The following is a 285,000-nucleotide window of genomic DNA, read 5'->3' on the forward strand; positions in this document are numbered from 1 at the left end:
CACTACTGGTACTCAACTAAATGACAGCTAGAACACTACCGGTACTCAACTAAATGACAGCTAGAACACTACCGGTACTCAACTAAATGACAGCTAGAACACTACCGGTACTCAACTAAATGACAACTAGAACACTACCGGTACTCAACTAAATGACAGCTAGAACACTACCGGTACTCAAATAAATGACAACTAGAACACTACCGGTACTCAAATAAATGACAGCTGGAATAGTAAGAATGATCTGTTAGAGCAACTCAATAACACATATATAAACACACACAGGAACTGGAAATGAAACGTTCCATCGAGGGTGTGTGAACTGGAAATGAAACGTTCCATCGAGGGTGTGTGAACTGGAAATGAAACGTTCCATCGAGGGTGTGTGAACTGGAAATGAAACGTTCCATCGAGGGTGTGTGAACTGGAAATGAAACGTTCCATCGAGGGTGTGTGAACTGGAAATGAAACGTTCCATCGAGGGTGTGTGAACTGGAAATTAAACGTTCCATAGAGGGTGTGTGAACTTGTGATGGTGGGTGTGAAACAGAGGGTTCACACTCATGTTGGCACACAAATATGTTTATGCATACTGTGTGTGTACATGAATGTGAGCGTGTTCATTATGTCAATATGTCAGAGTCTGCTTTACAATATGGAAATGTATTGGAATTTAATAAAGAGTGGGATCAGTGCCCCCCCCCCCCCCCCCCCCACACACACACACACACACCTACCTGCAGATGGCCCCCTGTCCAGGTATGATGTCACACTTCCCGTCATTCATACAGAAGTCTGTCTGTAGGTCACAGATGCTCTGACAGGGCAGTCCGTCCACACTGAAGTATCCAGCGTTACACACACACTCTGCCTCGCCAGACCAGCGGTTCACAGAACACTGTGCAAACTCATTACACGCCTGGAACTTACACTGGTTCGCCTGGTCACCTGGCAACAACACACAGGAAGTGTTAGGGTAGATACAGTCAACTCCTGATAAGTGCACATTGGATAAATCCAGTTCACCAGTTCCAATTCAAATACATTATTTTGAATTGTTCTGGATATTTATTTGAAGTTTAGTCCTGAGTCATAGCATACAGTATATACTGCATAGTTTCTGCTTGCATTAGAACGGGGGGATATAACAATTAGTAGAGGTAAAAGGTTATTATAAGAACATAATATAATCCTAGAAACGTCATGTTGGGATATAATCATAATTATGCTTAGCTATTTTAGTTGTGATTGGCTCAGACAGATTATGATGGCTCATCTGTTATGATGAGACAAAAACAGTCATCAGTCTGATATTATCTAAGGCCTCATATGATCCCATACTGTCACAACCACAAACAAACAAACACACCATCACTGTCACATACAGTCAAACAGTCCCGCTAGTCTCTGAGCCTCTAGGAGAGAGGAAAAGATTACACACATACAAACGTATTACAGAACTGTATATTGATGCATGCGTCATATATTCAATACCTTAATAAACTTAACGTAATATACTGTATAACTTAACATAACTTCACGAAGCCAATAACAAGTATCACCAAAGAAAATACAAATGTCCAACAGGAGGGAGGAGGAAGTGAATGTCTTCTCACAGTTTGCTATTCCACAGCGGGATATGGATTATCTTGCTGTAGTTACACAATCAGTGTGACCAAGACATTGAGTAATGGAAGGAATGCCTGAGAATGTCCGAGACATTTAACACCTAGCCTACACACACACACACACACACACACACACACACACACACACACACACACACACACACACACACACACACACACACACACACACACACACACACACACACACACACACACACACACACACACACACACACAGATACCCGCAGTCTCTGATTTTGAAAAGTGACTCATTCTCTTTGTCTTCAGTCTAGATTAGAACCTCCCTGGAGAGAGCTTTCATGCCAAAATTGATCCATGTACCATGCTTTTAACTGACAATCCATGTGCCATGCTTTTAACTGACAATCCATGTACCATGCTTTTAACTGACAATCCATGTGCCATGCTTTTAACTGACAATCCATGTGGATATGCACATTTTAATGCATTTGAACTCCCCAAAACCTAAAGGAGGAGTGCCTAGGAATAATTAGGAACCCTCAGTTGTGTCTCTGGTGAAATATGTGGTAGTTGTCAACCTTACCTGACTCTACGTCCAGTGAGTACTTGTCGATGGCCAGGTTCATGGTCTTATAGGCTGTGTTAGCGAAGTCTTCCAGGATCAGGTAGACTGCGTTGTTGACGCCGCGAGGCACCGGCTTCCCGAACTTCATCCGGCTGTTGACCACAATACTCCCGTTCCGGAAGTTCAGGATCTCCAGGTTCTGGAAGTTACTAAGGTTGGACTGGAGGTAGGGGAGCAGCTAGAGGGGGGCAGGGAGGGACGGAGGGATGGAGAGAGAGAGAGATACAGAGAGAGAGCACCCTCAACATATAGTATCACACATCAAGTAAAACATGTATTTCTAATTGTCTACAGGGGGAAAGGGGGAATAAAGGCTTAAAATGAATAGCTCACCAGCTCTATGAACCTTTGTTCCAGGGCCTTGTATTCCGGGGAGCTCTTATTGAAGAGGTCATCTGAGAACTTCATGTTGGTGACCCTCAGACTGAAGAACACCATCAGCGCCCGCCCAGGATTGATTGGCATGGCAACGCTGTGGTCCACACCATGTACCCCTGCAGAGGGGTACCCGCTACTTCCCTCCTCTGTTTGGTTGATCCCACCGAAGGGGACCAGGTCATAGTCTGTCACAGGGTCTATCGTCTGCAGCTGGTATAACAGACATGAAACAATTCATGGTGCAATTGGTCAATGTGGAACAACATTTGGTAGCTTTTATGATACAACAAGGAAATGTCTGCGCTAACAGATGAATAGACTAAGTAGAGTACGATAACAAGGGGAGTTTTTCCTAGTCAGGTTACATGGTCACTCAGACAGGAAAAACTCAGGGCCCTGACTAATGTCCCTTACAACCATCATCTCTCCATCATCTTTTATTACCTCCAGAGTGATGGAAATGTCTGGGCCAGGGTAATACTTGGCGGGTGTGAGAGCTGGGGTGACCCCCTGGTCCTCTGCATCTGCCTCCGGTTCTGGGGCTGTGTCTAGGCCTGTGGCCTCTGTAGCCTCTTCTTCTACTATGGCATCAGAGACTTGGGTGAAGGGCGACTCCTTCTCTGCAGAAAGAGTGGTAGGGTAAGCGGCCTCTGGAACAACCTCGTCGACCAACAACATCTCATCTTCTACCAGGTCCTCCACCGAGGTCTCAGTCATGTCCAGAAGTTCCATCACCTCTTCCTCCACCTCCAAGGCATCCTCTCCAGTTACTGGCTCCTCGATGATTGGTCCCTCCTCTAAGCTCTTAACTTCCTCTCCATATTCTGATTTTTCTGGATGACCCAACACCTCGTTAGCCCCTTCTTCAGGCTCATCTGGGGGTACAGTCTCCATGGCATTCTTGGGGACATTAAGGCTCTCCGCTGGTTCGGGAGCTTCCATCGCTTCCACAGGGAGAAAGGCAGGGTTCTTTTCCTCCAACTCTTCTATGGTCTCTGTCTCTAGGATGGAGTACTCAAGGATTTCTGAGGGTTCAGCTTCTTCTTCTAGAACCTCTACAGTATCAGAGACCTCCACTGCTTCCTCCTCTTCCTCAGGGACCTCCACTACTTCCTCCTCTACCCACTCTTCCTCAGGGACCTCCACTGCTTCCTCCTCTACCTCCTCTTCCTCAGGGACCTCCACTGCTTCCTCCTCTACGTCCTCTTCCTCAGGGACCTCCACTGCTTCCTCTTCTTCCTCAGGGACCTCCACTGCTTCCTCTTCTTCCTCAGGGACCTCCACTGCTTCCTCCTCATCCTCAGGGACCTCCACTGCTTCCTCCTCTACCTCCTCCTCCTCAGGGACCTCCACTGCTTCCTCCTCTACCTCCTCTTCCTCGGGGACCTCCACTGCTTCCTCCTCTACCACCTCTTCCTCAGGGATCTCCACTGCTTCCTCCTCTTCCTCAGGGACCTCCACTGCTTCCTCCTCTACCTCCTCTTTCTCAGGGACCTCCACTGCTTCCTCCTCTACCTCCTCTTCTTCAGGGACCTCCACTGTTTCCTCCTCTACCACCTCTTCCTCAGGGACCTCCACTGCTTCCTCCTCTTCCTCAGGGACCTCCACTGCTTCCTCCTCTACCTCCTCTTCCTCAGGTACCTCCACTGCTTCCTCCTCTACCTCCTCTTCCTTAGGGACCTCCACTGCTTCCTCCTCTACCACCTTTTCCTCAGGGACCTCCACTGCTTCCTCCTCTACCTCCTCTTCCTCAGGGACCTCCACTGCTTCCTCCTCTACCTCCTCTTCCTCAGGGACCTCCACTGCTTCCTCCTCTATCTCCTCTTCCTCAGGGACCTCCACTGCTTCCTCCTCTACCTCCTCTTCCTCAGGGACCTCCACTGCTTCCTCCTCTACCTCCTCTTCCTCAGAGACCTCCACTGCTTCCTCCTCTTCCTCAGGGACCTCCACTGCTTCCTCCTCTACCTCCTCTTCCTCAGGGACCTCCACTGCTTCCTCCTCTACCTCCTCTTCCTCAGGGACCTCCACTGCTTCCTCCTCTTCCTCAGGGACCTCCACTGCTTCCTCCTCTATCTCCTCTTCCTCAGGGACCTCCACTGCTTCCTCCTCTTCCTCAGGGACCTCCACTGCTTCCTCCTCTTCCTCAGGGACCTCCACTGCTTCCTCCTCTACCTCCTCTTCCTCAGGGACCTCCACTGCTTCCTCCTCTACGTCCTCTTCCTCAGGGACCTCCACTGCTTCCTCCTCTAGCTCCTCCTCCTCAGGGACCTCCACTGCTTCCTCCTCTACCTGCTCTTCCTCAGGGACTCCCGCTTCTGCTTCCTCTGTTAAGATCTCTTCCTCTATGATCACCTCTTCCAAAACTACCTCTTCTTCTGTGGTATGTTCCTCTTCTGCAGCTGAGGCTGGCTCTTCTTCTTCCTCGGGCTGGAAGGGCAGGTCCTCAAGTCTGTCAACACCTGACCCAGAGGCCTCTATCTCCAGAGGAGGCTTGGGGAGCGTAGTGCCCTCTGGCTGCTCGGGGGAGATAGGGTCTGCAGGGAAGAGCTCCAGGGGAGGGCTCTCTACAGCCACAGTGTTCCCCAACAGCAGACCCTCCTCCTCCATCCCCGTGTCATTGATGGTCACCTCAGGCTCAGGGGGGAGGGTCACGCTCTCCTCCAGAACAATGACATCATTCTCCCCCATCGCCACATCCTCAGTTTTAACCTCGGAGGCATTTGGGGTCATCTCAGCAGCCAAGATTTCCTCCTGGACATTAGAGGAGAAACACATTAGAACCTAAACTGTCATACAATTAGGTTGGAGTTCCATTCCATTTCAGTCAATTCAGGACATGGAATTGACCCCAACCCTGAACTCCATACTATTATAATCCAAATTGGGAATTATAGGTTTCCATTCCTTAATGACTGACAAAAAGGATTTACTTACATACACATGCTTTGCATATTGTTATTAAGTTTAATCTACCTACATGGTGTGACAGCTACTCCAAGGTATAACACTACCTGATAAAACTTGAATTGGAAAATACAGCTTCTGTCTGATAGAGAGAACTCTAAAGTCTAAGATACTGTAGTCTGTTTCTGGGTAGCTCGATGCCTCGTGCTTCTGTTATATGTAGTTGGCTGTAAATGCCAGTTACTGACTGGTAGTTTGCCAACCTCTTCCAGTCCATGTAATTAGTCCAATTAATCATGTAGGGCCTTAGCAGGCAAGTAAACGAGCAGACCCAGTTACCGTCCAAGACCAAGACTGGAGCTCCCTGCTCTGTTTATCACAATACAGCTGCTAGTCTACTGGCAGAATCCACAAAGATCATAGGGTCCTGCATTCACAAACTGAGTGATAACCTCCCTCCCTCTCTATCTCTAGCTCTCTATCTCTCTCTCGCTGTAACTCTAGCCCCAGAATAGTAGTGGATTATTATATCAAGAGCCAAGCTAATCCTCAAAGCCTTCACCTCATCCCTTACTTCCAGGAGAGTCCTGGTTAACACCACCTAGCAGCAGTCTCACCACTAGACAGGAGAGTCCTGGTTAACACCACTAGACAGGAGAGTCCTGGTTAACATCACCTAGCAGCAGTCTCACCACTAGACAGGGGAGTCCTGGTTAACACCACTAGACAGGAGAGTCCTGGTTAACATCACCTAGCAGCAGTCTCACCACTAGACAGGGGAGTCCTGGTTAACACCACTAGACAGGAGAGTCCTGGTTAACACCACCCAGCAGCAGTCTCAGTAAGACACTACCTCCACCACAACATTCTAATATACTCCATGCTGACAAGCACTCCTATGTGGATTTGTTTTGATATTTATATAGCTGAACGCTCAGCATACATCAGCACAGCCCTATAGGATTGTGCCTCTCACTGTTTCCCAGAAATAACCTCTGGACCAACTGGAGGTCAATGGTCGTTGTCATGGGGATGACCTCTGACTTACCACGCAGTCATCCTCGGTAATTCCAGCCCTGGACTCGATGGACTCAGGAACACTGGACACTGTAGAGTCAAAGAGGACACAGAGTCAATACTGTGAGTCATAGGGAGGCCTATTCAATCAAACCTGATCATTAAAACAACAACAACAGGTTCTTCCCTATAGCAGCGGCAGGTAGCCTAGTGGTTCAGAGCGTTGGGCCAGTAACCGAAAGGTCGTTGGTTCAACAACTGCTCCCTAGGCGCAACATGATGTCCACTGATTCAGAGGGGTTGGGTTAAATGCGGAAGACACATTTCAGTTGAATGCATTCAGTTGTGTAACTGACTACGTATCCCCTTTCCCTTCCCACACTTGAGTCCATGCACCCAACAAAGATGGCAGTTGGAAACCAAACCTAACTGCATAATAAGTCAAACTTTCTCTAATAATGTACTGGAGGAATGACGTTTAAACACCCTCCATCTTTTCTGTACAATCCATTTGTCCTCTCCCCAGTCCTGACAGCGGTGGTGCCGACTATGTGTTTACCTAAGGTGAGCCCTACTAATCACCCTAGAGATCTAGCCCCTATACCTGCCACTATGGGCCAAGACCATTACTGCATTACCATCAGACCTGGAGCCTGGGACTGGAGCCTGGGACTGGAGCCTGGGACTGGGACTGGAGCCTGGGGGCGACAGCTTGGAGCCAAGCAGTGCCTGTAAGTCACCACACACTGTGCCAGGCAGGCATTTGACATTATTTACCCCTCATATCAGATGTCTCGGCACATAATGAATCAGGCCGTCAGATGGCATCCATCTTCAGGGAAACACAGTAAACTAATGACAGCAACTCTTTTACAACACGGTCAGGGAGAATTCCAATAGACCAGGGAGATGGTATTATCATCATTACCATAGAACGTGTTCCATTCGCTGGAAGAAACCCTGCCAGGAGTTAGAGCTAACCTACTTACTGGCTAGCTAAATCTAGTCTCTCTCTCTGTGTGGGTGTAACTAAAGCACTAGAACCCAGCAAAAATAGATGAAGTATAGAGAGAGAGAGAGAGAGAGCGAGAGAGCGAGAGAACGATATAAGGGCTCTGATTTTTCAAACTCAGTTGTCTCACTTCTATCAAAGACTGTTTAATGAGCAAGATTTAACTGTTGCAGAGTAAATTCATAGTCTCTATAAACGATGATTCTGTTATTTGTTCCACTGTGTAAGACAAAGCGCTGTTGAATAGAATGAAGGAAATGAGGCCCCAGAGAGCCAGTGACAGGATAGGTGGAGGTGGGACAACTAAGGTAAGTTGGGGCTGGCTATGGTGGAACTAGGTGTCTTACAATCAGATACAGTGACCCAATTGGTGTTGTTGGCTTTATTGTATTGTGTTTGGTCCCATGTAATTGTATTGTATATTTAAGCAATAAGGCCCGAGGTTTGTGGTATATGGCCAATAAACTACAGCTATGGGCTGTTCTTAAGCAAGACGCAACACAGAGTGCCTGTACACAGCCCTTAGCTGTGGTATATTGGCCATATACCACAAACCCCAGAGGTGCCTTATTGCTATTATAAACTGGTTACCAACGTAATTAGACCAGTAAATTGTCATTTTTTGTCATACCCATGGTATACGGTCTGTTATACAACGGGTGGATGCTGGATGCTGATTGATTAAAACCGCATTCCAGGCGGTGTCCAGTCCACAAGTTAGCTCAGACTAAATCTATGACATTGAAATGCCTATTTACTTTGTTCCATCTGACTGCGCAATCCACTGTCTCGTCAGCCCAGCCAGGCAATTTATAAACTAGATCTACACTGTAAAAAGCATCTATACATTATCTTGTATTTCTTTTAGACTAGCATTTGGTTTTCAACAGCGGAGATTTGTAATAACCTTGCTGTCTGTCTCTCAGACATTTGCAACATTGTTTCAACATCGAAATTCAATCTTCAGCTGTCCTATGGTAATGAACGTGTCGGGAGTCAGGATGAGACAGACAGGCTGGCAGCTTTTCTCAGCCAGTCAAAATCATTAATCAGCATTATTTTTATGGTAATATAAAAAATAAATAAATGAAATACAGATAGTTTTCTGTCATTACAGCTTCAGTTTGAAGTGATTGTGTAGTTCTGTCCTTGAGCTGTTCTTGTCTATGTTCTGTATTATGTCATGTTTCATGTTTTGTGTAGACCCCAGGAAGAGTAGCTGCTGCTCTCACAACAGTTAATTATAGTGGTTTTGCTGTGTATGGTAGTGTATATATACAGTGTATTGTACAGTAGTGTTCGGTAGTGCTCTATGTCTTACCACTCCTGATAAAATACCAAAATACAAAAAATGTGTTCGCTGAACAGTGGCCTGGCGAGAGAGCAGATTTTCTATGCCAGGTGAAATCGCATGTCATTAGCTAATTGTTATGAATGTATCCCAAAACATCACTAGAAAACTGCTTAATCAAACGCAAAGCTACTTTGCTGTTACTCTGGCTGCTCTGTTTTTCATTTTTCTATTTTACCCTTATTTTACCAGGTAAGTTGACTGACAACACATTCTCATTTACAGCAACGACCTGGGGAATAGTTACAGGGGAGAGGAAGGGGGATGAATGAGCCAATTGGAAGCGGGTGATTAGGTGACCATGATGGTATGAGGGCCAGATTGGGAATTTAACCAGGACACTGGGGTTAACACCACTACTCTTACGATAAGTGCCATGGGATCTTTTACTGACCACAGAGAGTCAGGACACCCGTTTAACGTCCCACCCGAAAGACGGCACCCTACAGAGGGCAATGGGATATTTTTTAGACCAGAGGAAAGGGTGCCTCCTACTGGCCTTCAACACCACCTCGTTTGACATGACTGTGCTAGCTAGCCAAAGTTGGCTAGCTAGCAAGCAAGGGATAAGACTGTTGCCAGCCATCATGGCAATGGAACATTTAGAACGAATGACTGTGTCGCATCCATAGATTTAGAACAAAAAGGCTTAACGACTGGGTCATGTCTCTGGCAACCGAACCAATAGAATGAAAGACCAGCCAGTTTGGATAGTAACCCTAGATTTGTGTCTATATCTCGTTGAAGGATGAAATAGTTTGAACAAATTCATCAAAATAACGTTTTTTTATGAAAATATTTAAATCATGTTTTGAATAGGTTGGTAACCCGTTAAAAGTGATAATGCCGGGCCTCCCGGGTGGCGCAGTGGTCTAGGGCACTGCATCGCAGTGCTAACTGCGCCACCAGAGTCTCTGGGTTCGCGCCCAGGCTCTGTCGCAGCCGGCCGCGACCGGGAGGTCCGTGGGGCGACGCACAATTGGGCTAGCGTCGTCCGGGTTAGGGAGGGTTTGGCCGGTAGGGATATCCTTGTCTCATCGCGCTCCAGCGACTCCTGTGGCGGGCCGGGCGCAGTGCGCGCTAACCAAGGGGGCCAGGTACACGGTGTTTCCTCCGACACATTGGTGCGGCTGGCTTCCGGGTTGGAGGCGCGCTGTGTTAAGAAGCAGTGCGGCTTGGTTGGGTTGTGCTTCGGAGGACGCATGGCTTTCGACCTTCGTCTCTCCCGAGCCCGTACGGGAGTTGTAGCGATGAGACAAGATAGTAATTACTAGCGATTGGATACCACAAAAAGGGGGGAGAAAATGGGATAAAATTTAAAAATAATAATATATATATTTATTTTTTTTAAAGAAGAAAAAAAAGTGATAATGCCCTTGAAGCCGATGTTTGAAGGATATATATTGGCATGGTTTGCCGGCCCTCGACTTTGTCTCGGGTCTAACAACATCCATGCCAATATATCCTCCAAACACCAGCATCTTGGGCATTATCACTTAAATATATCACGGCGTTCAGCGAATCAGGATTCAGGGCTCAAACCACCTGGTTCATAATGTATATTTTACCACTCATAGTTAGTCTGGCTACAGTGCCAGAGTACTGTGTATAGTCGTTTTACTGTGTATGGTAGTGTATAGACAGTGTATTGCACGGCAGTGTTGGGTAGTGCTGTGTGTCTTACCACTCTCTAGTTGCAGTAAGTCAGGGTCCAGGGCCAGGGTTGTGTCTCTGATGATGTTGTCATTTTGCAGGGCCTCAGTGATGTTGTTCCTGAAGTCAGTGATGTTGTAGACCACTGTGGGCCTCTCCTTCAGATCTCTGTAGGAGTTCTCCACCAGGTTGGACTGCAGGGTCAGGTAGTCCAACTGCTCACTGCTCACCCCCTCCCCTTCCACCTCCACCGTCACCGCATAGACCACCACCACGCCATCCAACCTGCACCGGCAATACATGTACAGATACATCAGTCAGTTAATCTGTCAGTTGATCTGTCAATCAATCTATTAATATATCAATCTAGCAATCTATTAAATATACACTACCGTTCAAAAGCTTGGGGTCACTTAGACATTTCCTTGTTTTTGAAAGAAAAGCACATTTAGTGTCCATTAAAATAACATCAAATTGATCAGAAATACAGTGTAGACATTCCTAATGTTGTAAATGACTATTGTAGCTGGAAACGGCTGATTTTTTGTGGAATATCTACATAGGCCCATTATCAGCAACCACCACTCCTGTGTTCCAATGGCACGTTGTGTTAGCTAATCCAAGTTTATCATTTTAAAAGGCTAATTGATCTGATCAATTTGATGTTATTTTAATGGACAAAAAATGTGCTTTTCTTTCAAAAACAAGGAAATGTTTAAGTGACCCCAAGCTTTTGAACGGTAGTATATATCCATCCATTCCTCCACCATCAACATCTATCCACCCATACACCCATGGAAAACCCATCAAATTTCACTACCAATTGATAGATCATTGTATTGATCAGTTTATGAATCTACTGTATATAATATGATTAGCTAGAATCAGAGTCTCTAATAGGGAAACAGTTTCCCTGGGAAGAGTAGAGTTCCAAACACAGTACTTTTTTGGACTATTCTGAAATGATAAATGGTAGTGTGATAGATTTACGCCTGATTTACACCCGCCTGGAGCATCGTCTATAACTTCCATGACTTCCATCCAACCAGCCCAGCCACCCAAGTGATCAATATGGTCATAAACACGACAAACACCCCACAACAGACTCTTGATGTGGAACCTGACTGTGTGGAAAAAGCCATCTATCAGACTTTATATGGCTTCAGAGAGCCCTTCTCTTCTCCCTGTGACCTAGATCTCTCAGCAGGCTTGGCTTGGCCCAGTATGGAGGCACGTGCCTGTGATCGGCCCACTGCACCACCACATCCCAGATCCCAGTTTTCCTGCTGACAGCTCACACTGGGAAAACGGTACGACAACTTTCAGAATCCAAGTGTTTAATGACACTTGAAACTAGTTGATGTTCTTTTATACTCTTCTGCTGTTGGCCCTACTGCGGAGCTCTGGTCAGATCCATACTGTAGCGCTGCTGACCTGGGAATCGGGAATGACCACTCAGAAGAGAGCAAGGCTTTTCTTAGTAAAGTCCCACGTAATTGCATGAGCAGAGGACTGCTGCATGACTCGTGCGTGTGTGCATCTCTCCATATCTGTCTGTCCCAAGGGTTGACAGTGACAGGCCAGGAAGCTGATTGCAGTGGGCATAAAGCCTCAGAGATGAGCTCCTCTCATGGGTTGGGGTTAGGTACCTGCCATAAAGCCTTAGAGATAAGCTCCTCTCATGGGTTGGGGTTAGGTACCTGCCATAAAGCCTTAGAGATAAGCTCCTCTCCTGGGTTGGGGTTAGGTACCTGCCATAAAGCCTTAGAGATAAGCTACTCTCCTGGGTTGGGGTTAGGTAGCAGGCATAAAGCCTTAGAGATGAGCTCCTCTCCTGGGTTGGGGTTAGGTAGCAGGCATAAAGCACCATAGATGAGCTCCTCTTCTGGGTTGGGGTTAGGTAGCAGGCATAAAGCCTTAGAGATAAGCTCCTCTCCTGGGTTGGGGTTAGGTAGCAGGCATAAAGCCTTAGAGATAAGCTCCTCTCCTGGGTTGGGGTTAGGTAGCAGGCATAAAGCCTTAGAGATAAGCTCCTCTCCTGGGTTGGGGTTAGGTAGCAGGCATAAAGCCTTAGAGATAAGCTCCTCTCCTGGGTTGGGGTTAGGTAGCAGGCATAAAGCCTTAGAGATAAGCGCCTCTCCTGGGTTGGGGTTAGGTAGCAGGCATAAAGCCTTAGAGATGAGCTCCTCTCCTGGGTTGGTGTTAGGTAGCAGGCATAAAGCCTTAGAGATAAGCGCCTCTCCTGGGTTGGGGTTAGGTAGCAGGCATAAAGCCTTAGAGATAAGCTCCTCTGCTGGATTTGGGGTTACGAAGCAGCTGGTTCATTGTCAAGCCCCGCCCTTATCCTTCTTACCAGGTGAGCGACCGCCCTAACACCATTAAAGGGATACTTTGGGATTTTGGCAATGAGGCCCCTTATCTACTTCCCCAGAGTCAGATGAACTCGTGGATACCATTTTTATGTATCTGCATCCAGTATGAAGGAAGTTAGAGGTAGTTTCGCGAGCCAATGACTGGAAGTCTACGGGTATCATCACAACTTCACACGAACCTACGCACACTTACAGATAAAGCCAGCATGGATCTCACATGACCCTCAGACACACACACATACACACATTTAAATAGGTTCTCCGGCACAAAATGAGTATCAGCCAATTAAAATCTCTCTCTTTCTTCAGCCTTGCACACAACACACTGCTATTGCGTTTCTCGTGGCCAGTGATTTTAAAGCAGGGAAATGAAGTCATCTGTGCAACTAGAGGTGACAACTCTAGACCACACTTATTCCACACACAAGACTCTGCCTCACCCTCCTTTTGGCAAATCAATCCATAACTCTATCTTTCTGCTTCCTGCTTACAAAAATAGAAAAACTTAGAGAGGATATCATGTTAATTACTATTGAAATAATATGACTACAGGTTCATCTGCCTCAGCTAAAGCCCATTCTGGTGAGAAGCTGCTATAGACCACCAAGTGCTAACAGTCCGTATCTGGATAACATGTGTGAAATGCTTGATAATGTATGTGATATCAACAGATAGATATATTTTCTGGGTGATTTAAATATTGACTGGCTTTCATCAGGCTGCCCAAATCATCAACATGTATTGATCACATCTTTATTAATGCTGCAGAAATTAGCTTTGAAAGCAGTATCCAGAGCCATTAGATGTAGTGATCACAATATAGTAACCATATCTAGGAAAACCAAAGTTCCAAAGGCTGGGTCTAATATAGTGTATAAGAGGTCATAGAATAAATTTTGTAGGGATTCCTATGTTGTTGATGTAAAGAATGTGTGTTGGTCTGTGGCGTGTAATGAGAAGCAACCAGACGCTGCACTTGACACATTTACAAAATTGCTTATCACAGTTACTAATAAGCATGCACCCATTAAGAAAATGACTGTAAAAAATGGTTACATCCCTGTGGATTGATGAGGAATTGAAAATTTGTATGTTTGAGAGGGATGGGGCAAAATAAATGGCAAATAATTCTGGCTGCACAACTGATTGGCAAATGTTCTGCAAATTGAGAAATCATGTGATTAAACTGAATAAAAAGAAGAAGAAACTACACTATGAAACAAAGGAAAATGACAAAGAACGATAGTAAAAAGCTTAGGAGCACCTTAAATAGCATTTTGGGTAAAAAGGCCATTTTTATTATTTATTTAATCAGAATGCTCATTCATCACAAAACCCACTGATATTGCCAACTACTTTAATGATTTTGTTCATTGGTAAGATTAGCAAATATAGGCATGACATGCCAACAACAAATGCTGACACTACACATCCAAGTATATCTGACCAAATTATGAAAGACAAGCATTGTAATTTAGAATTCTGTAAATTGAGTGTGGAAGAGGTGAAAAAAGTATTGTTGTCTATCAACAATGACAAGCCACCAGGGTCTGACAACTTGGATGGAAGATTACTGAGGATAATAGCGGATGATATTGCCACTCCTATTTGCCATATCTTCAATCTAAGCCTACTAGAGAGTGTGTGCCCTCAGGCCTGGAGGGAAGCAAAAAGTAATTCCACTACCCAAGAATAGTAAAGCCCCCTTTACTGGCTCAAATAGCCGACCAATCAGCCTGTTACCAACCCTTAGTAAACTTTTGGAAAAATGTTTGACCAGATACAGTGCTATTTTACAGTAAACAAATTGACAACAAACTTTCAGCACACTTATAGGAAAGGACATTCAACAAGTACAGCACTTACACAAATGGCTGATGATTGGCTGAGAGAAATTGATGCTAAAAAAATTGTGGGGGCTGTTTTGTTAAACTTCAGTGCGGCTTTCAACATTATCGATCATAGTCTGCTGATGGAAAAACGTATGTGTCATGGCTTTACACTCCCTACTATATACTGGATAAAGAGTTACTGTACTTGTCTAACATAACACAGAGGGTGTTCTTTAATGGAAGCCTATCCAACATAATCCAGGTAGAATCAGGAATTCCCCAGGGCAGGTGTCTAGGCCCCTTACTTTATTCAATCTTGACTAACGACCTGCCACTGTCTTTGAGTAAAGCAGTTAGTTTCAGAATGGGTGGCAAGGAATAAGTTAGTCCTAAATATTATAAAAAAATTTAAGCATTGCATTTGAGACAAATCATTCATTAAACCCTAAACCTCAACCAAATCTTGTAATGAATAATGTGGAAATTGAGCAAGTGACTAAACTGCTTGGAGTAAGTCTGGATTGTAAACTGTCATGGTCCAAATACAACAGTAGCTAAGATGGGGAGAAGTTTGTCCATAATAAAGCGCTGCTCTGCCTTCTTAACAGCATTATCAACAAAGCAGGTCCTACAGGGCCTAGTTTTGTCGCTCCTGGACTACTGTTCAGTCGTGTGGTCACATGCCACCAAGAGGGACTTCAATTGGCTCAGAACAGGGCAGCACGGCTGTTCCTTAGATGTACACAGAGAGCTAACATTAATAATATGCATGTCACTCTCTCCTGGCTCAAAGAGGAAGAGAGACTGACTTCATTCCTACTTGTATTTGTGAGAGGTATTGACATGTTGAATGCACCAAGCTGTCTGTTTGAACTATTGGCACACAGCTCAGACATCCATACATATCCCACAAGACATGTTACCAGAGGTCTCTTCACAGTGCCCAAGTCCAGAACAGACTATGGGAGGCGCACAGTGCTACATTGAGCCATGACTACATGGAACTCTATTCCATATCAAGTAACTAATGCAAGCAGTAAAATAAAATTTGATTAAAAAAAAAAAAAAGATAAAAATACACCTTATGGAACAGCGGGGACTGTGAAGCAACACAAACATAAGCACAGACACATGCATACAAACACACGATAACATACACACACATGTACACATGGATTTTGTGTTGTAGATATGTGGTAGTAGAGTAGGGGCCTGAGGGCACACAGTGTTGTGAATGTATTGTAATGTTTCTAAAATTGTATAATTGCCTTAATTTTGCTGGACCCCAGGAAGAGTAGCTGCTGCCTTGGCATCAAATTGTCAAAGACTCCAGCCACCCAAGCAATAGACTGTTCTCTCTGCTACCGCAGAGCAAACAGTTCCAGGGCACCAAGTCTGGAAACAACAGGACCTTTGAACAGCTACCCCCAAGCCAAGACTGCTCAACAACACTGCTAAATAACTCATCAAATGGCTACCCGAATTGCCTGCATTTATCTTTAAAAAATGTACTAACTCTCTTGCGCTGACTCTATGCACAAACACTGGACACTACCCACACTCACACATACTTACACTTTGACCACAACACCCATATACACACACACACTACATACGACCACACACACACTACATACGACCACACATACATAACATGCGCACACAAGCATACTGATGTCACACACCCACACATTTTCTCGCACTCACCACATACGCTGCTGCTACTGCTCAGTCTTATCTATCCTGTTTCTTATCTATCCTGTTGCCTAGTCACTTTACCCGTAGCGATACGTACATAGCTACTTCAATTACCTCGTACCCCTGCACATCGACTCGGTCCTGGTACTTCCTGTGTGTAGTCTTGTTATTTTTACTCGTTATTGTTATTCAATATTCACTATGTATTTATTCCTCGTGTCACTATTTCTATTTGATCTTCTTGATCTTTATCTCTGCATTGTTGGAAAATGACCCATAAGTAAGCATTTCACTGTCATTTACGAAGCATGTGACAAACACAATTTTATTCGATAAGCTAATAATATTATTAATAAGCAATATTACATGGACGTGTACACCTTTTATACCTTTTATAAAGGAACTCAGTCTGGCTTTAAACTTACTCTTGAGGGCCTCCTGAGTGGCGCAGTGGTCTAAGGCACTGCTAGCTGTGCCACTAGAGATTCTGGGTTTGAGTCCAGGCTCTGTCGCAGCCGGCCGCGACCGGGAGACTCATGGGGCGGCGCACAATTGGCCCAGCGTCATCCGGGTTAGGGGAGGGTTCGGCTGGCAGGGATGCCCTTGTCCCATTGCTCACTAGCGACTCCTGTGGCGGGCCGGGCGCAGTGCACGCTAACCAGGTCGCCAGGTGCACGGTGTTTCCTCCGACACATTGGTGCGGCTGGCTTCCGGGTTGGATGCAGACTGTGTTAAGAAGCAGTGCGGCTTGGTTGGGTTGTGTTTCGTAGGACGCATGGCTTTCGACCTTCGTCTCTCCCGAGCCGGTACGGGAGTTGTAGCGATGAGACAAGATAGTAACCACTAACAATTGGATACTACGAAATTGGGGAGAAAAGGGGGTAAAATTAAATAAATAAAAAATACAATAAAAGCACATGGATGTGTGTGAAAAAATTTGAAAACGTTGTCTAATGTTAGTAGTAGCTAGTAGCCTAGTCAAGGATGCATCAATGCAATATTGGCACAACATTTTGTCACAGACCAACGGAACAAAAGTAAACCTTGAATTTTTAGGTTTAAAATATCCCTGTAGTGGCTAGGGTTGACTTATTTCAAGAAATGCCATTGGTTGGTGTATACAACGTCTAAGATCTTTGATAGGCTGATGAAGAATTTGTGCCAGGATATGATCAGTGCCACCTGTTGAGGTTAGCATATGGCTGACGTGTGCCATGTTATCTGATGGAAACAGCTTCAATTTAGCTTTCTGTTGCCTGCAAGAAAATCAACGAATTGATATGCATTTTGTGCCAGTGAATCTGTTGAAATGGAAATAGTTGTTTATGTTCACAAGTATGGACACACACACACACACACACACAAACACTCAAGACTAGGTTATCCTTAACCAGAGACCTAGGGTCAGATTACTAGCCTACTGACTATACACATCCAGGACTACAGGTAAGGTTCTATACTCACCCTTGGGCATCCTTCTGAAACCTGAAAACAAATAAAAACTAAATCACAGGCCTCCTGAGTGGAGCAGCGGTCTAAGACACTGCATCGCAGTGCTAGAGGTGTCACTACAGACCCGGGTTCGATCCCGGGCTGTATCACAATAGGCCGTGATCGGGAGTCCCATAGGGCGGTGCACAATTGGCCCAGTGTCATATGGGTTAGGGGATGCCTTGGCCGGGGGGGCTTTACTTGGCTCATCGCGCTCTAGTGACTCCTTGTGCCGGGCTGTGCACCTGCAGGCTTACGCCGGTCGTCAGGTGAACGGTGTTTCATGTGCGGCTGGCTTCCGGGTTAAGCGGGCGGGTGTTAAGAAGTGCGGTTTTGCAGGTCATGTTTCGGAGGACGCATGACTCGACCTTCGCCTTCCGAGCCCGTTGGGTAGTTCCAGCGATTAGACAAGATAGAAATTGTGGAGAAAAAGGGGGTAAAATACAGAAAATTAAATAAATAAAAATAGATCACAGACCTCTAGGTTTTATGGGTATTATAACTCATACTGTGGTACTCTATCAAGGGAGGACGGGCTCATAATAAAGACTGGAATGGAGCAAATAGAATGGGAGCAAACACAGGAAACCATGTGTTTGATGTATTTAATACCATTCCAATCTTTAAACTCCAGCCAATACTATGACCCCGTACTCCACAATTAAGATGCCACCAACCTCCTGTGTACTCTATAGCCCTACAGTTTATGCATTCAAATGGCTGATGCGCTTCCCTCCATTCATTATTTTGATTGTAATGCCAGACACTCAAGATTGTAAAACGCTGGCAATTGCACAACAATTTGAGTTGAGGAATACATCATACACCACTGAAAAGCAGGGATCCTGCTCTTTTCAATAATTGCAGTCAAAAACTGTTGTATTTTCTCAAGATTGCATTTGGGAATATTGTGCAGCGACTGGGCTTATTAGAACCCATTTCTTCCCTTGCACCAATCAGCTGTGTGCGGAGTTGCACACACATGCCACCAGACAGGTTATATTAAGGTGATAAATAAACAACATAGCTCATGAACAGCTTCGGGAATTCATCTGGTTTCTAAATAATTATATAGGCCTAGACTACATAATAGTATTACTAGGCCCTTTGTATTAAACCAACAAGAGATTTGTGTAAATAAGGTTTATGTCTTGACAAGCAAGCAGCTCCATAGTGTAGGCCTGTGTAAATCTTTCTGTGTCTGATATGAAAAAAGACTAAAGCACGTGGAGGACTTTGAATGCGCGTGACGAATTTCAACTCTGAATTGATACGCTTCCCGCTTCCAGGCGGGCTTACTCGAGACTGAGACTGAGGGGGAAGGTTTCGACATTACCTCCGCTTGGAAACCGAATGCTGGTTGATAATAAAATCGGCTACTTATGTAATAGGCTACTGACCCAAGCGGACCATATGAAAACTTGATTAACTGGCCTGGTGAGCTCAGCAGATGTTGCCAGGCCAGCCAGTCTCCTGAGTTAATCCATTCCCTGTAGGCTACTCCACATCATGTGCCAAAGAAATAACGCCACCTGCTGTAGAAGACAGATTTTGGGCCCAGTTATTCCTCTTGCTTTGTAAATACTGGATCTCTATGACAAGACACATCATTCACCCAAATGTCGTCAAAATTGGGCCATTCATGTATGACATATCGCGTGTGAATAACGGACGAACAGATGGACGGAGATCGATCCACAGTCCCCTCCCCGATTTCATGGTGGGGGACAACTAAACACACTTTATCTAAAGAAATTATGTTTGACAAAGATCAGGTGAGAAGGTCAGGTCAGTGTATCAAATCAAAGATGTGTTTTATCCAACTCTTCAGATTATTGCTGTCATGCGATACATATGTCCAGTATAGCATTCCAATGATAGCTAAGGAAGTTAGCTAAACTAAATCACATCCTAATGTGACCAGGACCAGGCAAATACACCACTACAGTAGAGACTGACCTGAACTCCAGCACAGTCACACTCTTCAAGCCTGGCAGTCCCCCCAGAGCATCTTCGATCTGCAAACACAACGAGGTCAACGTGAGTTCAACAGTTCATTCTGAGAATATTGCTAGTTTATGTCCTCTTTTTATTTATTTTATTTAACCCTTATTTTACAGCTCTTTAATTCCATTATTTTACTTTAATTCCATTCTTTTACTTTTAGATGTGTGTGTATTGTTGTGAATTGTTAGATACCACTGCACTGTTGGAGCTAGTAACTCAAGCATTTCACTACACCCACAATAACATTGCTAAATATGTGTATGTGACCAATACAATTTGGTATGATTTGATTTCTAGCATGGCCATCTAGTGACTACTCACTCAGACCTCTGATTGAACCTTGTTGCTAGATCCTAGTGAGTGTTTTGTGAAGAGAATCATGGTTTTGCTGACTCATGGACCCAGCATTGTGGAATACCTCCTCAGTGATAAAGTTGAATTACGTTTAATAGTGTGCCAGCAACCCTGCCATTACACCCTCTTCTACCTTCCCCAATCAATGTGGTAAATACCCTGCTTTTGCAATCACTATTATTCTGACACACTTGGCAACACAGCCGACTTCTTTAATCGTCAGATTGTGTTTTTCCGAACATGTCCGTCCCTCTCCTCCTCCTTCTTCTGTCTCTCTCCTTCTTTCATTGTCCATCTCCCTCCCCCTTTTATCACAGAGTGATAAAAGTTTAATACAGACTCGTAGCCGTGGCAATTAGCGGTGTTGAAGGTGCTGCACCGTGCACTGGGCTATTAATAGTCCTGCATTAGCCCCGCGCCATGGCAACAAAAAATTGTCAGCACCCCAACCTTCGAACTACTTCCCGTGGCTATGGACAGAGTAATAATGAGTACATTAACGGCTTCCAGGGGAGAGTCAAAAACATCTTATTTTCCCAGCAGCAGTAAAATGTCTGACCCATTTGTTCTCAGTCAAAAAGCCTTGATGGTGGAGGAAAGTTATCTGTGTGTGAGTGAGTGTGTGTGTGTCCTGCTTTCTCTATTCCAGTCTCTCTTGCGGCCTCAAGCCACATCATAAACTCTAACTTTCAGCATCTTTTCACACAGAGTATGCCTAGTGTAAAATACCAACAGTCAAATTAAGAGAATTTGAAACTGTGTGGGTTCTTTATAGTGCCCTGACAGTGTGTGTTAAAATTAACAATGAATAACTATAGCCTCAGAGTCTACAAACAAAGTGATGGATTAGGAGATGCCAGAAGAGGACAAAGGGGATGGAAAGAGTAGAAAAGGGTTGAGGGAAGATGAGAGAGAAGATTTAGAGAAGATACAGATGACAGGAGGAGCAGGATGAAAGGATAGTGAGAAAGGAGAAGGAAAGAGTGGAAGAAATAAGATGAGTACTGTAAAGGAGTGAAGTGGAGAAATGCGAGAAGGAATGCTGAAAGAGAAAGGAACAGCCCATTAGCAGCCTTAAAACCTCATTCTGGCACATTTTTTGCAAAAAAGGTCAAATGCAGCTAACGTTTTTCTCAATACATTGCTGTCAATGGGAAAAGACGAGTGTCACAGTGTTTATGTTTTTCTCAATACATTACAGTCAGTGGAAAAATATGATTGCCACAGGGTTGATGTTTATCAATAAATTGCAGTCAATTGGAAAAGATGAGTGTCAGATGGTTGATGTCCAAGTGAATACCTTGCATTCAATGAGGAAAGATTAGCATCACAATACGGACGCATAGAGAAAGACTTCAGAGACATGACGCTCCTCTCTCGCTCTCTACCTCCCTCTTTCTCCTCTCCCTCCTCCCCCTCTCCATTTTATCTCCCTCTTTCTTTCCCCCCTCCTCTCGCTCCCTCCCACCTCTCCCTCCCTCCTCTCGCTCCCTCCCTCCTCTCGCTCCCTCCCTCCTCTCGCTCCCTCCCTCCTCTCGCTCCCTCCCACCTCTCGCTCGCTCCCACCTCTCGCTCGCTCCCACCTCTCGCTCGCTCCCACCTCTCGCTCCCACCTCTCGCTCCCACCTCTCGCTCCCACCTCCAACTTTTTTATCTACTTTCCCACCTTCACAGACAGGATATTGACGCATAGATATGCATCAAGGGTATTGGAGCATAAGTCAATACATTGCATTCAAGGCAAAAAAAGACAGACAGACAGACAAACAGAAAGAAAGAAAGACAGACAGGCATATAAACTCACAGACAGACAAACAGAAAGAAAGACAGACAAGCATATAAACTCACAGACAGACAGAAAGAAAGACAGACAGGCATATAAACTCACAGACAGACAGACAGAGAGACAGACAGGCAGGCAGGAAGACAGACAAACTCTAAACTCAACCCTAAACCTTACCCTAGCTGTCCACATCCCGGCTCAACCCCAACCATAACCATAACACATTGGCCTTCACATCTTGACTCAGCTCTTGGAGTTAGGGTTGAGCTGGGATGTGGACAATAAGTTAGTGTTGTGTTATGGCTAGCATTAGGGTTGAGCCAAGATGTGGAGATGAAGCGAAGGTTAGGGTCAGGGTTAGAATTAGTGTTGAGCTGGGAGTGGACATGAAGCTAGTGTTAGGTTGAGGCTAGTGTTAGGGTTGAGCTGGGAGTGGACATGACGTTAGGGTTAGGGTTGAGGCTAGGGTTAGGGTTGAGCTGGGAGTGGACATGAAGCTAGTGTTAGGTTTGAGCTGGGAGTGGACATGAAGCTAGTGTTAGGGTTGAGCTGGGAGTGGACATGAAGCTAGGGCTAGGGTTGTGCTGGGAGTGGACATGAAGCTAGGGTTAGGGTTGAGGCTAGAGTTAGGGTTGAGCTGGGAGTGGACATGAAGCTAGTGTTAGGGTTGAGCTGGGAGTGGACATGAAGCTAGTGTTAGGGTTGAGCTGGGAGTGGACATGAAGCTAGGGTTAGGGTTGAGCTGGGAGTGGACATGAAGCTAGTGTTAGGGTTGAGCTGGGAGTGGACATGAAGCTAGTGTTAGGGTTGAGCTGGGAGTGGACATGAAGCTAGTGTTAGGGTTGAGCTGGGAGTGGACATGAAGCTAGGGTTAGGGTTGTGCTGGGAGTGGACATGAAGCTAGGGTTAGGGTTGAGGCTAGGGTTAGGGTTGAGCTGGGAGTGGACATGAAGCTAGTGTTAGGGTTGAGCTGGGAGTGGACATGAAGCTAGTGTTAGGGTTGAGCTGGGAGTGGACATGAAGCTAGGGTTAGGGTTGAGCTGGGAGTGGACATGAAGCTAGTGTTAGGGTTGAGCTGGGAGTGGACATGAAGCTAGTGTTAGGGTTGAGCTGGGAGTGGACATGAAGCTAGTGTTAGGGTTGAGCTGGGAGTGGACATGAAGCTAGTGTTAGGGTTGAGCTGGGAGTGGACATGAAGCTAGTGTTAGGGTTGAGCTGGGAGTGGACATGAAGCTAGTGTTAGGGTTGAGCTGGGAGTGGACATGAAGCTAGTGTTAGGGTTGAGCTGGGAGTGGACATGAAGCTAGGGTTAGGGTTGAGCTGGGAGTGGACATGAAGCTAGTGTTAGGGTTGAGCTGGGAGTGGACATGAAGCTAGTGTTAGGGTTGAGCTGGGAGTGGACATGAAGCTAGTGTTAGGGTTGAGCTGGGAGTGGACATGAAGCTAGTGTTAGGGTTGAGCTGGGAGTGGACATGAAGCTAGTGTTAGGGTTGAGCTGGGAGTGGACATGAAGCTAGTGTTAGGGTTGAGCTGGGAGTGGACATGAAGCTAGTGTTAGGGTTGAGCTGGGAGTGGACATGAAGCTAGGGTTAGGTTGAGGCTAGGGTTAGGGTTGAGCTGGGAGTGGACATGAAGCTAGGGTTAGGGTTGAGCTGGGAGTGGACATGAAGCTAGTGTTAGGGTTGAGCTGGGAGTGGACATGAAGCTAGTGTTAGGGTTGAGCTGGGAGTGGACATGAAGCTAGGGTTAGGGTTGAGCTGGGAGTGGACATGAAGCTAGTGTTAGGGTTGAGCTGGGAGTGGACATGAAGCTAGTGTTAGGTTGAGGCTAGGGTTAGGGTTGAGCTGGGAGTGGACATGAAGCTAGGGTTAGGTTGAGGCTAGGGTTAGGTTTGAGCTGGGAGTGGACATGAAGCTAGTGTTAGAGTTGAGCTGGGAGTGGACATGAAGCTAGGGTTAGGGTTGAGCTGGGAGTGGACATGAAGCTAGTGTTAGGGTTGAGCTGGGAGTGGACATGAATTTAGTGTTAGTGTTGAGCTGGGAGTGGACATGAAGCTAGTGTTAGGGTTGAGCTGGGAGTGGACATGAAGCTAGTGTTAGGGTTGAGCTGGGAGTGGACATGAAGCTAGTGTTAGGGTTGAGCTGGGAGTGGACATGAAGCTAGTGTTAGGGTTGAGCTGGGAGTGGACATGAAGCTAGTGTTAGGGTTGAGCTGGGAGTGGACATGAAGCTAGTGTTAGGGTTGAGCTGGGAGTGGACATGAAGCTAGGGTTAGGGCCTCAATCCTAGGCATAACCCTAACCTTAATCAAATTAACAATTAATTTGCCCCTCTCCCCACTACATGGCAGAAAGGTAGGTCTCACCTGAAGACTGGCCTAGAGTTAATGTGTTTTTGAGTGACATTGGCAGAACAGTTGAGGCTAGAAGCAAAATTCATGTATGGTCTTGTTCAACAGACGCTTCCGATGAACGCCAGCCTACCATGCGAAATGTACTCTTCACAGTGAAAACTTTGTCCCACCGAGATGAAGGCCTTTCTTCCGTAGAAAAGCATTACCTACAGCCCTCACATAACCATAATGCCCCCTGACTGCGATTGAGCTAGCTAACCGTCCTTGTACACATCCAATCGTGACCTTACAGGGATGCCCTATGTTGAGGTTCAGCTTCCTGTGGCAACAGGAATCGTCAACATGGTCCTTCACACTCCCTGCAGTTACACAAAACCACGGTCTTCCATCCTCTGTAGAATGGTAAATTCTTAATGTAAAGACTTGAAACACAGGGCATCGTTAAAAAGTGTCCCACGGAGGCCGTACATTGAATTTCAGCTTCCTGCGACTAGAGGGAAGTACTTCATTGGGGATCATAGGGGCGGTTTCAAAGGGTTAAAAAGGTTTAATCTTCCCAAATTGTACATATTTGTGATCAGGGGACCATCATGACCCGGCATATGTCATTTGAAGTCAATCGACCCAAAATCATTTTTGACCTCCATTGGACACAATGGTTTGCAGATCCAGAAACAAAGACCCTTTTTTATGAATTCTTCAACTGATTCTAAAGAGGATTTTGTTCACAATTTGATCAATTGACTTGAAAACTTGAAACTGTCTGCCTGTCTTTCTGTTTGCATAACTGCCTGTCTGTGTCTGTCTGCCTTTATGTCTGTCTACAGACAGACAGGGTGGGAGAGAGAGAGGAGGGAGAGAGATGAGGGAGAGAGAGAGAAAGATAGAGATGAGAGGAGAGGGAGGAAGGGAGGGAAAGGAGGGAGAGAAAATGGAGGGGGATGAGAGAGAGAAAGAAGGGGGATGAGAGAGAGAAAGAAGGGGGAGAGTGAGGGATGAGGAGAGAGGGGAAAGAGGTAGGGGTAGGAGGGGGGAGAGAAAGCAGAAGGGGGAGAGAGAGAGTCAACATACAGCCAGAGGTGGGAGAGAGGAGGGATAGAGAGAGATGAGAGGAAGGGGAGGCAGGGAAAGGAGAGAGACAGAATGGAGGGGGAGGAGGGAAAGAGAGAAGGGGGAGAGTGAGGGAAGGGGAGAGAAAGAGGGAGAGAGGAGAATAACAAGAAAATTGTCAACCCTGTGATACTCATCTTTCCCATTGATTGCAATGTATTGAGAAAAACATCATCAAAACATTACTTTTTTTTTTTTTTTTTTTTACAGGCCAGGATAACGATTTCCTATGATATCATGTTGGGAGGAAAGAATGTTAAGTAGGAATGAGTGAATGAGGTAGGGAAGAAGGAGAGAGATAAAGAGGGAAACAGACATTTCTGAGTCGTACCTTGTCAATGAACTGCTGGTTGAGTGTCTGGTACTGGAAGCTGGCAGTGTCTCTTAGAGCATCGCTGTACCTCTCTCCCTTCAGCAAGATACTCAGCTCAACCACCTGCTCCAACTGGGCCCGCGTAGGACGAACCAACACTTCCATCTCTATATCATTGGTGGGTTCTGTGGGAAGCTCCACCTCTGCCCCTTCTATGATGACCTCTGGGGGTTAGGGAGAGAAAGGTTGGTGTTTTTAAGAAAGCAACACTTTTCTTAAAACACTGATGTCTGATTCAACTTAATCAAGCTCTTTATATTTAGTTAATTAGCCAACTCAGGTACATTGGTAATGGTCTGGAACAAAAGCCTGCACAAAGTTGTGGGACCCAGATCAGTATGTTCTTTAGACAAATCCTGGAAAAGTGTACCTAGGGCTGTTGGTGGTGACCATATTACCGCCACAAAGAGAGTCATGAGTCATGACCGCAGTGAAATTCCATGTGATTGTTCATGGTAATCTCCTCTTATGCACTCAGGACATGTGTTGGTATTAACCAACTCACTAACGAACATCAGGTCCTAATGGCCTGGTACTCAGGCCTCTATTGTCCTTCCATCAGGTCCTAATGGCCTGGTACTCAGGCCTCTATTGTCCCTCCATCAGGTCCTAATGGCCTGGTACTCTGCGCTCTGTTGTCCCTCCATCAGGTCCTAGTGGACTGGTACTCAGCGCTCTGTTGTCCCTCCATCAGGTCCTAATGGTCCCGTGTGGCTCAGTTGGTAGAGCATGGCGCTTGCAACGCCAGGGTTGTGGGTTCATTCCCCACGGGGGGACCAGGATGAATATGTATGAACTTTCCAATTTGTAAGTCGCTCTGGATAAGAGCGTCTGCTAAATGACTTAAAATGTAGAAAAAAATAAATAAAAATGTAATGGCCTGGTACTCAGGGCTCTATTGTCCCTCCATCAGGTCCTAATGGCCTGGTACTCAGGGCTCTGTTGTCCCTCCACCAGGTCCTAATGGCCTGGTACTCAGCACTCTGTTGTCCCTCCATCAGGTCCTAGTGGACTGGTACTCAGCGCTCTATGGTTCCTCTAACAACTCTGACATCAATCTAAAATCACATCAAACACTTATCATCAAAACAGTATCATGCTTTTAAAACTCACCTCACTGTGATTGATCAATTTGAAGTACTACAGGTTGAAACTGAGTGGAAAACATGGTCATTGTGGATGTTGTTTCAAAGCCAAACAATGAAATGGACAGCACTTTCTAAGGTGATGATTAATTAAAAACCCTCATATGCATATTAGAGTTTATGCATCCGCACTGGCCTATACAGTATACGAGCCCAATCCCCCCCCCCAAAACTGAATTAAAATAATGATAGTGCCATTATACAATACATAGCCTACCGCAGTTTACGCACAGCAGATTTGTATTTATTTTTAAAACTGATTTAAGATTTGGTACAGAATTGGATTAGCCTACAGTTCATTTGAAAATATTCAGATCCCTTGACTTTTTCCTAATTTTGATACGTTACATCCTTATTCTAAAATGGATTTTTTTTTAAATGTCACCTCGTCAATCTACACACAACACCCTGTAATGACAAAACAAAAACCTTCACATAAATATTCAGACTTTTTACTCAGTACTTTGTTGAATCACGTTTGGAAGCGATTACAGCCTTAAGTCTTCTTGGGTATGACACTACAAGCTTGGCACACCTGTATTTGGGGAGTTTCTCCCATTCTTCTCTGCAGATCCTCTCAAGCTCTTTCAGGTTGGATGGGGAGCTGCACAGCTATTTTCAGGTCTCTCCAGAGATGTTCGATCAGGTTCAAGTCCGGGCTCCAGCTGGGCCACTCAAGGACATTCAGAGACTTGTCCCGAAGCCACTCCTGCGTTGTCTTGGCTGTGAGCTTAGGGTCGTTGTTCGGTTGGAATGTGAACCTTCCCCCCAGTCTGAGGTCCTGAGCGCTCTGGAACAGGTTTTCATCAAGGATCTCTCTGTACTTTGCGCCGTTCATCTTTCCCTCGATCCTGACTAGTCTCCCAGTCCCTGCCACTGAAAAACATCCCCACAGCATGACGCTGCCACCACCATTCTTCACCGTAGGATGGTGCCAGGTTTCCTCCAGATGTGACGCTTGGCATTCATGCCAAAGAGTTCAATCTTGTTTTCATCAGACCAGAGAATCTTGTTTCTCATGGTCTGAGTCCTTTGGTGCCTTTTGGCAAACTCCAAGCGGGCTGTCATGTGCCTTTTACTGAGGAGTGGCATCCATCTGGCCACTCCACCATGAAATTCTGATTGGTGGGATGCTGCAGAGATGGTTGTCCTTCTGGAAGGTTCTCCCATCTCCACAGAGGAACTCTGTAGTTCTGTCAGAGTAACCATCAGGTTCTTTGCTCCAACATGCACTTTCAACTGTGGGACCTTATACACACAGGTGTGTGCCTTTCCAAATCATGTCCAATAAATTGAATTTACCACAGGTGGACTCCAGTCAAGTCTTTTTCATTATGGGGTATTGTGTTTAGATTTATGAGGGGGGAAATTATGTAATCAATTTTAGAATAAGGCTGTAACATAACAAAATGTGGAAAAAGTCAAGGGGTCTGAATACTTTCTGAATGCACTGTATACTCCAAAATTGAATAAATTCTAGTAATCGCCTTTGAGGGCATTTTTTATATTTTCATAATTAATAGGCTGACACATTTCCTTTAGCTACAGAATATCTCACCAACATGTTTTCCATCTCCTCCCCTATCTCTTTCATTCCATTCTCAAGCGCGCAGAGAAAGGGTCTGTCCACAGTTGAATTAAATATGTTTCTTGTGAAAACATGTTACTATCGATGAACAGGGTTGGAGAGCCCATGGCATGCAGAGTTTTGGCAGAATATCACCTGTCGCACAGCGAGAGGCTGCATGCTCCTCAAACAGTGGTTGATGCGTGGAGTGAAATAACCAGAGTAGCCTACCCAGCATGATTGAAAACAAACCAGCAGGAAAGTGGCCTCCATTCACTATTCCAGTGCATATGGATGACATGTCTTTTTACCCCTGTTCCTGTTACTGCCCATTTCATAATGGGCCATTCTAAATCTAAACTCATTTGACATATTAGTAAAGACAAGACTCAATTGATAATAGTCTGATGGGTGAAAATATGGCCACTTGATGAGAGAAGAGCTGTGCAGCCTGAGGCAAGGAACAGAGCACAAGCTTTTTTTGCGACTTTCTCAAATCATCAAGAGCCTATAGTCGCATCATGCAGCCCATATACGTTTTGATTTCTAAGGTTCGTATCATTCAAAACTAAAGTTACCGAATAACTCTAAATCTATCTTATAGAACCTGTTTCAAATTATCACTTTTACTTCAACATAACCACTTCATATGTACACTCGCTCTGGAATGGGAAAAATATCCTTTCTATTTTATTCAGCTAAGTTGAATTATATTCTTCTTACTATAAAATCATATAAGATAAAATAATAGCATGGGACTTATAAGCATCTATTGTCAGCTAAATGAACAAGCCTACATCCTATGGCATGGTAGCATAGCCAGAGAACATACAGTAGGCAAACTCATATTCTGTTCTTCTGAAATACATTTTCTTCATATCATAATATGTCTTTAGAACAGACTAAAATAAATAACTGATTTATTGTGATGGTGTATATGAAATTGATATATTAGACTTTTGTATGCGGGTTGTATGCATGGAGAACTGGAGATGCTAAACGTGTTTATGCTAATTAAAATTAAAATTACCATGAGACCGGCAGTCTTTTGCACGACAATAACCAGCTGATGAAATTCATGACTGCCACAGCACTATGTGTACCACAACACATCGATAGTCAGAGGCATTGCTTGGCTTGAGCCCGTGATGTGGGGCAAGAAATCAATAGCCAGAGGGGTTTGGTGTGGGTGAACTCTGTGGATGCGCTGCTTACTAATGTGGATTAGACAGCTATAGTGGGCTATTACCGGTCTGAGCACATCACAGAGCAGAGAGAAGGAGATGGAGAGAGAGAGAGAGAGGTAACAGAGAGAGAAAGGATGGAGGGATAAGGAAGGTGTAAAAGGTTTGTGTGACACTGACCTCCTTGCGCCTCCTGTTCTGTGGCTGGAGTCGGGGTGCTGTGGAAAAACAACACACACTCACAGTTAAGAGGTTTCACTCAGAGATCAAATCAAATTCTAAAAATGTTTTCTTATCATTGTTAAGAAGCACAAAACTATCTGGTGTTCTACTTGTAGTGGAGCCAGAGAGGTAGATACTATGTATCTGCAGCCATAGAGATAGATACTATGTATCTGCAGCCATAGAGGTAGATACTATGTATCTGCAGCCATAGAGATATATACTATGTATCTGCAGCCATAGACATAGATACTATGTATCTGCAGCCATAGACATAGATACTATGTATCTGCAGCCATAGAGATAGATACTATGTATCTGCAGCCATAGAGGTAGATACTATGTATCTGCAGCCATAGACATAGATACTATGTATCTGCAGCCATAGAGATAGATACATAGTATCTGCAGCCATAGAGGTAGATACTATGTATCTGCAGCCATAGACATAGATACTATGTATCTGCAGCCATAGAGATAGATACTATGTATCTGCAGCCATAGAGATAGATACTATGTATCTGCAGCCATAGAGGTAGATACTATGTATCTGCAGCCATAGACATAGATACTATGTATCTGCAGCCATAGAGATAGATACTATGTATCTGCAGCCATAGAGATAGATACTATGTATCTGCAGCCATAGAGATAGATACTATGTATCTGCAGCCATAGAGATAGATACCATGTATCTGCAGCCATAGAGGTAGATACCATGTATCTGCAGCCATAGAGGTAGATACCATGTATCTGCAGCCATAGAGATAGATACCATGTATCTGCAGCCATAGAGGTAGATACCGCGTATCTGCAGCCATAGACATAGATACTATGTATCTGCAGCCATAGAGATAGATACTATGTATCTGCAGCCATAGAGATAGATACTATGTATCTGCAGCCATAGAGATAGATACTATGTATCTGTAGCCATAGAGATAGATACTATGTATCTGCAGCCATAGAGATAGATACTATGTATCTGCAGCCATAGAGGTAGATACTATGTATCTGCAGCCATAGACATAGATACTATGTATCTGCAGCCATAGAGATAGATACTATGTATCTGCAGCCATAGAGATAGATACTATGTATCTGCAGCCATAGAGGTAGATACTATGTATCTGCAGCCATAGACATAGATACTATGTATCTGCAGCCATAGAGATAGATACTATGTATCTGCAGCCATAGAGATAGATACTATGTATCTGCAGCCATAGAGATAGATACCATGTATCTGCAGCCATAGAGATAGATACCATGTATCTGCAGCCATAGAGGTAGATACCATGTATCTGCAGCCATAGAGGTAGATACCATGTATCTGCAGCCATAGAGATAGATACCATGTATCTGCAGCCATAGAGGTAGATACCGCGTATCTGCAGCCATAGACATAGATACTATGTATCTGCAGCCATAGAGATAGATACTATGTATCTGCAGCCATAGAGATAGATACTATGTATCTGCAGCCATAGAGATAGATACTATGTATCTGTAGCCATAGAGATAGATACTATGTATCTGCAGCCATAGAGATAGATACTATGTATCTGCAGCCATAGAGGTAGATACTATGTATCTGCAGCCATAGAGATAGATACTATGTATCTGCAGCCATAGAGATAGATACTATGTATCTGCAGCCATAGAGGTAGATACTATGTATCTGCAGCCATAGAGGTAGATACTATGTATCTGCAGCCATAGAGGTAGATACCATGTATCTGCAGCCATAGAGATAGATACTATGTATCTGCAGCCATAGACATAGATACTATGTATCTGCAGCCATAGAGATAGATACTATGTATCTGCAGCCATAGAGGTAGATACTATGTATCTGCAGCCATAGACATAGATACTATGTATCTGCAGCCATAGAGATAGATACTATGTATCTGCAGCCATAGAGATAGATACTATGTATCTGCAGCCATAGAGGTAGATACTATGTATCTGCAGCCATAGAGATAGATACTATGTATCTGCAGCCATAGAGGTAGATACTATGTATCTGCAGCCATAGACATAGATACTATGTATCTGCAGCCATAGAGATAGATACTATGTATCTGCAGCCATAGAGATAGATACTATGTATCTGCAGCCATAGAGGTAGATACTATGTATCTGCAGCCATAGACATAGATACTATGTATCTGCAGCCATAGAGATAGATACATAGTATCTGCAGCCATAGAGGTAGATACTATGTATCTGCAGCATTAGAGATAGATACTATGTATCTGCAGCCATAGAGATAGATACCATGTATCTGCAGCCATAGAGGTAGATACCATGTATCTGCAGCCATAGAGGTAGATACTATGTATCTGCAGCCATAGAGGTAGATACCATGTATCTGCAGCCATAGAGATAGATACCATGTATCTGCAGCCATAGAGATAGATACTATGTATCTGCAGCCATAGAGGTAGATACTATGTATCTGCAGCCATAGAGGTAGATACCATGTATCTGCAGCCATAGAGATAGATACTATGTATCTGCAGCCATAGAGGTAGATACCATGTATCTGCAGCCATAGAGATAGATACCACGTATCTGCAGCCATAGAGATACAGTAGATACCGTTTATCTGTTTATACAATGTGCCAAGCTGTTAGCGTCATACCCAAGAAACTTGAGGGTGTAATCACTGCCAAAGGTGCTTCAACAAAGTACTGAGTAAAGGGTCTGAATACTTATGTAAATGTGATATTTCAGTTTTTAATTTTGAATGCATTTGCAAACATTTCTAGAAACCTGTTTTGCTTCGTCATTATGGGGTATTGTGTGTAGATTGATGACGATTATTATTTTTGGGATCCATTTTAGAATAAGGTGGTAACATAAGAAAATGTGGAAAAAGTCAAGGGGTCTGAAAATGTTCCCAAATGAACTGTACGGCCACAGCAATGGGGGAGAGGATGAGGAGTAATATGGCCAGGTAAGGTTGAAGAACCTTCAGAACTTTACCTGCACATATGTAGCCATGAGTTGTTGGGCTCACTACAGTTGGTGGAGCAGGAGTAGAGAGAGAGAGAGCAGCAATGGGGAAAAGAATGAGACACATGTAAGACAAGGGTAATTCACAGTGAATACCCTCCAAGAAATGTTACAATGGCAATGAAAGTAACTATGACAGGATTACATACTTTACCTTTTTAACCCTGTCAGCAACGTTCTCTGAAATGGCAAAGATGGAAGACAGAAATGATACAACAGCAAGTAACGATTGAAGCGTGAATATAGTAGTTACACACACACATACAAATTACAGCTGAAAGCCATCACAATTTGGATGAATAATGATGTAGAAGTTGCAGACATACAGTACCAGTCAAAAGTTTGGACACACCTACTCAATGCAGTGATGACACACACCTCATGTTTATATGGCTGAGAACTGTAGCATATCCAGAGCCTTCATAAAGTATTCATACCCCTTGACTTATTCCACATTTTACTATTTTCTACATTGTAGAATAATAATGAACACATCAAAACTATGGAATAACACATATGGAATCATGTAGAAACTAACAAAGTGTTAGGCAAATCAAAATATATTTTAGACTCTTTAAAGTAGCCACCCTTTGCCTTGATGACAGCTTTGCACACTGTCATTCTCTCAACCAGCTTCACCTGAAATGCTTTTCCAACAGTCTTAAAGGAGTTCCCTTATGATGAGTACTTGTTGGCTGCTTATCCTTCACTCTGCCGTCCAACTCATCCCAAACCATCTTAATTGGGTTGAGGTCGGTGATTGTAGAGGCTAGGTCATCTGATACAGCACTCCATCACTCTCCTTCTTGGTCAAATAGCCCTTACACAACCTGGAGGTGTGCTGGGTTATTGTCCTGTTGAAAAACAAATGATAGTCATAATAAGCGCTAACCAGATGGGATGGCGTGTGCAAGAATGCTGTGGTAGCCATGCTGGTAAAGTGTCCCTTGAATTCTAAATAGATCACAGACAGTGTCACCAGCAAAGCATACCCACACCATCACACCTCCTCCTCCTCCATGCTTCATGGTGGGAACGACACACATGCGGAGTTCAACCGTTCACCTACTCTGTGTCTCACAAAGACACGGCGATTGGACCCAAAAATCTCAAATTTGGACTCATCAGACCAAAGAACAGATTTCCACCGGTCTAATGTCCATTGCTCGTGTTTCTTGGCCCAAGCAAGTCTCTTCTTATTATTTGTGTCCTTTAGTAGTGGTATCTTTGCAGCAAATCGACCATGAAGGCCTGATTCACGCAGTCTCCTCTGAACAGTTGATGTTGAGATGTCTCTGCTACTTGAACTCTGTGAAGCATTTATTTGGGCTGCAATTTCTAAGGCTGGTAACTCTAATTAACTTATCCTCTGCAGCAGAGGTAACTCTGGGTCTTCCATTCCTGTGTCGGTCCTCATAAGAGCCAGTTTCATCGCAGCTCTTATGAAGGTCAGTCCTAATTGACTGACCTTCATGTCTTAAAGTAATGATGGACTGTCGTTTCTCTTTGCTCATTTGAGATGTTCTTGCCATAATATGGACTTGGTCTTTTACCAAATAGGGTAAAAAAATATATATCTTCTGTATACAAACCCTGCCTTGTCACAACACAACTGATTGGCTCAAATGCATTAAGAAGGAAATAAATTCCATAAATGACCTTTTTTTTTTAAATTTAAATTTTCTCCCCAATTTTCGTGGTATCCAATCGCTAGTAATTACTATCTTGTCTCATCGCTACAACTCCCGTACGGGCTCGGGAGAGACGAAGGTCGAAAGTCATGCGTCCTCCGAAGCACAACCCAACCAAGCCGCACTGCTTCTTAACACAGCGCGCCTCCAACCCGGAAGCCAGCCGCACCAATGTGTCGGAGGAAACACCGTGCACCCGCCCCCCTCGGTTAGCGCGCACTGCGCCCGGCCCGCCACAGGAGTCGCTGGAGCGCGATGAGACAAGGATATCCCTACCGGCCAAACCCTCCCTAACCCGGACGACGCTAAGCCAATTGTGCGTCGCCCCACGGACCTCCCGGTCGCGGCCGGCTGCGACAGAGCCTGGGCGCGAACCCAGACTCTGGTGGCGCAGCATAGCACTGCGATGCAGTGCTCTAGACCACTGCGCCACCCGGGAGGCCCTACATAAATGAACTTTTAACAAGGCACACCTGTTAATTGAAATGCATTCCAGGTGACCACCTCATGAGGCTGGTTGAGAGAATGCCAAGAGTGTGCAAAGCTGTCATCAAGGCAAAGGGTGGCTACTTTGAAGAATCTAAAATATGTTTTGACATGTTGAACACTTGCTTGGGCTATGTTATTTCATAGTTTTGGTGTGTTCAATATTATTCTACGGTGTAGAAAATAGCAAAAATAAAGAAAAACTCTTGAATGAGTTGGTGTGTCCAAACTTTTGACTGTACTGTACATGATGATGGTAATTTCATGGAGACTAGAGAGACTCACACTCTCAACCAGGGCCAGGTGCTCCTTTGATTGGCTAAAGTTTTTGCCCATCGCCAGAGCGGTGGCTGTGCCGTCCAGGCATTGGCTCATCCAGGTCTGGTACTCTTCCTGGTTCGGGAGGCGGTCCCAGAAGATCTTGAAGGCCTCCCACACCGTCTCCTGACACACTGAACACACACAGGTCACATATTGGCGAAAGAACCCATTCTTTCTGTCTCTGAGGATTACAAGAGGCATTGATGAAAACTACAGCACGCAGGCTGTGGCTGTCTAGTTCTAGAGCTGTGACCCCTGAGGTAAATCTTAGCTGGCATATTAGCTCATGTGTCGATCACAGTGTGACTATAAGTGTTACAGTACATAACCCCCGCCAGGTCAGAGTTAACTGATTCCATGTTTAGCTCTGCCACAGCAGGGTTGTGGTTACGCAGACATGCTGTGTGCCTATCTGCCTGACCTCAGTATCACTCTCCACTGTCATGCCACTGCCAAACCAGTGATGTAACCCTTCTCCATAAATCAGCTTACAAGTCACCTACCCAATGACCTGCAGCTACCTACCCAACCCTCACTGCTTTTCCTCTACATCTACACTCTTAAGAAAAAGGGTTCCAAAAGGGTGTCCTGTGTCCTGTGTCCCTACAGGAGAACCATTTTTGGCTTCAGGTATAACCCTTTTTGGTTGCAGGTAGAACCCTTTTGGGTGCCATGTAGAACCCTCTATGGAAATGGTTTTTACATGGAACCCAAAAAGGTTCTACCTGGAAGCAAAAGGGTTCTACCTGGAAGCAAAATTTGTTATCCTGTAGGGACAGCCAAAAACCCTTTTAGGTTCTAGATAGCACTTTTTTTCTAAGAGTGTACTGTATCATCCCTGGACCCAAATTATTTCCCCAATCCCCATATCATCAAGCTTCTCCCTGGGTTAATACGTTAAAGATGAGTTCATACAGGAAAGTATCTGCCCAAAACCATAACGCTGTCCCAACTATTCTCTTCCCAATTCAACTCATCTACATGAGAAGAGTTGTAACGTTAATGTTTTGCTAAAGTTGGCAACCTCGTGACCGCGAACTAGTCATACAAGAGGGAGATGTAGCCTACACACAACAGCTGGCTGGACCGGATCGTTTTTCTCTAGTGGCATTTTGTTATTTCATTACTACTAATATGTGATTGAGGTATACATGTTTGATATAATAACCTATATAATATTGCACTATATTTCCTCAATCATTGTGCTTATCTCACCTACCTGCATCTATACTCTGACATTCACCAACCACAGCCCTGGTCTAAAGAGCTACAGGGTGGGATGTGTTCCAGTCCAGCTGGAGGAAGGTCTTGATGAGCAGATGTTGAGTTGAATCAGGTCTGTTAGTAAGTGCTGGGCTGAAACTAAAGTTTTGGTTGCCAAATTGGACCAATCTCTTGAAAGTCATTATTTTATTTATTTATTTATTTACTGTACAACGAAAACACCCTGTAATAGCTTGGTAGTACTTTATAATAACTGCATGTAATAAAGCATTCATAATGGATTTGTAAATAATTTATTCATAATTTATTAATCGGTGCTCCATTCAAATAAAATCTAATGAATTCAAGTTTTATTGGTCAACATACACATTTTTAGCTGATGTTATTGCGGGTGTAGCGAAATGCTTGTGTTCCTAGCACCAACAGTGCAGTAATATCTAACAATTCACAACAATACACACAAATCTAAAGTAAAAGAATGGAATTAATAAATATATAAATATTAGGGCGAGCAACGTCAGAACGCCATTGATGTTTATTATACGTCCTTATAAACCATTTACTACTAATCATTAGTTAAGTATTTTGTGGGCTGTATTGAGTGGCCAGTGTAATTTCTCACAAAAAGATGGACATGTCATTGGTAGACATTCCAACAATCCCAATGCTCCTTAAGGTCTCAAAATATTCTAGAACATATCAATGGTAAAACAATAAGCACACAACACAGGACGTTAAAGGAAATATATCTAACATTTTATTCACACAAACGATTGTGAAACAACTGTTGCAAGGACTTGAGGAAGAGTTGTAACTTTAATGTTTTGCTAAAGTTGGCAGCCTCGCGACCGCGAACTAATCATACAACAGGGAGATGTAGCCTGTACGGTTTGCAGGTAGAAATGTTACATACTGTATACAACATTTAAATCTTCCAGTGCTTCAGTCTTTTAACCGCAGACAAATAGCAACAACAAAAAGGACAGCGCAACTTGCGGACCGCGGCGCAAGAGCAGCAACACAGATGAATGAATAACAGCGCACATGGGAAAATAGAGCTTCTGTTGTGATCAAAGCAGAAATAGCCTATATGAAAGTAAGAGAAAGCGTAAACATTGTTTCTAGTTGAGGTTAGTTACAAGTCAAGTGTTCTGGCTTTGCATCAGTTCAAAAGATTGACGAGTGACTGAAGTGACCCCTGAGGAAGAGCTGGCAGATCAGCTCAATTAGACAACACAACTGAAAAATGTACATTTTTCCAAATGAGAGGATTGCATGAACTATTCTGTATGCATGCTAAGCGTTGGACAAAACTGATGAATAGGAGCTTCATGTCAAATATAATGTTCATTAGTATCACATGGAATTCTTGTCTCATCCCATTTTCGTAAACTAAAATGAAAAGTCATTTGTAATAGTTATCCTTTTTTCCATAGCATCTCATCTCTATAGTAGGTCGTTGGCGAGTATTTTTCGTCAGTTATTGTTGAGGAGATTAACACTGCCATGTCAGCTAAAGCTTTTTAAATTGGTAAAGTAGTCTAGTAAACTAACTTGTAGTGATCATGATTGAATTACCAACCGGGCACGCTCCCCAACTAAATGCATCTTGGGGCCCACAAAAGGCTAGGCCCTAAGACAATGCATCCATCCGCTGCTGCCAAGAAACGCTTATGTTAGCATTTTTGGACTAAAAACGGTATTTTACTCAGCATACTCAGTGTGTCTGAAGGTACATATCACACTATTACAACAGTAGACCGTTTTGTAATAAAAGTTTCAATATATTTTGTGTGCTTATTGTTTAACCATTGATATGTTCTCAGGGCCATTTTGAGCATCAGATACTGCTGGAATGTCTACCAATGGCATGTCCATCTTTTTGTGAGAAATTACACTGGTCACTCAAAACATTTATAAAATATTTCTAAAGTGTAAATAGCCAACACAAAAAAATGAAACTAATGATTATTAAATGATGTAAACCATATGCCATGGCCGTCTCCGTCACCAGAGCTTAACCCAATTGAACACTTACAGGAGATTCTGGAGTGAGACAGCGTTTTCCACCACCATTAACAAAACTCCAAATGATGGAATTAAGGACCTACAGATAACTGCCAAAATAAAGGAAAGGGCAACATAAAGTGTCTTAATAAGGTGTTGGGCACCACGAGCCAGAACAGATTCAATGCACCTTGGAATAGATTCTACAAGCGTCTGGAACTCTATTGGAGGGATGTGACACCATTCTTCCACGAGAAATTACATAATTTGGTGTTTTGTTAATGGTGGTGGAAAACGCTGTCTCAGGCGTCACTCCAGAATCTCCTGTAAGTGTTCAATTGGGTTAAGCTCTGGTAACGGAGATGGTCATGGCATGTGGTTTACATCATTTTCATGCTCATCAAACCATTCAGTAACTACACGTGCCCTGTGGATGGGGGCATTGTCCTGCTATGGGGGTATAGCCACGGTAGCCAAATTAATGCCCAGCATTTTTATACATGACCCTAAGCATGATGGGATGTTAATTGCTTAATTAACTCAGAAACCACACCCGTGTGGATGCGCCTGCTTTCAATATACTTTGTATCCCTCATTTACTCTCGTGTTTCCATTATTTTGGCAGTTACTTGTATATTAAACATCTTGGGAATGATCTTATGAATCGTTATTAAATACTTTAAAAGTTGTTTATAAATGTATGAATAACTAGGTTACCAACATTTACAATTATGGGAGTAATTAATGAATAAATTATTTACTAATCCTTTATAAATGCTTTATTATGTGGAGTTGTAAAGTGCTACCAATACTATTCATCCTACTATACTATTCATCCTACTATACTATTCATCCTACTATACTATTCATCCTACTATACCTATACTATTCATCCTACTATACTATTCATCCTACTATACCTATACTATTCATCCTACTATACTATTCATCCTACTATACCTATACTATTCATCCTACTATACTATTCATCCTACTATACCTATACTATTCATCCTACTATACTATTCATCCTACTATACTATTCATCCTACTATACCTATACTATTCATCGCGAGACAATGCCGGGAGACTCCAGAGTTAGCCAAAAAGCCAAGGATGGAATGTTAGCAACCCTCTAACTTAGTCCAGCCAGGTCAGTGTCTCAGTAGCCCACAAGACTGGAATCCCATACAGAGCTATCCTGCACACTGACCACTGATTAGTCCGACTACAGGCCCTACAGACTCACTCACTCCACCATCTCAAAAGCTCCTCCCTCTCAAAACCCTAAGCCTCTCTCTCTCACCTTGAGTGGCTGGACACATGTTCTAAGAGTTTGACTTTTAACCTGCCTGCTCACGCCCAACATCCTTCTCAGAGTCAGGAATGTCTCTCCCTCCCCCTCTGTGTAGGTGCTGCTACCTGGCTCAAGTCTCTAAATGGGCTTATCCTCACATACAGTGCGACATACAGTGCGACCTACAGTGTGACATACAGTGCGACCTACAGTGTGACATACTTATTGCCAGGAAATTCATCTAAAGTAGAGCAGATGTTGCCTGAAAATTGGATGTTGAAGAGGGAAAATACTTTAGGTTGAGACCCAAATCTCAATACGGTGATGACATACACCTCATCTTTTTAGGGCTGTAGTGCCTTCATAACATTTTCATACCCCTTGACTTATTCCACATTTTGTTGTGTTACAGCCTGAATCTCAAATATAATGTCACGCCCTGGCCTTAGTATTCTTTGTTTTCTTTATGTTTTTTAGTTAGGTCAGGGTGTGACATGGGGAATGTATGTGTTTTTGTAGTGTCTAGTGTAGTTGTCTAGTTATGTCTATGGCTGCCTAGATTGGTTCTCAATTAGAGGCAGCTGTGGTTCATTGTCTCTGATTGAGAGCCATATTTAAGGCAGTCATAGGCATTGGGGTTTTGTGGGTAATTGTCTGTGTCTATGTTGCATGTTTGCACTTAGTCTTTGATAGCTTCATGTTTGTTGTTTTGTTTCGTTGTCCTTCTTCTAATAAAGAGAAGATGTATTTTCCACACGCTGCGCCTTGGTCCTCTCTCTCTCCCATTGACGATCGTGACATATAAAATATATTTTGATTTGTTTAATACTTTTTTGATAATTCCATATGTGTCATTTCATAGTTTTGATGTCTTCACTATTATTCTACAATAGTAAAAAAAATAAACTGCAATGAGTAGGTGTGTCCAAACTTTTGACTGGTACTTTAAGTATTCACACCCTTGAGTCAATACATGTTAGAATCACGTTTGGCAACGATTACATCTGTGTATTTCTGGGTAAGTCTCTAAGAGTTTTGCACACCTGGACTGTACAATAATTTCACATTATTCTGTAAAAAATTATCCAAGCTCTGACAAGTTGGTTATTGATCATTGCTAGACAGCCATTTTCATGTCTTGCCATAGATTTTCAAAACAATTTAAGTCAAACTGTAGCTAGACCACTCAGGAACATTCAATGTAATTTTGGTAAGCAACTCCAGTGTATATTTATTCTTGTTTTTTAGGTTATTGTCCTGCTTAAAGGTGAATTTGTCTCCCAGTGTCTGTTGGTATGCAGACTGAACCAGGTTTTCCTGTTGGATTTTGCCTGTGCTTAGCTCTATTCCATTTTTTATTTTTTTATTTTTTTAACTCCCTAGTCCATGCCGATGACAAGCATACCCATGACATGATGCAGCCACCACCATGCTTGAAATAATGAAGTGGTACTCAGTGATGTGTTTTGTTGGATTTACCTCAGCGCCTAATTGCAAACAGGATTTTTGTCTAAAAAATGTTTGACAAAGCTGTTGAGCAGCAACTCACTGCCTTCCTGAAGACAAACAATGTATACGAAATGCGTCAGTCTGGTTTTAGACCCCATCATAGCACTGAGACTGCACTTGTGAAGGTGGTAAATTACCTTTTAATGGCTTCAGACCGAGGCTCTGCATCTGTCCTCGTCCTCCTAGACCTTAGTGCTGCTTTTGATACCATCGATCACCACATTCTTTTGGAGAGATTGGAAACCCAAATTGGTCTACACGGACAAGTTCTGGCCTGGTTTAGTTCTTATCTGTCGAAAAGATATCAATTTGTCTCTGTGAATGGTTTGTCCTCTGACAAATCAACTGTAAAGTTCGGTGTTCCTCAAGGTTCCGTTTTAGGACCACTATTGTTTTCACTATATATTTTACCTCTTGGGGATGTCATTCGAAAACATAATGTTAACTTTCACTGCTATGCGGATGACACACAGCTGTACATTTCAATGAAACATGGTGAAGCCCCAAAATTGCCCTCCCTAGAAGCCTGTGTTTCAGACATAAGGAAGTGGATGGCTGCAAACGTTCTACTTTTAAACTCGGACAAAACAGAGATGCTTGTTCTAGGTCCCAAGAAACAAAGAGATCTTCTGTTGAATCTGACAATTAATCTTGATGGTTGTACAGTCGTCTCAAATAAAACTGTGAAGGACCTCGGCGTTACTCTGGACCCTGATCTCTCTTTTGACGAACATATCAAGACTGTTTCAAGGACAGCTTTTTTCCATCTACGTAACATTGCAAAAATCAGTAACTTTCTGTCCAAAAATGATGCAGAAAAATTATTCCATGCTTTTGTTACTTCTAGGTTAGACTACTGCAATGCTCTACTTTCTGGCTACCTGCATAAAGCACTAAATAAACTTCAGTTAGTGCTAAATACGGCTGCTAGAATCCTGACTAGAACCCCAAAATGTTATCATATTACTCCATTGCTAGCCTCCCTACACTGGCTTCCTGTTAAGGCCAAGGCTGATTTCAAGGTTTTACTCCTAACCTACAAAGCATTACATGGGCTTGCTCCTACCCATCTTTCCGATTTGGTCCTGCCGTACATACCTACACGTACGCTACGGTCACAAGACACAGGCCTTCTAATTGTCCCTAGAATTTCTAAGCAAACAGCTGGAGGCAGGGCTTTCTCCTATAGAGCTCCATTTTATGGAATGGTCTGCCTACCCATGTGAGAGACGCAGACACGGTCTCAACATTTAAGTCTTTACTGAAGACTCATCTCTTCAGTGGGTCATATGATTGAGTGTAGTCTGGCCCAGGAGTGTGAAGGTGAACGGAAAGGCTCTGGAGCAACGAACCGCCCTTGCTGTCTCTGCCTGGCCGGTTCCCCTCTCTCCACTGGGATTCTCTGCCTCTAACCCTATTACAGGGGTCACTGGCTTACTGGTGCTCTTCCATGCCGTCCCTAGGAGGGGTGCGTCACTTGAGTGGGTTGAGTCACTGACGTGGTGTCCCTGTCTGGGTTGGCGCCCCCCCTTGGGTTGTGCCGTGGCGGAGATCTTTGTGGGCTATACTCGGCCTTGTCTCAGGATGGTAAGTTGGTGGTTGAAGATATCCCTCTAGTGGTGTGGGGGCTGTGCTTGGCAAAGTGGGTGGGGTTATATCCTGCCTGTTTGGCCCTGTCTGGGGGTATCATCGGATGGGGCCACAGTGTCTCCTGACCCCTCCTGTCTCAGCCTCCAGTATTTATGTTGCAGTAGTTTATGTGTCGGGGGGATAGGGTCATTCTGTTATATCTTGAGTATTTCTCCTGTCTTATCCGGTGTCCTGTGTGAATTTAAGTATGCTCTCTCTAATTCTCTCTTTCTTTCTTTCTCTCTCTCGGGAGGACCTGAGCCCTAGGACCATGCCTCAGGACTACCTGGCATGATGACTCCTTGCTGTCCCCAGTCCACCTGTCCGTGCTGCTGCTCCAGTTTCAACTGTTCTGCCTGCGGCTATGGAACCCTGACCTGTTCACCGGACGTGCTACCTGTCCCTGACCTGCTGTTTTTAACTCTCGCAGGACCGGTAGAGATACTCTCAATGATTGGCTATGAAAAGCCAACTGACATTTACTCCTGAGGTGCTGACTTGTTGCAACCTCAAAAACTACTGTGATTATTATTATTTGACTATACTGGTCATTTATGAACGTTTGAACATCTTGGCCATGTTCTGTTATAATCTCCACCCGGCACAGCCAGAAGAGGACTGGCCACCCCTCATAGCCTGGTTCCTCTCTAGGTTTCTTCCTAGGTTTTGGCCTTTCTAGGGAGTTTTTCCTAGCCATCGTGCTTCTACACCTGCATTGCTTGCTGTTTGGGGTTTTAGGCTGGGTTTCTGTACAGCACTTTGATATATCAGCTGATGTAAGAAGGGCTATATAAATACATTTGATTTGATCAAAGGGCTATTTAATGTCTGCTTTTTATTTCTACCCATCTACGAATAGGTGCCTTTCTTTGCGAGGCATTGGAAACTGTCCTTGGTCTTTGTGTTTGAAATGTACTGCTTGAATGAGGGACCTTACAGATAATTGTATGTGTGGGGTACAGAGATGAGGTAGTCATTAAAAAATGATTTTAAACACTATTATTGCACACAGAGTGAGTCCATGCAACTTATTATGTGACTTGTTAAGCACATTTTTACTCCTGAACTTATTTAGGCTTGCCATAACAAAGGGGTTGAATACTTATTGACTCAAGACATTTTAACTTTTCATTTTAAAACAATTTGTTAAAATGTATTAAAACATAATTCCACTTTGACATTATGGGGTATTGTGTGTAGGCCAGTGACACAAAATCTCAATTTAATCCATTTTAAATTCAGGCTGTTTACACAAAAAAAAAAATGAAAATTCAAGGGGTGTGAATAATTTCTGAAGCCACTGTAGGCATTCTCTATGGTCTGGGTAAGGGTTGACGGAACGGACCACACGCGCAGACTTGCCACCTCAGATTTGGGGAGGGCCACTTCTTCCTCCATCATTATACATGCAGGTGAGTGGTGGTGGTCTTACCTCGCAGGTGAAAGTAGCTGAGGTGATTTGCAATGGATTGTTGCACACTCTCTTCAGCACAAAGTTTGACCCCGCTGGGGAAAAGCACGTTGCGCTTCTGCCGGAGGATAGCGCCATGGTCCTTGTGTGAGACCTTGAGGAGAGGTAAATGAACTATGCTTTGAGGAACCGATAGAATAGGTGATATTCTAACTGTTTTGTAATATAGATCCTGTCCGTCAGGAAGAAGAGGTCCTTCCCCAGATGCAGCGTCTGTGATAAAACGATAAAACGCATTAGACAACAACTCCATCTTAATTGCGAAAGTGTAGCTTGACTGTTTGTTAGGCCTGCATACATACCTGTTCTTATTCCCAACGCTAAAATGAACGAAAGTGTACACAAAAGGCATTTCAATGAAGAGTCCGACATCTTAAATCCGTAGTAGTTTTAACTCCGAAGGGTTGAAAAGGTAACCAGGGTTGACACGACAGGTACTTCCTTTGGAATCATACAACAATGTTAGGCCCTCCTTATGAGTTTGCATAGTTCAGAATCCAGAAAATGTATCTGTTTTTTTAACAAGTCATTCTGAAGTGATTCTCTCCTCCTTGCTTATGTCGGCTGAGGAAGTTGTGTTCCGTGTTGCTACAGAACAGCTCCCGGCCAGGGCTCAGGCTCAGCTAGGCAGATGGCCCATTGAGAGAGATTTTGTTCTCTAATCTTGTTTGCTAAGCCCTTTATAGCAGCTCGTCAAGAAGATACTGGTGTAATACTGGAAAGGGTGCTTAGTGCGAGGGAAACGTGGAAGGAGAGAGAGGGGAAAGGGGGGAAGAGTGAAGAGTGAAGAGAGAAGAGGCCACCCGCAGAGAGATATGGCTTTAAGTGCAAAGATAGGCTCCTCCATTAATGAAGACAATCCTGGTCAAAATTAACCTCAACTCAAGGCTGGGGCTGGCTAGAACTAATGGATAGCCTACATCACCAGTGGTTCAATTAAGAATCATCCTGCAGACTAAATCTGGGGGTAATGTTAGTTCAGGTGTATGATCTGAGCCTCTCAGCGCTGTTTTTATCCCTCATATAGCCTATAGGGTCAGGCGTTCTTCTTGCCCATGTGACCTAGACCAGGAAACTGAGCTCAACCATGGGAGAATCTCAATTGCATACTCCTCACGTCTTCTCTCCTTGCCACCTCCTCAAAACCCATTGGAGGAGAAGGTCAGAGGGAAGGGACCTCTGGGTTTTCTCATCCGATGGGTTTTGAGGAGACGAGGAGAGGAGTATGCAATTAAGATCTTGCCCATAATGCCATAGCCAGATCTGTTTGTGCTTTAGCCAACCCCTTGATCATTCATTGTTGTGTCAAAGAGACTGGTCCAGTAAAGTTGAAATTGGAGAAGCATTTATAAAAAAAAATGTAATAGCCTCTATCGTAATTGCTCCTCTTTCACCACAGCTGCCAAAATAACCCTGAATCAGATGACCATCCTACCCATGCTAGATTACGGAAACGTAAATTTATAGATTGGCAGGTAAGGGTGCTCTCGGGCGGCTAGATGTTCTTTACCATTCGGCCCTCAGATTTGCCACCTATGCTCCTTATAGGACACATCACTGCACTCTATAGTCCTCTGTAAACTGTATACGCGTCGCAAGACCCACTGGTTGATGCTTATTTATAAAACCCTCTTAGGCCTCACTCCCCTCTATCTGAGATATCTACTGCAGCCCTCATCCTCCACATACAACACCCGTTCTGCCAGTCACATTCTGTTCAAGGTCCCCAAAGCACACACATCCCCGGGTCGCTCCTCTTTTCAGTTCGCTACAGCTAGCGACTGGAACGAGCTGCAAAAAACACTCAAACTGGACAGTTTTATCTCCATCTCTTCATTCACAGACTCAATCATGGACACTCTTACTGACAATTGTCGCTGCTTCACGTGATGTATTGTTGTCTCTACCTTCTTGGCCTTTGTGCTGTTGTCAGTGCCCAATCATGTTTGTACCATGTTTTGTGCTGCTACCGTGTTGTGCTGCTGCCATGTTGTCATGTTGTGTTGCTACCATGCTCTGTTGTCATGTGTTGCTGCCATGCTATGTTGTTGTCTTAGGTCTCTCTTTATGTAGTGTTGCGGTGTCTCTCTTGTTGTGATGTGTGTTTTGTCCTATATTATTTTATCCCAACCCCCGAAGGAGGCCTTTTGCCTTCTGGTAGGCCATCATTGTAAATAAGAATGTGTTCTTAACTGACTTGCCTAGTTAAATAAAGGTTAAATAAAAATCACCAGGGGCGAAATAGGTGCTGTCTGAATTTAGGGAGCCTCACCTCAGATAAGGTCCCAGTATTACCACATATGTTATAAATACACAACCTGGGTAAACTGAGTTTAAATGTATTTGGCTAAGGTGTATGTAAACTTCCGACTTCAGCTGCATGTGAGAATGCTATTCATTGACTACAGCTCAGCGTTCAACAACATAGTGCCCTCAAAGCTCATCAATAAGTTAAGGACCCTGGGACTAAACACCTCCCTCTGTCACTGGATCCTGGACTTCCTGACGAGCCGCCCCCAGGTGGTAAGGATAGGTAACAACACATCCGCCACGCTGATCCTCAACACAGGGGCCCCTTAGGGGTACGTGCTCAGTCCCCTCCTATACTCCCTGTTCACTCATGACTGCACGGCCAGGCACGACTCCAACACCATCATTAAATTTGCCGATGACACAACAGTGGAAGGCTTGATCATCGACAACAATGAGACAGTCTATAGGGAGGAGGTCAGAGACCTGGCCATGTGGTGCCAAGACAACAACCTCTCCCTTAACGTGATCAAGACAAAGGGGATGATTGTGGACTACAGGAAAAAGAGGACCGAGCACGCCCCCATTCTCATCGACAGGGCTGCAGTGGAGCAGGTTGAGAGCTTCAAGTTCCTTGGTGTCCACATCACCAACAAACTAACATGGTCCAAGCACGCCAAGACATTCATGAAGGGGGCACAACAAAACCTATTCCCCCTCAGGAGACTGAAAATATTTGGCATGGGTCCTCAGGTCCTCAAAAAGGTTCTACAGCTGCACCATCGAGAGCATCCTAACTGGTTGCATCACTGCCTGGTATGGCAACTGCTCGGCCTCTGACTGCAAGGCACTACAAAGGGTAGTGCGAATGGCCCAGTACATCACTGGGGCCAAGCTTCCTGCCATCCAGGACCTCTATACCAGTCAGTGTCAGAGGAAGGCCCTAAAAATTGTCAAAGACTCCAGCCACCCTAGTCATAGACTGTTCTCTCTGCTACCGCACGGCAAGTGGTACCGGAGCGCCAAGTCTAGGTTCAAGAGGCTTCTAAACAGCTTCTACCCCCAGATGACTGAACATCTAGTCAAATGGCTACCCAGACTATTTGCATTGCCCCCCCCTCTCTCTCTCTTTACACCACTGCTACTCTCTGTCGTCATCTATGCATAGTCACCTTAATAACTCTACCTACATGTACTGTACATACTACCTCAACTATCTGGTGCCTCCGCACATTGACTCTGCATCGGTGCCCCCCTGTATATAGTCTCGCTATTGTTATTTTACTGCTGCTCTTTAAATTACTTGTTACTTTTATCTCTTATTTTTATCCTTCCTTTTTTTAAACTGCATTGTCGGTTAGGGTCTACACCTGTTGTATTCGACCCATGTGACTAATACACTTTGATTTGAATAGCCCATAACGACAGTGAAAACAGGTTTGTAGAAGTTTTTGCAAATGTATTTAAAAAAAACTGAAATAGCTTTTACATAAGTATTCAGACCCTTTGCTATGAGATTCACAATTGAGCTCAGGTGCATCCTGTTTCCATTAATCATCCTTGATGTTTCTACAACTTGGTTGGACATGACTTGGAATCAGACTGAGCATTTTGGACAAAAGTTTAAAAGAATACAGGGGGGCTTTAACAGTTACATAATAGAAAATGTAGGTTAATGACCCTTAATTCAGCTTAATAATGGGAAAGGGACACCTAGTCAGTTGCACAACTGAATGCATTCAACCAAAATGTGTCTTTCGCATTTAAACCCAACCCCTCTGAATCAGAGAGTTGCGGGGGGGAGGGGGTTGGGGGCTGCCTTATTCAACATCATCAGCACCCAGGGAGCAGTTGTTGTTGGGGCTTAACTGCCTTGCTCATTTTTCCACCTTGGGGATTCAAACTAGCGACCATTCGGTTACTGGCCCAATACTCTTAATCGCTAGGCTACCTGCTGCCCAGTGGGTGGACAAATTAACTTCAGCTAATCAACTTACTGTAGCACTTACTGTTGCACGCAACCACTCTGTTGTACAACAGTAACCTACTAGGCCATCACCTGTGTGTAACTTATATAGAAAATGTTGGTTTTGGGGAGGATTTGTTCAGCATAGATAAGCTCGTTAGTTGCAATGCAATTGTTTTGGAATCTCCATTGCCAACTTGGCAGGAATTCCATCTAGCCAATCAGAGAGCAAAGTGGAGCTATTTTATATTGCTACCCATCTGATCTTATCAGGTCACCTCAGGGGCCCGCATCTTTGAACTCTTAGTGCCAAGTGGCTAAATAGTCTCCGATTGTGTCCCAGGCTGTGGGCCAAACAATTAGCTGGAGAGCCAGGACCATTGTGCTGCAACATGGTGACTCACTCTGTAATACCCTGCATAGCCCCACTCACTCTGTAATACCCTGCATAGCCCCACTCACTCTGTAATGCCCTGCATAGCCCCACTCACTCTGTAATACCCTGCATAGCCCCACTCACTCTGTAATGCCCTGCATAGCCCCACTCACTCTGTAATACCCTGCATAGCCCCACTCACTCTGTAATACCCTGCATAGCCCCACTCACTCTGTAATACCCTGCATAGCCCCACTCACTCTGTAATACCCTGCATAGCCCCACTCACTCTGTAATGCCCTGCATAGCCCCACTCACTCTGTAATGCCCTGCATAGCCCCACTCACTCTGTAATACCCTGCATAGCCCCACTCACTCTGTAATGCCCTGCATAGCCCCACTCACTCTGTAATGCCCTGCATAGCCCCACTCACTCTGTAATGCCCTGCATAGCCCCACTCACTCTGTAATACCCTGCATAGCCCCACTCACTCTGTAATGCCCTGCATAGCCCCACTCACTCTGTAATGCCCTGCATAGCCCCACTCACTCTGTAATACCCTGCATAGCCCCACTCACTCTGTAATGCCCTGCATAGCCCCACTCACTCTGTAATGCCCTGCATAGCCCCACTCACTCTGTAATACCCTGCATAGCCCCACTCACTCTGTAATACCCTGCATAGCCCCACTCACTCTGTAATGCCCTGCATAGCCCCACTCACTCTGTAATGCCCTGCATAGCCCCACTCACTCTGTAATGCCCTGCATAGCCCCACTCACTCTGTAATGCCCTGCATAGCCCCACTCACTCTGTAATACCCTGCATAGCCCCACTCACTCTGTAATACCCTGCATAGCCCCACTCACTCTGTAATGCCCTGCATAGCCCCACTCACTCTGTAATGCCCTGCATAGCCCCACTCACTCTGTAATGCCCTGCATAGCCCCACTCACTCTGTAATGCCCTACATAGCCCCACTCACTCTGTAATACCCTGCATAGCCCCACTCACTCTGTAATACCCTGCATAGCCCCACTCACTCTGTAATACCCTGCATAGCCCCACTCACTCTGTAATGCCCTGCATAGCCCCACTCACTCTGTAATGCCCTACATAGCCCCACTCACTCTGTAATGCCCTGCATAGCCCCACTCACTCTGTAATACCCTGCATAGCCCCACTCACTCTGTAATACCCTGCATAGCCCCACTCACTCTGTAATACCCTGCATAGCCCCACTCACTCTGTAATACCCTGCATAGCCCCACTCACTCTGTAATGCCCTGCATAGCCCCACTCACTCTGTAATACCCTGCATAGCCCCACTCACTCTGTAATACCCTGCATAGCCCCACTCACTCTGTAATGCCCTGCATAGCCCCACTCACTCTGTAATACCCTGCATAGCCCCACTCACTCTGTAATACCCTGCATAGCCCCACTCACTCTGTAATGCCCTGCGCTCTTTACCCTGTAACCCGAGATCATAGCAGGACAACTATCTGGGTAGCAATTGAGAAGCACAGCATCCTGCATGATAGCTGGCATGTGGACAGTGTTTTGGCACAAAATTACTGCCATGGATCACTGAGTTAAGTGCTACACATCTGTTGTGTATGAGACCGATTACCCCATACAATGACCTAGCCACAGTCACTAAACTGAAAACTAGAAAAGGAATAACAAAAGCGTCATTGAATCAAATTAGTGTAGAATGTTACCTCTTTCTGACGGTTTAATGTTTTTTGTTCTTTATCGTTCTAACAGAGGTTTGGAACGTTGTGGTTCTTATCTGGTTCACCCACTCTAGAGCTGCCTGGGACCATCAACAGGAGCTTTTCCCCACACTGGTCTAAACTCTAACAGAGATTTAACCAAATAGAGCCTTTCACCTTCTCAGAGAGACAATGAGACCTTGACTGGTGTCTGGACAGCCTCATGTCAACAACAATCTGGGATGGTACCAACAAAGTAGACAGTGAGGTCATAATTCCTAAGAATCTTGAGGAAGTCTATCTGCATAAGGACTAGAGGGACCTCCCAGTGAATGGGGGTGATTGGGACAGTTGGAACCCATGTAGAACTTAGAACTCAATGTCTAATCATCCTTCCAATCAGGTTTTCCTCTTACGTTCCCTTACTGACACAAACACTTACAGTAGCACTAAACAAACTAAGATTGCTACCCTTTGACCTGGAATCGCCATTCACCTCCCGGCAAGCAACAATACTATTCCTGGAGATTTATATCCACCAACCCTGGCCTCAGTCCGTCCAGAATTGTTGTTTAAATGTGAGCGAGATCTCACACTAATCAGGAGGTTATGTAACCATCTTACAAGACAGCAGGCGATCCTGCAAAATGTTCTAGTATCATACTCCATACACACCGCATAAATCAGACCAACAACTGCTTATGGCTAGGGGTACTTTCTGGACAAGCCAGAGTCTCTTTCCTAAATCCTACAAAATACCTACCCCCAGCATTCCACAAAAATCTTAGGTCTCTCGGCATCCATGTATGTATGTGCGTGTGTGTATGTGGAAGTTCTACCCTGAGGGTACTTCAGCCAAGCGCAGTAGACCCACTGCTGGGTGTGGGCGAACACTGGCGACGCAACATGTCAGAAAATTGCAGAGAATCGGCGGTAAATGAACAGAAAATGAATTGTTGTAATTCAGACTACAAATGTATTTATTACATTTCATATTCAAAACACATTCATCAAAATTTACATTTTAGAAACAAAATCCACATGTAAAAATCTAACTGACATAAGTTACAATAAAATCACCTCGGGGACAAATAGTAAAACACAGGTAAAATAATGAGACTCTGTTCAGTCTGATCTCATGTTAAACGAGGCTATAGTGGTGGGATGTAGGGCCTATCTATAAGGTGCAGAGGGGACAGACTTTTTAAAGAGACGTTCCACTGAAAAAGTAAAGAAGAACCTGTTAAACTGTTGAATTTCAGTGGAAGGCCCCTTTAATGCCTCTGCTTAAAACAAGCACCGAAGCAGACACTCTACAGCTACTGCAGGAAGTCCTTCATATTCATCCCCGGAGAGATTTAAATCATTAATGCAACAGCCTTTGACGTTAGTGACAATTTACAGGTTGACATGAGACATCTGCATGTCATTTGAATGGCCCAGCTGGCCAGTGATACAACTATAAAAGCTGAAATAATATTTTAAAATATCAGGCTGAAATGTACATTTAATGGTTGCTCAGCATGAGCAGAATCTCAAGGGCTGCGTTTCAAATTCACAAAAGAAACACCTTCCTCCACTTACCCTCGCCTTATGCCCTCGGGGGAATCCCCGTCACCATCTTGGCCTTCGGTCCAAACGATTAGCCAAACAAGGGAAGTTCAAAACGTAAGCCCCTCAGCCCTTGTTTTTAATTGAGTTTGCAAGTGTACAATTATGTTCACTTCGGGCCTGTAACGCCCCATAATTCAATTTGCGATGATTGCACATCCGCTAAGAAAACTCAGCCAAAACTTAAAACCTCAACGTCAATATGGAGAAGTCAACATACAAGTGTAAGTAAAAACGAATGAAAATAAGTTTGAAATTGTGCTACTAATGCACAAACACATCTCATAAAAGTAATGATGTTTTTGTTTGGTTCGTTTTTGGAAATTGTAGAAATAAAACATTTTCCTTCTTCAGAAGTTCCAGCTAGGCAGGCTAACCTTAGTTAGCTAATTAGTTTGCTAGCTATCATACAGTAGGCGTATATTAATAATTATATAGTTAATATAAGTAGACATAAAATCATAATTGAGCACCCACAAGCCACTGGTGGCTGAAAACACAATTGTTGTGGGACAAACGAGTGACAAATTTCCGGGCAAGGGCGCTCCATTTAAAATTAATTCCTTCCTCCCTCGCCCCTTGCCCTGCAAGTGTAAACTCGCCAGACGTCATGACCCGTCATCAGAAGTGTCCACTTAATTTGAGGGCTGAGGGGAGAGGGTGTGTCTGTTAAGTGTTTGGAATGCAGCCAAGGTGCTTACCGTGCCCGACTACATTTCCCATGGTTCCTATACTACCCACTTGTGCCCGACTACATTTCCTGTTTCCTATACTACCTAGGGCCAGGATAATACCAGTATCGCGACACTCATTAGTATCGTGTCAAAGAAACAAAACACCAAGCAGATTTCACTTCTTTAGGAAAACAGTCCTAATGTTAGAAACAAACATCATTATATTGTCACCCAGAGAAACATTTATTTTCCAAGCTATAGAACACAATATTTTACATACAGCAGGTTTTTAAAGGATCAAAGTGTTAGGTCTGCTTCGTGTTTTCATTTTAGCCATGGAAAAAATATTGGGATACTGGTATCGTCACAGCCATAATACTACCCACCATGCCCTAACTGACTACATTTCCCATATTTCCTATATTCCCCACCGTGCCCCTCTGGTGTCTGTACAGGTGTAGCACCAGGTCCCTGATCTCGTCTCGTTTCCTCCTCACCTGTTGCCGTGGGAACCAGCGTTCTAGGCACAGGGGGAGTTCAAAGTGCACCACAGGGTCCTAAAGGGAGAAAGGGTAGGAGAGAGAGAGAGAAAAGTTCTATGTAGGTGTACGTCAGTGTATGTGTTTGGTGAGTATGGTCTCATAAGAGAAACACATGAGCAACCTTGTCTGAGACCTGAAGACACAAGCTTAAGCTCCTTTGGATAACGGGGTCTTGAGTTGATCAGACATGACAAGAGTTCAATACCAGGCTGGTTACAGGTGGGAGCGTGTGAATTCCTATGCATGCATGTTCTTATTCCATCCGTACGGTTACCTGCAGGAAGCTCTCGACGTACTGCAGCAGGTAGAGGCCGCAGTCGCTGCTGTTGTCCTGTAGGGGGACCTTACAGTGGGAGCCTCGCATCTGCTTAGAACTGAACTCGCGCACAGAGCCCCGACGCAGCTCCCACTCCGACTGCAGGTACCTGGCACACAGAGATAGCTGGTACATTAAGGGTACAACACACACACACACACAACATTCCATTCAATAGTAGACTCACTCCCGTAAGAGTTTGAAGACGCGCTCATGGAGGGAGAACTTGAGGGAGTCCATGAGGAGAATACAGGGTCTACGGAGAGAAGAGATGTGCATTTAAACATCTAGTTAAGACCTCTAGAACACACCTTCTTTGTGTGTGTTTGGTCATCCACTCACCGTTTACAGATGGTCTCTCTGTGACAGGTCTTCTCAGTGCAGTCCTAGCGAGAAGAAGGACAGAATGTAAGAAAGACGACAGAGTGAGAGAGAAGGAAAACAACAATGTGAGAAATAGAGAACAGAGATTCCTAAAGAGAGTGATGTCTTACCAGAGGACCAGGAGGTGGCTGGAGTACTGATTCACTCTGTACCACACCATCTGAAACGAGAGAGAAAACAGCAGCAGGATCAGCAATTATCCTCCTGCTAAATCCCAGGACTTCAGCACTAGTATTTCCTAACAGCAACCCTGTTCCTATTGTAGTTGTTGCTATTGTCATTGTGGATGTTATTGCAGCACAGTGATATAAAGAATGGAATGCATCATAAAAACCCTGTAGATGAAAGCCTCTTGAGTTCCAGCCTCATTCTGTGTTTCTGTCTGACTGGAGTTCTGAGCAGCTCTCCCCTCACGGTTCTGACTCCATCCTACCCACAGACTACAGCCCTAGTTTTCCACCCTGCGTATTTATCTAAAACATATATTAGAGTTATACTCCTAAACCTACGCACATACTCACTAATGTTTGACTATTATGTCAGTTTGACATAAAGACATGTAACATCCTGAGAGACAGGATGAGAGGACTTAAGACACACATACCTGTAACTGTCAGTTTGTCCTGGTTGTCAGCGCTAGTTGATTCAGGGGTTACTTCACTGATGCCATTTAGCTTTTTGGACCCAGAGGCCTCCTCTTCAGCCTGAGCCTCGTCTGGCTTCTCTCCCCCTGTTCCCCTCAGCGAGGCTGGGCTGCTCCCCTCCTCACACTGGGGCTCCTCCAGGCCAGGGAAGCAGATCACCACCAGGTACCAGTGGGCTCTGTCATATAAGGAAGAAAGCACTATGAGCCACACAGTTTGTTTATTTATTGTGTGTGTGTGTGTGTGTGTGTGTGTGTGTGTGTGTGTGTGTGTGTCACTCACTCCTGATTGACAGGCACAAACAGGAAGTCTTTCTTGAAGATGTCCACATGTCGTGTCCACGTCTTCACCCGCTGATGCCGCCTCCGCTGCGCTCTGGGGACAGACAACACACACACACGTCAAGAGACACACACATACAAAAACACACAAAACACAAAGATACAAATCCAGAATTGATCAACTAAAATAGACACACACACACACACACTTACGAGACGCTGGTACTGTCCTCACTGGCATTGTCTCGGCGAGTGAGCTGCTTGTAGAAGAAGCTGCTGAAGACATGAGAGCGATCAGCCACATCCTGCGGAACCCTCTCCAGAAGCAGATACCTGTTGGGACAGAGACATGCACAGGTTGAAACTGTCCTCCATGTTGTTGAAACTGCCCTCCATGTTGTTGAAACTGTCCTCCATGTTGTTGAAACTGCCCTCCATGTTGTTGAAACTGCCCTCCATGCACCAAACTGACGATGTCACTCACTTGAGGTAGAAGTCGATGATGACATCATTCAGAAACTGCCCGTTGTCAAGGCACTCCAGATCTTCTGTTGTCACGGCGATCCCTCCTTTGGAAGGCGGTGGAGGAAACTGGATCAACCTGAGAAGTATCAGAAAGAACATAACTAAGAGTGAAACCACATATCTACACTAACTATTGCCTATATCAGGGGTTCCCAAACGTTTTCACTCCGGCTCCTCTCCAGCATTGGGGAACATCCCCCCGCATCTATTTCTATGGGCAGAAGCTCTGTTCATGACACAAACTGTTCACACCCCTCTTGTTGGTGGAGAGTTTTGCAGGTTTAAAGCTCATTTCCTGTAATTCTACACATTTTGTCATGTCTAATGTGTATCCATGTGATAAAAACATTAGCTGATGTGCTAGTTGATCTAGACAAGTTATAAATAGCTCTCTAAGCTATGCAATGACTAACATGACAAGAGGAACTGATGATGCACTACCCAATTTCGAAATTGCACCTTGTGCATTCTACATTACAACTTTCAAGAGTTAGTTTAAAGCCGGACTAAGTTCCTTATTATTATTTTATGCGCCTGCCCTGCCAACCACACAGTTTGGGAACCACTACTCTACAGCAAGGGTCTCCATCTCTGGTCCTGTAGACCAATATGGTGTGCAGGCTTTCATTCAAGCCCTGCACTTACACACCTGTTTCAAAGAATCAACAAATCATGGGAGTTGTGTAGCTTGCCTGCGTGTGGGGCCCTGGTGCTTGTATCGGGTCCAGTTGGAGCCTGGCTTCGGGCCCAGGAACACAGAGTAGGCACCTCTGGTTCTGCTGTGACACACTGTGTACACGGGTCTGGGCTGGACTGGACTCTCCTGGAGGGGGGACAAACAACAGAGGAAGTGTAATAGGTTACATGTTAATTTGATCATTCATGTAGAGCTTAGGGTTTGTTATGGTTGAGCTTGATGACATCAGTCTCCACACCCAAACAAAGTACTACCAACCTCAGCGAGGGGTAAGCTCTCTGCCTCCCTCTGCTCCTCCTCCTCTGTCTGTTGCTCTGCCTGTACCTCTGTCTCTGGTGGTGTCTGTGACTCTCCCTCCACAGTGTCCAGATTTGGCCCAGGTGTGTCTCTGTCCTGGTCGGGTTCTGTGACAGGCTCGGCATTGTTCTGTCCCAGTAGGGAGAGCAGCTGGTGGTCTAGTCCGGTTCTACCGATCAGCGCCAGACTGTCATCCAATGACAGGAGGGGACTGTGGAGGTCCACCGCCCCGTTGATGGGAGCGTTCCCCCAGAGACATGCAGCGTCCATGTGCGGGGCGTTGTTGAGACAGATGATGTCGAGGACGGAGCGAAGTAGAGCCCCCTCCACCCCCTCCAGAGGGGAATGCAGAGTCAGCAGGAGGAAGGGACTGGCCTGGCCTATGAGCGCACACACACACACACACACACACACATTTGAATAGCACATGGGCATATACCTGCTTGAGCAAACACCCACTTACCCACATACTAGTGTTGTCACAAGACCAGAATTTTGATTTTGATACCAGGTTTAGTATCAAGATACCAAAACAATAACACTGCAAAAAAAAAGCTAGCGTATTAGAATGACGATCTGTAGACTTCAATATCACACTTGAAATGTTTGACGTCCATTTTTCAATGACAGCCATGTATGCATTAATGAATCAACTATACAATCAATCTTAGCACATAACATGGTCCTCATTGAATGGACTTATTTTACTCTACTGATCAACAACATTTGCATATACGAAGCAATGTCTTCTTTTATAAAAGAGTGCGTCTTTTTAAGACCTAATGACGTCACACACACACACAGTGAGAGAGACAGGAGAGATGTGAATGAACAACGTTTCTGACATTGAAGAAGGTTTTTGGTAACAATCAGCTTTGAAATCAGCATATTTTGCGTTATGGTTCTAGGGTAGTGAAGTGACGTTAGCTTCAGCTGTTAGTCCAGCAAGGAAAGCTAGCCTACAAAGCTGGAAGCTAGCAGTATCTTCCTGCATTGTAAAGTGTTCTAGCCTGTAATGGACATTGTTTGGTGAACAGTTTCAACATTTCTACATGCTCTGTTGCATTACTCAAGTGTGTTAACTTCTGTGCAGCCTGAGAGGGGAGCTAACATGATACAGTCCAGACTCCCAGTGAGTTCAATGGTTCTTCAGGACAGACTAGAGTCACTATGAGAGGGGAGCTAACATGATACAGTCCAGACTCCCAGTGAGTTCAGTGGTTCCTCAGGACAGACTAGAGTCACTATGAGAGGGGAGATAACATGATACAGTCCAGACTCCCAGTGGTTCCTCAGGACAGACTAGAGTCACTATGAGAGGGGAGATAACATGATACAGTCCAGACTCCCAGTGGTTCCTCAGGACAGACTAGAGTCAGTATGAGAGAGGAGATAACATGATACAGTCCAGACTCCCAGTGGTTCCTCAGGACAGACTAGAGTCAGTATGAGAGAGGAGATAACATGATACAGTCCAGAATCCCAGTGGTTCCTCAGGACAGACTAGAGTCAGTATGAGAGGGGAGATAACATGATACAGTCCAGACTCCCAGTGGTTCCTCAGGACAGACTAGAGTCAGTATGAGAGGGGAGATAACATGATACAGTCCAGAATCCCAGTGGTTCCTCAGGACAGACTAGAGTCAGTATGAGAGGGGAACATGCACTGTGCACTATCAGGGGACATGGGCTACGCTGACACACTTGATCCTTTCTCAATCAGTAGATGACGTGAGACACATTGTGACGATTCTAGTACTGAACCATTTTTTTCATGTTCTACTATCGAAAAAGTTTTGGTATACCGTGCAACACTAACACACAATTTGGTTCCAAAAGACAGGCTCTCACCAGTGGGTGGTTCTAAGGCCTGTTTGATTGACAGCTCCCTCAGGTCTTCTTGGACAGCGACTGCCTGGGCGTCTGACACGTAGAGGAGGAGGAGGGCGGGGGGAGGCTGCCCCATCTCTCCCTTGACCTCACACCCCAGCCCTCTCTCCTGTAGCTCCTCCCTGTCCCAGACGCTGTACTTCCACAGCTGACAGCGCTCCACAGTCACCATCACCTCTACCTGGCCTGAGGGGGCAGGAGACAGAGGGAAGAGAGGGGTCAACAATCCCCCCACACCACCGCCTGCCCTGGGTCACAGACAGGGCACAGATGGGCTAGCGACCGCACACGGTCATGTTCAGGTTGGACCAAGTAATAATTGAAAACGATTAACAATTCAAGTTTAAATAGAGGACCAGGACTGTATGGTCAATGGTGTGGTGAGAACACAAGCAAAGTCCAGGGGTGCTGGTTACCTTTAATTGGTATGATGATTCTGTGGTTTGTGATCTGCAAAGGACGAAAGAAAGGGCCCCATGTCACATAACCACTGTATTGCATGCCTATTCTAGAATATACTGCACCCATTCTCCAGTTGGAGCACAGTGTGCAGAACCTTACCATGAGGTTTCCGCTGGCCTCCCCTCGGACCCCCCCACAGTGCAGGGCAGAGAAGGGTAGGGCCATACCCTCAGAGTCCTCAGTGCTGGGGAAATTGGCAACCCCAAACCCTGTCACCACCACAGGCATCACCTGGAACACACACACACAGATGAGTAACACACACATTGATAAGCAACACACACACATATTGATGAATGACACACACAAACACACGTGTGCATGCATGCAAGCACACAACAAACATGCTTTCTGATAACGAGGACACAAGAGAATCCGGATAAGCAATGAGGCATAGAAGGGGTTCGTGTGAGAGACTTAGTTAATCAACGGATAGGTTTAAATGATGTGTGTTCACTTGTATGTAATGCAGCAGAAGGCATTTGGCTTGTCCTCCTATGTTTTGGCTGACTGCAGTACGTGGAAGCTACAGTATCCCCACTCTGGCCTATAAAGCCTGACAGGCAGCAGATGGTGGTTCTGCCCCCTAGGGCCAGTCTAATCATGAAACACCCTCCCTTTTCCCACCTCCTGCCTCTACCCGGATCCCTCTGTGAGCAGCCCTTTGTGACATCACCCGTATCTATTTGCTTTCTTTTATGACATATTTTAACCTAGTCAGCCCTTTGTGACATCCCATCCCTCTGTGCTTTTCTTTGTGATATCATCCAGGCCAGGTTAAGCCCTTTGTGATGTCACAGAATCTTCCCAGTTCCCAACCCTTTGTGACATCATCCATTGTGAGCTCCCCCTGTTCTGCCCTTTGCGATGTCATCCATACATGCAGTAAAGAGGTCAATGGAAAGCAGACCGTGGAGGAAAGAACGTCATTGGTGCACAAAGTGGATATTCGTCAAATATGTCATGATTTCTGTGTTCTAAAAGGTGATTACTAAAATCTGATTTGGATATATTTGGCTATGTTCGCTGCATAATATTAAGATTTTTTTTTTTTTCAGGGTTAGAAAAAATCTATATCCTAACTCCTGTTCATATAAGCTGGTAGCATAGCTAGCCATATAGAAATTGGTGGTGGTACTTTAAGATGTTTTTAAGTGTAATGCAGTTGATTGGTGATGGTAACAGAACATGTATTGGGGTTAACCTCCATACAAGCATTATACACAGATTTTTACCGCAAAATAGTGTGAAATGCACATATAAGCAATAGCCTAAATGTAGCCTAGGTTCATTTTGATGGTGGCAATGAGGACATTCTTAATCTTTTCCCCCCGGAGGGACACCTGAGTGGCATTGCCATGGAATTTCCATTGTTTTGGTAGAATTCGATTGATCTCTTTGCTGCATCTACTGTGAGACCCCTATTCTGTCCTTTATGATGTCATATGTAAGAAGTTGTTTTTGCAAACCTGAAAGTCTGTCTCTTCCATCACGTTGTCTTCTTGAGCATGGTTTCTCTGGGACTCACACTCACTAGTCTGTGGCCAAAGGACTGAACTGTGGGACGGGGTGACTACCTCCTCATCACTGGAGAGAACGACTAGAACACACACATTAAGCAAGTTGCAGTGAAATACTGTATATATCAGCCTAATTATAATCTCTCTCACACGATGACCGTAGTGTAATGCACTGTGAAGTAAAGACGGGGACAGCAGTAATCCTGCTATGTTGGGGGGGGGGGGGGGGGCAGTAACCATAGCAATGCCAGTGTTGTAAGGCACAGCTTGTACTACTTCAGACACATACAGACATGTACTGTACACAAACAAATTAAAACGTTAAATAGGCAATACTGGCAGATACAGATACACGCACAGAAACTACACTCAATACACACTGGGCATACTGACACAGACAGTCACAAGCATGGACCCAGCGGTCAGTGTTACAGACAGACAGTATGTGTGCTTGTGTGTGAGGGGGCTGACAGGCTGACCACACCGCTCGTGTCGTGTGCTCGAGCTTTGCAAAATAAATGTACACATACATGTTATTCAATCACTGCAACCACACTGCTCGCAAGCGTCTGCGTAGCCTGGCGCTAAAATAGAACGTGGTTCTATTTGTGACGCTATGCCCAGCAAATTATGGACTCCTCTTTAAATCTGCGTATTCCTCCAAAGCTCAGTTGTCCTGAGTCTGCACAACTCTGCCAGGACCTAGGATCAAGAGAGACACTCAAGTGTTTTAGTACTATATCTCTTGACACAATGAGGAAAATAATCATGGCCTTTAAACCTTCAAGACATACTGGACCCTATTCCAACTAAACTACTGAAAGAGCTACTTCCTGTGCTTGGCCCTCCTATGTTGAACATAATAAATGGCTCTCTATCCACCGGATGTGTACCAAACTCATTAAAAGTGGCAGTAATAAAGCCTCTCGTGAAAAAGCCAAACCTTGACCCAGAAAATATAAAAAACTATCAGCCTATATCGAATCTTCCATTCCTCTCAAAAAAAAATGAAAAAGCTGTTGCGCAGCAACTCACTGCCTTCCTGAAGACAAACAATGTATACGAAATGCTTCAGTCTGGTTTTAGACCCTATCATAGCACTGAGACTGCACTTGTGAAGGTGGTAAATGACCTTTTAATGGCGTCAGACCGAGGCTCTGCATCTGTCCTCGTGCTCCTAGACCTTAGTGCTGCTTTTGATACCATCGATCACCACATTCTTTTGGAGAGATTGGAAACCCAAATTGGTCTACACGGACAAGTTCTGGCCTGGTTTAGATCTTATCTGTCGGAAAGATATCAATTTGTCTCTGTGAATGGTTTGTCCTCTGACAAATCAACTGTAAATTTCGGTGATCTTCAAGGTTCCGTTTTAGGACCACTATTGTTTTCACTATATATTTTACCACTTGGGGATGTCATTCGAAAACATAATGTTAACTTTCACTGCTATGCGGATGACACACAGCTGTACATTTCAATGAAACATGGTGAAGCGCCAAAATTGCCCTCCCTAGAAGCCTGTGTTTCAGACATAAGGAAGTGGATGGCTGCAAACGTTCTACTTTTAAACTCGGACAAAACAGAGATGCTTGTTCTAGGTCCCAAGAAACAAAGAGATCTTCTGTTGAATCTGACAATTAATCTTGATGGTTGTACAGTCGTCTCAAATAAAACTGTGAAGGACCTCGGCGTTACTCTGGACCCTGATCTCTCTTTTGACGAACATATCAAGACTGTTTCAAGGACAGCTTTTTTCCATCTACTTAACATTGCAAAAATCAGAAACTTTCTGTCCAAAAATGATGCAGAAAAATTAATCCATGCTTTTGTTACTTCTAGGTTAGACTACTGCAATGCTCTACTTTCCGGCTACCCGGATAAAGCACTAAATAAACTTCAGTTAGTGCTAAATACGGCTGCTAGAATCCTGACTAGAACCAAAAAATGTGATCATATTACTCCAGTGCTAGCCTCCCTACACTGGCTTCCTGTTAAGGCAAGGGCTGATTTCAAGGTTTTACTGCTAACCTACAAAGCATTACATGGGCTTGCTCCTACCTATCTTTCCGATTTGGTCCTGCCGTACATACCTACACGTACGCTACGGTCACAAGACGCAGGCCTCCTAATTGTCCCTAGAATTTCTAAGCAAACAGCTGGAGGCAGGGCTTTCTCCTATAGAGCTCTATTTTTATGGAATGGTCTGCCTACCCATGTGAGAGACGCAGACTCGGTCTCAACCTTTAAGTCTTTACTGAAGACTAATTTCTTCAGTGGGTCATATGATTGAGTGTAGTCTGGCCAAGGAGTGTGAAGGTGAACGGAAAGGCTCTGGAACAACGAACCGCCCTTGCTGTCTCTGCCTGGCCGGTTCCCCTCTCTCCACTGGGATTCTCTGCCTCTAACCCTATTACAGGGGCTGAGTCACTGGCTTACTGGTGCTCTTCCATGCTGTCCCTAGGAGGGGTGCGTCACTTGAGTGGGTTGAGTCACTGACGTGATCTTCCTGTCTGGGTTGGCGCGCCCCTTGGGTTGTGCCGTGGCGGAGATCTTTGTGGGCTATACTCGGCCTTGTCTCAGGATGGTAAGTTGGTGGTTGAAGATTTCTCTCTAGTGGTGTGGGGGCTGTGCTTTGGCAAAGTGGGTGGGGTTATATCCTGCCTGTTTGGGGGTGTCATCGGATGGGGCCACAGTGTCTCCTGACCCCTCCTGTCTCAGCCTCCAGTATTTATGCTGCAGTAGTTTATGTGTCGGGGGGCTAGGGTCAGTCTGTTATAACTGGAGCACTTCTCCTGTCTTATCCGGTGTCCTGTGTGAATTTAAGTATGCTCTCTCTAATTCTCTCTTTCTCTCTCTTGGGAGGACCTGAGCCCTAGGACCATGCCTCAGGACTACCTGGCATGATGACTCCTTGCTGTCCCCTGTCCACCTGGCTGTGCTGCTGCTCCAGTTTCAACTGTTCTGCCTGCGGCTATGGTACCATGACCTGTTCACCGGACGTGCTACCTGTCCCAGACCTGCTGTTTTCAACTCTCTAGAGACAGCAGGAACGGTAGAGATACTCTTAATGATCGGCTATGAAAAGCCAACTGACATTTACTCCTGAGGTGCTGACTTTTTGCACCCTCAACAACTACTGTGATTATTATTATTTGACCATGCTGGTCAGTTATGAACATTTGAACATCTTGGCCATGTTCTGTTATAATCTCCACCCGGCACAGCCAGAAGAGGACTGGCCACCCCTCATAGCCTGGTTCCTCTCTAGGTTTCTTCCTAGGTTTTGGCCTTTCTACAGAGTTTTTCCTAGCTACCGTTCTTCTACACCTGCATTGCTTGCTGTTTGGGGTTTTAGGCTAGGTTTCTGTACAGCATTTTGAGATATCAGCTGATGTAAGAAGGGCTATATAAATAAATTTGATTTGACGCGCTACAAGTCCCGCCTTTCCCATCTCCTCATTGGTTTTTAGGAGCATATACCCACGTGGGTGATTGAAAGATAAACTGAGGTCCACACTCCAGTTCAGTTGGTGGTGGTAACGCACCTTAAAGTTGGTTGCCGACAACCATATAAAGTCCAAACAAGAAGAAGCCTGAAGGAGGAGAGATTACTAGAAACAAACTCGGTTTACCGTTTTATATGTGGATTAATTGTCGGAGTAGAGGACCTTGTGCATTTCAGGTAAAAGAACAACCTAATGTTTATATTCCACGACAAATTAGCTAGCAACAGCAAGCTAGCTGGATAAATTGCCATAAATGTTTAATGCTTTTCGACCAGTCCCCAAATGAATATAGTTGGTTCATGACCAGACAACTCGGATGTTGATGTTGTCCACCCACACCAGACGCCATCAGGAAACGCAGGTTTAAATATCTGAACCAACTAGATTCATATGGGGACAGGTCGAAAAGCATTAAACATTTATGGCAATTTAGCTAACCTTCTTCTTTGGACTATATGGAGGTCGGCAACCAACTTTAAGGTGCTTAATATTTTAGCGACAGGCTACGCAGACGCTCGCGAGCAGTGTGGGTGCAATGATTGAATAACGTGTATGTGTACATTTATTTTCCAACGTGAGCAGCATGGTCAGCATGTTAGGGTCGGTGCCCGTAGGCAGAGAAATAGACTATATTATGATGACGCCATTCCAGGAGGAGGGAAGGGTGGGGGATCTGTGTGTTGGTTTATTTGTGTGTGTTTGTTTCAATGAGAGAGTCAGGAGAAACACACACACACACACACACACACACCAGGAGCGCAGATATGCAGTGTACAATATGATAGCCTATACGTAGCTCTATACTCACTGGGTTCAACAGGCCTGAGTTTGGGCGTCCTATCCTGGCTGGAGGACAGGCACATCCTCAGGGTTCCTCTCCTCTCCTTAACCTCTCCACAGCTGGGGTTAGAGGGGCTGGCAACTTCCCTGTCTTCCCCCACAGTGACTACCATCAGGGTCCTGTCAAAGTTTGAGGGGTCCACCTCTACTTCTATGGATGCTACATTAGTGTCTATGCCCCCCGTCCCCTCCAGACAAAGCTGTTTGGGGGGCAGTCCTCCCTTGCCTCTGGCCTCCCTGGAGAGGCGCAGCACGCTCCCTCTAGAGCTCCTGGAGGCGTCTGTGGTCAAGCCCTCCCCCACTTCATCATTCATCCCTCCATCCTTCACCCGTCCATTACTGTAGAGCCCAGACTCCCTCCTCCGACTCTCCCTCTAGAAACAAGGAGAGATAAGGTGTTACTTTAGCCCCAGGGCAGGTTGTCTCATGGTTTGGTTAGCAGCTTGCAGGTTCTTGGCTTCAGCCTTAAAGTCAGTCAACTTTAATGTCAGTATTTAAGTAACTTCTACCCGAAGACTCTACCTCAACATGTGTGGATTCGCTTGAACCTGAATCTACCTTCCTAGTCCTGGTGGATTGTGGATAAGGCTTTTCCTGGTGCATGTCCCCCTCAGTAAAGGTCACCTCCTCCAGGGGTTCCCGTGAACTGTGCCTCCCTGACACACTACTGTCTGCAGAGGAGAGAGACGGTGAAACAATAAACGTGTTACTACTCTCCAGAAAGTAGTGCAGCAGCTATGGGAAAACAAATGACCGTAACATAGAATTAAATAAAACTTTGCCTGTGTGTGTTAGTAAGAGATGAAAAGCACATTCAGCAGGTCTTTGTTTTACAGCTCTATAAAAGTAAAAGAGTTTGTTAATTTACAGCAGGATTGAGGCCAGGAATACTGCAGATCCTTTCCAATAAGGAAAACCCTCAGAGAGGGGGAGATAGGGAACGCAGTAGCAGGGGAGTGTGTGTGTGTGTGATGGCGGACTCACTGCATCTCTGGTCTTTGATGTTTTCCTCTCCTATTAAAAGTTCCTTCACCTCCTCGTCTTCCTCTGACCCCCCTCTGTGGTGTGACCTAAACAAGAGAGAAAGAAAAAGTCACAGAAAAACAATTATTCCACTGCATCCTTACCTTGTGCTGTGTTTTAACTCTTAAATCGCTCATTGGCATCCTAAAAGGGAAGACATGTTCCCTACACTTAACAGACTCCACAGTAATCATCTACAGAAATGAATCTGCATAGAGCGTCCACTCTCCAACAGCCAAGCTGAATTCAGCAACATTTAACCAAGCATTACCTCCTTTCCTTGCGGGTCGGGGTCGAGGTGGGAGTGGGGTGGTCATGGGGTCTCTTTCTGTGTGCTGTAAAATCTCTACAATCCTCCCTCCCTTCTCTGCTGCTCTGAGACACCCTCCTTTGCCCGCTCCCCATCCGTGACTCTCTCTTCCTCTCTTCAATTCCTGTCATCTTGCTACGCATCTTCCTGTCCAGGTAGGCCTGCCCCGGTTCCGTCTTCAGGACGTCCCTGAGGACCAACTGGAGCTGCGTGCTGAAGGAAGGAACAGAACCAGTCAGAACCTTTAGATCCCTACGACCCATATGTGTCATCGTGACCCCATCTGACAAGCATTTGTTAAATGACTTAAATGTAATATCTTGATGGCCATTCTGGGTCATCTCTTTTAAAGTTAACCAATAGGGAAACGACACGTGAGACTATAGGGGGGAGGGGCAGACAGATGGAATGGGGTTGATAGGACCAGGCAGTGTGTATGTGTGATAAAGATAAGCACTGCTGCAGCAGCTATAGCTCAACAGTATCAGTAGTGGGGGTACACTGGGCATGTCAGCTACACTGCATTCACAAAGTATTCAGACGCCTTGACTTTTTCCACATTTTGTTACGTTACAGCCTTATTCTAAAATGGATTAAATAAAACATGTAGCATCAATCTACACACAATACCCCATAACGACATAGTGAAAACAGGTTTTTAGAAATGATTGCAAATGTTTTTTTAAATTATAATAATTAAGACCTTATTTACTTACAGTCAAAAGTTGACACCTACTCATTCCAGGGTTTCTGTATTTTTTACTATTTTCTACGTTGTAGAATAATAGCGAAAACATCAACACTATGATATAACACATATGGAATCATGTAGTAACCCAAAAAGTGTTCCACAAATCTAAATATGTTATATTTGAGATTCTTCAAAGTAGCCACCCTTTGCCTTGATGACAGCTTTGCACACTCTTGGCATTCTCTCAACCAGCTTCATGAGGTAGTCACCTGTGTTAGGTTCTAATTGTCAGAGTAAATAACTCACGGACACTAGAGAAGCTTAACCAAGTTTAATTCTTCCCAAAGGTTCGATACAGCTGGATTCAGACAAAAGACATTTCACACAAGCACTGATATTTAACTCTTTCTCCTAGGCTGAGTCTCCTCAGGCTGAGTCTCCTCAGGCTGAGTCTCCTCAGGCTGAGTCTCCTCAGGTGAATCATGGTGGTGGCAGCATCATGCTGTAGGGATGTTTTTCAGCGGCAGGGACAGGAAGACTAGTGAGGATCGAGGGAAAGATGAACAGAGCAAAGAACAAAGAGATTCTTGATGAAAACCTGCCCCAGAGCGCTCAGGACCAAAGACTGGGGGCAAAGGTTCACCTTCCAACAGGACAACGACCCTAAGCACACAGCCAAGACAACACATTAGTGGTTTTGGGACAAGTATCTAAATGTCCTTGAGTGGCCCAGGCAGAACCCGGACTTGAACCTGATCAAACATCTCTGGAGTGACCTGAAAAAAGCTGTGCAGCGACACTCCCCATCCAACCTGACAGAGCTTGAGAGGATCTGCAGAGAAGAATGGGAGAAACTCCTCAAATACAGGTGTACCAAGCTTGTAGCGTCATACCCAAGAAGACTCGAGGCTGTAATCGCTGCCAAAGGTGCTTCAACAATGTACTGAGTAAAGGGTCTGAATACTTATGCAAATGTGATATTTGCATTTTTAATAAATTTGCACAAGTTTCTAAAAACCTGTTTTTGCTTTGTCATTATGGGGTATTGTGTATACATGGGTGAGGGGAGGGGGACTATTTACAAAATTTTATAATAAGGCTGTAACATAACAAAATGTGGAAAAAGTCAAGGGGTCTGAACACTTTCCGAAGGCACTGTACCTCTGAGAAAAGTGCTTAGGGAAAGAGCGCCATCGGGTGAATGTTCAGAAAACTGCACTCAATGACACAGTGGATTAATTCGTCCTTACCGTGCAAATGGACTGAATACATTCACAGATAAAGACAAAGGCTGTCTCAAAGGTATACTATGCAGAAATTGCGCCGCCATTTCTTGGTTGCTAAAATTCTAATTTCAGTTTGTGACAAAACAAGCAAGTATGGTGTAGAAAATCATTGTACCATCTAAACCGATGTGAAATATATTTTCCGTAACCAAAAATATTGTATTTTCAGCTGTTCGAAGCTGGTGTACAAAACCGAAAGTAAGACGCAAAAACGAAACTTCAGAACAGGAAGCATAGAAATGGCGCACAAAGAACAAATCTACTGCTTCTTAGAGTTTATTTCAATGAGAATGACAGATCTATAACATATTTCTATGTGAATTTGGTCAGGTCGCCCAAAAAGTGACATATTGCAGCTTTAATAACTGACCGTGTTATGGAGCAAGATCATCTATGAACCGTCAACAAGTCTAACCTAACCAGACTAATTAGGTTTGCTTCCTAACATAACTCCATCTGTGGCTCCATAAATACTGCTCCTCACCAGTCCATTGCCCCTTGGGCTAAAGCCGCTTGGCCGTGATCCAAAGAGATGGATCCATTCTGCTGACAAGACTTTTGGAGTTTGATTCTGTTTCCAGCAATCTGGGTCCAGTGAATCTGTTGGAGAAATGGAGGTAGAGGTACTGACCCACTACCCAGATCACAATAACAAAACCTCAGGGAACAAGGTTAAAGGCGCAATCTGTTATTTAATTACTTTTCTATAATTTTAATATTTGGGTGTATTGTACACTTCGTAGGGAGGCCACAGGGGTAAAAAGAAAAGTTGCTGGTTGCACGTTCAAGAGGAGAAAGAGAAAGGTGACCTGTAGAGAATAACATTTACCTGTGACTCTTCATTCCCACATCTCAACTCTGAAGAAAGAAGAATCTTGGGAATTTTTAGTGGACTTCCCATCTTAAAAGCAGAATGGGGTACTGTTAAAATGCTCACTGTTGTTGATTATAGTAATTGCATAGTGGCTGAGAAAAAGACTAGGAATCCCAATGGACTAATATAGCCAGGCAGGCCAGACATACTTGAGAGTTATCCACCTTGTCAACGGCCAGTGAAATGGTTAGTGCTCTCTTATGGTCCATCATGACCAGGCTCTGGTGCTTTAGGGCTTGACCTCAGGCCACTCCTTCTCCAGGGCCTCCTGTGACCAATCCAGACAGCGATGGTGACGCAGCAAACAAGCTCTGCAGCAGACACACATGGTATGTACATATATTCACTTTCATACCTGTCAGTTTACAAGCGCACAATCACACATACACTACATGACCAAAAGTATGTGGACACCTGCTAGCTGAACATCTCATTCCAAAATCATTAGCATTAATATGGAGTTGATCCCCCCCCTTTGCTGCTATAACAGCCTCCACTGTTCTGGGAAGACTTTCCAGTAGACGTTGGAACAACGCTGTGGGGACTTGCTTCCATTCAGCCACAAGAGCATTGGTGAGGTCGGGCACTGATGTTGGGCGATTAGGTCTAGCTCGCAGACGGCGTTCCAATTCATCCCAAAGGTGTTCGATGGGGTTGAGGTCAGGGCTCTGTGCAGGCCAGTCAAGTTTTTCCACACCATTCTCGCCAAACCAATTCTGTATGGACCTCGCTTTGTGCACGGGGACACTGTCATGCTGAAACAGGAAAGGGCCTTCCCCAAACTGTTGCCACAAAGTTGGAAGCACAGAATCGTCTAGACTGTCATTGTATGCTGTAGCGTTAATATTTCCCTTCAATGGAACCAAGGGGCCTAGCCCAAACCATAAAAAACAGCCACAGACCATTATTCCTCCTCCACAAAACTGGCATTATGCATTGGGGCAGGTAGCGTTCTCCTGGCATCCGCCAAACCCAGATTTGTCTGTCGGACTGCCAAATGGTGAAGCGTGTAGCGTTTCCACTGCTACGGAGTCCAATGGTTGCAAACTTTACACCACTTCAGCAGATGCTTGGCATTGCGCATGGTGATCTTAGGCTTGTGTGAGGCTGCTCGGCCATGGAAACCCATTTCATGAAGCTCCCGTCTAACAGTTATTGTGCTGACTTTGCTTCCAGAGGCAGTTTGGAACTCGGTAGGCAGTGTTGCAACCTAGGACAACTTACAGTTGACCGAGGCAGCTTTAGCAGGGCAGAAATTTGACAAACTGATTTGTTGGAAAGGTGGCATCCTATGACGTGCCACGTTGAAAGGCCATTCTATTGTCAATGTTTGTCTATGGAGATTCCATGGCTGCGTGCTCAATTTTATACACCTGTCAGCAACCGGTATGGCTGAAATAGCCAAATCCACTAATTTGAAGGGGTGTCCACATACTTTTGTAGATATAGTGTACATTGGTGACTAGCATCACTAGGTACATGCAAGAACTATTATTTTATTCTGTACTTTGAACTTAATGCTTTTGCCAGGAAAAATAAAACCATTGTTTATAAGCTTGTAATGGTGACACATGAATAGCAGCATCTTGTCACGCGTGGTGCTGGTGCACATTTATTTTCTGAATTTGCATGCTATGCTACTAGCAATTTCTAGCTAGCCCTCAGGTCGCTAATCATTTGCATTTCACTGAAGATAAATACTGCTCATGCAATGGTTCTCTTCGTGTGTGCCCTTTGACATTCTACAATATCATCCAGCTATGCACAGACACGCTACCTAATGAAACCTGGCAAAAACCACTGAAATTTAGCCAGCAAGCGAGCTAATTTAGCTAGCTCACTAGCAGACATCAACTTTTGTTCCCGACTCTCATACTTACTCAATAATACAGCGAGTTAATGCAACATACACAAACGTGACCAAAGAGCGAGGATAAGGGAAATGTAAACAGCTACCGCACACTCCAAATCATCTCGCTGATTAACTGGAACGCCTATAAATTCATAAATAGCTACACGTTACGTTGTTCGCACAGGTTGTAGATGTTTTCACGCTTTTCCTGGACAGAAGAACATCCTGGTGTTTCCGGAAGTGCACGATCTAGCCGCTTTAGCGCCTATAGAGAGAAATAATAATGGCATATTTTTTGCAGGCACTTAAACCAAAGATTTTTTATAAGTAACCCAAGATAGACCACAGCCTGTCATTTCCAATGGGACAAAATTAATCAGAGTGGGCAGAACAAGCAAGGTGGGCAGAGCCAAGCACGAGCTAGCGAGAGCCTATTGGTGCGTTCTAGCATATATTTGCATATTTCCGTTAGGAAACGCCTACTCTGTAAAGTACGCATGTGCAATAACTCAATTTGCCCTTGCAGTCCTTCCAAACAACACAATCTTTAAAAAAATTGGCAAAGGGTAAAGTCTACAAAACGTAGTCCACTCTGTTCGTAACATATTTTAGTTTTGGAAACAGAAAACTGTACTGAGATCAAATGATTAATCGATTACAAAATTATCAGAATGTCGGCCAAAATCTATCTTGCTCCACTGCCGGCCACTGTGCTTCCTCTCACCACCATATTTGGTAGTAAGTGGAAACGCCAAACAAATATCTGTCTCATTGTTCTATCTGTGTTTAAACTCCGCCATAAGGCTGAAGAGATGTCTAGAGCCTCGTATGTGTTCTTTTGTCTTGACAGTCCCAAATCTATTCACTCCCAATTAGATAAGACACTGTTTAACTTTATATGGAAAAATAAACCTCACAATGTGAAAAAATATGTTCTTAAAAAAAGTGTGGGCAGTCCTAATGTGTTGGACTTCACTACTTTTAATCAAGTCTTAAAGATTTAATGGATAAAGTGTTACTTTAAGGACTCAAACAGCTTTTGGTTTACAGTACCAAATCTTAATTTCAATGAATTTGGTGGCTCAAGTTTCCTTTTGCAATGTCCAGCAGGTGAAATATTTCCTGTTAAACTGGCTGATCAGATGAGATTTGGATCACCCTGTGCTGAAAAGTGGGGAGATTGCAGTGAGAGATGGAGAAGGCAGAGATGTCAGCCCAGGCATTTGTGAAGGTGCACAGCTCAAATAATCTGACAGAAGAGGGACAACGTGGGAGAGAGAGGGTCAGAGGAGAACCATCTCTCTCCTGGATCAGAGAGAGATGGTGGGGAATGCATTGAATGCCCCTTTTACATTGGCTGAGATGAAGAGAGCATTAGCTAAAGCTGGGGTAAAATCTCCTGGGAAAGATGCGATGTGTTACATCATGATGGCTCATCTCAGTGACACTGCAATGGGGAAAGTATTGGGCTTTTACAATTTGGTGTGGCAGGAAGGGAAACTGCCTGGAAGTTGGAAGCAGGCGGTAGTGGTGCCGATACGTAAACCAGGGAAAGACCCTACTAGTCCTTCAAGCTATAGGCCGATAGCGTTGACATCTCACATATGTAAACTTATGGAAAGGATGATTATGGAAAGGCTGACTTACTTTCTGGAGAGTAGAGGACTAATGTCACCAGATCAAAGTGGGTTCAGGAAAGGCAGGGGAACGATGGATCCTGCACTGTGCCTTGAGTCAGTCATACAGAAGGCACAGGCAAATAAGGAGCTGGTGGTAGCCGTTTTCTTTGATGTAGAGAAGGCTTATGATGTGATGTGGAAGGAAGGCCTACTTATCAAGCTGGATAACATGGGGGTTGGAGGAAGGGTTTTTAACTGGATAAAGGATTTTCTTTTTGGGCGATCAATACAAGTGAGGGTGGGGAGCTCTATGTCAGAAAGCTATGAGGTAGATAATGGTACCCCCCAGGGAAGTGTCATTAGTCCTTTTTTGTTCTCCATTATGATTGATGATGTATTCTCCCAGGTGAGACCTGATATTTGGAGATCATTGTTTGCGGATGATGGGGATCTGTGGAAGAGAGCGAGAAATATTACCCATACAGCTAGAAGAGTTCAAGAAGCGATTAGTGAAGTAGAGCAGTGGTCCCTCAGGTGGGGCTTCAAGTTTTCAGTTGAAGAAGGAAGGTTGGGGAGGAAATATACTTGAAGTTGTATGGAAGGAATCTGGAGAGGGTGAGAGGGTTTAGGTTCTTGGGGTTCTGGTTTGACACTCAAATTACATGGGCAGAGCATATTAAAATGTAATGGCAAAATGTAGATTTCCGCCTAAATAGACATAACCAAAAGTAACTACTATTCATGTGTAATTACATGATTCTGACATGAAAAAACGTGGTATATTTGGAAAGAAGACATCTGGGAGATTATGAGGAAATGATCAGAAGATAGATAGGAGTTACAAAGTTCAGAATACACCAAATAACCGTTTTTTAAATTTTGAAGTCATCTTTCATTGACAAGCTATAAGTGAATTATTGATGACTAGAGCTGGAAACACAGATGGCTTCCACAACATGTGAACAATATCAGAAAAGAAAGGGGATTTATAGACCTAACAACTAGAAATGGGCAGATGTTTTAGTAAGTAGTGTCAGGTGTGGTCACGGGACGTTTCCAAGTGTCCCTAACCTCTCCAAAGTGGCATATGTCTGTAAATTAGATAATTCCAGTGCTATTACATATTTGCAATCCCCAAATGGTATTTGTTCAGTATAAAAACACAATTTCTACCATATCAACCTCACTCAAACATTGTGCTGGTGTTATGGGATATCCAGGGTACATTCAAGTGTCCTTTCAACCTCTCCAACATGTCCGGATATGGTAATTCCACTGTTTTTGCACACTGGGGGTGCCTAAAAGTTATTTTTCACTATAAAACTATAAAACCAATTTCTACAATACCAATCTCTCTCAAACATTGAGGTGTCTCCAAAGTGCCTCAACATTTAGCCTAGGCATATCCAATATATTGGTGGCACATACAAATGAACTGTTTATAAAAGCAACAGATATAAATAAAAATATACAGTGGGGAGAACAAGTATTTGATACACTGCCGATTTTGCAGGTTTTCCTACTTACAAAGCATGTAGAGGTCTGTAATTTCTATCATGGGTACACTTCAACTATGAGAGACGGAATCTAAAACAAAAATCCAGAAAATCACATTGTATGATTTTTAAGTAATTAATTTGCATTTTATTGCATGACATAAGTATTTGATACATCAGAAAAGCAGATCTTAATATTTGGTACAGAAACCTTTGTTTGCAATTACAGAGATCATACGTTTCCTGTAGTTCTTGACCAGGTTTGCACACACTGCAGCAGGGATTTTGGCCCACTCCTCCATACAGATCTTCTCCAGATCCTTCAGGTTTCGGGGCTGTCGCGGGGCTATACGGACTTTCAGCTCCCTCCAAAGATTTTCTATTGGGTTCAGGTCTGGAGACTGGCTAGGCCACTCCAGGACCTTGAGATACTTCTTACGGAGCCACTCCTTAGTTGCCCTGGCTGTGTGTTTCGGGTCGTTGTCATGCTGGAAGACCCAGCCACGACCCATCATCAATGCTCTTACTGAGGGAAGGAGGTTGTTGGCTAAGATCTCGCAATACATGGCCCCATCCATCCTCCCCTCAATACGGTGCAGTCGTCCTGTCCCCTTTGCAGAAAAGCATCCCCAAAGAATGATGTTTCCACCTCCATGCTTCACGGTTGGGATGGTGTTCTTGGGGTTGTACTCATCCTTCTTCTTCCTCCAAACACGGCGAGTGGAGTTTAGACCAAAAAGCTCTATTTTTGAATCATCAGACCACATGACCTTCTCCCATTCCTCCTCTGGATCATCCAGATGGTCATTGGCAAACTTCAGACGGGCCTGGACATGCGCCTGCTTGAGCAGGGGGACCTTGTGTGCGCTGCAGGATTTTAATCCATGACGGCGTAGTGTGTTACTAATGGTTTTCTTTGAGACTGTGGTCCCAGCTCTCTTCAGGTCATTGACCAGGTCCTGCCGTGTAGTTCTGGGCTGATCCCTCATCTTCCTCATGATCATTGATGCCCCACGAGGTGAGATCTTGCATGGAGCCCCAGACCGAGGGTGATTGACCATCATCTTGAACTTCTTTTATTTTCTTCTATTTTCTAATAATTGCGCCAACAGTTGTTGCCTTCTCACCAAGCTGCTTGCCTATTGTCCTGTAGCCCATCCCAGCCTTGTGCAGGTCTACAATTTTATCCCTGAGATAATTCCGTCTCTCACAGTTGAAGTGTACCTATGATAAAAATTACAGACCTCTACATGCTTTGTAAGTAGGAAAACCTGCAAAATCGGCAGTGTATCAAATACTTGTTCTCCCCACTGTATATAAAAGTGTCTTGTCAAACACAAACTTGGTTACACATGTATCCTTTAATAAAAAGGTGCAAAAATTGAAAAAAAGCGGAATTATTTACAAATGGCATTCGTATTGGTTTTACATCACAGGTGTAGATGATTAGATTTCACTTTCACCATAGCTTGTGCATGGTGTGATAGTCTTTGAAACAGTCCCTCTCTGCCAGAAAACAAAAAGCAAACTGGCATTTCAGACAGAAAATCTGGCATTTCACCCTTTTCCCCCCTGTGTTTTATGCAATGCTTGCAGTTGTTCCTTTTGTCTTTTGTCATATGTGTTGGATAGTGGCGCTTTGGGCCCCTAATTCAGCAATTTCCAACACCAGCTGCTCTCTGAAGGCCAACTGGGAGAGAGGGGTTTGACCTTTTGCTTTGACCATCCGCTTGTGGAGAATGTAAGCATTTACTGTAGCAATGTCCACAAAGTGGAAAGTCTTATACCACTTCGTGGTCTTGTGGAGGACCTGGTAGTAGCCTATTAGAGCATCAGATAGGTCGACACCCTCCATGCTGGCATTGTAGTCCTTCACAGAAACAGGAATATGGACATTCTTCCTCACCCATGCCCCATTGGCACTTTTCACCCTCCTTGAGACATTGGTAGTTATTGAATGCCTCATGCTGTGTGGTGAGCATGGTTACCCCTCTAGTGTCCTTCCATTTCACAAACAGCAGCTTGTCAGTCCTGATCCAACGTATGGTCCCCTCTCTGCTGTCTTTGTCATGTCATTTACCTTGGTCTTGGGGAAACTGATTCTGTTAGGACGAATGGTGCCACAAGCCCCTATTTGTTTTCAAGAGGTCTATGAAAAGCATGGGACTAGTACAAACATTGCCCACTGCCAAGTAAGGGGAAGTCCATCAGCTGCATGACAGTCATAACCAAGGCCCTTCCCAGTGGGTGTGATCGCCTTGCCTTCATAGATGTAGGCAGAGGCTGAATCGGCACAAAGAGCTTGTAGACACGTTTGGTCGGCTTATTTTTCATATATTGCTTCATCTATAGATAGATTTTGAGCAGGAAGTAGGTTTTGCATGCCTCCAACATGTCATGATAAAGGGGCTTGACTCTTACAAGACGATCATACCCTGCAGTCCCCTTCTTCTGGTCATTCTCCAGATCCTTTTGTGGGTCACTCATGTGAAGAGTATGGTTGATGGCCAAGAATCGGTTTTCACTCATGATGGAGGTGGGGACCTCGAACCGATAGAGTGGGGACTTGCTCCAGTTGTCAACTAGTCTTGATACCTTTACCAGTATCATGTAAATCTCCAAGGAAATGTAGTTGAGCATGTTTCCAGGACATTGTCCTTCCCCCCTGCTGCTTATTGTCCACATACTTGTTGGTTGCACAGGGCGGGGTTGAGACCCAGGGCCTCCAGCTTGATGATGAGCTTGGAGGGTACTATGGTGTTGAATGCTGAGCTGTAGTCAGTGAACAGCATTCTTACGTAGGTATTATTTTTGTCCAGATGGGTTAGGGCAGTGTGCAGTGTGATGGCGATTGCGTCATCTGTGGACCTGTTGGGCCCGTATGCAAACTGAAGTGGGTCTAGGGTGGCCGGTAAGGTGGATGTGATATGATCCTTGACTAGTCTCTCAAAGCACTTCATGATGACAGAAGTGAGTGCTACGGGAAGGTAGTCATTTAGTTCAGTTACCTTAGCTTTCTGGGCACAGGAACAATGGTGGCCCTCTTGAAGCATGTGGGGACAACAGAATGGGATAGGGAGAGATTGAATATATCCGTAAACACGCCAGCCATGCTCTGAGGACGCTGCTAAGTGTGCCGTCTGGGCCAGCAGCCTTGCGAGGGTTAACAATTTAAAATGTTTTACTCACGTCAGCCACGGAGGTAATGTAATGGGTAATGCATAGGATCTAACGTAATATTTGAAATATGCAATACAATATTTTACCAAAATGTGTGTGGTGGAGGGTTAGCTACTTTATATATTTGTGAGCTAAAAGGAAACTATCTGAGAAAGAAATTGATTTGATTATTACGTATATTTGTCAGGGATAATGCACAACAAAAACATAAGCTAAGTCTCAGATCACTGAGAACATGTGGAGCACCAGATTTAGCCAATAGCTCATTTCCATCTGTAGTCCCAAAAACATCTAGACATAGGTGAACATCTAGACATGGAAACATTATATACAAAACAGAAAAACAGAAATGCACCATACAGTAAAGAAGTATGATAATGAGATCAAGACATTATACAGAAATCAACACATTGTGGTGCAGTAAGCTAAAGCACTGTGGAGGACAGAAGACAACTAAGGTTCACATTTTGAAATCAATCAACATTACATGACGAAAATGGTTCGTTTGTAGATTATGGTGTTATGTATTTTAATTCATAAAAATTAGTCTGCAAAATGTATAAACCTAGCTTACATTTCATATGAAATGTGGGCTATTAGTTGTGTTTGCTTATGAAGTAAGCGGCATTGATTTCAGTATCAGAGAACTGGAAAGCTCTCCCAATGGAATCATGTGAAAAACCAGACATATCCTATGGTCTCTCCAGGAGGAGAAAAACATCTACGTGTGCCTGGCAGATATCTTCACTTAGATGTCGACCCACCACCTCAAACTCAACCTCGACAAGACGGAACTGCTCTTCCTCCCAGGGAAGGCCTGCATGCTCAAAGACCTCCATCACGGTTGACCACTACACAGTGTCACCCTCCCAGAGTCCAAAGAACCTTGGCCTGACCCTGGACAACACCTGGTTGTTCTCTGCAAACATCAAATCTGTGACCCGCTCCTGCAGGTTCATGCTCTACAACATCCGTAGAGTACGACCCTACCTCACAGAGGAAGCGGCGCAGGTCCTAATCCAGGGACTTCTCTTCTCCCGTCTGGACTACTGCTCACTGATGGCTGAGCTCCTCGCTTGTACCATCAAACCCCTGCAACTTATCCAGAACACTGCAGCCCACCAAGTTCTCTCATGTCACCCAGCTCACATCCACTACAAGACCATGTTGCTTACCTACGGAACATCAAGAGGAACTGCCCCTCCCTACCTTCAGGCTATTCTCAAACTGTACACGTCAACCCGAGCACTCCGTTCTGCCACCTCAGGTCTCTTGGCACTTCCACCCCTACGGGAGGGCAGCTCCCGCTCAGCCCACTCCAAACTTTTCTCTGTCCTGGCACCCCAATGGTGGAACCAGCTTCCCCCTGAAGCTAGGACAGGAGAGTCCCTGCCCATCTTCTGAAAACATCTGAAACCCTACCTCTTCAAACAGTTTATTAAACAATTCTCCTCCTCAACCTTTACTTATTTATAACTAAATAAACCAGCACTTGACCTCTGACTCTACCGACGGCTACGTCCTACACAGAGGAGAGCAGCCTCCGTGACACAGAGGAGAGCAGCCTCCGTGACACAGAGGAGAGCAGCCTCCGCGACACAGAGGAGAGCAGCCTCCGCGACACAGAGGAGAGCAGCCTCCGCGACACAGAGGAGAGCAGCCTCCGCGACACAGAGGAGAGCAGCCTCCGCGACACAGAGGAGAGCAGCCTCCGCGACACAGAGGAGAGCAGCCTCCGCGACACAGAGGAGAGCAGCCTCCGCGACACAGAGGAGAGCAGCCTCGGTTGAGTGACTTCTCTTCAAGCCTGACTGGTTAGGGTCATTTAAAAAAACATACAATCCACCTGCAGTGAAGCTGCTCAGCTATCCAAGGCCTCCCCAAAAACCTCCTCCTCCATCCCCCCTCTGAGGAACCATCCCTGCCCAACCCAACAACTACCCTCCTGATGTGCCAACAACCAATAAAAAATACAAATACTGAGAAAAAGAACAAAGGAAAAAACAACAAAACAACAATGTAACAACAAAACACACCAAAGACAATCAAATGAAAACACAAAGGCCAATTGTGTGTGTTTGTGTGCATGTGTGGTACTATTTTTGTGTGTGTGTGCGCGCGTGTGTGAATGTGAGTGCATATGTATGATATGATATGAATTCCAATTTCTTGTGGATAATGTTAGCTAGGTGGCTAATGCTAACGTTAGTTAGGTGGCTAATGTTAGCTAAGCTACGGGTTATAGGTTAACGTTAGGGTTAAGGTTTTGCATTAGGTTAAAGGGTTAGCGGTAAGCTTAGTTAACATGTTAAATAGTAGCACAGTCTCTAAAAAGTAGTTGCAAAGTTGCTAATTAGCTAAAATTGTCTGTGATGAGAAAACGCAAGTTTTGGTTGCTAGATGTTCACTTTATACAACACGACCACCCTCCTTTCGTTTTTTACCTTAAGGTAACCTGTCTTATACACTGAGAATACAAAATATTAAAGATACTGTCACGTGTGCTCCCTCTCCGGCCTCTAGGTCACCAGGTTGCTCGTTATGGCGCACACCTGTCACCATCATTACGCGCACCTACGCATCGTCAGACTCACCAGGACTCCATCACCTCCCTGATTAACTTCCCTATATATGTCACTCCCTTTGGTTCTTTCTCCAGGGTTTATTGTTTCTGTTAAAGTGTTAAGTTTGTGTGCTGTTCCTGCTATGTTTTATGTTTGCATTTATTAAAACACTCACTCCCTGAACTTGCTTCCCGACTCTCAGCGCGCATCGTTACTGATACCTTCCTAATATTGAGTTCCACCCCCCTCCTCCCCTCTTTTGCCCTCAGAACAGCCTCAATTTGTCGGGGCATGGACTCTACAAGGTGTTGAAAGCATTCCACAGGGATGCTGGCCCATGTTGACTCCAATGCTTCCCACAGTTGTGTCAAGTTGGCTGGTGGACTGTTCTTGATAAGCCTGGGAAACTGTTGAGCGTGAAAAACCCAGCAGCATTGCAGTTCTTGACACAAACCAGTGTGCCTGGCACCTACTACCATATCCTGTTCAAAGGCACTTCAATCTTTTATCTTGCCCATTCACCCTCTGAATGGCACACATACACAATCCATGCCTCAATTGTCTCAAGGCTTAAAATCCTTCTTTAACTGGTCTCACCTCCATCTACACTGATTGAAGTGGATTTAACAAGTGACGTCAATAAGGGATCATAGCTTCACCTAGTCAGCCTGTCATGGAAAAACATGTCCTTAATGTTTTCTACACTGTGTATAACCATACAAATTGTAACCAGGCTGTAATTTCATGATGCAGTTATGTAAGAAATGTTTATGATTCATAGCACTTCTTGATCATTTTTAACGTTCATTAGTGAGTATAATACCTAATAGCTCATAATGGATATTCTGGGAAGTTATATGCCTACAACACAATAAAAGACAAGTCGACCAGAAAGTTTTTATTGGGGAAGCTGCAGCAGGGGCATCAGAACCGCTCAGTCCCTGGGTGGAGGGGTTGGTGAGCAGGCCGTCACACGCTGCAGCCACAAGGGTCATCTGGTGTCAGAAGTTAAACAGAGCTCACTGGACCCAATATTGACCTGAGATCAGTGTATATGAAAATGTCCTAACTTCACACAATCTTCACACTGATTTAGTGACTGATGTGAGTGAAAGTTGGAATTACAGCAGGTATCTCAGCTTAGTATTTGGTCCGCTGAGTATGGGCACACTGGACAGAGGCTGGGACAGCAAGGGCATGACAACATAAAAGTTTTTCAGTTGGAGGGCTGTTAAAGAATATCTTCTATAGATCAGTAAATAATCAACTTTTTATTACGATATCGTATTAGGATACTTGGGTTCAGAAACCTACACAACGTAAATTAAATGGAATGACTTGTCATGTCATAATTTGATCTCAAAACTAGTCATCATTATGGTCATAGTGACATTTTGTATGGGAACGCTTTGACTAAGGTCAGTAAATTTACTAGAAAGTAACAATACTAGAAATGTTCTGAGTAAATAAGGTAAGAAATAACACAAACAAATCTAAATACTGCAAAGTTGTCTGGGAGCGAGGACCAGGGCGACTGCGTCTGTCGACATACAGTTCTGTAAATGCATCCTTTTTCAAGACATGCTTAATAATAATTTATTGGTCCCAGCCAGTTATCCAGTGTGACCTTTAACCTCAGGATCCGCACTTCTGCACGGCTGTCTCTGACGACGGCGCCGGGCCGCCGTTAGCGATACCATCATCAGGTTCAGGGGTCATTATGGCCGCCGGTGGATCAGAACCTGATGTCAACTGCTCCTTCTTAAAACCTGAGGGGACAGGAAATAAAGAGAAGTAGTACACACACACACGTTCTATGCAAAGGTTATGCAAAGGCCAAACAAGGTTTAGCAGACCAGCGCCAAGATTTATTTAGTTACCAAAAGATGCAATTAGCCTGCCTAATCGTAGTGACTGATAATGCTTTATAAATCCTAGCCGTACATAGCTGGTTATCAAACAAGAGCTCAAGAAGTATCCAATTGTCAAAACAGTTGCCGTCACGATTGACACAGGGTAAACGTTACAGCCGTCTTTTAAAGACATATGGAGTGACCTTAGAGTGTAATTATAGAAGTTGCTACACAGATCTAACAAATGTTGTCCAACCAGGGTTTAGAGATTAACCTTCTCAGCCTGTGCTTAAAATGTGGAGATGCAATAAGCTAATTGAAATTAGAAGACTTAGCCTGCAAGCCATGGGATAACTCAGTCTCTGATAAGGGAACCCATTACCAGTGACAGCCTGCCCACTGGGCAAAAACTGGTTGAGTCAACATTGTTCCACTTCAATAAAATAATAATAATAATGTGATGACGATGAATCAACGTGAAAAACTGATTGGATTTGCAAAAATGGAATTTAGTATTTTTCACCCAACTTTTAACATAAACCCAATGCCATGGTGAAATGGTTCGTTGATTTCACATTGGTTGACAACAGAAACAGAGGTTTAACCGTCTGTGCTACATATCAGTGTAATGTATTGCCCTATTAAATGTATACATGCAGTAAAGAGGTTAATGAAACGCAGGGCTCTATTCAACGCGGATTGATGAACTACAGATTGCGTGCTAGAGATGTAAAGGTCATTTCTGAGTTATTGAGCTGACATAGGCAGCGAATTGAAAAGAGCCTGCAGACTGTGGGGGAAAACACAAGGACGTGGTTATTGGTGGCCATTCAAAAACAAAATTGGTTCTAACAAAGTGGATATTCATCAAATCCGTCATGATTTATGTGTTCTAACAGGCCCACAATGTGGTTATTAAAATCAAATATGGATATATTTGGCTGTTTATGCTGCATAATGTTGGGTTTTAACTTGAAATATACTTATTCCTGTCACTATATAATAACTTATTGATTATGTTACATGTATGATAAGGCAGGCCAGCTGAAGGGCAATAGTCTCTGATAAGGCAGGCCAGCTGAAGGGCAATAGTCTCTGATAAGGCAGGCCAGCTGAAGGGCAATAGTCTCTGATAAGGCAGGCCAGCTGAAGGGCAATAGTCTCTGATAAGGCAGGCCAGCTGAAGGGCAATAGTCTCTGATAAGGCAGGCCAGCTGAAGGGCAATAGTCTCTGATAAGGCAGGCCAGCTGAAGGGCAATAGTCTCTGATAAGGCAGGCCAGCTGAAGGGCAATAGTCTCTGATAAGGCAGGCCAGCTGAAGGGCAATAGTCTCTGATAAGGCAGGCCAGCTGAAGGGCAATAGTCTCTGATAAGGCAGGCCAGCTGAAGGGCAATAGTCTCTGATAAGGCAGGCCAGCTGCAGAACTAGGGGGGAGCAAGGATGTATTGGCTGTCTAGATATGTAAGGAGTTGACCGCGCCTAGTAGGAGGTTATAAACACATGTGCTTGTGTAATCATAACTAGGGCTGTTACGTTAACCGTATTTCCGCCACACCGGTGATCACGAGTCATGACGGCAGTCAAATTCCACGTGACCGTTTAGTCACAGTAATTAGGTTTCTCCAAGCTCTGATGCTGTTGATGGTCATTAGTAGCCTACCAAACTTGCTAACTGCCGGGTACTCAGCACTCTACTCGCCCTAATCACTCTGACATCAATGCAAATGTAATCAAAAATCTAATCAAACACTTAATGGGAGCCCATGAGCTCATGTTGCACAATATTTCTATAGGCTATGCAATTGCACAAGAAAGAGTGATGACCTCTATTAAAAAGAGGAGGATCCCATCAGCTTTCTATAGGCTAGGCCTACTATATTAATTTCTCAACTTTCCTAATATTAAGCACACTGCTTCTCTTTACAACAGGAGTCTAGACTACCTGGCTGGCATGAAATGAAAATGAACAATGGGAAAAGCATCCTCCATTCGCTATTTAAGTGCATAGATGACATGTATTTTTTCCTGCTGCCGTTTCGATACAGGTGCATGATAATGGTCCATTCTAAATCAAAACAAATTTTACACATATATTATTTAGTAAATGTAAAGACAAGATTAAACCAAGAATAGTGTGATGGGTGACAATATTAGCCTATCACTTGTGAATGATATATTATAACTTGTGAATGATGCCCAGCTTAAGGCAAGAAACAGCGCATGCCTTGTTTTTGAGACTTTTTTGAATCATAGTCACACACTTCATGTTGTCCAGCCCATAGGCCTATATGTTTTGATAAGGTTTTTATCACAACTAAAGTGGGCAAATAACTTTAAATGAAGCACATTAATCCGCTTTACAACGGATGTAGAGCCTACCTGGCATAAAATATCCAGCACGTGAGTTTCAAGTTTGGGGAACATAATGTTCAAATGGACCTTTCTAATAAAAGCATTACCTGTATAATCACATTTGCGGTCACATTTGAGAATGGTGTTTTCCTGCTAATGGAACATTCCCGCTTATAGCCTACTGCCATGAGCGCATTGCTGCGCTGCTAATGTGAAGAAATATCCAAATAGTTTATCAACGTTTTAAGCTAAATGTTCTGATCTGTTGCGTCAGGCTCATTGCTTAAAACAGGTTTTTTTATGCTAGTGGTTGTATTAATTTGGGATCTATCGTGTCCCACACCTGTCCCAGACTATGTTTGGAATATTTATTTCTCGCACAGAATAGGTCAACTTTTGTACTACGGGGGATAGTAGATTGACATAGGCTGGTGCTTTTGCTGTGCGTTAGGCCTACTCATCTTGTTGGCTGTCGAAATGTAAATGTGGACAGTTCTTCCAATATCTTCAATATGCACCTCGGAATTGGATAAGGAAGCGCGCAGTTGCGTCCACAATGTGTCGGTCTTGTAGCCTGTGAGAAAGACCAGATCACATGACAAAGAGTCATGTGAGTGAGAGGTGCTTCAGCACGCAGCCGGGAGGAGGGAATGATAACTATTATATTCAGCCCAAGGGTCCAACGGCCCTTGGGAATGGATGTTTTTAGGGGGCATTACGGCCACACAAAGGGGATGTAGCCGGGAAATTGCTTGTCAAATTGTGAATGAGAGACTGATGAAGTGTGTGAAGCCGGCACAAAAATAATAATAACGTATTACATCTTTCATTGTAAATACAATAAATGTGTAAATACAATAATTTAAAATATATATATTTAACTCGCTCCAAAATAACTTCAGAGTCACACTCATAAAAAAGTGTATAATAGTTTCCCCTTCTTTATCACAGAAAAGGCAGATGTCGAAATTCATGGATTTAGAGGACAACAAGTTACTGCAAGGGTATACTTTGTGCAAGATTTTAAAGTGAATTTCTTTTACTTTATTTGATATACAAAATGTGTGAGGGAGCAATCAAGCTTTCTTCCATTCAATTTCAGTAACATATGCATTCCAGAAGAATTTCCCTCAAGGAGAGATCTTGTTCTTGGAGTTAAATATCTTAAGAATGTATTATTACATTTGTTGTCCAGCAGGGGGAAACCTTCTAACAGAAGTTGTGCATCTATCTTGACATGTTCTCCAAAACACAAATGACATTTAATTAATTAAGTCCTGAAGGTATTGCTTTGCACATAGAATCAAATGATTTATAATGTATTGGGAAGTTCTATTTTTCTAAGAACTTTCTATAAGAGAGTATATTTCCTTCTTTAACAAATAAATCAATTAATTCTTATTTCTATGGTTGTAAGGTAGTTAGCCATATGGCATTGTTCGGTAATGCCAGTATACTTAACAATAGTAATGTTAGGTGGCGCCATTGTTCTAACTATGCCATAGAGGTAGTTAGCTCTGTGGCATTGTTTTGTAATTCCAGTGTTCTTAAAGCTGCAATATTCAACTTTTTGGGTGACCAAATTCACATATAAATGTGAGTTATAGATCTGTCATTCACACAGTAGTAATTCAATATTAAACTGATTATGGCAGTAGGCAGATTATGCAATAGTCATGTAAACACCTTACTCTATCTTAAAATCGAAGAAGACATACAGATGAAGTCGGAAGTTTAAATAAATGAGTTTTAATGACTCCAACCTAAGTGTTTCAACCACTCAACAAATTTCTTGTTAACAAACTATAGTTTTGGCAAGTCGGTTACGATATCTACTTTGTGCATGACACAAGTAATTTTTCCAACAATTGTTTACAGACAGTTGACTGTGCCTTTAAACAGCTTGGAAAATTACAGAAAATTATGTCATGGCTTTAGAAGATTCTGATAGGCTAATTGACATAATTTGAGTCAATTGGAGGTGTACCTGTGGACGTATTTCAAGGCCTACCTTCAAACTCAGTGCCTTTTTGCTTGACATCATGGGAAAATCAAAAGAAATCAGCCAAGACCTCAGAAAAAATATTGTAGACCTGAACAAGTCTGGAAAATGTTTCCAAGGATGAACCAAACGCCTGAAGGTACCACGTTCATCTGTACGAACAATAGTATGCAAGTATAAACACCATGGGACCACGCAGCCATCATTCCTGCTCAAGGAGACGCCTTCTGTCTCCTAGAGATGAACATACTTTGGTGCGAAAAGTGCAAATCAATCCCAGAACAACAGCAAAGGACCTTGTGAAGATACTGGAGGAAACATGTACAAAAGTATCTATATCCACAGTAAAACGAGTCCTATATCGACATAACCTGAAAGGCCCTTCAGCAAGGAAGAAGCCACTGCTCCAAAACCGTCATAAAAAAGCCAGACTACGGTTTGCAACTGCACATGGGGACAAAGATTGTACTTTTTGGAGAAATGTCCTCTGGTCTGATGAAACCAAAATAGAATTGTTTGGTCACAATGACCATCGTTGTGTTTGGAGGAAAAAGGGGGAGGCTTGCAAGCCGAAGAACACCATCCCAACCGTGAAGAACGGGGTGGCCGCATCATGTTGTGGGGGTGCTTTGCTGCAGGAGGGACTGGTGCACTTCACAAAATAGATGGCATCATGAGGGATGAAAATTCTATGGATATATTGAAGCAACATCTCAAGACATCAGTCAGGAACTTAAAGCTTGGTCGCAAATGGGTCTTCCAAATGGACAATGACCCCAAGCTTACTTCCAAAGTTGTGGCAAAATGGCTTAAGGACAACAAAGTCAAGGTATTGGAGTGGCCATCACAAAGCCCTGACCTCAATCCTATAGAAAATTTGTGGGCTGAACTGAAAAAGCGTGTGCGAGCAAGGAGGCCTACAAACCTGACTCAGTTACACCAGCTCTGTCAGGAGGAATGGGCCAAAATTCACCCAACTTCTTGTGGGAAGCTTATGGAAGGCTACCTGAAAACACTTGACCCAAGTTAAACAAATTAAAGGCAATGCTACCAAATACTAATTGAGTGTATGTAAACTTCTGACCCACTGAGAATGTGATGAAAGAAATAAAAGCTGAAATAAATCATTTTCTCTACTATTATTCTGACATTTCACATTCTTAAAATATAGTGGTGATCCTAACTGACTTAAGACAGGGAATTTTTACTAGGATTAAATGTCAGGAATTGTGAAAAACTGAGTTTAAATGTATTTTGCTAAGGTGTATGTAAACTTCTGACTTCAACTGTACACCTGGTTTTCTGAACAATCTAAACACCTTAAATCGGCGCTCCGAACTCAGAATCAAATATGCTTCCCAAAAATAGCATGGTCACTGTGGTAGAATAGTAGTTTATTTTGACTGGCGATTTTCTGCATTCATCAGGGTGCCACCAGATTTCAGATGTGTCCATGTAAACAGGTTAATTTGGGGAAATCATTATTTTTTGCAAAGCATGTAAACTTTAATCGAACTATGATATTAATCTGACTAGCCACAATAACCAGATGGTGTGCATGTAACCGTAGTCATTGAAAGCAAGTATAAGGGGTAGATCTGTATTAAATGTGTCACTCAGTCTGACACGGAGTTTATAATAAACACGTTTCCTAATTCAGAGTGATATGACATATATGAAATTATATGACATATATAAAGTGATATGACCCATAAAAGAATCCATGCGTTATTTGTATACTTCCTGTTCTTAAGTTTTGTTTTTGCATCTTCCTTTCGGTTTTGTACACCAGCTGAAAATACATATTATTGGTTATGGAAAATACATTTCACGGTGGTTTAGAATGGTATAATGATTCTCTAAACTATAATTTTTGTTTTATCACAAACTGAATTTAGGCGAACAATTAGAATTTTAGCAACCAGGAAAAGGTGGAGCGATTTTTAGACAGCGCATCTTTGGGTGCGTTCGTAAATTCACTCTAGCCATCTACTCCGATTGTAGAGCACTCATCTGTGTGCCAGAGCGCAAAATAACTAATGAATTTACGAACACGCAACACCCATTGAATATGACCGGTGTCAAACGTAGGCAAAAAAAAGTTTGAAAATTGTTGCAAGCAGCACAGCTAGTCACTAACACTTTGGATAACATAACAGCCTAACCAGCTCTGTCATGGTGAGTGAAATGGTCAGTGAGGTGTTCTGACATTTGTGTCCGGAAGTAGCTGACAAGCTAGCCAACTTTAGCAAGTTAACGTGGGTGCTTGACTGCCGTTGCCAGGTCAGAATGCTCGGATGAACCCTTCTCGACCAGCGCGTTCAGTGAGCGCTCTGAACGCTCGGAGAATGAAACGCTCTGAATTTACCAACTGACAATCTAACAACGCTCTGAATTTACGAACAACCCAAAGTGCACTCTGACACACTGGAGGCAATTTACGAACGCACCCTTTACTACGGCATTGTTAGGTAACGCAGGTGTTCTTACGTGGCATTGTAAATAAGTTGGTAACAATCAGCATTGTTGCATATCTATGGCATTACTGTTCTTACCAATAACACCACATGGTGTGAAGATGGGCTTCTCCTCTTGCTCTCCCTCAGCAATGTGGGCCCGAATCTTCCTCACCGTCCAGATGCTGGCTGAAAGATGGAGAGAATGAGACAGATAATATATCCCTGCAGGTTATTAGCAAAACATTATTGAAATGACAGCTCACAAGATATCATTGGCATAGCTGTGTATAGCCTAAGTAACATTACTTCATATATGTTACTTTGTAACAACTAGAATGAAGAGATCGGCCCGCACCTTTGATCAGCAGTCAGACCATGGCGCGAGAGTCTGTTCTTCTTTCTCCTCAGAAAAGGGATGTTTTTGTCGCCAGATAGAGGAATGTTTTGCTGCTTGATCGATGTCTTTTAGTAGTATAGTCGATCTGCTGTTACCAAACCAGTTACACAAAAGCACACCCAGTTACGTATTGCGGATAACCTTAGAGGTGGAGTTTCAGGAACTCGTCTCTCTATTGGAGCAGATAGCTACACGGCTTCACTGATTGGCTACTTCTATATAGCGCAATAGTTACGACTGACCTAGTCTCGTGATCTGCTTATGTATTGGATAAGTGAATTGAGGAGTATTTTTGGTGGTGGTAAACATGTCATATCACTCTGAATTAGAAAACGTGTTTATTATAAACTCGGTGTCAGACTGAGTGACACATTTACTAAAACTAACTGTGGGACAATTTGTCCAAGGTCATTTGTGCCAATGTATCACTGGTTTCTGTAGACTATAGTGGTTTAATAAACATGTTAATTCAATTTGCTGATTGAAGTACACAAACTTATGATTTTAAATCATTTATTGCCCATATTGTACATAATATTTCCATTTCATATCGTCACACAACTGCAAAATTCATGCAACATGCCAGTGAATATTACAGACCTTCTCACCATACCAATACAGCAGTTTATTCAAGATATTTGCATTTCTAACTTCAATATATACACATTTCACTTTAACTTAAGTTTCATATGTCAAAAAATACAATCATTTACATCACACACACCATATAATTCTCAGTCTTTCAGGGCATTACAATAATATTTTTTTCTTTTTACAAAAATGTAAAACAGGACATTTTCAATCACCAAGGAAGTAGGACAACTACTGTTGACACTCAAAATAAATGTGAAGTGTGGTATAGAAGGTACAGGACTAGGCTTCAGACACAGCTCTACAGTGTTACAATTCTATATAGTCAACCTTTGCAGTACTTTCTCAAAAGGAGCTAACCAGTGACATTATAGTGAACTGCAACTCACATACATGTCATACATATTGGATTAAACTATTACCTCCACCTGAACAACTGCTATTCTGATTTCTACTCCTCAGTCCACAATCAACCCCTATCACCTTGTGTATATCTGAGAGTTTGGATAGGTATACACTATTTGGTTTATACTTAGTTCGACCATGGCTTGTATACCAAGCTGGGTGGAATTATTTTCACCATATTGCTTATACCTATCCAACTCTCTCAGATCTAAACAAGTACCTAGAGAGTAGGGGCTAAGACTCCAAGGCTCCACATCTTTATTTTTCACACAAAACAAGAAAAACAATAAACTTCCACTAGGAGAGGGCTAATTGGAGGGCTGGAGTGTTGCTGGGCAGACTTCAGTCCAACCTGATCTTCTGATTGGTCATCCTGTAGATGATGCTGTCATATCCTGGGTCCATGTTCCACAGATTGTATGAGATGACAATGACAGCCAAGGCAAGGATGATCATCAGCCATAGCACGATGTTGAAGATCACTGCATAATTAAAGTTATATTTATAGGCCAGGTTATAGGGACTGCCAGGGTTACTCTGTGGGATGAGGAGGGAAAGGAGGAAAGAGAGGATTTCAGTAGTTGCAAATCTCATCTATGAAGTATAGAATTCCAGACACATCTAAAAATGCTCATGGTTTGATACATAAATATATACAGCAGAGGAGGCTGTTGGGAGGAGCTATAGGAGGACGAGTTCATTGTAATGGCTGGAATGGAATAATTAGAACGCTATCAAAAACATAGAATACACATTTGACTCATTTCCATTTATTCCATTCCAGCCATTACAATGAGACATCCTCCTATAGCTCCTCCCACCAGCCTCCACTGATACAGAGATAAGTAAATAAAACATAAAAACAGAAGATTGGGGCAGATGAAGCTAATATAAACAAACATACAATCTGTTTGGACTCCAGGATGGAGCGGGACTTCCTGGTCAATGGTGCCTCAAAGCTCTTCACCGTGACAACCTCGACCACCGCACTGTCACCATAGAGACCAAACATGTCCTCACCAAACTACAGCACAGGAGAGAGAGAGCAAAAGAGAGCGAGAGATGACAAACAGGTGGTCACGTATATCGATAAAAACCCAGACACACTACTCGTGCCACTGCCACTAACCATTTTATTTGATATATAGATGCCCCCAGGAAGACCCCCCCCCCGCAAACTCTGCCACCGCTGCTGAAAGAAATCCTATGGGAAATACTGTGCTTACCTTCTGTAGGACGTTGGCCAGGATGGCGGTGGCGTCTCGATACTGAGGGGAGTCCTGTCCGTAGCGACGGCCCAGCTCCTCCAGGCCAGACAGCTCCAGGGAGTACAGGTCAGGGGAGTGGTCCTGGGCCAGGTGCCGGTGTCTCCGCAGCTACATGAGGGTGAGGGGGTTAGCCACAACAGACGACCAGCGTTGAAATTATCCAATTCCCCTATGCCCAACAAACAACATATTCAGTCTTACCAGGGCAGTGATGTCATGCAGAACCTGGACCTCAGACAGGAAGAGCAGATCAGCCTATAAGAAGAGAGGAAGAAGGTCAGAGTTCAGAGATCAACCAACCCTTATTCACTTTAACTGAGGGACGCAGATAGAACCAGCAGTAGTTATGCATGTTACCTCAGCGTTGCGGTTGAGGGAGTTAAGTGGCAGGGAGGCCAGCACGGAGCCATCCTGGGAGAGACGAGAACGGATCTGCTGCAGGGTCACAGGCAGGTCCTCAAACACCGCGTTGGCCTTCCCCAGCATGTACAGCCTCTGTAGACACACGTAGACACACACACAATAATGGATGATGGATGGCTGACGTTTTACGGGCTCCTAACCAACAATGCAGTTGGTTAGGAGCCCGTAAAACGTCAGCCATCCATGGCTTGTAAGTCAGCATTTCACAGTAAGGTCTACTACACCTGTTGTATTCGGCGCACGTGACAAATACATTTTTATTTGATAACATTACTATCCCCCTGCACATACAAACCCTCTGTATAAAGAAACCTTTACACATATGCTGGTCAATACAATACCTCCTCACTAGGGGCCAGCTGGAGGACCACAGGAGTGTCCTCAGCAAAGAGAGAATGAACCGTCTCAGCCACACTGTCTAGGGTGAAGGGTACCGGCTGGAGGAGAGAGGGAACAAGGGAAGAGTTATGAATAACAGCCTTGGTGAAGAATCTCATTCAAATTAGAACATTGCTGCTGCTCAACCATCACCCCTGATGGGGAGCCTGGCCTCACTCACGTTCTCCAAGGGGTAGAAGGCCACATTCTGTGGCAGGGCCAGGCTGTCCACCCCCCTCACCACCACCAGCACGTTGGCCCTGGGACGCTGGAACAACTGACCTGCCCGGAGGCCAGGCCAGGAGAGATCCTACAAACACAGATGTTAGAGTATCATGTAAAATACCAGAGGCTTGCGCACCTGTTCAAACATAGGATATGCGCCTGTGTGGGTCTTCACGGGTCCAAGTGGACCCGATATACCTGAAACCCAACCCCAAAATTCTAACTTGTCCCTCGGGTCCGGGTCAGGTCCTGTTTGATTGTCATCGGGTCAATGTAACTACATCTGATAGACCAGAGTGGACCTGCATAGCCTATAGCATATTTATTTTATGCGAATAAGGTTAATTTATTGACTTATAGAAGGCCTGGTCAATATAATATAAAGACCTATTTGTTAAGCAGAAGAGCAACTTGGCTGATAAACATGATGTTGGGGACCAATCGGGTGTGGTCGATACTGTTAGGGTATGGGTTAGGTCTAGGTCAAGTTGTCCTCCGGTCTGATTGTTCTAGGGTCTGTTTGAGTCTCCATTGTATTTTTTTCAATGATCGGGTCAGGTCTGATTGTCCTCAGGTCCTGGTCCAAATTGTTGGACCCTAAAGTGTGTGTGTACCTCCTGGACAGAGAAACCCATAGTCAGAGCCACCATATCTGGAATCTTCTCCCCAGAGATTGGCCAGTCTCCCTTTTGGAAGGACACGTACCCAGGGGCCTGCAATATGGTGAGGCTGTCCCCCTGAACGCCTGAGGGAAAACAGAAGGAATTGGTTTGGTTCAAATAATATTGTCTATAAACAACTTCTAGTTATCAAAGCTAGCTACTGTTTGGAGTTCAATACGGTGTAGGTGGAGGGAACACCAGGGCCACATACCTAGGTCTACATCATATGACTTTGGAGGTTCATCTAGATGGGTTCTGACATTAATCCATGCTTTTGTTACTTCTAGGTTAGACTACTGCAATGCTCTACTTTCCGGCTACCCGGATAAAGCACTAAATAAACTTCAGTTAGTGCTAAATACGGCTGCTAGAATCCTGACTAGAACCAAAAAAATTGATCATATTATTCCAGTGCTAGCCTCCCTACACTGGCTTCCTGTTAAGGCAAGGGCTGATTTCAAGGTTTTACTGCTAACCTACAAAGCATTACATGGGATTGCTCCTACCTATCTTTCCGATTTGGTCCTGCCGTACATACCTACACGTACGCTACGGGCACAAGACGCAGGCCTCCTAATTGTCCCTAGAATTTCTACGCAAACAGCTGGAGGCAGGGCTTTCTCCTATAGAGCTCCATTTTATGGAATGGTCTGCCTACCCATGTGAGAGACGCAGACTCGGTCTCAACCTTTAAGTCTTTACTGAAGACTCATCTCTTCAGTGGGTCATATGATTGAGTGTAGTCTGGCCCAGGAGTGTGAAGGTGAACGGAAAGGCTCTGGAGCAACGAACCGCCCTTGCTGTCTCTGCCTGGCCGGTTCCCCTCTCTCCACTGGGATTCTCTGCCTCTAACCCTATTACAGGGGCTGAGTCACTGGCTTACTGGTGCACTTTCATGCCGTCCCTAGGAGGGGTGCGTCACTTGAGTGGGTTGAGTCACTGACGTGATCTTCCTGTCTGGGTTGGCGCCCCCCTTGGTTTGTGCCGTGGCGGAGATCTTTGTGGGCTATACTCGGCCTTGTCTCAGGATGGTAAGTTGGTGTTTGAAGATATCCCTCTAGTGGTGTGGGGGCTGTGCTTTGGCAAAATGGGTGGGGTTATATCCTTCCTGTTTGGCCCTGTCCGGGGGTATCGGATTGGGCCACAGTGTCTCCTGACCCCTCCTGTCTCAGCCTCCAGTATTTATGCTGCAGTAATTTATGTGTCGGGGGGCTAGGGTCAGTTTGTTATATCTGGAGTATTTCTCCTGTCTTATCCGGTGTCCTGTGTGAATTTAAGTATGCTCTCTCTAATTCTCTCTTTCTTTCTCTCTCTCGGAGGACCTGAGCCCTAGGACCATGCCTCAGGACTACCTGGCATGATGACTCCTTGCTGTCCCCAGTCCACCTGGCCGTGCTGCTGCTCCAGTTTCAACTGTTCTGCCTGCGGCTATGGAACACTGACCTGTTCACCGGACGTGCTACCTGACCCAGACCTGCTGTTTTCAACTCTCTAGAGACAGCGGGAGCGGTAGAGATACTCTTAATGATCGGCTATGAAAAGCCAACTGACATTTACTCCTGAGGTGCTGACTTGCTGCACCCTCGACAACTACTGTGATTATTATTATTTGACCATGCTGGTCATTTATGAACATTTGAACATCTTGGCCATGTTCTGTTATAATCTCCACCCGGCACAGCCAGAAGAGGACTGGCCACCCCTCATAGCCTGGTTCCTCTCTAGGTTTCTTCCTAGGTTTGGCCTTTCTACAGAGTTTTTCCTAGCCACCGTGCTTCTACACCTGCATTGCTTGCTGTTTGGGGTTTTAGGCTAGATTACAGCATTTTGAGATATCAACTGATGTAAGAAGGGCTATATAAATAAATTTGATTTGGTGTTGCCATTTGCTCCCACTTGACTGTTAATTACAAACTGTGAAAGACACCCATTTCATGATTGGGAATGCCAGGCTACAGTAGCAAGTTCGTTAGCCAGAGTCTCGTGACTGGGAAAGCAGAAGGATTTTTGAGGAAGTTAAGCGAATATGGTGTGTATTCATTAGTTGGATGCCAATGCAAAACGTTTTGTCAGTTGCAAACGTTTTGCAATGGTGACTCTAGGAACCAAACGGAAGCAAACAGGACGAAACATGGAGGGACCTACCTGAATTTATCCAATAGAAACTCTCGTTAACGTTCAAAACGTCTTCCGTTTGGAGTAAACGATTTGCAATACACCAAACGTTTAGCAACGGAATCCGACTAATGAATGCTGTATGTCACATGATACAGCTGGCTAGCTGAGTCGCTCCCCTGTGAGTCTGGTTAGCAAGACAGCTTACAATGAACCATAGCCATATTGCTAGATACTGTTGTGCATAACAACAAAAGGGGTAAAACTGCGGGAAATGGCGCATCATGTTAGCTCATGTGTGTCGTTCCAGTTCGCTGGTGGTTGCTGCCTGGCGGTCAGGCTGTCAAGTTAGCTTACTAGCAAGCTAGGGAAATTAGGCCAACTAAAAAGCAGTATTTAATCGTTATAACATATTTATAAGGGAAAGACACGGCTTGCCACAAATTGCCAATAATATTTATATCAACACGATTGGAAGTGTTCTTTAAAGTCATTTCTTTAGCGTTAACGTTAGCTAGCTAAAACTGTTAGTGCCTCTTAGGTAACGTTATGTTACCGTTTTCATTCATGCAAAGGACTCGTTAACATTACAGTATCTGCATGAGATCCTTTCCAGAAAACGATCTAGATCAGTAGATAAATAATCAGATATAAGATTTCCATTTTTTACCTGCCGTAAAAGCCGAGCAGAAGATAAACGCTACGCTGAATAAAGTCTCCATCCTTCGGCGATTTTCCAGCAACATAATTCCCCTTGCTCTAACGTAGATCAGATGACTCGCTTGTCACGAATATCTTCTTCGTGTGGCTTTCCGGAAGAATAGACGCTGTGTTGTGTTTTGCTGCCGGTCGCAGGTCAGAGTGCGGATTGCACATTTTGGTCACAAACAACAAGAAAAAGGGGAATGGGAAAGTCTTAAGTTGCACCACCATCTAACCCTGCACCTATACACAACCCACTCATTTCGCCCAAAAAGGTCCTACACCATCTTCCTATAGCCCTTCAGCACTTAAATCTCTCACCCACAAATATTTCCCTGCTGCTGCAACTACCACGTATATCTTCTGTGATTTTCGCACCAACGGCACAGTGCATTTGATCACCATGGCTATAAATGCAAGAAATCAGTGGTCTAATGCACTGCATCTCAGTGCTAGAGGCGTCACTACAGACACCCTGGTTCAAATCCAGGCTGAATCACAACCGGCCGTGATTGGGAGTCCCATAGGATGGCGCACAATTGTACCAGTGTCGTCCGGGTTTGGCTGGTGTAGGCCATCATTGTAAATAAGAATTTGTTCTTAACTGACTTACCTAGTTAAATAAAGATGAAATAAATAAATAAAATACTATACCTCATCCTCTTTGGACCTCTCTTTTCAGGCCTACTCACTGGGGGACTCACAGTCGAATCACTCACCCTTGGGCTATCCTCTAGTCTCTTCATTGCCTCAGCATAGGAACATTTATGCCCAACTCTAACAATCTCAACCTGTCGATCTCTCACCCGTGCATGTTGACACACAGTGCTTTCTCTATCCCAACTGTACACTCCCTCTGACTATGCCCTCCTTCAACTTTCTCACATCTTGGGATCTCCCTTCTACACACTGCTGCAACATTTCCGAATCCTTGGCACCTAAAGCACTGTAGCGGGTTCGGAAACATAGACCCTCATAGAATAGCAAATATAATCTAACCTGACCTTATCAGGTAGAAACTCTGTCAAAGCTCAACAATACAGACGGTATTCTCTGTCTTGCCATTACCACCGGGTCTACGTCTCACCAAACTGCAGTTGTCAGAAACACCAGGAATATTATTTTTCATTTGATCCACCTCGACACTGAACGCTACCCCACTGATCACCCCTTTGAGTGGCGCACTGTTCCGGGGAGCAAAGCACGCCACAGGTTGAACCTGGAGCCGTGTGAAGCACCGCTTCTTCTGGGCAGACGATGTACAAAAAAATCTAATCAATTCCACTTCTCTAAACTTTCACAGATGTAACCATTCCTAGTTTTTCCTTTACCCAGCTTGACAAAACGTATGGGTCGGCCAAAAAGCAGGAATCCACTCTTTCAAAAAATCTTCGGTAGCAAAGAAGACCTAAAAATAAGATTACTTGGTTTGTATTCAGGAGACGAAGGTATGTACTCAGGAGTTGAAGGTCTGAATTTAGCACCATTCTTACACTTTTGCATCATTGTACCTATTGTCACGAAGATGGTAGGAATGCATTATGGGCATGAATTGGTCTTTCAGAAAGCCAGAAACATTGATTGATTTCTGCAAAAAAATATATTGTATGGCTATTGAAATATGTAGTTAATTGTTTCCATCCTTTGACATGTTCAGCTAAGGGAAATCAATACCGGAAGTAGGGACTTTTCAATAAACTGTTGAACAAAACATCATCGTTCATGTCCTCTTCACCTGTAATATTAAGTACATCCACTGGGTGGGGGTATATGATCATACATTAACCAACCAGGGTCCATTTAGGGCTTACTCGGACAACGCAATTAAAAGGATTTGTGAATGTTAAGGGAAAATTGTGCATGTCAATAAATGTTTATTTAATTTTAAGGTCAGCTTCAGGGATGGATTGGTCCTCTGGCAACTCTGGCAAATGCCAGATGGGCTAGACCATTTTTTGTTGGATGGGCTGGTCAGAATTGACACAGAAAAAATATAGATTTTTAATAAAAAATAAAATTATGAAAAAGGTGACCAATGGGCCTGTAAATATTGAATTAGTAAGATGTTTGTGCAATTTCTCTGTTATACTAATCTATAATGAGCCTTTGGCTGATCAGTGGGCAACAGCCGGCCCCCCTATCAAGATTGGCCGGCCTGGTTTTCTGATAGGCTGAGCTGAGGTTACTCAAACTCACATTCAACGTCAAAAGCGACATCAGCAAAGAGACCTGCTCCGACTCTGTCATCAGTTAGATCATGGATTGTAAAAAACAGAAAGTGTGCCTATTAACGTAGAAAGAGCACATTCTACATTGTAACCTCACTCAAAACGTCCTATTTTTGGGCGGCTAAAGCCATGATTTGGTCAAAAAGTGAAGTGCATTATTCTTATGATTCCTGTAATGAAAGTATCTGCCCCTGCGCCCCAAGCGAGGGCACAACATTTCAAAATGCAGTTGTGGGAAAAACACAACTTTGGAAGATTTGTCCCCTTGTCCCTGTCAAAGGGTCTCAGCTTTCTGAAGGTATCATTTGAATTTCTCAATATCCAGCTCAATAGCTACTATTTTACAACCAAGATATTTGATATGGCTTTGAGATATGGAGCAGCATGCGTGAAATGTGCAATGGCCATTGCGAGGATTAGACTATAGGTCTCGTGGTAGTAGCCTACAACTGCAAAGTTTTTAAAGGATATTACATTTACTGTTGGATGAATACATCCACTGCTACTAGCAGCGGGTATTATATTTAGAGTTAGCGATCTAGTTAATGTGTTTTGACATGGACCACCAACACCAGGTAAAGAGGGCGCAACAGTTCCTCTACTTCCTAAAACGGCTGAAGAAATTCGGCATGCCACCCAAGGTCCTCTCTTGGATTACTACCACTGCACCATCGAGATTGTCTTGACCGGTTGCATCCCGGCCTGGTAGTGAGTTGCTCCATCCACGACCGGAAGCTGGTGGTGAAGACAGCCCAATCCATCACTGGGAACGTGTTCCCACCTTCCAGGACATCTACTTGAAATGGTGCCTGAGGAAATTACGCAGCATCAAAGGACCCCACACATCCCAGCCATGAGATGTTCTCTCCCGTACTGTCGGGCAGACAGTATCAGAGCATGAGGTCTGATACCAACAGGCTCAGAGACAGTTTATATTTTTATTTTATTTTTATTTAACCTTAATTTAACTAGGCAAGTCAGTTAAGAACACATTCTTATTTACAATGACGGCATACTAGAAGGCAAAAGTCCTCCTGCGAGGCTGGGATTAAAAATATAAATAAATTAAATAAAAATATAGGACAAAACACGCATCACGACAAGAGAGACAACACAACACTACATAAAGAGAAACCTAAGACAACAACATAGCATGGCAGCAATACAACATGACAATACAACATGACAACACAACATGGCAACACAACATGGTAGCAGCACAAAACAGGGTACAGACATTATTGGGCACAGACAACAGCACAAACGGCAAGAAGGTAGAGACAACAATACATCCCGCAAAGCAGCCACAACTGTCAGTAAGTGTCCATGAATGATTCTTTGAATGAAGATATTGAGATAAAACCGTCAAGTTTGAGTGTTTGTTGCGGCTCGTTCCAGTCGCTAGCTGCAGCGAACAGCACACATGCGGTCACTCACACATATCACAACTGCTGATACCAGAATCGTATTTACTATTGCTAATACTGCACAATTTAAACACTTGCCCCCCAATCCCCCCCTTCCCTGATATTCTACTGAGCCATTTACTTTATGTTCGTATTCTTATTTTTTCTTAATTTCTTATTGTTGTTGCATTGTTGAGAAGGAAGCTGCAGGTAAGTGTTTAGTTGGATGGTGCATACCATGTGCATCCTGAGTGTAACGGATGTGAAATGGCTAGCTAGTTAGCGGGTACGCGCTAATAGCATTTCAATCGGTTACGTCACTTGCTCTGAGACCTGAAGTAGGGTTTCCCCTTGCTCTGCAAGGGCCGCGGCTTTTGTGGAGCGATGGGTAACGACGCTTCGTGGGTGTCAGTTGTTGATGTGTGCAGAGGGTCCCTGGTTCGCGCCCGTGTCGGGGCGAGGGGACGGTCTAAAGTTATACTGTTACATTGGTGCCGTGACCCGGATCACTGGTTGCTGCGGAAAAGGAGGAGGTTGAAAGGGGGGTGAGTGTAACGGATGTGAAATGGCTAGCTAGTTAGCGGGTACGCGCTAATAGCATTTCAATCGGTTACGTCACTTGCTCTGAGACCTGAAGTAGGGTTTCCCCTTGCTCTGCAAGGGCCGCGGCTTTTGTGGAGCGATGGGTAACGACGCTTCGTGGGTGTCAGTTGTTGATGTGTGCAGAGGGTCCCTGGTTCGCGCCCGTGTCGGGGCGAGGGGACGGTCTAAAGTTATACTGTTACATGTACATACGACTAATAAAACATAAACTTCCCCAAATTAATTAGCCTATGATATTAGTTAGTGCACAAAAATATACATGTAATTAATCTCTATTGAACAACAAGATCAGGATATTCTGGAGTCCTATTTTGACAGTAAAATAGCAACTATCAACTAATTGTCAACCCAAACTTCATGACAATCACTGGATTAGGTTGCCCATCAAAATATCTTGAATCATCCATTCCTGCTTGGACGTGTTAGATGAAACAACTTATTTCTTGAATAGCTCAGTATTTATGATACTTCTTAATAAAACACTATGAGTTACTTTATCAGATGATTACTCATCGACCAAATCAAGGGCTGGTGCCACCCACTTTAAAAGTTAGTGGCACCAGTAACACCAGGAGAAAAGTCCGGTAACAGTAATTAATACTTAGGGTAGGTGTTGATTCAGGGGAACACATATGACAGGCACTAATTTGCCATATAGCCAAAGTTGTTAGCTTGGTTTTAATAACATAAGGCTTAACACAGACTGGGTGAGTGGGTTGACAAGATGGTGTGCATGCAGTGAAGTGGGCTGGTGTGGATATAATTACAGGGCAGAATCCTTGTCCCAGTCTGCCCCTGGTCAGCTTTATCACATTAGATGTCAAATAATTTACTTTCTTTGCATATCTGACACCACCACAAGAGCAGTAAATCAAAACAAATCAAGTCAAATTTTATTGGTCACATACACATGGCCACATCTGCACTCCTCATGCCTCCTTGCAGCATGCCTAAGGCACGTTCACGTGGATGAGCAGGGACCCTGGGCATCTTTCTTTTGGTGTTTTTCAGAGTCCATAGAAAGGCCTCTTTAGTGTCCTAAGTTTTCATAACTGTGACCTTAATTGCCTACCGTCTGTAAGCTGTTAGTGTCTTAACAACCGTTCCACATGTGCATGTTCATTTATTGTTTATGGTTCATTGAACAAGCATGGGAGGAAACAGTATTTAAACCCTTTACAATGAAGATCTGTGAAGTTATTTGGATTTTTAAGAAATACCTTTGAAAGACAGGGTCCTGAAAAAGGGACGTTTCTTTTTTTGCTGAGTTTATATGGATGAGCGATGCGGCATAGGCAAGATGCAGTAGATGGCATAGAATACAGTATATACATATGAGCTGAGTAATGTAGGATGTGTAAACATTATTAAAGTGGCTTTATTTAATGCCCTTGAGATAGAAGCTGTTTTTCAGTCTCTTGGTCCCAGCTTTGATGTACCTGTACTGACCTCGCCTTCTGGATGATAGCGGGGTGAACAGGCAGTGGCTCGGGTGGTTGTTGTCCTTGATGATCTTTTTGGCCTTCCTGTGACATCGGGTGGTTTAGGTGTCCTGGAGGGCAGGTAGTTTGCCCCTGGTGATGCGTTGTGCAGACCTCACTACCCTCTGGAGAACCTTGCGGTTGAGGGAGGTGCAGTTGCCGTACCAGGTGGTGATACAGCCCGACAGGATGCTCTCAATTGTGCATCTGTAAGAGTTTGTGAATGCTTTAGATGACAAGCCAAAAGGGTCAGCGGGGTGGAGATGTTGTTTCCTATCTTCACTACCTGGAGGCGGCCCGTCAGAAAGTCCAGGACCCAGTTGCACAGGGCGGGGTTGAGACCCACGGTCTCGAGCTTAATGACGAGTTTGGAGGGTACTATGGTGTTAAATGCTGAGCTGTCGTCGATGAACAGCATTCTTACATAGGTATTCCTCTTGTCCAGATGGGATAGGGCAGTGTGCAGGGTGATGGTGATTGCATCATCAGTGGACCTATTGGGGTGGTAAGCAAATTGGAGTGGGTCTAGTGTATCAGGTAGGGTGGAGGTGATATGAACCTCGACTAGTCTCTCAAAGCCGTTCATGATGACAGAAGTGAGTGCAATGGGGCGATAGTCATTTAGTTCAGTTACCTTAGCTTTCTTGGGAACAGGAACAATGGTGGCCATCTTGAAGCATGTGGGGACAACAGACTGGGATAGGGATTGATTGAATATGTCCATAAACACACCAGCCAGGTCATCCTGCGCATGCTCTGAGGACACGGCTAGGGATGTCGTCTGGGCCGACAGCCTTGCGACGGTTAACACGTTTTTTACTCATATTGGCCACGGAGAAAGAGAGCCCACAGTCTTTGGTAGCGGGCCGTGTCAGTGGCACTGTACTGTCCTCAAAGCGAGCAAATAAGATTTTTAATTTGTCTGGGAGCAAGACGTCAATGTCCGCGACGGGGCTGGTTTTCCTTTTGTAATCCGTGATTGACTGTAGACCCTGCCACATACACGTCTCGTGTTTGAGCTGTTAAATTGCGACTCTACTTTGTCTCTATACTGATGCTTCTCTTGTTTGATTGCCTTGCGGAGGGAATAGCTGCACTGTTTGTATTCGGTCATGTTTCCAGTCGCCTTGCCATGACTAAAAGCGGTGGTTCGCGCTTTCAGTTTTGTGTGATTGCTGCCATCAATCCATGGTTTCTGGTTAGGAAAGGTTTTAATTCTCCGATCCACTTGCTAATAAACTCGCTCACCGAATCAGCGTATACATCAATGTTATTGTTTGAGGCTATCCAGAACATATCCCAGTCCACGTGATCGAAGCAATCTGATTGGTCAGATGAGCATTGTGTAGACCTGAGCACGGGCGTTTCCTGTTTTAGTTTCTGTCTATAGGCTGGGAGCAACAAAATGGAGTTATGGTCAGATTTGCCAAAGGCAGGGTGGGGGAGGGCTTTGTATGCATCTCGGAAGTTAGCGTAGCAATGATGCAGAATGGTACCAGCTCAGGTCGCGCATTCGATATGTTGATAGAATTGATTAAGTCTTGTTCTCATGTTAGCTTTGTTAAAATCCCCAGCTACAATAAATGCAGCCTCAGGATGTATGGTTTCCAGTTTTCATAAAGTCCAGTGAAGTTCTTTCAGGGACGACGAGGTGTCTGCTTGGGGGGGATATACACGGCTGTGACTATAATCGAAGATAATTCTCTTGGAAGATAATGCGATCGGCATTTGTTTGTAAGGAATTCTAGGTCAGGTGAACAAAAGGACTTGAGTTCCTGTATGTTGTTATGATCACACCACGACTCGTTAATCATAAGGCATACACCTCCGCCCTTCTTCTTACCAGAGAGATGTTTGTTTCTGTCGGCGCGATGCAGAAACCGAAGAAACCGGGTGGCTGTACCGACTCTGACAACATATCCCGAGTGAGCAATGTTTCCGTGAAACAGAGAATGTTACAATCTCTGATGTCTCTCTGGAAGGCAACTCGTGCCCTAATTTCATCCACCTTGTTATCTAGAGATTGGACATTGGCGAGTAATATGCTCAGAAGCGGTGGATGGTGTGCTCGCCTTCTAAGTCTGACCAGTAGGCTGCTCCATCTGCCTTTCCTGTGGCGACCTCGTTGTTTTAGGTCAGCTTCTGGGATAAGATCCCATGAGAAAGGATCTGCTTCGGGAAAGACGTATTCCTGGTCGTAATCGTTTTTATATCCAATAGTTATTCCCGGCTGTATGTAATAACACTTGAGGTTTTCTGGGCTAACAATGTCAGAAATAAAATTTTAAAAAACGAATTACTGCATAGTTTTCTAAGGACCTGAAACGAGGTGACCATCTCTGTCGGCGCCATGCGGTGTGTTTTCACTTTTAACAATTAACAAGCTTTTTGCATTTACTTCCATTGTTCTCTAAGAGTTGCTGAATATTCTCTACTTCAGTTTGCTCCTCAATTCAAGCACCTTGGTTTGAGAGTGAGGTAGCAGCAGTACTCCCCCCAAAGCTGTGTGATTATCCATAGCAAACGGTATGCTGTGTGTTTTCTTTACTTTGTTGGCTTCATTTGGCTTGAGGGAGTTTGAGTTTACTTGAGTAGGCTACTGTTTCTCCCGTCCAACCCCTTATTGGTGAGCATTCAGGATGTGGCTCAGAACAGCCTAGCTACACTATTTTAATCTTTATTTAACTAGGCAAGTCAGTTTAGAACAAATTCTTATTTAGAATGACGGGCCAATGCCGGCCAAACCCGGATGATACCGAGCCAATTGTGCACCGCTCTATGGGACTCCCAATCACAGCCGGTTGTGATACAGCCTGGATTCGAACCTGAGATGCAGTGCCTTAGACCGCTGCGCGACTCGGGAGCTAAACAAGTAGCTCCTGTATGTAGGTAAAAGTGTACAGATGAAATATTGAAGTAGCCCAACTTTGGATTTGCACTAACTGTCTGGATGTCATCGCAGGTCCAGGCTAGCCAGATTTGGTCTTGAAAAGCCAGAATGTGCCTTATGTTCAAAGATTAGCTGGGTCCATGTAAACCCTTCAATAGTAATAACAAAATGTGGAGCATAACACTCAGATAAACTTTCTTGCAAATGTTAAGATTTATTTTGATAATTTTGCTGGCAAAATATAAATACAAATGATATTTTAATTACAAAAAAAACACAAATAGTATAACTGTTACTGTACTGCAATAGCCACCCTGTTATTTACAAGTTCTGTACCGAAGGGCGAATATCTTCTCATCTTTAAACCTTTAATAGTATACAAAAACACATCTCTTCAGTTTTGCAAGTGAAATTAGAGACTAAATGAGAAGCAGATTGAACACAGGTACAAAACAGCCCCTGAGGGTGATGAGAGTGCTACCTCTGTCTGAGGAGAACAAAAAGCTATACAACTGATCCTCATCATGTGCTTCCTATGAACAAAAAATTTGACATTCAAAGCGCTGCCTCAGTGCTCAGACACACACTATGGCATATAAACTGACACACACACACATATATTATACTGTTTAACACACACACACAACCTTCCAATCATGATAACACAACCACACTCTCGCTCACACAATTGCAGGAGAGAAATCAAGATAACATTTCCAGATTTATATATTTATACTTATATTAATACATTTATAAAAAATAAGACAATTGTTAATTTACAGTCGCCTCTTCATCTTCGCTTGATGTACAGACACATTCAGGTCTCTGCTGCGCTGTCTGTCCGTTCGTCCATACAGTCCACCGGTCCAGCGCAGGAGTTAATCTCAGATCTCAGGGCAGGGGTCTTACTCATTCATTCACCTATCGTAGACCCCCACTGTAGAGTAGGGATTCAGAAATCAGAGTCAAAGTTCAGGGTCAGGGATAACAACCTCCTGTTAGCGTTAGCTTTAAAATTAGCGTTAACTTTAGTCTTAGCGTTAGTCTTAGCGTTAGCATTAGCCCTAATGTTCCCATTGACATTAGCCTTAGCATTAACGTTAGCCTCCAGGGGTTCGTCCCAGCGGTCATCCAGGCACTCCAGGGTGGATCCCAGCAGAGCGGCCAGCTCAGCACTCCCCTCCACCAGGTCCAGCAGCTCCTTGCTGTCTGGCTGGAAGCCCTCCAGCTCGTCTGGGCAGGAGAAGAGCTGGGAGAGGGAGGCCTGGCGGTAAAACTCTGCCTCGGCCATCGTCACCACCTTCATGTGGGGGAAGGAGGAGCGGAAGGAACGGGCCGACATCCGCAGCTTCCGGAGAACATCTGAGAGGAGAAGCCAGTTCCTGGACCTGGGGGAGGATTCGGGACCGTAAGGATTTACACACACAAGAGATGAACAAATGGTCTTGGTTTATTATATGTCACTTACATCTCACTCTCTCATTCTGTACTCCTCTTTCCCTCTCACTCCTATCCAATCATATTGATTTCTGTGTGTGTGTGTGTGTGTGTGTGTGTGTGTGTGTGTGTGTGTGTGTGTGTGTGTGTATACACTCACCCCTGCGACAAGGACACCTGGATGTTGTAGCAGGGGAGGAGGGGTTGGTTGGAGAACTCAAACTCAAAGAGCTCCCTCCTGTCCTCGTCATCTTCCTCTGGCCCTGGGGGATCCGCCAGCATGTTACACACACTGCCCTCCTCTAAGGACTCTGAGACATGGAGAAAGGGATACACAGTTAGAATAACACAAGTCCACTGCCCTCTTCTAATGACTCAAAGTATTCACAGCCCTTGACTTTTCCACATGTTGTTGTGTTACAGCATGAGATGCTGTGTCCGTGGCATACACACAATGCCCCACCATGCCAAAGTGGAATTAGGTTTTAGAATTTTGTACAAATTAATTTAAAAATGCAAAGCTGAAATGTCTTGGGTAAATAAGTATTCAACACCTTTGTTATGTCAAGACTAAATACAGTCAGGAGTAAATAAGTCAAAACACCAGTTTCAACGTCAACAGTGAAGAGGCGACTCAGGGATGTTGGCTTTCTAGGCAGTTGCAAAGAAAAAGCCATATCTCAGACTGGACAATAAAAATAAAAGATTAAGATGGGCAAAAGAACACAGACACAGGACAGAGGAACTCTGCCTAGAAGGCCAGCATCCCGGACTCGCCTCTTCACTGTTGACGTTGAGACTGGTGTTTTGTGGATACTATTTAATGAAGCTGCCAGTTGAGGACTTGAGGCATCTGTTTCCCAAACTAGACACTCTAATGTACTTGTCCTCCTGCTCAGTTGTGCACCAGGGCCTCCCACTCCTCTTTCTATTCTGGTTAGAGCCAGTTTGCGCTGTTCTGTGAAGGGAGTAGAACACAGCGTGGTACGAGATCTTCAGTTTCTTGGCAATTTCTCGCATGGAATAGCCTTAATTTCTCAGAACAAGAATAGACTGACGAGTTTCAGAAGAAAGTCCTTTGTTTCTGGTCATTTGAGCCTGTAATCGAACCCACAAATTATGATGCTCCAGATACTCAACTTGTCTAAAGAAGGACAGTTTTATTTCTTCTTTAATCAGCACAAGTTTTCAGCTGTGTTTTCTAATGATCAATTAGCCTTTTAAAATGATAAAGTTGGATTAGCTAACACAACATGCCATTGGAACACAGGAGTGATGGTTGCTGATAATGGGCCTCTGTACGCCTACGTAGATATTCCATAACAATTCTGCCGTTTTCAGCTACAATAGTCATTTACAACATTAACAATGTCTACACTGTTTTTCAGATCAGTTTGATGTTATTTTAATGGACCAAAAAATGTGCTTTTCTTTCAAAAACAAGGACATTTCTAAGTGACCCCAAACTTTTGAACGGTAGTGTATATTTTTGTTTATACCTAAAGGGGTCCTAAAATTCAAAATCAAAAAGCTAAATGATCCTTGGTATGACCATCTTAAAACAATTCCATATAGCTTAGTAGAACTACCCCCCCCCCCTGTAGGGGTTTAAAAATAATCATATGCAAATATTGTACAATTCAGGTGTGCAAAGCTCTTAGACTTAACCGAAAAGACTCACAGCTGTAATCACTGTCAAAGGTGACTCTAACCTCTAACATTCTTATTTTCAATGATGGCCTAGGAACAGTGGCTTAACTGCCTTGTTCAGGGGCATAACGACAGATTTTTACCTTGTCAGCTCGGGGATTCGATTTTGCAACCTTTCGGTTACCAGTCCAACGCTCTAACCACCAGGCTACCTGCCGCCTCTACGCTCTAACCACCAGGCTACCTGCTGAATACTTACAGTACCAGTCAAACGTTTGGACACACCTACTCATTCAAGGGTTTTTATTTTGACTATTTTCTACATTGTAGAATAATAGTGAAGACATCAAAACTATGAAATAACACATATGGAATCACATAGTAACCAAAAAGTGTTAAACAAATCAAAATATATTATATATTCTTCAAAGTAGCCACCCTTTGCCTTGATGACAGCTTTGCATTCTCTCAACCAGCTTCATTAGGTAGTCACCTAGAATGCATTTCAATTGCCAGTCCTGGTGTGCAGGTGTGCCTTGTGTGCCTTGTTAAAGTATAATTTGTGGAATTTCTTTCCTTCTTAATGCGTTTGAGCCAATCAGTTGTGTTGTGACAAGGTAGGAGTGGTATACAGAAGATAGCCCTATTTGGTAAAAGACCAAGTCCATATTATGCTCAAATAAGCAAAGAGAAACGACAGTCCATCATTACTTTAAGACATGAAGGTCAGTCAATCCGGAAACTTTCAAGAACTTTGAAAGTTTCTTCAAATGCATTTGCAAAAACCATCAAGCGTTATGATGAAACTGGCTCTCATGAGTTACCTCTGCTGCAGAGGATAAGTTCATTAGAGTTAACTGCACCTCAGATTGCAGCCCAAATAAATGCTTCACAGAGTTCAAGTAAAAGACACATCTCAACGTCAACTGTTCAGAGGAGACAAAGAAACCACTACTTAAAGGACACCAATAATAAGAAGAGACTTGCTTGGGCCAAGAAACACGAGCATTAGACCGGTGGAAATCTGTCCTTTGGTCTGATGAGTCCAAATTTGAGGTTTTTGGTTCCAACAGCCATGTCTTTGTGAGACGCAGAGTTGGTGAAAGGATGATTTCTGCATGTGCGGTTCCCACCGTGAAGCCCGGAGGAGGTGGTGTGATGGTGCTTTGCTGGTGACACTGTCTGTGATTTATTTAGAATTCAAGGCACACTTAACCAGCATGGCTACCACAGCATTCTGCAGGGATACGCCATCCCATCTGGTTTGCGCTTAGTGAGACAATAATTTGTTTTTCAACAGGACAATGACCCAAAACACACCTTCAGCTGTGTAAAAGCTATTTGACCAAGAAAGAGAGCGACGGAGTGCTGCATCAGATGACCTGGCCTCCACAATCACCTGACCTCGACCCAATTGAGATGGTTTGGGATGAGTAGGACCACAGAGTGAAGGAAAAGCAGCCAACAAGTGCTCAGCTTATATGTGGGAACTTCTTCAAGACTGCTGGAAAACGACCCAAAACAATGGCGCCGCAGAAGGGGCAGACGGCGCCGTAGACGGGCACATCGCCCACCACTCCAGAGTATACTACTCGCCAATGTCCAGTCTCTTGACAACAAGGTAGACGAAATCCGAGGAAGGGTTGCCTTCCAGAGACATCAGAGATTGTAACATTCTCTGTTTCACGCAAACATGGCTCACTCAGGATACGTTATCAGAGTCGGTACAGCCACCTGGTTTCTTCACGCATCGCGCCGACAGAAACAAACATCTCTCTGGTAAGAAGAAGGGCGGAGGTGTATGCCTTATGATTAACGAGTCGTGGTGTGATCATAACAACATACAGGAACTCAAGTCCTTTTGTTCACCTGACCTAGAAATCCTTACAATCAAATGTCAACCGCATTATCTTTCAAGAGAATTCTCTTCCATTATAATTACAGTCGTGTACACCCCTCCCCCCAAGCAGACACCTCAACTGCCCTGAAAGAACTTGATTGGACTCTATGTAAACCGCAATCACACTGCCCTAACCCATCTGGACAAGAGGAATACCTATGTAAGAATGCTGTTCATCGACTACAGCTCAGCATTTAACACCATAGTACCCTCCAAACTCGTCATTAAGCTCGAGATCCTGGGTCTCAACCCCGCCCTGTGCAACTGGGTCCTGGACTTTCTGACGGGCCGCCACCAGGTGGTGAGGGTAGGAAACAACACAAGGGTGCGTTCTCAGCCCTCTCCTGTACTCCCTGTTCACCCATGACTGCGAGGCCATGCACGCCTCCAACTCAATCATCAAGTTTGCGGACGACACTACACTGGTAGGCTTGATTACCAACAATGATGAGACGGCCTACAGGGAGGAGGTGAGGGCCGTCGGAGTGTAGTGTCAGGAAAATAACCTCACACTCAACGTCAACAAAACAAAGGAGATGATCGTGGACTTCAGGAAACAGCAGAGGGAGTACCCCCCTATCCACATCGACGGGACAGTAGTGGAGAAGGTGGAAAGTTAAGTTCCTAGGCGTACACATCACAGACAAACTGAAATGGTCCACCCACAGACAGCGTGGTGAAGAAGGCTCAACAGCGCCTCTTCAACCTCAGGAGGCTGAAGAAATTTGACTTAACTTTGACACTAACAAGAAGGAAATTTGACACTAACAAACTTCTACAGATGCACAATCGAAAGCATCCTGTCGGGCTGTATCACCGCCTGGTACGGCAACTGCTCCACCCACAACCGTAAGGCTCTCCAGAGGGTAGTGAGGTCTGCACAACGCATCACCGGGGGCAAACTACCTGCCCTCCAGGACACCTACACCACCCGATGTCACAGGAAGGCCAAAAAGATCATCAAGGACAACAACCACCCGAGCCACTGCCTGTTCACCCCGCTATCATCCAGAAGGCGAGGTCAGTACAGGTGCATCAAAGCAGGGACTAAGAGACTGAAAAACAGCTTCTAACAGCCATCACTAACATTGAGGGGCTGCTGCCAACATACTGACTCAAATCTCTAGCCACTTTAATTTTATCACTTTATTTATTTAATTTTATCACTTTAAATGTATCACTAGTCACTTTAAACAATGCCACTTTATATCATGTTTACATACCCTACATTACTCATCTCATATGTATATACTGTACTCTATACCATCTACTGCATCTTGCCTATGCCGTTCGGCCATCACTCATTCATATATTTATATGTACATATTCTTATTCAATCCTTTACACTTGTGTGTATAAGGTAGTTGTGAAATTGTTAGATTATTTGTTAGATATTACTGCATGGTCGGAACTAAAAGCACAAGCATTTCGCTACACTCGCATTAACATCTGCTAACCATGTGTTTGTGACCAATAAAATTTGATTTGAAAAGCATTCCAGGTGTTGCTGGTTGAGAGAATGCCAAGAGTGTGCAAAGCTGTCAAGGCAAATGGTGGCTACTTTGAAGAACCTAAAATATATCATATATTTTTGATTTGTTTAACACTTTTTGGGGGACTACATGATTCCATATTTGTTATTTCATAGTTTGGATGTTTTTACTATTCTACAATGTAGAAAATAGTAGAAATAAAGAAAAACCCTTGAATGAGTAGGTGTGTCCAAAAATTTGAATGGTAATGTATGTAAATGAGATATTTCTGTATTTCATTTTCAGACATTTGCAAAATTTCTAAAAACATGTTTTCACTTCGTCATTGTCTTTTAGATGGGTGAGAAAAAAATATATTTAATCAATGTTGAATTCAGGCTGTAACAACAAAATGTGGATTAAGTCAAGGGTTATGAATACCTTCTGAAGGCAGTGTACACAGAGTTATAATACACAATGAAAACAAACACACACACATAGCTCATCTCTTTGCACACAATGGGACTCTCTCTCACACACACAAATAGACACAGAGCTGAACTCACCACAAACAGCACTGCCATAGAATTCCCAGTGGATCTCTGGGTCGTCATCAGAGTGGCCCTGCAGGTCAGCAAAATAATCTACGGGGAGAAGAGAGAGAGAGCGAAAGCGAGAGAGAAAGAGCGAGAACACGAGAGAGAAAGAGCGAGAACGCGAGAGGAAAGAGCGAGAAAGCGAGAGGAAAGAGCGAGAAAGCGAGAGAGAAAGAGAGAGAAAGCGAGAGAGAAAGAGCGAGAAAGCGAGAGAGAAAGAGCGAGAAAGCGAGAGAGAAAGAGCGAGAAAGCGAGAGAGAAAGAGAGAGAAAGCGAGAGAGAAAGAGCGAGAGCGAGAAAGAGCGAGAGAGAAAGTGTGAGAGAAAGTGTGAGAGAGACGAGCAAGGTTAGATGTGGGGCCTGCCACAGCTTTGGTAGAGAGGGGGCTGTCTATACTGCATCATAGCTGGCTGGATACTTGAAGAGGGGGGAGAGAGGGGCTGTCTATACTGCATCATTGCTGGCTTGGTTCATGCTGAGGAATATGCTAAAAATGAAATTGGAACCACACTGTCTCTCTACTTCCTTCCCTCTCTCTCTATGACACACACACACACAGAGGGAGACATTTACGGTACTGGGAGCACACACAAACCAAGTACACACAAACACAGAGAGCCAGTAAGAGCTGGGCTGAGTGCCAGTACTGAGGCGTTGGGTGTCTGGCGTGTGTATGGAGGGATTAACGACCTCCAGATGAGTGGGACCAGGTGGAGGGAGGAGTACACACACAATCTCTTTCGCTCGCTCTATCTTTCCGTCTAAACCCTTCTCCAGCTCTCCATCCACCTCTCCCTCCCTCCGCCTCTCCTCTCTCAAGGCCTGCTGTCTATCTGAGGTAATTGGGTTTTACTTGTTCGGATAGAAAGAGATGGACGCCACCGGCTATGTGTGGTTCCTTTTCATTCTCCATGTGTATGTAGCAGAGATCCCATTTGTCTCACACCCACACACACACACACTTTCTATTTTCTAGAGTGAGCGTGTTCTGAGAAGCCCATTTCTGCACATACACTAAGCAAACAGATCGGCCGTTGCTAAGTAACCAGACAGACGAGCGAGCACGCATCCCAACCAACTGAATCCCCTCACACAGGTGGTCATGGGAAAGGAAAGGGGTGGAAGAAGGGACTGTTTTCAGCATGTGTGTGTTTGTGAGAGAGAACGATTTTTAAAAGCAGACTGAGGGAGTGCGCTTTGAGATGGAGAATGAGAAGCACAGTGGGACACAGTGAGGGGTGTGAGGGGTAGAGCAGCAGTATAGTAGTGAGGGGTGTGAGGGGTAGAGCAGCAGTATAGTAGTGAGGGGTGTGAGGGGTAGAGCAGCAGTATAGTAGTGAGGGGTAGAGCAGCAGTATAGTAGTGAGGGTGTAGGGTAGCAGCAGTATAGTAGTGAGGGGTGTGAGGGGTAAAGCAGCAGTATAGTAGTGAGGGGTGTGAGGGGTAGAGCAGCAGTATAGTAGTGAGGGGTGTGAGGGGTAGAGCAGCAGTATAGTAGTGAGGGGTAGAGCAGCAGTATAGTAGTGAGGGGTAGAGCAGCAGTATAGTAGTGAGGGGTGTGAGGGGTAAAGCAGCAGTATAGTAGTGAGGGGTGTGAGGGGTAGAGCAGCAGTATAGTAGTGAGGGGTAGAGCAGCAGTATAGTAGTGAGGGGTGTGAGGGGCAGTATAGTAGTGAGGGGTGTGAGGGGTAGAGCAGCAGTATAGTAGTGAGGGGTAGAGCAGCAGTATAGTAGTGAGGGGTGTGAGGGGTAGAGCAGCAGTATAGTAGTGAGGGGTGTGAGGGGTAGAGCAGCAGTATAGTAGTGAGGGGTAGAGCAGCAGTATAGTAGTGAGGGGTAGAGCAGCAGTATAGTAGTGAGGGGTAGAGCAGCAGTATAGTAGTGAGGGGTAGAGCAGCAGTATAGTAGTGAGGGGTAGAGCAGCAGTATAGTAGTGAGGGGTGTGAGGGGTAGAGCAGCAGTATAGTAGTGAGTGGTGTGAGGTAGCAGTATAGTAGTGAGTGACTGACCAGTGAGGGGTGTGAGGGGTAGAGCAGCAGTATAGTAGTGAGGGGTGTGAGGGGTAGAGCAGCAGTATAGTAGTGGGGGTGTGAGGGGTAGAGCAGCAGTATAATAGTGAGGGGTGTAGAGCAGCAGTATAGTAGTGAGGGGTGTAGAGCAGCAGTATAGTAGTGAGGGGTGTAGAGCAGCAGTATAGTAGTGAGGGGTGTAGAGCAGCAGTATAGTAGTGAGGGGTGTAGAGCAGCAGTATAGTAGTGAGGGGTAGAGCAGCAGTATAGTAGTGAGGGGTAGAGCAGCAGTATAGTAGTGAGGGGTAGAGCAGCAGTATAGTAGTGAGGGGTAGAGCAGCAGTATAGTAGTGAGGGGTAGAGCAGCAGTATAGTAGTGAGGGGTAGAGCAGCAGTATAGTAGTGAGGGGTAGAGCAGCAGTATAGTAGGGGGGTAGAGCAGCAGTATAGTAGTGAGGGGTGTGAGGGGTAAAGCAGCAGTATAGTAGTGAGGGGTGTGAGGGGTAGAGCAGCAGTATAGTAGTGAGGGGTAGAGCAGCAGTATAGTATTGAGGGGTGTGAGGGGTAGAGCAGCAGTATAGTAGTGAGTGACTGACCAGTGAGGAATCGCTCCATGCTGTTGCTGTGGGTCATCTTGAGCAGACCGCGTCCGGAGTAGGTGGCCAGGGTAGGGTCAGCCCCGTAGGACAGCAACACCCGCACTACGTCCAGATGGTCATTTTCCACCGCGTCATGCAGAGGCCTGGACACACACACACATTAATGTAATAGGAAAAACACTGTGTGTGTGTGTGTTTCTGCATCTGAGTGTGTGTGTGTATACTGCATTGTGTGTGTACCTAGTGCCATCCTGTGCGCTGCAGTTGATGTCGGCCCCGTGCTCCAGCAGGTGTATGACTATAGAAAGCCAGCCGCGGGCGCAGGCCTCGTGGAGGGCACAGTAGCCTGCATAGTCCCTGTGGTTCACCTCACACACACAGTTCTCCAGACAGTACAGAACCACCTCCTGCAGAGGACAGAGGGAGGGAGGCACGGATGATTGTGTTTACACACACACAGAAAGAGATAGCTGCGTCGGCCAGCCTGCCTGTCAGTCTGCCGGTCTGCGTGCGCCTGCCTGCGTCAGTCTGCCTGCCTGCCTGCCTACCTGCGTCAGTCTGCCTGCCTGCCTACCTGCGTCAGTCTGCCTGCCTGCCTGCCTGCCTACCTGCGTCAGTCTGCCTGCCTGCCTGCCTGCCTACCTGCGTCAGTCTGCCTGCCTGCCTGCCTACCTGCGTCAGTCTGCCTGCCTGCGTCAGTCTGCCTGCCTGCCTGCGTCAGTCTGCCTACCTGCGTCAGTCTGCCTGCGTCAGTCTGCCTACCTGCGTCAGTCTGCCTGCCTGCCTACCTACGTCAGTCTGCCTGCCTACCTGCGTCAGTCTGCCTGCCTGCCTGCCTACCTGCGTCAGTCTGCCTGCCTGCCTGCCTACCTGCGTCAGTCTGCCTGCCTGCGTCAGTCTGCCTGCCTGCCTACCTACGTCAGTCTGCCTGCCTGCGTCAGTCTGCCTGCCTGCCTGCCTACGTCAGTCTGCCTGCCTGCCTACCTGCGTCAGTCTGCCTGCCTATGTCAGTCTGCCTGCCTGCCTACCTGCGTCAGTCTGCCTGCCTGCCTGCCTGCCTACGTCAGTCTGCCTGCCTGCCTGCCTGCCTACGTCAGTCTGCCTGCCTGCCTGCCTACGTCAGTCTGCCTGCCTGCCCACCTGCGTCAGTCTGCCTGCGTCAGTCTGCCTGCCTGCGTCAGTCTGCCTGCCTGCCTGCCTACGTCAGTCTGGGCAGGCAGACCGACGCGCGCGGGCGGGCAGGCAGACCGACGCGCGCGGGCGGGCAGGCAGACCGACGCACGCGGGCGGGCAGGCAGACCGACGCACGCGGGCGGGCAGACCGACACGCAGGCAGGCAGACCGACACGCAGGCAGGCAGACCGACACGCAGGCAGGCAGACCGACACGCAGGCAGGCAGACCGACACGCAGGCAGGCAGACCGACACGCAGGCAGGCAGACCGACACGCAGGCAGGCAGACCGGTCTGCCTGCCTCTGTCTGCCTGGAATCACAACACACAGATAATGTGGATTCTTCTGAAGGCACTGTTTCTTGTGTTACAGCCTGAATTCAAAATTGATTAACACACAATACCCAATAATGACAAGTGAAAACATGTTTTTATACATTTTAGCAAATGTATTGAAAATGAAATTAGGAAATATCTAATTTACATAAGTATTCACACACCCGAGTCAATACATGTTCGAATCCCCTTTGGTAGCAATTACAGCAGTCAGTCTTCCAGGGTAAGTTTAAGAGCATCACACACCTGGATTGTACAATATTTGCACATTATTTTGTTTTATTCTTCAAACTGTCAATTTGGTTATTGATCACTGCTAGACAGCCATTTTCATGTCTTACTATAGATCTCAAGACGATTTCTGTCAAAACTGTAACTAGGCCACTCAGGAACATTCAATGTCGTCTTGGTAAGCAACTCCAGGGTATATATATTTGGCCTTGTGTTTCAGGTTATTATCCTGATGAAAGGTGAATTCGTCTCCCAGTGTCTGTTGGAAAGCAGACAGGTTTTCCACTAGGATTTTGCCTGTGCTTCACTCTATTCCGTTTCTTTTTATCATAAAAAAAATCCCTAGTCCTTGCCAATGACAAGCATACCCATAACATGATGCAGCCACCACCATGCTTGAAAATATGAAGAGTTGTACTCCGTGATGTGTTGGATTTGCCCCAAACATTACACTTTGTATTCAGGACAAAGTACATTTCTTTGCAGTTTTACTTTAGTGCCTTATTGCAAACAATGTTTTGGAATATTTGTATTCTGTACAGGGTACCTTCTTTTCACTCTGTCAATTAGATTAGTATTGTGGAGTAACTACAATGTTGTTGATCCATCTTCAGGTTCCTCTTATCACAGCCAATAAACTCTAACTGTTTTAAAGTCACCAATGCCCTCAGTGAAATCCCTGAGCAGTTTCCTTCCTCTCCGGAAACTGAGCTAGGAAGGACGCCTGTATCTTTGTAGTGACTGGGTGTATTGATACACCATCCAAAGTGTAGTTAATAACTTCACCATGATCAAAGGGATATTCAGTGTCAGCTTTTTTTTCTACCAATAGGTGCCCTTTGCGAGCCATTGGAAAACATCCCTGGTCTTTGTGGTTGAATCTGTGTTTGATATTCACTGCTTGACTGAGGGACGTTACAGATAATTGTATGTGCGGGGTACAGAGATGAGGTAGTCATTCAAAAATAATGTTGAACACTATTATTGCACTATTATTAGTCTATGCAACTTAAGAGACTTAAGAAAATGATTACTCCTGAACTTATTTAGGCTTGCCAAAAGTAAGGTTGAAAACTTGACTCAAGACATTTCAGCTTCTCATTTAAAATTAATTTGTAAAAACGTTGATTTCCACTTCGACATTATGGGGTTTTCTGTGTATGCCAGTGAGAACATGCCGCGCTGTAACAGAATGTGGAAGAAGCCTAGGGGTGTGAATACTTTCTGAAGACACTATAGATCAGAGTGGAACAAAGCTGTTCAAACCATTGTGGGCTTTGGAACCATTTATATGGTTATGACAATGAGAAATGGAACACAGAAAGGGTTGGGCTGGCTTCCATTTAGTGTTCATCCCCTCTGGTTACTAACCAACCTGATAGAGCTGACATGATGCTTTAAATAAACCTCACTAGCGCTGTGTGGGAACTCTGGAGTGGGTCTATACGGTGGTGTTCATTCTAAGAGAGAGAATTGGTGCACGCACACACAAAGTCCTTAACAGCCCTCCACTGAGAGAGAAGTGTCTCATCTAAACCTAGGCTGAGGTTCCAAACGTCCATTTCTATGCTAATTCTGGACGGCTGTCTACTCCAAGAGATTATTACACACTTTCTCCCTGAGAGTAGGAGGAGAGGACTGAGGAAATGAGGAAGAGGACAAAGGGGAAGACTGGAGATGAGGAGAAAAACAGAAGAAAGAGGGGAAAAGGAGGAGGGTGACAGAAAAAGTACAGAGAGAAAGCGGGATAGAAGAGCTAAGTCAACTAACTCCTAGCTCTGCCAACTGGAGAGGAACTCCGGAGTCTACCTAAGGTCCAAGACTCCTCTTGCTGTGCGCACGTGTGTGTGTGTGGTGTGTGTGGTGGAAGCGTAATGTTAAACCTCCCTGTTTAATATCGCTGTGAGACAGAGGAGCATACCACGAGAGCGCCGGCTCACAACCAGACACACACACACACACTCCTCCACAGTAAAATGAGAGCGCCGGCTCACAGCCAGACACACACACACACACACTCCTCCACAGTAAAATGAGAGCGCTGGCTCACAACCAGACACACACACACTCCTCCACAGTAAAATGAGAGCACCGGCTCACAGCCAGACACACACACACACTCCTCCACAGTAAAATGAGAGCGCCGGCTCACAGCCAGACACACACACACTCCTCCACAGTAAAATGAGAGCGCCGGCTCACAGCCAGACACACACACACACACACTCCTCCACAGTAAAATGAGAGCGCCGGCTCACAACCAGACACACACACTCCTCCACAGTAAAATGAGACGCTCCTCCTCCCTCCCTCCTCTCCCTCTCTAGAATGCTCCCTGCGCTCAACTGCAATCAATGCATCACTCAGACATGTTACAAGCATCTATACAAGAATCATCACGCCACACATCCCAACAGCGCTGTATGTACGCGTGGCAGGGACAGAGAGTGATCCATGGATCGGGTCGACGGGAGCGGCAGAGACATCTAAGCACTGATAAACACAGAAAGAGGAGGAAAGCTATGCATCACATGCTCACAGAAATAGCAATACACTTCTGGCTATAAGTCAGTGGTGAAGAGCTGAGCAGCATGTAGGTAGAAGCCATGTGTAACATGAGGCTGAGCCCATGTGCCAGAGAGAGAGATGAAGACATCCACCCAGTCTCTGCTCATTACCATTTAAAATGCTGAAAGCGAGAGGGGGGGGAAGGAGAGAAATAAAAAGCGGGGGAGGAAGAGAGAGTGGGCTTTCATATGCAGCGGCATGGAGGACAAACTAAACCAACATGAAATATGCAGAACACCGGGTGTCATGGTGTGTGTACGCGCGTGTTAGTGTTGTCATAATACCAGAATATTCAATACCAAAACAATACCACACAAACAAAAGGCATATTCGCCAAAGTCCCAGAATGGCACTTGAGCAAGACAGATCTTGAGTTCAATATCATTACAGTTATGTATACACTAATTAATCAATTATATAAGCAATTTGACTGTTTTTCCCAAAAATAACAACAAAGCGTTAATCATTTATTTGAATGGTACATCTCTATTGATAACCTGGGTAAACCAAGATGTAGCCTAGGCAGTGTTCTAAAGTGCGAACAACTAAAAATTTCGCTGTGCGCGTTGTATTTTGGGAGCACTGCCCGACCAGGAGTTGTATTTTGGGAGCACTGCCCGACCAGGAGTTGTATTTTGGGAGCACTGCCCGACCAGGAGTTGTATTTTGGGAGCACTGCCCGACCAGGAGTTGTATTTTGGGAGCACTGCGCGACCATGAGTTGTATTTTGGGAGCACTGCGCGACCAGGAGTTGTATTTTGGAGTTGTATTTTGGGAGCACTGCGCGACCAGGAGTTGTATTTTGGGAGCACTGCGCGACCAGGAGTTGTATTTTGGGAGCACTGCCCGACCAGGAGTTGTATTTTGGGAGCACTGCCCGACCAGGAGTTGTATTTTGGGAGCACTGCCCGACCAGGAGTTGTATTTTGGGAGCACTGCCCGACCAGGAGTTGTATTTTGGGAGCACTGCCCGACCAGGAGTTGTATTTTGGGAGCACTGCCCGACCAGGAGTTGTATTTTGGGAGCACTGCCCGACCAGGAGTTGTATTTTGGGAGCACTGCCCGACCAGGAGTTGTATTTTGGGAGCACTGCCCGACCAGGAGTTGTATTTTGGGAGCACTGCCCGACCAGGAGTTGTATTTTGGGAGCACTGCCCGACCAGGAGTTGTATTTTGGGAGCACTGCCCGACCAGGAGTTGTATTTTGGGAGCACTGCCCGACCAGGAGTTGTATTTTGGGAGCACTGCCCGACCAGGAGTTGTATTTTGGGAGCACTGCCCGACCAGGAGTTGTATTTTGGGAGCACTGCCCGACCAGGAGTTGTATTTTGGGAGCACTGCCCGACCAGGAGTTGTATTTTGGGAGCACTGCCCGACCAGGAGTTGTATTTTGGGAGCACTGCCCGACCAGGAGTTGTATTTTGGGAGCACTGCCCGACCAGGAGTTGTATTTTGGGAGCACTGCCCGACCAGGAGTTGTATTTTGGGAGCACTGCCCGACCAGGAGTTGTATTTTGGGAGCACTGCGCGACTTACCATATAATAATTGTTGTAATAATAAGGCTTCGCTGTACTGTTGTTTCCAAGTGTCTGAGGAAAAGCGAGAGCAGATTTGATAGCGTCATCGTTGCACCATTACTACAGGTCAAAAGATCTGACCCATATTACCGGCACTACATGTATCTTCCTGGACCGCGAGGATCACATTTTACATTCACAAACCATGTTGTGGGCAGTTCTAAAACTACCCAGGCGTCGTTAACCATTTGTTTATACTTTGTTCAGTCAAGTTACCTCATTGGCTAGCCAACAACCTGGTAACTTTACCAGTATAGCCAAACATGTGGGGCACAGAAAGAAAGGAAAAGGCATAGCTTCTTCAGGTGATCAATGATCATAGCAATGATTGAATGACAGATTTGCATGTCCTCCTCACAAACCTGACATTCTTAAACAGACAGTGTACAGTAGAAACCTAATATTTCACAACTCTTTTTAATTTCAATGACAGGTATTTGTATCAACATTTGAGTTTTTATATTAAATTAATTTACAGAGTTACATATTAGTTTCTCAGGAACATGTGCTTCAGAAGAAGTTAGAAGCATATAGGCCGTATCTCGACTGTATATCAATAAAAAAATAAAAAAAAGATGTAAACATTCTGGTGCTCCTAAATTTCTCTAGTTGGGCACACCAGTGCTACCCAGGAATTTTTATAATGTAGAGCTCTGAGCCTAGGCCTATTCCCAATACAGGTGAATGCATCTTCAATAGCAGTGTGTGCATGCACTGAGATATTGAGCTTGTTTTGACTGATTTCATGGGGCTACAGATGAGAAAACAACATTTTCCCCTTCCATATGGGACTGATTTTATTGTACTGATCAACAACATTTGCATACAAGCAAGCAAGCTCTTCTTTTTTTAAGTGAGCGCTGTGTGTAAGCCCGAATGACGCCATTCACGCACACAGTGAGAGACGTAATGTAGCTGGCAAGAGACGTGAGGCGAGGGCTACGCAGGTTGATGTTCATTGTCATGAATCTTGTCCTGGAGGCAGAACTGAGCGATTTCAAGTTAGGTCAGCTGCAAAGTCAAAATTGGCAATATTGTAAAAATACATGAGGACAAAAATTTGCTTTTTGGTCTTCATTTAAGGTTAGGCAACAAGGATTAGTAGTGTGTTTAAGGTTAGGCAACAAGGATTAGTAGTGTGTTTAAGGTTCGGTTTAAAATCAGATTGTATGACTTTGTGGCTCTTTCAGCTAGTGACCACTCTGCAGAGCTGCCTCCAGAACAACATTCATGACGAGAAATGCTAACCTGTCAAGTGAGATGGGTCGTCACTAGTTACCACACCCACAAAGTTATAACCCCACCGATCTACACACACAGCAGACACTATTATCCAAAGCAACTTACAGTCATGCGTGCATACATTTACGTATGGGTGGTCCTGAGAATTGAACCAACTACCCTGTTGTTACAATTGCCATGCTCTACCAACTGACCTGCAAATGACCTCTAGTCTGTGCTGAGGAACCACTGAACTCACTGGGAGTCTGGACTGTATCATGTTAGCTCCCCTCTCATTCTGACTCTAGTCTGTGCTGAGGAACCACTGAACTCACTGGGAGTCTGGACTGTATCATGTTATCTCCCCTCTCAGGCTGCACAGAAGTTAACACACTTGAGTAATGCAACACAGCATGTAGAAATGTTGAAACTGTTCACCAAACAATGTCCATTACAGGCTAGAACACTTTACAATGCAGGAAGATACTGCTAGCTTCCAGCTTTGTAGGCTAGCTTTCCTTGCTTGCTGACTGTGTTTTTGCAACCATAATGCAAAATATGCTGCTGTCAAAGCTGATTGTCACCAAAAACCTTAAAATGTGATTTTAAATCTAAACTTATTCACAATGCTAACCTTATGCCAAAGCCTAACTTTAAATGAAGACCAAAAATCACATTTTGTTTTCATGGATTTTTACGATATACACAATTTTGCCTTTGTGGCTGTGGTTATGATGCATCTAATTCGCCTTTTTCACAGCGGCGCCGGTCCGCCTCGGCCTCCTGACCTAATTGGCTATCAAACTCATAAAAGTTAGGTGAATCAGGTCGGACTTAAATGGAGACGGATAAAAGGCAAAGTGGTGCACAAAAACACTGCTAAAAAGCTTAATCTGATCAAGCTGGTGCCAAATGACCAAAGATAAATTGAAAGCTTTGCTGATGTGGTTATCGACCTTGAGCTGTTTCTACATGCTGGCCTTCTAGGCAGAGTTCCTCTGTCCAGTGTCTGTGTTCTTTGGCCAATAAAAAGGAAAGATTGAGATGGGCAAGTCTGAGATATGGCTTTTTCTTTGCAACTCTGCCTAGAAGGCCAGAGTCGCCTCTTCACTGTTGACGTTGAGACTGGTGTTTTGTGGGTATTATTTAATGAAGCTGCCAGTTGAGGACTTGAGGCGTCTGTTTCTCAAACTAGACACTAATGTACTTGTCCTCTTGCTCAGTTGTGCACCGGGGCCTCCCACTCCTCTTTCTATTCTGGTTAGAGCCAGTTTGTGCTGTTCTCTGAAGGGAGTAGTACACAGCGTTGTACCAGATCTTCAGTTTCTTGGTAATTTCTCAGAAAAGAATAGACTGACCAGTTTCAGAAGAAAGGTCTTTGTTTCTGGCCATTTTGAGCCTGTAATCGAACCCACAAAAGCTGATGCTCCAGATACTCAACTAGTCTAAAGAAGGCCAGTTTTATTACTTCTTTAATCTGCACAACAGTTTTCAGCTGCGCTAACAATTTCAAATAGGGTTTCCTAATGATCAATTAGCCTTTTAAAATGCTAAAGTTGGATTAGCTAACACAACGTGCCATTGGAACACAGGAGTGATGGTTGCTGATAATGGGCCTCTGTACGCCTACGTAGATATTCCATAAAAAAAAAATGTAGCAGTCGTTTCCAGCTACAATAGTCATTTAAAACATTACAAATGTCTACACTGTATTTCTGATCAATTTGATGTTATTTTAAAATGGAAAAAACATTTGCTTTTCTTTCAAAAACAAGGACATTTCTAAGTGACCCCAAACTTTTGAACGGTAGTGTATGTAAATGTGATATTTCAGTTTTTATTTGTAATACTTGGAGTATTGTTTTAGATTGATGAGGGGGGGGGGGGGGACTCTTTAATCCATTTTAGAATAAGGCTGTAACAAAATGTGGAAAAAGTAAAGAGGTCTGAAAACTTTCCAAATGCACAAATGCAAAATAAAATCTATTGGTGACTGATTAGTATGTTGATGCATCAAAAACACATCTTACAGTCTGTTTGAATATCCCTCTTAAATGACTGAAGTGCATTATTGCCGCCAGCCAGCATTCTAAATAGCAGCATTGCGACACCGTAGGTCTGTAGCTTCATGAAACAAACAGTTACGCTTAACATGAGAAAATGACAACCAGATAAAAATATAAATGACTCCATTAAAGCATAAGGTTACTAGAAGCACTAGCACCACGTCATATGACAGACGTCGCAATCTCAGAACCAAGAACAGTGATCGGTAGTCTATACTTTGTGAGTGGCTGACTCACTAGAAAACATTATTTAGGGGGGAAAACTCAGACTTTGCGGGAGACCAGAGGAACTGCGTTACACCAGTGTGTCTGCCCCAGGCTTATCCCACACAGGCAGTAAGAGAGATAGAGAGAGAGAAACAGAGAGAGAGAGAGAGAGAGAGAGAGAGAGAGAGAGAGAGAGAGAGAGAGAGAGTCAGAGAGAGAGAGCGAGTCAGAGCGAGAGAGCGAGTCAGAGCGAGAGAGCGAGTCAGAGCGAGAGAGCGAGTCAGAGCGAGAGAGCGAGTCAGAGCGAGAGAGCGAGTCAGAGCGAGAGAGCGAGAGAGCGAGTCAGAGCGAGTCAGAGCGAGTCAGAGCGAGTCAGAGCGAGAGTCAGAGCGAGTCAGAGCGAGTCAGAGCGAGTCAGAGCGAGTCAGAGCGAGAGAGCGAGTCAGAGCGAGTAGAGCGAGTCAGAGCGAGTCAGAGCGAGAGAGCGAGTCAGAGCGAGAGAGCGAGTCAGAGCGAGAGAGCGAGAGAGCGAGTCAGAGCGAGAGAGCGAGTCAGAGCGAGTCAGAGCGAGTCAGAGCGAGTCAGAGCGAGTCAGAGCGAGTCAGAGCGAGAGAGCGAGAGAGCGAGTCAGAGCGAGAGAGCGAGTCAGAGCGAGCCAGAGCGAGAGAGCGAGCCAGAGCGAGAGAGCGAGAGAGCGAGTCAGAGCGAGAGAGCGAGTCAGAGCGAGAGAGCGAGTCAGAGCGAGAGAGCGAGTCAGAGCGAGAGAGCGAGTCAGAGCGAGTCAGAGCGAGCCAGAGCGAGCCAGAGCGAGAGAGCGAGCCAGAGCGAGTAGAGCGAGCCAGAGCGAGTCAGAGCGAGTCAGAGCGAGAGAGCGAGTCAGAGCGAGAGAGCGAGTCCAGAGCGAGTCAGAGCGAGAGAGCGAGTCAGAGCGAGAGCAGAGCGAGTCAGAGCGAGAGAGCGAGTCAGAGCGAGTCAGAGCGAGTCAGAGCGAGAGAGCGAGTCAGAGCGAGAGAGCGAGTCAGAGCGAGCCAGAGCGAGTAGGGCGAGCCAGAGCGAGAGAGCGAGCCAGAGCGAGTCAGAGCGAGCCAGAGCGAGAGAGCGAGTCAGAGCGAGAGAGCGAGAGAGCGAGAGAGCGAGTCAGAGCGAGAGAGCGAGTCAGAGCGAGAGAGCGAGTCAGAGCGAGTCAGAGCGAGTCAGAGCGAGAGATCAGAGCGAGAGAGCGAGTCAGAGCGAGAGAGCGAGTCAGAGCGAGAGAGCGAGTCAGAGCGAGAGAGCGAGTCAGAGCGAGAGAGCGAGTCAGAGCGAGAGAGCGAGTCAGAGCGAGAGAGCGAGTCAGAGCGAGAGAGCGAGTCAGAGCGAGAGAGCGAGTCAGAGCGAGAGAGCGAGTCAGAGCGAGTCAGAGCGAGTCAGAGCGAGTCAGAGCGAGTCAGAGCGAGTCAGAGCGAGTCAGAGCGAGCCAGAGCGAGAGAGCGAGCCAGAGCGAGTCAGAGCGAGCCAGAGCGAGAGAGCGAGCCAGAGCGAGAGAGCGAGTCAGAGCGAGAGAGCGAGTCAGAGCGAGAGAGCGAGTCAGAGCGAGTCAGAGCGAGCCAGAGCGAGCCAGAGCGAGAGAGCGAGCCAGAGCGAGAGAGCGAGCCAGAGCGAGAGAGCGAGTCAGAGCGAGAGAGCGAGAGAGCGAGAGAGCGAGTCAGAGCGAGAGAGCGAGTCAGAGCGAGAGAGCGAGTCAGAGCGAGAGAGCGAGTCAGAGCGAGAGAGCGAGTCAGAGCGAGAGAGCGAGTCAGAGCGAGAGAGCGAGTCAGAGCGAGAGAGCGAGTCAGAGCGAGAGAGCGAGTCAGAGCGAGAGAGCGAGTCAGAGCGAGTCAGAGCGTCAGAGCGAGTCAGAGCGTCAGAGCGAGTCAGAGCGTCAGAGCGAGTCAGAGCGTCAGAGCGAGTCAGAGCGAGTCAGAGCGAGAGAGCGAGTCAGAGCGAGAGAGCGAGTCAGAGCGAGAGAGCGAGTCAGAGCGAGCCAGAGCGGGCCAGAGCGAGCCAGAGCGAGCCAGAGCGAGCCAGAGCGAGAGAGCGAGCCAGAGCGAGAGAGCGAGCCAGAGCGAGAGAGCGAGTCAGAGCGAGTCAGCGAGAGAGCGAGAGAGCGAGTCAGAGCGAGAGAGCGAGTCAGAGCGAGAGAGCGAGTCAGAGCGAGAGAGCGAGTCAGAGCGAGAGAGCGAGTCAGAGCGAGAGAGCGAGTCAGAGCGAGCCAGAGCGAGAGAGCGAGCCAGAGCGAGAGAGCGAGCCAGAGCGAGAGAGCGAGCCAGAGCGAGAGAGCGAGCCAGAGCGAGAGAGCGAGCCAGAGCGAGCCAGAGCGAGTCAGAGCGAGTCAGAGCGAGAGAGCGAGAGAGCGAGAGAGCGAGAGAGCGAGTCAGAGCGAGTCAGAGCGAGTCAGAGCGAGTCAGAGCGAGTCAGAGCGAGTCAGAGCGAGAGAGCGAGAGAGCGAGAGAGCGAGAGAGCGAGAGAGCGAGTCAGAGCGAGAGAGCGAGTCAGAGCGAGTCAGAGCGAGTCAGAGCGAGTCAGAGCGAGTCAGAGCGAGTCAGAGCGAGAGAGCGAGAGAGCGAGAGAGCGAGAGAGCGAGTCAGAGCGAGTCAGAGCGAGAGAGCGAGAGAGCGAGAGAGCGAGTCAGAGCGAGAGAGCGAGTCAGAGCGAGTCAGAGCGAGAGAGCGAGTCAGAGCGAGAGAGCGAGAGAGCGAGAGAGCGAGAGAGCGAGAGAGCGAGAGAGCGAGTCAGAGCGAGCCAGAGCGAGAGAGCGAGCCAGAGCGAGAGAGCGAGCCAGAGCGAGAGAGCGAGTCAGAGCGAGTCAGAGCGAGAGAGCGAGTCAGAGCGAGACAGAGCGAGTCAGAGCGAGAGAGCGAGAGAGCGAGAGAGCGAGAGAGCGAGAGAGCGAGTCAGAGCGAGAGAGCGAGTCAGAGCGAGAGAGCGAGAGAGCGAGTCAGAGCGAGTCAGAGCGAGTCAGAGCGAGTCAGAGCGAGTCAGAGCGAGTCAGAGCGAGTCAGAGCGAGTCAGAGCGAGTCAGAGCGAGTCAGAGCGAGTCAGAGCGAGCCAGAGCGAGAGAGCGAGTCAGAGCGAGAGAGCGAGTCAGAGCGAGTCAGAGCGAGTCAGAGCGAGTCAGAGCGAGAGAGCGAGTAAGAGCGAGAGAGCGAGTCAGAGCGAGAGAGCGAGCCAGAGCGAGTCAGAGCGAGTCAGAGCGAGTCAGAGCGAGAGAGCGAGTCAGAGCGAGCCAGAGCGAGAGAGCGAGTCAGAGCGAGTCAGAGCGAGTCAGAGCGAGAGAGCGAGTCAGAGCGAGAGAGCGAGTCAGAGCGAGAGAGCGAGTCAGAGCGAGAGAGCGAGTCAGAGCGAGAGAGCGAGTCAGAGCGAGAGAGCGAGTCAGAGCGAGAGAGCGAGTCAGAGCGAGAGAGCGAGTCAGAGCGAGAGAGCGAGTCAGAGCGTCAGAGCGAGTCAGAGCGTCAGAGCGTCAGAGCGAGTCAGAGCGTCAGAGAGCGAGCGTCAGAGCGTCAGAGCGTCAGAGCGAGTCAGAGGGAGAGCGAGTCAGAGGGAGAGCGAGTCAGAGCGTCAGCGAGTCAGAGGGAGAGCGAGTCAGAGGGAGAGCGAGTCAGAGGGAGAGCGAGTCAGAGGGAGAGCGAGTCAGAGGGAGAGCGAGTCAGAGGGAGAGCGAGTCAGAGGGAGAGCGAGTCAGAGGGAGAGGAAGAGCGAGTCAGAGGGAGAGAGAGAGCGAGTCAGAGGAAGAGAGAGAGAGCGAGTCAGAGGAAGAGAGAGAGAGCGAGTCAGAGGAAGAGAGAGAGAGCGAGTCAGAGGAAGAGAGAGAGAGCGAGTCAGAGGGAGAGAGAGAGCGAGTCAGAGGAAGAGAGAGAGAGCGAGTCAGAGGAAGAGAGGGAGAGCGAGTCAGAGGAAGAGCGAGTCAGAGGGAGTCAGAGGAAGAGCGAGTCAGAGGAAGAGAGGGAGAGCGAGTCAGAGGAAGAGAGGGAGAGCGAGTCAGAGGAAGAGAGGGAGAGCGAGTCAGAGGAAGAGAGGGAGAGCGAGTCAGAGGAAGAGAGGGAGAGCGAGTCAGAGGAAGAGAGGGAGAGCGAGTCAGAGGAGACAGAGAGCGAGTCAGAGGAGACAGAGAGCGAGTCAGAGGAGACAGAGAGCGAGTCAGAGGAGACAGGAGAGAATTAGAGGAGAGAGAGGAACAGAGAGAGACAGAGGAGAGTCAGAGGAGAGAAGGGGAGAGAGAGGGGGAGAGAGAGGAACAGAGAGAGACAGAGGAGAGTCAGAGGAGAGAGGGGGAGAGAGAGGGAGAGAGAGGGAGAGAGAGTCAAAGGAGAGAGAGGGAGAGAGAGTCAAAGGAGAGAGAGGGAGAGAGAGTCAAAGGAGAGAGAGGGAGAGAGAGTCAAAGGAGAGAGAGGGAGAGAGAGTCAAAGGAGAGAGAGGGAGAGAGAGTCAAAGGAGAGAGAGGGAGAGAGAGTCAAAGGAGAGAGAGAGGGAGAGAGAGTCAAAGGAGAGAGAGAGGGAGAGAGAGAGGGAGAGAGAGTCAGAGGAGGGACAGAGGGAGAGAGAGTCAGAGGAGAGACAGAGGGAGAGAGAGTCAGAGGAGAGAGAGGGAGAGAGAGTCAGAGGAGAGAGAGGGAGAGAGGGAGAGAGGGAGAGGGAGAGTCAGAGGAGAGAGAGGGAGAGAGAGAGAGAGTCAGAGGAGAGAGAGGGAGAGTCAGAGGAGAGAGAGGGAGAGAGAGAGAGAGAGTCAGAGGAGAGAGAGAGAGGGAGAGAGAGTCAGAGGAGACAGAGAGGGAGAGAGAGGAGACAGAGAGGGAGAGAGAGGAGACAGAGTAAGAGAGAGTTTGTCTTACCTCGTATCCGAGCCGTGCCGCTCTCTGTAACAACGTCTCTCCAGCATTCTTGTTGACGATTAGTCTCCGTGCCTCAGGGGGGATGGGCCGCACCACAGGAAGCTCAGCAGGGGGTGCCCTCCTTACCCCTGCTTTCTCCGGTGGGACAGTCCCACTGCCATTCACCTGGGGGGGTAGGGGGAGGGGCCGCGTTGCGGGGGAACAGGGCTTGACCGGAGAGCCGAGGTAATGGAAGGGAGAAGAGGGTCTTTTCCTCCGAGCACACTGCTCACTGACCTGACAAGAGGAGGAGGGGTTAGAGAGAACTCACACATACCAATTAAGAAATAGCTAGTCACATAGAAACCACTGCTCACTCACAGACAGAGCTGTACCCTCCCACAACGTGTGTGTGTGTGTGTGTGTGTGTGTCTACCCCCAATGGGAGACGGAGCAGCTGTCGCTATCCGGGCGAGGTGAGACCAGAAAACAACCTCTTTTTCCTTTGCAAATCAGACGCTTCAGATGCTTTGCCGCGGCTGCCACATTCCTGTGTGTGTGTGTGTGTGTGTGTGTGTGTGTGTGTGTGTGTGTGTGTGTGTGTAATTGAGTGCTCACCGCCAAGTCTACTGCTGAAATGCTCCAGGGTTTTCTCGTTATGTAAAGAATGCTCGTACACACACAGTGTTGGCATTGTTTTACGCAATAACACACACTTCAAGCTGGAAATAAACACACACACACACACACCACAGGGAGTTTTCCAGGGCAGGAAAGGGTCAGAGAAGCAGCAGCCCTCTAGACATTGTAAAGGTATTTCATCTCTCCCTTGGTCTTATTCCCTCTCTCCATCTCCCTCCGTACTCCCTTTCTCTTTCCCTTCCTCCCTCCTCTTGCCACCGCAATCCACTTTCTGTCACCCTTCCAGCCTGTTAAATCTGGAATCTGAACGCTGACACCGCCACTCTCACCTTGTCCACCAGAGCTGCTCCCAGATCAGTGCTGCCGTGCTGGTTGCTATTTCCATTCAGCAGCTCCCTCTCTCTCTCCCTCTGGCTGGTGTGTTTGGTCTTGCACGGCCGCTTGCCTTTGGGTTTGTCCATGTCACCATGACGACGTGGCTTGAGCGAGGTGGTGTCTCCGGTGGGGGGCTCGGGGAGGGGGAACTGACCCACAGTCTTCACCCCCACCCCTCTCCTGGGCTCCTTGGATCCCCGGTCACAGCCTGGTCCCATCAAGGGCCCCTGGGGGGCTGATCTGTCCCTCTGCTGGGTCAAAGGGAGTAATCCAACTACAGGACAGAAAGATAGGGCCTGAAGGTTAGGGGTGAGGAGACCCTGAAGGTTAGCGGTGAGGAGACAAAGACCCTGAAGGTTAGGGGTGAGGAGACCCTGAAGGTTAGCGGTGAGGAGACCCTGAAGGTTAGGGGTGAGGAGACAGAGACCCTGAAGGTTAGCGGTGAGGAGACAGAGACCCTGACGGTTAGGGGTGAGGAGACCCTGAAGGTTAGCGGTGAGGAGACAGAGACCCTGAAGGTTAGCGGTGAGGAGACAGAGACCCTGAAGGTTAGCGGTGAGGAGACAGAGACCCTGAAGGTTAGGGGTGAGGAGACCCTGAAGGTTAGGGGTGAGGAGACCCTGAAGGTTAGGGGTGAGGACACAGAGACCCTGAAGGTTAGGGGTGAGGAGACAGAGACCCTGAAGGTTAGGGGTGAGGAGACAGAGACCCTGAAGGTTAGCGGTGAGGAGACAGAGACCCTGAAGGTTAGGGGTGAGGAGACAGAGACCCTGAAGGTTAGCGGTGAGGAGACAGAGACCCTGAAGGTTAGGGGTGAGGAGACCCTGAAGGTTAGGGGTGAGGAGACAACCTGAAGGTTAGGGGTGAGGAGACCCTGAAGGTTAGGGGTGAGGAGACCCTGAAGGTTAGGGGTGAGGAGACCCTGAAGGTTAGGGGTGAGGAGACCCTGAAGGTTAGCGGTGAGGAGACAGAGACCCTGAAGGTTAGCGGTGAGGAGACAGAGACCCTGAAGGTTAGGGGTGAGGAGACAGAGACCCTGAAGGTTAGGGGTGAGGAGACAGAGACCCTGAAGGTTAGGGGTGAGGAGACAGAGACCCTGAAGGTTAGGGGTGAGGAGACAGAGACCCTGAAGGTTAGGGGTGAGGAGACAGAGACCCTGAAGGTTAGGGGTGAAGAGACAGAGACCCTGAAGGTTAGGGGTGAGGAGACAGAGACCCTGAAGGTTAGGGGTGAGGAGACAGAGACCCTGAAGGTTAGCGGTGAGGAGACAGAGACCCTGAAGGTTAGGGGTGAGGAGACAGAGACCCTGAAGGTTAGGGGTGAGGAGACAGAGACCCTGAAGGTTAGCGGTGAGGAGACAGAGACCCTGAAGGTTAGGGGTGAGGAGACAGAGACCCTGAAGGTTAGGGGTGAGGAGACCCTGAAGGTTAGGGGTGAGGAGACCCTGAAGGTTAGGGGTGAGGAGACCCTGAAGGTTAGGGGTGAGGAGACCCTGAAGGTTAGGGGTGAGGAGAGACCCTGAAGGTTAGGGGTGAGGAGACAGAGACCCTGAAGGTTAGGGGTGAGGAGACCCTGAAGGTTAGGGGTGAGGAGACCCTGAAGGTTAGGGGTGAGGAGACAGAGACCCTGAAGGTTAGCGGTGAGGAGACAGAGACCCTGAAGGTTAGGGGTGAGGAGACAGAGACCCTGAAGGTTAGGGGTGAGGAGACAGAGACCCTGAAGGTTAGGGGTGAGGAGACCCTGAAGGTTAGGGGTGAGGAGACCCTGAAGGTTAGGGGTGAGGAGACCCTGAAGGTTAGGGGTGAGGAGACCCTGAAGGTTAGGGGTGAGGAGACAGAGACCCTGAAGGTTAGGGGTGAGGAGACCCTGAAGGTTAGCGGTGAGGAGACAGAGACCCTGAAGGTTAGCGGTGAGGAGACAGAGACCCTGAAGGTTAGGGGTGAGGAGACCCTGAAGGTTAGGGGTGAGGAGACAGAGACCCTGAAGGTTAGGGGTGAGGAGACAGAGACCCTGAAGGTTAGGGGTGAGGAGACAGAGACCCTGAAGGTTAGGGGTGAGGAGACAGAGACCCTGAAGGTTAGGGGTGAAGAGACAGAGACCCTGAAGGTTAGGGGTGAGGAGACAGAGACCCTGAAGGTTAGGGGTGAGGAGACAGAGACCCTGAAGGTTAGGGGTGAGGAGACAGAGACCCTGAAGGTTAGGGGTGAGGAGACAGAGACCCTGAAGGTTAGCGGTGAGGAGACAGAGACCCTGAAGGTTAGGGGTGAGGAGACAGAGACCCTGAAGGTTAGGGGTGAGGAGACCCTGAAGGTTAGGGGTGAGGAGACCCTGAAGGTTAGGGGTGAGGAGAGGTTAGGGGTGAGGAGACCCTGAAGGTTAGGGGTGAGGAGACCCTGAAGGTTAGGGGTGAGGAGACCCTGAAGGTTAGGGGTGAGGAGACAGAGACCCTGAAGGTTAGGGGTGAGGAGACAGAGACCCTGAAGGTTAGGGGTGAGGAGACCCTGAAGGTTAGGGGTGAGGAGACAGAGACCCTGAAGGTTAGCGGTGAGGAGACAGAGACCCTGAAGGTTAGCGGTGAGGAGACAGAGACCCTGAAGGTTAGGGGTGAGGAGACAGAGACCCTGAAGGTTAGCGGTGAGGAGACAGAGACCCTGAAGGTTAGGGGTGAGGAGACAGAGACCCTGAAGGTTAGGGGTGAGGAGACCCTGAAGGTTAGGGGTGAGGAGACCCTGAAGGTTAGGGGTGAGGAGACCCTGAAGGTTAGGGGTGAGGAGACAGAGACCCTGAAGGTTAGGGGTGAGGAGACAGAGACCATGAAGGTTAGGGGTGAGGAGACAGAGACCCTGAAGGTTAGGGGTGAGGAGACAGAGACCCTGAAGGTTAGGGGTGAGGAGACAGAGACCCTGAAGGTTAGCGGTGAGGAGACAGAGACCCTGAAGGTTAGGGGTGAGGAGACCCTGAAGGTTAGGGGTGAGGAGACAGAGACCCTGAAGGTTAGGGGTGAGGAGACCCTGAAGGTTAGCGGTGAGGAGACAGAGACCCTGAAGGTTAGGGGTGAGGAGACAGAGACCCTGAAGGTTAGGGGTGAGGAGACAGAGACCCTGAAGGTTAGGGGTGAGGAGACCCTGAAGGTTAGCGGTGAGGAGACAGAGACCCTGAAGGTTAGCGGTGAGGAGACCCTGAAGGTTAGGGGTGAGGAGACCCTGAAGGTTAGGGGTGAGGAGACCCTGAAGGTTAGGGGTGAGGAGACCCTGAAGGTTAGGGGTGAGGAGACAGAGACCCTGAAGGTTAGGGGTGAGGAGACAGAGACCCTGAAGGTTAGGGGTGAGGAGACCCTGAAGGTTAGCGGTGAGGAGACAGAGACCCTGAAGGTTATCGGTGAGGAGACAGAGACCCTGAAGGTTATCGGTGAGGAGACAGAGACCCTGAAGGTTAGGGGTGAGGAGACAGAGACCCTGAAGGTTAGGGGTGAGGAGACAGAGACCCTGAAGGTTAGGGGTGAGGAGACAGAGACCCTGAAGGTTAGGGGTGAGGAGACCCTGAAGGTTAGGGGTGAGGAGACCCTGAAGGTTAGGGGTGAGGAGACCCTGAAGGTTAGCGGTGAGGAGACAGAGACCCTGAAGGTTAGCGGTGAGGAGACAGAGACCCTGAAGGTTAGGGGTGAGGAGACAGAGACCCTGAAGGTTAGGGGTGAGGAGACAGAGACCCTGAAGGTTAGGGGTGAGGAGACAGAGACCCTGAAGGTTAGCGGTGAGGAGACAGAGACCCTGAAGGTTAGGGGTGAGGAGACAGAGACCCTGAAGGTTAGGGGTGAGGAGACAGAGACCCTGAAGGTTAGGGGTGAGGAGACCCTGAAGGTTAGGGGTGAGGAGACCCTGAAGGTTAGGGGTGAGGAGACAGAGACCCTGAAGGTTAGGGGTGAGGAGACAGAGACCCTGAAGGTTAGCGGTGAGGAGACAGAGACCCTGAAGGTTAGGGGTGAGGAGACCCTGAAGGTTAGGGGTGAGGACACAGAGACCCTGAAGGTTAGGGGTGAGGAGACAGAGACCCTGAAGGTTAGGGGTGAGGAGACAGAGACCCTGAAGGTTAGCGGTGAGGAGACAGAGACCCTGAAGGTTAGGGGTGAGGAGACAGAGACCCTGAAGGTTAGGGGTGAGGAGACAGAGACCCTGAAGGTTAGGGGTGAGGAGACCGAGACCCTGAAGGTTAGGGGTGAGGAGACCGAGACCCTGAAGGTTAGGGGTGAGGAGACCCTGAAGGTTAGGGGTGAGGAGACCCTGAAGGTTAGGGGTGAGGAGACCCTGAAGGTTAGGGGTGAGGAGACCCTGAAGGTTAGGGGTGAGGAGACAGAGACCCTGAAGGTTAGCGGTGAGGAGACAGAGACCCTGAAGGTTAGCGGTGAGGAGACAGAGACCCTGAAGGTTAGCGGTGTGGAGACAGAGACCCTGAAGGTTAGGGGTGAGGAGACCCTGAAGGTTAGGGGTGAGGAGACCCTGAAGGTTAGGGGTGAGGAGACAGAGACCCTGAAGGTTAGGGGTGAGGAGACAGAGACCCTGAAGGTTAGGGGTGAGGAGACAGAGACCCTGAAGGTTAGGGGTGAGGAGACAGAGACCCTGAAGGTTAGGGGTGAGGAGACAGAGACCCTGAAGGTTAGGGGTGAGGAGACAGAGACCCTGAAGGTTAGGGGTGAGGAGACAGAGACCCTGAAGGTTAGGGGTGAGGAGACAGAGACCCTGAAGGTTAGGGGTGAGGAGACAGAGACCCTGAAGGTTAGCGGTGAGGAGACAGAGACCCTGAAGGTTAGGGGTGAGGAGACAGAGACCCTGAAGGTTAGGGGTGAGGAGACAGAGACCCTGAAGGTTAGCGGTGAGGAGACAGAGACCCTGAAGGTTAGGGGTGAGGAGACAGAGACCCTGAAGGTTAGGGGTGAGGAGACAGAGACCCTGAAGGTTAGGGGTGAGGAGACAGAGACCCTGAAGGTTAGGGGTGAGGAGACCCTGAAGGTTAGGGGTGAGGAGACAGAGACCCTGAAGGTTAGCGGTGAGGAGACAGAGACCCTGAAGGTTAGGGGTGAGGAGACAGAGACCCTGAAGGTTAGGGGTGAGGAGACAGAGACCCTGAAGGTTAGGGGTGAGGAGACAGAGACCCTGAAGGTTAGGGGTGAGGAGACAGAGACCCTGAAGGTTAGGGGTGAGGAGACAGAGACCCTGAAGGTTAGGGGTGAGGAGACAGAGACCCTGAAGGTTAGGGGTGAGGAGACAGAGACCCTGAAGGTTAGGGGTGAGGAGACAGAGACCCTGAAGGTTAGGGGTGAGGAGACAGAGACCCTGAAGGTTAGCGGTGAGGAGACAGAGACCCTGAAGGTTAGGGGTGAGGAGACCCTGTAGGTTAGGGGTGAGGAGACCCTGAAGGTTAGCGGTGAGGAGACAGAGACCCTGAAGGTTAGCGGTGAGGAGACCCTGAAGGTTAGCGGTGAGGAGACAGAGACCCTGAAGGTTAGCGGTGAGGAGACAGAGACCCTGAAGATTAGGGGTGAGGAGACAGAGACCCTGAAGGTTAGGGGTGAGGAGACAGAGACCCTGAAGGTTAGGGGTGAGGAGACAGAGACCCTGAAGGTTAGGGGTGAGGAGACAGAGACCCTGAAGGTTAGCGGTGAGGAGACAGAGACCCTGAAGGTTAGCGGTGAGGAGACAGAGACCCTGAAGGTTAGGGGTGAGGAGACCCTGAAGGTTAGGGGTGAGGAGACAGAGACCCTGAAGGTTAGGGGTGAGGAGACCCTGAAGGTTAGCGGTGAGGAGACAGAGACCCTGAAGGTTAGGGGTGAGGAGACAGAGACCCTGAAGGTTAGGGGTGAGGAGACCCTGAAGGTTAGCGGTGAGGAGACAGAGACCCTGAAGGTTAGCGGTGAGGAGACCCTGAAGGTTAGGGGTGAGGAGACCCTGAAGGTTAGGGGTGAGGAGACCCTGAAGGTTAGGGGTGAGGAGACAGAGACCCTGAAGGTTAGGGGTGAGGAGACCCTGAAGGTTAGCGGTGAGGAGACAGAGACCCTGAAGGTTAGCGGTGAGGAGACAGAGACCCTGAAGGTTAGCGTTGAGGAGACAGAGACCCTGAAGGTTAGCGGTGAGGAGACAGAGACCCTGAAGGTTAGGGGTGAGGAGACAGAGACCCTGAAGGTTAGGGGTGAGGAGACAGAGACCCTGAAGGTTAGGGGTGAGGAGACCCTGAAGGTTAGGGGTGAGGAGACCCTGAAGGTTAGCGGTGAGGAGACAGAGACCCTGAAGGTTAGCGGTGAGGAGACAGAGACCCTGAAGGTTAGGGGTGAGGAGACAGAGACCCTGAAGGTTAGGGGTGAGGAGACAGAGACCCTGAAGGTTAGCGGTGAGGAGACAGAGACCCTGAAGGTTAGGGGTGAGGAGACCCTGAAGGTTAGGGGTGAGGAGACCCTGAAGGTTAGCGGTGAGGAGACCCTGAAGGTTAGCGGTGAGGAGACCCTGAAGGTTAGGGGTGAGGAGACCCTGAAGGTTAGGGGTGAGGAGACCCTGAAGGTTAGGGGTGAGGAGACCCTGAAGGTTAGGGGTGAGGAGACCCTGAAGGTTAGGGGTGAGGAGACAGAGACCCTGAAGGTTAGGGGTGAGGAGACAGAGACCCTGAAGGTTAGGGGTGAGGAGACAGAGACCCTGAAGGTTAGGGGTGAGGAGACAGAGACCCTGAAGGTTAGGGGTGAGGAGACCCTGAAGGTTAGGGGTGAGGAGACCCTGAAGGTTAGGGGTGAGGAGACCCTGAAGGTTAGGGGTGAGGAGACCCTGAAGGTTAGGGGTGAGGAGACCCTGAAGGTTAGGGGTGAGGAGACAGAGACCCTGAAGGTTAGGGGTGAGGAGACAGAGACCCTGAAGGTTAGCGGTGAGGAGACAGAGACCCTGAAGGTTAGGGGTGAGGAGACAGAGACCCTGAAGGTTAGGGGTGAGGAGACAGAAACCCTGAAGGTTAGGGGTGAGGAGACAGAGACCCTGAAGGTTAGCGGTGAGGAGACAGAGACCCTGAAGGTTAGGGGTGAGGAGACCCTGAAGGTTAGGGGTGAGGAGACCCTGAAGGTTAGCGGTGAGGAGACCCTGAAGGTTAGCGGTGAGGAGACAGAGACCCTGAAGGTTAGCGGTGAGGAGACAGAGACCCTGAAGGTTAGGGGTGAGGAGACAGAGACCCTGAAGGTTAGGGGTGAGGAGACAGAGACCCTGAAGGTTAGGGGTGAGGAGGTAAAAGATCTACTAGCTCTCTATGTGTGCTGATTTATTAATGAGGATGAACATCTGTCTGGGAGGCACACACACACAGACACACACACATTTTGCAACAGACTAAATGTTTTCCACAGCGTAATAAATACACCCCAGGTAATACCCTTCCTTACTCTCCTTCTCTAATCCCTCTCTCTTTCTTAGTCTGTTCATCTCTCACTTTCTCAGCCGTGGTGTGAGCACAGGGAAAGCCCTACTTTAACAGTCCTTTGTTCTGTTTCTCTTGCTCTCTCTATTTGACTGGCCTCGAGGGGAAACAGTCATTCATCACATGTTAGTCACATTACACCTGCCCCCATATTTTGAATAGGCATGCGCACATGCTCTCCCACAAACACTCTCTCTCCTCAAGCTAGACACACTACTCATAATACTATATGTTCTCCAGAGCTCTTCAACCCGGAGAGAGATATTGTGCATCCAGACCCCAGAAGCATATGAATCTAACCCCTGAGAGAGAACCACAGGGACAGCGTCTCTAACAACCTAAAGAGACGTCCACAGGCCCCCTGGACCCAGAAGGAAGTGTCCTACATCCCTTCATGTCCCTGAACCCTGGTAGGATGACCACACTGCTAACAGAGTGGAAGTGACATCACAAAGCACATCGATATTGAAGGCGAAACCATAAAGAGCATAGATTCACTTCTGTGGTTTCACCACCACCAGAGGAGATGTTGAGATGTGAAGGGTACAGAAAAAGAAACGGGACATCTTACCACAAAGCACAAGACTGCTCTATACTGTACACACAGCAGTAAAAGCCCTCCATCATTGGCGACTAGGCAACAGAAAAATCACAATCAGACAGAGACTGCAACCATCAGTGTGCCTACCGCGTTTAGCGTCTCCGTTAGCCAGCATCTCTCTGGCCCAGCTCTTCGTGATCTCTGGTTTCTGTGGCAGAGGTTTCACTTCCGGGTCAACCTTGAACTTCCTGTCCCGCGGGGGCGGGGCTTGGGCTGGGGTACGGGTTAGGGGGAGTGTCCGGGGCAGGGAGGAAGGGCTGTGATGTGATGACCATGCCCTCTCCTCTTTGACCTCTAGTCTCTCGGGGGAGGAGGCGGTGGGCTTGCGGAGGCAGAGCCCCTTCAGCTCAATACACACCTTAAGCTTCCTGACCTCTTCATCATCATCATTACTAGGAGGAGCCGTAGGCAGCACACAGACATCTGAAGACCCAGAAAGTGGAGGTTAGTGGAGAACTAAAAAAGGACATACAGACACACACATACAAAGACACACAGTGCCCACTCTTTGTCAAGCTGATGAGCTTAAAGCCTCACTTTAAGCATAGTGTGTGTGTGTGTGTGTGTGTGTGTGTGTGTGTATAAAGTGAGAAAGAGCGAGAAGTTGGAAAAGAGAAAAGAGGGAGAGGAAAAATTGTGTTTTCCCAAAATGCACCAGGGAGGACAATCCCTCTCGCCTGCCAGCATTGGGAGAGCGAGTGCAATGCCACATGCCAAAAGAAAAAGGGGAAAAAGAAGAGAAACAAACAGACGAGGGAAGAAAGGAGAAGAAAAGAGCAGCTCTGAAGAGGGAGGATACACACAGCAGAGGAACAGCACTGCTGAGAGTTAAGAGAAAATGGCTGTCCTGCTCGCTCCCTCTCCACTCAGACACAGGATGAAACACCTCTCTCTCTCCCACACACAGTGAGAGGGTTGGAATGACAGTGATGAAAGAGAGGGAACAGAGAAGAGAGCCAAACAGAACAAGAGAGATGAGACATCTATGGTAATGAGGCGAAGAGAGATGGGCAATAGGATGGACACAGAGAGCGAGAGCGAGAGAGGCGATAGGATGGACACAGAGAGCGAGAGCAATAGAGGCGATAGGATGGACACAGAGAGCGAGAGACGTTGTGAATATTTTGAAACAGTATAAACAAACACTTGATGAAATTGAAAACGCAATTGACCAAAACCAGTTCTGGGACATGTGGAACGATTTAAGCATGACAAAGCCACAAGAATTAGCCATACAAGATGTAGGAATTTGGAAAACTTATTTTGATCATCTATACAAAAACATCCCTCAAAAAGACAGAACCAATTAGAAATTAAAGAAAAATTGAACATCCTTGAATCAGTCATTAAAAACAACCAAAATCCATTAGATTACCCAATAACCCAACAGGAACTAAATGAAAAGCTCAAATCTATTAAATCAAAGAAGGCTTGTGGTCTAGACAACATCGGAAATGAAATGCTGAGAAACATCACACCTGAGTTGCGAAATGCTGCGCTTAAATTGTTCAACATGGTTTTAACTTCTGGCTGCTTCCCTGATGTCTGGAACCAGGGGCTTATCTCCCCTATCCACAAAAGTGGAGACAAATCAGACCCCAATAATTACAGGGGAATTTGCGTAAACAGTAACTTGGGAAATGTTATCTGTAGCATTTTGAATTCAAGAATTCAAACCTTTCTTCAAGAAAAAAATGTAATAAGTAAATGTCAAATTGGCTTTCTCCCTAACCATCGCACTACTGACCATATATACACCTTACACACACTAATTAACAAACATGTCCACCAAAAAAAAAGAGGGCAAAATCTTTGCTTGCTTTATTGACTTTAAAAAAGCATTTGATTCTATTTGGCACGAAGGGCTATTCTACAAAATTCTCCAAAGTGGGCTTGGTGGTAAGGTGTATGACTTAATAAAATGTATGTACACAGAAAACAAGTGTGCAATAAAATGAAAAACCAAAGAACAGAATTATTTTCACAACGTTGAGGTGTGAGACAAGGCTGCAGTTTGAGTCCAAATCTTTTCAACATTTATATTAATGAATTAGCAGACATGTTGGACCATTCTCCAGCCCCAGGACTCACACTATTTGACACAGAGGTGAAATACCTGCTATATTGCTGATGACTTGGTACTTCTATCACCAACCAAAGAAGATCTTCAACAGAACATTAATATTCTAGAGCAATATTGCCATAATTGGGCCCTGGCTGTACATCTACCTTTGTCTGACCATATCTGCATCGGGAAACTTTAATATGGCAGTGAATGCACTCAAAGAAAAAGCCCGCAGAGCATTGTATGCAATAAAAATGAAATTATTCCAAATCAACATCCCAATATTTGACAGTGTAATCCTAACAATACAGTGAGGGAAAAAAGTATTTGATCCCCTGCTGATTTTGTACGTTTGCCCACTGACAAAGAAATGATCAGTCTATAATTTTAATGGTAGGTTTATTTGAACAGTGAGAGACAGAATATCAACAAAAAAATCCAGAAAAACGCATGTCAAAAATGTTATGAATTGATTTGCATTTTAATGAGGGAAATAAGTATTTGACCCCTCTGCAAAACATGACTTAGTACTTGGTGGCAAAACCCTTGTTGGCAATCACAGAGGTCAGACGTTTCTTGTAGTTGGCCACCAGGTTTGCACACATCTCAGGAGGGATTTTGTCCCACTCCTCTTTGCAGATCTTCTTCAAGTCATTAAGGTTTTGAGGCTGACGTTTGGCAACTCGAACCTTCAGCTCCCTCCACAGATTTTCTATGGGATTAAGGTCTGGATACTGGCTAGGCCACTCCAGGACCTTAATGTGCTTCTTCTTGAGCCACTCCTTTGTTGCCTTGGCCGTGTGTTTTGGGTCATTGTCATGCTGGAATACCCATCCACGACCCATTTTCAATACCCTGGCTGAGGGAAGGAGGTTTTCACCCAAGATTTGACGGTACATGGCCCCGTCCATCGTCCCTTTGATGCGGTGAAGTTGTCCTGTCCCTTTAGCAGAAAAACACCCCCAAAGCATAATGTTTCCACCTCCATGTTTGACGGTGGGGATGGTTTCTTGGGGTCATAGGCAGCATTCCTCCTCCTCCAAACACGGCAAGTTGGGTTGATGCCAAAGAACTCCATTTTGGTCTCATCTGACCACAACACGTTCAACCAGGTTGTCCTCTGAATCATTCAGATGTTCATTGGCAAACTTCAGACGGGCATGTATATGTGCTTTCTTGAGCAGGGGGACCTTGCGGGCGCTGCAGGATTTCAGTCCTTCACGGCATAGTGTGTTACCAATTGTTTTCTTGATGACTATGGTCCCAGCTGCCTTGAGATCATTGACAAGATCCTCCTGTGTAGTTCTGGGCTGATTCCTCGCCGTTCTCATGATCATTGCAACTTCACGAGGTGAGATCTTGCATGGAGCCCCAGGCTGAGGGAGATTGACAGGTCTTTTGTGTTTCTTCCATTTGCGAATAATCACAGAAACTGTTGTCACCTTCTCACCAAGCTGCTTGGCGATGGTCTTGTAGCCCATTCCAGCCTTGTGTAGGTCTACAATCTTGTCCCTGACATCCTTGGAGAGCTCTTTGGTCTTGGCCATGGTGGAGAGTTTGGAATCTGATTGATTGATTGCTTCTGTGGACAGGTATCTTTTATACAGGTAATAAACTGAGATTAGGAGCACTCCCTTTAAGAGTGTGCTCCTAATCTCCGTTCGTTACCTGTATGAAAGACACCTGGGAGCCAGAAATCTTTTTGATTGAGAAGGGGTCAAATACTTATTTCCCTCATTAAAATGCAAATCAATTCATAACATTTTTGACATGCGTTTTTCTGGATTTTTTTGTTGATATTCTGTCTCTCACTGTTCAAATAAACCTACCATTAAAATTATAGACTGATAATTTCTTTGTCAGTGGGCAAACGTACAAAATCAGCAGGGGATCAAATACTTTTTTCCCTCACTGTAGCTCTTTACGGAAGTGAGGTTTGGGGGCCACTCAAACTGGACTTTAAAATGTGGGACAAACATCCAATTGAAGCTCTACATGCAGAATTCTGTCGGAAAAATCTAGTCCAGAGAAATACACCAACTAATGCATGTAGGCAGAATTGGGCCGCTTTCCAGTAATAATGAAAATACAGAAAAGATCATTAAAATTTTGGCTACATCTAAATTCAAGACCAAATTCAAGTCTGCAATTTAAAGCACTTCAAACCCAAGAGGTGAGCCCAGAAACGAGCCCTCTCAGTCAGCTGGTGTTGGACCTAACCAACCAAGTGGACACCAGCACTGCTTCAAAAGAAAGAATTCCAATAAACAAAATCATGAACCAATCAAAGGACTCATATTTACAACATTGGAAAAACGAAACAAAATCCCAAAGCCGACTAAATTGCTATCTGACCCTAAACAGAGAATATGAATTGGCTGATTATCTCTACTCTGTCAGAGATATGAAGCAGAGACAGATCCTTACCAAGTACAGGCCGAGTGACCACCGATTGGCAATAGAAACCGGCAGACATAAAAAGACATGGCTACTCAAAGAGGAGCGTGTATGTGGTCACTGCAAGACAGGGGAGGTAGAAACTGTGATAAATATTCCTCACAAAGAGATTCATTATTCACATAAATGACTACATGTATTACAAACTTTAACTTATTAATCCCAGAGGAAAAACTAAAAATACTCATGGGCGAAGGAGCAATGGCTCCTCTTGCAGCCAAATATGTATTTGCCTGCCATGGCCTGAGGGACACTGAATAATAACATCTGCATAGTAAAGCGGTAACTTACTTATTATTACTATTATTGTTGTTTATCATTCCAAATAGTAGTGGTATGGGTGGTAATGGTAGCAGTTTAGTGATGGTGGTGGTAGTAGTAATGATGATGATGATAGTAGTTGTAGTACTGAAGATTACTTATTTAGTTAGTAGTTAGTTTCATTTTCCATATTTATTACATTTCTACTATTGACTGTTACCATTTTGTTATTATTTTTGTATTTAATTTTGTATTATTATTTACTACCATTTTATATTATTATTTGTTATCGTTTATAATCTTATTACAATGTATACATTGTTGCTTTGGCAATATTGACAATGTTTTTCATGCCAATAAAGCAGCTTGAGAGCGAGAGATAGAGCGAGGGCGATAGGATGGACAGAGGGGGGGGGCGATAGGATGGACAGAGGGGGGGGCGATAGATATGAGAGAGAGAGAGCGAGCGAGCGAGCGAGCGCGAGCGAGCGCGAGAGAGCGCGAGAGAGCGCGAGAGAGCGCGAGAGAGCGCGAGAGAGCGCGAGAGAGAGCGAGAGAGCGCGAGAGAGCGCGAGAGAGAGCGAGAGAGAGCGAGAGAGAGCGAGAGAGAGCGAGAGAGAGCGAGAGAGAGCGAGAGAGAGCGAGAGAGAGCGAGAGAGAGCGAGAGAGAGCGAGAGAGAGAGAGAGAGAGAGAGAGAGAGAGAGAGAGAGAGAGAGAGAGAGGAGAGAGAGAGAGAGGGAGAGAGAGATAGACGATAGGATGGAGAGAGAGAAAAACACATTTCTTCCCACAGGGCCGTGGGGTGAGACAGGGATGCAGCTTAAGCACCACCCTCTTCAACATATATATCAACGAATTGGCGAGAGCACTAGAACAGTCTGCAGCACCGGCCTCACCCTACTAGAATCTGAAGTCAAATGTCTACTGTTCGCTGATGATCTGGTGCTTCTGTCACCAACCAAGGAGGGCCTACAGCAGCACCTAGATATTCTGCACAGATTCTGACAGACCTGGGCCCTGACAGTAAATCTCAATCTCCCCAAAAAAGGTCCAGTCTCCAGGACCACAAATACAAATTCCATCTAGACACCGTTGCCCTAGAGCACACAAAAAACGATACATAACTCTGCCTAAACATCAGCACCACAGGTAACTTCCAAAGCTGTGAATGATCTGAGACCCGGCAAGAAGGGCATTCTATGCCATCAAAATGAACATAAATTCAACATACCAATTAGGATCTGGCTAAAAATACTTGAATCAGTCATAGAACCCATTGCCCTTTATGGTTGTCAGGTCTGGGGTCAACTCATCAACCAAGATTTCACAAAAAAGGGGACAAACACCAAATTGAGATTCTGCATGCAGAATTCTGCAAAAATATCCTCCGTGTACAACGTAGAACACCAAATAATGCATGAAGAGCAGAATTAGGCCGATACCCACTAATTATCCAAATCCAGAAAAGAGCCGTTAAATTCTACAACCACCTAAAAAGGACGCGATTCCCAAACCTTCCATAACAAAGCCATCACCTACAGAGAGATGAACCTGGAGAAGAGTCCCCTAAGCAAGCTGGTCCTGGGGCTCTGTTCACAAATACAAACACACCCCACAGAGCCCCAGGACAGCAACACAATTAGACCCAAGCAAATCATGAGAAAACAAAAAGATAATTACTTGACACATTGGAAAGAATTAACAAAAAAACAGAGCAAACTAGAATGCTATTTGGCCCTAAACAGAGAGTACACAGTGGCAGAATACCTGACCACTGACTGACCCAAACTTAAGGAGAGCTTTGACTATGTACAGACTCAGTGAGCATAGCCTTGCTATTGAGAAAGGCCGCCGTAGGCAGACATGGCTCTCAAGAGAAGACAGGCTATGTGCACACTTCCCACAAAATGAGGTGGAAACTGATCTGTATTTTCTAACCTCCTGCCAAATGTATGACCATATTAGAGACACATATTTCCCTCAGGTTACACAGATCCACAAAGAATTTGAAAACAAACCCAATTTTGATAAACTTCCATATCTACTGGGTGAAATACCACAAGGTGTCATCACAGCAGCAAGAAAAGGGCAACCAGTGAAGAACAAACACCATTGTAAATACAACCCATATTTATTTTCCCTTGTGTACTGTAACCATTTGTACATTGTTACAACACTGTATATATACATAATGACATTTGTCATGTCTTTATTGTTTTGAAACTTCTGTATGTGTAATGTTTACTGTTCATTTTACTTTTGAATATTATCTACCTCACTTGCTTTGGCAATGTTAACACATGTTTCCCATGCCAATAAAGCCCCTTGAATTAAATTTTTTGAGTGAGAGAGAGAGAGACAGAGAGAGAGACAGAGACAGAGAGAGAGACAGAGAGAGAGAGAGAGGGGTGATAGGATGGACAGAGAGAGAAAGAGGGATGGGAGCGAGACAGCTGTGAGAGAAAGGGTGAGATGGACAGAAGTCTAAGATGATTCTTGTAACAGGTAGATAAAAGAAAACGACATCTCCCACACTCACCTGAAGTAATCCTTGCCTTCTTCTCTACCCTCTTCTCTCCTGCCTCCTCCTCATCTTTCTCCTGTAGGCTGTGTGTGCATTTGCTAGTGGGTACCGTATTCTGCCCTCCCTTCTCCTTGGGATGCCCGTCTGCCAGTGCCAGGATGGGAGGTGAACGTCGCCCACCCTCTCCCACTCTGTCACCATCTCTAGCCCCCTCCCAGGCTTCCTGCCCTGGGGACAGGCTCTCCCTTTGGCCACCACACCTCTGGAGGACTGGGACTCTGTTGTTCCCATATACTTTTCTTCCACCTAGACCAGGGAGGAAGACAGAGAGAGGAGGAAAGGGGAGGAAGCGAAGGAGAAAGAAGCAACAGAGAGAGGGGGGTGATGGGAGAGAGAGAAAGCGAGAGAAGGGCTGTTAGACATCCAAAGACATGCTGTAAAACTTTGATGGGGTAAAGAGTTTTGAATCAGATGTCAGTGGATGGTGTAAAGAGTTCATACTGACCCTCCTACTATGAGAAACAGAGGTAGAGAGAGCGAGAGAGAGCGTGCACAAGAGAAAGCGAGGAAAAAGGTTGTTTTAGGACGAAAACACTCCCATCTCTCCCCCTCTCCTCCCCCTGGCATGACCCTGGCATGACCCTGCCGCACAGAGCATGACTCTCTTTCTCAGCCTCCTCCTCTCTCACTCTCATAATTAATCTCCCACGTCAGTTCAGGCCTCGCTCCACTACACAGCTGGGCTCTCCGCCAGCACAAGTAGCCCCCTTCCCCCACCCACTCTTTCCCTCTCTCTCAATCCTTTTGACACTATTCCTCTCTCTCATCCACTTTCACTAACTTTACTCCTGCTCCATCTCTCTGTAATTCTCTCTCCCTCCTCTCCTCCCCCACTCCCTGGATCTCTTCCTCTCCTCCCTCTTTATCCTCTTTCTACACAGATAAGCAGAAAACGCTCATTGAAAATAAAATTCTCCCCACGTCTCGCTCTCTCTCACTGTGTGTGTATGTATTATGACCAAACCCTGCCTAGCTGTGTGTGTGTGTGTGTGTGTGTGTGTGTGTGTGTGTGTGCATTGGGTTACTCACCCTCCCTCTCTCCCTGCCTGGCGGTGTGTTGGCAGTGTTCCCACTCTCTCTCTCTCCGCTGGCCGTCTGCCAACTCCCGTTCTGCTACCGCTGCCGACACAGACACACACACACCCCCGCACTCCTTCTCTTTCAGCTCCAGCTCCGAGAACCGCATCATCGCCCGCTAAACACACAGACACACACACACACAGAGAAAGCAGCCATGAAACCCACTAACCTTCTAGCCCGCGCCGCACACACACACACCTCTCTAAACCTCAATCTGGGCTGAACGGTTACAGAAGCAGACATCGCATCAGGAAATCACAGTGTCATTAAAAGGAGGCCAAAACAGGACAGGACAAAGAGACAGAGATAAACGAACAAGCATGGCACATCCAGACACAGTTAGGTTAGACTAGTGCAGTCAGCCACAGTGAGTCCTAGTTCCTGTCATCTCCCTTCCTGAAACATGAACACAGCTAGAAAACACATACAGCTAGCCCGGAGGCTCACAGAGAAAGAGGGTGGGCAGAGAGAGAAAGAGGGGGGGCAGAGAGAAAGAGGGGGGGAACAGAGAAAGAGGGGGGGCAGAGGGAAAGAGGGGGGGAAGAGAGAAAGAGGGGGGGAACAGAGAAAGAGGGGGGGAAGAGAGAAAGGGGGGGAACAGAGAAAGAGGGGAGGAGAGAGAAAGAGGGGAGGAGAGAGAAAGAGGGGAGGAGAGAGAAAGAGGGGAGGAGAGAAAGAGGGGAGGAGAGAAAGAGGGAGGAGAGAAAGAGGGGAGGAGAGAAAGAGGGGAGAGAGAAAAACAGAGATATAGGGAGAGAAAAACGTAGAAAAGGGAAGAAGCAATGCAGAGCAAGTGAAAAAAAGACAGAAAGAAAGTGTGTGGAGTGCAGAGAAATGGAAGCAGAAAGAGAGGGCAGAAGGAGAGAAAGCCTGTCTGAGGGGTAGAGTGAGATAAAGAAATGTAAAGAACTGACCTCCCAGATAGCTGCAGGGCGACTTATATTATCCCCCTCTCGTGATATGACTTCCATCTAAGCAATTAGAACGGGGGAGGGGGCTCAATATCTGTCCATTGCATATTCTGTCCTTTTCATACTCTGTCCATCATTTTCATCATTTCATATTATTTTTTATAATTTCAGTATATCTGTTCATCATTTTAGTCAGTATATCTGTCCCATCATTTTAGTCAGTATATCTGTCCCATCATTTTAGTCAGTATATCTGTCCCATCATTTTAGTCAGTATATCTGTCCCATCATTTTAGTCAGTATATCTGTCCCATCATTTTAGTCAGTATATCTGTCCCATCATTTTAGTCAGTATATCTGTCCCATCATTTTAGTCAGTATATCTGTCCATCATTTTAGTCAGTATATCTGTCCATCATTTTAGTCAGTATATCTGTCCATCATTTTGGTCAGTATATCTGTCCATCATTTTGGTCAGTATATCTGTCCATCATTTTAGTCAGTATATCTGTCCATCATTTTAGTCAGTATATCTGTCCATCATTTTAGTCAGTATATCTGTCTATCATTGCATGTAGGTATTGTATGTTAACATGTCTTTCTCCACATATCTTTACACCCCCCCCCCCCCCTTTCTCAACTCTGGGCCTCAGTGTCTGCAGCACTGCTGCTTTTTCTTCTTCCCCTTTAATCAAGGATTGACCAATCAGTAACATCAGTCAATCAATCAACCAACCAATCTATTAACTATCAGGAGAAAGGAAACCCAGCAGTAGTGCAGACCTGGAGGATTGGAGTATCCCTGTTATACACAAACATCTAGCAGCCACAGACCCACCAAGCACACACACAGTCAAACAAATAACTACAAAACCCTTGTTTTCTGAACTGGAAAAACATGTCTTTTTCAAAGTGAAAGGTAACACCCTCCACCCAATATATTTTATTTTTGTGGGAGGAGGATTGTAGGTATATGATTTATAACAATGGAGTTAGACAGAGGCTCTTGTTAAGATGATGATAAACATCCACAAATCTAGCATTTGATAGCTTTACATCAGCAAGCATGACCATTTTAGACAAACCAACATGGTTTAGAGGTGCCCTGAAAACATATGGACAGGTGGAACCAACCGGTTAACACACACATGCCTCTGTCCCATTCATTGATAATCAGAAGAAGTGTGTGTGTCTATGCCAGAAATCGCACACACGTGTTTTTTTTTAACTAATCTAACCGGAATGTTGGTCTATGACAAGTAGAAATGTAGATTCAGTGCATGCAGTCTGATCACGTAATAACGCACCGCAGTTCAGTAGTGCAGGACTGAATCTGTGTTTTGTTTACAGTGTGCGTCAGGGTTTCCGTTAGGAAAATGTGGCGCCGGACATTTGACCGGCAACATTTAAATTTACTGGACATTTGGGAAATGTACCGGACCCATGTGCTTTGGGTGGGTAACCTGATTAGGGCGTCCACCCACAGTGCTCAGAATGACAGCACATCTACAATATGGTCATTCATATTAACAGAACATGCAACTATGTGTGGCCCTTCTTACCAAATGTGCACTTTGAACATGTTAGAATAACAGCCAACAAGACAAGTAACAAACAGCAAAATCACTCATTTATGTCAATCTACTATAGTAGAAAAAATTTGGCTACCTATTCTATTGGTCAGCTTGTGGAGGAAGAAATGGCCTGTTCCAAACAGACTCTGGGACAGTTGTGGGATGATAGATACCAAATTCATACAACCAGGAGGCCTAGGCTACATAGCAAAGATCAGAAAGTTGAACATTTTAAGCTAAACGATCAGGCGATTTCTTCACATTAAAACCACAGCAGGGCACTCAAGGCAGTTGGCTAATCGCGAATGTTTGTTCCATAATAATTTTAGCGGGAAAACACTGTTTTCAAAAGGGCAGTGCACATGCAAGAGGTTTCATGTGACAGAGATTAATAAGAATAGTACTTTGAAGCAAGGTAAGACAAGCCTCATAATATGCAGTAAAACCTTCAGTTTTCAAACAATTAAGTAGCCTATTTGTTTTCAAAATGCATACTTCCTCCAGCACTTTGTAAAGTGGTGTGTGACGCGCTGATGAAGCCTGCCTTCCGTTTGACATTTGATGCTGTGTTCAAAACAACTCGGAAATCTCCAACTTCCGACTTCAGTGCGTTCAAGATAACTGGGAAAACAAACAAGCTCCAAAGGGGGAAATAGTTTTGAACGGTCATCCAACTCAGGAACTTGGTCCTCTTTCTAGAGCTCCGACTTTCCGACCTGAAGATCACTGAGGTCATTTTTATGTAACCTTTATTTAACTAGGCAAGTCAGTTAAGAATAAATTCTTATTCACAATGACGGCCTACACCGGCCAAACGCGGACGACACAGGGCCAATTGTGCGCCGCCCTGTGGGACTCCCAATCACGGCCGGATGTGATACGTCATGATTTGACCTGGTATTTTTCAGAGTTCACAGTTGTCTTGAAAGCACCACAACATGCAGCAGCAGCAGCTCTGTCTGACAGATGTCCCACTCTAAGGCTCTGTATCTGTATGCTAAATAAGATACATAACGAATATACAGTACACACACCAAATTAATTCCACAAAATTATGCAAATTAACATAGACCGATAAGCATGACCAGCCAAATGTATTTCCATCGACTGGCATTTGCATCAATGACGAGGCTAAAAAGCCTTATTTTACAATGGGATTTATTCCTCTTCTCCCAGACAATTGGCGGGCACCAATTCTATTTAATCGGCTTTTCAATTTTATTTTTGGGGGACAAAACTGGCTATTACCGGCTAACGGAAACCCTGGTGTGTGCGTGTCTTAATGTGTTCAGTGTGTGTGAGGAGCCAGGCACTAATAGCCTTGGGGGAAGGGATGTGTGACCTTGGATAAGGCCAGGGTGGGTGACCTTGGATAAGGCCAGGGTGGGTGAAGGGGGAACCCCATCCATCACCCTCCAGCCCCTCTGGCTCACCTTGGGGTTAGGCACAGCCGGAACCATGAGGCTGCCCGGTCACAATGTGAAGCCCTACCGCTCAGCAGACAGCAACACATGCTTTTGGAACCTGCCTTTGTATTTCACCATCTCTCCCCTCACTCTATTTCTCCCAAGCTAGATACACAGAGCACGCAAACAACCTAACCAATGTTGCCTAGACAACTCACAGGCCTAGGTTAACCTTTGAACTGGCCTTGTACTAACTCACTGACTGTCAACTGTCATGCTTCAAATGTCCTCTCAATCTCAGAGGCAACCGCAAAGGGCTGGTATAAGCCTATAACCCTGAATTAACCCTCACCCTGCAAGTTCAGCTATGGGGAGCAGGTATCTGATCCATAGACTGATTCTAAGACATATCCTATATGAAGTCATATATTGTCTGAATAATATGACAGTCTATGGGCCGCTAAAATAAGTGGCAGAATTGACCATTGTTGTAGCTTTGATTCCTGCACAGGTCACATGGTAACGTACCATATAAAGTGTAAATGAAGAGTCAGGCTACCATCACATCCCCCAACCCAACTACATCCGCATTTCTCTCAACTCACCTGCAGGGCGCGCTGTTCCCGGCTCAGCTTGCTAGAGTCTGCGTACAGCTCAGTCGTGACACATTTGATGCGGTCACCCACATAGCCCGAGGAGCTAGCGATCCTCTTGGTCAGGCTGGTCCTCCGTGAGCCTCTTCGCCCACCCTCTTCGTCCTCATCCCCTTCTCCATGTGACTCCTCTGTGTCTCCAACGCTCTCTCTTTCACTGTCCCTCTCCTTCCCCAGGTCCATGTAGCGATGGATGGGGTGGGAGGAGGTTTGTCTGTCCATCTCTTCTCTCTCCTCTCCAGACGTGAAGTCGCAAGAAAACGTGCCATCTCTAGACAAGTGGTCGCCAGACTTGTGGTCACAATCCCCAGTTGTGCGGACTCCAGACGTGCGTTCACCAGGCGTGCGGTTGCCAGAGATGTGGTCGACAGACTTGCGGTCACCAGACGTTCGGGCACAGCGCAGGGTGCTCTGGTCCTGTTCCCCTGGGTCTGAGGAAGGGCTCTGGTCCACAGGACTCTCCTCTGCCCAATTAACCAGCTTTGGGGAGCCCTGAGGTGGGCTAGAGGCCACACCTGGACAGCACGTCTCCTGGAGGGGCTTGGGTCTCACACAGAGGGTCTCTGGTTGTCTGTCTGTGTGGATAGTTGTCATGGTGGAGCTTGGGCTGGGGTGGTGATGAATATGGTGGGGGTGGTGGTAATGCAGTTGGTGTTTTGGCTCCCGTTCCACTTCCCTAATGTTTTCATTGCCATGGCAACACTTGTGTTGGTTGCCAGAGACATGCGGCTTGTTGGTGGTCGGAGTGGATTCTCCATCTGTGTCGGAGTGGACAAGGTCAATGCAGATGATACGGTCTTTGGAGGGGGTACTGAGGCTGGAGGAGGAAGTGGGTCTGGGCTGGCTCCCTCCCTGCTCCCCGTCCTCTCTTTTGGGCTTCACGTGGAACCCCTCTCCTGTTTCCACACCACTTCGGCCCCTGCGGGACCCACCACAATCCTCTGTGAGACCCCTAGGTTTGTCCTGACCATGGCCCCGGCACTTGGGCCCCTGATCTGCCTGCTCCAGGGCTTTGGAGTCTGGATGTGCGTGCATCAGAGGGTGGGTCATCTCCTGGGAGTTGAAGGTGAGGTACTCCCCAGCATGGCTGTGATAGGGTAAGGGCTGTTTGGCTGCCAGGTGGGAGGGATACAGGCTGCTACTGCCCAGCAGGACGGGGTGAGGGTAGGCTGGGCCCTTCCCTGGCAGAGGGAGAGAATGGAGGGCCATGCTGTCGGGTACAGAGTAGTGCAGGTATCGGTTGGCGTAGGCCATGCTGTGAGCTAGGTAAAGGTGGCTGGGCGGGTGCCCGTTGGTATTCTCCAGACAGGGACGTTTAGTATAGGGAGACACCTCCTGGGACGTCTCAGCCCTCTTGGGGGCTTTAAGAGGCTTCTCTGTGGAGCTCCTATGATGGCCGGCCATGGGGGAACCTTCTGATTGGCTGGGGCTGTGATTGGGCCAATCACCATTGGGTTTGGGGGACGGGGGCATCGTGGAGGCAGGCTTGTGATTGGAAGGTATTGGGGTAGTATGTGGCTCTCCAACCCTGAGGCAGGATGGGCTGTTTTGCTGGGACTGGGGCAGGACTCTCTCTATAACCTTGTGTTTGATGACTGAAGGAGAGGAGCGTTTCCCTTGGGGGTCTGGGCTGGGCCTGGGGGATAGGGCTGGGGGGTGGGGGTGTGTTTGGGTGGACCCAATGGTGGAGATGGGTGTAGAGGTGGGCACCACCCAGGAGGAGTGCAAAGTGCTGATCATCTCTGGCCTGTCTGGGGCCTTGGAGAAAGTGCTGTTGACCACTGAGTGGGAGGGGTGGGAGGAGGGTGAGAGGGTCTCCTTCAGGAGCTCCCGGCTGGGGGGATGTCCGTACCGAGGCCCCAGAGACCCCAGAGCTTCCATCTTGATGGGGAAGCTGTTGGGAGGCAGGTCAAACTCCAGCAGCCTTCCAGAGAGATCCAGAGGCTTTGGGTCTGCTGGGTCTTTGGTAGTCTTGTTTGGTGGGGTTTTCCGCTCAGAGGACGGTTTAGAAGGGGACTGATTGGGTTTCCTTTCACACCCCCCAGCCCTGTGCTCTGACGCCCCATCCCTGGGTCTGTGTTTATGGGGGCTGGGCCGGGCGGGGGAGGGGTGCTCTTGAGCAATGCTGCTCACATAGAATGGGTGAGGCATCGACTGGGAAGAGGAGGAAGATGGTGGCCCTATTCGAGGGACTGGCCTCTGTAGGTCTAAGGTGCTGTCGCTGAGAGTGGGAGGCAGGGGAGGAGCAGGCTGGGGGAGGCGAGTAGAGGCACGAGGGGAGGAATCAATGGGAAGGCTATTACTAACACCACCACCACTAATACTACCACTGCTGTTGCTGGCTCCTTTGTTTGAGGTGGGTCTAGTGGGCTTACTGCTCCTGCTGGGGGGTCTGTCTCGGTCTGTGTGGGGGGGCTGAAGGTGCTGGGGTGGAGGGGGAGGCTGGTGAAGCTGCTGCCCAAACGGAGAGCCCTCGTGGTGGATGCGAGACCCGACACTCAGCCCCTTCTCCTGACAATGTACCATGGAGGTGGAGGCCACAGACACCGCTGGGATCCTCATGGGAGACCCCACCAGGGGGGAGGAGATGGGGGACGGGGGGTAGGGGGGCATGAAGTAGAGCCTCTCGGTGGCCGAGGCAGCAGCAGGGTTCATGTTCCCCCCCTGGGAGGCACAGAGGGACTGGTAGGCCAGGTGCTGGGGCAGGTAGGGGCTGGGCTGACTGAGGAACTGAGCCTTGTACATGCTGAGGGCGGCGTACTTGGACGTGTCCATGAAGGGGTAGAGGCCTGCTTCAGGGTACAGCCCCGGGCTCAGCCCCCAGGGCAGACGTAGGTACCCGCCTGCTCCTGCACCAGCACCCCCCAGGCCCAGCTCTGTGGGCTTCTGCCCCCCAGGCCCCACGCCTATCCTGTCTAGGCCCTCTGGCCCCCTCTGGAGGCCTGGTGGAGGGCTCTTGTACAGGCCCATGTAGCCGTTACTAAGCTTGCTCCTGTCCATGGAGACATCAGGCTTATAGAGGAGGTCCGGGAGGCCGTCCCGGCCGTAGCTCAGGGGGAGGGTATTGGTCACTTCGCGGGGCTTCTCAGCCGACAGCGCTTGGATCCCTGGGTAGATCACGCCGCCGTGCAGTCGGAGGCCATCCCGCATAAGAGCATTGCGGTCCAGACCCATGGCGGCCAGGGGGGTTAACCTGGCATCCACCTACAGGGGGATAACACAGGTTAAAATCTGTTATAAATATTGTTTTAAAACAGCCTTATACACATTATACACACAGGTTATGTCTTCACTTGAGTTAGGTATGAGGATATGGTTTACATCTCTTAAAAGGCCCAATGAAGCTGTTTTTATCTCAATATGAGATCATTTCGGGGTAACAATGAAGTACCTTCCTGTAATACAGCGGCGGTCGGTGATGTTTTATATGAATTAAAATTTAGAACGTAGGTGCACAGGTCGAGCGAAAAATTTGAGTAATCGAGGTGACGGACAGTGACACATTCAAAATCGCCTTACACACTCTTGCCTGCATCTAGTTGATCTAGGATGTAATCAATAACCCAACAGTTACAAACGAGAGTTTCTATTGGACAAATTCAGGTTTATTTATCCCCGTTTCGTTCTGTTGGCTTCCTTTTATGATTTTCTTTTACAGAATTAGCGGAATGAATACACCCCTGATCACACGCAAACATAGTTCACTTCATAGCAGCCACATGATCCCTTTGATCAACAGCATGATCCCTTCGATCGTTGTATAATTCCTTCTCGCATCTACGTGCTCTCCTCCTCTCATCTTTTCCCTTTGCTTGTGGACTTCAGTGTACAACACATCAGCTGTCTGACCAGGCGAGAGAAAAAAAATCCAAACCAAACCTTCATACAGTATCATAACCGCTACACACACCCTACATCGTTGTCAACATATTAGCTAACAACGTTAGTAACGTCATAGTCAACATAGCTACTAGAACTATTGCATTAGTAAACACGCTACAATCATGCAGTACAGTGTACAGTCAGCAAGCAGTTACACAGGCGGGCCAGGTTCGCAAAACATTTATTAATCCAACCAGTGTTGGATAGCCATAGCCAGCATAGCAACCCTCTCTGTTTGAGCCGAGTGTTGGAGTAGGTTAAACTAGCTAGCTGCATTCGCTAGCTACACCATATATACAAAAGTATGTGGACACCCCTTCAAATTACTGGATTTGAATATTTCTGCCACACCCATTAATGACAGATGTATAAAATCGAGCACACATCCATGCAATCTCCATAGAAAACATTTGCAGTGGAATGGCCTTACTGAAGAACTCAGTGACTTTCAACGTGGCACCGTCATAGGATTCCTCCTTTCCAACAAGTCAGTTTGTCAAATATCTGCCCTGCTAGAGCTAGTGCTGTTATTGTGAAGTGGAAACGTCTATGATTAACAACGGCTCAGCCGCGAAGTGGTAGGCCACACAAGCTCACAGAACAGGACCGAGTGGAGAAACCTCGTAGCATATAAAAATAATCTGTTCATGGTTGCAACACTCCCTACCGAGTTCCAAACTGGTTCTGGAAGCAACGTCAGCAAAATGACTTTGTCAGGAGCTTCATGAAATTGGTTTCCATGGCCGAGCAGTGTCAGCTGGAGTGGTGTAAAGCTTGCCGCCATTGGACTATGGAGCAGTGGAAACAAATTCTCTGGAGTGATGAGTCACGCTTCACCATCTGGCAGTCCAACAGAGGAATCTGGGTTTGGCGGATGCCAGGATAACACTACCTGCACGAATGCATAGTGCCAACTAGAGGTCGACCGATTATGATTTTTTAACGCCGGTACCGATTATTGGAGGACCAAATAAAGCCGATATCGATTAATCGGCCGATAACAAATATATACACTGCTCAAAAAAATAAAGGGAACACTAAAATAACACATCCTAGATCTGAATGAATGAAATATTCTTATTAAATACTTTTCTCTTTACATAGTTGAATGTGCTGACAACAAAATCACACAAATTATCAATGGAAATCAAATTGATCAACCCATGGAGGTCTGGATTTGGAGTCACACTCAACATTAAAGTGGAAAACCACACTACAGGCTGATCCAACTTTGATGTAATGTCCTTAAAACAAGTCAAAATGAGGCTCAGTAGTGTGTGTGGCCTCCACGTGCCTGTATGACCTCCCTACAACGCCTGGGCATGCTCCTGATGAGGTGGCGGATGGTCTCCTGAGGGATCTCCTCCCAGACCTGGACTAAAGCATCCGCCAACTCCTGGACAGTCTGTGGTGCAACGTGGCGTTGGTGGATGGAGCGAGACATGATGTCCCAGATGTGCTCAATTGGATTCAGGTCTGGGGAACGGGCGGGCCAGTCCATAGCATCAATGCCTTCCTCTTGCAGGAACTGCTGACACACTCCAGCCACATGAGGTCTAGCATTGTCTTGCATTAGGAGGAACCCAGGGCCAACCGCACCAGCATATGGTCTCACAAGGGGTCTGAGGATTTCATCTCGGTACCTAATGGCAGTCAGGCTACCTCTGGCGAGCACATGGAGGGCTGTGCGGCCCCACAAAGAAATGCCACCCCACACCATGACTGACCCACCGCCAAACCGGTCATGCTGGAGGATGTTGCAGGCAGCAGAACGTTCTCCACGGTGTCTCCAGACTCTGTCACGTCTGTCACGTGCTCAGTGTGAACCTGCTTTCATCTGTGAAGAGCACAGGGCGCCAGTGGCGAATTTGCCAATCTTGGTGTTCTCTGGCAAATGCCAAACGTCCTGCACGGTGTTGGGCTGTAAACCCCACCTGTGGACGTTGGGCCCTCATCCCACCCTCATGGAGTCAGTTTGACCGTTTGAGCAGACACATGCACATTTGTGGCCTGCTGGAGGTCATTTTGCAGGGCTCTGGCAGTGCTCCTCCTGCTCCTCCTTGCACAAAGGCGGAGGTAGCGGTCCTGCTGCTGGGTTGTTGCCCTCCTACGGCCTCCTCCACGTCTCCTGATGTACTGGCCTGTCTCCTGGTAGCGCCTCCATGCTCTGGACACTACGCTGACAGACACAGCAAACCTTCTTGCCACAGCTCGCATTGATGTGCCATCCTGGATGAGCTGCACTACCTGAGCCACTTGTGTGGGTTGTAGACTCCGTCTCATGCTAACACTAGAGTGAAAGCACCGCCAGCATTCAAAAGTGACCAAAACATCAGCCAGGAAGCATAGGAACTGAGAAGTGGTCTGTGGTCACCACCTGCAGAACCACTCCTTTATTGGGGGTGTCTTGCTAATTGCCTATAATTTCCACCTGTTGTCTATTCCATTTGCACAACAGCATGTGACATTTATTGTCAATCAGTGTTGCTTCCTAAGTGGACAGTTTGATTTCACAGAAGTGTGATTGACTTGGAGTTACATTGTGTTGTTTAAGTGTTCCCTTTATTTTTTTGAGCAGTGTATATATTTGTAATAATAACAATTACAACAATACTGAATGAACAATAAACACTTTTATTTGAACTTAATATAATACATAAATAAAATCTATTTAGTCTCAAATAAAAAATGAAACACGCTCAATTTGGTTTAAATAATGCAAAAAACAGCGTTGGAGAAGAAAGTAAAAGTGTAAAAAAGCTAAAGTTTAAGTTCCTTGATCAGAACATATGAAAGCTGGTGGTTCAATATTCCCAGTTAAGTTTTAGGTAGTAGTTATTATAGGAATTTTGACGCGTCCACTATTTCTCTCTATACCATTTGTATTTCATATACCTTTGACTATTGGATGTTCTAATAGGCACTTTAGTATTGCCAGCCTAATCTCGGGAGTTGATAGGCTTGAAGTCATAAACAGAGCTGTGATCAAGCATTGCTAAGAGCTGCTGGCAAACGCAGTAAAGTTTGAATGAATGCTTACGAGCCTGCTGCTGCCTACCATCGCTCAGTCAGACTGCTCTATCAAATCATAGACTTAATTATAATAACAGAAATACGAGCCTTTGGTCATTAATATGGTCAAATCCGGAAACTATAATTTCAAAAACAAAACGTTTATTCTTTCGGTGAAATACTGAACCATTCCGTATTTTATCGAACGTGTGGCAACCCTAAGTCTAAATATTGCTGTTACATTGCACAACCTGTTATGTCAAAATTCTGACAAATTAGTTCACAACGAGCCAGGCGGTCCAAACTGTTGCATATACCCTGACTCTGCTTGCACTGAACGCAAGAGAAGTGACACAATTGCCATAGTTAATATTGCCTGTTAACATGAATTTCTTTTAACTAAATATGCAGGTTTAAAAATATATTCTTCTGTGTATTGACTTTCAGAAAGGCATTGTTGTTTATGGTTAGGTACATTTGTGCAAAGATGGTGCTTTTTCGGCAATGCGCTTTTGTTAAATCATCACCAGTTTGGCGAAGTTGAAGTAGGCTGTGATTTAATGATAAATTAACATGCACCGCAGTGATTATATGCAACGCAGGACAAGCTAGTTAACCTAGTAATATCAACCATGTGTAGTTAACTAGTGATTGTGAAGATTGTTTTTTATAAGATAAGTTTAAATGCTAGCTAGCAACTTACCTTGGCTCCTTGCTGCACTCGCGTAACAGGTGGTCAAGCCTACCACGCAGTTTGCTCATGGATTGCAATGTAATCGGCAATAATTGGGCGTCCAAAAATGCAGATTACCGATTGTTATGAAAACTCGAAATCGGCCCTAATTAAAATCGGCCATGCCGATTAATCGGTCAACCTCTAGTGCCAACTGTAAAGTTTGGGGGAGGAATAATGGTCTGGGGTGTTTTTCCATTGTTCGGGCTAGACCCCAAAGTTCCAGTAAAGTAAAATCTTCACACTACAGAATACAATGACATTCTAGACGATTCTGTGCTTCCAACTTTGTGGCAACAGTTTGGGGAAGCCGCTTTCCTGTTTCAGCATGACAATGCCCCCATGCACAAAGCAAGGTCCATACAGAAATGGTTTGTCGAGATCGGTGTGGAAGAATTTGAATGGTCTGCACAAAGCCCTGACCTCAACCCATCAAACACCTTTGGGATGAATTGGAACGCTGACTGTGAGCCAGGCCTAATCGCCCAACATCAGTGCCCGACCTCACTAATGTTTGTGGCTGAATGGAAGCAAGTCCCCACAGCAATGTTCCAACATCTAGTGGAAAGCCTTCCCAGAAGAGTGGAGGCTGTTATTGCAGCAAAGGTGTGACCAACTCCATAATAATGCCCATGATTTTGGAATGAGATGTTTGACGAGCAGGTGTCTTTTGGTAATGTAGTGTAAAAGTGAAAGTTAAAAAAGACAACTAAATATAGCTCTCTCTCGCATCTCCTTAATTTTTAAATAAATGTATTCAAAACTGTTCAACTATTGTCTCTCTTTGAGTCAACTTATCACTACTTGTTATGCACTGCAGTCCTAACTAGCTGTAGCTCATGCTTTCAATACTAGATTCATTCTCTGATCCTTTGATTGGGTGGACAACATGCCAGTTCATGCTGCAAGAGCTCTGATAGGTTGGAGAACATCCTCTGGAAGTTGTCATAATTACTGTGTAAGTCTATGGAAGGGGGTGAAAACCATGAGCCTCCTAGGTCTTGTATTGAAGTCAATGTACCTAGAGGAGCGAACTGCAAAAATCACTGAAGCTGGAGACTCATATCTCCCGCACTAGCTTTAAGCACCAGCTGTCAGAGCAGCTCACAGATGACTGCACCTGTACATAGCCCATCTGTAAACAGCCCATCTACCTCATCCCCATACTGTATTTTTTTTCTTCTCCTTTGCACCCCAGTATCTCTACTTGCACATTCATCTTCTGCACATCTACCATTGCAGTGTTTAATTGCTGTATTGTAATTACTTCGCCACCATGGCCTATTTACTGCCTTAACTCACCTCATTTGCACTCACTCTATATATACTTTTCCTCCCCTACTGTATTATTGACTGTATGTTTTGTTTATTCCATGTGTAACTCTGTGTTGTTGTATGTGTCGAATTGCTATGCTTTATCTTGGCCAGGTCGCAGTTACAAATGAGAACTTGTTCTCAACTGGCCTACCTGGTTAAATAAAGGTGAGGGGAAAAAAAGAAGAAAGGAGGATGGAAACTAGCTGTCCTTCGGCTACACCATGGTGCCTCCCTACAGAGTGCTGTCCTTCGGCTACACCATGGTGCCTCCCTACAGAGTGCTGTCCTTCGGCTACACCATGGTGCCTCCCTACAGAGTGCTGTCCTTCGGCTACACCATGGTGCCTCCCTACAGAGTGCTGTCCTTCGGCTACACCATGGTGCCTCCCTACAGAGTGCTGTCCTTCGGCTACACCATGGTGCCTCCCTACAGAGTGCTGTCCTTCGGCTACACCATGGTGCCTCCCTACAGAGTGCTGTCCTTCGGCTACACCATGGTGCCTCCCTACAGAGTGCTGTCCTTCGGCTACACCATGGTGCCTCCCTACAGAGTGCTGTTGAGGCTACACCGTGGTGCCTCCCTACAGAGTGCTGTCCTTCGGCTACACCATGGTGCCTCCCTACAGAGTGCTGTTGAGGCTACACCATGGTGCCTCCCTACAGAGTGCTGTCCTTCGGCTACACCATGGTGCCTCCCTACAGAGTGCTGTTGAGGCTACACCATGGTGCCTCCCTACAGAGTGCTGTCCTTCGGCTACACCATGGTGCCTCCCTACAGAGTGCTGTTGAGGCTACACCATGGTGCCTCCCTACAGAGTGCTGTCCTTCGGCTACACCATGGTGCCTCCCTACAGAGTGCTGTCCTTCGGCTACACCATGGTGCCTCCCTACAGAGTGCTGTCCTTCGGCTACACCATGGTGCCTCCCTACAGAGTGCTGTCCTTCGGCTACACCATGGTGCCTCCCTACAGAGTGCTGTTGAGGCTACACCATGGTGCCTCCCTACAGAGTGCTGTCCTTCGGCTACACCATGGTGCCTCCCTACAGAGTGCTGTCCTTCGGCTACACCATGGTGCCTCCCTACAGAGTGCTGTCCTTCGGCTACACCATGGTGCCTCCCTACAGAGTGCTGTCCTTCGGCTACACCATGGTGCCTCCCTACAGAGTGCTGTCCTTCGGCTACACCATGGTGCCTCCCTACAGAGTGCTGTCCTTCGGCTACACCATGGTGCCTCCCTACAGAGTGCTGTCCTTCGGCTACACCATGGTGCCTCCCTACAGAGTGCTGTTGAGGCTACACCATGGTGCCTCCCTACAGAGTGCTGTTGAGGCTACTGTAGACTGATTGCAAAACAGTTTGTTTCAATCAATTACTTGGTGACCTGTTAATATATTTAGTGTAGTTCTATCTGAAAAGGATAACTTTAATGTTTTACTATTTTTACTTTTATTAATTTCAATGAGAATGGTCCTCCCCTTCCTCCTCTGAGGAGCTTGAACTGCTGCAATATTTATTTTTAAATGGAAAAAAAAAAGCTACAAAATATTTCCCAAGCAAGAATTTAGCTAGGTTTGTCTGGGAATGGTCTGAGTGACGAACTTAATTGGAGGAGCCTAATTTGAGGGAGATGTAACTAAAAGTGTTAGTTTCATCAGCTGCTGTGCAATTTACAGATACAAAACACAGGAAAACACATTGACTGTCCTGGGCCTTTAACCTTGTTATAAACAGTGTTATAAAACTGTAATATACATGATATAGACGATGACGTACCATGCTTTGTGTGATGTGGTTCCCTTCACTTAAATCCAGATTTCTCTGGGTCCCCGCATCACTAACAGGTCATCTCCTGGAGAGAAAACACATGGGCAGAATCATTTGCACACATACATATACACTGACATGTCATAATAGGGGTGTTTCCTGGTGTGGTGGCAGTGGTGTGCTCGAGTTAATGACTGACTTAAAGGCTTGAGTTTTCAATAGCACCAACAACACGTCACGCTGAGAAAGAGCGAGAAGGGAGACGAAGGGCAGAAAGGTGGGGAGAGGGTGTGATCCCTCTGCTATTGCAACACACACACACTCCCCCTCCACCCAAAGTAGTCTCCCAATCTATAGCCCTCTCGCATTCGCCACCCACCCAAGGGGGTAGCCAACTTACATTGTGGGGCCCCAGCCATTCAATCACATTCTCCACATACTCGTTTTCACTCGTACACCCTCCTTGCCCTTCCCTCCCGCCATTCTGCCGGCTGGCTAATATTCAAATTGCCTTCCAAAACAAACTTAAGGTCACTTTGAATAGGCTATTTATTGCTCAAACACCAAACATACAAACACATAACCTGCGTTATCACCGTTAAGTGAGGATGGTGAAATTGCTGGTAGTGAGAGGTACCTATTTACCCAAGTCAGTCAGTCAGTGAGAGAGAGAGAGAGAGAGGGAGAGAGCAAGAGAGAAAAACTTGGCTTCTCCATCATAGGAAAGAAACTCGTATGTGGCTCGAGCTCCGGGCCACAGGCATGCCGCTTTTATTACAGTGCCCTCGAGCTCATTAATCTCCTTCCCCCTTGCTGTTCCTCCCTTCCCCCTCTTCTTCCTTGCCTGGAGGCTCAGGCACAACACAGTCCTGCCTGTCTGGTCTGCCCTGCCTGCCTGCCTGTCTGTCTGGCCTGGTCTGCCCTGCCTGCCTGGTCTGCCCTGTCTGGCCTGGTCTGCCCTGCCTGCCTGCCTGCCTGTCTGTCTGTCTGGCCTGGTCTGCCCTGCCCTGCCCTGCCTGCCTGTGTCTGGCCTGGTCTGCCCTGCCCTGCCCTGCCTGCCTGTGTCTGGCCTGGTCTGCCCTGCCCTGCCCTGCCTGCCTGTGTCTGGCCTGGTCTGCCCTGCCCTGCCTGACTGTGTCTGGCCTGGTCTTCCCTGCCCTGCCTGCCTGTGTCTGGCCTGCCTGGTCTGCCCTGCCCTGCCCTGCCTGCCTGTGTCTGGCCTGCCCTGCCCTGCCCTGCCTGTGTCTGGCCTGCCTGTGTCTGGCCTGCCTGTGTCTGGCCTGCCTGTGTCTGGCCTGCCTGTGTCTGGCCTGCCTGTGTCTGGCCTGCCTGTGTCTGGCCTGCCTGTGTCTGGCCTGCCTGTGTCTGGCCTGCCTGTGTCTGGCCTGGTCTGCCCTGCCTGTGTCTGGCCTGCTCTGCCCTGCCTGTGTCTGGCCTGGTCTGCCCTGCCTGTGTCTGGCCTGCTCTGCCCTGCCTGTGTCTGGCCTGGTCTGCCCTGCCTGTCTGGCCTGGTCTGCCTGAACAACATCAGTGTGAGACAGAACCCTTACATTTCCACATAACATGTTGGGGGCGATGAAACAGAGCACCATTCATTTTCAATGGAGGGAAGTGAAGAGGGAGAAGGGACCATTGGGCGATGCCTGGGCGAGGGAGCATAAACAGAGCGGGACAAAAGTTGGGAAATGCTGAACTTTATGCAAATACTCTGATTTTGCAACAATATTGACCAATCAAAGCTCACTCTAGCTTCCAGCCCCTACAACAAGAAAATAGCTTAAAGTGTTTTGTCAAATACTGGTGGAGTCAACTAATAAAAGAATGGACGACCTGACCAGAGAGGTCCAGGACATGAAGAACAGTTTGCAGTTCTCCCAGGGTCAGCACGATGAGTTGAAACAGGAGAACAGCAAGATGACAGCAGTCTAAGTCATTGAGAGAGAACATCAGTTCTGTGTGTAAATCCATGATAATGACGGATAAAATCAGATTATCGAGGGACAATCAAGGCGGAACAACATGGTTGTAGATGGAATTTCAGAATCTCCACGAGACTTGGACGGAGTCTGAGGACAAAGTGAGGGAAATTATCTACGAGAAATTGAACATGGACCACAGGAATATTGAGTTGGATCGCAACTACAGGACTGGAAAACCCATTACCAGCCCAGGTGACAGGCCCAGGTCGATTGTGGTCAAGTTCCTGAGGTTCAAGTTCAAGGTAGCTGTTCTGGAAAGAGCCACGAATTTACGAGGAACGTAGATTTTCCTCAACACGGACTATCCTGAAGCTGTGCGCCAGAAAAGGAAAGAACTTATCACAGCCATGAAAGCTGCCAGAGCGTGTGAGGACATTGCTTACATCCGCAATGACAGGCTCATTGTCTACCCTTCCTCCCAGAATCCTGGAAGGGATGAGATAGCTAAGCATATGGGTTTGTAGCTTCAACCCTGCAGCACACACACACTAATTGATTAATGGACTGCTGAATGTACATCTTTTATCTTGCTTTGTTTGTTCTTTTTCATATTATGTCTATCTCTGATAAGCTACCCAGGAAAGGGCTGAAAATAGCCCATATTAATATATGTAGCCTTAGAAATAAGGTTAATGAAATCAATAACTTGCTAACATTCATGTATTTGCCATTTCTGAGACTCAGAAAATGAATTTGATGACACAGCAGTAGCAGTATAAGGTTATAACATCTATAGAAGAGACAGAAATGCTTATGGGAGAGGTGTTGCTGTATACTATATAGAAATACTTATTTTCCACCATAATTTGCAAATAAATTCATTAAAAATCCTACAATGTGATTTCCTGGATTTTTTTTTCTCATTTAGTCTGTCATAGTTGAAGTGTACCTATGATGAAAATTACAGGCCTCTCATCTTTTTTAAGTGGGAGAACTTGCACAATTGGTGGCTGACTAAATACTTTTTTGCCCCACTGTGTGTGTGTGTGTGTGTGTGTGTGTGTGTGTGTGTGTGTGTGTGTGTGTGTATATATATATATATATATATATTCAGAGCCATATCCCTGTAATGCTTAGAGATCTTATGTCAAGTGTTATTGAAGTGTTGTGGTTGCAGGTTCACTTGGAACATCTAAAGCCTTTTCTTTTGGAGTGTTGGTATAGGCCACCAAGTGCTAACAGTCAGTATCTAAATAATGTGTGTGAAATGCTTAATAGTGTATGTGATGTAAACAGAGAGGTCTACAGTCGTGGCCAAAAGTTTTGAGAATGGAAATTGATATTTGTGTCAAAGTTTGCCGCTTCAGTGTCTTTAGATATTTTTGTCAGATGTTACTATGTAATACTGAAGTATAATTACAAGCATTTCATAAGTGTCAAAGGCTTTTATTGACAATTACATGAAGTTGATGCAAAGAGTCAATATTTGCAGTGTTGACCCTTCTTTTTCAAGACCTCTGCAATCCGCCCTGGCACGCTGTCAATTAACTTCTGGGCCACATCCTGACTGATGGCAGCCCATTCTTGCATAATCAATGCTTGGAGTTTGTCAGAATTTGTGGGGTTTTGTTTGTCCACCCATCTCTTGAGGATTGACCACAAGTTCTCAATGGTATTAAAGTCTGGGGAGTTTCCTGGCCATGGACACAAAATATCAATGTTTTGTTCCCCGAGCCACTTAGTTATCACTTTTGCCTTATGGCAAGGTGCTCCATCATGCTGGAAAAGGCATTGTTCATCACCAAACTGTTCCTGGATGGTTGGGAGAAGTTGCTCTCGGAGGATGTGTTGCTACCATTCTTTATTCATAGCTGTGTTCTTAGGCAAAATTGTGAGTGAGCCCACTCCCTTGGCTGAGATGCAACCCCACACATGAATGGCCTCAGGATGCTTTACTGTTGGCATGACACAGGACTGATGCTAGTGCTCACCTTGTCTTCTCCGGACAAGCTTTTTTCCCAGATTCCCCTAACAATCGGAAAGGGGATTCATCAGAGAAAATGACTTTACCCCAGTCCTCAGCAGTCAAATCCCTGTACCTTTTGCAGAATATCAGTCTGTCCTTGATGTTTTTCCTGGAGAGAAGTGGCTTCTCTGCTGCCCTTCTTGACACCAGGCCATCCTCCAAAAGTCTTCGCCTCACTGTGCGTGCAGATGCACTCACACCTGCCTGCTGCCATTCCTGCGCAAGCTCTGTACTGGTGGTGCCCCGATCCCGCAGCTGAATCAACTTTAGGAGACGGTCCTGGCACTTGCTGGACTTTCTTGGGCGCCCTGAAGCCTTCTTCACAACAATTGAACCGCTCTCCTTGAAGTTCTTGATGATCCGATAAATGGTTGATTTAGGTGCAATCTTACTGGCAGCAATATCCTTGCCTGTGAAGCCCTTTTTGTGCAAAGCAATGATGACGGCATGTGTCTCCTTGCAGGTAACAATGGCTGACAGAGGAAGAACAATGATTCCAAGCACCACCCTCCTTTTGAAGCTTCCAGTCTGTTATTCAAACTCAATCAGCATGACAGAGTGATCTCCAGTCTTGTCCTCGTCAACACTCACAGGAGATAATCACTGACGTGATGTCAGCTGGTCCTTTTGTGGCAGGGCTGAAATGCAGTGGAAATGTTTTTGGGGGGATTCAGTTAATTTGCATGGCAAAGAGGGACTTTGCAATTAATTGCAATTCATCTGATCACTTTTCATAACATTCTGGAGTATATGCAAATTGACATCATACAAACTGAGGCAGCAGACTTTGTGAAAATGTATATTTGTGTCATTCTCAATACTTTTGGCCACAACTGTACTTTCTTGGGGACCTGAATATTCACTGGTTTTCCTCAAGCTGTCCGCTCAAGAGGAAGCTTTTCGCTGTAACCAGTTCCTGTAATCTGGTTCAGGGTATTAATCAACTTACCAGGGTGTTTACAACCACTACAGGAACAAGACCATCCACATGATTCAATCACATTTTTACTGATACTGTATCCATCACATTTTTACTAATACTGTATAACTTTGTTCTAAAGCTGTATTTCGTGCCCATTGGATGCAGTGATTACATAGTGGCTATATCCAGGAGAGCCAAATTTCCAAAAGCTGCGCCAAAAAAAATTGTGCATAAGAGATCATACAAAAGATTTTGCCATGACTCTTATATTGATGTTAAAAATATTTGTTGGTCTGATGTGATAAGGAGAATCCAGATGCTGCACTTAATGAATTTATGAAATTTCTTCTTTCAATTATTGATAAACATATGAAACTGACTGTTAAGGCTCCATGGATTGATGAGGAATTGAAAAACTATGGTTGAAAGAGATGGGGCAAAAAGTAGTGGCTAGTAATTTTGGCTGCACATCTGACTGGCAAATTGAGAAATTGTGTGACTAAACTCAACAAAAATAAGAAACTGTATTATGAAGCCAAGATCAATGATATAAAGTGATGGGGAAAAAACTTAAGTACTTAAAAAAAAAAATATGTCCAGAAAGACTAATTGAACTCCATCTTTCATCAAATCAGATGGCTTATTCATCACAAAATCATTGTGTTTATTTTAATGATTACTTCATTGGCAAAGTGGGCAAACGTAGGCAGGAAATGCCAACAATTAGCAGTGAGCCATCGTATTAATGCATAAAAAACAAATAATGAAAGAAATGCATTGCAAGTTTGAATTTTGTAAAGTTAGTGTGGGAGAGGTGGGGAAATTATTGTTAACAATCAAAAATGACAAACCTCCTGGCATTGATAATTAGATGGAAAGCTACTGAGGATGGTAGCTGCCTCTATAGCCCCTCCTACAGTATCTGTCATATCTTTAATCTGAACCTGGAGGAAAGTCTCCATCCTCAGGCCTGGAGGGAAGCTAAAGTAATTACGCTACCCAAGAGAGTGGCGAAGCGGCCTTTACTGGTTGTAACAGCAGACCTATCAGCTTGCTCCCAGCTCTTAGCAAACTGTTGGAAAAAAATAGTGTTTGACCAAATACAATGCTATTTTTCTGTAACCAAATTAACAATAGACTTTCAGCATGCTTATAGAGAAGGGCACTCAACATGTACTGCACTGACACAACAGGTTATTGATAATAAGATGATTGTGGGAGCTGTACTGTTAGATTCCTGTGCAGCTTTTGATATTATTGACCACAACCTGTTGTTGAAAAAACATGTGTGTTATGGCTTTTCAAACTCTGCCATACTGTGGATTCAGAGCTATCTATCTAATAGAACTCAAAGGGTTTTTGTGAATGGAAGCTTCTCTAATGTCAAACATGTAAAGTGTGGTGTACTGCAGGGCAGCTCTCTAGACCCTCTACTCTTTTCTAATTTTACCAATGACCCGCCACTGGCATTAAACAAAGCATGTGTCCATGCATGCTGATGATTCAACCATATACACATCCGCAACCACAGTTAATGAAGTCACTGAAACCCTTAACAAAGAGTTGCAGTCTGTTTTGGAATGGGTGGCCAGAAATAAACTGTTGAACAAGTTGAGACTAAATTATTTGGTGTTACCTTAGAATGTAAACTGTCATGGTCAAAACATATAGATTCAATGTTTGTTATGATGGGGAGAGGTTTGTTTTTTGACACCACACTCCAAAAGCAAGTCCTGCAGGCTCTAGTTTTGTCTTATCTTGATTATTGTCCAGTCGTGTATTTGAGTGCTGCAAGGAAAGACCGGCATGTCTTGATCTTCATTGTAACCAGAAGGCTGATATAAATACTATGCATGCCAGTCTCTTGGCTAAGAGTTGAGAGACTGACTGCACCACTTCTTTTTATAAGAAACAAAATGTTGAAAATCCCAAATTGTTTGCATAGTCAACTTGCACACAGCTCTGACACACACACTTACCCCAAAAGGGTTCTATTCACAGTCCCCAAATCCAGAACAAAATCAAGAATACTTACAATATTATATGGAGCCATTATTGAATGGAACTTCCTTCCATCTCATTTTGCTCAAATTAACAGCAAACCTGTTTTTTTAAAACAGATAAAGTAACACCTCAGGGCACAACGCCTCTTCACTATTTGATCTAGATAGTTTGTGTGTATGTATTGACATGTAGGCTACGTGTGCCTTTTTTAAATAATGTAGTTCTGGCCTTGAGCGGTTTTTGTCTATTAATCTTCTGTATTTATGTAATGTTTCATGTTTTGTGTGAACCCCAGGAAGAGTAGATGCTGCTAACAGCTAATGGGAATCCTAATAAAATACCAAATACTGGATTGGCTGTTGATACCTAGCACTACCTAGCCTGCTTGCTAGCATCCACATGAGGGCAAAGCTAGAATGGCTATCCAAATTATTGTGATATGTGGAAATCCAGTTTTACGCCCTGTGTGTGTGTCTCTCGATTTGCCCGAGAACATCAGCCGGGATCATTCAGTCTTTCTCATCCCGCCATACCTTCTCTCGCACAAAACATTTTCCACGAACTCACAGGAAACCGTGTCATCGGGACTGAATGCAGCAGTATGAAGTAGAAATAGAAAAGGAGTGGAGCCAGGCTGTATGTCACTTAAGAGCATGGAGAGGTCGAAATAATAGAGGAGGAAGGATGGAAAGGCAAACTGACGTCTCCTCCATTACCAACCCACACCTTTGGGCCCTCTCGCGACTCAATGTTCCTTGGGGGAACATTGGTGTAGCGGAGAGCAGGTCATCCCCTCATGGGACAGCCGGTCTTAAAAAAACACCTCCAACCGCCCAACACTCTGCAAGACATTCAAAACTGTGTCATGACGGCCTCTGTTGGTCCATCAATGTAAGCCTAGACGTGTAATGTTAAGCAATAAACCACATTAAAAGCCTATATAAAACAGCAGAGAGCATTACAGAAACCTGCTGTCTGTGGTTACAGGTTTGGATCGCTCAAGTGATCTGCAACATGAGGCTACGTTCACACGCATGGATCGATGAGGGCAAACGGGTTCAGCCCGAGTAGCCAATGCACTGTGTAATGTTCAATATCCTAGACTATATCCATGGGCACAAAATCCTCAAAAACGAAAACACACACATTGAGTGGTAATTTGAAAGCCTATCAATCGTCACGCTTTACCAAAACATTAAAGGGTATAAAGCATGAGTTTTTACTCCCCAATGTAACAGAGTGTGGTCAAAGACTTACTAATGTAGTTGTAGTCACCATCTGGTTAACTACAACTACAAAGTTATATTTTAGCGGTTTTTACATATTTATTAACTTATTTCCAGATATCTCCTGAACTACCCACAATGCACTATTTATCAACTTTATATGGAGAATCTACTCTGCGTTAGCTAGCTCGACATGGCTAACATTAGCCACTAGCCATGCAGACAGTGTTGGCAGTGGTGAGCTACAATCCACCAATCATGAGGAGGTGTGATATAAACAACAAATCAGATTCCCCACACGTGGGGGAAGCATAATCTCTGTGAAGTAGTCTACTAGAGTTTTTCAACCTTGGCTTAGTACTAGCACACTACAGTAGCTGACTGACTGCGATTTTGTGATAATTTCCATCTACCTGGAGCCTTCCTCCGATCGCCATCTTCTTGTTGGCTGTTACCCTCGTCTTGTGCCCAATGCTGCCTCTGGATTAATGCCTCTGGACTCTATCTACTTTGGATTTACCGCACTATATTGCTATTGGATTAGCTGACTCTCCCTTTGCCGTTGAAACTGCCTCTCCCTCTAAAGCGCCTAGCTCCTTGGCTCTTCCTTGGTAGCTAACACAGCCGTCAATCAGTAAGTCTTCGCTCTCTCTACTTTATATCTGCTGGCTTTCTGTATTGTGTTCTGTGGGTTCCTGCCCGTGTTAGACTAGTTAATATTGTTCTCTGGCTTACTATTTAGATATGTCAACCGTGGTGGATAGCTAGCTAAGCTAAGATAATGTTACCGGTATATGCAGTTATTTGATAGCTAGTTAGATGGAGTTATTAATTTCCAAATGTTGGTTTACTAGGTGTTGATAGCAACTGGTTGACTCATGCAGTGCTAACGTAACGTTAGCAGGCTGGTAGGGCTATCGTTACCTGGCTAGTAGGGCTAACATTAGCAGGCTAGTTGGCTAGCAACCTTGCAAGCTGATTTGCAACAAATTCATAAAGTGTTCGCTTATACATTGGCTGAAATTTTAATTGAAACCAGTAGTCATGAGCGCAAATGATTTGGTTACATTTGAAGTTACATACACTGAGAAAAACATAAAGGCAACATGCAACAATTTCAACGATTTTACTGAGTTACAGTTCATATAAGGAAATCAGTCAAATGAAAAAAATAAATTAGGCCGTAATCTATGGATTTCACATGACTGGGCAGGGCCGTAGCCATGGGTGGGTCTGGGAGGGCATAGGCCCACCCACTAGGGCGCCAAGCCCACCCACTGGGGAGCCAGGCCCAGCCAATCAGAATGAGTTATCCCCACAAACGGGCTTTATTACAGACAGAAATACTCAGTTTCAGTTTCCTTAGCTGTCCGGGTGGCTGGTCTCAAACAATCCCGCAGGTGAAGAAGCTGGATGTGGAGGTCCTGGGCTGGTCGTGGTTACACGTGGTTTGCGGCTGTGAGGCCAGCTGGATGTACGGCTAAATTCTCTAAAACAACGTTGGATGTAGCTTATGGTAGAGCCAATAGCTCTGGTGGACATGCCTGCAGTCAGCATGCCAGTTGCACGCTCCCTCAACTTGAGATATCTGTGGCATTATGTTGTGTGACAAAACGGCACATTTTAGAGTGACCTTTTGTCCCCAGCACAAAGTGCACCTGTGTCATGATCACGCTGTTTAATCGGCTTCTTGATAAGCCACACCTGTCAGGTGGATGGATTATCTTGGCAAAGGAGAAATGCTCACTAACAGGGATGTAAAAAAAAAAGTGTGCGCAAAATTTGACAGAAATAAGCTTTCTGTGCGTATGGAAAATGTCTGGGATCTATTATTTCAGCTCATGAAACATGGGACCAACACTTTACATGTTGCATTTATATATTTTTGTTCAGTATACATTTGAACTTATTTCTGTTTGAGTGTACATTATAGGGAATAGGCTGACTCTCACGGTCCTCCATATAACGGTCTCCTTCATATAATGTCACACTCCGCAAAACATTTTCCGACATGACTTAAGTATTCTTTGGAATTCTGATTGGTTTTATGTAATAACTCGAAAAATAGAAGTTAGATGTAACTTTGAATTGGCACATTTAATGTATATGCTAATTAAAATACATATGTTACTTGTCTAGACTGTGTCCGAAGCCGGAATGATTGAAATCTACGCCTCTTTAAAATACACAGGTGTATAGCAAAACCAACACGCTGAGCGCCTTCATACGAGACTGTGTGTGTGTGTGTGTGCGCGCACGCGCGCAACGGGAGGAAAAGCCAGAGCATGTCGATTCCCATCCCTGGTGCTAAGAATAGTTTGCGCAACAAACAACTCCCGACAGCCATTCATCAGAAACCGTGGTCAGGGGGCAGGCGGGCGGGGAGAGCGAGTGAGCGGCCGGGCTGGAGCCCGATTCGCACCATTAAACCGAAAACCACCGGGTGTTTTTAGCAAGCCTAGTAACCTGTAGTCCAGTCATTATTGTGTTGTGGGGGAGGGAGCTGCGCAGAGAAAGAGAGAGAGAGCGAGTGAGGCGGAGAGAGATTAAGAGAGAGACCTCAGTTCCAGTCTCTCTCGTTTCCTGTTACTATCGCGACTTGACCTCCATCTGACATGCCATACGGGGAGGAACAAACACCAGAGCCACTGATAATTTCCTCACGGCCAACGCTCAACCGACTTCCCAGGTTGCCCTCCTTTAATTTGTTATCCCTTTGGAGAGAAGAATGTAGGTGTGTGTGTGAGTTACAGAGAAGTGGTATGGGCTACATTTTCCCGTGCCTGGCCTGCTGCTGTGCAAGCCCTTCTCTCTATATCGACCTGCAGGCTCGAGCGAACAGGGACGAGGAAGGGGTGCAGAGCGGAGTGTTGGCGCCCTCGCGCTCTTTGTCCCTGGCGCTCGGCCAGCTCTCCCTGGAGCGCCGAGGCTCGAGCTCCTGCTCTAAAAAAAATAGTGTGACGCAGGATACTCTCCGCAGCGACGAGGGCGGGGGAAAACACGGCTTATTATGCACACACCACTACGCAGGGCTCGCTGTGTGCGTTTCCAAAACGAAAACAATGCTGAAAAACAACGAAAACAAACATTAGAAGAGGTTTAAAAATCGCGTCTGGATTAGGCTAAATACAATCTATTCACCACTTTAAAATGATGGCTGCCCATAATACCAGGGGGGTCCATAATTTGTCTCGTTTGAGGTAATACAATGATTACAGGTGTCTCAATAGTTGTAAATAAAATAGTAGTTGTCTTTTGATACATCACATTTATTTTGTTTATTTGGCATTCATTAACATTCATTACGAGAGTAATTGAGATAAGACCTAAATGTAACGGACAACCCTTCACTCCTCATCATGCGTAACAGCACACACGCAGCTGCCGAAAGATAGTGTGTGCGTGTCTGAGTGTGTTTGCCTTGCAGCGTGTGTGTGTGTGTCAGAGAGACGGGGGCAGGGAAACTCCGAGACAGCTCCTCATACACACAGAGAGAGAGACGCGGGCAGGCCTCCAACACTTCTCCGCACGGAATACCAGCGCGGCACGACAGACAGGCGGCAGAGCCCACAGGGGGGGCTAAATAACCAGCAGAGGGCTTTCGCTTCCCACCCCACACGATTTCAACGACCCCGTAGTCGATACACAGCATCTTATTCCGTAACACACAATGTGACCATGGAAAGTCAAACTCATCGGAGAAAATTCCACCACCAAGTCCCAATTGATTTACTGGCTAATCTCAACATCCCAACAATTTAGCACAATATATCAGTTGTCAACAAATTATCAGCAGTGGTCCGCTACATATCAATCTATTATTTCCAAATAGCGAACGCACGCTATGACCAATTAAATACATAACCTTACAATTGGAATATTGTGTCCACAAGGTCCCGTGGCAGAGGGAGTGCGAAAGCTGAGGAGGGAACGGACGAGAGAGAGAGCTCGGCAATAGTGCACACATACACACACTAAGGCAGGTGCACATATCTGAGTGTACCTGTGCCCGAGCACCTGCCCCTTTACCCTCCCAGTCGCCAAGTTACCTTTCAGTGCCTTCAGTAAGGATTCACACCCCTTGATTTAGTCCATATTGTGTTATGGTACCGCCTGAATTCAAAATATTAACCATCTACACAAAATACTCTGTAATGTCAAAGTGGAATTAGTGAATTTAAAAAATATATAAAAAATACTAATATATCTTGTTTAGATAATTATTCAACCTCCTGAGTCAAAACATGTCATCACATTTGGCAGCGATTACTGCTGTGAGTATTTCTGGGTAAGTCTAAGAGCTTTGCACACCCGGGGCCTCATTTAAATCATGCGTGGGGTCATTTCCACGCAAAGTGTGAGATTTAACCATATGAATATTTGCATGAGAGTGTGCGTAAATTTAAGCACAACGACCAAGCGTACACACAGTGCCAAAGTGGTGGAATAAGGGAACTGCTTTCAAGCATAAAATGCGGAAATATGTTACAAATGTGTTAAATTGTTAAGAGTAGCCTAATAATAAAAGATTTTTTCTATTTCATTGTAAATTCATGAAACTTATCTTGACGGTAGATCATAAGTGTTAAAGTGAAGCCATTGTTAAAATACTGCAATTGTAACAGTATAACTTTAAACCGTCCCCTCGCCCCGACACGGGTGCGAACCAGGGACCTTCTGCACACATCAACAACGGTCGCCCACGAAGCATCGTTACCCATCGCGCCACAAAGGCCGCGGCCCTTGCAGAGCAAGGGGAAACCCTACTTAAGTCTCAGAGCAAGTGACGTAACTGATTGAAATGCTAGTAGCGCGTACCCGCTAACTAGCTAGCCATTACACAATAATGGTAAATATTGCTGACTTTCTTTTACAGAAAGTACAGATTTGCTCATCAGATATCGTTTACCAAAACCAATCAAATAGGATCTTTGCAATGATTTAAGACCTACTTTAAAAAGGCAAACATGCCATTCCAGTTCACATCTAAGTGCTTTCCACCCTAGGGTTTTTGTCAACGGGCACTTTTCACCGGGAGTTTGACGATTCGCGTCTCACAGCCCTCAATTAGCCAATGTTTTGGGTGCAATGGTCGGCAAAACGAACAGTAACACATGCAATTTCCATACACCATCGCACAAAGTTTTTTTATTAAAGAGGGGTTTCTTTGCCATGATGTCATCCAAGGGGTTCCCAAATATGAACAGAATAGATGGCACCCACATAGCCATAAAAGCACCATACCAAAACGAGTTAAACGATGTGAACAGAATAGGCTTTTACACTTAATAATGTGCAGGTTATGTGATGCGCAAAAGACGCTGCTGAATGTGGTGGCAAGGTGGAACGCACTACTGGTTCATTCTACATAACATCAATGTTTAGCAAGGTCACCCGTGACAAGTCAGTATTCGACTTCTGAGGAAGTGGGGAGATGAGGTGGAATCCGGCATCTGCCTCTCGTTCAAAAGGTTGCAAGTTCGAATCTAGCGATAGAAAGTAGTAATTAAAAAATTAAGCCTATCTTAACCTTATACACTGAACAAAAAATGTGACATTATATATTATATTCTTAATTACAATAAAAGTGACAAAACATTATTTATCATTAATTTCTATTGGGCACAAAAATATCTCAAACACAACCGATGACAAGCCTACCCATAACATGATGCAGCCACCACCATGCTTAAAAATATGAAGAGTGGGACTCAATGATGTGTTGTTTGATTTGTCTCATACATAACGCTTTGTATTCAGGACCTTAAGTTAATTTCTTTGCCAATGTTTTTTACTCTGTACAGGTTTCCTTTTCACTCTGTCAATTAGGCTATTATTGTAGAGTAACTACAATGTTGTTGATCCATCTTCAGTTCTGCAGACAGTGTTGGCAGTGGTGAGCTACAATCCACCAATCATGAGGAGGTGTGATATAAACAACCAATCAGATTCCCCACACGTGGGGGGAGCATAATCTCTGTGAAGTAGTCTACTAGAGTTTTTCAACCTTGGCTTAGTACTAGCACACTACAGTAGCTGACTGACTGCGATTTTGTGATAATTTCCATCTACCTGGAGCCTTCCTCCGATCGCCATCTTCTTGTTGGCTGTTACCCTCGTCTTGTGCCCAATGCTGCCTCTGGATTAATGCCCCATCACAGTCATTAATAAAGTCAACTTTGGCCTCATGGTGAAATCCCTTAGCGGTTTCCTTCCTCTCCGGCAACTGAGTTAGGAAGGACGCCAGTATATTTTTAGTGAAGGTGTATTGATAAACCAGTGTAAAGCATAAAATCACCTGGGAGTGTGAGCAGCAGTGTGCAGAGTTTTCCTTTTTAATTAATAACTTCACCATGCTCAAAGTGATATTCAATGTCAGATCTATATATTTTTTTTTTACCCATCTACCAATAGGTGCCCTTTGTGAGGCATTGGGAAAACTCCCTGGTCTTTGTGGTCAAATCGGTGTGTGAAATTCACTGCTCGACTGAGGGACCTTATAGATAATTGTATGTGTGAGGTACAGAGATGAGGTTGTCATTCAAAAATCATGTTAAACACTATTACTGCACAGAGTGAGACCATGCAACTTATTATGTGACTTGTTAAACATGTGTTTCACTCCTGAATGTATTTAGGCTCACCATAACAAAGTTAATTAGGGTTGAAGACTTATTGACTCAAGACTTTTCAGCTTTCCATTTTAAATTTTTGTTTTAAAAAATTGAAAAACATATTCCCAGTTTTACATTATGGGGTGTTGTGTGTAGGCCAGTGACAACGAATATTAATTTCAATCAATTTTAAAGTCAGGCTGTAACAACAAAATGTGGAAAAGTCAAAGGATGCGAATAGTTTCTGAAGCACTACATTTGTTTCTGTATAGAGTTTTTTTCTTTGGTTTGAACACCCCTTAAATTATTCCTACGTCAGCAAGTTCGCCAACCACCATCACGTCCTTTGGTCTGCCCGGTAAGGAGATCACGTGAGCCAGGTTGTGCTTTTTACCCAGTCTGCCCTGTACAGAGATTGCGCGCAGCAAGCTACCTAGTTTAAATATCAACAGTACTGCCACAGCAGCATAACATTTGCTTAACACTTGATATACATCATCATCATTAGAGTTGGACAAAAGTCCATATTGTGATAAATAGCCTGAATTGATACAATAACGATAAATAGAACAATACATTTGCAACATTAATGTGCACCAAAGTGTATTTATTTATTATCCTTTAAGCTACTAATACTAGTTTGATGGTTTGAGCCATCAAGTGTCCCATTTATTAATAATCACCAATATTAGCAAACCTATTTCATTTCAAACTCCAGATGTCTCTAGTAGTATTACTTATCGTAATGAATAATATCAGCAAAATGCCTGCTATAAGTGATGGTATGGTCGGTGTGATTGTTTGTGTTCGAGCTGGGACAATAAACTAAGTACAGAGAGAGAGAGAGACAGAGCGAGAGACGATTGCAGTTCCAAACAGCTGTTGCATTATTTGCAGGCGGGCTGTAAACAGGGCCTCGCGCCCTCCCTCCACACAGGCGCATGCAAGTCGGTGCGGGACAATCCTCCCGTCAGCATGACATCCAACAACCGCGACATTGTGTGGCCCGTGCTGTCACTGGAGAACAGGCGACGGCCGCTGAACCAGACCATTCATCCCTGTCCAAATTACGGCTAAATAGGCCTTTTATGTCCCCAGAGAGGCAGGATTGTAGTAACAAGGATGAGCATATTTGTCACCTCCCACCTTTTCCCAACTCCTTTCTTTGAATCAAATCAAAATATAAATTGTATTCGTCACATGCTTCGTTAAGAACAAGTGTAGACCAACAGTGAAATGCTTACTTACATCCTATTATACATTTGAGGTTTGAGAAAGCCATGCCTCGATCTTTATATAGATTTTATTTGGGAATATAATATCTGAATCGAATTTCTTCTTTGGCTATAAATTCTGGGCTGCAAATGTAGTGGAACTGCCTTGCATCAAAACGGGCCTGCTGAGGTGAGATGAAGTGCGAAGTGGTGGCAAGGTGTCATAATCAACATCCTCTCCCAATATTCTAAGTCGGTGAGATCATGAAAATATAGGCCAAATAAATAATCCACCTCGCACAAAAGCAACATTAGAACGAAAATATAAAAACACTCAATAACTGACCAAGGATAGACCGGGGATGGTTGATACACTTAATTCTGACCTGTATTCCCCATTAATTGAAATAAGAACAAATTAAATAACATAAAATTAGGCTATTTATCGCCACACTTAAAAATGTAGGCCTTGTGCCAAACATTCGGTCTCTCATTCCAGTATGAGTTTTTCCAAGTCTCTCTCCCCGGCGCTGTGGGTGCCATACAGTGGCATGTCTCTCTGTGCGGAAGTGATCCGTGCCTTCACGGAACTAAAAGCTCTGTGAATCAGAGAGGAAAAAAGGTCTCTCCCGTTTCAGAGCAAGGTCCCGGGAGGCCTATGCGGAGGCACAGCTTCAATCAAACCATGACGTCTCCTCCGGGAGCCGTGCAGCGCGCAGAAACACGATCACCCCCGCCTCTCCGCTGTGCGTTCACTTTTGTTCTCACACATCGTATGAACAGCCAAGAGCGCAGCGGTGGCTTTGGGATTGTTGTTTTATTCAGTAAATCGACACCACAAACAACAAGTGTGACAGCCTAAAACGGGCGGCCTGAAGATTAGTCTCAGCAACGCTGCAACCAGAAGGCATTGCCTAATATACTCTGGGCTACAATCAACCGCAGGACAACATGACAGTGGATGTACCAACACAAGCTCAAAATAAAACGTCACACTTCGCCATAACTGCAGCATGTTAATATATATCTATATATTTTTTTATATCTGCAGCACGATATACCATGAAATAATAAAAAAACATGACGGTTATTTTTAATACCTAGGTCATAGGCCTACAGACATGATTTCTCACTCCCCCATTTAAAATACAGATGGTTGACTGTCCATTTCATCAAAGTAACATATCGAACCAAAGTCAGGTGACACAGACGTGGTTAACTGCCTGGTCATATAGGATTATATTGACATATCAGCGCATGGATTCCCCCTTGCAGATCTATTGATTTCAGACGATTACAAAGCGACCCAACATGGGTTTGGAAAAGCGATGAGGTTGTCCCTGTACGCCGCCGGTTCAAATCAAATCAAATGTATTTATATAGCCCTTCTTACATCAGCTGATATATCAAAGTGCTGTACAGAAACCCAGCCTAAAACCCCAAACAGCAAGCAATGCAGGTGTAGAAGCATGGTGGCTAGGAAAAACCCCCTAGAAAGGCCAAAACCTAGGAAGAAACCTAGAGGAACCAGGCTATGAGGGGTGGCCGGGTGGAGATTATAACAGAACATGGCCAAGATGTTCAAATGTTCATAAATGACCAGCATGGTCAAATAATAAAAACACAGTAGTTTTTGAGGGTGCAACAAGTCAGCACCTCAGGAGTAAATGTCAGTTGGCTCTTCATAGCCGATCATTGAGAGTATCTCTACCGCTCCTGCTGTCTCTAGAGTTGAAAACAGCAGGTCTGGGACAGATAGCACGGTTATCATCTCCACGCCTCCCTGCGCAGAGCCTTTGAGACACCGTCACAAATATGAGATCCATCAAACGGCTGGACAGTAGCCTACCAGCTCCGAGTATAGAAGGTGCCCTCGTGTACTTTATTTTAGCTTTGTTTAACAAGTCAGTTAAGAACAAACACTTATTTACAATGACGGCCTACCAAAAGGCAAAAGGCCTCCTGCAGGGACAACACACACATCACGACAAGAGAGACAACACTACATAAAGAGTGACCTAAAACAGCATAGCATGTCAGCAACAGGTACAGATCGAGGTAGTAGGCTATACCCTCCTAGATCCAATCATTTAAAGGGAGAAACGCAAAATTGGCATAAGATCAATGTCTAGGCAAACTTCATTCTAGTACATAGGGTTATGAAGTCCCTCTGACAACCTGCCCATATGGACATGATGGTAATTGTATAGTGCAGGGTTTAACTCGGTCCCCCACCTCACTCAAATATCATCATCAAGCTTTGAGTAATTGAAATAAGCTGTGTAGTGCTAGGGCAAAAACCAAATGGTGTACCAAGGGGGGGCCCAGGACCGAGTTTGTGAATCCCTGGTATAGTGTATGGAGCGGAGAGATCAGCCCTTCTAGCATGACGACCCTTTGTTACGCGTGACCACGAGCTATTCAACCAGGCTCGCAACCCGTGATGTTTAAAAGGTTTGCCAAGAATGCAAGCTCTATAAACCTTGGCGATTCTCCCATGTCTGTTGAAGTTATTCATAAACTTGTGGCGGCTACAAAATAGCATTCACACAAAATAACTTCAAATGCTCCACTAAACAGACAGTCTCTCTCTGCGCGCGAACGGACACCTGGGGAATGGCTCAGCACGGGTGATCTCTTCACCCGAGCACAGTGGAAAATGATGCACAAAACAGTCCAATGGGATGCTCTAAAAAATGACCTGCAGCCAGATCAAAATGTAAAGCAGCGGTTTAAGGCTTCATGAAGTTTAATCAGCAGCAGACCTACGGACCTGAGGTGGAATCAACTCAGTCATCGAAAGGAACCGTTGGTCTGCTGCTGATTAAACGACAACGCTATTCACTAACACAGCTTGGTGAAGAACGGGTCGTTTTCTATGGGTCATCCAGAGACTCTTATCCAGACTGTCTTTCAATAATCCCACAAAGGAGGATACAACAACCACTTAATGTGCACATATTTTGTAAATAAAACACGTTTTCAAAATAAGGGTCACTCACAAGCAATCACAATAGTTATAAAGATGCTAAGTGCGCCTCATTACGCAAAGAAGAGAGTCCCATACGGTGGCATTATCCAACAAATCGATAAGATTTGGCTAAATAGAAAACCTCCCCCACATGCTGTGTGTGTGCGCTCTGTGCTGTGAGCAAGGCCACTCAAGGTTTGGAGGAAGGCAAACACACTGCTTGTCACTCGCGATTTAAGGAACATCCCGTGGTAAGGCTTTTGGAATTTAATACCTGGTTCATAAAATGTATATTGTAGAGGTACAACAACCCTCTTAATGCTTCCTTCCCAGTACTGTACGATATTCAGCACTAACAGGGGAGTCTCAAACGTCAACTAACATGGAAACCAAACTACTGTTTTCACTCTTCAAGACACACAAGACTTTCCATTTCTTTAACTGTCTCAAATGTAACGTTCCCACTTGCTTCTACTATGATTCAGTTCGCACAGACCAAAGCCTTCTCTGTCCAAAACCAGCTCTTAATTTCCCCCTTTCAGGGTAGGCCTACTTATGATCATTGCCGAGTCATGTCATGGGCCAATAGCAATGCAAGCTCTCACTGACGTTGGCCCACTGCCTATTGGTCTATATGAAGTGATCACTTATCTGCCACAGCGAGGGGGAAACACTATGTCAGATATCTCAGTTTCCTTACCCAGCTCAAGGTAGTTGGGGAAAGAGTAGGCCATGGGGAGAATCTCAATTGCACACTCCTTGCGTCATCTCTCCTCGCCTCCTTCTCAAAACCGATTTTAGAGAAAGCCAGAGGTCCCTCCCCTCTGACCTTCTCCTCCAATGGGTTTTGTGAATTAAGTGAGAGAGGGGGCCAGGAGCATGCAATTGAGATTCTCCCCATGGACCGTTCCTCCTTGCATAGTAGCTATAGGCCTAGGGCCCTAGGCTATATGCTCAGGCAAGCGAGGTATAGCCTGCTTAGGAAGTATATGCTAAACAGGATGTGGGTGTTGGTGTACTATACTGGTGTATTTTTTTGTATTACCAGAGAGGATTTGGTCAACTCTAACATTCTAGATCCGTAACTAACCTCGCCAACGTGCTGGAAACATCGATCGCGTGAGCGATCCCCAATTAGTGTACTATCACTGGCCAGAAGAGACACACTGCATGCGCTGAGAAAACCTGCCACGGGGCTGCCAATACAAATATCTACCAAAAAGTAGGTTAAAGAAATTAGCTGGGGCAAGGTGGTGATTTAGGCCCTAAACGGCCAGGGAGGCAAAAAGCCCTACAGCCTGTTTCCCAGATCAGGTTCACACTCTGGAGGACTGAAGTGTTTTCGGTGCGTTTCTCTGCTGACAGATCCCGTGTGTGGTAGGTAGGTTTATATGCAGCATTCGATAGTTTCTATCTGCTTCGCACATCTCGCACTCTACCCCTCCGGGTCAACTAGCTCTCCTCTGTACCTCACACTCCCACTACACGCACACGCAGTATTGAACCGTATGTAAACGGAACAATCCGCTCCTCTTGTCAGGGCGAGGCTGTATTCCGTAACCTTGTTTAGCACGCGCGCACACACACACACAGATTAAGAACACTCGTTTCAAAACACTCGATACACGCTTCGATCTTTTGAAGAAAACAAGGTTAATTTAGTAGCCTAGCCTAATTAACAAGGAACAAGTATTATCAGTCAATTTCCATCCAAACATTCTTGGAACCGTTCGCTGACCAGACTGCTGACAGCGAAGCCTCGTCCTGACCTTCCGACTCATCCGTCTCTCCTGGTTGACAGGACCCTGTCGCCTAGCCCAGGGCCGAATGACTAAACAACCAATGTTATTTATCAACCACATGCCACTGCCCCGCCGAAACACACAAAGACCACCCTATGCGCTATTCTTAGAAGTTGCCATTCCACTCTCTCCCCCTTCTCCCACACACGGAGATCAAATCACTCCGAACCTGTACAAGAACTGTAGACAATTGTTCGTATTTTTATGCTTAAACTTCTGAGATTGACAGTCAATTTGGAATAATCCATCTATGTCGCAGTCGTGGTGATAGACTATTCACAATATAGGCTATCATCTCATAAACGGGGAGACCATGGTTTACAATTCAACAGTGACAGACAGAATAAAACACCAAACGTCTTTATTGCCTACAAAATTGTCTTACCTGGCAGTTAGCCGCTAATTCCAATCGTCTGCTGTCAACTTGACGCCTTTTTCCAGTTTTCCCCCCAAGTTGTTCACGGCTCTGAGCAAAGATCCGTGCATTCAGGTTAGGATTCCTTTATAAAAGCATAGACATCCATCCCTTCCCGGGCCCGTGAATATTCAAGTCGTTGGATATAAACATTCAGAAGTGTTTCTTACTGTGTATTTCCTTGTCAGTCAATTTTACCAAATGTTACTCGATGTGTTATTTTCAAAATACTTTTTTAAAGAGAGAAAATGTCGGCAAAAATCGACTTCGTGTGACAAATCCCTAGAAAGATTTTCAATCATTCTTTACAGAACGACCCAGAGGCGTGGTAACGTACCGTTTAGCAGAGCGCAAGCATACAGGTGGCGAGGTCCGCGGACTCCAGAAATTAATTCAGCTCGGTCGTAGGCAGCGCCATGTTGGGTTCTATTTGAGCACGCCGTTTCAACGCTCTTACTTCCACTCTCGTCATTCCCGATCTATTCCAAAAATACTATTTATATCCAGCGATATTGTGAGAAAGGTCGAAATTGTTTAACTTTCCGTCGTTGTTCATCATAAAGCTCTTGGTAGCTTCGTTTGCGGAGTTGCTGAGGACGCCGAACGGGGTGCGCGGCGCGGAATGAGTGGAGTGTTGTACTGCGAGAAACTCTCCCAATCTCAGACTACCCAGAAGGCCTGTCGGAAGACCGCAATTACCATAAACCTCCAGCGCACACACGCGCGTTGGGGCGGGCGTGTAAAACAAAATATGAGCGAGAGACAAGGGGGAGGGTGACAGAGTACGGTAAAAGAGAAAAATTAAGTGAAAGGTAGAAATTTACTGAGGGATGACAGCATAGCGTAATGGAAGGCTCGGGCAGAGAAAGAGAGTGGGATAAGGAAAGTGAAGAGGTAAAATATAGGATTATGAGTGAGAGCGAGGGAAGTGGAAAAAACGCAAGAAGAGAGAGAACCAGATCTTCCAAGTTCAATGATGAGCTGTCAAATTCTGGCACTTAAACCCAGAGTGAGTCATTTTTATGTTTACATTTTAGTAATTTGATGTTCTTATCCAGAGCTTCATACAGGAGCAATTAGGGTTAAGTACCTTAGTCAAGGGCACATAGACAGATTTGTAACCTAGTCTGCTCAGAGATTCGAACCGGCAACCTTTCGATTACTGGCTCTCTTAAGCAGGGCTGTGTGTGTGTGTGTGTGTGTGTGTGTGTGTGTGTGTGTGTGTGTGTGTGTGTGTGTGTGTGTGTGTGTGTGTGTGTGTGTGTGTGTGTGTGTGTGTGTGTAAAATATCTGAGACCTTGGGTGTGACGACAGTAAAGGCTGTGCTGTCATACACAGTGAACTAGATGGGCAGATGTGTACTTCCTGAGTTCGAGGCCAATGTAAGGAAGATTGGAAGATTGGCCTTTACTACCTACAATATTAAAACATTATCTCACAATTCACCCTCAAATATGCAACCCCACCCAAATATATTGAAAGGGGATGGCCATGGACAATGGACTGTACATGTTTGGGTTCAATTTGCATTTTTCAAAGTCATGCCATGCAGTGAGTTGGAGAAATGTGATGAGGAAGAGAGAGTGACCCAGAAAGAGGAAAAGGAGGAGAGGAAGAGAGAGTGACCCAGAAAGAGGAAGGAAGGGAGGGAGGGAGACATTGTGTTGGTTGAGACTCATCTGTTAGGTCTCAGTGGCAAATATAGGAGAGGAAGCTAGGGATATCCAGCCTAGCCGGAGGTTTGGTGTGGTCTGTGTATGTGTGAGAGAGAGCGAGAGAGGGGTGGGGGGAGAAGGAGGGGAGGAGAGTTGGCAGGGGAAAGTCTGGGTGTATTTTATGCAGCTGTTGAGAGTAGGAGTTGAAAAAGCAGTGCCAGACACTCTCTCTCTCTCTCTCAAACACACCACCCACACATTGAAAAACCATACAAATTAGTCCTTGAAGGCAAACTGTCAAGTAACTGTCAGGTGAGTCCGTGGATGTTCTTTAAACTAGCTGACTGAAGTCAGAGAGAGAGGCAGAGGCTGGGGCAGGAGAGAAGGAATCAGATAAGACATTGAGAGAAATAGAAAAAGAGAATGAGATGAGAGAGGCTGAGAGTGCTGCATTACTCTGCTCTGTAATCAGAGCCGTCGGCCCAGATTTTTTTTTATAACACACACAAAGGTAGGCACACACACACACACACACTATTACTAATTACTATGAGAGTGAGTGGGGAATCCTGAACAGGCTGGGCACTGCAGTGGATAGCTGCTGTCTTACAGGCTCCAGGCCAATCCTGCTGTTTAGTGTGTTTTATTATGCTGATCTTATTAACTGTTTTTCAACATAATGTTTCCGCCATCATTTCCTATCACCGAAACAACTTCTGGGCACCAGCTTCACTAACCTCGATTTGGATGAAGATTTCTACTTCAATGAGTCGGCAGCTCTGGACGTTATGCTTACCGCAGACCAGGCCCTGATCCCAGGACTCTAAAGAAGAAGCTGCTGCCAAAGAGAAGCAAGCTAGGCGGCGTCATGATTAGATTACGTTGACGAGCATCTAGGCCGCCGTTGCCGAACGTACAATCACTAAAGAACAAACTGGATGAGCTTTGTTCAAGACTATCAACGGGGCCTGAAGAACTGTAATATGGCTGAACAAGGACATGGATAATATATACCTTGCTGGCTTTTCCATGCATGATCCAGATCGGACGGCAGCCTCGGTTAAGATGAGAGGTGGAGGGGTGTGTCTCTTTGTTAACAACAGCTGGTGCGCGATCTCTAATGTTAAGAAAGTCTCAAGTTTTTGCTCGCATGACTTAGAATACCTCATGATAAACTTTAGACCAAATCAAATCAAATCAAAATCAAATTTATTTATATAGCCATTCTTACATCAGCTGATATTTCAAAGTGCTGTACAGAAACCCAGCCTAAAACCCCAAACAGCAAGCAATGCAGGTGTAGAAGCACGGTGGCTAGGAAAAACTCCCTAGAAAGGCCAAAACCTAGGAAGAAACCTAGAGAGGAACCAGGCTATGAGGAGTGGCCAGTCCTCTTCTGGCTGTGCCGGGTGGAGATTATAACAGAACATGGCCAAGATGTTCAAATGTTCATAAATGACCAGCATGGTCAAATAATAATCACAGTAGTTGTCGAAGGTGCAGCAAGTCAGCACCTCAGGAGTAAATGTCAGTTGGCTTTTCATAGCCGATCATTAAGAGTATCTCTACTCTCTAGAGAGTTGAAAACAGCAGGTCTGGGACAGGTAGCACGTCCGGTGAACAGGTCAGGGTTCCATAGCCGCAGGCAGAACAGTTGAAACTGGAGCAGCAGCACGGCCAGGTGGACTGGGGACAGCAAGGAGTCATCATGCCAGGTAGTCCTGAGGCATGGTCCTAGGGCTCAGGTCCTCCGAGAGAGAGAAAGAAAGAAAGATAATTAGAGAGAGCACACTTAAATTCACACAGGACACCGGATAAGACAGGAGAAATACTCCAGATATAACAGACTGACCCTAGCCCACCGACACATAAACTACTGCAGCATAAATACTGGAGGCTGAGACAGGAGGGGTCAGGAGACACTGTGGCCCCATCCGATGATACCCCCGGACAGGGCCAAACAGGCAGGATATAACCCCACCCACTTTGCCAAAGCACAGCCCCCACACCACTAGAGGGATATCTTCAACCACCAACTTACCATCCTGAGACAAGGCCGAGTATAGCCCACAAAGATCTCCGCCACGGCACAACCCAAGGGGGGGGCCAATCCAACGAACCATACTATTTACCAAGAGAGTTTCCATCTATATTTTTTGTAGCTGTCTATTTACCACCACAAACCGATGCTTGCACTTAGACCGCACTCAACGAGCTGTATAGGACAAAAAGCAAACAAGAAAATGCGCATCCAGAGGCGGCACTTCTTGTGGCCAGTGATTTTAATGCAGGGAAACTGAAATCCATTTACCAAATTTTTACCAGCACTTCACCTATGCAACTAGAGGCAACAAACTCGAGATCACTTTTACTCTACACAGAGAAACGCATGAAAGGCTCACCCACGCTCTCCCTTTGGCAAATCTGACCATAACTCCACCTCCTTTTTGGGGGGTAAGATACAGTATACATATTTTTTTAACAATACAAAATATACACATACAAATGACAGCATAAAAACATCAATGACATCACCCTGCCCAGACCCACCTGCTCACACCCCCATCTCCAGCGCCTGCATCACTCTCCGCCACATGGCCTCAAACTGCACCATTTTGTTTCTCTCCGTCGCCCACGCACTTTCAACATTTAGATAATAAAGCATTTGACCTTTCCATTGTGTTAATGATGGAGGATTAGTTGATTTCCAGTTTTTAAGTATACGTTTTTTCAAGATGATTGACAAGAAAAGTATCTTCCGACACATTGCACTCTTCTCACTGCACTCTTATATGCCATGTCTTGAAATATGCAGACAGATGGATTAAAAGTACAGTACATTTACATTGTAATATTTCTGACAACCAACTTTCTACCTCCGCTCATATCTTTTGGACATTATAGCATTCTTAGAGGCATGGATTATTGAGTCATTGTTAGTTTTACACTTAAGACATGACCCTGCCATTTTGCTGTAGAATTAGTTAATTTTGTCTTTTGTGTAATAAATTATATAAACTCAGCAAAAAAAGGAACGTCCTCTCACTGTCAACTGCGTTTATTTTCAGCAAACTTAACATGTGTAAATAATTGTATGAATATTAGATAAAACAAATGAGACATAAACTGAACAAGTTCCACAGACATGTAACAAACAGACATGGAATAATGTGTCCCTGAACAAAGGGGGGGGGGTCAAAATCAAAAGTAGCAGTCAGTATCTGGTGTGGCCACCAGCTGCATTAACTTTTAGTTGGTACTCATCCCGGATCCGGGAGCACCCCCCACAGTAAAAAAGCTGACTAGCATAGCCTAGCATAGCGTCACAAGTAAATACAAGCATCTAAATATCATTAAATCACAAGTCCAAGACACCAGATGAAAGATACAGATCTTGTGAATCCAGTCATCATTTCTGATTTTTAAAATGTTTTACAGGGAAGACACAATATGTAAATCTATTAGCTAACCACGATAGCAAAAGACACAACTTTTTTTTCTCCACCATTTTTTTCCTGCATGGGCAGCTATCACAATTTCGACTAAATAAAGATATATATAGCCACTAACCAAGAAACAACTTCATAAGATGACAGTCTGATAATATATTTATGGTATAGGATAAGTTTTTTTAGAGAAATGTGCATTTTTCAGGTATAAATCACATTTCTACATTGCAGCTGCAATCTGAAATAGCGTTGGAAGCAGCCGGAATAATTACAGAGACCGACGTCAATTACCAAAATACTCATCCTAAAACATTTCTGAAAAATACACAGCATACAGCAATCGAAAGACACAGATCTTCTGAATCCAGACAATGTTTCAGATTTTCTAAGTGTTTTACAGGGAAGACACAATATGTAAATCTATTAGCTAACCACGATAGCAAAAGACACCACTTTTTTTCTCCACCATTTTTTTCCTGCATCAGTAGCTATCACTAATTCGACTAAATAAAGATATATATAGCCACTAACCAAGAAACAACTTCATAAGATGACAGTCTGATAACATATTCATGGTATAGGATAGTTTTTTTTAGAAAAATGTGCATATTTCAGGTATAAATCACATTTCTACATTGCAGCTGCAATCTGAAATAGCGTTGGAAGCAGCCGGAATAATTACAGAGACCGACGTCAATTACCAAAATACTCATCCTAAAACATTTCTGAAAAATACACAGCATACAGCAATCGAAAGACACAGATCTTGTGAATCCAGACAATGTTTCAGATTTTCTAAGTGTTTTACAGCGAAAACACAATATATCGTTATATTAGCATACCACATGAGCTAACATCACCCAGCATTGAATCAACCCAAAAGGGTCGATAACGTTATCGCCACCAAAATATATTCATTTTTTCACTAACCTTCTCAGAATTCTTCAGATGACAGTCCTGTAACATCATATTACACAATGCATATAGAGTTTGTTCGAAAATGTGCATATTTAGCATCAAAAATCTTGGTTATGCAATGTAATCTGTCAAAACATGGCATGCATTCGGGCCGGCGCCATCTTAGAAAGGCACCTATGTTTACGATTATTTATCGATTAGATTGACTAAAAAAATACAGGTTGGACAGCTAATGAAAGATGCATTGGTTATTAATGCAACCGCTGATTTAGATTTTTAAAATTAACGTTACTAGACATACAGTGTGCGTTACAGCCAGACTAGTGCCGCAATAATGGCCGAAAAATGCGTTTACATTTTTCCACATAAATACGGAATAAAATCATAAATAACTCTTACTTTTGGACGAGCTTCCATCAGTATCTTGGGCAATGTGTCCTTTGTCCAAAAGTATCGTTGCTTTGTTGTAAAACGACCTCCTCAACTTCAGAACTAGCAGCTAACGATAGCTACACGACACACACATGCCCAAATCGTCAAACGCAATACTAAGGAAATTCAGAAAAATAGCAATATACTCGCATAAACTGATATAAATCGGTTTCAAATAACTTCGTTATGATGTTTCTAACACCTATATCGAACTAAATCACAGACGGATAGATCTTTGATCAATAACGAGAGCTTGTGAGCATGCGATTCTGATGTCCTCCCTTGCGCCCTGGCGAGCGTCAAAAAGATGGGTCATCTCACTCCATTCCGTTTTATAAACTCTGAGAACCACCTAGAGACACCATTCCACTTCTCATTGGTTACTGACATCCAGGGGAAGGCGGGTGCAGTTCATGTCAAGCCATAGGGCACACACAGAGTTTAAAACTGATCCGAGATCAGAGACTATTTTTCAGAGCTTCGCATGTCCTGTCATGAGTTTCGCTGTAGAAAGAGTTCTGGTTCACCCACAGACATAATTCAAACGGTTTTAGAAACTAGATATTGTTTTCTATCCAATAGTAATAATAATATGCATATTGTACGAGCAAGAATTGAGTATGAGGCAGTTTAATTTGGAGACGATAAATGCTAACGTTGAAACAGCACCCCCTATATTGAGAAAAGGTTTTAAGTACTGCAGTGCATCTCCTCCTCATGGACTGCACCAGATTTGCCAGTTCTTGCTGTGAGATGTTGCCCCACTCTTCCACAAAGGCACCTGCAAGTTCCCAGACATTTCTGTGTGGAATGGCCCTAGCCCTCACCCTCCGATCCAACAGGTCCCATAATTACTCAATGAGATTGAGATCCGGGCTCTTCGATGGCCATGGCAGAACACTGACAATCCTGTCTTGCAGGAAATCACACACAGAACGAGCAGTATGGCTGGTGGCATTGTCATGCTGGAGGGTCATGTCAGGATGAGCTTGCAGGAAGGGTACCACATGAGGGAGGAGGATGTCTTCCCTGTAACGCACAGCATTGAGATTGCCTGCAATGACAACAAGCTCAGTCCGATGATGCTGTGACACACCGCCCCAGACCATGACGGACCCTCCACCTCCAAATCGATCCCGCTCCAGAGTACAGGCCTCGGTGTAACGCTCATTCCTTCGACGATAAATGCGAATCCGACCATCACCCCTGGTGAGACAAAACCGCAACTCGTCAGTGAATAGCACTTTTTGCCCGTCCTGTCTGGTCAAGCGAATGTGGGTTTGTGCCCATAGGCGACGTTGTTGCCGGTGATGTCTGGTGAGGACCTGTCTTACAACAGGCCTACAAGCCCTCAGTCCAGCCTCTCTCAGCCTATTGCGGACAGTCTGAGCACTGATGGAGGGATTGTGCGTTCCTGGTGTAACTCGGGCAGTTGTTGTTGCCATCCTGTACCTGTCCCGCAGGTGTGATGTTCGGATGTACCGATCCTGTGCAGGTGTTGTTACACGTGGTCTGCCACTGCGAGGACGATCAGCTGTCCATCCTGTCTCCCTTTAGCGCTGTCTTAGGCTTCTGCTCTCCTCATGCGACCTTGCAGCATGCCTAAGGCACGTTCACGCAGATGAGCAGGGACCCTGGGCGTCTTTCTTTTGGTGTTTTTCAGAGTCAGTTGAAAGGCCTCTTTAGTGTCCTAAGTTTTCATAACTGTGACCTTAATTGCCTACCGTCTGTAAGCTGTTAGTGTCTTAATGACCGTTCCACAGGTGCACGTTCATTCATTGTTTATGGTTCATTGAACAAGCATGGGAAAAAGTGTTTAAACCCTTTTCAATGAAGATCTGTGAAGTTATTTGGATTTTTATGAATTATCTTTGAAAGACAGTGTCACGAACGTCGTCAGGGTGGAAATGACCGGACCAAGGTGCAGCGTTGTGAGCGTACATTTCTCTTTACTATGAATGTCGCCAACAAAACAAGAAACAACATAAACGAATGGGCTATACAGGCCACTAACACAGACAACTACCCACAACTAAAGTGGCAAAACAGGCTGCCTAAGTATGATTCCCAATCAGAGACAATGATAGGCAGCTGTCCCTGATTGAGAACTATACCCTGCCAAAACATAGAAACAGAAAACATAGAAATAAAGAAACTAGAATGCCCACCCTAGTCACACCCTGGCCTAACCAAAATAGAGAATAAAAGCCTCTCTATGGCCAGGGCGTGACAGACATGGTCCTGAAAAAGGGACCTTTCTTTTTTTGCTGAGTTTACATTAGTTTATACTGGATTAAGCATACATTTTCATTAACTCTAATTTCGTTAGTTATGTTCTAACAGTCCCTCCATCTTGTGCCAATATCAGTTATTTTTAAGTCTTGGTTCCAATAGTTTAAATATTTTTTCTAAGAGATTGTCAGTTGGATAGGCTCTTTGCAAGGTTTTGTATATCTTAACTATCATATGAATATTCTTTCCTGACTCAAATTGGATTCCGTCAAGGTTGCTCTGATGTCCAAAAGATTTCAAATCGAAATTTTGAGATATGAAACTTTTAAGTGAGAAAATATCTACATTGGTGAGTCCAAAAATTGCTTTTTAATTCTGTCATTGAAATAAATGTATTTCCTGTTACCAAGTCATTTACTGTCTCTATGCCTTTAGTTGTCCATGTGGACCAATTTATCAGTGAATTCTGAAAAGCTATCCAACGATTGTTATATAGGGTTGTATTTTTATGGAGTGATATTGGTTCTCGTAGAATAAGTAAAATGTTCTTCCATATTGTTATAGTGTTCATAACTATGAAGTTGTTAATGTTCTTAGCTTTATCCTTTGAAAATAGACACGTGAAAAGATTCTGGGGATTGGTATGTGCATCTTCAATATGTACCCATCATTCCTCTTTAGTGCATTTAACTATATGTTGCAAGAAAAAGCCTGGGGTAGCGAGTTGATACAATTCCAAGTCTGGGAGGTTAAAACTACCCTCAGACTTAGGAAGATCTAGAACGTTCCTTTTTATCCTGAGTTTTATTTTCCCATATAAAGTCTATTATGACTCAGTATACTTTTTTTAAAGAATGTCTTATCTAAATTGGCACACTTTTTTTTGGTGGAGTAATTGGTATTACCAAGAATAAATATCAAAACTTTGGGAGCCATGCCATTCTGAGGATGTTTATTCTACCTGTAAGGTTTATGGGAAGATTTTTTTCCATTTAATTAGATCTGCTTTCATGTTGTTAAATAATGGGATTAAGTGATATTTATATGTTTGTTGTCACTTATTAAGCATCCTAAGTATTTTATATTTTTTGTGGTCCACCTAAATGATTGCTGTAGACCATGAGTTATTCTTATTATTTTTCCTATTTCCATCATTTAGTTTTTTCCCATGTTATTTTTATATCCAGGCATTTTTGACTATTCTGAAAATATTTTTAGCAAGGGGGCATTGAGTTTTCAATTTTGGTCAGGTATATAATGAGTCCGTCTGCAAATACATTTTATTTATATTAATGTTTACCAATACTTATACCTCTTATGTTTGGTTTATGTCAAATTCTTTCTGCAAGCGGTTCAATTGCCAGTGCAAACAGGAGGGGGGAGAGAGGCCATCCCTGTCTTGTTATTTGTGTATATTTGTTCTTTAAGACGTGTGTGTATGTGTGTGTATATATATATACAGTTGAAGTCGGAAGTTTACATACACCTTAGCCAAATACATTTAAACTCAGTTTTTCACAAATCCTGACATATAATCCTAGTAAAAATTCCCTGTCTTAGGTCAGTTAGGATCATCACTTTATTTTATGAGTGTTAAAACTTTTGTCAATAGGGGGGCGCTATTTTCACTTTGTAAAAAATCGTGCCCAAATTAAACTGCCTCGTACTCTATTCTTGCTCGTACAATATGCATATTATTATTACTATTGGATAGAAAACACTCTCAAGTTTCTAAAACCGTTTGAATTATATCTGTGAGTAAAACAGAACTCATTTTGCAGCAAACTTCCTGACAGGAAGTGAAAAATCTGAAATCGAGGCTCTGTTCCAGGGCCTTCCTATTAATTTGCCTGAAATCTATGGATATACATGCACTTCATACGCCTTCCACTAGATGTCAACAGGCAGTGGGAGGTGGAATGGGGTGTCTAGCTTGATCTGAGGTCGAACAAGAGCTCTTGGAATGACGTGACCCCAATTTCCTTTGTCTAGCAAGGCACGGGAAGGACATCTGCATTGGCTTCTGAAAAGCGTTCGGTATAGACGTCTAATAACTCCGGCTTTGATTTTATTTGATACATGTGATAATATCATCGTAAAGTATGTTTTTTCAATATAGTTTTATCAGATTATTGAACGTTTATCGGGAGTTTTGGCGTTTTCCGTTCTCTGCGTTTGGTGAAGATGGACATCTTCGCGCCACTTGGCTAGCTAAGGTTGCTAATTCGACAGGCGAAGAGGACATTCTAAAACCAAACAACGATTTATTCTGGACAAAGGACTCCTTGTACAAGATTCTGATGGAAGCTCAGCAAAAGTAGGAACCATTTATGATGTTATTTCGTATTTCTGTGGAAAATGTTTAGTTCTATTTTCCGCCCTCATTGCAGGCGCTGTCTCGCTATAACGTAAGCTGTATGTCGTACTAAAGTTATTTAAAAAAATCTAACACGGCGATTGCATTAAGAACTAGTCCAACTTGTAAGTCGCTCTGGATAAGAGCGTCTGCTAAATGACTTAAATGTAAATGTAAATGTAGTGTATCTTTCATTTGCTGTACAACATGTATTTTTTAGTAAAGTTTATGATGAGTTCTTTGATTAGATTAGGTGACTGTCCAAAATATCTCCGGATAATTTTGTGCAGTTTGGCTACGTATTCACATTGTAAAACCGCGATTTGTACCGCTAAATATGCACATTTTCGAACAAAACATATATGTATTGTGTAACATGATGTTATAGGACTGTCATCTGATGAAGTTTGTCAAGGTTAGTGAATAATTTGATATCTTTTTGTGTTTTTTTGCGATCGCTACCTTTGCGGTGAATGAATGCGGTTGTGTGGTTGGCTATTGTGGTAAGCTAATATAATGCTATATTGTGTTTTCGCTGTAAAACACTTAAGAAATCTGAAATATTGGCTGGATTCACAAGATGTTTATTTTTCATTTGCTGTACACCATGTATTTTTCATAAATGTTTTATGATGAGTATTTAGGTATTTCACGTTGCTCTCTGTAATTATTCCGGCTGCTTTGGTGATATTTTTTATGGTAGCTGCAATGTAAAACTATGATTTATACCTCAAATATGCACATTTTCGAACAAAACATAGATTTATTGTATAACATGTTGTAAGACTGTCATCTGATGAAGTTGTTTCTTGGTTAGTGACTAATTATATCTCTATTTGGTCGGTTTTGTGATAGCTACCTATGCGGTAATTTTTTTTTGAAAATATGCGGTTGAGTCTTTTGCTATTGTGGTTAGCTAATAGAAATACATATTGTGTTTTCGCTGTAAAACATTTTAAAAATCGGAAATGATGGCTGGATTCACAAGATGTGTATCTTTCATTTGGTGTCTTGGACTTGTGATTTCATGATATTTATATGCTAGTATTTACTTGTGGCGCTATGCTAGGCTATGTTAGTCAGCTTTTTTACTGATGAGGATGCTCCCGGATCTGGGATGGTGACCAAGTAGAAGTTAAATCTCAGAATAATAGTAGAGAGAATGATTTATTTAAGCTTTTATTTCTTTCATCACATTCCCAGTGGGTCAGAAGTTTACATACACTCAATTAGTATTTGGTAGCATTGCCTTTAATTTGTTTAACTTGGGTCAAACGTTTCGGGTAGCCTTCCACAAGCTTCCCACAATAAGTTGGTTGAATTTTGGCCCATTCCTCCTGACAGAGCTGGTGTAACGGAGTCAGGTTTGTAGGCCTCCTTGCTCGCACACGCTTGTTCAGTTCTGCCCACAAATGTTCTATGGGATTGCGGTCAGGGCTTTGTGATGGCCACTCCAATACCTTGACTTTGTCGTCCTTAAGCCATTTTGCCACAACTTTGGAAGTATGCTTGGGGTCATTATCCATTTGGAAGACCCATTTGCAACCAAGCTTTAATTTCCTGACTGATGTCTTGAGATGTTGCTTCAATATATCCACATAATTGTCCTGCCTCATGATGCCATCTATTTTGTGATGTGCACCAGTCCCTCCTGCAGCAAAGCACCCCCACAACATGATGCTGCCACCCCGTGCTTCATGGTTGGAATGGAGTTCTTCGGCTTGCAAGCATCCCCCTTTTTCCTCCAAACATAACGATGGTCATTATGGCCAAACAGTTCTATTTTTCTTTCATCAGACCAGAGGACATTTCTCCAAAAAGTACGATCTTTGTCCCCATGTGCAGTTGCAAACCGTAGTCTGGCTTTTTTATAGCGGTTTTGGAGCAGTGGCCTCTTCCTTGCTGAGTGGCCTTTCAGGTTTTTTTTTTATTTCACCTTTATTTAACCAGGTAGGCTAGTTGAGAACAAGTTCTCATTTGCAACTGCGACCTGGCCAAGATAAAGCATAGCAGTGTGAACAGACAACACAGAGTTACACATGGAGTAAACAATAAACAAGTCAATAACATGGTAGAAAAAAGAGAATCTATATACAATGTGTGCAAAAGGCATGAGGTAGGCAATAAATCGAATAATTACAATTTAGCAGATTAACACTGGAGTGATAAATCATCAGATGATCATGTGCAAGAAGAGATACTGGTGTGCAAAAGAGCAGAAAAGTAAATAAATAAAAGCAGTATGGGGGGTGAGGTAGGTAAATTGGGTGGGTAGTTTACAGATGGACTATGTACAGCTGCAGCGATCGGTTAGCTGCTCGGATAGCAGATTTTTAAAGTTGTTGAGGGAGATAAAAGTCTCCAACTTCAGAGATTTTTGCAATTCGTTCCAGTCGCAGGCAGCAGAGAACTGGAAGGAAAGGCGTCCAAATGAGGTTTTGGCTTTAGGGATGATCAGTGAGATACACCTGCTGGAGCGCGTGCTGCGGGTGGGTGTAGCCATCGTGACCAGTGAACTGAGATAAGGCGGCACTTTACCTAGCATAGCCTTGTAGATGACCTGGAGCCAGTGGGTCTGACGACGAACATGTAGCGAGGGCCAGCCGACTAGGGCATACAGGTCGCAGTGGTGGGTCGTATAAGGTGCTTTAGTAACAAAACGAATGGCACTGTGATAAACTGCATCCAGTTTGCTGAGTAGAGTATTGGAAGCTATTTTGTAGATGACATCGCCGAAGTCGAGGATCGGTAGGATAGTCAGTTTTACTAGGGTAAGTTTGGCGGCGTGAGTGAAGGAGGCTTTGTTGCGGAATAGAAAGCCGATTCTTGATTTGATTTTGGATTGGAGATGTTTGATATGAGTCTGGAAGGAGAGTTTGCAGTCTAGCCAGACACCTAGGTACTTATAGATGTCCACATATTCTAGGTCGGAACCGTCCAGGGTGGTGATGCTAGTCGGGCGTGCGGGTGCAGGCAGCGAACGGTTGAAAAGCATGCATTTGGTTTTACTAGCGTTTAAGAGCAGTTGGAGGCCACGGAAGGAGTGTTGTATGGCATTGAAGCTCGTTTGGAGGTTAGATAGCACAGTGTCCAAGGAAGGGCCGGAAGTATATAGAATGGTGTCGTCTGCGTAGAGGTGGATCAGGGAATCGCCCGCAGCAAGAGCAACATCATTGATGTATACAGAGAAAAGAGTCGGCTGGAGAATTGAACCCTGTGGTACCCCCATAGAGACTGCCAGAGGACCGGACAACATGCCCTCCGATTTGACACACTGAACTCTGTCTGCAAAGTAGTTGGTGAACCAGGCAAGGCAGTCATTAGAAAAACCGAGGCTACTGAGTCTGCCGATAAGAATATGGTGATTGACAGAGTCGAAAGCCTTGGCCAGGTCGATGAAGACGGCTGCACAGTAATGTCTTTTATCGATGGCGGTTATGATATCGTTTAGTACCTTGAGCGTGGCTGAGGTGCACCCGTGACCGGCTCGGAAACCGGATTGCACAGCGGAGAAGGTACGGTGGGATTCGAGATGGTCAGTGATCTGTTTGTTGACTTGGCTTTCGAAGACCTTAGATAGGCAGGGCAGGATGGATATAGGTCTGTAACAGTTTGGGTCCAGGGTGTCTCCCCCTTTGAAGAGGGGGATGACCGCGGCAGCTTTCCAATCCTTGGGGATCTCAGATGATACGAAGGAGAGGTTGAACAGGCTGGTAATAGGGGGTGCGACAATGGCGGCGGACAGTTTCAGAAATAGGGGGTCCAGATTGTCAAGCCCAGCTGATTTGTATGGGTCCAGGTTTTCCAGCTCTTTCAGAACATCTGCTATCTGGATTTGGGTAAAGGAGAAGCTGGGGAGGCTTGGGCGAGTAGCAGCGGGGGGGGCGGGGCTGTTGGCCAAGGTTGGAGTCGCCAGGAGGAAGGCATGGCCAGCCATTGAGAAATGCTTGTTGAAGTCTTCGATTATCACGGATTTATCGGTGGTGACCGTGTTACCTAGCCTCAGTGCAGTGGGCAGCTGGGAGGAGGTGCTCTTGTTCTCCATGGACTTTACAGTATCCCAGAACTTTTTGGAGTTAGAGCTACAGGATGCAAATTTCTGCTTGAAAAAGCTGGCCTTTGCTTTCCTGACTGACTGCGTGTATTGGTTCCTGACTTCCCTGAACAGTTGCATATCGCGGGGGCTCTTCGATGCTATTGCAGTTCGCCACAGGATGTTTTTGTGCTGGTCGAGGGCAGTCAGGTCTGGAGTGAACCAAGGGCTATATCTGTTCTTGGTTCTGCATTTTTTGAACGGAGCATGCTTGTCTAATATGGTGAGGAAGTAACATTTAAAGAATGACCAGGCATCCTCAACTGACGGGATGAGGTCAATATCCTTCCAGGGTACCCGGGCCAGGTCGATTAGAAAGGCCTGCTCGCAGAAGTGTTTTAGGGAGCGTTTGACAGTGATGAGGGGTGGTCGTTTGACCGCGGACCCATGGCGGATACAGGCAATGAGGCAGTGATCGCTGAGATCTTGATTGAAGACAGCAGAGGTGTATTTGGAGGGCAGGTTGGTCAGGATAATGTCTATTAGGGTGCCCATGTTTACGGATTTAGGGTTGTACCTGGTGGGTTCCTTGATGATTTGTGTGAGATTGAGGGCATCAAGCTTGGATTGTAGGACTGCCGGGGTGTTAAGCATATCCCAGTTTAGGTCACCTAACAGAACAAACTCTGAAGCTAGATGGGGAGCGATCAATTCACAGATGGTGTCCAGGGCACAGCTGGGAGCTGAGGGGGGTCGGTAGCAGGCGGCAACAGTGAGAGACTTATTTCTGGAGAGATTAATTTTTAAAATTAGAAGTTCGAACTGTTTGGGCATAGACCTGGAAAGTATGACAGAACTTTGCAGGCTATCTCTGCAGTAGATTGCAACTCCTCCCCCTTTGGCAGTTCTATCTTGACGGAAAGTGTTATAGTTGGGTATGGAAATCTCAGAATTTTTGGTGGCCTTCCTAAGCCAGGATTCGGACACGGCAAGGACATCAGGGTTGGCAGAGTGTGCTAAAGCGGTGAGTAAGGCAAACTTAGGGAGGAGGCTTCTGATGTTGACATGCATGAGGCCAAGGCTTTTTCGATCACAGAAGTCAACAAATGAGGGTGTCTGGGGACATGCAGGGCCTGGGTTTACCTCCACATCACCCGAGGAACAGAGGAGTAGTAGGATGAGGGTGCGGCTAAAGGCTATCAAAACTGGTCGCCTAGAGCGTTGGGGACAAAGAATAAAAGGAGCAGATTTATGGGCGTGGTAGAATAGATTCTGGGCATAATGTGCAGACAGGGGTATGGTGGGGCGCGGGTACAGCGGAGGTAAGCCCAGGCACTGGGTGATGATAAGAGAGGTTGTATCTCTGGACATGCTGGTCTCAATGGGTGAGGTCACCGCATGTGTGGGGGGTGGGACAAAGGAGGTATCAGAGGTACGGAGAGTGGAACTACAGGGTCCATTGCAAACCAAAACAATGATAATGATGACTAGCCTGAACAACAGTATGCAAGGCATATTGATATTTGAGAGAGACATACAATAAGGCATAAAGTGATTGCAGGTCTTGATTGGGAGAGCTAGCTAAAACAACAGGTAAGATAACAGCAGCAATAACAGGGTGCTAGTCTAACACAGCAACAACAGGTAAAAATGGCGACGACTAGGCAGAGAGGGTCGGATTAACTACACACAGATCCTGAGTTAAAGCACAGAGCCAACAGATAAAACACAAATAAACAGAATGGAGTACCGTGAATTAATGGACAGTCAAGCATGCATCAGCTAAGTAGCCAAGTGATCATAGTGTCCAGGGGGCAGCCGTAGATGGAGCAGGGAGGCCTCCACTAAGCTAGCACGCGGCGTTTAAAGTTAGTAGCCCGGGGGGTGGTCTGCTCAGACGTGGTCGTGTCGACAGAGAATCCAAGCCGGATGGCGAAAGAGAGGTTGTGAATTGTAGAATTGTGTTTGCTAACTGGTGCTAGCTTCGTGGCAGTGGCGCTAGCTGCGCTAGCTGCAAGCTAGCTGTGAGGATCAGAAGTAGTGGCTCAGGGATTACGGCAGGAATCCGGCGTTGTTGTCGAGAGACAGTCCGAAGCTGGTAAATTGGTGAGTAATATCCAGGCTAATAACAGGGCTGGAGTCTGTGCAGAAGGTAAAGCTACTAGCAGCGGCAAAAAAAAATGGCTAAATTAGCTTGTAGCTGATTTAGACCAGTTGTGATGGATTGGCAGGGCTCTGTGTCGGCAAAAAAAGGTCCAGTCCAATTGGCAAAAGAGGTATTGTAGCCCAAGAATTCGCTGGTAGACCTCTTCGGCTAGCCGGCAGATGGGCCTAGCTCGAGGCTAGCTCAAGGCTAACTGGTGCTTGCTTCGGGACAGAGGTGTTAGCCAGTAGTAGCCACTCGGTTGCAGCTAGCTAGTTGGGATGATACGGTGTAATTGTCCAGAGCTTGCGTCAGGAATCCGGTGATGTGGTAGAGAAAAAGCAGTCCTATATGCTCTGGGTTGATATCGCGCTTGCAGACTGGCAGGTATTGGCCCGGTATTGAAGCTGGCTGTGTCCGAGTTGAGGGTGAAGACCGCAGCAGTGGCTAACTGACTACTAGCTAGTAGCTAGTTATCTGGCTAGCTTCTGATTGGGGTTACGGTTCTAAAGTATAAAAAAATAGCAGGTCCGTACCACATTGGGTGAGGCGGAATGTAGGAATGTATATTCAGTTCCTAGATGGAAAGTGAAATTAAAATATATACGAAATGTATACGAAAAATACGAAGACTATTTACACGGGACAAGACAAGACAAGACAACACACGTCCGACTGCTAAGCCATCTTGGATTCCAACAGGTTATGTTGATATAGGACTCGTTTTACTGTGGCTATAGATACTTTTGTACCTGTTTCTTCCAGCATCTTCACAAGGTCCTTTGCTGTTGTTCTGGGATTGATTTGCACTTTTCGCACCAAAGTACGTTCATCTCCAGGAGACAGAACGCGTCTCCTTCCTGAGTGGTATGACGGCTGCGTGGTCCCATGGTGTTTATACTTGCGTATTATTGTTTGTACAGATGAACGTAGTACCTTCAGGCTTTTGGAAATTTCTCCCAAGGATGAATCAGACTTGTGGAGGTCTACAATTTTGTTTCTGAGGTCTTGTCTGATTTCTTTAGGTTTCCCCATGATGTCAAGCAAAGAGGCACTGCGTTTGAAGGTAGGCCTTGAAATACATCCACAGGTACACCTCCAATTGACTCAAATGATGTAAATCAGCCTACCAGAAGCTTCTAAAGCCATGACATGATTTTCGGGAATTTTCCAAGCTGTTTTAAGGCACAGTCAACTTAGTGTATGTAAACTTCTGACCCACTGGAATTGTGATACAGTGAATTATAAGTGAAATAATCTGTCTGTAAACAGTTGTTGGAAAAATGACTTGTGTCATGTCCTAACCGACTTGCCAAAACTATAGTTTGTTAACAAGAAACTTGTGGAGTGATTAAAAAACGAGTTTTAATGACTCCAACCTTCCGACCTAACTGTATAGGTGAGTGATGACGCGCAGGTGTGTGTAACAAGGGTGACAGGTGTGCGCCATATCGAGCAGCCTGGTGACCTAGAGGCCGGGAGAGGGAGCACACTTGACATAACTTCAGACTTGGTCTTAAATATGGAGACCGTGATAAAGGAAGTAAACAGCAATATCGGACCAACTTCCTCAACAACTAAGAGCGTTAACTGCAGTGCTGTTTTTGTCCTGCAGCTATCACATTGCAGGACAGTAAACTATATACGTGCACATGTGCAAAAACTGTGAGTGCATCATCTTGCATCGCGTTCATCTGCAACTTTCTACTTATCTTGCTGCTCATGGCAATGTCATATCACTGAGTCTCCATTTGTTAATATAACTTAGCAATCTGAATTCTGATTAATATGGAAACTAACCAGATGCTGATGCCTTGCGAAGCAGCACACCACTTCCCTGTATGGTGCATGGTGTACGGTTTCCTTCACTGTCACTTTTGCACGCTTTTGCACCAGGATGCAGCACTTCTCTGGCTCTCATCCCTTCCATTCGGCTTTGAAGTGTCCTGTGACATAAGGTACAGGGTAGGAGTATGACAATTAGTTCAAATTAAACCAATCCACAAACAATGCACTAATTGGATATGTACTGTAAATAACATGAATGTGACTTTATTTAACTGAGGAGGAGTGCAGCTTCAAGGGTGGAACTGGATTGGTTTCTTTCAGACGACATTTTGGTTGAACAGAAAGTCCCACCACTTGTAATAATAGACAGCTGAGGAATGGGTCTTGGAAAATGTAGTAATCCCTTTTCAAAGTCATAGACAGTGCCCAGGAACGGACAATCTATGAACCTCAAATTCAAATCTGGACCTTGAAGCCAGTACATGATGCATTATTCCCCTCTAATCAAGGACTGATTAGACCTGAGAAACCAGGTAGGTGCAATACATTTTCAGGTAGAACAGAAAACCAGCAGACTCCGAACCTCATCAGATAAGATTTTAATACACCTGGTCTATGACAACCACATGATAGTTCAAAACATACAGTACCAGTCAAAAGTTTGGACACTCCAAGGGTTTTTCTTTATTTTTTACTGTTTTCTACATTGTAGAATAATAGTGACGACATCAAAATTATGAAATAACACATATAGAATCATATAGTAACCAGATAAGTGTTCTTTAAAGTAGCCACCCTTTGCCTTGATGACAGCTTTGCACACTCTTGGCATTCTCTCAACCAGCTTCACCTGGAATGCTTTTCACACAGTCTTGAAGGAGTTCCCGCATATGCTGAGCACTTGTTGTCTGCTTTTCCTTCACTCTGCGGTCCAACTCATCCCGAACCATCTCAGTTGGGTTGAGGTCGTGTGATTGTGGAGGCCAGCTCATCTGATTCAGCACTCCATCACTCTCCTTCTTGATCAAATAGCCCTTACACAGCCTGAAGGTGTGTTGGGTTATTGTCCTGTTGAAAAGCAAATGATAGTCCCACTAAGCGCAAACCAGATGGGATAGCGTATCGCTGCAGAATGCTGTGGTAGCCATACTGGTTAAGTGTACATTGAATTCTAAATAAATAACAGACAGTGTCACGAGCAAAGCACCCCCACACCATCACACCTCCTCCATGCTTTATGGTGGGAACCACACATGCGGAAATCATCTGATCATCCGTTCACCTACTCTCTCACAAAGACACAGTGGTATAACCCCAAATCTCAAATTTGGACTCATCAGACCAAAGGATAGATTTCCACCTGTCTAATGTCCATTGCTTGTGTTTCTTGTCCCAAGCAATCCTCATATTATTATTGGTGTCCTTTAGCAGTGGTTTCCTTGCAGCAATTTGACCATGAAGGCCTGATTCACGCAGTCTACTCTGAACAGTTGATGTTGAGATGTGTCTGTTACTTGAACTCTGTGAAGTATTTATTTGGGCTGCAATTTCTGAGGCTGGTAACTCTATGAACTTATTCTCTGCAGCAGAGGATACTCTGGGTCTTCCTTTCCTGTGGCGGTCTTCATGAGAGCCAGTTTCATCATAGCGCTTGATGGTTTTTGCGACTGCACTTGAAGAAACTTTCAAAGTTCTTGAAATGTTCTTGATTGACTGACTTTCATGTCTTAAAGTATTTATGGACTGTCGTTTCTCTTTGCTTATTTGAGGTGTTCTTGCCATAATATGGACTTGGTCTTTACCAAATAGGGCTATCTTCTGTATACCACCCCTACCTTGTCACAACACAACTGATTGGCTCAAACACATTAAGAAGCAAATTAATTCCACAAATTAACTTTTAACAAGGCACACCTTTTAATTTAAATGCATTCCAGGTGACCACCTCATGAAACTGGTTGAGAGAATGCCAAGCGTGTGCAAAGCTGTCATCAAGGCAAAGGGTGGCTACTTTGAAGAATCTCAAACATAAAATATTTGATTTGTTGAACACTTTTTTACTACATGATTCCATGTGTTATTTCATAGAAGAATGTAGAACATTTGTAAAAATAAAGAAAAACCCTTGAACGAGTGTGTGTCCAAACTTTTGTTTTATTTCATAGTTTTGATGTCTTCACTATTATTCTACAATGTAAAATAAAAATATAGAAAAGCCCTGGAATGAGTAGGTGTGTCCAAACCTTTGACTGGCACTGTATGTTGAAGCTCTACATTGTTAAATTTTTGTTGTTTTTAAACAATGGAGTAATACATTCCTCATAAAGAATTAGACAGTTGTGCTGGCCTCTGATGGCATTTACCAGTTATATTCTTTAAGAACTAAAGGGTTGTTGCAAGCTCAAATACCAATACAATCAACCACGATCAGGGCTCCTGATTTGTAGAACTGATCCTGTACCGGTGTTTAAGTGCTGCTTCTTCCAGCTAGCTAGCCACCTAGCTATCTAATTAATTTACTGCTGCTTTCTTGTGGTAACCAAGCTGAACGAACAAAATATTTAGAGAAACGATAAACTCAGTATGCTGCAACTGTGTCCTAAAATTCTAATAATGATCATATATGGTTATAAACTGTAAATGAATAATTTGCTCATTGTGCTAGGCTAATCTTACCTTGATAGTAACCCAGTCTCCATTCAATTTCGTAGCTCATTAGTGTCTGTTAAACGTCAGAACTCATCAGGGAAAGCCGAGTTTGGGCACTGACATCACCAACGTAAAGTTGACATGATTTTGTTTTCCCCTAAGGAGTACAGTGCGCACTGTCGGCACTCGAAAAGTGATTTGTGTATTCCACAAGGTTTGAAAAGTATTTCTATGTGGTTTACATACGCCGCTATGAATGACTTGGTTGAAATAACATACACACAAAGATCAAAAACGAAATGTGTCACGGAACAGTTCATACTAAATTCAGGTCGAAAGAGTACTTTCTAATTTATTTCAGAGAACACAGGCCAGTCCTACATCAGAGCTCCATTCAGGGCACTACCACCCTCTCTCTCTACCCTTTCTCTCTCTCCCTCTCTCTCTCTCTAATGTACACACTTCTACTGAGCTCTGAGAAGAACGAGGAACCCTTTCAAAGCTGAAAGCCATTGAATTAACTTTTGTGTTAAAACACAGTCCGAGCTCTATGAATGTGTGTGCATGTGTGACTGAGCAAGCGCAAATGTCATGTAAGTTTGATTGTGTGTGAGTCTTGAGGGAGGTGGAGGTAGTGTGGTTGCCCCTGTGCATTTATTTAAAAAAATGTCTTACCTCTTTTTCGTGGTATCCAATTGGTAGGTACAGTCTTGTCTCATCGCTGCAGCTCCCGTACGGACTCGAGAGAGGCGAAGGTCGAGCATCCCCCGAAACACAACCCAACTAAGCTGCACTACTTCTTGACACAATGCCCACTTAACCCAGAATCCAGCCACACCAATGTGTCAGAGGAAACACTGTACACCTGGTGACCATGTCAGCATGCACTGCGCCCGGCCCGCCACAGGAGTCGCTGGTGCAGGAGTCGCTGGTGCAGGATGGGACATCCCTGCTGGCCAAACCCTCCCCTAACCCGGACAATTGTGCGCCGCCCCATGTGTCTCCCGGTCGCGGCCGGCTGCGACAGAGCCTGGACTCGAACCCAGAATCTGTGGTGGTACAGCTAGCACTGCGATGCAGTGTCTTAAACCACTCAGGAGACTGCCCCTATAAATTTTAATGTGAAACACAGTCAGAGCTCTGTGTGAGAGTGTCTGTGTGTGCATACCGTATGTGTGCGTGTTTGGGGTGTGTGTCAGTAAACCAAAACAGCGGGTGCACACACACACCCCAGAGTAAGAGCAGCACTCTGGGAGGTCACAGTGATCCAGCCATCTGCTCTTGCAATCAAACACTGGAGCAACGTTGGCACACACAACCAGAGCCACACGTGGACAGTTAGAGCCACACACACACACATTGCTGGCAATCACACACAGTAAACACACATGTGCAAACATGCTGCTGGCACACACACACACCGTTCACTGGAACACATTCTGTAAGGGCAGCCAACATGCAAATAAGCACTGTGTCACGCACACAGGCACACAGTGTTTCACTAACACACACATGCCTGTTCACACATCCAGAGTGTCTCATTTACGCACACACACGGCAGGCTCAGATTGCAGGAAGCTCTTTGCACGCAGCTCAGCCAGCAGCAGCCGGTACTAATCAGCACAATCCACCTGCAGATCGTTATGGATCGCTTACCGCCATCCACACGCACACACACACTTTCTAACACAGGGGTGTCACTCATTCCACGGAGGGCCTAGTGTCTGCAGGTTTTTGGTTTTTCCTTTCAATAAAGCCCTAGACAACCAGGTGTGGGGAGTTCCTAACTAATTAGTGATGTTAATTCATCAATCAAGTACAAGGGAGGAGCGAAAACCCGCAGACACTTGGCCCCCCGTGGAATGAGTTTGACACCTGTGTTCTAACACAATGACACCTCTCAAACTCACACTGCGCACTCACTAATCAGCGGGAATCCGCCTACAGATCGTTATTGATTCTTTATCATACTCTACACACACACACACACACGCGCGCGTACGCATGCACACCCCTTCCCTCTCCCCGCCTTTCCGGGCTAACGGGTTCCCCACAGGCGCGCCACGCTGCGTTAGCGCAGCCTCACTGGGGATAATTACAGACCAGCGCGGCTGGGCAAGCCTGGCACCGTGCCAAGGCTGCTCAGCGATACAGAGAGAGAAAGGGAGAAAGAGAAGAGGGGTATAGGGAGAGAATGAGAGAGGAGGCGGGGAGAAAAACATAAAGGGACGGGAATTCTATAGCCTATTGTATAGACTTTCAACCAGCCAGCTCTTTCAAAATTGATGTCGAAATTGGACCTCTGTCATGTCCTGAGGACGTCGGGATATGCCTTTAAAACTGACCACTAGAGGCAACAGTGAGCACTATTACCATCAAGTAGACTTGCGGTTTGCCGGTATATTGTGGACGTGGCTGGTGGAAGGGCAGTATTTCAATGACTTTGACTCAGAAGGTTGCGTGATCGATCCCAGTCATGGACGCTGTTTTTTACATTTGGGTTTTAACCATATCCCAAACCTTAAACATCACCGTACCGTTTTGAAAGCCACAAGCTTTCACCATCTCCCTGCAGAACTAGACCTTCATCCATGTTCTCCAAACATCATATTTCGAATTTGCTCCAAAAATCAACTTTCGAAGTTAATGGTTAAGTTTAGGCACTCATTCCAAATGGTTACGGTAATGGTTAAGGTTTGGGATTAGGTTAAAACCCCCAAAATACTGTAACGACCCGGTATTGTGTTCTGTGTTTGTGGGTGTGTTATGGTTCTCATGGCTACTAGCAGGGGTTAAATATGTCAGGACAGATGGAAAGGTTGGGGGGGTATGATGGGTAATACCGCGGGATTTGGAAATGCATAAATAGGGATTACTGTCTCATTGTTCTCTCTCTTCTGTTCGTGCCTTGATCTGTTCCTATGAGAGTGACTCTTGACCCGACAGGGTAACATTGTGTACGTTCGGCATTTAGCGGCGTGGGTTGTGGCCGGAACAATAGCCCAGTTTATGAATAAACCTGTGTTCTGACCTGCACACCTAGAGTCCGTCTCTTTTCCCTTTATGACCCAGCCGGGTCATTACATTGGTGTCAGAAGTGCTTTCGAACTACGGGATCGTGACTAGGCGAGTTAGCTGTTCAGTATAGGCCGGGTTGGCTTTAGCGTGACTCGCATCTACGGTCATGTCGCTTGGGGCGAGGCGGAAAATTAAGGAAGAGTCGGACAAAGTGTCCGTTGTGGGCTCGGGGGTACCCGGTCGGGAGGGTCAGGCGGCGACTGCCATAGGGAAGCTGGAGAGCCACATGGCGGGAGTTAAATTGTCAGTCAGCAAGATGGCAGAACTGGCGGGTTTTCCTTCACACCGCTCGAGAGCTGACGTCACGGCGACGGGGATATCGACGTCACCGGGTGCGGAAATGGCTGGGCCTGCTAAGGTAAACAGAGATGGCGGCGACCTATTGCCATTAGCCACGGTAGCGGCTAAACTACCAAAGTTCAATGGACAAGGTAAATGGGAAGTTTTTTTCACTCAATTCGAGTTGTTGGCTAGAGCCGGGAGGTGGTCTGACGAGACGAAAGCGTTACAGCTTGCCCTGAGCCTGGCAGAGGAGGCGTCGGAATGCCTGCTAACGCTAGCCCCGGACGAAAGGGACGACTATGGTGCGCTAGTGGAGGCATTGGGGGGCCGTTTCGGCAGCGACGCGCAGCCCAACATGCTGCGGATTGAACTGTGTAACAAAATGAGACTTCAGGGGGAATCATTAAAGGCGTTGGCAAGTGGTATTCTGAGCCTGACCAGGCGGGCTTATGCAACTATGCTGATTGGGGTGCAAGACGAGCTGGCACGGGACAGTTTTATTAGAGCGCTCTCTTCCACCGAACTGGGTAAGCATGTTCAGATGGCGGACCCACCATCTCTGCGGGCTGCAGTGGAGATAGCCAGGAAGAGGGAGCTGATCTGGGGTGAGGGAGTGAGAGTGGAAGTCGCCAGTCAACCAGAGGTGAGAGCAGCGGTGGCTGGGGTGCCAGGGGTCACAAAACCGGAGTGGGTTGACGAGTTGGGCGGGCTAGTCAAGACTGCTTCGCTTGTCATGGAGAGGGGCTCCAGGCAACGTCGCAGTGTCAGCTCAGCTCCTATTGTCTGCTGGGGTTGTGGCCAGCCTGGCCACATTCAGCGAGAGTGTGACAGATTCCCCCGTCACCAGGGAAACGACAGCGGGTTCGCGCGCAGGGGGCTGCGTGGGCCCACCCCCCCGCCCCCGAACCCACTGTAAGCAAAGAAGGTACCCAGCAGCGCAGACAAGAGGGTGGGGACCTGCTCCCCCAGGGTGTAGCTGCCGCCGGGTTTCCTAGTCCTGTAGTTGTGGTGGGACGTACCACCGTTGGGGACTTCTGCAATGTCATCGTCAAGGTAGAGGGGGTGGAATGTTTGGCCCTGGTCGACACGGGCTCTACAGTAACCCTGGTGAGACCAGACATACTACCTGTTGGGGTGCGGGTGGAGCCGACCCTTGTCCAGCTACGGACTGTCACGGGGGAGCTAGCCCCCATGTTAGGGAAGTGTCAGCTATCTGTGACCGTGGGGGGGAGAACTGTGGGGTGTCCGGTGTGGGTAGCAGCGGTGCAGGACCCCTGTATACTGGGAATGGACTTTTTGAAAAACTGTGGGGCTCAGTTGGACTTAGCGTCGGGCACTTTGAGGCTGTCGGGGGGGCCCACAGTGGGAATGTCGCCTTCGGGAGGGCCAGCAGGGGGCAGGGCTGTCCCTCCGTCTTCCTCCAAGCTTGCAGAGACTCCACCGGTCATCCCGGCTGCTCCCTTGGTCGTTGTGCCATCCCAGCAGCTGTCTCCGGCGGCGACGGCCTTCACTCCCCATCATGGTGCAAGCACAGGCAGCCCAGTAGCCCAAAATACACTGGCTCCTTCACCCCATCAGCCCGACGGGGGGAAGGAGGAAGCTATCGACGCCGTCGAGGCTGTGTGGCTGAAGAACTGTCAGGGTCTGGATGAGGGACAACAGAGACAGTTAAAGCAGCTGCTGTTGGACTTTAAAGATAGCTTCGCTTGGGGGGAAGATGAGGTAGGACAAACGCACCTAGTCCAGCACGAAATAGACACTGGGGACGCCCGACCCATTAAAATTCGGCCCCGTCGTATTCCCCTTGCCAGGAGGGAAGCAGCAGACACAGCTATTGTAGACATGTTGCGGGCTGATTTCATTGAGCCATCAGATAGCCCATGGTCCGCGCCGGTCGTCATGGTGCCTAAGAAAGGGGGTAAACTTAGGTTTTGTGTTGACTACAGGGGCCTAAATTCTGTCACCACCAAAGACTCTTATCCCCTACCGAGGATTGATGAGTCGCTAGACCACGTGAGAGGGTCCTCGTGGTTCTCCTCCCTTGATCTGCGCAGTGGCTACTGGCAGGTGCCCCTCTCGCCAGGGGCACGTGAAAAAACGGCCTTCTCCACGGATAGGGGCCATTGGCAGTTCAAGGTGCTGTGCTTCGGGCTCTGTAATGCTCCTGCCACCTTTGAGAGGCTCATGGACAGAGTGCTGGCGGGGGTTCCGAGAGACGAGTGTGTTGTGTACCTAGACGACATATTGGTGCACGGCACATCGTTTGAGGGGGCACTGGGGGCAATTAGGCGAGTGTTGGAGAGGATCTCGGGGGCGGGGCTAAAATTACACCCGGGAAAGTGCCATTTCATGCAAAGGGAGGTGGCGTTCCTGGGGCATCAGCTGGGTGGTGAGGGCATCAGCACGATGCCAGACAAAGTAGAGGCTGTGAGGGGGTGGCCAGTTCCAGGGGGGAAAAAAGAGGTTAAGAGCTTCCTGGGGCTGGCATCCTACTATCGTAGGTTTGTGAAGGGGTTTGCGGGGGTAGCGGCTCCTTTGAACCACCTTCTCAAGGAGGACACTGTTTTTCAGTGGACCGAAGAGCACCAGCGGGCGTTTGAGGCCCTCAAACGTGCCCTGATGGAGGCCCCTGTCCTGGCCTCACCAGACCCGAACCGTCCGTTCATCCTGGACACCGACGCAAGCAATGAGGGTTTGGGGGCTGTGCTGGCTCAGCGTGGCCCTGATGGGGAACACGTAGTAGCTTATTACAGCAGAACTTTTGATAAGGCTGAAAAACGCTACTGCGTGACAAGGAGAGAGCTTTTGGCTGTCGTGGCAGCAGTACGCCATTTCAAGTACTACCTGGGGGGCCTGCCGTTTGTGGTCCGGACGGATCACTCCGCCCTGCAGTGGCTTCTCTCCTTCAAGGAGCCAGAGGGTCAGATTGCCCGCTGGCTGGAGGAGCTGCAACCCTACGACTTCCAGGTGGAGCACAGAGCCGGCCTTCGCCACAGCAATGCAGACGCCTTGTCCCGCCGCCCGTGTGCTGAGGATGGCTGTGGGTACTGCGCCAAACGGGTGGAGCGAGAGAGAGAACTGTGCAGGGAGGAGGGAGTCACCGCCACGGTGAGTCAGCTGAGTGTGACAGAGTGCCGGGAGCTTGAGGCTGTGGACGTTGGGGAGTGGAGGCGTCGCCAGGAGGAGGACGCAGAGCTGCGTCCTGTGCTGCGGTGGGTGGAAGAGAGAAGACGACCGCCGTGGGGGGAAGTAGCCCCTCTATCACCAGTCACCAAAGGACTGTGGGCTAAATTCACAGTCCTTAGAGTGGCTGAGGGAGTGCTCCAGAGGGGGTGGAAAAAGCCAGCGACTGGAGAAATTACGTGGCAGGTAGTGGTGCCCAAAAGGCTGCAGGGGAGCGTGTTACAGCAGCTTCATGGGGGAGTAGGCGCAGGGCATTTTGGGGTCTCCAAAACGTTAAAGCGCATGCGTAAAGGCTTCTATTGGGCAAGGCACAGGAGGGATGTTGAGGACTTTTGTAGGCAGTGCGACGAGTGTGCTGCTAAAAAAGGACCTCCAGGTCAGTCACACGCCCTCCTACAACAATTCCCAGTAGGGGAGCCCATGGAGAGACTGGGGGTAGACATAGTAGGGCCGTTTCCAACCACAGACAGCGGTAACAGGTGGATTCTAACCGCCATGGACTACTTCACCAAGTGGCCGGAGGCTTACGCTCTCCCAGACCAGGAGGCGGGGACAATAGCTGATGCGTTGGTGGGGGGAATAATCAGTCGGTTTGGGGTGCCACAGTCTATTCACAGCGACCAGGGAAGAAACTTCGAGTCACGGGTGTTCTCAGAGTTGTGTAGACGGTTAGGCGCGGAGAAGACGCGCACTACTCCGCTTCACCCGCAGAGTGATGGGCTGGTGGAAAGATTTAACAGAACATTAGCACAGCAGCTGGCCATCGTTACCTCAAAACACCAGAGAGATTGGGACACCCACTTACCGTTTATTCTTATGGCGTGTAGGTCGGCTGTTCAAGAATCGACTGCGTGCTCCCCAGCACTACTAATGTTAGGTCGTGAGTTGCGCACCCCAGCCGAACTGACGTTTGGCCACCCTCCTGATAATGACGACGGGGTTTTGCCTGGCCCGAACTATGTGTGTCGTCTGCAGAACCGGTTAGAAGCGGCTCACACCTTCGCAAGAGAGCAACTCGAAAACGCAGGGGTGCGCCAAAAGCGCCACTACGACTCGCGCGCTAGGGGGAGGCACTTTGGAGCGGGAGAATGTGTGTGGCTTCACAACCCCACGCGCAAGAAGGGGCGGTGCCCAAAGCTGGACAGTGCATGGGTGGGGCCGTGTCTGGTGATAGAGAGAGTGGGGGAGGTGACGTACCGGGTGGAGGTTCCCCCACGGAGCAGGAAGGTGGTGGTCCACCGGGATCGATTGGCACCCTACAGAGGGAGGAAAACGGTAGGGAATGGGAGTGAGGGCTCTGATGTGAGCCCACGGGAACAGTCTAACGAGGAGACTCTAGCACAACCTGAGCCTGGGGAGGGGGCTGCTTCTTTGGAGGGCGCTGGAAATGACATTGGGGCAGAGGAGCGTTCTGGGGGGCCACCGCTGAGAGTCACGGGGAGGCCCAAGAGACTGATGCGACCTCCGGGTCGACGCACAATGGGGCGACGCACAATTGGCATAGCGTCGTCCGGGTTAGGGAGGGTTTGGCCGGTAGGGAGGGTTTGGCCGGTAGGGATATCCTTGTCTCAGTATGTAAAATAAATAAATAAAATAAAATAAAAAATGTAATAAAAAATGTATGCACTCTACTGTAAGTCGCTCTGGATAAGAGCGTCTGCTAAATGACTAAAATGTAATGTAAAATGTTTTAAGGATTTTGTTGTGTAACCCTAGGGGCTAGGGTTTAGAAAGGGGGGGGCTATGTAACGACCCGGTATTGTGTTCTGTGTTTGTGGGTGTGTTATGGTTCTCATGGCTACTAGCAGGGGTTAAATATGTCAGGACAGATGGAAAGGTTGGGGGGTATGATGGGTAATACCGCGGGATTTGGAAATGCATAAATAGGGATTACTGTCTCATTGTTCTCTCTCTTCTGTTCGTGCCTTGATCTGTTCCTATGAGAGTGACTCTTGACCCGACAGGGTAACATTGTGTACGTTCGGCATTTAGCGGCGTGGGTTGTGGCCGGAACAATAGCCCAGTTTATGAATAAACCTGTGTTCTGACCTGCACACCTAGAGTCCGTCTCTTTTCCCTTTATGACCCAGCCGGGTCATTACAATACCTATATGGACACAGTTTTTTTTTTACACTTAAACATTTTAGGTTTAGAGAAATGGAATGATACAGAGCAGCAGGAGAAATGAAATCACTTTGAAATTTGAAGTTGGGAGCAACTTCCACATTTGAACTTTGGAGAACTTGGATGAACGTGTAATTCTGCAGTGAGACTGTGAAAGCTTGTTACTTTCAACAGATCTAGCCTATTAGCAATAGGTTTCTAACCAATGATTAATATTACATCAATTCATCAATCACACATCCTGCTTTTGGATCACTGTTGTGAAGTATGATTAGGCAATAAATGCTAATATTTTCATTTGGGTGAAATGAAAAATGTGTGTAATAAAATATAATTAGCAGAGTTGCCTATATAAATATAAAAAGACAAAAAAGAATAGCCTGGATTTCTAAAAGCCTTCCGCTATGAAGCATTCTGTGAGAGCATAGCAGACCAGTAGCTTTAATAGTTCTCCCGCTTCCTTCTCTCCCTCCCTTTCCCATCCCTCCCTCTCCCATCCCTCGCCACTCACCCTCCCAGTTCTCTGCCTCTTCCTCCCTCCTCTCCTCTCCTGTCACCCTCCTATTTCTCTTATCTCCTCCTCTGGCTGAGCTGTCAGGCTTCGCACACACAAGCTCTTTCTCTCAAATAAACACACACACACGCTCATAAACACCTCGGCGCTACTGAGCTCTGAGAGGCTGCCGGCGCTTTACTCCCTCCCCGTGCTACTGCGATTAGCCGTAGTAGGCTGGGAGAGAAGGCGTGATAGTGCAAGAGAGATGCCCCAGACAGAAACACCGAGCTCTAAAACCCGCCCATCCCCTCTAACTCACTCATTCCCTCTCCTCCTTCCCAATTTCAATTTCAATTTAAGGGTCTTTAATGACATGGCAAACATATGTTTACCTTGCCAAAGCAAGTGAAATAGATAATGAACAAATGTGAAATAAACAATAAAAAATTATCAGTAAACATTACACACAGAAAAGTTCCAAAAGAATAAAGACATTTCAAATGTCATATTATGTCTATATACAGTGTTGTAATGATGTGCAAATAGTTTAGTACAAAACGGAAAATAAATAAACATAAATATGGGTTGTATTTACAATGGAGTTTGTTCTTCACTGGTTGCCCTTTTCTTGCGGCAACAGGTCACAAATCTTGCTACTGTGATTGCACACTGTGGTATTTCACCATTTAGATATGGGAGTTTATCCAAATTTGATTTATTTTCAAATTCTTTGTGAGTCTGTGTGATCTGAGGGAAATATGTGTCTCTGATATGGTCATACATTTGGTTGGAGGTTAGGAAGTGCAGCTCAGTTTCCACCTCATTTTGTGGGCAACGTGCACATAGCCTATCTTCTCTTGAGAGCCAGGTCTGCCTTCGGCAGCCTTTCTCAATAGCAAGGCTATGCTCACTGAGTCTGTATATAGTCAAATATTTCTTTAATTTTGGGTCAGTCACAGTGGTCAGGTATTCTGCCACTGTGTACTCTCTGTTTAGGGCCAAATAGCATTCTAGTTTGCTCTGTTTGTTTTGTAAATTCTTTCCAAGTAATTAGCTTTTTGTTTTCTCATGATTTGGCTGGGTCTAATTGCGTTGATGTCCTGGGGCTCTGTGGGGTATGTTTCTGTTTGTGAACTCTCTCTCCCTCTTCTCTCCTTCCCTCGCTCACCTTTCCGTTCAGGATCCATCGCAGCCGATAAATGTTCGTGGCTCGAGAGGGGGTCGCCAGACAAGGGAAACATATACACAGTGTGTATATTGGGATGGGAGCTCATTTTCCCACGTTTGGAAATGAAATGGCCCTCTGTAGAGCCATATTGCACGAGACAAGACAAGGGGTGCGTTATGGGGCGGCAGGGTAGCCTAGTGGTTAGAGTGTTGGACTAGTAACCGAAAGGTTGCAAGTTCAAATCCCCGAGCTGACAAGGTACAAATCTGCCGTTCTGCCCCTGAACAGGCAGTTAACCCACTGTTCCTAGGCCGTCAGGTGTCTTGTGTTACGATCACAGATTTTAGAGAAACAACAAATGTCGGTACATATAAGTGTCTTATATCGGCTGAAAGCTTAAATTCTTGTTAATATAACTGCACTGTCTAATTTACAGTATATAAAAAAATTCCATGCTATTGTTTGAGGAGAGCTCCTAACAACAAAACACTTTTTTTTTACCACGATAGGTTTGATAAATTCACCTCTGAAGGTGAAATGTGTGCTTACATTCTGAAAGCTTGCTCTGATTTATCATGATTTATCATCCAAAGGGTCCCAGAGATAAAGTGTCGTTTTGTTAGATAAAATTATTTTTAATTTCCTAAAAAGGTCCATATAGCATGCATGATCGATTTTGTATTTCATCTCCTTCAATATGCAAAGAAAGGAATCTGTGAAAATCTAACCCTAAATGTTGTTTCAACCAGTCAAATCATGTTTGTATTTATTCCTCAGATATCCTAGAACGTAACCAGACTTCACTATATCATTAGGGGTGTAGTATATCCTATAGGACACCATATTTGATCAGAGAGCGACACCTTCATGGCACGCCGATGACGCGGGCGGTCTTCACTTGAACAACTCTAACTTTGTCAAATAAGAACCAATCAGGGTCAAACAAAGCTAGCTAGATAGCCAATGAGCTGGGCTTTACTAGAGTATCGGAAACCCTGTATCTGTCATAAAATGTAGTTTCTAACCTTGTACGACAGCATGTCTTTTCCTTTTGGACAAAAATTATAAGAATATTCAGTTATGAAAACTGGTTGTTTTGGAAATGTTAAACTTATAATATGGCTACTATTACTGGAAAAGCTCATTCAAAATCCAAGTATACCAATTTGACGATATTCTTGCAGAACAATGTAATATGAATGCAAATGTCTCCTTCATGATTTTCCCAAATGTACTTGGGTGACTTCACACTAAATGTCATGTAGTTCGCTCATACTTCAAGTTATTCGTCTGAAACTTTGCACATACACTGCTTCCATCTTGTGGACACCAACGGAATTACAACCAGAGTGATGCCTATAACTGGGACCCATCTCTTGCATTTCAAAGATGGTGGTAGAAAAAAACTGTTTGGTTTTTTCTTTGCATTTTCTTCTACAAAATCAATTGTGTTATATTCTCCTACATTCATTTCACAATTCCACAAACTTCAAAGTGTTTCCTTTCAAATGGTACCAAGAAAATGCATATGCTTGCTTCAGGGCCTGAGCTACAGGCAGTTAGATTTGAGTATGTTATTTTAGGCAAAAATTGAAAAAAAGGGGGCTATAGCTAAGAAGATTTATTTGAATACAGCCATAATTATATGCACGATATAGGAATTTGTTAGTGGTGTGAGCCCGCAACACAAAAATAGGCACACAAACCAACAAGATCGCACTGTTTGACCAAATTTAATTCAGATTCCAACATTTGTCAAATTTCTAGGTGTTTTGGACACCTTGGGTTGCTCCTCCTGTTGCATCTGCACCCCCAGACAGGTCGCTCAAGATCCACTAGATGTCGAGGTGAGCATGATGTCAGGAGATTACTTCACAACCACCCATTAGGAGTAGTAATGGCGCCGGAGGGGATGGCTGACGTTTTACTTGCTTCTAACCAACTGTGCTACTTAGTTGTTGTTTTTTCGCGTTGTTTGTAATTATTTTTTTTACTGATTTTGTACATAATGTTGCTGCTACCGTCTCTTATGACCGAAAATAACTTATCAACATCAGAACATTGATTACTCACCTCTAATGACACCGATAATATTGAGCTGGCGGAATTTTCCATGCACCGGCAGAAATTAGAATCTACGTCTGTTAAGACGAGGGGTGGGGGTGTGTGTCTATTTGTCAATAACAGCTGGTGCGCGATGTCTAATATTAAAGAAGTCTTGAGGTATTGCTCGCCTGTGGTAGAGTACCTTATGATAAGCTGTAGACCACACTATCTACCAAGAGACTTCTCATCTATATTATTCGTAGCCGTCTATTTAACATCACAAACCGATGCTGGCACTAAGACCGCACTCAACCAACTCTATAAGGCCATAAGCAAAGAAGAAAATGCTCATCCAGATGCGGCGCTCCTAGTGGCCCGAGAACTTTAATGAGGCAAACTCAAATCGGTTTTACCTCATTTCTACCAGCATGTCTCATGTGCAACCAGAGGGGGAAAAAACTCTATACCACCTTTACTCCACACACAGAAATGCATACAAAGCTCTCCCCCGCCCTCCATTTGGCAAATCTGACCATAATTCTATCCTCCTGATTCCTGCTTACAAGCTAAAACTAAAGCAGGAAGTACCAGTGACTCGCTCAATACGGAAGTGGTCAGATGACGTGGCTGCAACGCTACAGGAAAGTTTTGCTAGCACAGACTGGAATATGTTCCGGAATTCATCCAATGGCATTGAGGAGTATACCACCTCAGTCATCGGCTTCATCAATAAGTGCATCGACTATGTTGTCGCCACAGTGACCGTACGTAGATATCCCAACCAGAAGCCATGGATTACAGGCAACATCCGCATCGAGCTAAAGGCTAGAGCGGCCGCTTTCAAGGAGCAAGACACTAATCCGAAGAGAAATCCCGCTATGCCCTCAGACGAACCATCAAACAAGCAAAGCATCAATACAGGATTAAGATTGAATCCTACTACACCAGCTCTGACACTCGTTGGATGTGGCAGGTCTTGAAAACTATTACAGACTACAAAGGGAAACCAAGACGCGAGCTGCCCAGTGACGCAAGCCTACCAGACGAGCTAAATGCCCTTTTATGCTTGCATCGAGGAAAGCAACACTGAAGCATGCACGAGAGCACCAGATGTTCTGGACAACTATGTGATAATGCTCTCGGTAGCCGATGTGAGCAAGACCTTTAAACAGGTCAACATTAACAAAGCCGCTGGGCCAGACAGATTACCAGGACGTGTACTCAAAGCATACGCGGACCAACTGGCAAGTGTCTTCACTGACATGTCCAACCTCTCCATGACCGAGTCTGTAATACCTACATGTTTTTAATTTTTAATTTTAATTTCACCTTTATTTAACCAGCTAGGCCAGTTCTCATTTACAACTGCGACCTGGCAAAGATAAAGCAAAGCAGTGTGACAAAAACAACACAGAGTAACACATGGGATAAACAAACGTACAGTCAATAATACAATAGAAACATCTATGTATAGTGTGTGCAAATGTATGGAGGCAAGGCAATAAATAGGCCATAGTGGCGAAGTAATTTCAATTTAGCATTAACACTGGAGTGATAGCTGTACAGATGATGATGTGCAAGTAGAGATACTGGTGTGCAAAAGAGCAAAAAATAAAAGATAATAACAATATGGGAATGATTTAGTTGGGTGTGCTATTTACAGATGGGCTGTGTACAGGTACAGTGGCCGGTACGCTGCTCTGACAGCTTATGCTTAAAGTTAGAGGGGGAAATATAAGTCTCCAGCTTCAGTGATTTTTGCAATTCGTTCCAGTCATTGGCAGCAGAGAGCTGGAAGGAAAGGCGGCCAAAGGAGGTGTTGGCTTTGGGGATGACCAGTGAAACGTACCTGCTGCAGCGCGTGCTACGGGTGGCTGTTGCTATGTTGAGCTGAGATAAGGTGGGGCTTTACCTAGCAAAGACTTATAGATGACCTGGAGCCAGTGAGTTTGACGACGAATCCGTAGCGAGGGCCAGCCAACGAGAGCATACAGGTCGCAGTGGTGGGTAGTATATGGGGCATTGGTGACAAAACAGATGGCACTGTGATAGACTATATCCAATTTGCCGAGTAGAGTGTTGGAGGCTATTTTGAAAAATTACATCGCTGAAGTCTAGGATCGGTAGGATAGTCAGTTTTACGAGAGTATGTTTGGCAACATGAGTGAAGGAGGCTTTGTTGCAAAATAGGAAGCTGATTCTAGATACAATTTTGGATTGGAGATGCTTAATGTAAGTCTGGAAGGAGAGTTTACAGTCTAACCAGACACCTAGGTATTTGTAGTTGTCCACATATTCTAAGTCAGAACCGTCCAGAGTAGTGATGCTAGTCTGGTGGGAGGGTGCAGTAGCGATCGGTTGAAGAGCATGCACTTAGTTTTACTTGCATTTAAGAGCAGTTTGAGGCCATGGAAGTAGTGTTGTATGGCATTGAAGCTCATTTGGAGGTTTGTTAATAACACAGTGTCAAAGAAGGGCCAGATGTATACAGAATGGTGTCGTCTGCGTTGAGGTGGATCAGAGAATCACCAGCAGCAAGAGCGACATCATTGACATATACAGAGAAAAGAGTCAACCCGAGAATTGAACCCTGTGGCACCCCCATAGAGACTGCCAGAGGTCAGGACAACAGGCCCTCCGATTTGACACACTGAACTCTATCTGAGAAGTAGTTGGTGAACCAGGCGAGGCAGTCATTTGAGAAACCAAGGCTATTGAGTCTGCCGATAAGAATGTGGTGATTGACAGTCAAAAGCCAGGTAGATGAAGACGGCTGCACAGTACTGTCTTTTATCGACTGCGGTTATGATATTGTTTAGGACCTTGAGCGTGGGTGAGGTGCACCCATGACCAGCACGGAAACCAGATTGCATAGCGGAGAAGGTACGGTGGGATTCGAAATGGTCGGTGATCTGTTAACTTGGCGTTCAAAGATTTTTGAAAGGCAGGGCAGGATGGATATAGTCTATAACAGTTTGGGTCTAGAGTGTCTCTCCCTTTGAAGAGGGCGATTATCGCGGCAGCTTTCCAATCTTTGGGGATCTAATGTGATACGAAAGAGAGGTTGAACAGTCTAGTAATAGGGGTTGCAACAATTTCGGCGGATAACTTTAGAAAGAGAGGGTCCAGATTGTCTAGCCCAGCTGCTATGTAGGGATCCAGATTTTGCCGCTCTTTCAGAACATCAACTGTCTGGATTTGGTGAAGGAGAAGCAGGGAGGACTTGGGCAAGTTTCTGCGGGGGGTGCAGAGCTGTTGGCCGAGGTAGGAGTAGCCAGGTGGAATGCGTGGCCAGCCGTAGAAAAAAGCTTATTGAAATGATAAATTATCGTACATTTATCGTTGGTGACAGTGTTTCCTAGCCTCAGTGCAGTGGGCAGCTGGGAGGAGGTGCTCTTATTCTCCATGGACTTTACAGTGTCCCAAAACGTCTTGGAATTAGTCCTACAGGATGCAAATTTCTGTTAGGAAAGCTAAGGCTAGCTTTTTCAATCTGACTGTGTATATTGGTTCCTGACTTCCCTGAAAGTTCCATATCGCGGGGGCTTTTCGATGAGGTCAATATCTTTCCAGGATACCCGTGCCAGGTCAATTAGAAAGATCTGCTCACTGAAGTGTTTTAGGGAGCGTTTGACAGTGATGAGGGGTGGTCGATTGACCACGGACACATTACGGACGCAGGCAATGAGGCAGTGATTGCTGAGATCCTGGTTGAAGACAGCAGAGGTGTATTTAGAGGGCAAGTTGGTCAGGATGATATCTATGAGGGTGTCCATGGTTACGGATTTAGGGTTGTACCTGGTAGGTTCCATGATCATTTGTGTGAGATTGAGGGCATCTAGTTTAGATTGTAGGACAGCTGGGGTGTTAAGCATATCCCAGTTTAGGTCACCTAACAATACGAACTCTGTGGATAGATGGGGGGCAATCAATTCACATATGGTGTCCAGGGCACAGCTGGGGACTCAGGGGGGTCTGTAACAAGCGGCACCAGTGAGAGACTTATCTCTGTAAAGGTGGATTTTTAAAAGTAGAGGCTTGAATTGTTTTGGCACCAGACCTGGATAGTATGACAGAACTCTGCATGCTATCTCTGCAGTAGATTGCAACTCCGCCCCCTTCGGCAGTTCTATCTAAGCGGAAAATGTTGTAATTTCAGAATTTTTGGTGGCCTTCCTAAGCCAGAATTCAGACACGGCTAGGACATCAGGGTTGGCGGAGTGTGCTAAAGCAGTGGATAAAACAAACTTAGGGAGGAGGCTTCAATGTTAACATGCATGAAACCAAGGCATTTACGGTTACAGAAGTCAACAAATGAGAGTGCCAATGAGAGTGCCTGGGGAATAGGAGTGGTGCTGTGGGCTACATGGCCTGGGTTATTAACCTCTACATCGCCAGAGGAGTAGGATAAAGGTACGGCTAAAGGCTATAAGAACTGGTCGTCTAGTGCGTTGGGAACAGAGAATAAAAGGAGCAGATATTTTGGTGTTGTGGAATAGATTCAAAGCATAATGTACAGACAAGGGTATGGTAGGATGTGATTAAAGTGGAGGTAAACCTAGACATTGAGTAACGATGAGAGCGGTAGCGTCTCTGGAGGCACCAGTTAAGCCAGGTGAGGTCTCCGCATGTGTGGGTGGTGGGACAAAAGAGCTATCTAAGGCAAGTTGTGCGGGGCTGGGGGCTCTACAGTGAAATAAAACAATAATAACTCATCTAAACAGCAGTAGACAAGTCTAAATTGACATTAGGGAGAGGCATGTATAGCCGTGTGATCATAGGGTCCAATGAGTAGCAATAGGTGAGTCAGGGAGCCGTTCGTTAGTCGCTACTACGCTAGGCGAGCTGGAGACACGGCGATTCAGAAAGCTAGCGGGCCGGGGATAGCAGATGTGTCTTTGGGGACGTCGCAACGGAAAAGCCTGTTGAAACCTCCTCCTCGGATTACGTTGGCAGACCAGTCGTGATGGATCGGCGAGGCGCCATGTAGGCAATAAAGGGTCCATGTTTGATTGTCCGTTGGAGTGCGTATCAGGATTTCTTATAAGCGTCTGGATAGGTGTCCCACTCCTTGAAAGCAACAACTCTGGCCTTTAGCTCAGTGCGGATGTTGCCCTTAATCCATGGCTTCTGGTTGGCATATGTACGTATGTTGTCAATGCACTTATTAATGAAGCCGGTGACTGATGTGGTAAACTCCTCAATGCCATCAGATGAATCCGGGAACATATTCCAGTCTGCACTAGCGAAACAGTCGTGCAGCTTAGGATCCGCTTCATCGATCTTCTTCCGTATTGAGCATGTCACTGGTACTTCCTGTTTGAGTTTTTGCTTGTAAGCAGGAATCAGGAGGATAGAGCTATGGTCAGATTTTGGACGAGGGAGAGCTTTGTATGGAGTAAAGGTGATCTAGAGTTTCTTCGCCTCTAGTTGCACACGTGGCATGCTGGTAGAAATTAGGTTAAATGGATTTCAGTTTTCCTGCATTAAAATCACTGGCTTCTAGGAGCACTGCCTTTGGATAAGCATTTTCTTGTTTGCTTATGGCCCTATACAGCTCGTTGAGTGCAGTCTTAGTGCCAGCATCGGTTTGTGGTGATAAATAGACAGCTACAGAAAATATAGATGAAAACTTTCTTGGTAAATAGTATGGACTACAGCTTATCATGAGGTATTCTAACTCAGGCGAGCAGAACCTCGAGACTTCACTAACATTAGCGATCGTACACCAGCTGTTTAATTTAACAAACGAGAAACACACCTCCTCCCTTGAGCTTACCCGACGCTGCCGTTCTGTCCTGCCGATTCATAGACAAACCAGCTCGATGTTCAGTACCAGTCAAAAGTTTGGACATACCTACTCATTCAAGGGTTTTTCTTAGTTTTTTTACTTTTTTCTACATTGTAGAATAATAGTGAAGAGATCGAAACTATGAAATAACACATATGGAATCATGTAGTAACCAAAAAAGTGTTAAACAAATCAAAATATATTTTAGATTCTTCAAAGTAGCCTCCCTTTGCCTTGATGGCAGCACTGCAGACTCTTGAAGGAGATTCTATATATGCTGAGCACTTGTTGGCTGCTTTTCCTTCACTCTGCGGTCCAACTCATCCCAAACCATCTCAATTGGGTTGAGGTCGGGTGATTGTGGAGGCCAGGTCATCTGACTCTCCTTTTTGGTGAAATTGCCCTTACACAGCCTGGTTCTGTGTTGGTGTATCACTGCAGAATGCTGTGATAACCATACTGGTTAAGTGTGCCTTGAATTCTAAATAAATCACAGACAGTGTAACCAGCAAAGCACCCCCACACCATCACACCTCCTCCTCCATGCTTCACGGTGGGAACCACACATACAGAGATCATCCATTCACCTACTCTGCATCTCAAAAAGACACAGTGGTTTAACCAAAAATCTCAAATTTGGACTCACCAGACCAAAGGACAGATTTCCACCGGTCTAATGTCCATTGCTCGTGTTACTTGGCCCAAGCAAGTCTCTTTTTCTTATTGGTGTCCTTTAGTAGTGGTTTCTTAGCAGAAATTTGACCATGAAGGCCTGATTCACGCAGTCTCCTCTGAACAGTTGATGTTGAGATGTGTCTGTTACTTGAACTCTATGAAGAATTTATTTGAGCTGCAATCTGAGGTGCAGTTAAATCGAATTAATTCATCCTCTGCAGCAGAGGTAACTCTGGGTCTTCCTTTCCTGTGGCGGTTCTCATGAGAGCCAGTTTCATCATAACACTTGATGGTTTTTCCGACTGCACTTTAAGAAACGTTCAGTTCTTGAAATGTTCCAGATTGACTGACCTTCATGTCTTAAAGTAATGATGGGCTGTCGTTTCTCTTTGCTTAGTTGAGCTGTTCTTGCCATAATATGGACTTGGTCTTTTACCAAATAGGGCTATCTTCTGTATACCCCCCCACCTTGTCACAAAACAACTGATTGGCTCAAACACATTAAGAAGGGAAAAAATCCCACAAATTTAACAAGGCACACCTGTTAATTGAAACGCATTCCAGGTGACTACTTCATGAAGCTGGTTGACAGAATGCCAAGAGTGTGCAAAGCTGTCATCAAGGCAAAGAGTGTCTACTTTGAAGAATCTCAAATATAAAATATATTTTGATTTGTTGAATACTTTTTTGGTTACTACACAATTCCATATGTGTTATTTCATAGTAGAATGTAGAAAATAGTAAAAAATAAAGAAAAACCCTTGAATGAGTGTGTGTGTCCAAACTTTTGACTGGCACTGTACATCTCGCTGGTTAGTCCTTGTCCAGCAACCAATGCCGTGAAAACTAAGATTAGTTCTTCAGGTCCTTTTGATAGGATAGTCTCGAACGGAGCTTGTCCAGTTCGTTCTTCAGTGATTCTACGTTCGCCAGTAGAATGTAGGGTAGAGGCAGTTTATGTACTCGCCGATGCAGTTTCACCAGGGTGCCCGCATGTCAGTCTCTCTCACACCGCCTTTCTCTTTTCCGTGTCTCTGGGATTGGGGCCTGATCCGGGTTTAGCAGTATGTTCTGGAGTAGAAATCTTCAACCATATCAAGGTTAGTGATCGCTGTTCTGATGTCCAGAAGCTCTTTTCGGGCATAGGAAATGAATACGGAAACATTATGTACCAAAACAAGTTAATATCAGTGCAGAAAAACACAAAATAGCAGGACTAGTCAGGAGCTCGTAAAACGGCTGCAATGCAATGCAGCGCCATTCATTAGCATAGTGTGTGTGTGTGTGTGTGTGTGAGAGAGAGAGATATTTTGTCTCCAATGTTCATTGGAAACATAAATAAAGTTGCACAATGAGCACTTGTCGACTCTAAAATAAATCTTTACAGTTAAGGGTTAGCTAGCTAGAGACTTTTTGTCATATTAGCATAGACGTGACATCAGTCAAAACACCTCAAAACAAGACATGGTTTCAAGAACAAGATCCAACTAACTGAAAACGAGCCGCTTACCGAGCCATTCTGCATGTTGTTTGTCATTCTATTATCAATCAGCCAACTCTGACAGGCAGGTGAACCAGGAGTGGAGAGAAGGCTGGGAACTCCTAGATGAGGAAACCCCCTATTTTTAACCGCAAATAGGCCCCATTATAGGGCTGTTTGCAGAGCAGTTCCTGGCATTGAGGCATAATTATGGGCAGGGGAGCAACCCGTGCAAGAGGGTAGACCTAAAATGATTTATGCTACGAGGGAAATGTCTAAGTTAACCTACACAGAGAGAGAAACCCCATTCCCAGCTAACCTCTATCGGGGAAGTTGGGGTCATGCGAGACCCAAAAGCTCTTTCATGTGAGGCATGGCCGGCCCTCCTCTTTGTACTAGCCAGCCCAAGCAGCCTACTGCTGTCACATCGCTGGGTGTGAGGCTTCGTGCGTCACTGCTGGGTCATGGCCGTGTTCCAACGGCTCCGGTATCTCCACGAATCCCGTGTGTCGACAAACGACACCACTGCTCTCTCTCTCTCACACACACACACACACACACACACACACACACACACACACACACACACACACACACACACACACACACACACACACACACACACACACACACACACACACACACACACACACACACACACACACACACACACACACACACACACACACACACACAATCTCTCTCTCTCCCACAAGGCTACTCTCAATTTCTATCACACACATTCTTACAAACACAGACTGTACATATTAAACTCTTTACGCAGGCTACTCTTTAGTCTCTCACAAGATCTATTAAAAGTGATTTGATGGCGGGAGAGGCTTGGCTTGGTAGGCAGTGCACGCAACATGCCCGTGGGCTGTGAGTGTTAAATTGTATCCAATTAGAGCGCATGCAGCGATACAGGGGGGGAATAATTCTTCCCGTGTGGCAGGGAGATTTGGTTATTTCCAGGCGCTTTCCGGGTCTTTTTTTATACCAAGTTAGAACCGTACAAACCGAGTGGTGGGGGAGGGAGATCTCCGTAGACAACCGACGCTTTTTCATTCATCAAAATCCAGTTCAACCAGACGAGGAGACCAGCAGGTTTAATTCATATCCATGAATCTACAACCCCCGAGACATGGTGTGGCAAACACACACACACACACACACACACACACACACACACACACACACACACACACACACACACACACACACACACACACACACACACACACACACACACACACACACACACACACACACACACACACACACACACACACACACACACACACACACACACAGTGTATTTCTCTATTTCCCTGTATGATCCATGATGGACGAGGTTGACAATGTGACAGGAGAATAAACACAAAACTGTCTCAGTGTTGCTGTGAAAGGTTTATTAGATGGAGTGTACAGCAGAGTTACAACAATAGAAGTAGGCCTTCCAATGGGATTGGTGCAGCAATTGAATGTGGTTGACGAGGGGACTGTATAATTATGTGGAGAGGATTCCCTGTTAGCTCTATATGCTCATTCCCAAATTGACCCCTTGCCCCATTCTTCCTATTTACACTTGTGTAGATCTGAAATGTTTTATGTACCATATCCTATCAGAAGGGCAAAGTAGAGCTTTTACTGTTTTTCTAATACCTTATGAATATCTAAGAATATCCAGTTCTTTAAGGTCTCTCTATAAGTGCACATGGGCTAGGGGTTGATTTGGGAATGGGTGACACCCATGTCACGCTATTCAGCCAAATCACGTCCCCGTTTTAATCAGCCTGTCAACCACACAGCGCGTCTAATAGCCTGCCAATCACATTCCGGCTCTCTAGATGTCAGCCAATGACATTGTGGGTCTCTATGACTGTCAGCCAATGACAGAGTGGCGACGGTGGATGGCAGGCCGTCAGAGGCTCCTGCTGTCCCTGTGGCAGCCGCTACATCAAAGAGACAGGCAACTGTGTGTCTGAACGTGTGTGTGTGTGTGTGTGTGTGTGTGTGTGTGTGTGTGTGTGTGTGTGTGTGTGTGTGTGTGTGTGTGTGTGTGTGTGTGTGTGTGTGTGTGTGTGTGTGTGTGTGTGTGTGTGTGTGTGTGTGTGTGTGTGTGTTTGACAGGCATCAAAAAAAGAGTGTGTGGTTTATGAGATGCACATTTAAGAAAGCGTGTGTGTGTTCAATTGTACTGCTTCCATCCCTATTGAGGCCTAAACAGCAGGACATGGAGTCCATTTAGGGGTCAAGTTGACGTATTCACATTCCAGTCAAAAGCATCCATGCAAAACAAAATATATATACAGTACATTCTGTCTTGTAAATACAGTATAACAGTATATCAAACAAGCACAAACCTGTAGGCAGACCACAGCATTTATTGGAAAAACTATGTACAAATTAAATGTATTTTTGCATAATTAGTAATAACATTTGTAAAGAGAGTATGATAGAAAGGTAAATGGTTAAAATACTGTAACAGCATAGAGAGTTTGTTTGTGTTGGGACATGCATTGTATGAAGATTTCTCTTCCTCCTCTTTCTCCCTATCCCTTTTTCCCTTTCCCTCTCTTGTTTTCACAATTCCACCACCCCTTCCCCTTCTTACAAGATGGTGCAGTACCTGCGACATGTAAGTAGTCAGACAAACAGAAAAACAGACAAACATTTTGCTTTCACCCATTCTGTCTTTTCAGATCAGTGCAGATGAAGGAAAGGAGGTGAGGAAAGGAAGTCTCTTAGGACTAGTGAGATGCTAGCCTGGGTGCCAGGCTGTTGTTTCCTGAGCCTGTTCTGCTGTTGTTGACTGGGACTAAAGCAGAGCAAGCTTGGCACCCAGGCTAGTGTGTAGCATTAGGATGAAGGCTGTTTAAAGAGCTTTAGCTGCTTGTTTTGTGTTACGATGTTGTGGAAGTCAGATAGCCAGGCGGGAGAGTGTGTGTGTGTGTGTGTGTGTGTGTGTGTGTGTGTGTGTGTGTGTGTGTGTGTGTGTGTGTGTGTGTGTGTGTGTGTGTGTGTGTGTGTGTGTGTGTGTGTGTGTGTGTGTGTGTGTGTAGTTGGAGGATATTAAATAGTAAAGGATGTGGATTAATAATGGATCCTGACAGCTCATCTCCGGCATCTGCCTGGCTGGCTCACTGTCCCCATCTACACCGCCTCACATAAAACCCTCTCTATCCCTCCTTCTCTCCCTTTCTCCCTCCGTAACTCCCCTCAGTATTCATGCCTTTCTTTGTCTTTGAAGTATTTTTAAACCTCTCTCTCTCTCTCTCTCTCTCTCTCTCTCTCTCTCTCTCTCTCTCTCTCTCTCTCTCTCTCTCTCTCTCAGGGTCCTCTGTCTTTCAGGGTTAAGGGACTAGAAGAGGACCTTGTTGGTGTCATCATCATCGAAGTCTCCCAGTTCAGCCTGTTTGTATCGCACGGCCCCGGGATGGTACTCCCCGGTATACATCCTGTCACACAGCCGAGACTGCAGAGCCAACTAGGATCCCAGAAACACAGAAACACATAGCACACAAATGAACATAGTCAACAGCGTCACATACACGCACACATACAGACACACAAGCACATGAAGGTGTGTGTGTCTGTATGTGTGCGTGTGTGTGAGACAGACACAGACATGCACACATTTGGCAGAGCAGCATTGTGTACTGATTGTAGTGCCACAGGCAGTTGAGCCACATGATTAGAAAACTGATCAATATCACAGAGAGTGAGAGAGAGCCGGAGAAAGGGAGGGTGAGAGAGAGAGAGAGAGAGAGAGAGAGAGAGAGAGAGAGAGAGAGAGAGAGAGAGAGAGAGAGAGAAGGACACCACCAGTGACATGCCCTCCCACAACACAAACTCCACCCTCACCCCTACCCTCCCCACCCAAAAAGGCACATCCAGCACCTCTCTTTCCACCATAGTGGAGGACACGCCCCAGGAGGAGAGCGACCCCCTCAGTGCAGAGCAGGCTCAGGCCCTCCTCACCACCATGGCTGCCATGAGGGATGAGTTCACCAAACTGGAGGGGGAGGTGGTCCTGCTCAGGGAGAGCGTGAGCAAACAGCAACCAGACAACCACACCTTAGAGGAGCTCCTAACCAAGGTGAGGACAGAGCAGGACAGCAGCCTTGCAACACAGCTGAAAGAGGTTCAGCAAGAGAGAGACGGACTCAAGAGAGAGCTGGCTGATCTAACAAAGGAGGTGAGAGAGCTCCAAAAAGACAGGCAGAGCAGCAATAAGGAGCTGACCGCACTAAGAGAGGAGCTGCAGGAGAGAAAGAGAGCAGAGGACAGGCTGCAGGAGCAGATAGATCACCACCCTATGACCTGCCCTCACACAGCAGAGGAGCCCAGCTCAACCAGCCAGACTTCCCCAGCCCTGGCTGCTGCACCCCTCCTCCCCAACCCACAGAACAGCCTCCCACTGACAGTGGCACCCACACAGACCAGCCACACCCCAGCTCCAACACCCACCAGCCCCCCCTCTGCCCCCCCCAGTCCAGAAGAAACACTGGCTGACATCGTCCTGTTAATGGACTCAAATGGGAAGTATGTTCAGGAGAAGAAACTTTTCCCTAGACACAAAACGAGAAAGGTGTGGTGCCCAACAACGCAAAGTGCCATGGAGCTGCTTGATAAGAACCATCTCGGGTCGCCAAGCCACATAATCATACATACCGGAAGCAACGACCTGCGTGCTCAGCAGGAGAGGGTGGCGACTTCACTACGGGGAGTGATTGAGAAGGCCTCCGCAATCTTCCCCAACTCAAGAATCATAGTGTCAACCCTTCTACAGAGGAGGGACTTCCACCCTGCCACAATCCAAAGAATAAATGCCAGCCTATCCCGGGACTGTGCCCTGCGACCCAATGTACACCTGGCCCACCATCCCACCCTCGATCTGGACTGTCTCTATGACCATGTTCACCTGTACAGGGAGACAGTCCCCATCCTTGCCAAGACTCTCAAGGACGTCGCTCTAAACCGCAGCCCGACCTCTCCACCCAGGAACAGCGGAGCAATCTCCACCCCGCCGAGATCACCGAGACAACATCCCGGACCAGCACCCTGGACCCCCCAGCCACGACCACAGCACCACCAACCTCAATGCCCACCACAGCCAGCGCAGCACAGACCACCCCAGCCCAGCTTCAGAGCCACCCAGATGAGGCCTACCGCCCCCCTCCTCCCCACCGCAGACCCACACCTGGAGGAGCCACAGCCCAGCAGGCAGAGCTACGCACAGGCTGTGAGAGGAGCAACTGGCCCAGCCCCCACCAACCAAATGAGTGACATTAAACAAATGCTGAGTCTACTATGCTCACATGTGATGGGCCGAGGGTCATGGTAAGATGAGCACAAGAACTCCACCATTCTCACACTACATCCACCCAAGTGGCATGACACAAATTCTATCTTAAATGATAAACAAATCACATTTGCAAAATAAGAGTTTACTTTAATTGAAAAATCCTATTTTAATGGTTCTTCTTGGATTGTGAGTGTTTGTCTCATTTTGAAAGGTAAAGAAAAGAGAAAAAAAAAATTATGAAGTCTTTTTACGTTGCATGTTGGAATATACAAGGATTGAAGTCCTCTGCTTTTGGGCTAAAGAGCAGAAACCCAGACTTCCTGAAAGAAATTGATGATGTTGATATTTTAGTACTACAGGAAACATGGTGCAGAGGTGATGTTTCCACTGGCTGTCCACTAGGTTATAGGGAGATAATCATACCATCCACTAAATTAAAAGGAATCAAACAGGGCAGAGACTCAGGGGGAATGCTAATATGGTATAAATCTGAACTAATTAATTCAATCGAATTGATCAAAACAGGAGAATTCTTTATCTGGTTAAAAATCAACAAGGAGGCTATCTTGACAGATAAAAACGTCTTCCTCTGTGCCACATACATTCCCCCCTCAGAGTCACCCTACTTCAACGAAGAGAGCTTCTCCATTCTAGAGGGAGAGATTAGTCACTTTCAGGCCCAAGGCAACGTACTGGTCTGTGGAGACCTGAATGCTAGAATAGCAGAAGAACAAGACACTATTAACAGTCATGGGGATAAACACCTACCAGGAAGCAATAACCTTTCCCTCCCCACATACCCCCACAGAAACAACTATGACAAAGTGAAAAACAAAAATGGATTACAGCTCCTGAGGCTCTGTCGAACACTGGGTCTGTACATAGTCAATGGCAGGCTGAGAGGAGACTCTTTTGGTAGGTACACCTACAGCTCATCCCTTGGCAGCAGCACTGTAGACTACTTCCTCACCGACCTAAACCCAGAGTCTCTCAGAGCCTTCACAGTCAGCCCACTAACACCTCTCTCAGACCACAGTAAAATCACAGTGTATCTGAGAAGAGCAGAACCCAACCATGAAGCATCATGGCCCAATAAATTACATGGTACTAAACAAGCCTATAGATGGAGTGCAAACAGTACAGACATCTACCAAAAAGCAATTAGTAGCCAAAAAATACAATCTCTCCTGGACAACTTTTTAGCCTTAACATTCTCCTTCAGCAATGAAGGTGTAAATTTGGCCGTTAGGAACATAAACTTTATATTTGACAAATTAGCCTCCTTGGCTAATCTAAAGAAGCATAAGAGCAAACCAAAAATAACAGATAATGAAAAATGGTTTGATAATGATTGCAAAAATCTAAGAAAGTCATTGAGAAATATATCTAATCAAAAACACAGAGAACCAGACAACAAAAATATACGCCTTCAATATGGGGAAACACTGAAGCAATACAAACGCACCCTAAGAACAAAAAAGGAACAGCACATTAGAAATCAGCTGGATGGAATTGAGGAATCCATAGAATCAAACCACTTCTGGGAGAATTGGAATAAATTAAACAAACCTCATCATGAGGAGTTGGCTATCCAAAATGGGGATATGTGGAGAAATCACTTTGCAAACCTCTACAGCAATATAACAAAGAGCCCAGAACAAAAAGATATACAAGAAAAATTACAAATCCTTGAATTAGCAGTCAAAGACTATCAGAATCCTGTGGATACCCCAATTACAGAAGAAGAATTATTGGAAAAAATATGCAATCTCCAACCCAAAAAGGCCTGTGGTGCTGATGGGATTTTAAATGAAATGATCAAATATACAGACCACAAATTCAAATTGGCTATACTCAAACTCTTCAACATTATCCTCACTGCAGGTATTTTCCCCGATATTTGGAACCAGGGACTGATCACACCAATCTATAAAAATGGAGACAAATTTGACCCAAATAATTACAGAGGAATATGCGTTAACAGCAACTTGGGGAAAATTCTCTGCAGTATTATAAATAGCAGACTACATCATTTCCTTGATGAACACAACGTCCTGAGCAGAAGCCAGATTGGATTTCTAAAAAATTATCGTACAACAGACCACATTTACACCCTCCACACTCTAATTGATAAACAAGTTAACCAAAACAAAGGCAAAATCTACTCGTGTTTTGTAGATTTCAAGAAAGCATTTGATTCAATTTGGCACGAAGGTCTTTTTTATAAACTAATAGAAAGTGGTATTGGAGGGAAAACATATGATTTTATTAAATCAATGTACACTAAAAACAAATGTGCGGTTAAAATTGGCAACAAGCAAACAGACTTCTTCTCTCAGGGGCGGGGAGTGAAACAGGGCTGCCCAATAAGTCCAACATTATTTAACATCTACATTAATTAATTGGCAAAAACATTAGAAGAATCGACAGCACCTGGTATCACCCTACACAACACTGAAATCAAGTGTCTGCTGTACGCAGATGACCTGGTGCTGCTGTCTCCCACTAAAGAGGGGTTACAGCAACACCTAGATCATCTTCACAGGTTCTGTCAGACTTGGGCTCTGACCGTTAACCTAAAAAAAACAAATATAATGATATTCCAAAAAAGGTCCGGAAATAAGGATGACAAATATAAATTCTATTTGGACACAGTTCTATTAGAACACACCAAAAACTACACATATCTAGGACTAAATATCAGCAACACAGGTAGTTTTCACATGGCTGTGAATGAGCTGAGAGACAAAGCAAGAAGAGCATTCTATGCCATTAAAAGGAACATCAAAATTGAAATTCCATTTAGAATCTGGCTCAAAATTTTTCAATCAGTTATAGAACCAATTGCTCTATATGGCAGTGAAGTATGGGGTCCACTCTCTAATAATGAATTTACTAAATGGGACAAACATCCAATTGAAATATTGCATGCAGAGTTTTGCAAGACTGTATTGCAAGTACAAAGAAAAACTCCAAATAACGCATGTAGGGCAGAATTGGGCCAATATCCCCTCCTCATTCGAATAGAAAAAAGAGCCATCAAATTTTACAACCATCTAAAAACAAGTGACCCTAAAACATTCCATCACACAGCTCTACAATGTCAAGAGATGAAACCAGAGAAGAGTCCCCTCAGCCAGCTGGTTCTGAGGCTCAGTTCACCAACCCAAACCAACCCCATAGAGCCTCGGGACAGCCCTCAGAAAATCTGGCCCAACCAAATCATCACAAAACAAAAAGAAAAATATATAACCTATTGGAAAGACACCACAAAAAATCTAAGTAAACTTCAATGCTATTTGGCTCTAAACAGACAGTACATGGTGGCAGACTATCTGACCACTGTGACTGATAGAAAACTGAGGAAAACATTGACTAGGTACAGACTCAGTGAGCACAGTCTGGCTATAGAGACCGGTCGTCACAGACAAACCTGGCTGCCCAGAGAGGACAGGCTGTGCTCACTCTGCTCCAGGGGAGAGGTAGAGACAGAAGTGCATTTCCTACTACACTGTGACAAATACTCAGACCTAAGAGCATATTTCTTTCCCAAAATTATAATTCAATACAAAGAATTTGAAACTATAAAAGATGAAGAAAAATTCAAATATTTGTTGGGTGAAAAGCCAAAATGTGCAGTTTTGGCAGCCAAATATGTGTCCTCCTGCCACAGCCTGAGGGACAGCCAGTGAAAAATGCAAAGTAATGTTGATAATATTTCCCATTTAGCTTAGTTTTGTTTTGTCTTTCGTACCAGGTCATGTGTCTTCTCAGTCATGTTGACACTGGTCTACTACTGTTGCTTTAATGTATTGTTGTTCTGATTAATATTGTTGTTGTAGCTGTTATTAATGGTAATCCCATGTCCACTACTACTATTATTATTACTGTTAGTCCCACCATTTATTTATATATAAATATATATATATTTTGTGTATATATATACATATATATTTTATTTAAATTTTTCGATATGTATACTTTGACAATGTAAGTAATAATAACTTGCCATGTCAATAAAGTCAATTGAATTGAATTGAATTGAGAGAGAGAGAGAGAGAGACACACAGACACACAGAGAGAGAGAGAGAGAGACACACAGACACACAGAGAGAGAGAGAGAGAGAGAGAGACACAGAGAGAGAGAGAGAGAGAGAGACACACAGAGAGAGAGAGAGAGAGAGACACACAGAGAGAGAGAGAGAGACACACAGAGAGAGAGAGAGAGAGACACACAGAGAGAGAGAGAGAGAGAGACACACAGAGAGAGAGAGAGAGAGACACACAGAGAGAGAGAGAGAGAGACACACAGAGACAGAGAGAGAGAGAGACACACACAGAGACAGAGAGAGAGAGAGACACACACAGAGACAGAGAGAGAGAGACAGAGAGAGAGTTACACAAAGGAAAGCGATATGAACAACAGATAGCAGAACAAGAGAGGCAGATAGAGAAATAGTGAGCAGAGCAACATGCCCAACCCCCACCACTACACCCAACCAAGCCCCATCCTGCGACCATGTAGTCATCTACACTACATGACCAAAAGTATGTGGACACTTGCTCCTCTAATATCTCATTCCAAAATCATGGGCATTAATATGGAGTTGGTCCTCCCTTTGCTGCTATAACAGCCTCCACTCTCCTGGGAAGGCTTTCCACACAATGTTGGAACTTTGCTGCTGGGATTTGCTTCCATTCAGCCAAAAGAACATTAGTGAGGTTGGGCACTGATGTTGGGTGATTAGGCCTGGCTCACAGTTGGCATTTCAAATTCATCCCAAAGGTATTCGATGGGGTCAGGGCTCTGTGCAGGCCAGTCAAGTTCTTCCATACCGACAAACCAATTCTGTATGGACTTCGCTTTGCGCACGGTGGCATTGTCAAGCTGAAACAGGAAAGGGCCTTCCCCAAACTGTTGGCACAAAGTTGGAAGCACAGAATTGTCTAGAATGTCATTGTATGCTGTAGCGTTAAGATTTCCCTTCACTGGAACTAAGTGGCCTAGCCCGAACCATGAAAAACAGCCCCAGACCATTATTCCTCCTCCACCAAACTTTACAGTTGGGACTATGCATTGAGGCAGGTAATGTTCTCCTGGCATCTGCCAAACCCAGATTTGTCTGTCGGACTGTCAGATGGTGAAGCGTGATTCAACATTCCAGAGAACACATTTCCACTGCTCCAGAGTCCAATGGAAGCGAGCCGACACTTGGCATTGTGCATGGTGACCTTAGGCTTGTGTGTGGCTGCTCGGCCATGGAAACACATTTCATAAAGCTCATGACAAACAGTTCCAGAGCTGACGTTGGAAAGGAGAGCCAAGGAGAAGCGATTTTTACTTGTGTGGCCTACCACTTCGCGGCTCAGCCTTTGTTATTCCTAGACGTTTCCACTTCACAATAACAGCACTTACGGTTAACCGGGGCAGCTCTAGCAGGGAAGAAATATGACGAACGGACTCTGTATCAGAGAATTCTACAGGAGAATATCAGGCCATCCATCTGTGAGCTGAAGCTGAAGCACAGCTGGGTCATGCAGCAAGGCAATGATCCAAAACACACCATCAAGTCTACATGAAAATGGCTAAAAAGCAACACATTTTAAGTTTTGGAATGGCCTAGTCAAAGGTTGGATGTCCTTTGGGTGGTGGACCATTCTTGATACACATGGGAAACTGTTGAGCGTGAAAACTCAGCAGCGTTGCAGTTCTTGAGACAAATTAGTGCAACTGGCTCTTACTACCATACCCAGTTTTGTCCATTCACCCTCAATGGCACATATACACAATCCAAGTCTCAATTGTCTCAAGACTTAAAAATGCTTATTTAACTTGTCTCCTCCCCTTCACCTACACTGATTGAAGTGGATTTAACAAGTGACATGAATAAGAGATCATAGCTTCACCTGGATTCACCTGGTCAGTCTGTGTCATGGAAAGAGCAGGTGGTCTCAATGTTTTGCACACTCAGTATATATCAAATCAAAATCAAATCAAATTTTATTTGTCACATACACATGGTTAGCAGATGTTAATGCGAGTGTAGCGAAAGGCTTGTGCTTCTAGTTCCGACAATGCAGTAATAACCAACGAGTAATTTAACCTAACAATTTCACAACAACTACCTTATACACACAAGTGTAAAGGGATAAAGAATATGTACATAAAAATATATGAATCAGTGATGGTACAGAACGGCATAGGCAAGATGCAGTAGATGGTATAGAGTACAGTCTATACATATGAGATGAGTAATGTAGGGTATGTAAACATTATATGAAGTGGCATTGTTTAAAGTGGCCAGTGATACATTTTTCATCATTATTTACATTATTAAAGTGGCTGGAGTTGAGTCAGTATGTTGGCAGCAGCCACTCAATGTTAGTGGTGGCTGTTTAACAATCTGATGGCCTTGAGATAGAAGCTGTTTTTCAGTCTCTCGGTCCCTGCTTTGTTGCACTTGTACTGACCTCGCCTTCTGGATGATAGCGGGGTGAACAGGCAGTGGCTCGGGTGGTTGTTGTCCTTGATGATCTTTATGGCCTTCCTGTGACATCGGGTGGTGTAGGTGTCCTGGAGGGCAGGTAGTTTGCCCCTGGTGATGCGTTGTGCAGACCTCACTACCCTCTGGAGAGCCTTACGGTTGTGGGCAGAGCAGTTGCCGTACCAGGCGTGATACAGCCCGACAGGATGCTCTCGATTGTGCACCTGTAAAAGTTTGTGAGTGCTTTTGGTGACAAGCCGAATTTCATCAGCCTCCTGAGGTTGAAGAGGCGCTGCTGCGCCTTCTTCACCACGCTGTCTGTGTGGGTGGACCAATTCAGTTTGTCCGTGATGTGTACGCCGAGGAACCTAAAACTTTCCACCTTCTCCACTACTGTCCCGTCGATGTGGATAGGGGGGTGCTCCCTCTGCTGTTTCCTGAAGTCCACGATCATCTCCTTTGTTTTGTTGACGTTGAGTGTGAGGTTATTTTCCTGACACCACACTCCGAGGGCCCTCACCTCCTCCCTGTAGGCCGTCTCGTCGTTGTTGGTAATCAAGCCTACCACTGTAGTGTCGTCTGCAAACTTGATGATTGAGTTGGAGGCGTGCATGGCCACGCAGTCATGGGTGAACAGGGAGTACAGGAGAGGGCTCAGAACGCACCCTTGTGGGGCCCCAGTGTTGAGGATCAGCGGGGTGGAGATGTTGTTACCTACCTTCACCACCTGGGGGCGGCCCGTCAGGAAGTCCAGTACCCAGTTGCACAGGGCGGGGTCGAGACCCAGGGTCTCGATTTTGATGACGAGTTTGGAGGGTATTATGGTGTTAAATGCTGAGCTGTAGTCGATGAACAGCATTCTCACATAGGTATTCCTCTTGTCCAGGTGGGATAGGGCAGTGTGCAGTGTGGTTGCGATTGCGTCGTCTGTGGACCTATTGGGTCGGTAAGCAAATTGAAGTGGGTCTAGGGTGTCAGGTAGGGTGGAGGTGATATGTTCCTTGACTAGTCTCTCAAAGCACTTCATGATGACGAAAGTGAGTGCTACGGGGCGGTAGTCGTTTAGCTCAGTTACCTTAGCATTCTTGGGAACAGGAACAATGGTGGCCCTCTTGAAGCATGTGGGAACAGCAGACTGGGATAAGGATTGATTGAATATGTCCGTAAACACACCAGCCAGCTGGTCTGCACATGCTCTGAGGGCGCGGCTGGCGTCAATGAATTGGCAAGGGCACTAGAACAGTCTGCAGCACCTGGCCTCACCCTACTAGAATCTGAAGTCAAATGTCTACTGTTTGCTGACGATCTGGTGCTTCTGTCCCCAACCAAGGAGAGCCTACAGCAGCACCTAGATCTTCTGAACAGATTTTGTCAGAGCTGGGCCCTGATAGTAAATCTCAGTAAGACAAAAATAATGTTCCAAAAAAGGTCCAGTTGCCCAAGACCACAAACACAAATTGGACATCCTAATTAGGATCTGGCTAAAAATACTGGAATCAGTTAAAGAAGCCATTGCCATCTACGGTTGTGAGGTCTGGGGTCCGCTCACCAACGAAGACCTCACAAAAATGACAAACACCAAATTGAGACTCTGCAAGCCGAATTCTGCAAAAACATCCTCAGTGTAGAACGTAAATCTACAAATAATGCAGAATTAGGACGATACCCACTAATAATCAAAATCCAGAAAAGAGCTGTTAAATTCTACAACCACCTAAAAGGAAGCGATTACCAAACCTTCCATAAGAAAGCCATCACCTATAGAGAGATGAACCTGGAGAAGAATCCCATCAGCAAGCTGGTCCAAACACAAACAGATCCCACAGAGCCCCAGGACAGCAACACATTTAGACTCAAACAAATCATCAGAAAACTAAAAGTTAACAATTCGACACATTGGAAAGAACCAAAAAACAGAGCAAACTAGAATGCTATGTGGCCCTAAACAGAGAGTACACAGTGGCAGGATACCTGACCACTGTGACTGACCCAAAATTAAGGAAAGCTTTGACTATGTACAGACTCAGTGAGCATAGCCTTGCTATTGAGAAAGGCCGCCGTAGGCAGACCTGGCTCTCAAGAAAAGACCGGCTAGGTGCATACTGCCCACAAAATGAGGTGGAAACTAAGCTGCACTTCCTAACCTCCGACCAAATGTATGACCATATTAGAGAGACACATATTTCCCTCAGATTACACAGATCCACAAATAATTGGATTTCTGCACTCCCATATCTATTGGGTGAAAAACTAGTGTGCCATCACAGCAGCAAGATGTGTGACCTGTTGCCACAAGAAAAGGGCAACCAGTGAACAAACACCAATGTAAATACAACCCATATTTATCTGTCTATTTATTTTCGCATTGCATTGCCAGTAATATTACACTTGAAATGTCTCTATTCTTTTGAAACTTTTGTGACTGTAATGTTTACTGTTCATTTTTTATTGTTTATTTAATTTAGTTAATTATCTATTCCACTTGCTTTGGCAATGTAAACATGTTTCCTATGCCAATGAAGTCCTTTGAATTCAATTGAAATAGACAGACAGACAGACAGACAGACAGACAGACAGACAGACAGACAGACAGACAGACAGACAGACAGACAGACAGCGGGGGAGACAGGGTGTGAGAGAGTGTGGGAAAGGAGGGGGAAGAGAGGGTGGGACAGGAGGGGTGGAGAGAGGGTGGAAGAGAGGGTGGGAAAGGAGGGGGAAGAGAGGGTGGGAAAGGAGGGGGGAGAGAGGGAGAGAGAGCAGGGGAGAGAGGGAGAGAGGGTGGAGAGAGGGTGGGAGAGAGGGTGAGAGGGAGGGAGAGAGCAGGGGGGAGAGTGGGAGAGGGGGAGAGTGGGAGAGAGGATGGGAGACAGTGGGAGAGAGGGGGGAGAGGGGGGGAGAGAGGGAGAGAGGGGGGATAGAGGGTGAGAGGGAGGGGGAGAGGGGGGAGAGAGGGAGAGAGGGGGGATATAGGGTGAGAGGGAGGGGGAGAGTGGGAGAGAGGGTGGGAGAGAGCAGGTGGGAGAGTGGGAGAGGGAGAAGGGGAGAGTGGGAGAGAGGATGGCAGACAGCGGGGGAGAGTGGGAGAGAGGGGGGAGAGCATGATAGTGTGGATTCGCTGCGGAAGGGAATAGTGTTTTTGACGCTGTTGCGGATATTCCACCCCCCACCAATCTCACACCTGATGTGTGTGGGAGTCGCATGCCATGATGAATAACAACCGCCTGTTAGTCACGAAAGAGCTGGCACATACACACACAGGCATGCACGCTCACACGCATCCACCCATCCACCCACCCAGGTTGAATGTCACATCTCTGACTCTCTCTCTCTCTCTCTCTCTCTCTCTCTCTCTCTCTCTGTCTGTAATTTCACTCCCTTCTCGTGGTCTAATCATATAAGCTTTCATTCCCCCGTAAACACCTCAGCCCCTCCCCCCTCCGCTCTAGTTCAGCGAAATGGGCTGAGTAAATATAGCCACTCAGCAGTGTGTGTGTGTGTGTGTGTGTGTGTGTGTCAGACAATGGCGTGGCACAGCAGTTACACCATTCATTCATCACACAGGACTGGATGACCCGTGAACAAACACACAGTAATGTTGTGTGGAAGGAAGGGAGAGCAGCAGAGGGAGAGACGGAAACGGGGGAGAGGGAGAAAGAGAGACATGTTGAGGTGAGGGTTGTACCTGTATGCCTGTAAGACTGAGCTGGCTCCAGTTGTCTCAGTCAGGTCAAAGGCCAGACCATGGAGAGGGGCAGAGAGAACACTGGATCCTAGGGGTAGAACACATTATGGAGCCTGGAGAGAGAGGGTGAGAGAGAACACTGGATCCTAGGGGTAGAACACATTATGGAGCCTGGAGAGAGAGGGTGAGAGAGAACACTGGATCCTAGGGGTAGAACACATTATGGAGCCTGGAGAGAGAGGGTGAGAGAGAACACTGGATCCTAGGGGTAGAACACATTATGGAGCCTGGAGAGAGAGGGTGAGAGAGAACACTGGATCCTAGGGGTAGAACACATTATGGAGCCTGGAGAGAGAGGGTGAGAGAGAACACTGGATCCTAGGTGTAGAACACATTATGGAGCCTGGAGAGAGAGGGTGAGAGAGAACACTGGATCCTAGGGGTAGAACACATTATGGAGCCTGGAGAGAGAGGGTGAGAGAGAACACAGGATCCTAGGGGTAGAACACATTATGGAGCCTGGAGAGAGAGGGTGAGAGAGGACACTGGATCCTAGGGGTAGAACACATTATGGAGCCTGGAGAGAGAGGGTGAGAGAGAACACTGGATCCTAGGGGTAGAACACATTATGGAGCCTGGAGAGAGAGGGTGAGAGAGAACACTGGATCCTAGGGGTAGAACACATTATGGAGCCTGGAGAGAGAGAACACTGGATCCTAGGGGTAGAACACATTATGCAGCCTGGAGAGAGAGAACACTGGATCCTAGGGGTAGAACACATTATGGAGCCTGGAGAGGGAGGGTGAGAGAGAACACTGGATCCTAGGGGTAGAACACATTATGGAGCCTGGAGAGAGAGAACACTGGATCCTAGGGGTAGAACACATTATGCAGCCTGGAGAGAGAGGGTGAGAGAGAACACTGGATCCTAGGGGTAGAACACATTATGGAGCCTGGAGAGAGAGGGTGAGAGAGAACACTGGATCCTAGGGGTAGAACACATTATGGAGCCTGGAGAGAGAGGGTGAGAGAGAACACTGGATCCTAGGGGTAGAACACATTATGGAGCCTGGAGAGAGAGAACACTGGATCCTAGGGGTAGAACACATTATGCAGCCTGGAGAGAGAGGGTGAGAGAGGGGAGAAGGGGGAGGGATAGAGAGAAAAAGCTTAATTTAACCCCCCCCACACACACACACAGAACAACAACAACAACAAAGTTGTTCATAGAAAAAAATAATTCACAGTGAAGGAGACTGAGGGAGAGACGGAAAGAGAGTTTAGAGGGACAAGAGAGAGAGGGACGAGAGAGAGAGAGAGAGTTGAATTGAATTGAATTGAGAGAGAGAGAGAGAGAGAGGGGGGGGGCACAGATAGAGGGATGACCCGGAGAGACAGAGAAAGAGAGCGAGAGAGCGAGGGGAGGGGGACACAGAGAGTGATGGTGCTTTATATCAGCGTTTAAGAGCCCATTAGGCAGTGGGAGACGGCAGACTGACACGTTCTGGGCTGCAACCCTGACAGCACGCAGTACTTTACAAGGACAGCGCTCAACTCCCTCCCGCTCTCTCCCTCCCTCTATACATCTCTGTCTCTCCCTCCCTCTATACATCTCTCTCTCTCCCCCCCTCTATACATCTCTCTCTCTCCCTCCCTCTATACATACATCTCACTCCCTCTATACATCTCTCTCTCTCCCTCCCTCTATACATACATCTCTCTCCCTCCCTCTATACATCTCTCTCTCTCCCTCCCTCTATACATCTCTCTCTCTCCCTCCCTCTATACATCTCTCTCTCTCCCTCCCTCTATACATCTCTCTCTCTCCCTCCCTCTATACATCTCTCTCTCTCCCTCCCTCTATACATCTGTCTCTCTCCCTCCCTCTATACATCTCTCTCTCTCCCTCCCTCTATACATCTCTCTCTCTCCCTCTATACATCTCTCTCTCTCCCTCCCTCTATACATACATCTCTCTCCCTCCCTCTATACATCTCTCTCTCTCCCTCTATACATCTCTCTCTCTCCCTCCCTCTATACATACATCTCACTCCCTCTATACATCTCTCTCTCTCCCTCCCTCTATACATCTCTCTCTCTCCCTCCCTCTATACATCTCTCTTTCTCCCTCCCTCTATACATACATCTCTCTCCCTCCCTCTATACATACATCTCTCTCCCTCCCTCTATACATCTCTCTCTCTCCCTCCCTCTATACATCTCTCTCTCTCCCTCCCTCTATACATACATCTCTCTCCCTCCCTCTATACATCTCTCTCTCTCCCTCCCTCTATACATCTCTCTCTCTCCCTCCCTCTATACATCTCTCTCTCTCCCTCCCTCTATACATACATCTCTCTCCCTCCCTCTATACATCTCTCTCTCTCCCTCCCTCTATACATCTCTCTCTCTCCCTATGCCTTTCTTTCTTCCTCTCTCTCCACTTGCCTTTCTCTGTAACTCTCTGCTTTGTTTCCATCCACCTTCTCTGTCCATGCCGCTTCATCTTTCCTCTCTATCTTCCTCTGTCATTCCTCTATTTCCATCTTATTTCCTTCTACTCCATCTTAGTAAGCAAGGCTCCTTTTTGCTGGTTGAGGATTTGCTTCCCTCTTTTCCTCTTTATCGCCCCCCACTCTTACCATCCATCTCCACCCCTCACTCACTGTCTTTCCATTCATCCTGCTTCCCTCGTTTCCCCTTTCCCTCTCAGATCCCTCTCTCTATCTTTGCCCCACTATCTCTCCCTATCTTTCTCATATACACTCCATCTCTCCCTCACTATTCGTCCTCTTCATCTCCCTATCTCAGCCCTTCTCCAAACTCACTAATCCTGCAGTATAGGACAAGTCTTCCTTACTGTTCCCTTTGTTTAATACCATCTCTATGCGTCTCCCCCATCCTGTACCCTGCAGCCTATAGCACAGGGCCTGCAGTGAGACTAGGAGGTACACAAGGCTCCTGATGAGCTAATGTATAGCCAGCTGCATGCTCCTTAACGGTTAACCCTGTATTAACAGGGGCTAGCGGACCGCTAATATGTCTCATTGACATACTGCTTCAGTGTTAAAGTCAGTTTACTTTGTTAGCTCTGTGTTAGCATTTGGCTCTATGTTTTAGGGTTATTTTCTCTCGTATTCTCTGCATTAGTTGGTTTGCTCTCTGTTGCTCAGATCTGTTGTCCAAATCGTAAGATCTGTATTAGCTGTTTGGCTAGATGGTGTGCGGTTTGGCTAGCTGTTTTATGTGTTAGCCATTAACTCTCTATTAGCTGTTTGGCTAGCCTTTTGCCTTTAGCTCTGTATTAGCTGTTTGGCTAGCTGTTTTCTGGGTTAGTCATTAGCTCTGTATTAGCTGTTTGGCTAGCTGATTTCTGGGTTAGTCATTAGCTCTGTATTAGCTGTTTGGCTAGCTGATTTCTGGGTTAGTCATTAGCTCTGTATTAGCTGTTTGTCTAGCTGATTTCTGGGTTAGTCATTAGCTCTGTATTAGCTGTTTGGCTAGCTGATTTTTGGGTTAGTCATTAGCTCTGTATTAGCTGTTTGGCTAGCTGATTTCTGGGTTAGTCATTAGCTCTGTATTAGCTGTTTGTCTAGCTGTTTTCTGGGTTAGTCATTAGCTCTGTATTAGCTGTTTGTCTAGCTGTTTTCTGGGTTAGTCATTAGCTCTGTATTAGCTGTTTGTCTAGCTGATTTCTGGGTTAGTCATTAGCTCTGTATTAGCTGTTTGGCTAGCTGTTTTCTAAGTTAGTCATTAACTCTGTATTAGCTGTTTGGCTAGCTGATTTCTGGGTTAGTCATTAGCTCTGTATTAGCTGTTTGGCTAGCTGATTTCTGGGTTAGTCATTAGCTCTGTATTACTGTAGCTGTTTGGCTAGCTGATATCTGGGTTAGCCGTACACTCTTTATCTCTGAGGACCAGCTGCTGCTCACATTCAGCTTCACTTCCCATTAAAGAAGAAATAAATCAGGAGTCCACACAGTCCTCCCTAGAGCTAAGACACACACACACACACACACACACACACACACACACACACACACACACACACACACACACACACACACACACACACACACACACACACACACACACACACACACACACACACACACACACACACACACACACACACACACACACACACAGATTTGTTTTGCTATCCTTGTGGGGACAAAAGAATTAACCCCTAACCCTAAATCTAATCCTAAACCTAACCGTAACCCCTAAGACTGAAATAGCATTTTTCCTCGTGGAGACTGGCACGAGTTTTCCTTGTTTTTCTATCCTTCTGGTACCCACAAGGATAGTTAAACAAAAACACACACACACAGCCAGTGACACATGAACCATACTTTGACACACACACACACACACACACACACACACACACACACACACACACACACACACACACACACACACACACACACACACACACACACACACACACACACACACACACACACACACACACACACACACACACACACACACACACACAACTGTGTGGGCGACGAGGGCAGGAGGAGGGCAAGAGAGGAATGTGTGTGTGTGTGTGTGTGTGTGTGTGTGTGTGCGTGTGTGCGTGCGTGCGTGCACGTGTGTATGTAGTAGAGGCTAGCCTCGTTCAGGTCATCTGTAAATCAGAAAGGGGTGATCTCAGTGGTAAGACGTGAAACAGAAAGAGGAGATATGGTGACATGGTGTGTTTTTTTGTGTGTGTGTGTGTGTGTGTGTAGTGAGGAGGTATTTTTGGCGTCTCATTTTTCCCCTCGCCGCCACACAGAAACGCAATCGGCATCCGGGAAACAAGAGCTGGCAGCCTGCAATCATCTGCCTGCCACACACGCGCACACACACACACACACACACACACACACACACACACACACACACACACACACACACACACACACACACACACACACACACACACACACACACACACACACACACACACACACACACACACACACACACACACACACACACACACACACACACTGAACCTTGCAGTGCCGAGCAACATGCACCATGGCAACGGAACAGCCGCAATTAGAGGAGAGAGAGAGAGAGAGAGCGAGGGAGGGAGGGAGGATGAAAGGGATGGGCCTTGTGGAGAGAAATGAGTGAGGAGGAGAGCGAGGAGGAGTGAGAGAAAGAAAGAGAGAGAGATAGGTAAGAGATAAAGAGAGCGAGGAGGAGAGGGAGAGAGAGAGAGGAGGAGAGAGAGATAGGTAAGAGATAAAGAGAGCGAGGAGGAGAGGGAGAGAGAGAGAGGAGGAGAGAGAGATAGGTAAGAGATAAAGAGAGCGAGGAGGAGAGGGAGAGGAGGAGAGAGAGATAGGTAAGAGATAAAGAGAGCGAGGAGGAGAGGGAGAGAGAGAGAGGAGGAGAGAGAGGGGAAGAGAGAGAAAGAGAGAGGGATAGGTAAGAGATAAAGAGAGCGAGGAGGGAGAGAGAGAGAGGGAGAAAGAGAGGGGAAGAGAGAGATAGGTAAGAGATAAAGAGAGAGAAAGAAAGCAATAAGGAAAGAGTGTGTGTGAGTGAGAACATGATTAAAAGATGAGAGTGTGTGTGAGAGTAAGAACATGATAAAAAGATGAGAGTGTGTTGAGAGAAGCTGCAGGGAACGAGCACAGAGGGTGTCACAGAGAGGACGCCAGGGAGGGATGAGTATGGAGACTAAAGGGAGGGAGGGATGAGTATGGAGACTAAAGGGAGAGAAGGATGAGTATGGAGACTAAAGGGAGGGAGGGATGAGTATGGAGACTAAAGGGAGGGAGGGATGAGTATGGAGACTAAATGGAGAGAAGGATGAGTATGGAGACTAAAGGGAGGGAGGGATGAGTATGGAGACTAAAGGGAGGGAGGGATGAGTATGGAGACTAAAGGGAGGGAGGGATGAGTATGGAGACTAAATGGAGAGAAGGATGAGTATGGAGACTAAAGGGAGGGAGGGATGAGTATGGAGACTAAAGGGAGGGAGGGATGAGAAAAATAAATGTCAGTATGAGAGGGATCAAGATCAAGAGATTGAGAGGTGGAGGCGTGGAGAGAGAAAGAGAGGGCGGAGAGAGAGACAAAAGGAGAGAGGGAGAGAGAGAGTGTGTGAGAGAGAGAGGGCGGAGAGAGAGACAGAATGAGAGAGGGAGAGAGAGAGTGTGTGTGTGTGAGAGAGAGAGGGGAGGCAGACAGTGTTTCTCCTATGTTAGGGTGGCTAATGTAAGATGAATGAGACAGTGGGCAGGAGAGCCTAACTGCGGTCAAAGTCTGGCTTGTGTGTGTGTGTGTGTGAGTGTCTGTGTGTGTGTGTGTGTGTGTGTGTGTGTGAGTGTCTGTGTGTGTGTTTGTGTGTGAGTGTCTGTGTGTGTGTGTCTTTGCAGCAGAAGTTCACCATCTGTGAGTCGGTCGTCGATCATCAGCACACAGACAACGCTTTCCATCCCTCTATTTCTGTTCTTCCCTCCATCGTTCTCTCCCTCTTTCTGTCACTCCCTCCTTTAATCACATTCTCTCTCTCCCTCCTACTCCCCACCTCTCTCCCACTCCCTCTCTCAATCACACTCTCTCTCAATCAGACACTCTCTCTCAATCACACTGTCTCTCTTTCAATCACACTCTCGCTCTCCCTTTCCCACTCTCTCGCTCCCTTTCCCACTCTCTCACTCCCTTTCCCACTCTCTCTCAATCACACACACACACTCTCTCTCTCTCTCTCTCTCTCTCTCTCTCTCTCTCTCTCTCTCTCTCTCTCTCTCTCTCTCTCTCTCTCTCTCTCTCTCTCTCTCTCTCTCTCTCTCTCAATCAACCACACTCTCTCTCAATCAACCACACTCTCTCCCTCTCCCACTTTCTCTCTCAATCACACTCTCTCTCCCTCTCCCACTCCCTCTCTTTCTTTCCCTCTCCCCCTCCCTCTCTCTCAATCACACTCTCTCTCCCTTATCCACTCTCTCTCGCTCTCTCTCTCTCTATCACACACTCTCTCTCTCAATCACACACTCTCTCTCTCAATCACACACTCTCTCTCTCAATCACACACTCTCTCTCTCAATCACACACTCTCTCTCTCAATCACACACTCTCTCTCTCAATCACACACTCTCTCTCCCTTTCCCACTCTCTCGCTCCCTTTCCCACTCTCTCACTCCCTTTCCCACTCTCTCTCAATCACACACACACACACTCTCTCTCTCTCTCTCTCTTTCTCTCTCTCTCTCTCTCTTTCTCTCTCTCTCTTTCTCTGTTTCTCTCAATCAACCACACTCTCTCCCTCTCCCACTTTCTCTCTCAATCACACTCTCTCTCCCTCTCCCACTTTCTCCTTCAATCACACTCTCTCTCCCTCTCCCACTTTCTCTCTCAATCACACTCTCTCTCCCTCTCCCACTCCCTCTCTTTCTTTCCCCCTCCCCCTCCCCCCCCCCCTCTCTCTCTCTCTCTCTCTCTCTCTCTCACACACTCTCTCTCCCTTTCCCACTTTCCCACTTAACTTGGTACTGTAAGTTATGGATGTAAGAAATAGGTCTGAAATTCAGGCATGCACAAAAAGGGGGGCAAAGACAAGCACAGCAACATAAAAGTTATGCTGACCCCACTCACAATTCCTCTCTGTCTCATTTTCCCCTCAATTCACTATCTCTCCCCTTCCCTCATTATCTCTCCCCTTTCATTCATTATCTCTCCCCCTCATTCACTATCTCTCCCCATCCCTCATTATCTCTCCCTTTTCATCATTATCTCTCCCCCTCATTTACTATCTCTCCCCTTCCCTCATTATCTCTCCCCTTTCATCATTATCTCTCCCCCTCATTCACTATCTCTCTCCTTCCATCATTATCTCTCCCCTTTCATCATTATCTCTCCCCCTCATTCACTATCTCTCCCCTTCCCTCATTATCTCTCCCCTTTCATCATTATCTCTCCCCCTCATTCACTATCTCTCCCCTTCCCTCATTATCTCTCCCCTTTCATCATTATCTCTCCCCCTCATTCACTATCTCTCCCATTCCCTTCACTATCTCTCCCATTCCTTCACTATCTCTCCCCTTTCTTCATTATCTCTCCCCTTCATTCACTATCTCCCCCTTCCTTCACTATCTCTTGTTCCTTCACTCTCTCCCCTTCCTTCACTATCTCTCCCTTCCCTCAATATCTCTGTCCTTCCTTCAATATCTCTCCCCTTCCTTCATTATCTCTCCCCTTCATTCACAATCTCTCCCCCTCTTCACTATCTCTCCCCATCCTTCATTATCTCCCCCCTTCCTTCACTCTGTTTCCCTTTCCTTCATTATCTCTCCCCTTACTTCACTATCTTTCCCCCTCTTCACTATCTCTCCCCGTCCTTCATTATCTCTCCCCTTCCTTCCTTCATTATCTCTCCTCTTCCTTCACTCTGTTTCCCATTTCTTCACTATCTCTCCCGTTCCTTCATTATCTCTCCTGTTCCTTCATTATCTCTCCCCTTCCTTCACTATCTCTTTCTTTATCGCCTCTTCCCTGAGCCTTGTTGAAACATGCTGTCTTTTCCAGAGCCCAAATGAGCTTGGAAGTGTACTGAGTGTGTGTTTGTGTGCAATCTTCTTTGATCAGGGTTCATGATTGGGTCAACACACACACACACGCACCCAGGGGATTAGTGTAGCAAACGTTCGCCAATGGAATAAAACACAAACAAAGAGACAGAAACATCCTGTATCCTGGAACACAACACCACTCAGCCCTCAGAGCCAACAGCACTGCTCACACACGCGCACGCACACGCACACAGTGTGTGTTGACTTTATGTTCACGCTCGCCTGCTCCTATTCTGTGTGTGTGTGTGTGTGTGTGTGACAGTGCTGTCTGCCTCTTTGTGTTTCTGTGTGTGTGTTCTGCACTGCTGGAATGTGTGTGCTGTTCATCCTGTGTATGTGTGCTTTTGTGTGTGTTTTTGTGTCGTCTGTTCTGTCTGTGTGTATGACTGTATGTGTGCATGCTCTGTGCTGTCGGTGTGTGTAGATCATAGAGTAGGCTCTAGTGATTCCCTGAAGTATGAGGCAGTGTTTAAGGCCCTCTCAGCACAGCCAGAGTGATGAATATTTAAAGACGAGCCAGAGAGAGAGGGGGAGCAGAGAGTTTGTGTGTGTGCATGTGTGTGTGTGCGTGCGTGCGTGCGTGCGTGCGTGCGTGCGTGCGTGCGTGCGTGCGTGCGTGCGTGCGTGCGTGCGTGCGTGCGTGCGTGCGTGCGTGTGTGTGTGTGTGTGTGTGTGTGTGTGTGTGTGTGTGTGTGTGTGTGTGTGTGTGTGTGTGTGTGTGTGTGTGTGTGTGTGTGTGTGTGTGTGTGTGTGCGTGTGTGTGTGAAGGAGAGAGAATCGATACAGTGCCTTCAGAAAGTATTCACACCCCTTGACTTTTTCAACATTTTCTTGTGTTACAGCCTGAATTTAAATAGATTATATATACATTTTGTTGTGTCACAGCCTGCATTTAAATAGATTATATATACATTTTCTTGTGTCACAGCCTGCATTTAAATAGATTATATATACATTTTCTTGTCACAGCCTGAATTTAAATAGATTATATATACATTTTGTTGTGTCACAGCCTGCATTTAAATAGATTATATATACATTTTGTTGTGTCACAGCCTGCATTTAAATAGATTATATATACATTTTCTTGTGTTACAGCCTGAATTTAAATAGATTATATATACATTTTGTGTCACTGGGCTACAGACAATACCCCATAATGTCAAAGTGGAATTATAGAAAGTTTTACAAGTTAATTAATAACTAAAGGCTGAAATGTCTTGAGTCAATAAGTATTCAACCTGTTTGTTATGGCAAGCCTAAATAAATTCAGGAGTAACAATGTGCTTAACAAGTCACATAATAAGTTGCATGGACTCACTCTGTGTGCAATGATGACATAGTAACAATGATAACATAATAACATAATAACAAATCATGTATCCTGTTTGCAATAAGGCACTGAAGTAAAACTGCAAAAAATGTGTCAAAGAAATTAACTTTATGTCCTGAATACAAAGTGTTATGTTTGGGGCAAATCCAGTCTTCACATTTTCAGGCATGGTGGGGGCTGCATTGTGTTATGGGTATGCTTGTCATTGGTAAGGACTAGGGAGTTTTTTAGGATAAAAAACGGAATAGAGCTAAGCACAGGCAAAATCCTAGTGGAAAACCTGGTTCAGTCTGCTTTCCAACAGACACTGGGAGACAAATTCACCTTTCAGCAGGACAATAACCTAAAACACAAGGCCAAATATACACTGGAGTTGCTTACCGAGATGGCATTTCAATGAGTGGCTGAGCTACAGTTTTGACTTAAATCAGCTTGAAAATCTATGACAAGAAAATAGCTGTATAGCAATGATCAAAAACCAACCCGACAGAGCTTGAATATTTTTTTAAAGAATATTGTGCAAATATTGTACAATCTAGGTGTGTAAAGCTCTTAGAGATTTACCCAGAAAGACTCACAGCTGTAATCACTGCCAAAGGTGATTCTAACATGTATTGACTCAGGGGTGTGAATACTTGTGTAAATTACATATTTCTGTATTTCTTTTTAAATAAATAAAATAAACATGTTTTCACTTTGTCAATATGAGGTAGTGTGTGTAGATGGGTGAGAAAAATAAATAATAGAATACATTTTCAATTCAGGATGTAACACAACAAAATGTGGAATAAGTCATACTAACACACACACACACACACACACACACACACACACACACACACACACACACACACACACACACACACACACACACACACACACACACACACACACACACACACACACACACACACACACACACACACACACACACACACACACACACACACACAAGAGGAAGGGAGGGAGTGAGAGAAGTGAGAGGAAGAGAGAGAGAGGGAAAGTGAGTGAGAGAGAAAGAGAGAGAGTGAGAGAGGGAAAGTGGGTGAGAGAGAAAGAGAGTGAGCGAGACAGAAAAAGTGAGTGAGACAGAAAAAGAGTGCAGGGGTGGTCCAAAAAAAATATTTTATGTAACCCCCCTCCACCCCAGCATCTCTCTCCTCCTCTCTCCTCCTTTCTCCCTCCTCTCTCCTCTCTCCTTCGGTCTCCTCCTTTCCCCTCCTTTCTCCCTCCTCTCTCCTCCTGTCTCCTCCTTTCTCCCTCCTCTCTCCTTCTTTCTCCTCCTCTATCCTCCTATCTCCCTCCTCCCTCCTCACTCCTGCTCTCTCCCTCCTCTCTGCTCATTTCTCTTCCTTTCTCTTCTCCCTCCTTTCTCCTCCTTTCTCCTTCCTCTCTCCCTCCTTTCTCTTTGAGGGATGAATAATAACTGCAGCTCAGAGATTTCCTCCCTCGTTTTTCAAAGCAAAGAAAGGGAGATGGGGAAGGTCTGCCTGGCCAGTGCGCGCTTACACACACACAGACTCACGTACACAAATACTTAAATGCATGCACGCTCACACACACACGGTCTACTAGCCTGAAGCATAAAAATCTGATCTAAATGAAGAGGGATGTTACAGACATCTGAAGCACAGACAGACAGACAGACAGACAGACAGACAGACAGACAGACAGACAGACAGACAGACAGACAGCCTGCCTGCCTGCCTGCCTGCCTGCCTGCCTGCCTGCCTGCCTGCCTGCCTGCCTGCCTGCCTGCCTTCCAATATGCAACACTGAGGACAAGTGAGACACAGAATGTGAAACATTGAGCTGTCGGAGTCATCTGGGACTAACACACACACACACACACACAGACACAGACACACAGACACAGACACACACACAAAGCGGTCAGGAGAAAGAAAGAGAGAGAACGGAGAAAGAGTGTCTAATATCGTTGCAGGACAAGGTTGAGCCTGTGATGTGATTTCAGTGTTATCCCCCCACTTAGGGAGACAGTGGACGTGTGTGTGTGTGTGTGTGTGCGTGCGTGAGTGCCTGCCTGTGTGTGTGTGTACTGTACACCCTGAATAACTAGAAGTGCTTCCCAATCCCTACTTCTATTTGCTACAGCTGGTGAGGAATTAACACATTTAACAGCATGTGTTTGGAAAAGATTACAAATGTGTGTGTGTGCATGTGTCTGTGTGCGTGTGTGTGTGTGAGCGCGTGTGTGCGTGTGTGTGTGTGCGTGCGTGTGTAAAATAAAGACAGAGGGTGAAGGCACAAATCAAGTGTATGTTGTGTGTGGGAGTCTGTGTGTATAATAGCAATGGATCAGGGCAAAGCGAAGGAAAGAGAAAGGGGAGGGAGAGAAAGTGGGAAAGAAAATAGAAAGAGAACAACAGAAGAGACAGGCAGTCGGGAAGAAAGCGATATAGAAATGAACAGAGACAGTATGAGTGACAGAAAGGGGCAGCGAGGTGGCGAGAGAAAAATAGAGAAATGGAGAGAGACAAAGAGAGACAGAAAGATAGAGGGAGGGAAAGAGAGAGAGGGGGATAGAGAGAGAGGCTTTGGATGCTGCCCTGGGCCGCCTCTCTAAGCCCTGTTTAGGAAGCTTTGGAGCTCAGAGAGAAATAATCCCCCTCTCAGACACACACACACACACACACATTCAGACACATTCACACACACACACACACACACACACACATTCAGACACATTCACACACTCAGACACACACACACACACACACACACACACACACACACACACACACACACACACACACACACACACACACACACACACACACACACACACACACACACACACACACACACACACACACACACACACACACACACACACACACACACACACACTCAGACACATACACACACACACTCCGACACACACTCAGACACACTCCGACACAAACACACACACTCAGACACATACACACTCCGACACGCACACACACACACGCACTCAGACACATACACACACACACTCCGACACACACTCAGACACACTCCGACACAAACACACACACTCAGACACATACACACTCCGACACGTGCACACACACACACACACACACACACACACGCCCATTCGCAAGCCTACTTGGTAATAGCTCTCACCGTTGCCCCGGTCGCCGGTATTGAATGCATCTTTCAGTGTACTGGGGACCTGCACAAACATCGACTGGATCTGGCTGCACATACTCTATATACACAGGGAGTGAGAGTGAGAGACTAGAAACACAGCCACAGAACATACACAAACACCCACAAGCCCACAAACACACATGCACGCGTATGAGCCAGAGGGAAGAGGGGGAGCAAGGGGGTGGAGTGGAGTGAGGGAAGGAGCTAATGAAGGATTGCAGGATGGCATTTATTGGGATGACTCATGTACCGGAGGCAGCTCTGATGGGTAGTCACAAGCTGGCAAAGCCACAAAGTCATACCAGTTGAACCCTAACATTAACCACACTGCTAACATTATGACTAACCCTAACCTTAAATTAGGACCAAAAAGCACATTTTTGTTTTCATGAATTTTGACTGTATATAGCCAATTTTTTGCTTCTGGCTCATCTAGAGGAAATCGCTCAGCTTTGCCTTCAGGACAAGATTCATCCCAATAAACGCTGCTGAAGGAATAGGCGCCAGAGAGACACACAGAGCAGGCAAGGAGGGAGGTAGAAGACGAGAGAGTGATTTATTTCTCTCTTTTCTCTAGGAAGGCATAGAGAGAGACTTTGTGTTGAAGTAGGGAAGGAACAAGAGATAAATAAAGAGGGAAAGGAAATGGAAGAGAGGATGACAGAAAGAAGAACAAATAGATATGGGGCATGAGGAGGAGGAGAAGGACAGGAAGGAAGAAAGAAAAAGAGGGAGGGAGAGTGAAATAAAGAGAAGAGAGCGGAGGGTGGAAGAGTGAGGGTCTGGGCTTAGCGCAGGATGCAGTTTGTCATCTTCATTAGGTGACAGCGGACGCAGAGGGAGGGCAGGAGCAGGGGATGGAGGGATGGATGAATGGGGGGGTGGGTAGGGGAAAGGGGGAGGGACGGCACAGAGCGGATCCTTTGAGAAACGTTGACCCTGTAATTGACCTGCGTCTCCGCCTACATCGCAGCGACAACACGAGGAGCCACCTCAGCTAATCACTTAGTAACCCTGACTTGTCAATCACACCGTCCCCCGGGAGGAGGGGCAGGAGAGACTTTTGATTAAAAAAAAGGAATTATCCAACGCAACCAGTCACAAAGTCAAACAAAAAGAGAGGGAGGGAGAAAGAATGTAGGGAGAAAGAATGTAGGGAGAAAGGGAGGATGAACGTTTAGCAACGTTATTATTTAACACCTACCCCCCCTTCTTCTCATTCCACCACACACGCACGCACGCACGCACGCACGCACGCACGCACGCACGCACGCATGCATGCATGCATGCATGCATGCACACATCACAGTTGGGAGAGCAAGACTAATTTACTAATTTAAGTGTTCAAAAACAAACAGATAAACACAAGCACTTTTGCCTAAGGCAGAAAGCGCTGTCCTCTTTGGAAACTGAATCTTTTAGAAGTATATTTATAAAGGTAGAGAAAGAGAGGGATGGTCGACGTCAATGGAAAGAAGGAAAAAGGAAAGACAGAGGTATAGAGAGATAAGGGTGAAGGGAGTGAAGCCAAAAGTGTGACTGGACATCAGACAGGGATGGAGGTTGACATGCTCAACCTGCTGAATAAGACACACACATTGTCTCGACAATGACAATCTTCGGTCTGTGTGTGTGTATACCTGCTGATGAGGGGGGACAGAGACACCAGGAGATAAACAGAGGGATACCACTTCAACAGCTTTATCTCCTCAGCCAAGGACATCTGGAGACAGAGAGTTTAAATAAATAGTTCGCACACACTCTCTGTTTCAGAGGAGTGATCGATAAGGTGCGGATATTAAAGTCTAGATTTTGTATCAATAGGAAACTAACAGAGTTTACCTTTTACTACGAGAGAGAGAGGCAGACAGACAGACAGCGAGAGAGAGAAAACATATACATGATCAAATACAAATCTTAGAATCAACTATTAAAGACTACCAGAACCCACTAGATTCTCCAATTACCTTGAATGAACTAAAGGACAAAATACAAACCCTCCAACCCAAAAAGGCCTGTAGTGCTGATTGTATCCTCAATGAAATTATAAAATATGCGGACAACAAATTGAAATTGGCTATACTAAAACTCTAACTTCTTGTCAATAGGGGGGCGCTATTTTCACTTTGGAAAAAATCGTGCCCAAATTAAACTGCCTCGTACTCTATTCTAGATCATACAATATGCATATTATTATTACTATTGGATAGAAAACACTCTCAAGTTTCTAAAACTGTTTGAATTATATCTGTGAGTAAAACAGAACTCATTTTGCAGAAAACTTCCATACAGGAAGTGAAAAATCTGAAAACGAGGCTCTGTTCCAGGGCCTGCCTATTCAACTGGTTTATATTTATCGATATGCATGCACTTCATACGCCTTCCACTAGATGTCAACAGGCAGTGGAAGGTGGAATGGGGTGTCTAGCTTGATCTGAGGTCGAACAAGAGCTTTTGGAGTGGCAGGTCAGGAATTTCCTTTCTCTACCTAGGCGTGCGAAGCACCTCCATATTGTCTTCTGATAAGCGTTCGGTATACATGGCTAATATCTCCGGCTCTGATTTTATTTGATACATGTGATGATAACATCGTAAAGTATGTTTTTTCAACCGAGTTTTATCAGATTATTCAACGTTTATTGGGACTTTTGGAGTTTTCCGTTCTTTGCGTCGAGAGAAACTGGGAACGTCATCAACATTGGCTAGCATTGTGGCGCGAATTCGACAGGAGAAAAGGACATTCTAAAACCAAACAACGATTTATTCTGGACCAAGGACTCCTTGTACAACATTCTGATGGAAGCTCAGCAAAAGTAAGAACAATTTATGATGTTATTTTGTATTTCTGTGGAAAATGTTATTTCTATTCTCCGCCGTTTTGGCGGGCGCTGTCTCGCAATAACGCAAGCTGTTTGTTATGGTAAAGTTATTTTAAAAAATCTAACACGGCGGTTGCATTAAGAACCAGTGTATCTTTCATTTGCCATACAACAAGTAGTTTTATGTAAAGTTTATGATGAGTTCTTTGGTCAGATTAGGTGAGTGTCCAAAATATCTCTGGAGATTCTGGTGAATCGATGCTACGTATTCACAATGTATAATCAGGATTTGTAGCTCTAAATATGCACATTTTCGAACAAAACATAAATTTATTGTATAACATGTTGTAAGACTGTCATCTGATGAAGTTGTTTCTTGGTTAGTGACTAATTATATCTCTATTTGGTCGGTTTTGTGATAGCTACCTATGCGGTAGAAACATAGTGAAAATATGCAGTTGAGTCTTTGGCTATTGTGGTTAGCTAATAGAAATACATATTGTGTTTTCGCTGTAAAACATTTTAAAAATCGGAAATGATGGCTGGATTCACAAGATGTTTATCTTTCATTTAATGTATTGGACTTGTGATTTCATGAAAATTATATTATATGATATCCCTGTCTCGTTAGGCTAGGCTATGCTAGTCAGCTTTTTTGATGAGGAGGATCCCGGATCCGGGAGAGAGAAGTGGTAGAGGTTTTAACATCATCCTTAGCTCTGGCATCTTCCCCAATATTTGAGGAAGATCACCCAAATCCACAAAAGTGGAGACAAATTTGACCCCAATAGCTACCATGGGATATGCGTCAACAGCAACCTTGGGAAAATCCTCTGCATTATCATTAACAGCAGACTAGTACATTTCCTCAGTGAAAACAATGTACTGAGCAAATGTCAAATTGGCTTTTTACCAAATTACCGTATGACAGACCACGTATTCACCCTGCACACCCTAATTGAAAAACAAACAAACCAAAACAAAGGTGGTGCCTTCACATGCTTTGTTGATTTCAAAAAAGCTTTTGACTCGATTTGGCATGAGGGTCTGCTATACAAATTGATGGAAAGTGGTGTTGGGGAAAAGCATACGACATTATAAAATCCATGTACACAAAAAACAAGTGTGTGTTTAAAATTGGCAAAAAACACACATTTTTTTTCCACAGGGCCGTGGGGTGAGACAGGGATGCAGCTTAAGCCCCACCCTCTTTAACATACAGTTGAAATCGGAAGTTTACATACACCTTAGCCAAATACATTTAAACTCAGTTTTTCACAAATTCTGACATTTAATCCTTGTAAAAATTCCCTGTTTTAGGTCAGTTAGGATCTCCACTTTATTTTATGAGTGTTAAATCTCAGAATAATAGTAGAAAGAATGATTTATTTCAGCTTTTATTTCTTTCATCACATTCCCAGTCGGTCAGAAGTTTACATACCCCTAGTATTTGGTAGCATTGCCTTTAATTTGTTTAACTTGGGTCAAATGTTTTGGGTAGCCTTCCACAAGCTTCCCACAGTAAGTTGGGTGAATTTTGTCCCATTCCTCCTAACAGAGCTGGTGTAACGGAGTCAGGTTTGTAGGCCTCCTTGCTCGCACACGCTTTTTCAGTTCTGCCAACAAATGTTCTATAGGATTGAGGTCAGGGCTTTGTGATGGCCACTCCAATACCTTGACTTTGTTGTCCTTAAGCCATTTTGCCACAACTTTGGAAGTAAGCTTGGGGTCATTGTCCATTTGGAAGACCCATTTGCGACCAAGCTTTAAGTTCCTGACTGATGTCTTGAGATGTTGCTTCAATATATCCACATAATTTCCCCCCCCTCATGATGCCATCTATTTTGTGAAGTGCACCAGTCCCTCCTGCAGCAAAGCACCCCAACAACATGATGCTGCCACCCCGTGCTTCACGGTTGGGATGGTGTTCTTCGGCTTGCAAGCCTCCCCCTTTGTCCTCCAAACACAACGATGGTCATTACGGCCAAACAGTTATATTTTTGTTTCATCAGACCAGAGGACATTTCTCCAAAAAGTACGAACTTTGTCCCCATGTGCAGTTGCAAACCGTAGTCTGGCTTTTTTATGGCGGTTTTGGAGCAGTGGCTTCTTCCTTGCTGAGCGGCCTTTCAGGTTATGTCGATATATGACTCGTTTTACTGTGGATATAGATACGTTTGTACCTGATACGTTTGTACCAGCATCTTCAGAAGGTCATTTGCTGTTCTGGGATTGATTTACACTTTTTGCACCAAAGTACGTTCATCTCTAGGAGACAGAAGGCGTCTGCTTCCTGAGCGGTATGACGGCTGCGTGGTCCCATGGTGGTTATACTTGCGTACAATTGTTTGTACAGATTAACGTGGTCCCTTCAGGCGTTTGGAAATTGCTGCCAAGGATGAACCAGACTTGTGGAGGACTACAATTTTATTTCTGAGGTCTTGGCTGATTGCTTTTGATTTTCTCGTGATGTCAAGCAAAGAGGCACTGAGTTTGAAGGTAGGCCTTGAAATACATCCACAGGTACATCTCCAGTTGACTCAAATTATGTCAATTAGCCTATCAGAAGCTTCTAAAGCCATAACATAATTTTCGGGAATTTTCCAAGCTGTTTAAAGGCACAGTCAACTCACTGTATGTAAACTTCTGACCCACTGGAATTGTGATACAGTGAACTTTGAGTGAAATAATCTGTCTGCAAACAATTGTTGGGAAAATTACTTGTGTCATGCACAAAGTAGATGTCCTAACCGACTTGGCAAAACTATAGTTTGTTAACAAGAAATTTGTGCTGTGGTTGAAAAACGAGTTTTAAGGAAGGTTTGGGAAACGTTTCCTTTTAGGTGGTTGTAGAATTTAACGGCTCTTTTCTGGATTTTGATAATTAGCGGATATCGGCCTAATTCTGCTCAGCATGCATTATTTGGTGTTCTACGTTGTACACGAAGGACATTTTTGCAGAATTCTGCATGCAGAGTATCAATTTGGTGTTTGTCCCATTTTGTGAATTATTGGTTGGTGAGCGGACCCCAGACCTCACAACCATAAAGGACAAGGATAACTGATTCAAGTATTTTTTGCCAGATCCTAATTGGTATGTCAAATTTTATGTTCCTTTTGATGGCATAGAAGGCCCTTCTTACCTTGTCTCTCAGCTCGTTCACAGCTTTGTGGAAGTTACCTGTGGCGCTGCTGTTTAGGCCGAGTTATGTATAGTTTTTTTGCGTGCTCTAGGGCAACGGTGTCTAGATGGAATTTGTATTTGTGGTCCTGGCAACTGGACCTTTTTTGGAACACCATTATTTTAGTCTTACTGAGATTTACTGTCAGGGCCCAGCTCTGACAGAATCTGTGCAGAAGATCTAGGTGCTGCTGTAGGCCCTCCTTGGTTGGGGACAGAAGCACCAGATCATCAGGAAACAGTAGACATTTGACTTCAGATTCTAGTAGGGTGAGGCCGGGTACTGCAGACTGTTCTAGTGCCCTCACCAATTCGTTGAAATAAACAGTTGAAGATGGAAGTTTACATACTCTTTGGTTGGAGTCATTAACTTTTACTTGGTACTCATCCCGGATCCGGGAGCACCCCCCACAGTAAAAAAGCTGACTAGCATAGCCTAGCATAGCGTCACAAGTAAATACAAGCATCTAAATATCATTAAATCACAAGTCCAAGACACCAGATGAAAGATACAGATCTTGTGAATCCAGCCATCATTTCTGATTTTTAAAATGTTTTACAGGGAAGACACAATATGTAAATCTATTAGCTAACCACGTTAGCAAAAGACACCACTTTTTTTACTCCACCAGTTTTTTACTCCATCAGTAGCTATCACTAATTTGACTAAATAAAGATATATATAGCCACTAACCAAGAAACAACTTCATAAGATGACAGTCTGATAACATTTACATTTAAGTCATTTAGCAGACGCTCTTATCCAGAGCGACTTACAAATTGGAAAGTTCATACATATTCATCCTGGTCCCCCCGTGGGGAATGAACCCACAACCCTGGCGTTGCAAGCGCCATGCTCTACCAACTGAGCCACACGGGACCGTAAATAACATATTTATGGTATAGGATATGTTTTTTTAGAAAAATTTGCATTTTTCAGGTATAAATCACAATTGTACATTGCAGCTGCAATCTGAAATAGCGTTGGAAGCAGCCGGAATAATTACAGAGACCGACGTCAATTACCAAAATACTCATCCTAAAACATTTCTGAAAAATACACAGCCTACAGCAATTGAAAGACAAAGATCTTGTGAATCCAGACAATATTTCAGATTTTCTAAGTGTTTTACAGGGAAGACACAATATGTAAATCTATTAGCTAACCACGATAGCAAAAGACACAATTTTTTTTCTCCACCATTTTTTTCCTGCATCAGTAGCTATCACTAATTCGACTAAATAAAGATATATATAGCCACTAACCAAGAAAAAACTTCATAAGATGACAGTCTGATAACATATTTATGGTATAGGATATGTTTTTTTAGAAAAATGTGCATTTTTCAGGTATAAATCACAGTTGTACATTGCAGCTGCAATCTGAAATAGCGTTGGAAGCAGCCGGAATAATTACAGAGACCGACGTCAATTACCAAAATACTCATCCTAAAACATTTCTGAAAAATACACAGCCTACAGCAATCGAAAGACACAGATCTTGTGAATCCAGACAATATTTCAGATTTTCTAAGTGTTTTACAGCGAAAACACAATATATCGTTATATTAGCATACCACATGAGCTAACATCACACCAGCATTAAATCAAGGCAAAGGGGGCGATAACGTTATCGCCACCAAAATATATAAATTTTTTCACTAACCTTCTCAGAATTCTTCAGATGACAGTCCTGTAACATCATATTACACAATGCATATAGAGTTTGTTCGAAAATGTGCATATTTAGCATCACAAATCGTGGTTATGCAATGTAATCTGTCAAAACATGGCATGCATTCGGGCCGGCGCCATCTTGGAAAGGCACCTATGTTTACGATTATTTATCGATTAGATTGACTAAAAAAATACAGGTTGGACAGCTAATGAAAGATGCATTGGTTATTAATGCAACCGCTGATTTAGATTTTTAAAATTTACGTTACTAGACATACATTGTGAGTTACAGCCAGACTAGTGCCGCAAAAAATGGCTGACAACTGCGTTTACATTTTTCCACATAAATACGGAATAAAATCATAAATAACTCTTACTTTTGGACGAGCTTCCATCAGTATCTTGGGCAATGTGTCCTTTGTCCATAAGAATCGTTGCTTTGTTGTAAAACGACCTCCTCAACTCCTCAACAACAGCTAACGATAGCTACACGGCACACACATGCCCAAATCCTCAAACGCAATACTAAGGAAATTCAGAAAAATAGCAATATACTCGCATAAACTGATATAAATCGGTTTCAAATAACTTCGTTATGATGTTTCTAACACCTATATCGAATTAAATCACAGACGGATATATCTTTGATCAATAACGAGAGCTTTTGAGCATGCGATTCTGATGTCCTCCCTTGCGTCCTGGCAAGCGTCGAAAAGAAGGGATATCTCACTCCATTCCGTTTTAAAAACTCTGACAAACACGTAGAGACACCATTCCACTTCTCATTGGTTACTGACATCCAGGGGAAGGCGGGTGCAGTTCATGTCAAGCCATAGGGCACACACAGAGTTTTAAACTGATCCGAGATCAGAGACTATTTTTCAGAGCTTCGCATGTCCTGTCATGAGTTTCGCTGTAGAAAGAGTTCTGGTTCACCCACAGACATAATTCAAACGGTTTTAGAAACTAGAGATTGTTTCCTATCCAATAGTAATAATAATATGCATATTGTACGAGCAAGAATTGAGTACGAGGCAGTTTAATTTGGAAATGTAAAAATGAAAATAATGCTAACAGCTCCCCCTATTGACAAAAGGATAACAAAGCCATCACCTACAGAGAGATGAACCTGGAGAAGAGTCCCCTAAGCAAGCTGGTCCTGGGGCTCTGTTCGCAAACACAAACAGACCCCACAGAGCCCCAGGACAGCAACAGAATTAGACCCAAACAAATCATGAGAAAACAAAAAGATAATTACATGACACATTGGAAAAAACAGAGCACGCTAGAATGCTTTTTGACCCGAATCAGAGTACACAGTGGCAGAATACCTGAGATCACAAACTTAAGGAAATCTTTGACTATGTACAGACTCAGTGAGCGTAGCCTTGCTATTGAGAAAGGCCACCATAGGCAGACCTGGCTCTCAAGAGAAGACAGGCTATGGGCACACTGCCCACAAAATTAAGTGGAAACTGAGCTGCACTTCCTAACCTCCTGCCAAATGTATGACCATATTAGAAACACATTTTCCCCTTAGATTACAAAGATCCACAAAGAATTTGAAAACAAACCTAATTTTGATAAACTCCAATATCTATTGGGTGAAATACCACAGTGTGCCATCACAGCAGCAATATGTGACCTGTTGCAACAAGAAAAGGGCAACCAGTGAAGAACAAACACCATTGTAAATACAACCCATATTTATGTTTATTTACTTTCCCTTTTGCACATCATATGTGTAGAGAGTATAGAGATATTATGTGTAGAGAGTATAGAGATATTACGTGTAGAGAGTATAGAGATATTATGTGTAGAGAGTATAGAGATATTATGTGTAGAGAGTATAGAGATATTATGTGTAGAGAGTATAGAGATATTGTTATCCACGTCGGCACCAACGATGTTAGGATGAAACAGTCAGAGCAACATACAGTGGGGAGAACAAGTATTTGATACACTGACAATTTTGCAGGTTTTCCTACTTACAAAGCATGTAGAGGTCTGTAATTTTTATCATAGGTACACTTCAACTGTGAGAGAAGGAATCTAAAACAAAAATCCAGAAAATCACATTGTATGATTTTTAAGTAATTAATTTGCATTTTATTGCATGACATAAGTATTTGATACATCAGAAAAGCAGAACTGAATATTTGGTACAGAAACCTTAGTTTGCAATTACAGAGATCATACGTTTCCTGTAGTTCTTGACCAGGTTTGCACACACTGCAGCAGGGATTTTGGCCCACTCCTCCATACAGACCTTCTCCAGATCCTTCAGGTTTCGGGGCTGTCGCTGGGCAATACGGACTTTCGGCTCCCTCCAAAGATTTTCTATTGGGTTCAGGTCTGGAGACTGGCTAGGCCACTCCAGGACCTTGAGATGCTTCTTACGGAGCCACTCCTTAGTTGCCCTGGCTGTGTGTTTCGGGTCGTTGTCATGCTGGAAGACCCAGCCACGACCCATCTTCAATGCTCTTACTGAGGGAAGGAGGTTGTTGGTCAAGATCTCGCGATACATGGCCCCATCCATCCTCCCTTCAATACGGTGCAGTCGTCCTGTCCCCTTTGCAGAAAAGCATCCCCAAAGAATGATGTTTCCACCTCCATGCTTCACGGTTGGGATGGTGTTCTTGGGGTTGTACTCATCCTTCTATTCCTCCAAACACGGCGAGTGGAGTTTAGAGCAAAAAGCTCTATTTTTGTCTCATCAGACCACATGACCTTCTCCCATTCCTCCTCTGGATCATCCAGATGGTCATTGGCAAACTTCAGACGGGCCTGGACATGCGCTGGCTTGAGCAGGGGGACCTTGCGTGCGCTGCAGGATTTTAATCCATGACGGCGTAGTGTGTTACTAATGGTTTTCTTTGAGACTGTGGTCCCAGCTCTCTTCAGGTCATTGACCAGGTCCTGCCGTGTAGTTCTGGGCTGATCCCTCACATTCCTCATGATCATTGATGCCCCACGAGGTGAGATCTTGCATGGAGCCCCAGACCGAGGGTGATTGACCGTCATCTTGAACTTCTTCCATTTTCTAATAATTGTGCCAACAGTTGTTGCCTTCTCACCAAGCTGCTTGGCTATTGTCCTGTAGCCCATCCCAGCCTTGTACAGGTCTACAATTTATCCCTGATGTCCTTACACAGCTCTCTGGTCTTGGCCATTGTGGAGAGGTTGGAGTCTGTTTGATTGAGTGTGTGGACAGGTGTCTTTTATACAGGTAACGAGTTCAAACAGGTGCAGTTAATACAGGTAATGAGTGGAGAACAGGAGGGCTTCTTAAAGAAAAACTAACAGGTCTGTGAGAGCCGGAATTCTTACTGGTTGGTAGGTGATCAAATACTTATGTCATGCAATAAAATGCAAATTAATTACTTAAAAATCATACAATGTGATTTTCTGGATTTTTGTTTTAGATTCCGTCTCTCACAGTTGAAGTGTACCTATGATAAAAATGACAGACCTCTACATGCTTTGTAAGTAGGAAAACCTGCAAAATCGGCAGTGTATCAAATACTTGTTCTCCCCACTGTAGCTTCAGCATGTAAATCAGCTAGAAAGATGTGTCGGCATCGAGTAATTGTCTCTGGCCCCCTCCCAGTTAGGGGGAGTGATGAGCTCTACAGCAGAGTCTCACAACTCAATCGCTGGTTGAAAACTGTTTTCTGCCCCTCCCAAAAGATAGAATTTGTAGATAATTGGCCCTCTTTCTGGGACTCACCCACAAACAGGACCAAGCCTGGCCTGCTGAGGAGTGACGGACTCCATCCTAGCTGGAGGGGTGCTCTCATCTTATCTACCAACATAGACAGGGCTCTAACTCCTCTAGCTCCACAATGAAATAGGGTGCAGGCCAGGCAGCAGGCTGTTAGCCAGACTGCCAGCTTAGTGGAGTCTGCCACAAGCACAGTCAGTGTAGTCTGCTCCGCTATCCCCATTGAGACTGTGTCTGTGCCTCGACCTAGGTTGGGCAAAACTAAACATGGCGGTGTTTGCCTTAGCAATCTCACTAGGATAAAGACCTCCTCCATTCCTGCCATTATTGAAAGAGATTGTGATACCTCACATCTCAAAATAGGGCTACTTAATGTTAGATCCCTCACTTCAAAGGCAAGTTATAGTCAATGAACTAATCACTGATCATAATCTTGATGTGATTGGCCTGACTGAAACATGGCTTAAGCCTGATGAATTTACTGTGTTAAATGAGGCCTCACCTCCTGGTTACACTAGTGACCATATCCCCCGTGCATCCCGCAAAGGCGGAGGTGTTGCTAACATTTACGATAGCAAATTTCAATTTACAAAACCCCCCCGACGTTTTCGTCTTTTGAATTTCTAGTCATGAAATCTATGCAGCCTACTCAATCACTTTTTATAGCTACTGTTTACAGGCCTCCTGGGCCATATACAGCATTCTTCACTGAGTTCCCTGAATTCCTATTGGACCTTGTAGTCATAGCAGATAATATTAAAATTTTTGGTGATTTTAATATTCACATGGAAAAGTCCACAGACCCACTCCAAAAGGCTTTCGGAGCCATCATCGACTCAGTGGGTTTTGTCCAACATGTCTCTGGACCTACTCACTGCCACAGTCATACTCTGGACCTAGTTTTGTCCCATGGAATAAATATTGTAGATCTTAATGTTTTTCCTCATAATCCTGGACTATCGGACCACCATTTTATTACGTTTGCAATCGCAACAAATAATCTGCTCAGACCCCAACCAAGGAGCATCAAAAGTCGTGCTATAAATTCTCAGACAACACAAATATTCCTTGATGCCCTTCCAGACTCCTTCTGCCTACCCAAGGACGTCAGAGGACAAAAATCAGTTAACCACCTAACTGAGGAACTCAATTTAACCTTGCGCAATACCCTAGATGCAGTTGCACCCCTAAAAACTAAACACATTTGTCATAAGAAACTAGCTCCCTGGTATACAGAAAATACCCGAGCTCTGAAGCAAGCTTCCAGAAATTGGAACGGAAATGGCGCCACACCAAACTGGAAGTCTTCCGACTAGCTTGGAAAGACAGTACCGTGCAGTATCGAAGAGCCCTCACTGCTGCTCGATCATCCTATTTTTCCAACTTAATTGAGGAAAATAAGAACAATCCAAAATTTATTTTTGATAGTGTCGCAAAGCTAACTAAAGCAGCTGTCACGCCCTGGCCTTAGTATTCTTTGTTTTCTTTATTATTTTAGTTAGGTCAGGGTGTGACATGGGTATTTATGTGGGTTTTGTAGTGTCCAGGGTGATTGTAAGGTTTAGGGGGTTTATTTAGAGTAGTTGGCTTTATGTTTAGTATAGTTGTCTAGCTGTGTCTATGTTGTGTGTAGTTGTCTAGGAAAGTCTATGGTTGCCTGAATGGGTTCCCAATTAGAGACAGCTGGTTTCTGTTGTCTCTGATTGGGAGCCATATTTAAGGTAGCCATAGGCTTTAGTTTGGTGTGGGGAATTGTCTATGTAGAACGTTTGTAGCCTGTGTGTGTGTGCACTACGTTATTTAGCTTCACGATCGTTTGGTAGTTTGTAAGTGTTTTGTTTCGTTTTGCCTTCTTCAATAATAAAAAGAAGATGGCTTATTTTCCTCATGCTGCGTTTTGGTCCGAATCTCTTCCACACGATCGTGACAGAATTCCCCACCACAACAGGATCAAGCAGCATGATCGGAACCAACAACAGCGGCAAAGTAAACAGGACTCATGGACATGGGAGGAGATCCTGGACGGCAAAGGACCCTGGACTCAGCCAGGGGAATATCGCCGTCCCAAAGCGGAGCTGGAGGCAGCGAAAGCGGAGAGGCGGTTTTATGAGGCAAAGGCAAGGCAGAGTGGCTGGAAGCCCGTGAGTAACACCCAAAAATTTCTTGGGGGGGGCTAAAGGGGAGTGTGGCGAAGCCGGGTTGGATACCTGAGCCAACTCCCCGGGCTTGCCGTGGAGTAAGAGGGCGTCGTACTGGTCAGACACCGTGTTATGCGGTAAAGCGCACGGTGTCCCCAGTACGCGTGCTTAGCCCAGTGCGGGCTATTCCACCTTGCCGCACTGGGAGGGCTAGGTTGGGCATCGAGCCGAGTGCCATGAAGCCGGCCCAACGTATCTGGTCTCCAGTACGTCTCCTCGGGCCGGCGTACATGGCACCAGCCTTGCAGGTGGTGTCCCCGGTTCGCCTGCATAGCCCAGTGCGGGCTATTCCACCTCGCCGCACTGGCAGGGCTACGGGGACCATTCAACCTGGTAAGGTTGGGGAGGCTCGGTGCTCAAGAGCACGTGTCCTCCTTCACGGTCCGGTATATCCGGCGCCACCTTCCCACCCCAGCTCAGTACCACCAGTGCCTACACCACGCACCAGGCTTCCAGTGCATCTCCAGAGCCCTGTTCCTCCTCCACGCACTCTCCCTATGGTGCGTGTCTCCAGCCCAGTGCCTCCAGTTGCGGCACCACGCACCAAGCCTCCTGTGCGTCTCCAGAGCCCTGTACGCACTGTTCCTTCTCCCCGCACTCGCCCTGAGGTGCGTGCCCTCAGCCCGGTACCTCCAGTTCCGGTACCACGCACCAGGCCTAGAGTGCGCCACGAGAGTCCAGTGTGCCCTGTTGTTGTTCCCCGCACTAGCCTGAAGGTGCGTGTCCTTAGCCCGGTACCTCATGTTCCGGTACCACGCACCAGGCCTATAGTGCGTCTCAGCCGGCCAGAGTCTGCCGTCTGCCCAGCGGCGCCTGAACTGCCCGTCTGCCCAGCGGCGCCTGAACTGCCCGTCTGCCCAGCGGCGCCTGAACTGCCCGTCTGCCCAGCGGCGCCTGAACTGCCCGTCTGCCCAGCGGCGCCTGAACTGCCCGTCTGCCCAGCAGCGCCTGAACTGCCCGTCTGCCATACGCCGTCTGAACTGTCCGTCTGCCATGAGCCTGCAAAGCCGCCCGTCTGCCATGAGCCTGCAAAGCCGCCCGTCTGCCATGAGCCTGCTAGAGCCGTCCGCCAGACAGGAGCCGCTAGAGCCGTCCGCCAGACAGGAGCCGCTAGAGCCTTCCGCCAGACCGGATCAGCCAGAGCCTTCCGCCAGACCGGATCAGCCAGAGCCTTCCGCCAGACCGGATCAGCCAGAGCCTTCCGCCAGACCGGATCAGCCAGAGCCTTCCGCCAGACCGGATCAGCCAGAGCCTTCCGCCAGACCGGATCAGCCAGAGCCTTCCGCCAGACCGGATCAGCCAGAGCCTTCCGCCAGCCATGACCGTCCAGAGCCGTCAGCCAGCCATGACCGTCCAGAGCCGTCAGCGAGCCATGACCGTCCAGAGCCGTCAGCGAGCCATGACCGTCCAGAGCCGTCAGCGAGCCATGACCGTCCAGAGCCGTCAGCGAGCCATGACCGTCCAGAGCAGTCAGCCAGCCATGACCGTCCAGAGCCGTCAACCAGCCAAGAGCGTCCAGAGCCAGCCAGCCAGGATCCGCCAGTCATTCTGGTGTTGCCCCTCATTCTGGTGTTGCCCCTCATTCTGGTGTTGCCCCTCATTCTGGTGTTGCCCCTCATTCCGGTGTTGCCCCTCATTCCGGTGCTGCTCCTTATCCTGGAGATGCCCCTTAATTTAGGTAGGGTTATTTGGAGGGTGGTCATTGTGGGGAGGCTACAGAAGCTGGGATTGACTATGGTGGGGTGGGGACCTCGCCCTGAGCCTGAGCCACCACCGTGGTCAGATGCCCACCCAGGCCCTCCCCTAGACTTTGTGCTGGTGCGCCCGGAGTTCGCACCTTAAGGGGGGGGCTATGTCACGCCCTGGCCTTAGTATTCTTTGTTTTCTTTATTATTTTAGTTAGGTCAGGGTGTGACATGGGTATTTATGTGGGTTTTGTAGTGTCCAGGGTGATTGTAAGGTTTAGGGGGTTTATTTAGAGTAGTTGGCTTTATGTTTAGTATAGTTGTCTAGCTGTGTCTGTTGTGTGTAGTTGTCTAGGAAAGTCTATGGTTGCCTGAATGGGTTCCCAATTAGAGACAGCTGGTTTCTGTTGTCTCTGATTGGGAGCCATATTTAAGGTAGCCATAGGCTTTAGTTTGGTGTGGGGAATTGTCTATGTAGAACGTTTGTAGCCTGTGTGTGTGCACTACGTTATTTAGCTTCACGATCGTTTGTTGTTTTGGTAGTTTGTAAGTGTTTTGTTTCGTTTTGCCTTCTTCAATAATAAAAAGAAGATGGCTTATTTTCCTCATGCTGCGTTTTGGTCCGAATCTCTTCCACACGATCGTGACAGCAGCATTCCCCAAGTGAGGATGGCTTTCACTTCAGCAGTAATAAATTCATGAACTTTGAGGAAAAGATCATGATCATTAGAAAGCAAATTACGGACTCCTCTTTAAATCTGCGTATTCCTCCAAAGCTCAGCTGTCCTGAGTCTGCACAACTCTGCCAGGACCTAGGATCAAGAGCGACACTTAAGTATTTTAGTACTATATCTCTTGACACAATGATGAAAATAATCATGGCCTCTAAACCTTCAAGCTGCATACTGGACCCTATTCCAACTAAACTACTTAAAGAGCTGCTTCATGTGCTTGGCACTCCTATGTTGAACATAATAAACGGCTCTCTATCCACTGGATGTGTACCAAACTCACTAAAAGTGGCAGTAATAAAGCCTCTCTTGAAAAAGCCAAACCTTGACCCAGAAAATATAAAAATCTTTCGGCCTATATCGAATCTTCCATTCCTCTCAAAAATTTTAGAAAAAGCTGTTGCGCAGCAACTCACTGCCTTCCTGAAGACAAACAATGTATACGAAATGCTTCAGTCTGGTTTTAGACCCCATCATAGCACCGAGACTGCACTTGTGAAGGTGGTAAATTACCTTTTAATGGCGTCAGACCAAGGCTCTGCATCTGTCCTCGTGCTACTAGACCTTAGTGCTGCCTTTGATACCATCGATCACCACATTCTTTTGGAGAGATTGGAAACCCAAATTGGTCTACACGGACAAGTTCTGGCCTGGTTTAGATCTTATCTGTCGGAAAGATATCAGTTTGTCTCTGTGAATGGTTTGTCCTCTGACAAATCAACTGTACATTTCGGTGTTCCTCAAGGTTCCGTTTTGGGACCACTATTGTTTTCACTATATATTTTACCTCTTGGGGATGTTATTCGAAAACATAATGTTAACTTTCACTGCTATGCGGATGACACACAGCTGTACATTTCAATGAAACATGGTGAAGCCCCAAAATTGCCCTCGCTAGAAGCCTGTGTTTCAGACATAAGGAAGTGGATGGCTGGAAACGTTCTACTTTTAAACTCGGACAAAACAGAGATGCTTGTTCTAGGTCCCAAGAAACAAAGAGATCTTCTGTTGAATCTGACAATTAATCTTGATGGTTGTAAAGTCGTCTCAAATAAAACTGTGAAGGACCTCGGCGTTACTCTGGACCCTGATCTCTCTTTTGACGAACATATCAAGACTGTTTCAAGGACAGCTTTTTTCCATCTACGTAACATTGCAAAAATCAGACATTTTCTGTCCAAAAATGATGCAGAGAAATTGGTCCATGCTTTTGTTACTTCTAGGTTCGACTACTGCAATGCTCTACTTTCCGGCTACCCGGATAAAGCACTAAATAAACTTAAGTTAGTGCTAAATACGGCTGCTAGAATCCTGACTAGAACCAACATTTTTTATCATATTACTCCAGTGCTAGCCTCCCTACACTGGCTTCCTGTTAAGGCAAGGGCTGATTTCAAGGTTTTACTGTTAACCTACAAAGCGTTACATGGGCTTGCTCCTACCTATCTTTCCAAGTTGGTCCTGCCGTACATACCTACACGTACGCTACGGTCACAAGACGCAGGCCTCCTAATTGTCCCTAGAATTTCTAAGCAAACAGCTGGAGGCAGGGCTTTCTCTTATAGATCTCCATTTTTATGGAATGGTCTGCCTAACCATGTGAGAGACGCAGACTCGGTCTCAACTTTTAAGTCTTTACTGAAGACTCATCTCTTCAGTGGGTCATATGATTGAGTGTAGTCTGGCCCAGGAGTGTGAAGGTGAATGGAAAGGCTCTGGAGCAACGAACCGCCCTTGCTGTCTCTGCCTGGCCGGTTCTCCTCTCTCCACTGCGATTCTCTGCCTCTAACCCTATTACAGGGGCTGAGTCACTGGCTTACTGGTTCTCTTTCATGCCGTCCCTAGGAGGGGTGCGTCACTTGAGTGGGTTGAGTCACTGACGTGATCTTCCTGTCTGGGTTGGCGCCCCCACTTGGGTTGTGCCATGGCGGAGATCTTTGTGGGCTATACTCGGCCTTGTCTCAGGATGGTAAGTTGGTGGTTGAAGATATCCCTCTAGTGGTGTGGGGGCTGTGCTTTGGCAAAGTGGGTGGGGTTATATCCTTCATGTTTGGCCCTGTCCGGGGGTATCATCGGATGGGGCCACAGTGTCTCCTGACCCCTCCTGTCTCAGCCTCCAGTATTTATGCTGCAGTAGTTTATGTGTCGGGGGCTAGGGTCAGTTTGTTATATCTGGAGTATTTCTCCTGTCTTATCCGGTGTCCTGTGTGAATTTAAGTATGCTCTCTCTAATTCTCTCTTTCTCTCTTTCTTTCTCTCTCTCGGAGGACCTGAGCCCTAGGACCATGCCTCAGGACGACCTGGCATGATGACTCCTTGCTGTCCCCAGTCCACCTGGCCGTGCTGCTGCTCCAGTTTCAACTGTTCTGCCTGCGGCTATGGAACCCTGACCTGTTCATCGGACGAGCTACCTGTCCCAGACCTGCTGTTTTCAACTCTCTAGAGAACACAGGAGCGGTGGAGATACTCTTAATGATCGGCTATGAAAAGCCAACTGACATTTACTCCTGAGGTGCTGACTTGCTGCACCCTCGACAACTACTGTGATTATTATTATTTGACCATGCTGGTCATTTATGAACATTTGAACATCTTGGCCATGTTCTGTTATAATCTCCACCCGGCACAGCCAGAAGAGGACTGGCCACCCCTCATAGCCTGGTTCCTCTCTAGGTTTCTTCCTAGGTTTTGGCCTTTCTAGGGAGTTTTTCCTAGCCACCGTGCTTCTACACCTGCATTGCTTGCTGTTTGGGGTTTTAGGCTGGGTTTCTGTACAGCACTTTGAGATATCAGCTGATGTACGAAGGGCTATATAAATAAATTTGATTTTGATTTGATATGACATTTGAAATCTCTTTATTATTTTGGAACTTTTGTGAGTGTAATGTTCATTTTTATAGTTGTTTTCACTTTTGTTTATAATCTACTTCACTTGCTTTGGCAAACATATGTTAAATATGTTTCCCTTGCCAATAAAACCCTTAAATTGAATTGAGAGACCTCTCCCTGCCCGACATCAACAGTGCCAAACACAAGATATTCTGTCGCACTCGCACGTCAGCACCACTTGGTGTTTTGCACGCACACACACACACGCACGCACGCACGCACGCACGCACACACACACACACACACACACACACACCATTCGTCTGTGAAGGATCAGATATGGAGAAAATGATGATTGCGGATGACAAAAACAAACAGAAGATATGTTTGTTTACACTTGTAGTATTGTTGGTGTATACTATTATTCCTTTAATGAAAGATCAGGAATTAAAAGAGTAGCAGAGCCACTTCAGTCAACATATGACAAGGAATGTTATATCACACAGCCTATAAAATGAAATCTATCAAATGAACATGATTAAAATAATAAAATAACGAATTCTGAACTTAAATGGTACGTTTTTGGAAGTTCCATGGCGGAAAGCTTTGACGGTCATTATTAAATTCCCAGTCGATGCTGGTGAGGACTGTAGCGCCTGGGAGAGGAGTGGGCCTGGAATCGATTTGCTGCGCTTCATTTTTTCTTCTCCTAAGCATGCAGGGAGTCTGGCCAGTGCCCCTCCTCACTCCCTCTCTTTCCCTCTCTGGGCTCCCGAGTGGCGCAGCGGTCTAAGGCACTGCATCTCAGTGCAAGAGGCGTCACTACAGACCATGGTTAAATTCCAGGCTGTATCACAACCGGCCATGATTGGGAGTCCCATAGGGCGGCACACAATTGGCCCAGCGTTGTCCGGGTTTGGCCGGGGTAGGCCGTGATTGTAAATTAGAATTTGTTCTTAACTGACTTGCCTAGTTAAATAAAGGTTTGATAAATAAATAAAAATGATCTCGCTCTGCAAGAACCCCTACCACACATACACTGACCCCGAGACCACAGTGCGCTAAAATTAGGTGGGAGGGGGCGTTATGATACAACTTAAATCAGTGTTGAATCCACCTCTCACAGCCCTTAAATCAGTGTTGAATCCACCTCACTCACAGCCCTTAAATCAGTGTTGAATCCACCTCACTCACAGCTCTTAAATCAGTGTTGAATCCACCTCTCACAGCCCTTAAATCAGTGTTGAATCCACCTCTCTCACAGCTCTTAAATCAGTGTTGAATCCACCTCACACACAGCTCTTAAATCAGTGTTGAATCCACCTCTCACAGCCCTTAAATCAGTGTTGAATCCACCTCACTCACAGCTCTTAAAATAGTGTTGAATCCACCTCACACACAGCTCTTAAATCAGTGTGGAATCCACCTCTCACAGCCCTTAAATCAGTGTTGAATCCACATCTCACAGCTCTTAAATCAGTGTTGAATCCACCTCTCACAGCCCTTAAATCAGTGTTGAATCCACCTCTCACAGCCCTTAAATCAGTGTTGAATCCACCTCTCACAGCCCTTAAATCAGTGTTGAATCCACCTCTCACAGCCCTTAAATCAGTGTTGAATCCACCTCTCACAGCCCTTAAATCAGTGTTGATTCCACCTCACTCACAGCCCTTAAATCAGTGTTGATTCCACCTCTCACAGCTCTTAAATCAGTGTTGAATCCACCTCTCACAGCCCTTAAATCAGTGTTGAATTCCCCTCACTCACAGCCCTTAAATCAGTGTTGAATCCACCTCTCACAGCTCTTAAATCAGTGTTGAATCCACCTCTCACAGCCCTTAAATCAGTGTTGAATCCACCTCTCACAGCTCTTAAATCAGTGTTGAATCCACCTCTCACAGCCCTTAAATCAGTGTTGAATCCACCTCTCACAGCCCTTAAATCAGTGTTGAATCCACCTCTCACAGCCCTTAAATCAGTGTTGAATCCACCTCTCACAGCTCTTAAATCAGTGTTGATTCCACCTCTCACAGCCCTTAAATCAGTGTTGAATCCACCTCTCACAGCTCTTAAATCAGTGTTGAATCCACCTCTCACAGCCCTTAAATCAGTGTTGAATCCACCTCTCACAGCTCTTAAATCAGTGTTGAATCCACCTCTCACAGCCCTTAAATCAGTGTTGAATCCACCTCTCACAGCCCTTAAATCAGTGTTGAATCCACCTCTCACAGCCCTTAAATCAGCGTTGAATCCACCTCTCACAGCCCTTAAATCAGCGTTGAATCCACCTCTCACAGCCCTTAATTCAGCGTTGAATCCACCTCTCACAGCCTTTAAATCAGTGTGGAATCCACCTCTCACAGCTCTTAAATCAGTGTTGAATCCACCTCTCACAGCTCTTAAATCAGTGTTGATTCCACCTCTCACAGCCCTTAAATCAGTGTTGAATCCACCTCTCACAGCCCTTAAATTAGTGTTGAATCCACCTCTCACAGCCCTTAAATCAGTGTTGATTCCACCTCTCACAGCCCTTAAATCAGTGTTGAATCCACCTCTCACAGCTCTTAAATCAGTGTTGATTCCACCTCACTCACAGCCCTTAAATCAGTGTTGATTCCACCTCTCACAGCTCTTAAATCAGTGTTGAATCCACCTCTCACAGCCCTTAAATCAGTGTTGAATCCACCTCACTCACAGCCCTTAAATCAGTGTTGAATCCACCTCTCACAGCTCTTAAATCAGTGTTGAATCCACCTCTCACAGCCCTTAAATCAGTGTTGAATCCACCTCTCACAGCTCTTAAATCAGTGTTGAATCCACCTCTCACAGCCCTAAATCAGTGTTGAATCCACCTCTCACAGCCCTTAAATCAGTGTTGAATCCACCTCTCGAAGCCCTTAAATCAGTGTTGAATCCACCTCTCACAGCTCTTAAATCAGTGTTGATTCCACCTCTCACAGCCCTTAAATCAGTGTTGAATCCACCTCTCACAGCTCTTAAATCAGTGTTGAATCCACCTCTCACAGCTCTTAAATCAGTGTTGAATCCACCTCTCACAGCCCTTAAATCAGTGTTGATTCCACCTCACTCACAGCCCTTAAATCAGTGTTGATTCCACCTCTCACAGCTCTTAAATCAGTGTTGAATCCACCTCTCACAGCCCTTAAATCAGTGTTGAATCCACCTCACTCACAGCCCTTAAATCAGTGTTGAATCCACCTCTCACAGCTCTTAAATCAGTGTTGAATCCATCTCTCACAGCCCTTAAATCAGTGTTGAATCCACCTCTCACAGCTCTTAAATCAGTGTTGAATCCACCTCTCACAGCCCTAAATCAGTGTTGAATCCACCTCTCACAGCCCTTAAATCAGTGTTGAATCCACCTCTCGAAGCCCTTAAATCAGTGTTGAATCCACCTCTCACAGCTCTTAAATCAGTGTTGATTCCACCTCTCACAGCCCTTAAATCAGTGTTGAATCCACCTCTCACAGCTCTTAAATCAGTGTTGAATCCACCTCTCACAGCCCTTAAATCAGTGTTGATTCCACCTCACTCACAGCCCTTAAATCAGTGTTGATTCCACCTCTCACAGCTCTTAAATCAGTGTTGAATCCACCTCTCACAGCCCTTAAATCAGCGTTGAATCCACCTCTCACAGCCCTTAAATCAGCGTTGAATCCACCTCTCACAGCCCTTAAATCAGCGTTGAATCCACCTCTCACAGCCTTTAAATCAGTGTGGAATCCACCTCTCACAGCTCTTAAATCAGTGTTGAATCCACCTCTCACAGCTCTTAAATCAGTGTTGATTCCAACTCTCACAGCCCTTAAATCAGTGTTGAATCCACCTCTCACAGCCCTTAAATTAGTGTTGAATCCACCTCTCACAGCCCTTAAATCAGTGTTGATTCCACCTCTCACAGCTCTTAAATCAGTGTTGAATCCACCTCTCACAGCCCTTAAATCAGTGTTGAATCCACCTCTCACAGCTCTTAAATCAGTGTTGAATCCACCTCTCACAGCTCTTAAATCAGTGTTGATTCCACCTCACTCACAGCCCTTAAATCAGTGTTGATTCCACCTCTCACAGCTCTTAAATCAGTGTTGAATCCACCTCTCACAGCCCTTAAATCAGCGTTGAATCCACCTCTCACAGCCTTTAAATCAGTGTGGAATCCACCTCTCACAGCTCTTAAATCAGTGTTGAATCCACCTCTCACAGCTCTTAAATCAGTGTTGATTCCACCTCTCACAGCCCTTAAATCAGCGTTGAATCCACCTCTCACAGCCTTTAAATCAGTGTTGATTCCACCTCTCACAGCTCTTAAATCAGTGTTGAATCCACCTCTCACAGCCCTTAAATCAGTGTTGATTCCACCTCACTCACAGCCCTTAAATCAGTGTTGATTCCACCTCTCACAGCTCTTAAATCAGTGTTGAATCCACCTCTCACAGCCCTTAAATCAGTGTTGAATCCACCTCACTCACAGCCCTTAAATCAGTGTTGAATCCACCTCTCACAGCTCTTAAATCAGTGTTGAATCCACCTCTCACAGCCCTTAAATCAGTGTTGAATCCACCTCTCACAGCTCTTAAATCAGTGTTGAATCCACCTCTCACAGCCCTAAATCAGTGTTGAATCCACCTCTCACAGCCCTTAAATCAGTGTTGAATCCACCTCTCACAGCCCTTAAATCAGTGTTGAATCCACCTCTCACAGCTCTTAAATCAGTGTTGATTCCACCTCTCACAGCCCTTAAATCAGTGTTGAATCCACCTCTCACAGCTCTTAAATCAGTGTTGAATCCACCTCTCACAGCCTTTAAATCAGTGTGGAATCCACCTCTCACAGCTCTTAAATCAGTGTTGAATCCACCTCTCACAGCTCTTAAATCAGTGTTGATTCCACCTCTCACAGCCCTTAAATCAGCGTTGAATCCACCTCTCACAGCCTTTAAATCAGTGTTGATTCCACCTCTCACAGCTCTTAAATCAGTGTTGAATCCACCTCTCACAGCCCTTAAATCAGTGTTGATTCCACCTCACTCACAGCCCTTAAATCAGTGTTGATTCCACCTCTCACAGCTCTTAAATCAGTGTTGATTCCACCTCTCACAGCCCTTAAATCAGTGTTGAATCCACCTCTCACAGCTCTTAAATCAGTGTTGAATCCACCTCTCACAGCCTTTAAATCAGTGTGGAATCCACCTCTCACAGCTCTTAAATCAGTGTTGAATCCACCTCTCACAGCTCTTAAATCAGTGTTGATTCCACCTCTCACAGCCCTTAAATCAGTGTTGAATCCACCTCTCACAGCTCTTAAATCAGTGTTGAATCCACCTCTCACAGCCCTAAATCAGTGTTGAATCCACCTCTCACAGCCCTTAAATCAGTGTTGAATCCACCTCTCACAGCCCTTAAATCAGTGTTGAATCCACCTCTCACAGCTCTTAAATCAGTGTTGAATCCACCTCTCACAGCCCTAAATCAGTGTTGAATCCACCTCTCACAGCCCTTAAATCAGTGTTGAATCCACCTCTCACAGCCCTTAAATCAGTGTTGAATCCACCTCTCACAGCCCTAAATCAGTGTTGAATCCACCTCTCACAGCCCTTAAATCAGTGTTGAATCCACCTCTCACAGCCCTTAAATCAGTGTTGAATCCATCTCTCACAGCCCTTAAATCAGTGTTGATTCCACCTCTCACAGCCCTTAAATCAGTGTTGAATCCACCTCTCACAGCTCTTAAATCAGTGTTGAATCCACCTCTCACAGCCCTTAAATCAGTGTTGAATCCACCTCTCACAGCTCTTAAATCAGTGTTGAATCCACCTCTCACAGCCCTTAAATCAGTGTTGAATCCACCTCTCACAGCCCTTAAATCAGCATTGAATCCACCTCTCACAGCCCTTAAATCAGCGTTGAATCCACCTCTCACAGCCCTTAAATCAGCGTTGAATCCACCTCTCACAGCCCTTAAATCAGCGTTGAATCCACCTCTCACAGCTCTTATTGAACATGTAGTACAGATACAGTAACTGGCTTAGGATTTAAAATCAAACACCAGGAGGAAGTAGAGCACTACACATTTAGGAAGATGTTTGGGACTAAAATGGAGGTCTTTCGTGGCCTGCAGTGAGAAGAGGGTGAGGTGTGTGTGTATGTGTGTGATGTATTTAATCATAGCTCTCCCGTGTTAGAGGCTTGGTGCTCCTTGGGAGGGTAATGAAACACTAGTTATTAGGGCAGGCACAATTACAGCATAACTAACTGTTATGGATGAAGACCGTCATGAAAATGATTGAAGACGGGAAGGCCAGGCATTCATGCGGTTGAGTCCGTTTCTGCGGTAACGAGGTGATGATCCTTGAAGAAACAAGCAAGGGGTTGTAACAAACTAGTCTTCGGTTGCCTCAGCAACGCCCCTCCCTGCAGCACACAGAGAAATAGAACGGCAGCACATGCAGTCAGGTGCAGAGGAGAAAATGTGCTTCTTAATCTTTTTTAATAATAATGCTATTCGAACGGTTGTAAAGGTGATCAATTACCGTCATCCAAAATTCCATGACTGTCACAGCCCTAATAATTATCCGCACATTAGCCACAGTAATCAGAGCTTCTCTCTATCTCTCTCTCTCTCTCTCTCTCTCTCTCTCTCTCTCTCTCTCTCTCTCTCTCTCTCTCTCTCTCTCTCTCTCTCTCTCTGCTCTCTCTCTCTCTCTCTCTCTCTCTCTCTCTCTCTCTCTCTCTCTCTCTCTCTCTCTCTCTCTCTCTGCCTTCATCCTTCTCTCTCTCTCTCTCTCTCTCTCTCTCTCTCTCTCTCTCTCTCTCTCTCTCTCTCTCTCTCTCTCTCTCTCTCTCTCTCTGCCTTCATCCTCTCTCTCTTCTGGATGGCTTGGACCTCACAAGCCACAATCCTCCTGCACACAGAGCACACAGAGCACACAGAGCACTCAGTTCACTCAGGGCACTCAGTTCACACAGAGCACTCAGTTCACACAGAGCACTCAGTTCACTCAGGGCACTCAGTTCACACAGAGCACTCAGTTCACTCAGTTCACTCAGTTCACACAGAGCACTCAGTTCACTCAGGGCACACATAGCACACAGAGCACTCAGTTCACTCAGGGCACACAGAGCACTCAGTTCACTCAGGGCACACAGAGCACTCAGTTCACTCAGGGCACACAGAGCACTCAGGGCACACAGAGCACTCAGGGCACACAGAGCACTCAGTTCACTCAGGGCACACAGAGCACTCAGTTCACTCAGGGCACACAGAGCACTCAGTTCACTCAGGGCACACAGAGCACTCAGTTCACTCAGGGCACACAGAGCACTCAGTTCACTCAGGGCACACAGAGCACTCAGTTCACTCAGGGCACACAGAGCACTCAGTTCACTCAGTTCACACAGAGCACTCAGTTCACTCAGTTCACACAGAGCACTCAGTTCACTCAGGGCACACAGAGCACTCAGTTCACTCAGGGCACACAGAGCACTCAGTTCACTCAGTTCACTCAGGGCACACAGAGCACTCAGTTCACTCAGGGCACACAGAGCACTCAGTTCACTCAGTTCACTCAGTTCACTCAGGGCATACAGAGCACTCAGTTCACTCAGTTCACTCAGGGCACACAGAGCACTCAGTTCACTCAGTTCACTCAGGGCACTCAGGGCACACAGAGCACTCAGTTCACTCAGTTCACTCAGGGCACACAGAGCACTCAGTTCACTCAGTTCACTCAGGGCACACAGAGCACTCAGTTCACTCAGGGCACACAGAGCACTCAGGGCACACAAGGCACACAGAGCACTCAGGGCACTCAGGGCACACAGGGCACACAGGGCACACAGAGCACTCAGGGCACACAGAGCACTCAGGGCACACAGAGCACTCAGGGCACTCAGGGCACACAGGGCACACAGAGCACTCAGGGCACACAGGGCACACAGAGCACTCAGGGCACACAGGGCACTCAGGGCACTCAGGGCACTCAGAGCACAAAGAGCACTCAGGGCACTCAGGGCACACAGGGCACTCAGAGCACAAAGAGCCATTGTAAAGAAGCACAGACGAAGAGGAAGGATACATAGATGTACGGTGGGCTCCTTGTCTTTGTCTGCACAGAACAATGCACTAAAACATACTGTGTTAAGAAGAAACACACGCAAACAGACGCACACACACGAACACACACACACATAGGCATGCAAACACACACGGCACACACACACATAAGCATACAAACACACACGAGTGCACACACACAAACACAACCACATACAGGCACAAACACACACAGCAGCCGTGTTTGTGACTGCAGGCAGAGTTCCTGCTGAACAGTAAACAAACACCCATTAAAGATAAAGAATTAGCTTCCCAATGTTTGCTCAGGCACTCATTCTGAATGGTTAAGGTCAGTGTTAAGGTAAGGGTTAAGGTCAGGGTTAAGGTTTGGGATAGGGTTCAAACAAAACATTAAAACCAGTGTCCACCACTGGGATCGAACACAAAACCTTCCGATCCAGAGTTCTCTTTCACGCTCTCTCTCTTTTACCCCCCCCCCCCCGGGACATGGATAGATGTCCAATTTCTCTAGACCACCAAAGCAACCAACTATGAGTGCTGCCATATGAGAGAGAGAGAGAGAGAGAGAGAGAGAGAGAGAGAGAGAGAGAGAGAGAGAGAGAGAGAGAGAGAGAGAGAGAGAGAGAGAGAGAGAGAGAGACAGAGACAGAGAGAGACAGAGAGTTTGTTCTTCACTGGTTGCCCTTTTCTTGTGGCAACAGGTCACAAATCTTGCTGCTGTGATGGCACACTGTGGAATTTCACCCAGTAGATATGGGAGTTTATCAAAATTGGATTTGTTTTCGAATTCTTTGTGGATCTGTGTAATCTGAGGGAAATATGTCTCTCTAATATGGTCATACATTGGGCAGGAGGTTAGGAAGTGCAGCTCAGTACAGACTCAGTGAGCATAGCCTTGCTATTGAGAAAGGCCGCCGTAGGCAGACATGGCTCTCAAGAGAAGACAGGCTATGTGCTCACTGCCCACAAAATGAGGTGGAAACTGAGCTGCACTTCCTAACCTCCTGCCCAATGTATGACCATATTAGAGAGACATATTTCCCTCAGATTACACAGATCCACAAAGAATTCGAAAACAAATCCAATTTTGATAAACTCTCATATCTACTGGGTGAAATTCCACAGTGTGCCATCACAGCAGCAAGATTTGTGACCTGTTGCCACAAGAAAAGGGCAACCAGTGAAGAACAAACACCATTGTAAATACAACCCATATTTATGTTTATTTATTTTAACTTGTGTGCTTTAACCATTTGTACATTGTTACAACACTGCATATATATAACATGACATTTGTAATGTCTTTATTGTTTTGAAACTTCTGTATGTGTAATGTTTACTGTTCATTTTTATTGTTTATTTGACTTTTGTATATTATCTACCTCACTTGCTTTGGCAATGTTAACACATGTTTCCCATGCCAATAAAGCCCCTTGAATTGAATTGAAATTGAATTGACAGAGAGAGAGACAGAGAGAGAGAGAGAGAGAGAGAGAGAGAGAGAGAGAGAGAGAGAGAGAGAGAGAGAGAGAGAGAGAGAGAGAGAGAGAGTAAATTTCAACATACCAATTAGGATCTGGCTAAAAATACTTGAATCAGTCATAGAGCCCATTGCCCTTTATGGTTGTGAGGTCTGGGGTCCGCTCACCAACCAAGATTTCACAAAATGGGACAAACACCAAATTGAGACTCTGCATGCAGAATTCTGCAAAAATATCCTCCGTGTACAACGTAGAACACCAAATAATGCATGCAGAGCAGAATTAGGCCGATACCCACTAATTATCAAAATCCAGAAAAGAGCCGTTAAATTCTACAACCACCTAAAAGGAAGCGATTCCCAAACCTTCCATAACAAAGCCATCACCTACAGAGAGATGAACCTGGAGAAGAGTCCCCTAAGCAAGCTGGTCCTAGGGCTCTGTTCACAAACACAAACACACCCCACAGAGCCCCAGGACAACAGCACAATTAGACCCAACCAAATCATGAGAAAACAAAAAGATAATTACTTGACACATTGGAAAGAATTAACAAAAAAACAGAGCAAACTAGAATGCTATTTGGCCCTAAACAGAGAGTACACAGTGGCAGAATACCTGACCACTGTGACTGACCCAAACTTAAGGAAAGCTTTGACTATGTACAGACTCAGTGAGCATAGCCTTGCTATTGAGAAAGGCCGCCGTAGGCAGACATGGCTCTCAAGAGAAGACAGGCTATGTGCACACTGCCCACAAAATGAGGTGGAAACTGAGCTGCACTTCCTAACCTCCTGCCCAATGTATGACCATATTAGAGAGACATATTTCCCTCAGATTACACAGATCCACAAAGAATTCGAAAACAAATCCAATTTTGATAAACTCCCATATCTACTGGGTGAAATTCCACAGTGTGCCATCACAGCAGCAAGATTTGTGACCTGTTGCCACAAGAAAAGGGCAACCAGTGAAGAACAAACACCACTGTAAATACAACCCATATTTATGTTTATTTATTTTAACTTGTGTGCTTTAACCATTTGTACATTGTTACAACACTGCATATATATAATATGACATTTGTAATGTCTTTATTGTTTTGAAACTTCTGTATGTGTAATGTTTACTGTTCATTTTTATTGTTTATTTGACTTTTGTATATTACCTACCTCACTTGCTTTGGCAATGTTAACACATGTTTCCCATGCCAATAAAGCCCCTTGAATTGAATTGAATTGAATTGAAATTGAGAGAGAGAGAGAGAGAGAGAGAGACAGAGAGAGAGAGACAGAGAGAGACAGAGAGAGACAGAGAGAGACAGAGAGAGAGAGAGACAGAGAGAGAGAGAGACAGAGAGACAGAGAGAGAGAGAGACAGAGAGAGAGACAGAGAGAGGGAGAGAGACGTTTTCAGACACCCAGCAGGGACTCTCTGGTTTACACCTGCTGTGACACACACACACTGTAGGAAGCAGTGGCTGGGCGACAGTGAGAGGGGGTAGTGTTGTTTTAGAACATCACACAGCGTGTGCATAAACACTCATAAATATTCATGAACCTGGCCTGCTGCTTTACACTGTCTGAGTGAGTATGACAGAGAGACGGACGGCAAGAGAGAGAGAAAGAAAGAGAGAGACAGAAAGAGAGAGAGAGACACAGAGAAAGAGAGAGAGATGATGATTAATTCACACGTTGCGTTACACAGAGCAATTAGCACACTGGAGGGAGGAGAATGGTGCCACACATACATACTGCACGCATACATACACACACACACAAATGTGTACACACACACACACACACACACACACACACACACACACACACACACACACACACACACACACACACACACACACACACACACACACACACACACACACACACACACGCACACACACACACAAACACACACACACATGTGTACACATATACACACAGGTGGGAGTTTGGGATATACCAGTTCAAGGTGTAGTAATTACCTTTGCCACTTAGAGGCAGCATCTACCTAACCTTTACCTTTCCTTCACCCTGCCCTAACCTTTCCTTCACCCTGTCCTAACCTTTCCTTCACCCTGCCCTAACCTTTCCTTCACCCTGCCCTAACCTTTCCTTCACCCTGCCCTAACCTTTCCTTCACCCTGCCCTAACCTTTCCTTCACCCTGCCCTAACCTTTCCTTCACCCTGTCCTAACCTTTCCTTCACCCTGCCCTAACCTTTCCTTCACCCTGCCCTAACCTTTCCTTCACCCTGTCCTAACCTTTCCTTCACCCTGCCCTAACCTTTCCTTCACCCTGTCCTAACCTTTCCTTCACCCTGTCCTAACCTTTCCTTCACCCTGTCCTAACCTTTCCTTCACCCTGCCCTAACCTTTCCTTCACCCTGTCCTAACCTTTCCTTCACCCTGTCCTAACCTTTCCTTCACCCTGTCCTAACCTTTCCTTCACCCTGCCCTAACCTTTCCTTCACCCTGTCCTAACCTTTCCTTCACCCTGCCCTAACCTTTCCTTCACCCTGCCCTAACCTTTCCTTCACTCTCAGGAGGTTGAAAAGATTTGGCATGTGGCATCAGAACGTCAAAAAGATCTACAGCTGCACCATTGAGAGCATATTGACTGGCTTCATCACTGCTTGGTAAGGCAACTGCAAGGCTCCCGACCCCAAGGCGCGACAGAGGGTGGTGAGTACGACAAAGTACATCCCTGGAGTCGAGCTCACTGCTATCCAGGACCTCTATACCAGGCGGTGTCAGAGGAAGGCCCAAAGAAATGTCAAAGACTCAAGCCACCCAAGCCATTGACTGTTCTCTCTGCTACCGCACAGCAAGCGGTACCAGTGCACCAAGTCTGGAACCAACAGGACCCTGAACACCTTCTACCCCAAAGCCAGAAGACTGCTACACAAGACTGCTAAATAGCTAATCAAATGGATAGCCAGACTACCTGCATTGACCCTTTTTTGCACTGACTCTCCTGCACAGACTCTCCTGCACAGACTCTCCTGCACTGACTCTCCTGCACTGACTCTCCTGCACTGACTCTCCTGCACTGACTCTCCTGCACTGACTCTCCTGCACTGACTCTAAACACACACACTGGCCACTACCCACACACTCACACATTCTTACACTGATACCAAAACACACACACATACACACTACATAGGCCCCAGGGTTTCCATTAGGGCCCAGGGTTTCCATTAGGGCCCAGGGTTACCATTAGGGCCCAGGGTTACATTAGGGCCCAGGGTTTCTATTAGGGCCCAGGGTTTGCATTAGGGCCCAGGGTTTGCATTAGGGCCCAGGGTTTCCATTAGGGCCCAGGGTTACCATTAGGGCCCAGGGTTACCATTAGGGCCCAGGGTTACCATTAGGGCCCAGGGTTTCCATTAGGGCCTAGGGTTACCATTAGGGCCCAGGGTTTCTATTAGGGCCCAGGGTTTGCATTAGGGCCCAGGGTTTCCATTTGGGCCCAGGGTTTAAATCCTTAAAATGTTGATCAGCTGTTATTTCTTCACATTATAAGTGCAGCAATGCACACAAGGCAGTAGGCTGTGTGTGAATGTTCATTGGAAAAACACCTTTGTCAAAAGTGCACCACACATGTGGGTGGTTTCATGTGACAGAAATGAAAATATCTGTTGGAAATGTAGAAAGAGGGGACTAGCATTGGTTGCTAATAGGATTGTGCTTTTGGCTAATGGACAATGAAAGAAAGTTGATATAAAATAATGACTGTTTGAGATGCTGTAGCAGGAGCTCTTGTGCTGTC

General features: G+C 45.6%; 4 protein-coding genes and 2 long non-coding RNA genes across 13 annotated transcripts in view; all 6 read right to left on the reverse strand.

Moving 5' to 3' along the window:
- LOC139547080 (interphotoreceptor matrix proteoglycan 2-like) overlaps positions 1–10,852 on the reverse strand; it is a 16,338-nt gene extending 5,486 nt beyond the window's left edge. Inside the window, exons 1-6 of the mRNA XM_071356137.1 lie at positions 10,582–10,852; positions 6,566–6,624; positions 3,058–5,364; positions 2,569–2,823; positions 2,194–2,413; positions 738–948 (exon numbers count right to left, since the gene is read on the reverse strand). Of these exons, the coding sequence (XP_071212238.1) occupies positions 738–948; positions 2,194–2,413; positions 2,569–2,823; positions 3,058–5,364; positions 6,566–6,624; positions 10,582–10,852 (3,323 nt within the window). The remainder of the gene's footprint in view (positions 1–737; positions 949–2,193; positions 2,414–2,568; positions 2,824–3,057; positions 5,365–6,565; positions 6,625–10,581) is intronic.
- A 9,048-nt stretch (positions 10,853–19,900) lies between these two features.
- Positions 19,901–30,039, reverse strand: LOC139546392 (uncharacterized). Its single transcript, XR_011669216.1, has 3 exons — positions 29,999–30,039; positions 25,881–26,086; positions 19,901–19,961 (listed from the first exon to the last, which is right to left on the reverse strand). It is a non-coding gene; the product is annotated as an uncharacterized lncRNA (long non-coding RNA).
- A 21,932-nt stretch (positions 30,040–51,971) lies between these two features.
- LOC139546393 (sentrin-specific protease 7-like) lies at positions 51,972–71,590 on the reverse strand. Of its 6 annotated transcripts, none has more exons than XM_071354731.1 (23): positions 71,266–71,590; positions 69,550–69,696; positions 69,341–69,412; positions 68,996–69,111; positions 66,496–66,747; positions 66,186–66,271; positions 65,724–65,872; positions 65,170–65,575; positions 60,802–60,932; positions 59,432–59,563; positions 59,287–59,320; positions 58,832–59,056; positions 56,942–57,360; positions 56,679–56,809; positions 55,946–56,062; positions 55,675–55,794; positions 55,463–55,555; positions 55,141–55,358; positions 54,647–54,696; positions 54,495–54,538; positions 54,340–54,408; positions 54,111–54,261; positions 51,972–53,851 (listed from the first exon to the last, which is right to left on the reverse strand). In XM_071354731.1, exons 2-23 carry the CDS (start codon positions 69,595–69,597, stop codon positions 53,687–53,689), a joined length of 3,228 nt encoding a protein of 1,075 aa, XP_071210832.1. In that variant the 5' UTR covers positions 69,598–69,696; positions 71,266–71,590; the 3' UTR covers positions 51,972–53,686. The 6 variants fall into 6 exon arrangements, with proteins under 6 accessions (XP_071210832.1, XP_071210833.1, XP_071210831.1 ...); XM_071354732.1 differs by having other exon boundaries at positions 65,760–65,872; positions 69,535–69,696; XM_071354730.1 differs by having other exon boundaries at positions 69,535–69,696.
- A 9,391-nt stretch (positions 71,591–80,981) lies between these two features.
- LOC139546394 (uncharacterized) lies at positions 80,982–89,353 on the reverse strand. The gene is made up of 3 exons (XR_011669217.1): positions 89,120–89,353; positions 88,861–88,950; positions 80,982–81,865 (listed from the first exon to the last, which is right to left on the reverse strand). It is a non-coding gene; the product is annotated as an uncharacterized lncRNA (long non-coding RNA).
- Positions 89,354–89,657: 304 nt separating this feature from the next.
- On the reverse strand, positions 89,658–96,079 carry LOC139546395 (renin receptor-like). Its single transcript, XM_071354736.1, has 9 exons — positions 95,899–96,079; positions 93,066–93,196; positions 92,408–92,536; positions 92,190–92,285; positions 91,783–91,920; positions 91,627–91,680; positions 91,384–91,533; positions 91,062–91,181; positions 89,658–90,694 (listed from the first exon to the last, which is right to left on the reverse strand). The coding sequence occupies exons 1-9, from the start codon at positions 95,972–95,974 to the stop codon at positions 90,500–90,502; spliced, it is 1,089 nt and encodes a 362-aa protein (XP_071210837.1). The 5' UTR covers positions 95,975–96,079; the 3' UTR covers positions 89,658–90,499.
- Positions 96,080–104,729: 8,650 nt separating this feature from the next.
- LOC139546396 (BCL-6 corepressor-like) lies at positions 104,730–182,945 on the reverse strand. 3 transcript variants are annotated; one of them, XM_071354738.1, is made up of 15 exons: positions 182,618–182,945; positions 182,251–182,331; positions 161,177–161,252; positions 150,411–153,662; positions 146,829–146,885; positions 145,864–146,029; positions 144,790–145,080; positions 137,554–137,889; positions 129,380–129,699; positions 128,430–128,705; positions 114,442–114,608; positions 114,199–114,344; positions 111,564–111,641; positions 106,136–106,286; positions 104,730–105,926 (listed from the first exon to the last, which is right to left on the reverse strand). In XM_071354738.1, the coding sequence occupies exons 3-15, from the start codon at positions 161,177–161,179 to the stop codon at positions 105,491–105,493; spliced, it is 5,679 nt and encodes a 1,892-aa protein (XP_071210839.1). In that variant the 5' UTR covers positions 161,180–161,252; positions 182,251–182,331; positions 182,618–182,945; the 3' UTR covers positions 104,730–105,490. The 3 variants fall into 3 exon arrangements, with proteins under 3 accessions (XP_071210839.1, XP_071210838.1, XP_071210840.1); XM_071354737.1 differs by having other exon boundaries at positions 182,251–182,945; XM_071354739.1 differs by lacking the exon at positions 146,829–146,885 and having other exon boundaries at positions 182,251–182,945.
- Between the last annotated feature and the right edge of the window lie 102,055 nt (positions 182,946–285,000).

The sequence above is a fragment of the Salvelinus alpinus genome, chromosome 20, assembly GCF_045679555.1.
Source record: "Salvelinus alpinus chromosome 20, SLU_Salpinus.1, whole genome shotgun sequence".
In the NCBI taxonomy this organism is placed as follows: domain Eukaryota; kingdom Metazoa; phylum Chordata; class Actinopteri; order Salmoniformes; family Salmonidae; genus Salvelinus; species Salvelinus alpinus.

Excerpts from the sequence above, each read along its gene's own strand:
- LOC139546395 (XM_071354736.1), bottom strand. The coding sequence starts at position 95,974 with ATGTTGCTGGAAAATCGCCGAAGGATGGAGACTTTATTCAGCGTAGCG. Across the intron at positions 93,197-95,898 it reads CTGCTCGGCTTTTACGGCAG|GCGTTCAGGGGGACAGCCTC; the intron begins GTAAAAAATGGA and ends GTTTTCCCTCAG. Across the intron at positions 91,534-91,626 it reads TGCATGACATCACTGCCCTG|CTGCGGAGACACCGGCACCT; the intron begins GTAAGACTGAAT and ends ACCCTCATGTAG.
- LOC139546396 (XM_071354738.1), bottom strand. Across the intron at positions 146,886-150,410 it reads GGGAACAGCGCGCCCTGCAG|ATGGAAGTCATATCACGAGA; the intron begins GTGAGTTGAGAG and ends CTAATTGCTTAG. Across the intron at positions 146,030-146,828 it reads GCCCTGCAGCTATCTGGGAG|CGGGCGATGATGCGGTTCTC; the intron begins GTCAGTTCTTTA and ends CTGTGTGTTTAG.
- LOC139546393 (XM_071354730.1), bottom strand. The coding sequence starts at position 69,597 with ATGATGGACCATAAGAGAGCACTAACCATTTCACTGGCCGTTGACAAG. Across the intron at positions 59,564-60,801 it reads TGGAAGAGACAGACTTTCAG|GTGATGCCTGTGGTGGTGAC; the intron begins GTTTGCAAAAAC and ends TGTGTGTTCCAG. Across the intron at positions 53,852-54,110 it reads ACGTCGAGAGCTTCCTGCAG|GACCCTGTGGTGCACTTTGA; the intron begins GTAACCGTACGG and ends TTCTCCCTTTAG.